The 217,758-nt window shown below is 47.1% G+C and overlaps 2 protein-coding genes and 2 long non-coding RNA genes across 6 annotated transcripts; 1 reads left to right on the top strand and 3 right to left on the bottom strand.

Moving 5' to 3' along the window:
* Positions 1 to 6,132: 6,132 nt before the first annotated feature.
* Positions 6,133 to 39,227, top strand: LOC308459778 (vomeronasal type-2 receptor 26-like). 3 transcript variants are annotated; one of them, XM_080975452.1, is made up of 9 exons: positions 6,133 to 6,972; positions 8,561 to 8,788; positions 21,093 to 21,219; positions 21,345 to 21,609; positions 31,460 to 31,751; positions 31,824 to 32,636; positions 35,203 to 35,430; positions 36,611 to 36,737; positions 37,563 to 39,227. In XM_080975452.1, exons 4-9 carry the CDS (start codon positions 21,512 to 21,514, stop codon positions 38,459 to 38,461), a joined length of 2,457 nt encoding a protein of 818 aa, XP_080831578.1. In that variant the 5' UTR covers positions 6,133 to 6,972; positions 8,561 to 8,788; positions 21,093 to 21,219; positions 21,345 to 21,511; the 3' UTR covers positions 38,462 to 39,227. The 3 variants fall into 3 exon arrangements, with proteins under 3 accessions (XP_080831578.1, XP_080831579.1, XP_080831580.1); XM_080975453.1 differs by lacking the exon at positions 21,345 to 21,609 and having other exon boundaries at positions 6,134 to 6,972; XM_080975454.1 differs by lacking the exons at positions 6,133 to 6,972; positions 8,561 to 8,788; positions 21,093 to 21,219; positions 21,345 to 21,609 and adding an exon at positions 28,671 to 29,047 and having other exon boundaries at positions 31,464 to 31,751.
* On the bottom strand, positions 38,471 to 40,129 carry LOC308459859. The gene is made up of 2 exons (XR_013978346.1): positions 39,973 to 40,129; positions 38,471 to 38,579 (listed from the first exon to the last, which is right to left on the bottom strand). It is a non-coding gene; the product is annotated as an uncharacterized lncRNA (long non-coding RNA).
* A 2,015-nt stretch (positions 40,130 to 42,144) lies between these two features.
* Positions 42,145 to 163,781, bottom strand: LOC308459845 (androgen receptor-like). Its single transcript, XM_080975582.1, has 4 exons — positions 163,650 to 163,781; positions 105,608 to 105,724; positions 94,816 to 95,103; positions 42,145 to 42,412 (listed from the first exon to the last, which is right to left on the bottom strand). Exons 2-4 carry the CDS (start codon positions 105,618 to 105,620, stop codon positions 42,264 to 42,266), a joined length of 450 nt encoding a protein of 149 aa, XP_080831708.1. The 5' UTR covers positions 105,621 to 105,724; positions 163,650 to 163,781; the 3' UTR covers positions 42,145 to 42,263.
* A 40,226-nt stretch (positions 163,782 to 204,007) lies between these two features.
* Positions 204,008 to 204,790, bottom strand: LOC308460103. Its single transcript, XR_013978483.1, has 2 exons — positions 204,467 to 204,790; positions 204,008 to 204,418 (listed from the first exon to the last, which is right to left on the bottom strand). It is a non-coding gene; the product is annotated as an uncharacterized lncRNA (long non-coding RNA).
* Between the last annotated feature and the right edge of the window lie 12,968 nt (positions 204,791 to 217,758).

Below are 217,758 nucleotides of genomic sequence, written 5' to 3'. Positions count from 1 at the left end.
TGAAGAATTTGGAGCAAATGATTCAGCAAAGGAAACACAGCCCAGAATAACTAAGGAGATAGTACAAGAATACTTGGCTAGTTTAGATGTATTCAAGTCTCCAGGGCCAGATGAACTGCATCCAAGAGTATTAAAAGAACTGGCAGATGTGATCTCAGAACCACTGGCAGTCATCTTTGAGAATTCCTGGAGAACAGGCGAAGTCCCGGCAGACTGGAGGAGGGCAAATGTTGTCCCTATTTTCAAAAAGGGGAAAAGAGAGGACCCAAATAATTATCGCCCAGTCAGTCTGACATCAATACCAGGGAAGATTCTGGAGCAGATCATTAAGCAAACAGTCTGTGAGCACCTAGAAAGGAATGCTGTGATCACCAATAGTCAGCATGGATTTCTGAAAAATAAGTCATGTCAGACTAACCTGATCTCGTTTTTTGACAGAATTACAAGCCTGGTAGATGAAAAGAACGCAGTGGATGTAGCCTACCTTGATTTCAGCAAGGCATTTGACAAGGTGCCCCATGATATTCTTGTAAAGAAGCTGGTAAAATGCGGTCTTGACTATGCTACCACTCAGTGGATTTGTAACTGGCTGACTGACCGAACCCAAAGGGTGCTCATCAATGGTTCCTCTTCATCCTGGAGAAGAGTGACTAGTGGGGTGCCACAGGGTTCTGTCTTGGGCCCGGTCTTATTCAACATCTTTATCAACGACTTGGATGATGGACTCAAGGGCATCCTGATCAAATTTGCAGATGACACCAAACTGGGAGGGGTGGCTAACACCCCAGAGGACAGGATCACACTTCAAAACGACCTTGACAGATTAGAGAACTGGGCAAAAACAAACAAGATGAATTTTAACAGGGAGAAATGTAAAGTATTGCACTTGGGCAAAAAAAATGAGAGGCACAAATACAAGATGGGGGACACCTGGCTTGAGAGCAGTACATGTGAAAAGGATCTAGGAGTCTTGGTTGAGCACAAACTTGACATGAGCCAACAGTGTGACGTGGCAGCTAAAAAAGCCAATGCAATTCTGGGCTGCATCAATAGGAGTATAGCATCTCGATCAAGGGAAGTAATAGTGCCACTGTATTCTGCTCTGGTCAGACCTCACCTGGAGTACTGTGTCCAGTTCTGGGCACCACAGTTCAAGAAGGACACTGACAAACTGGAACGTGTCCAGAGGAGGGCAACCAAAATGGTCAAAGGCCTGGAAACGATGCCTTATGAGGAACGGCTAAGGGAGCTGGGCATGTTTAGCCTGGAGAAGAGGAGGTTAAGGGGTGATATGATAGCCATGTTCAAATATATAAAAGGATGTCACATAGAGGAGGGAGAAAGGTTGTTTTCTGCTGCTCCAGAGAAGCGGACACGGAGCAATGGATCCAAACTACAAGAAAGAAGATTCCACCTCAACATTAGGAAGAACTTCCTGACAGTAAGAGCTGTTTGACAGTGGAATTTGCTGCCAAGGAGTGTGGTGGAGTCTCCTTCTTTGGAGGTCTTTAAGCAGAGGCTTGACAACCATATGTCAGGAGTGCTCTGATGGTGTTTCCTGCTTGGCAGGGGGTTGGACTCGATGGCCCTTGTGGTCTCTTCCAACTCTATGATTCTATGATTCTATGAGTGTAGTAACTCCAATCAATAGAGGCAATAGAAAAACTGATAGCCAGAAATAATACTGTAGTTTGAAAGATGGGAAAGCAAAGTTTTGTCAACCGGGCCATCCATCTGCTGATGTTGCATCTCATACTGCTAGATCATGCTGCGTGCAAGACACATTCCATTAATTGCAGCATATATGATGATCCCCTCCCGATCCCTCATCAATATTACCAGCCAGGAGACCTGGTCATTGGCAAGATTGTTTCTCAAGTTGTCTTCATGCACAATACACTCGATTTGAGGAAACAGCCGACACAGAACTTGATTGACGAACCTGTGTAAGTAATTATTCTTTGTACTCCTCTCATTCTAAATGATGTACAGTCCATAATTACTAAGGACACATCACTAAGAAATGCCATTCTTTATTTATTTTTTGGGAGTGAAGAAACAAGCATTTTGGACTGATAATACATATAGTGTCTTCTCCATTACAATGTGGGCACAAACGACTACAAATTTTCCTTCACCAAAGCCCTTTAAAATCCATGGATCCTGTGTATTTTTTGGACTTCCTCAGAATAACTGTAGAAGACTGCTTAGGGGGGGTTACTGCAACCATGGTGTGGGGGTGGGGAGCAGGTAAATAAATAAGTAAGTAAATAAATAAATAAATAGGTACTGCTGTGGTGGGAAGCTAAGCAGTGTTTCTGTGCACTCTGGTTTCCATCATAGTGTCCCATTGCACCAGAAGCAGTTGAGTTTTGCTGCCCACATGACCCGGAAAGCTGTCTGTGGACAAACGCTGATTCCCTTGGCCTGAAAAGCAAGATGAGCGCCACAACCCCATAGTTGCCTTGACTGAACGTAACCTCCCAGGGGTCCTTTACTTTCACCCTTTTTTAAGGAGGGTATATGACAACATGGTGGATTTTGTCCTTTTTAACACCCCTCCCAATTGTTCTGTTCTTTCCACATTTTGGAATCCTTGTCCTCCTTCTCCCTCCTCCAAATTTTCCAGTTTTATTGTCTTTTCAATATTCCATTCCAAGTTATCACATATAGAGGATGCTACCAATCTTTATAGGAAGAATGAATCAGAATAATTTGGATTTGAATAACCCTTGGCTTTTTTTCCCTACCAGAATTTTGGAGATCAGACAAAAGTTTAGGAAAAGTTGTGGCAGATGCAATAATATATATTCCATTTTATATTTGGATTTTTAAAAAAATTAAGTATTGTATATGTGATGGATTCCCGCATTCACTTTGAATATTGTGACTCACACAGGTACAATTAATGGTGATGAGTGGGAGATAAATGCTGCACACACATTTGCCAATACTAATCAAGTCCACACTCAACGCCCCCCCCCCTGCAAGAAAAATATATCACAGTGTGATCTTCTTCTTTTAAGAATGTATATCGGTCCTTGAGCACCAGGCCCATCTCAGGAGAATGGCTTTCAAAGCAGGCAAGTTTGTGGGAACTTCTGAGCGTCCCCTTTGCAGCTCCATAAATCTTCTCTAATTTCATGAACTTATGGAAGTTGTCTTTATATCTGTATTATGGTATCTCAGATTTCAGATATAAAAATGACTTTTTACCTGTAAAAGGTTTTAAATAAGAATGTACTGAGTAAAATGACAAGAATTTCCATCTGTTCATTTGGGTTCATTCTGCAAAGGTTAGGCAGATTTTGTCAGGGCCAACCAAGGGTGTTTGGCCAATTGAGGAAAACAAAATGCCGCCCTCCTGCCACCCCCCCCCACCCAGTTGTGAAGGTTGTGGGGTAGGAAAAGGAGGCTGCGGCAGATGGGCCTGGGCGAGGCTGCAGCTGCCGCCTGATGCCACTGCCTCCTCCTACCACATGGGTGGGCCAGCCCATAGTTTTCTACTTGTTGTTGTTGTTTAATCGTTTAGTCGTGTCCGACTCTTCATGACCCCATGGACCAGAGCACGCCAGGCACTCCGGTCTTCAGTTTTCTACTTACCCTCATTTAATTCCATTGTTTAAGCCAAAGGTGGTAATTCCATTAACTGCTTGGAATAGTTTATGAAGCAACTGGAATGATCCAAAAAATGTTTCTTTCATGTATTACATTTATTGTAGTTCAGTCTATCATCTTACATAGTTTTAAGTTACTCCTCCAATTTGGAAGCTTCCAGGTAACTAAGGATGAAATCTACAAATATGTTTTTATTCATAATGATGATGATGATGATGATGTTGTTGTTGCTGCTGCTGCTCCTGCTGTTTCAGTAAAACAGGCTGTACCTTTTTCAGTTCAGTGCCAAAGAACTACCAGCATGTTCTGGCCTTAGCATTTGCTGTCAAAGAGATCAATGAGAATCCCAACATCTTATCAAATATCTCTCTTGGATTCAAAATCCTCAACAGCTACTACACTGCCAGGATGACCTATAAGGCCACCCTCAGCCTCTTTTCTGCACAACGTCACTTTGTCCCCAACGTCAAGTGTCACAACCACAACAATCTCGCCGGGGGTGGGGGTGTCTGCTCCCCCAGGTATCACGGAATAACCCCACCACTTGGCCTTCCATCATACATGTCATCTCTTTCATCTGTACCACACCGACTTGCATTTATTCGTGCAAGGTTCAATGTCCTTCCATCGAACCTGCTGAGCCACAGATTTTCCAAGGGTTTGGTGTCTCCGCTATGCGTGTGTGACGGGAAAACTGTTGATTCTCTCCCACATATAATGTTCAACTGCCCCCTACATAGCATAGCCAGGACTAAATTCCTGGGCCCTGCTTTACTACGCTTGGTTGGCAGGCCTGTTGAGTCACATGCCGCACTACTTTTGCAGGATACAGATCCTTCTGTAACTCTGCAGGTGGCGAGATTCCTGAATGCGGTTATCTCACACACAAAAACCACCAAAAACAACAACATCAAAAACTAATCGGACAGTTTTGAAGAGAGTGCATGTCGGATCTCGTCTTCAGTTTTCCTTTTTCTGGGATCCGTCCCTTGGAGCTATCTGGGCCCCAAGCTGTTACCTGGCTCTGCTCAATGACCCACCCCTGCATCATGGTGTTCACCTTCTGGTTTTCACCTTCTGGTGCCGAATATACCGGCATTATGCCTCTGTGCTTTTATGTTTGTACATACTTTATGGGCTAATAGCCGTAAATAAATAAATAAAATAAATAAATAAAAATAAATGTGATAGCTCTCATTGGAGGATGCGTCTCTGAAATCTCTGCCAACGTGGCCGTCATTTCAGCCATCTACAAGACTCCACAGGTAAGCTGTGTGCATGAGTGTGTGGAGATTTCACAACTGTGACACACAATCTAGATGCCCACAAAGTTTTGAAAATTTTCCCTGATATATTTTCTTTAATGAACAGTTTAAATGTGGACTAAGTGTTAGCTTATCTAGCGAATACATAGCTCTTTAGAAAACAGTACTCACTGAGTGTTCAGCGATGGCTTAACATCAAATGGAGGGAGGTTAAATGGAGTCCCCCTAAAAACTATATTCTGGGACTGAACTGAAATTTTGAATCAATGACTCAGATGAAAGACTGGAAAGAATCTATATCAATGTGCAGCTGGTAAAAAAAGTGGAAGGGTTATTAACATTTCTAATGAATTGGACACAGTATTCCAAGTATGGCCTGGCCAAGGCAGAATAGTGATTACTAAGGCCAAGCATGGGTTTCTCAAAAATAAGTCATGCCACACGAATCTCTCTTTTTTTATGGAGTTACAAGCTTAGTAGATCAGGAGAACACTGTAGACATAGTGTATCGTGATTTTAGTTAGACTTTTGACAAAGTCCCCAATGAAGGTTGTTAAAATTTGTGTGGAGCAAGATAACTGTTAAATAGATTTGTAGCTGGTTGACTGACCAAACCCAAAGAGGACTCATTAATGATTCCTTGTCATTCTGAAAGAAAGGGACAAGTGGGGTGCTGCAGGGTTCTGTCCTGGGCCTGTTGTTGTTCAACATCTTCATAAATGATTTGGATGAAGGAATTGAGGGGATGCTCATCAAATTTGCAGATGACACCAAACTGGGAGGGGTAGCTAATGTTGCAGAAGACTGAACTGTGATTCAAAATGACTGTAACAGGTTGGAGACCTGGGACCAAGCTTAAAAATGAATTTCAATTGGGACAAATGTAAGGTTCTGCACTTAGGCAGGAAGAACCAGCTGCAGTGGTATAAGACGTGGGACACCAAGCTTACTAGCAGTACACGTGAAAAGGATCCAGGGGTCCCATCTCAAGGACTGTAACATGGAAGATGGAGCAAGCTTGTTTTCTGCTGCTCCAGAGGGTAGGACCTGAACGCTGCAATTCTATGAGTCTAAGCAGGATGTTAAACATGACAACCTGCTGGATTCTCTGGAACATTGTAATTAAAATTATCTTGCAATGCTTCTCAAAAATGGCCCTGCAACTCTGTGATTCACAGGTGTAGCATGATTTTCTCCATCTGAAAAAATATTCATGCATTTTATTTCAACTTACTTATGGATCATTTCTGCCAGTACAAGGTGCCAAAAGGCTGTTCCCGTTTTTGTACCAGAAGGTCCCAAATGAAGCCCACCAGCACAAGGGAGTGGTCTTGTTACTTCAGCATTTCAAATGGACATGGATTGGGCTCTTGGCTGTGGATGATGACAAAGGGGACAAGTTTTTACAGACAATTGTACCAATGCTTTCGCAGAATCATATTTGTTATGACTTCATAGTCAGAATCCCAAAATAGAATTATGTGGATGAAATGCTAGAATTAGGCATTGAAAGTCTGAGAAACTATGTAAGTGCCTTTCAGAGAAAAGCCAATGTAGTATTTATTTATGGAGAACCTCCTTCCTTTATGATTTTGAGAATTATGCTGTTGGGAATACCATTATATTATTCATCACCACCTCTGGGTAAAGTCTGGCTTGTTACATCCCACTGGGATTTTGCATCACAATCGCTTCACAAACAGTTTGATATACAAACTTTCATGGCTCCCTAACCTTCACTGTTCACTCAAACCAGCTGGTAGGATTCCAAGAGTTCCTTCAGATGATAAGACCTTCCTGGGCCCAAAGAGATGGTTTTATCCAGGACTTCTGGGAACAATCCTTCAGCTGTTCATTAAAACTGCCTAAAGGACAGGAGGAAGAGGAGAAGACAAGCTGCACTGGGGAGGAGAAATTGGAAAGCATTCCTGGAATTTTATTTGAAATGAAAATGACAGGCCACAGCTACAATGTCTACAATGCTGTCTATGCTCTGACACATGCTTTGAATGCTATATACAAATCCATCACCAAACACAGAAGACTGGGAGGAGACAGACTGGCATTTCAGAATGTGCAGTCTTGGCAGGTAATTACAACTCTTTTTAAAAGTTTTTATTAATATTTTTCAAATTGATGCATTTCATTAATTTTACAGTCATTTAAACATTACAAAACTTGAATTCCTTCCCCCACTTTCTGCGCTTCCTTAAATTTATTTTTTAATATCTTCTGCATATCCAAATTCATTCAATTATCTACTTTAAATATATACTCTTATGAAACTGCAGGTTATTACAATAATCCTGCCAATGTTTTATCTGTTTGAAATTTATCTGTAAATATTCAATAAACCATTTCCATTCTTTTATAAGAAGTTAGCTTGATTTATTCTTCTTCTGGTAAGTTTCACTATATCTGCATAGTCCATAAGTTTTTGTATCCATTCTTCCTTTGCTGGGACTTCTGCTTCTTTGAATTTTGGGGCGAGTAGCATTCTGGCAGCTGTAGTAACATACATAAATAAATTTCTATACAATTTAGGTAGTTCTGTCCTATAATTCCCAAAAGAAAAGCTTCTGGTTTCATGAACTTTCACCTTTTTGTATCATAAATAAGCGTGGCAGCCAAAAAATATTATCATGACCTTCTAAGTGTAAAATATTGAATTCTCTAACCTCATCCTTTCCTTCAACCAACAAAGACAGCTTGCCTCATAATATAATCTCATATCTGGTAGGGGGACACCTCCTCTTTCTTTTGCATCTATCAATATTTTATATTTTATTCCTGGGTTTTTCTCTTGCCAAATATATTTAGAAATATCTTTTTGCCATGCATTGAAGCAATCTGTCCTGCCAATCTCTGGAATAATTTGAAACAGAAATAACATTCTTGGCAACACATTCATCTTTATAGTCAACATTTTACCTAATAATGAAAGATTCATTCTGTCCCAAATTTGCAAATTTCTTTTAATATCTTCCCAGGTTTTTAGATAATTGTCTTTATAGAAATTTTCTATTATTTTCTGTTACCCATATACCTAAATATTTAACCTTTCTTTCAATTTTTAAACCAGATACATCTTGTAATTTGTTTTTACTCTCCTCCATATTTTTAACCAAAAATTGTTTTTTTCTTTATTAAGATTTATTATATTTATTATATTTATCTTAAGACCTGCTACCAAATGTTGTTATCTCTGGTAATACTTTGGGGGTTGACTCTATTGGTTCATCTACAGATATCACCACGTCGTCTGCAAATGCTTTTAATTTATATTGTCTCTGTTCCACTCTTACACCTTTAATATCTTGATTGCAACTTATTATTTGTGCTAATACTTCTAAAACTATTATAAACAACAATGGTTGTTGTTTGTTTGTTTGTTGTTTATAATAGGTAATTACAACTCAAAACTTTTTTTTTTAAAACCATGCTAAATTTTGTTCCAAAGTCACTCTAGTTTTGCAGAATCCAATTCCATTTAAAATAAACAAATGTGTGGGGCTTTCTTTTATGTTCCGTTTTCGACTAAAGGAACCAAAATGATATCAAGGCATATCAAGTCACCATGTTTTTAAAATAAAGAATGAGTATGAGAGGCATTTGTGAACCTCACTTAAATCATTGCAGTACCTTGATCCCCTTGTTCATATTTTCGTTCAATCTAGGTGCATCAGTTTCTAAAGAGTATGGTAATCAATAATAGTGCTGGAGACACAGTGCGCTTTGATGAAAATGGTGAACAAGTTACTGGATTTGATGTTACAAACTGGGTGATGTTCCCCAATGGCTCTGTGGTTCGAGTCAAAGTTGGAGGACTGGAACCTCAGGCTCCTCTGGGCAAAGAATTAACCATTCATGATGACCTGATTGTTTGGCATCCAAGATTTAATCAGGTGCGACACAGCTACAAATACTTGTGTATATAAAAGGGGGGAAAACCCATTTTTTAAATCAGTTTATCATTTGACATGCTGTTCAGCTTCTGAATGATTCTAGTTAGCATTATATATATATAGCAGCTCCTTCCCTTCTAAGTAAAAGAATATAAATTGTTTGGCAGCTAAACAGGTGAGCCATAACTGCAAACACTTCCATATATGAAATGAAAAGGACCACTTGCTGTTCTCTGAGCTGGGGACGAACCTCTGGCCTCAAGCGACTCTTGGGGGATGATTCTCTCTCCTCCTCCAGCCTCACGGGTTGCTGGGGGCTTAGTGCAAACATCTTGTAAGGTATTTCCAAATTCTGGACATGATGACAATAATGCATTTTTAATGGTCAGTCTCACCAAACCAATGAAACAAATTTGTGGAAGCTGATTCAGATCTGATCCTTGCTTACTCTTCATTTACCCCTGCCCCTCTTGGGGCCGCCTGGTTCCTGTTGCTCCATTGGTGAAGCCAGCTCAGTTCTAAGTGAATGAGAGAGACTCAAGAAGTGCTCTTTTCAACCTCCCATTTTAAAAAAAAATGTGGTTAGGTTTCAAGAGGGCATAACTCTAACCATTGATTTTGAATGTTGTTACAGTTTTCCAATCATATTTGGAAAAAAGAAAGTTGGTTCCATCAGAGAAAAATTAGCCACTGCCTCCATTTGTTTTCCTCTCCCAAAGCCCTTCTGGTTGAATAATATATGACATTAAAAACCAAGAGAAAATTAGGTAAACTTCATGCACAGGATTAAAAATAATTCAGTATCAAGCATAAAATAGCAGAGAATCAACTGAAAAAAATGTGATACATGATATGTAAAATAATATATTCATTCTGAAGCAAGGTAGTCTATCTAATGTCTACTGAATGCAGTTTCAACCCTGGTGAGGCTCATCCTCAAGCCCACCGAGTGGCAGTGAAGTCAGCCAAGAAGGGACTTCCGGAGGCGGCGCCAGCGGTCGATGGCGGATTTCCTCAGTTAGAGGGAATTAGAGCTACGAAAAAAAGGGTCGGATCCTGCTTCGGCGCAGCGGGGGACCCTTAAAAATCACAGGCGGGGGAAGCCTGTGAACCTGGGACCCAGCGGGCACATTTGGCACCCCCCCAACCCGGTAAGAAGCCCGGCAACGGGCTTGGAAGCGGAGCGGGGGAGAGCGCTGTGCTGTGGGCTGTCTGCTCGTTTGTGGTGTGAAGCCGCAAGCTGTTGACCGGAGAGCGCTGCTGTCAGGGGTTCAGGAGCAGAGGCACAGGAAAGGGAGGAAATAGAGAGCGAGGGGGAGGAGTCCGAAGGAAATGTTAGCGATGACAGCGGTCCGAGGTCTCTGAGTCTTTCCAGCGAATCGGAAGATTCACAGAAAGGGGCTCCCATGGTCAGAGCAAGGGGGGTGCCTAGGGGGACACCCCAGGAAGAAGGGGCCAGAGGGGACTCAGAGAGCAGCAGTTGGAAATCAGGACCAGCGTCCACACCAGAGTGCAGTAGGGGGGAGGAGTCCCAGGCATCGGGATCAGGCGGCGCACTGCCAGTGGGAGGACATGAGTCAGGATTGGCCACGCCTCCATCGGGGAGCGAGGAAACGGTCGAGAGGAAGGTTGAAGGCTGGGCGCGCGCGCCAAGTTCAAATGTACAGGAGGGCGGCGCAGTTGGCAGCCCGGATAGGGAGCCAGGTCCCAAAGCCCGCCGAAAAGAGGGGGAGGAGTCAGGGGGGTCAACGTCAGCGTCAGAAGAATCCAGGAAGGAAGGGACCCCGGGGGGTAGCAGGACCCAGAGGAGAAAGGAGAGACGCAAGAGGTGGAGTAAGGCTAGAATCTTAAACTGGTGTACAGGAGGCGGAGACTCAGATGGAGCTTCGCCGATCTAACCCCTAGACGTAGAGCTGGGGCGCTGCGGCTTGAAAATGGAGACTGTACTTCAATAAAGACTTTTGTACCTTACTGCCGGCTAGCGTTGGTCCTCTGTGAGCTGGGACCTGGAGCCAGCTCTGACAGCTGCCTTTCTTCCTTAAAATCCGGACCTGAAAATCAACGATCCGTGAGTAGGATACAATCTAAATTGGAACTGTACAAAACTGGAATCTGGCCGAAAACGGAAAGAGGTTTAAAAAGGAAGTCAGCCTCTTTCTTTGTAGATAAAATAAAGCATTGAATTTGAAAGCGGAAGCAATTGAAAAGTACGTTTTAGCGGACTTTAATCCAATCATCCAACCTGGACTTTTCCCTTTATAAATTGAGGGAAAAGGAGGGAGAATTCTGGATGTGATCTCTTCATAAAGAGTGGAAAAGAAGGGATTAATCCACCACTCAATTCCCTGGGAAAGGATCTCCAGATCTCAGGAAAGAAAGAGAGGTACTGTCTTGTAATATATTTTGACAGCTAGTCCTGCACAGGAAATAAAAGTTTGGACAAATTATGTGAATATATATCTCCCGGTCCTAAGTTAAAAATTGTGAATAGACTGTTTTCTTCCTGAATAAACTAGGGGGGCTTAAAAAAAAAAAGAAATTAAAGTATCCAAGAACTTTTATGACTGTTACAGTGTCCCCCTAGTGGAACTTGGAATTGTTACAACTTGTTATAATTGAAACTGTAGCAGACTTGAGGAGTTCTCACACTGCTTGGCAGGAAATTTCCACTGTTGAATTTCAAATACGTGACTGACCTTGAGCATTATCTAAGGAATGGCAGATGGTAAAGAGAAGGCGGATGCTTCGACTACAAGATCGGGGAGGGCTATTCGCACAGAAGAAGGATTACAAAGGAGATTTTCGGCCTCAGGCCCTTCTGGAACCTCAACAACAGCCTCATCGGCACAATTAAAGGTAAAAAGTACGACAAGTGAGGATGCCTTTGCTCAAGTTTTGGCCAAAGTTAATGAATCTTTAAATAGAATAAGTCAACAAGTAGCAGAGGCATCTGATAAGATTGATCAAAACACAATAAGTATTAACCAGAATACAGCAAGTATAAATAATTTGGGCCAAAAAGTAAATACTAACACAGAGACTATTCAGAAATTATTAGAGGAATCGGCCTCAACACGCCAGATTGCTGAAGAGGCTAAAGAAATTGCCACAACTTCTGCTACTGAAGTTAAAGAGGTTCAAGAGGAATTACCAACACTGCATAAACAACTGGAAGACCATAAACTAACCCTGTCTATGATAGATTTGAAGGAAAAGCAAGTGAATTTGCGGGTCAGATCGGTACCTGAGGTGGAAAAGGACAATCTAGCTGAATTTCTCACGCGGGAATTTTTGGACTTTTGGGATCCAGAACTGGCAAAAGACAGTTTTAGAATAGTAAATGCTTTCAGACTTGGGAGAAGAGGAGAGAAGAAGGTGAGAGACTGTCTGATTACTTTTCGAACAAAAGAAGAGAGGGATAAGATTTTGGGCCTACATTTCAAGAAGACACTGGAAATCCATCGGACAAGGGTGGAAATATTCAAAGATATCCCGAAATATCTTCTGGATCTCAGATCAAAATATAAAGACCTGGTTACCCTGCTGAGAAGGAACAATATCAACTTCAGGTGGGAACTCCCTCAAGGCCTGTCTTTTAGCTACAAAGGAAAGAAGAGGAAAATAAGATCGGAAGACGACAAAGATAAATTTTACAGGGACCACGGAGAAGACTTACAAAAAGAACTATTTCCGGAACCAAAAGACCGTTCGAAAGAAGGGATACCACCGACGGATGAGGAACAGGCACTAGGTGCAGTAGGAGGAGAACTAAAACAATAACATCATGGCCCTGCAACTTTTAACATGGAACTGTCGGGGTTTGAATTCCCCTCAGAAAAGGAAGTCAGTATTTCATATATTAAAAAAGGAACAATTGGACCTAATTTGTTTACAAGAAACACATATGTCAGAGCTGCTTCCAGATCCTAGCTCACAGAGGATCACGCTAGCCAGCGATCATTAAATAAAAGTCTTTATTGAGTTACAGTTTCCATTCTCAAGCTGCTGCGTGCAACTCTACGTCTCATGGTTAGATCGGCGAAGCCCCATCTGAGTCTCCGCCCTTTGTACACCAACTTAATATCCTAGCCTTGCTCCACCTTTTCCGCCTGACTGTTCTTCTCTGGGTCCCTCTGCCCCCCGGGGTCTCTTCCTTCCGGGATTCCTCTGACGCTGACGCTGACCCCCCTGACTCTTCTCCCTCCTTTCGGCGGGCTTTAGGACCTGGCTCCCTTTCCGGGCTGCCTACTGCGCCACCTTCCTGTGCATTTGAACTTGTCGCACGCGCCCAACCTTCCACCTTCCGTCTGACCGTTTCTTCGCTCCCCGATGGAGGTGTGGCCACTCCTGACTCGTGCCCTCCCCCCTGTTGTGAGCTGCCAGCGCTTGATCCCTGGCGCCCTTCCTCTTCCCTGCTCTCTGGCGGTGACGCTGGTCCTGATTTCCAACTGCTCCCCTCTGAGTCCCCTCTGGCTCTATCTTCCTGGGGTGTCCCCCTAGGCTCCCCCCTTGCCCTGGCCACTGGTGCTCCTTTCTGTGAATCTTCTGATTCACTGGAAAGACTCGGAGATCTCGGGTCGTCGTCATCACTCATCTTTTCTTCTGCCTCCTCTCCCTCGCTCTCTGTTTCCTCCCTTGCCCTTGCCTCTGCTCCTGAACCCCTGACATCCATCCCCCCCTCGAAGCCCCCTCTTCCCCCCTCCCCTCCTTCCGGTGCGGGATCTGGGTGCTGCCGTGTCAGGGGGACGAATGTCGGATACAGTTCGCTTCCCGTGGCGGGCCGCCATCCGAAGTCTTCCGGTTCTTCCTCCCTGCTCTCGTTGACGACGGTCACCTCCGCTTCCATCTCTGTGCCGCCGTGCTCGAAACCCGGGTCGTCCCCGAAAACGTCCATGTCCGTCTCTCCTTCGTTGCCTTCAGGAGACGTTGCTCGTCCTGGACCCTCCAGCCACCTTCTGCGGAACTGCTCCTCTGGTCGATCATCCCACCAATACGAGGGTTCTGAAGCAGATCCCGAGGGTGACCCCTCTGGGGAACGGGCGTCTCGTGTCGGTTCCTCGTCCGAGTCGAACCCCCGGAACGTGCTGGCTGAAAGCGTGGGCGTGAAAAGCCAGTCGTCGAAAAAGTCTGCTGGCATTGGCCTATGTGGGAAGAGGGCATGAAACTCTTCTTTGAGCAGAGGTTCGTCTAAAGCGTAGCCCGGCACCCAGCTGTTGGCACTGGCCGGGGTGCCCTCCTTGGCGAGAAGGTATTCTACCCCCTCTTCCCCCCATCTGGAGTCCAAAATCTCCGTGACTTCGTTGATGCGCTCCTCCTGTGCCACTCCCCCTTGCCCGGTTCTCTCTCGGAGCGGACCCGGTGCCGTTCCTGGTTCCTGAAACCTGTGAGGTGCCTTGTAGGGAGTGAGCACCGATCTGTGGAACACCGGATGCATTCTGGAACCCTCCGGAAGAGCCAGCCTGAAAGCCACCGGGTTGACCTGTTCGTCGACTTGGTAGGGCCCCAGTTGTTTATGCCCTAGTTTCTTCTTCGCCAACGACCTGGCCGGCACTGCGTGGGCTGCTAACCAGACCCAGTCTCCCACAAGGATCTCTTCGCCAACCCTTCTGTGTTTGTCCGCTTGTACCTTGTATGCGTGTTTAGCCAGCTCCAGGTGCCGCCGCAGCTGATCGTGGACCTCCTGCAACTCCGACGCGAACGCATCTGCTGTCTGCGGCTCCCCCTCCCCCATTCTTTCCAGTCCCGGGAAGGTTCTAGGGTGCCTCCCGTTGTTGGCGAAGAACGGCGTGACCCCCGTGGACACGTGCTTCGTGTTGTTGTAGGCGAACTCGGCGAGAGGCAGGTAATCCACCCACGTCGCAGGCTGCTGATTCGCATAACATCTCAGGTACTGCTGCATGATGGCATTGACCCGCTCCGCTTGCCCGTTGGTCTGCGGGTGTCTAGCCGACGCCAGGTTGATCTTGACGTTCAGGAAGCCCATCAGCCTCTGCCAGAAGTTCGAGATGAACTGTCGCCCTCGGTCGGACAGAATAGACCGCGGCAGACCGTGAACCTTGAACACGTGGTCTATGAACAGTTTGGCGGTTTGTTCCGCCGTGGCCACCTTCGCACACGGAATGAAATGTGCCATCTTGGAGAACAAATCCACCACCACCAGCACAGCCGTCTTGCCCCTCGAGCTGGGCAGATCCGTGACAAAGTCCAGGGCCACTCTCTCCCATGGCTCGAACGGAGTTTGCAGCGGTTCCAGCAGTCCGGCCGGCGGTCTGTGCACTGGTTTGGACCTCTGGCAGGTGTCACACCTCGCCACGTAGTCCGCGACTTCCCCTCTCATTCCGGGCCACCAGAAGTCTCTGGCTACTAATTCCACCGTCTTCTCCTTGCCAAAGTGCCCGGCAGTGGGCGCGTCGTGCAGCTGCTGCAGTACCTTGGCGCGAAGTTCGTCTCCCGGCACGTAGATGGCCCCTTTACGGATGAGCAAACCATCTCGCAGCTGGAACTCGTCGGTCGCTGCCGTGCCCCTGTGCACCTCTGCCATCTTTGCTTGCGCGAAGGAGTCATCCTGCAACGCTCGTCGCACCGCATCCAGGTCAACTGTTGCCGCCGCGCACGCCCACACTGTCGGTGCGAAGATGTGCATGGCGGCCGCTGGCGTTGCCTCCTCCAGATACTGTGGCTTACGGGAGAGAGCATCCGCCATGATGTTGGTGTCCCCCGGGACATACTCTATTCGGAAGTCGAAATTCGCAAAGAACTCAGCCCAACGTATCTGCCTCTGGTTCAGGAACTGTGCCGTGCGCCAGTGCTCTAGATTCTTGTGGTCCGTGCAGACCTGCACCGTGTGCTTGGCGCCGATCAGGAAGTGCCTCCACGCTTTGAACGCTGCATGAATGGCCAGCAACTCCCTGTCCCAGATGGTGTAGTTCTGTTCGGACTTGCTGAGCTTCCTTGAGTAAAACGCTCCCGGCCTCCAAACCCCCTGCGGGTCTTTCTGCAGCAGGACTGCTCCCACGGCTCTGTCCGAAGCGTCTGTCTCCACCCTCATCGGCCTGCTGGGGTTGACATGAAGCAGCTGCTCTTCCGACGCGAAGAGACGCTTGAGTGCCTGAAAGGACTGCTCCGCCTGCTCTGTCCAGATGAACTTCTTTTTCTTGGAGCTGAGCGTGTCCGTGATGGCCGCTGTCTGCATCGCAAAGCCTTTGATAAACTTGCGATAGAAGTTCGCGAAGCCGACAAACCGTTGGACCTCCTTCCGGTTGCGTGGGCTTTTCCAATCCAACACTGCTCGGACCTTGGCGCTGTCCATGGCGAGCCCTTTATCAGACAACTTGTAGCCCAGGAAATCCACCTCGGTCACGTCGAATTGGCACTTCTCCAGCTTGGCGTAAAGCCTATGTTGCTGTAGCCTGCTCAGCACTTCCTTGACGTGTCTGTCATGCTCCTGCTGCGATTCCGAAAAGATCAGGATGTCATCCAAGAAACAGACGCACGTCTTGTAGAGGAGCCCCGCCAACACGTGATGCATGAAAGCTTGAAAAACGTGGGAGCCATTTTGCAATCCAAAAGGCATAACTCTATATTCGTAGGTGCCCAGGGGCGTGAACATGGCTGTCTTCCACTCATCTCCCTCCCGCATGCGAATGAGGTTGTATGCCCCTCGCAGGTCCAACTTGGTGAACACTCTGCCCTTCCGTACCTTTGCGAGGAGGTCGTCGATTCGGGGCATGGGGAAGTCCGATGGCTTGGTCACACTGTTCAAGATGCGAAAGTCCACTACAAGTCTTTTTTGGGGCGTGTCCCGCTTCTTAACAAAGAATACCGGACTGCCCCCCGCTGCCTTGGACTCTCGGATGAAACCGCGCTCCAAATTATGATCTATGAACTCTTTGAGTTCCTGCAGTTCGTCCTCAGACATGGAATACAGCTTCCCTTTGGGTAGCGCCGCCCCCGGCAGCAGGTCAATTTTGCAGTCATATGGTCTGTGGGGGGGTAGCCTGTCTGCCTCTTTCTCGCAGAAAACCTCCAAAAATTCTGCGTACTTGTGGGGGACCGCTTGCAGCGTGCCTAGCTGCAGCTGTGACTCCTCTTCCCCTCCTTCCTGCCTGGGCACGATGCAGTGTTCAGCGCAAAAGGAAGAGCCGAAGGTCAGCCGCCTCTGGTACCAAGCCAGCGTCGGGCTGTGCTTGTCCAGCCAACTCATGCCCAATACAATGGGCGTGTCCGATAGTTGAGTGACATTGAAGCTGATGATTTCCCTGTGATTCCCAAGTCGCATCACCATTGGTGGCGTCTGCTTCACCACTTGCCCCCCTAGCAGCTCCCTGCCATCCACCGTGACAACCTGCAGGGGCAGCGTGGCAGGCAGCAACTGTATAGCGTGCCGGTCAACAAAGTCCTGCCCTATAAAGTCCGCATTGCTTCCGGAGTCAATGGTGATTGGCACGTCCATGGTGATTCCATTGGGCAGCTGGAGCGACGCGGTGAGCTTCACTACCGGTTTGGGCGGGAGGGGGTCCATGGGCTGTAAAATCTCTGGGGACTGCTTCACTGACACGTCTGGTTGGGCCCCAGTGCCTCTTCCTCCAACCAGACTCCTTCGTTTCCCTGCTGTGGTTGTCCTTGCTGCGTTGCTGCAGTTACCATTGCTGAGGCTGCAGTGTGCTTGTGGAGCCTCTGGGGACACTCTTTCGCCATATGCTGTGGATCATCGCAGATGTAACACTTCCTGTTCCCTCTAGGAGGCTTCGCTTTCACTGCTGCCGGTGCTAGGGCTCTGGCTGCTGACTGAGCCCTTGCACCTCCAACCTCCATAGGTTCCGCTCCTCCTCCTGGCGGAGGCGTGGATTGCGCACGCGCTGCTTCTCTGGGAAGGAAGGAGGAGCCCCTGGCTGGTTCGCGCCCTCCACGCCCTTCGTCCCTGCTCCACGGACGTCCTTCCAGCCGCACCCCCACCGCCAGCGCCCTCTGAACGATCTCCTGCGTGGTCCGGGGTCTCTCCCCCCTCGCAATTTCATCTTTAACCGAGCCGTGCAATCCCTCCCAAAACAGGTCTCTTACAGGAGCCGAATCTCTGTCCCATTCCAGGGCACTGACCAAAGCGAAAAAGCGGGCATGGTACTGCCTTACGCTGGCCCTCCCTTGCTTCAGTCCATGTACCTCCTGCCGAGCAAGATCCACGTCAATGCTTGATAAAAAGCACCCATCCATCGCTTTAATAAAGGCATCCGCATTTTGGAGCGCTGGATCATTATCTCTCCACAAATTGCGCAGCCATGCTTTAGCATCTCCATGCAAATGGGACATGATGAATCCCACCTTCTCTTGCTCATCTCTAAAGTCTTTGTTCAGCAGTTGCAGTGCACACATTACATCTGCTCTAAAGTTGGGGTACTGTTGCAAATTCCCATCGAAGTGAGAGACCAGACCGCCTGTTCGTCTCCCCAACCCAATCCCCTCCGGTTTGGGTGTCAGTTGCCCTTGCTTCGTAAGCACTTCCAACCTGACCTGGAGATCCCTGTAGGCGGCAGCTGCGTCCTCCTCTCTCTTCCTGGATGCAAGAGCCTCGGCATTCAGTCGTGTCACTGCTTCTCTGAGTTCCACTATCTGCTGTTCGGCCGTCATGTTGTCTGCCGTTCGTGAGCTCGCTAGTAGGCACCCGCTTTCTCTCCTCTCCTCGAGGACGTAGATGCCCACAATCTTGTGATGGGGCTTACTGTCAGAGCTGCTTCCAGATCCTAGCTCACAGAGGATCACGCTAGCCAGCGATCATTAAATAAAAGTCTTTATTGAGTTACAGTTTCCATTCTCAAGCTGCTGCGTGCAACTCTACGTCTCATGGTTAGATCGGCGAAGCCCCATCTGAGTCTCCGCCCTTTGTACACCAACTTAATATCCTAGCCTTGCTCCACCTTTTCCGCCTGACTGTTCTTCTCTGGGTCCCTCTGCCCCCCGGGGTCTCTTCCTTCCGGGATTCCTCTGACGCTGACGCTGACCCCCCTGACTCTTCTCCCTCCTTTCGGCGGGCTTTAGGACCTGGCTCCCTTTCCGGGCTGCCTACTGCGCCACCTTCCTGTGCATTTGAACTTGGCACGCGCGCCAAACCTTCCACCTTCCGTCTGACCGTTTCTTCGCTCCCCGATGGAGGTGTGGCCACTCCTGACTCGTGCCCTCCCCCCTGTTGTGAGCTGCCAGCGCTTGATCCCTGGCGCCCTTCCTCTTCCCTGCTCTCTGGCGGTGACGCTGGTCCTGATTTCCAACTGCTCCCCTCTGAGTCCCCTCTGGCTCTATCTTCCTGGGGTGTCCCCCTAGGCTCCCCCCTTGCCCTGGCCACTGGTGCTCCTTTCTGTGAATCTTCTGATTCACTGGAAAGACTCGGAGATCTCGGGTCGTCGTCATCACTCATCTTTTCTTCTGCCTCCTCTCCCTCGCTCTCTGTTTCCTCCCTTGCCCTTGCCTCTGCTCCTGAACCCCTGACAACATATAACAAGATTACACAGGAAATTGTTGATAAATAAAAGACTTGGTCAGGAATTTATTTCGTCAGATAAAGTTAAAAAGAGAGGGGTTGTGATCTACGCAAAAGACAATTTATCACCAAAATTCGTTTTTAAAGACGACCAAGGAAGATTTGTGGCAATTGAAATTCAAACACAAGGAGAAAAATTTTTGATTGTAGGAGTTTACGCACCAAATGACGGGAAATCTGATTTTTTTAAGAAGTTGCATGAGACCTTGATGGACCATATGGATTACAACATGATTTTGATGGGAGATATGAATGGAGTGGTATCTACTTATATGGACAAGGCACAAAGACAGGTAGTCACCAAAGATGGTAGACTACCGAAAACCTTTTTTGATATGACAGACAACTTGGACTTAGTGGATATTTGGAGAATTAGAAACCCCTTGGCTAAAGAGGGAACTTTCTTTTCTGAAGCCAAAATGACTTGGACAAGAATTGACCAAATTTGGATAACTAGAGGAATGGCACCAAAGACAAGAAAGGTGGAAATCTGCCCGAAAATTTGCTCCGACCACAATGCTGTTAAGATGGAAATGAGACTAACACCAACTGGCTCCTTCAGATGGAAGATGAATGACACCTTATTTAGAGATGAAGAACTTGCTGCTGAAATGGAATACTCAGGATGAAACGGTAAAATCGGCTATGATTAAATGGGCACAGGACATTGGACATAACATTATGTTTGCTGACTGGGAACAGTTGTGGACCACGGGTATGAAATTTACGGCATATAATGCCTTAAGAGAGAATATTATGAAAATGATGTACAGGTGGTACATAACCCCAGTCAAGCTTGCAAAAATCTATCACCTGCCCGATAACAAATGTTGGAAATGTAAAGAAACTGAAGGTACATTTTTTTCACCTTTGGTGGACGTGCCCAAAGATTAAGGCTTTCTGGGAAATGATATATAATGAATTAAAAAAGGTATTTAAGTATACCTTCCCTAAGAAACCAGAGGCCTTTCTCCTGGGCATAGTCGGCCAAATGGTGTTAAAAAAGGATAGAACTTTCTTTATGTATGCAACAACAGCAGCAAGAATACTTATCGCAAAGTATTGGAAGACACAAGAACTTCCCACGCTGGAGGAATGGCAGATGAAACTTATGGACTATATGGAATTGGTGGAAATGACTGGCAGAATCCGAGACCAGGGAGAAGAGTCGATGGAGGAAGACTGGAAGAAATTCAAAGACTATCTTCAGAAACACTGCAAAATTAAGGAATGTTAGAGTGATGATGGACTGAAAACAAGTGGTTTCCAGCTGCACAGGTTAAAGTTTTAAAAGGGGAAACTTTAAAGTTATATGATATTAAGATTAAAGGATTAGGTTTTAAAAAAAAAGTTGAAGTTATATATTATAACATTTTATTAAATTAAAGATTGGGATTAAAAAAGTGGAAAAGAAACTGCTGGACAAATAATGTGGATTGGAATACAAAAGAGGGAGGTATGAGGAAGTCCAGAAAATAAGTAACTTAAAATTGGAAATGGAAAAGAGAGTTTGTTTTTAATTGTTTTGTGTCTATATTGTTAAGTCTTGTACTGTTTTTTTTGTGTGTGTTGTTTTTCTTTTTCTGTTGTTTAAAACTTTAATAAAAAATTATTTTAAAAAAAATAAAAAATGAAGGCAGCCAAGAAGGCATCCTTGCTCCCAGGAGGTGGAGGTGGAGTGGCAGAGCTGAGCCGTTGGCTTCTTCTTTAGTCTCCCTTTCACGTGATACAGAAGAAGGCATCTCTCTTATTCCTCATCTCCCTGTTTCTGCACAGGTGCTGCCTGTTTCTCTGTGCAATGACTACTGCTATCCTGGCTACAGCAAGAAAAAGAAGGAGGGAGAGAAATTCTGCTGCTATGATTGTGTTCAGTGTCCAGAAGGGACGATCTCCAACCAGAAGGGTAGGAAGCTATATGTACATAGATACTAATAATTTTCGATAATGTAGCATAGTAATTATTTATTTGAAGAGTCCTGACAATATCTTACACTGAATTGCTGTCCATTGTGCCTTACCATCACACAGAGAAACATTTAGCTATTACAAAGCATGAACTCAAACATGAACACGTGAACACAGAAAGATTCATTCTCACTACTGGGAATGCTTTTCTTGAAGTAGTTAAAAGAATTTCAGGAAGGTAGAAAATGAATCTGACTCTTCTAATGTACTGTTCAGGTAATAATTGGTAAATGTCTAGAAATAACCAGCTTTTCATTCCTCCCCTCAGATATAGAAGCTTGTATCAATTGTCCAGAAGACCAGTATCCCAGCAAGGACCACAGTCAATGTATTCCCAAAGTTCTAAGCTACCTCTCTTACAAAGAAAATTTAGGGATTATCTTGGCTATCTTGGCCATTTCTTTCTCTTTCATCACAATTTTAGTGCTGGGAAGTTTTGTGAAACTCAGGAACACGCCCATCGTCAAGGCCAACAACCGGACCCTCACTTACACTCTCCTCATCTCCCTTCTTCTTTGCTTCCTCTGTGCTTTGCTCTTCATTGGGCAGCCAGGAAAAGGGATCTGCCTTCTACGCCAAATGGTCTTTGGCATCGTCTTCTCTGTGGCTCTTTCCTGCGTATTGGCAAAAACCATCACCGTGGTTCTGGCATTCATAGAATCATAGAATCATAGAATCATAGACTCATAGAGCTGGAAGAGACCACAAGGGCCATCGAGTCCAACCCCCTGCCAAGCAGGAAACACCATCAGAGCACTCCTGACATATGGTTGTCAAGCCTCTGCTTAAAGACCTCCAAAGTAGGAGACTCCACCACACTCCTTGGCAGCAAATTCCACTGTCAAACAGCTCTTACTGTCAGGAAGTTCTTCCTAATGTTTAGGTGGAATCTTCTTTCTTGTAGTTTGGATCCATTGCTCCGTGTCCGCTTCTCTGGAGCAGCAGAAAACAACCTTTCTCCCTCCTCTATGTGACATCCTTTTATATATTTGAACATGGCTATCATATCACCCCTTAACCTCCTCTTCTCCAGGCTAAACATGCCCAGCTCCCTTAGCCGTTCCTCATAAGGCATCGTTTCCAGGCCTTTGACCATTTTGGTTGCCCTCCTCTGGACACGTTCCAGTTTGTCAGTGTCCTTCTTGAACTGTGGTGCCCAGAACTGGACACAGTACTCCAGGTGAGGTCTGACCAGGGCAGAATACAGTGGCACTATTACTTCCCTTGATCTAGATGCTATACTCCTATTGATGCAGCCCAGAATTGCATTGGCTTTTTTAGCTGCCGCGTCACACTGTTGGCTCATGTCAAGTTTGTGGTCAACCAAGACTCCTAGATCCTTTTCACATGTACTGCTCTCAAGCCAGGTGTCCCCCATCTTGTATTTGTGCCTCTCATTTTTTTTGCCCAAGTGCAATACTTTACATTTCTCCCTGTTAAAATTCATCTTGTTTGTTTTGGCCCAGTTCTCTAATCTGTCAAGGTCGTTTTGAAGTGTGATCCTGTCCTCTGGGGTGTTAGCCACCCCTCCCAGTTTGGTGTCATCTGCAAATTTGATCAGGATGCCCTTGAGTCCATCATCCAAGTCGTTGATAAAGATGTTGAATAAGACCGGGCCCAAGACAGAACCCTGTGGCACCCCACTAGTCACTCTTCTCCAGGATGAAGAGGAACCATTGATGAGCACCCTTTGGGTTCGGTCAGTCAGCCAGTTACAAATCCACTGAGTGGTAGCATAGTCAAGACCGCATTTTACCAGCTTCTTTACAAGAAAAATTCATGGCAACCAAGCCAGGATCTGGGATGAGGAAATGGGTGGGGAAAAGACTGACCATTTCAATTGTCCTCTCCTCCACCTTCATTCAAGCTGCCATTTGTGCTCTGTGGTTAAGTACTTCCCCTCCATTCCCAGACAGGGACATGCAATCCTTGAATGGGAAGATCATATTGGAATGCAATGAGGGTGCATCTACCATGTTTTACTGTGTCTTGGGCTATATGGGTTCCCTGGCCATAATCAGCTTCATTGTGGCTTTTCTGGCCAGGAAATTACCTGATAGTTTCAATGAAGCCAAATTTATCACTTTCAGCATGTTGGTGTTTTGTAGTGTTTGGTTGTCCTTTGTTCCAACCTACATGAGCACCAAAGGGAAATACTTGGTGGCCGTGGAGATCTTCTCCATCTTATGCTCTAGCGCTGGCTTACTGGGTTGCATCTTTCCCCCCAAATGTTACATACTTTTGTTGAGGCCTGATCTGAACAACAGAGAGCAAATAATGGCCAGAAAAAGCGAGAAAATGTAAGTTCATCTCCATGTTATGCTCACTTAGAACATTCACTGGAAGTCCATATCATGATATTTTAAAATATTAGTGCTTTAATAAAAAGAAGTCCTTGCTCAAATGTATCCTTCTGAGTATAGTTGTACTAGACACACATTAGGTCAATGCCCTATTTTGAATTGACTTACATACACCCACATGCAGACAATTCCAACAAGAAAGAAAAGTGGGACTCATCTAAAGAAACCAGTGGGGTTGCATAAGGAACTTACAGAAGAGCTGAGAGTTAAAGAAGGGCATGCATAAGAAATGGAAGAAAGGGGGAATCGCAAAGGAGGAGTATACATGAGTAGCCAAAGTTTGCAAAGTGAAGGTCAGGCTGGCTAAAGCTCAGAATGAGCTCAGGCTTACAAGAGAAGTTAAAAATAATTTTTAAAATATTTTTTTGTCCATGTCCGAAGTAAGATGAAGAACAAGCAAGTGGTAAGTCTTCTGCGGGAAAAGACAGAGAAATGCTATTGGGTGACAAACACCTACTTTGCCTCTGTCTTTGCCCAAAAGGAAAGTGATGCCCTACCTGGTGATGACACAATAAGTGATGCAAGGAGGGAGCTGCAACCCAAGATAGGAAAAGGGGTGGTAAGGGAACACCTAGATACTTTAAATGAATTCAAATCTCCAGGGCCTGATGAGCTGCATCCAAGACTACTAAAGGAGTTTGTGGGTGTAACCTCAGAGCCTCTGGCTATAATCTTTGGGAATTCTTGGAGAACAGACTGGAAGTGGGCAAGTGTTCCCATCTTCAAAAAAAATAAAAAGGAGGGGGAGAGAAGACTCAGCAACTACCGACCAGTGAACTTAACATCAATACCAGGAAAGGTCCTAGAACAGATAATTCAACAGTTGGTCTGTGAGCACTTGGAAAAGGATGCTATGATTACTAAGACCCAGGAGGGGTTTCTCAAAAACAGGTCATGCCAGAAGAATCTCATTTCTTTCTTTTTTAAAAAAAGCTTGGTGGATCAGGGGGATGCTGTGGACATAGTGTATATTGATTTCAGTAAGGCTTTTGACAAAGTCCCCACTGATATTCTTGCAAGGAAGATGGTAAAATGTGGGTTGAATGTGGTAACTTTTAGGTGGATTCGTAGCTGGTTGACTGACCAAACCCAAAGAGTACTCACTAAGGGTTCCTGGAAAAAGACAAGAAGTGTTCTCCAAAACACATTGAAGGGGAAAGGACAGCCTCAGAACAATATTTCTCCCCTGCAACCTACCCCAGAGATTTGCCCTCTGTTGAAGAAGCCTTTCAGATAGTGGTGGAAATAAACTTTAAGCTGCTTTGAAGCCACCATGTCACTGCTTTCCTTTAGAGGGATATTGAACACAAGGCTGGGATGTATAGGAGAATAATGAATTTGCAGTCCTTAGCTTGGTTCCTACCCTGTAAGGAACAGACTGCAAATGGAGTGAAAGTAGAAGCCTAGAAAGGAAGAAAGGGGGCATATTTCAAGGGATACAGCCCATAAATTCTCCCCAAAACACCTCCCTCCATGGAAGCAGAAAGAAGATCCTTTCATCCAAAAGAGGATAAAACCACCCCCAGAAGCCCCCAGTAAGTTCTCCATGAAAAGACGTCTGGGATGACCCAAGCCCCAAAATTCTAACAGTCCAAGCTGCATAGCTGCACAGCCACATTGTGCTCCATAAAGGAAAGGGTGGTCCCTCCCTCGACACCCCCCCCCCAGCTAAAAATGGCAGAAATTTGTTCCTTCTTCAACACAGAAATGTAGGAGTCACCCGAAGAAGGGGCCAAGATGGACATACCTCTCCCCACTCACCAAATAAGATGTGAGATGCCCTCCTTCTTATCTATATGAAACCACTGGGAGACCTCAGCAGCGGGTTGGGGCTGAGTGTTCATCAATATTCAGATGATACTCAGCTCTACCTCTTGTTTAAATTGGAACCAGTAATGGCAGTGAAGGTCCTATGTGAATGTCTGGAAGCAGTTGGAGGGTGGGGCTGGTTAATGGATTGAAACTGAATCCCAACAAGACAGAAGTACTGTTTCTGGGAGACAGGGGACGAGCAGGTGTGGGGAAACTGTGCCCCTAAAAGACCAGGCACACAGTGTGGGGGTCATTTTGGATTTACAGCTGTCCATGGAGGCGCAGGTCAACTCTGCGTCCAGGGTGACTGTCTACCAACTCCATCTGGTATGCCAGCTGAAACTCTACCTTCCTGGCCACTGTCTCGTCAGAGTATTACATGTTCTGGTTTTCTCACATTTGGGCTAAAAGATCTACAATGACTCTCAGTACATTTCCCAGGACAATTCAAAGTGTTGGGGTTGATATTTAAAGTCCCTCACAGCTTCGGCCCTGTGTACCTGAAGGAGTGTCCCCACCCCTTGGTCAGCCCATACACTGAGGCCCAGCTCTGAGAGCCTTCTGGTGCTTCCCTCACAGTGAGATTACAGGGAACCAGGCAGAAGGTTTGTGGAACTATATAAATTATCATCTGAAGGCAGCCGTATCCTGGGAAGCTTTTTCATAAAGACCAAGCGGGCTTTCTCGCGGGAAGACACTTGTCTGACAATTTGAGGAATATAATTGATATTTTGGAAAAACTAGAAGTGAACATAAATACTAAAGCAGTTTTGATATTTGTGGACACGGAGAAAGCTTTTGACAACATTTCTTGGAGTTTTATGAAGAAGAACCTACAGGGTATGGGGGTAGGCCAAGGCTTTGAAAACGGTATAAGTGCAATTTATTCAGAACAAAAGGCTAAATTAATTGTAAATAATGTGGTGACGGAAGAATTTAATATAGAAAAAGGGACATGACAAGGCTGCCCAATTTCCCCACTGCTTTTTATTTCGGTCCTGGAGGTTTTGCTGAACATGATTAGAAGGGACCAGTTGGTTAAAGGTATACAGGTTGGAGCCAAACAGTACAAATTGAGAGCATTTGCAGATGATTTAGTATTGACGTTACAGGAGCCAGAATCTAGTACCAAAAGGGTTTTAGAACTGATTCAAGAATTTGGTCAGGTTGCAGGATTTAAATTGAATAAGTTAAAAACTAAGGTTTTAGAGAAAAATTTAACACCAATGGAGAGAGAGAGGTTTCAGAATGTGACAGGTTTAACAGTGGTTAAGAAAGTTAAATACCTGGGGATTAACATGACAGCAAAAAATGGGAATTTATTTAAAGATAACTATGAAAAATGTTGGGCTGAAGTGAAAAAAGATTTAGAAATTTGGTCAAATTTGAAGCTTTCACTGCTGGGCTGTATTGCTGCGGTAAAAATGAATGTATTGCCTAGAATGTTGTTTTTGTTTCAAACATTGCAAATTGTGGACAAAATGGACTGTTTCAAGAAGTGGCAGAGAGATATTTCTAGATTTGTCTGGCAGGGCAAGAAGCCCAGAATAAAATTTAAAATACTAACAGATGCAAAGGAAAGAGGTGGATTTGCCCTGCCAGACCTTAAACTTTATTATGAATCAGCAGCTTTTTGCTGGTTGAAAGAATGGCTGCTTCTTGAAAACACTGACATTTTGGATTTAGAAGGTTTTAACAATGTATTTGGATGGCATGCATACTTGTGGTATGATAAGGTCAAAGCACATAAAGCATTTAAAAATCATATTGTCAGGAAAGCTTTATTTAATGTTTGGATAAGATATAAGGATTTATTGGAAAATAAAACCCCAAGGTGGCTGTCACCGATGGAAGCTAAAGCCCTGAAAAAGCTCAATATGGAGGTCAAATGGCCGAAATATTGGGAAATTTTAGAACAAGGTGGTGATAAATTGAAACTGCAGAGTTTTGAAAAAAATAAAAAATAAAGTGCGAGACTGGCTTCATTATTATCAGATAATGGAGGCATACAATTTGGACAAAAAAATTGGCTTCCAGGTGGAAAAATCAAAATTAGAAACAGAACTGTTAGAAGCCAAAATTAAGAATTTGTCAAGAATGTATAACTTGCTGCTGAAATGGAATACTCAGGATGAAACGGTGAAATCTGCTATGATTAAATGGGCACAAGATGTTGGACATAATATTATGTTTGCTGACTGGGAACAGTTATGGACCACAGGTATGAAGTTCACGGCATGTAATGCCCTAAGAGAGAATATTATGAAAATGATATACAGGTGGTACATGACCCCAGTCAAGCTTGCAAAAATCTACCATTTGCCCGATAACAAATGTTGGAAATGTAAAGAAACTGAAGGTACATTTTTCCACCTTTGGTGGACGTGCCCAAAGATTAAGGCTTTCTGGGAGATGATATATAATGAATTTTAAAAGGTATTTAAATATACCTTCTTGAAGAAACCAGAGGCCTTTCTCCTGGGCATAGTCGGCCAAACGGTGTTAAAAAAGGACAGAACTTTCTTTATGTATGCTACAACAGCAGCAAGAATACTCATCGCAAAGTATTGGAAGACACAAGAGCTACCCACACTGGAGGAATGGCAGATGAAAATGATGGACTACATGGAATTGGCGGAAATGACTGGCAGAATCCGTGACCAGGGAGAAGAGTTGGTGGAAGAAGATTGGAAGAAATTTAAAGATTATTTACAGAAACATTGCAAAATTAATGAATGTTAGAGTGATGATGGATTGAAGTTAAGTGGCTCCTAGCTGTACAGGTTTTAAAGCTATAAATATATCAAGATTAAGGATTAGGATCAAAAAGGTTAAGAGAAATGGAAAAATTGGTTCTGAATAGGTAAAAATCTAATGTCATAATATATTAAGATTTAGGATTGGAATTAAAAAGGAGGGAAAGAAATTGCTGGGCTTACAAACTGAATTGGAATACTAAAGAGGGAGGTATGAGGAAGTCCGGGAAACAAGTAAATGTAAAAGAAGTTATGAAAAGACGGAACTATTTTTAACTGTTTTTTCCCCCTTTTTTTTCTTCTTTTCTTTTTCTACTTTTTTCTATTTTGTATTTTGTATGGTGTATTTTTCTTTGTTTTTGTTAAAAATTTTCTTGTTTATTAATGTGATTTTATTATTTCTGAAACTTTAATAAATATTAATTTTTAGGAAAAAAATATCCTGGGAAGCTTTTAATGTGTAAACACAGTCATAGTATTGTAAAGCTGGATGGGACACCAAGGGGCATCCAGTCTTACCCCCTACAATGCAGGAAACCTTCCCACAGCCATCCCTGGGTAGGGTTGAAGTAACAAATTTCTGGTTAACAGCCAGATGCACTGACCCATTTCATGTTGTTGTTGTTCCTGTTACGATATAGAAACAATGCTGCTGCGAGCTGCTTGTTTGAAAACATCACATGATGTTGGGACTGTCCGTGGGAAACAGAGGGCACCGGAATTAGCTCAGAGTGTGATATGAGCTGTACAGGAAGTGTTTGCTCTCTCGACTGCTGGAGTTTGAAGAGAGCAGTCATGTTTTTTTGTAATGCTGCAAAGACAGAAATAAAGGCATGTAAATACGTTTCTGTCTATCTCTTTCCCCTGCTGGGGGGGCAACAAAGAGGGTGTGTGTTCTTCTCACGCTGAGAAGGATCGCCTATCGCGACCTCTGCCTGGATCCTGCCGGGAAAGCAGACAGAGAGGTCAACAGGAGACCAAGCCGGGTGCCTGGGAGAGTTGCCAGTTTCTCCTGATAAAGGCTTGAATCTCGACAGTTCCCTGTATTTTTGCTGGAAGCCACCCAGAGTGGTTGGGTAGGGTATAAGAAACACACATGATGATGATGATGATGATTCTGTATTATTTTTGGTATTGACATTTCTATCCCCTGAAACGTGTCCATGGCACCAAAACATAATGCAATTATGAAATAAAACAGTGAGAATATAGGAAGAGCCTGGCTGTTGGATTAGACCAATGACTCATCATTAACCCACATCCTGGTCTCACAGGGACCAACCAAATGCCTCAGCTGAAAGCCCTGGCTGGACCGAAGCGCAGCAGCATTTCCCCCTGTGGAGGCAGAGCATGGGCATCATGGCTAGCAGCATGTTAAAGATTTAAGCCCTCCCAGTCTCTTGAAAAAGTGGGATCAGCCCCATTGCGACCCTCCTGCCCTAACTGTCTGTTTTGCTGCTATGAAGTACAGGCTGTTAGACTAGTTGGGTTTTTGGTCTGATCCAGCTGCAGGGCTCTCATTAGGTCTGTGTGAGAAAAGTTCAGGCCAAACTCCCCCCCCCCCAATAACACACACACACACACACACACACACACACACTGAGTTATGCCACATATATGAGAAACATGTTTTTCTCCAGCTCTGCACCTGCGTCTTCAGCCATTCAAAACTCCAGAAAGTTATTGAGGTGAAACTTCTTCCACTTGTAATTATCAAAATCATAGTGATTTCTTCTTTTAAAAGCTCCAGAGATATTTCTGGAGATTGCATAAGCATCAGAAACAACAACAACATGATATTAATGACACCGTGACAGTGAAAGAAAACGTTGCTGAAGAGGATATTTCCTGTGTCGGAGACAGACTGAGCCATGATTTAGTGCAAGCGAAAGGCTGGGGAAAGAGGAATATATGTGTAAGATGCAAAGCCAGAATGAGATCCCTGCTGCTTCTGTTGCTGCTTCTGCTGCTAATGATGCACCATGTAGTCTGCAGGAACCAGAAGGCAAAATGCCCCTTGAATCTGGTCAGGGATCAGACTGATGTTTGCAGCTATTACCGGGCTGGCGACTTTCTCATTAGTGGCATTGTATCTTCAAAACATTTTGTTAATCAAGATGCATATGTCTTTTCCAAGACACCCTTCACCAGCACTGAGAAGTATGTCATCCTGTACAGAGGGATGTCACGCTTACCAGTACTTCTGCCGTGGTTCCTATTTATCAAGGAAATAGCCCTTATTTCAGAGTTGGGGGGCTGGGGGCCCTCCTGATGTCCCTGGACTAGAACCCCCATCATCCCTGACCAGTAGCCTACTGGCTGGGCTTCATGGGATTTGGAAGCTGGGAAAAGAGTCTCCTCAAAACCTCTCCTATTTCCTTGTTCCCTGGGTCTTCCCTAGTAAAATACTCTACTCATGCTGCTGTGTTGCATTTTGAAGGTGGTAAAACAATAATGTAAATGAATCTGGTCTGGAATCAAAAGAATGCACTGAATTATCCCACCTGCGGGGCGGCACAAAACTCAGGCAGTCACCAAGCGTCAATGATTTTATTTATTATTATTCTATTTGGACAATTTATAAACTATTTAATCAGAGTTGTCTTTTAGGAATGTAACGGGTTAAAACATTTTAAAACCCTCTGTGTGACATTTCATGCTGAAAAGCAGAAAAAAATATGCTTTGAATTAAACAAAGGAAATAATGCAGGTAATATGACTTAATTGTTAGTGGAGTCAGATCTCTAAAATGTGAACAAGAAATATTCATTTTTTTCACACACACATTTTCAACACCACAGGCTTCATCTGTAATTAAAGAGGCGTTTTCTGCTTCCTCTCTAGGACACAAATTGTTTCTAACCAACTGTTTTCTAACATTGTGGTCATTTTTGGCAAAACCCTCCTCCTCCTTGACCCCCATTTTTTCTTCTGAAGAACAACTGAGGAATTTACTCAGCTCCTCCGGGAAGCAGCCAAGACCACTGAAGCAAAAGCAACCTTTGCGGCTTCACAGTATTTCACAAACTTCATTTTTTAATCAGTTTTATTACATGGAGACTCTGCGTCTGTTCTCCTGTAATGGAGCATGAATTGCCCAATCTTTATTGTATAATGGGCAGGAAAAAATATTGGATATAAATGCAATAAGATAATTAAATAAATACTAATCTCTGTTGGTCAGATAATGTTTGTTTTCATTCAGCTGTGAATTGTAGCTTTATACTTCTTTATTCCTTTATTGTAGAGAGTCACCTTGGTTCTACTGGCGCATATCGTCCTTCTTGTTCACCATCCAGGAGATCAACCAGGATCTCAGGCTCTTACCCAACATCACCCTGGGCTACAACCTCTATGAGAACTATGCAGATGCCAGGATGACTTCAGATGCCATGCTAGAGCTGCTTACAGGCAGGGGAAGCAATATTCCCAATTATCACTGTGGCGATCCAAATGACCTGCTAGTTGTTCTTGAAAGGGGAAATTCTGCCATCTCAAAAGAGATTTCAGCCATGTCAAGCATCTACAAAATCCCACAGGTATGAAGGGGTAGGGCATGGAAGGTCAGAGAATTTGAAATGCATACAGTAATCTTTTCATTTCCTCACTAGATCAGTTATGGCTTCACTGCCCAGGGTCTTGAAGATAAAACTCAGTTCCCTTTTGTCTACCGGATGCTCCCCAAAGAGCAAACTCAGCAGCAAGGAATTGTCGAGTTGCTCCTGCATTTTGGATGGACGTGGATTGGCCTCTTGGCTCCGGACAATAACAGTGGAGAAATGTTTGTGAGCGCCTTGACACCTCTGCTGATCAGCAAAGGGATTTGCATTGCCTTATCAAAAATAATAAAAGAAAATGATCTAGCACTTAGGATCAGCCCAGGTGAACCTTTTTTCATCTGGAGACAAGTCAGTGTATTTGTTTGCTATGTATCTGACACAGTGGGAATCTTCAAAATTGTGTCGATACAAGAAATGTATGAAAAGGAAATAGGGGCGAAAGTCTGGATCACAACATCTTTTCCGGAAATCAGTATTAGCTTGTCTATTCCCCCTATGTACTTCCAGTACATTCATGGGTCTCTCTCCTTTGTAATGAAGACCAGAATAAAGAGCACAAAACGTGATTACTATGCAGTACTTTCCCATCTTCTTCAGCATTTTCTGGGGAAAATGTTTCAATGTTCATATTCAAAGCATGTGTTGTCTGTGAAAGGCCAGACAAGATGCAGAGAGGAGGAGAACCTGGAGGCTCTGCCGCAAGAGGAGCTGGAGAGAGCCCTGTCTCAAGACAGCTACAGCACTTACATCACTGCTCAGGCTGTGGCTCAGGCCTTCAAGGCTGCATTTTCATCTAGATCAAAGCGGCTGCTGATGGTGGGAAAAGGAAAGAAGGGGGAACATCAAAGGCTACAACCATGGCAGGTATTTTCTTCCCCGTTTTGCCAATTGCAATCCACCGTCCTAACTACAATGCAATTTAGAGGTCAGGCAAAAAACAACACCCCTCTTTTGGGATTCCAGTGCATATAAAAACCTGTACATGTCATACCCTCAAACATTTCTCTGATGAAAATAGGGATGTCCCATTCCATAATAAGAATTTTACTATTTATATCCCACACCTCTTACTGGGTTGCCCCAGCCACTCTGGGCAGCTTACTACACATATAAAAACATAATAAAACATCAAACATTAAAAAACAAAAACACTTTCCTATACAGGATTGTCTTCAGATGGCTCAGGGGTTGGATAACTCCATACCCTCCTAACATTTCTCCCACAAAAATAGGGACAGCCTAAGGAAAGTGGGACATTCGGGGATCAAATCAGAAACTGGGATGGCTTCTCTAAATCAGGGACGTCCCTGAGAAAATAGAGACACTTGGAGAGTCCCTATTCCATGGTTTTATATACTAATTTTGTGTCAAGGCTCGGATCAGTAAGTCAGCAATTAAACATGAAATCACCAGAAGCCAGTAAACTTAACTCTTTATTCAAAGTGAAACAGAAGCAGCTCTGCCCTCATTGTCCCAGTAACACTTCTCTGAAGGTCTGGCCAGATTGAGGCAGTTGCAAGAACTGAAGGTCCCCACTTTCTCTGCCCCCCCCCTTGCTACTCCTGCCCAAGTCACTAACCAGACAAAAGGAAGGTAATGTAGACACTGAGAGAAATAAAGAGTCGCTCAGGCCACAGGGCTCAGCAGGGGAGGCTATCAGGGTATACTGAGTCTGATGCCACAAAAGAAATCTGTGCTTTGGAATTCTAGGGGTTGTGGAAGTGGGAGAAAGGGGAGAAGTTTCTGCAAAGGCCAGTGGCGGGTTCAGGAGGGCTCTCTCTGCAATGCAAGGCCACTGTGTGGGGCTCTTTGCCACTGAGATGACCATGCTGTAAGATCTGAACTCCCTCCGTCTCAACTTAAAGCTATGGCAGTCTCTACTTGTCTTGGTTCTCAAAGGAACCCTGACCCTGGGGGTGCACCTGGAAACACCTTGGAATCTCACTACGGCTCTGCAGGGATTGGGAGTAGTGCATGCCTTGTGGCACTCTTCTAGCTGTTGTTGTTGTTGCTGCTGCTGCTGTTATTGTTGTTGTTAACTGTCCTTTGTCCAAAGATCACAGGGCAGATCATAGCATAAAAATATCGAATGAGAAAAAACCCCTGTAACAATAAACTAAGAAAAGCAAACCAATAACCCTCCTCTCACAAACTCATTTAAAAGGCCATGGATTGTTTAATCCACCAACAGTCTGGATGCTTTTGTCAGCACTTAAAAATATGTCATGAAGGCAAGCCTCCCTTCCACAGAAAAGTCCCGCTCTCGTGTTGCCACCCTCTGAACCTCTCACGAAGGAGGCACAACACAGATGACAAGGGCAGGGTCTGTGCAGGCCTTCTCTGCAGTTACCCTCGTAATGTGCAATAATCTTCACTCGAGATGAAAGGGACTCCTGTGGAAATGCTGCTCTCTCAGCTCGTTCCAATGCACTTATTCCCAAGCACTGTTTTTTAGGATTGTGCCTGTTAGACATTTTGGATGTTTGCGTTCTTTGTGAGTTTTAAAATAGTATTGTCATTTATATTAATCTCATTCTTCAAAGCTCCTTGTTATTTTATAATTATATAAATACTTTAATCCAGAGGTTTTCAGCCTTTTTTGAGTCCACAGCTCCCTTGACCAGCCACATTCTTTCTGTGGCTCACCAGCGGAGAAACAAGCTCCAGACCTCAGAAGCCCAGTTATTTCAACCGTTGCCTGCAGATCAGGCAGCCCCTCGCCCCTTTTCAAATACCCTCCCTTGTGGATTGTTCCCTCAGCCTCCTCTCCTCTTCTGTCCCTTCTCCTTAGGAGTCCCGCAGGCAGCCCCCACAGCCATCCCTGATCCCTGAGCCACCCCCCACCTCAAAGAAAGATGACTCCTCATGTGGCCCCATGGGGGCCTGGAAAGAGGATGCCCCCAGCCTTAGTGGTCCCACAAGCACAAGAAAGGCCAGTGTGGTGCCTGCCTGCCTGCCTGCCTGGCCTCCCACTTCTTTGTCCCTTCCACAAAGCAAGGGCTGGTGGACTGGCTGGCTGGGCTTCCTCGCCCACCTGCTTGCTTACTCCAAGGCACCTCAGCTCCTGGCACCCAGCACCCCCTGGCCAGCCCCAGAGGCACCATTCGTCTGGGGAGCTTGTAGACAAGCTTGTAGCCGCTGCAACAAACAGCTGTGCAAGCCTTTGGGAGGCAGAGATGCAAGAGGGCGCAACAAAGGAAGGAGGGAAGGAAAGAGGGATGGAGGCCAGTGTTGCTCACGGCACCCCTGACTATCATCCCCTGACACCCCAGGGTGCCATGGCACACTGGTTGAAAACTCCTGCTTTAATCAATCAAATGAAATGCCTGAATAGGGCTTCTAGTCTAGATGAGTCTAGCCCCAGTTCATAAGTCAGTAGAACTAAGATATTCAACATGGTTTCTTAATACTGCCTTCCCTGTCGTTCCAGCTTCATCCTTTCTTAAATGAAATTCAGTGTTTCAATACTTCCAGGGGCAGACTTTGTTTGGATGAGAATTGGGAGCTGCCTTCTGACTTTGATATAAAGAATTTGGTGATGTTTCCCAATGAGTCTCGTGCGATGGTGAACATTGGGGGCATCAGGAGAGAGGAATCGGGTGTAATAAAGTTCACCATTAATCCAGAAGCTATTGAGTGGCCTAATAAATTTAACAAGGTAGGGGGTGTAACAGACGAAGAGGGTAGGAGAGCCTGCTTAGGCTCTTCCTTGAGCAACTGCTGTAAAATGTCATTTTGTGGTCAGCCGATGGTGCTTCAACATGACTCCTCATGTTATGAACCCCTGGAAAGTGTGGGTTCACTGCAGGCCATGGGAAAATCATGGGCCACTGGACCCAACCTTTCAGAAGGGTCCTCAGCAGCCTGGGCCAGCTCTCTTGCCATGAACATCCTCTGCCTTGCAACCCCTGCAGGGCTGTTCAGATAATAAATTAGATGGGAGAAAGCTGCAGAAATCACCTTGCGATCATTGGAGGAAAGGTCAGAGGATGATGATAGCAGTGATGATGATGATGATCGCCAGAGGGGGAACTTCTCTGTTATGTAGGAGCTTCCTACAAGAGGTTCATTTCTTCCCTTCTTTCCCAGGACTCAAAATTTATTTTAATAATGATCCAAGAGTCAGTTTTTCATTACTGTATTCAGGTGTCAGTATTTTCAATTAGTAATCTTCATCAGTTTGTTCTGTAGCTGCCCTTTTCTTAATGCTGTGATTCTAGGATTGCTATTTGCTTTATGTATACAGTGGTGCCTCGCAAGACGAAAAGAATCCGTTCTGTGATTCTCTTCGTCTAGCAGTTTTTTCGTCTTGCGAAGCAAGCCCATTGACGGATTAGTGGATTAGCGCTATTAGCGGCTTTTAGTGGCTTATCTGCTGATCGGATCAGCTGATAAGCGGCTTAGCGGCTTAGAAAAGGGGGGGGGGGGAGGAAAAAAACCCAGCAGGAACTCGCAAGACATTGTCGTCTTGTGAAGCAAGCCCATAGGAAATTCGTTTTGTGAAGCACCTCCAAAACGGAAAACTCTTTCGTCTAGCGAGTTTTCCGTCTTGCGAGGCATTCGTCTTGCGGGGCACCACTGTATTTTGTCCCCTGCCTTGAGCAGACCTTTGTATAGAAAAGTGTGATATAAATGTTAAAACAAGCAAGCAAACAGACCCAAGTGGCCTCCCTGCCATGCTATTCTGCATCAAAAACGATTCTCCGCCAGAGTGGATGGGGTGAGTGGGATGAGAGATCCTGTTTGGTGGGTCATTTCCAAATTTTATGAGGGAATTCCATCTGCACAAATACTCCGGACACTTTCCCCTCAATACATCTTCTTCTCTCTATGGTTAGGCTGCACCTCGTTCCAGGTGTACTGAAAGATGTCGACCTGGATATGCCAAGGTGGTTCAAGAAGGAAAGCCTGTTTGCTGCTATGCTTGTGTTCCATGTGCAGAAGGGGCGTTCTCCACTCAGGCAGGTTGGTTGCTCTAAGGGAAAGGCTCCTTGGGGGAATAAATTCAGGGCGGAGATTCATTCAGGTGCATTTTTTGTGGGAATTCTGAAGACATTGCTGAATGCACATCCTTTCTATTCTCTTCTTAATCACCTTCATTCCAGGAAGTGATTTGAAAGAAATGCCACAAGTCAGCAATCACTGGGGTTCAAAGTGGGAATCATTGCTTTTTGCTATTTTATACTGAGCTTTCAATGATAAAGGAACTAGAACAGCACTAAAAAGGAAATGAATTTAGAAAGTGATTAAGTGGAACTAACAAATGATGAGAAGTGGCAGATTTTTAACACAGTAAAAGTGTAATACAAAATAAATGATACAGTATATGAAAATGATTACAATGCAATAGATGGACTATTCTGATCTCACTAGTATGAGAATTTCATGGAAGCAATAGAAAACTGTTTGCATTAACAAGGATAAGTTAAACAAATGTGTCTTCAGGATTACGCAGGAACCATATAATGCAGTAAACCAATGTGGAGGCCATTGCCTCTCAGTTAATCCGAGATCACAATGTTGCTTTGGTGATTAAAATGAGAATAAGATTGTGCACCCCCTCTATCTCCCTGGAGGAAAGGCAAAATAAAAAGGGCAAACATTTTTCTAAAACCAACAGACTATTTCCCCCTCTCTTTACCTATTTACACATTCTTATCTCCTATGCCACATCAGCATAGACTTTGAAAAAGCCACTCTTGATGCCCATATGGAACAACTCCATATCCCTGCATGAGAGGATTCCTTTCCAACTCTACAGTTCTGTGATTCTATTATTCTCTTTTTCAGATGCAGAACGTTGCACCAAATGCCCAGAAGATCAGCATCCAAACAAGGTCAGAGATCAATGTCTCTCCAAGATTGTCACCTTTCTGGCTTATGAAGACCATCTGGGGATCACCTTAGCTTCCATTGTCCTCTTCTTATCTTCTACAGCAGGCATTGTGTTAGGAATCTTCATTAAATACAAAGAAACCCCAATAGTCAAAGCCAACAACCGGGACCTCTCCTACATCCTGCTCGTCTCCCTCCTGCTTTCCTGTTTGTCCTCCTTCCTCTTCATTGGGCAACCAAGAAGAGCGACCTGCCTTCTCCGACAAACGGCCTTCAGCATCATCTTCTCCGTTGCTGTTTCTTCTGTCTTGGCCAAGACCATCACGGTGGTGCTGGCCTTCCTGGCCACAAGGCCAGGGAACAGGGTGAGGACATGGCTAGGGAAGAGTCTGGCCAACTCCATTGTCATCTCCTGTTCTGGTGTGCAAGTTCTCATCTGCACCATCTGGCTGGGCTCTTCTCCCCCATTCCCAGAGTCTGACATGCACTCCCAGGTGGAAGAGATCATCCTGCAATGCAACGAAGGCTCTGTGGCCATGTTTTATGTTGCCCTTGGCTACCTGGGCTTCCTGGCTGCCATCTGCTTCATGGTGGCTTTCCTAGCCAGGAAGCTGCCTGGCTCCTTCAACGAAGCCAAGCTGATCACCTTCAGCATGCTGGTCTTCTGCAGTGTTTGGGTGTCTTTTGTGCCCACCTACCTGAGCACCAAGGGGAAGTACATGGTGGCCGTGCAGATCTTCTCTATGTTGGCCTCCAGTGCTGGGCTCCTGGGCTGCATCTTCCTCCCCAAGTGCTACGTTATTCTGCTGAGGCCTGATCTGAATACAAAGGAGCACCTGACAACAAGAACTTAAGATGGCATCTGAGGCTTAAAACATTCAATGTCGTCAATGGCCAGCACAGTAGAAAGGAAGCACATGTAGTTGTCTTGGGACTGTAGCTTCACATAGTCCTCTTCATTTCACATGAATCCTGCAGATGAAAATGAATGTATATGTCATGCAATGGCCCCAAGCCCACTGGGCTCAATGTTTAATGTCCTTTATTACTGCCTGATTCCCACTACATAACTGATCAGGCATGTTGGTCCACCTTCTCCAGAGGATTGGGGAGACCCAACACAACATCACATGTGCAACATTACACAAGGCCCTGGTGTTATGAGGAGCTGGGAGGGGAGCCGAATGCCAAGTGAACCAGGAACAGGCTGTGTGTCTCTATTTCTGATGACTTTTCTCCAACCTGTTTGGTTTTGGGTGCTGATGTGTTTCCATGTATTCCTCAGCTCTGACCCCTGGCTATGTCTAGAGTCCTCCTTAGCAGTGGCAGGGCAAAAGGAAGCTCAGTGAGTGGCTACTGTTTGGCAGTGAACATAAATACAAAGAGATGGTGGTCCCACCTCACAGAGCTGTGCTCTCTGTATGTATGCATATGCTAATTCTGTATGCATACACTACAGAAGGGACACACTGGGCTCAACCTGGCTTAGCTCTGCCCCTTGATAAAAACAGGGTGATGACAGGAGGAATGCATTCCACTGCCTGCAGTTCAGAAGGGCTGCAATTTCCTTCTCCTAAATGACATGTAGACCAATCAGCTTTATGAAGTGTGTGGGTTTTTCAAATATGGAAAGGGCAGTTGCTTACATTTAAACACAACTTCCAAGCATGGCCGGTCTGTAATAAATATTATTATTGTTGTTGTTGTTGTTGTTGTTGTTGTTGTTGTTGTTGTTGTTGTTGTTGTTATTATTATTATTATTATTATTTTATTTATACCCCACCCATCTGACTGGGTTTCCCCAGCCACTCTGAGCAGCTCCCAGCAGAAGAGTGAAAACACCATAAAATATCAGACATTTAAAACTTCCCTAAACAGGGCTGCCTTCAGATGCCTTTTAAAGATAAGATAGCTGCTTCACATCTGAAGGGAGGGTGTTCCACAGGGCGGGCGCCACTACCAAGAAGGCCCTCTGCCTGGTTCCCTGTAACCTCACTTCTCGCAGGGAGGGAACTGCCAGAAGGCCCTCGGAGCGGGACCTCAGTGTCCAGGCTGAATGATGGGGGTGGAGATGCTCCTTTAGGTATCCTAGGCTGAGGCCATTTATGGTGCCACAAGCATCTATCTCTTTGACTGCACAGTTGCCTCTTGGAGGAAATGACTGTGAGGTCACAGTGACTTTCCGCAGATTTGCTCCCAGAGCTCATTTTTACAGGTTTGCTGGTGTCTGTTCCCCTCTCCTTGACCCCCACCCCCCACACTGCAAGTTCAACAGCAGATTCTGTGGGGTTTTGATCAAAAGATTAACAAAAGATCTTGCCCTTTGTGTGGCAACCTCTTTCTCTTCCCTTCTCCTCTTACTTACAGGCTGCACAGACTCTAGGAGCTTGGTGAGCTGGTAGAAATGCCAGGAGCAGGAAGTAGGGTTCTTCCTCTTGCAAGCAATGGTGTGATCTAGTTCCTTGATGTAGTTAATCCGAAGTTCGTCAAAAGAACTTCTGGTTCTTCAGCCCGTCCACTGGACCTGGTGCATGAGAAACAGAGGAACACTAGTCAGTATGGTTGTGTCTTGCATGCAGGTTACTTTCCAGGATGGCACCTATCTGCAAGACCGTGGCCCCTTGAACCACCCGCTTGGATGTGGGACATAATATTCAAATGTCAGATTTAGAACTGGGGACCGGGTATTGCATGGCATAGAAAGAGCGAACTTGAAGAGGGGTATCAGGAAAGCAAAAGCGGAGTACGGAGGAAAAATCGAGGACCACCTGAGAAATCATGATACTAGACAAATGTGGCAGGGAGTCCAACATCTGACTGGTTATAAATCAATAAATACCTCAGTGGTAGAGAGTACGGCTTCCTTGGTGGGAGAGCTGAAGACCTTCTTTGCCCGATTTGAGGTGACACCAACAGTGACTCCAACAGGGATGCCAGAGCTATTGGCGTCACTACCTACAGGAAATGCTGCCAGGGTGGAAGAGGGAGAAGTGAGGCGAATATTAAAGGAGGTAAACACGAGGAAGGCTATGGGCCCGGATGGGGTGGCTGGCAGGGTGCTAAGAGATTGTTCGGACCAACTGGCAGGAATCTTTACGAAGATTTTTAACCAGTCTCTGGCCCAAGCCACTGTTCCACCCTGTCTGAAATCCGCTACCATTATACCCCTGCCCAAAACACCAAAGATAGACAGTCTGAATGATTTTCGCCCTGTGGCGCTGACACCCATTATAATGAAATGTTTCGAAAAACTGGTGAGGAAGCGCATCTTATCTTGTCTGCCAGTGGGACTTGACCCTTACCAGTTTGCGTACAAGGCAAAGAGATCCACAGAGGATGCTGTGGCAATGGCTTTACATGCTGTCCTGACTCATTTGGAGAAGCAAAGGAACTACGCGAGACTGTTATTTGTAGACTTTAGTTCTGCATTTAATACCAATCTTCTGCATAGATTGGTGCCCAAATTATTAGACCTGGGACTTCCACCATGTTTGTGCAGGTGGATATTAGACTTTCTATCAAACCGTTCCCAAAGGGTCAGGTTGGGTTCCCACGTCTCTGCAGATCTCATCACGAATACGGGGACGCCGCAGGGGTGCGTGTTGAGCCTGCTTTTATACATGCTCTATACAGCTGACTGTGCCCCCAAATACCCCAGTAATAAGATCATTAAGTTCGCAGATGATACAACGGTGGTTGGTTTAATTACGGCTGGAGAGGGGAGACGGCCTATAGGAAGGAAGTTGAGCAGTTGGGGGAGTGGTGCAGGAAAAACAACTTACTGCTTAACTTAAAGAAAACAAAAGAGATCATTGTGGACTTTAGGAAATGTAAATTGAATATTCAGCCACTTATTATTGAGGGGAAGTGCGTGGAACAGGTCTCAGTGTTTCGATTTCTGGGAATGGAGTTGAGAGACGACCTAACCTGGGGAGAGAACAGCAAAGACCTGGTGAAGAGAGCACAGCAGAGGTTATATTTTCTGAGAATCCTCCGGAAAAACAATCTCTCAAAGGACCTGTTGATGGCATTTTACCATTGTACTGTTGAGAGTGTATTAACATGGTCTGTGCGTGTGGTTTGGGAGCTGAACGGCCAGGGAAAAAACAATGCTGTCCAGGGTTGTAAAGACTGTGGAGAGAATAATTGGGTGCCCTCTTCCCACCTTAGATCAAATCTATGCTGCCAGGTGCCATAAGAAAGCGGCAGAGATAGCACATGATAGTACGCACCCCGGAAATGATCTCTTTCAGCTTCTGCCTTCTGGAAGAAGGTATAGGGTTATAAAGGCCAGAACTAGCCGCCTGAAAAACAGTTTCTACGCTAATGCAATTCTGGTTCTAAACGCAGCATAAGGGATCTCTGTAGTATAGTGTATTTTAAAATGGGGTTTTAGAGTTTTTAGGGGTTTTTGAATGTTTTATGTAGTTCTGTAGTAGTTTTATGTAGTTTTTATGTAGTTTTCAATTTCATTGTTCTGCAAGGGACAATGACAATAAAGATATCGTATCGTATCGTATCGTATCGTATCGCAGTGTTTGGACCTTTTGAGTTTAGGGAAAGGCAAGTAAGAGGCAGCATGATAGAAGTTTATAAAATGATGCATAACATGGAGAAAGTGTCTGGGGGAAAGTTCTTCTCGTTCCCTCATAGCACTTACTCATTGAAGACCAAGTCTGGAGCGAAGTAGAGCACCTGAGAGTTCACGATGGTGAATGATCTCCATCCCATTGCAAAAATCATCAGGCCCATCCAGGAGTAATGAATGGTCCCCATTTGGTCATCCACATGCAAGTTGCGGAATCCTGTGGAAGAAAAGAGGCAGAGAAACGCAAAGTCAGGTTGATGCAAAGCTTGCTGCTCTTCTTTCCTAAGAAAGCACCAGATGAGAGTAACTTGTCAATGCTGCTAATAATTTAAACACCAGCAGCCCATGGGAAGGGTACACATAATAAATTATTATTATTATTATTATTAGTAGTAGTAGTAGTAGTAGTAAGATTATATTCCGATACATGCATACTGTCATGAAGTAGTGATCCTGTGAGCAGGTCTTTCTGGGTGGGGCCCCTCAGGCAGGCAGTATCAATGCGTCCCCCAAGTGGGAGCATTCCCCAGCCCCTAGAAATCTTCGAGTTAACCTGCCGGAGGAGGGAGAGAACAAGCCATGTTTTAGACTTGCTTCTGTAGCTGGTGCCAGAGAAGAAGCCAAGAAAGCCTGGTAACCCGTTCGGTGCCTGCGTGTGATTGATTAGTAGCTTGGAGGGAGGACTCAGGAAATTATTGGTTATAATCTATTTCCTTATCAATTACTTAATGTGCATCTGTGGCAGGGAAAGGATTTGACACGTCTGGAAAGAAGTTATATATCAATATTTTATGCAATCAATCTCCTTCATCCTTATGCATAAAAATATGTTTCATACAATATTCTTTGCTGCATATTTTTTACTACAAGATTAGATCAGAACATGGATTTATTTTTGCTTATGTTTACTTTTAAATAAATGTGCAATTAACTGTTTCGAATTTTATTGTGTTTTAATCTTCCTTAGTGGGTCATGCAAACCGTTCTTCTGAATATTGCTTTTTATGGGGTAGATGAAGAAATGCTGGGCATGAGTTTATGGAGCCAAGAGGGTGGCGGCCCCAAAAAGGGGGGACGGGACAACACTGGTTTAAAGTCTTAAGCAATCATGTTTTGAAGATGCCTTGCATGTACGCACATTTCTGTCCACGAGAGTCTCCTTGCACACAGACTACAAAGAGGCATTTCTTTTTCTCTGGCGACCACATCGAATGTGCAACAAACACACCATTCACCCGAGGTGCCCTGCAATCAATTTTAAATCACCTTGCCATTTCAAAGGCCATGCATGTCCAGCCGCATGTGATAATGCAGAAAGTTCTTTTTAACTTCTGACAGAGCAGGGAGCAAACAATCCCTTCCTTCTTTGCCATTTCCTACAGTGCACAGAGGGACGCGGGTGGCGCTGTGGGTAAAACCTCAGCGCCTAGGACTTGCCGATCGTATGGTCGGTGGTTCGAATCCCCGTGGCGCGGTGAGCTCCTGTCGTTCGGTCCCAGCTCCTGCCCACCTAGCAGTTTGAAAGCACTCTTAAGTGCAAGTAGATAATTAGGGACCGCTTGATAGCGGGAAGGTAAACTGCGTTTCCGTGTGCTGCGCTGGTGCTGGCTCGCCAGCTGCAGCTTCGTCATGCTGGCCACGTGACCCGGAAGTGTCCTCGGACGGCGCCGGCTCATGGCCTCTTAGAATCATAGAATCATAGAGTTGGAAGAGACCACAAGGGCCATCAAGTCCAACCCCCTGCCAAGCGAGATGAGCACGCAACCCCAGAGTCGGACACGACTGGCCTGTACGGGCAGGGGTACCTTTACCTTTACCTTTACCTTTACAGTGCACAGGGTGTTCCCGCAGCCCAACAGCCATCAATCCCAGCACTCAAAATCTTTTGTCTTCTGGCTGTCTTGATAAGTCTAAGCATGAAGCTGACATGTTGAAAAGTTCCCTCTGCCTTAGTTTAAACTCTTGGAAAGAGGAAGAAACTGATGTAGTTCAATTTAGGGCTAAACCACGTGTGTACAATTCAAAATACTCAACTGCATCACATTCACAACTGACACCAGTCTTTGAATTAGGATTTCGGGTGTCTGAGGCCATGTGCAAATCCACACTAGACATTGAAAGCATATTCCATGCACATTTAAAGCATGTGGCTCCCCCCAAAGGATCTTAGCTCTGTTATGCAGAAGCTACAGCTCCCAGGAGCCATGGTCTTTAAATGTGCTTGAATATGCTTTCAGTATATAGTCTGGACCTTAGTTTCAATGCTCAGAAAGCAGCTACTTAAGACATCAACTTGACATCAGAAGTTGCTTCCAGATTTCAGAATCTTAGTGGGATTTGGGGGCATTAGAGATGGTCTCATTTGGATGCTCATGAATTGCTGGCAGAGGTCAATACCTACAGAACACCTTCATGCTTCCCCAGACTGGATGCCAGGAGTTCCCTTCTACCGCACAAAACAAAACGTACTTTTCCTGAAGTCTTGAAAAAGAATCAATTTGATGAGGATGAAATGCTTCCCTTCTGCCGTTATCTTAGGATGACTTAAAGTGATTCCCCCCTTGCTCTGCTACTTTCTCAAACACTGTTGGGGGACGGACTATAGTTTTTTTTAAATTTGAAAGAATTCCTATGCACACTTCACATATTTTATTTGTAGTGCACAAAAAAAGGACATAATCATTTTGACATTTTCATTTTTTCATTATTTTAAATGTGATGGATCTATGCATTTAATGGTCTTAATGAACTGAGGTAGGAGCGATATGAAGCCACAGGCTTACAATAAAAGGTGGCTGAAGTTCCTGGAGCTCCTTCGCCCACGGCATCCTGCCCCAGCCGTGCCCTTAAAAAAAAAAAAGCTAACTGCTTAATCTCCAAACCATAACTGTCAGCCTGCACTCGCAAAATGCGTCCGTCTTCTGACTGTCTTGATTTTGTTTTTTTTATAAAATATTTATTAAAATTTTTTGAAATATAACAGTAAAAATGAAAAAGAAAAAAGAAAAATACAAAATAAAAGCAGTTAAAAACATACATATTTTCTATTACTTATTTTCCTTTAGCTTATTTCCCGGACCTCCTCATACCTCCCTTTTTTGTATTCCACTTCAATTTATTGGTTCAGCAAATCCTTACCATTAGATTTTAACCCATTTCTAACCCTTTTTTCATGTTCTCTTAGATCATTACAGCTGGAAACCCCTTAATTGCTATCCAACATCATTCTATCATTCATTAATTTTACAATATTTCTGTAGATAGTCTTTAAATTTCTTCCAATCTTCTTCCACCAACTCTTCTCCCTGAACTCGGATTCTGCCAGTCATTTCTGCCAATTCCATGTAGTCCATCAATTGCATCTGCCATTCTTCCAGGGTGGGTAAATCTTCTGTCTTCCAATACTTTGCGATGAGTATTCTTGCTGCTGTTGTAGCATACATAAAGAAAGTTCTGTCCTTATTTGGCACCAATTGGCCGACAATGCCCAGAAGAAAGGCCTCTGGTTTCTTGAAGAAGGTATATTTAAATACCTTTTTGTCAGAGCTGGCTCCAGGTCCCAGCTCACAGAGGACCAACGCTAGCCGGCAGTAATGTACAAAAGTCTTTATTGAAGTACAGTCTCCATTTTCAAGCCGCAGCGCCCCAGCTCTACGTCTAGGGGTTAGATCGGCGAAGCTCCATCTGAGTCTCCGCCCCCTGTACACCAGTTTAAGATTCTAGCCTTACTCCACCTCTTCCGTCTCTCCTTTCTCCTCTGGGTCCTGCTACCCCCCGGGGTCCCTTCCTTCCTGGATTCTTCTGACGCTGACGTTGACCCCCCTGACTCCTCCCCCTCTTTTCGGCGGGCTTTGGGACCTGGCTCCCTATCCGGGCTGCCAACTGCGCCGCCCTCCTGTACATTTGAACTTGGCGCGCGCGCCCAGCCTTCAACCTTCCTCTCGACCGTTTCCTCGCTCCCCGATGGAGGCGTGGCCAATCCTGACTCATGTCCTCCCACTGGCAGTGCGCCGCCTGATCCCGATGCCTGGGACTCCTCCCCCCTACTGCACTCTGGTGTGGACGCTGGTCCTGATTTCCAACTGCTGCTCTCTGAGTCCCCTCTGGCCCCTTCTTCCTGGGGTGTCCCCCTCGGCACCCCCCTTGCTCTGACCATGGGAGCCCCTTTCTGTGAATCTTCCGATTCGCTGGAAAGACTCAGAGACCTCGGACCGCTGTCATCGCTAACATTTCCTTCGGACTCCTCCCCCTCGCTCTCTATTTCCTCCCTTTCCTGTGCCTCTGCTCCTGAACCCCTGACACTTTTTCAGTTCATTATATATCATTTCCCAGAAAGCCTTAATCCTTGGACTGTCTTGATTTTGAAAGCCTCAACTTCGTCATCTAGAATTTCAAGGCTTTCTTTCAAGCAGTCGCTCGGCAGCAACCAGGAACCTTCTTTCCTGGGCTCTTCTGGAGCAACGATGTCCAGATGTCCACGTCAGAGGCAAAGCATTCTGGCAAGGGGAACACTCTACATGCTGTGTCATCTTGGTATTTCTTGTCAGGCAGTCTGCAAACTCACTCCTTGGATGTTAAGATCACTTTTTGCAATTGGTTTGATTTCTTGCATTTATACAGCATTTTCTCCCCAAGCAGCTCAAGTTCTCCTCCTCCCAGTTTTGTCCTCATAACAACCCCTGTGAGGTCAATTGGGCTGAGAGGAAGTGACTGGCATCCAAGGCCACAGCCAAGGAGCTTCAGGGCTGAGGAGGGATTTCAGCCCTGGTTTATCTCATGTCCTGGACTGACCCTCTAACCACTCCACCACACAGACTCTCATAACCTAATACTAGTAATAATAATAATAATAATAATAATAATAATACTACAGTGGTACCTCGGTTTTCAAACAGCTTAGTTCCCAAACAACTCAGAACCCAAACACTGCAAACTGGGAAATAGGTGTTCTGGTTTTTGAACTTTGCCTTGGAAGCCAAACATGCTCCTGAACTTCCATTTTCACTGTTGCGCAGCTAATTTGAGTCCCCCACATAATAATTAAGGCTTCCCCCGTTTAACACTTAAGCAGCAAATTTAAGTCACGCCCCCCATCGTAATTAAAGCCTTCCATTTCTGATGGCAGTGTTCTGAGGTGATATTTGGTCTTTTATTTTTGCATTTTTTTGCGGTTTTGTTTGTGTGATTTTTCATTTTTGTGACTGTGGCTTGTTTTTCGTTTTAGGATTGATTGATTGATTGATTGATTGATTGATTGTGTGACTGCGGAAATGGGTAAAAGCCCCCCATCCAAACAATGACTATCATTAGTGCAGGTAAGAATTTTTTTTTCATTTTTATCATCTACAATACTGTCTTATTTATTTTATAGTACAGAACATTGATTATTGCTTTCATTTTAAGTTTCAGACCAGATACCATGCCTGATTTGTCACATCTGCATGGCGTTTTCCCAAGAGTGTTGTGGGTAACTATGGGGAACTTTTAAAAGGAGAAGCACCCTTTGTTCACGGCTTCTTTTTGCTTCCTTTATGTTGTAGTTTGAAGTCTTGTTGTGACAATAAAGATCAGGCCTCCTGGCCACTGTTTTGCTTCACTATCTTGGCCAGAGCCTTTTGTTTGATGATCCAACTCAAGCCTCAAGTCCCCGCTACAATACAAGCACCTTAAAAAATAAGACTCTCCCCACCTGTATTTCAAAGCATAATTCAATGTTTCACCTGCCCCATAATAACAAAACTTCTGTTAGTATCTTTGTTCAACAGCTATTAAATCATGCACCCCAGCAGTTATTTGTTGTATGGAAAATATTCAGCTAGCATTATCTCAGCAATTAATATTTTCAACATGTTCTTAAAGCCTTGTACATTTCAGCCTTAAAGCTCACTACACCCACTTACTTGGGAGTAAGCCTCACTGCAATTGATTGTACTTCTAAGAAGTCATGCAAATTTTCCCTTGCACTTCATACAGAAGCTGCAGTTGGTGCAGAAGGTTGCAACACCATTGCTGACCGGACCTCCGCACATAATGCCTGCGCTCAGAGGTCTGTCCTGGTTGCTGATGTCTTGCCAGGCCACCTTCAAGGTGTTTCTAAGAGCATGTCAAGCCCTGACCAGTTTACCTCAGACCAGTTTAACTATGAGATCACCTTACCCTCGGTGTGCCCACCCAACTGCTTTGATTGGTGGAACTGGCACTTTGACAGGCACCACATCATCCCTGCCCCACATGTGTCAGAATGGGATCATCTAAGGTGGGAGCAGAAACACTTTGGAATTTCCTATCTGTTGATATCTGGCAGGTTACTTCACTGCACTCTTTTTGGTGGCTGTTAAAAACATTTCAGTTTATTCAACCTATCCATTCATTTAGAACGTCCATGTATGTTTTAATCTGTTTTCAGTTTATTGATGATTTTATCTTCTGAATGTTTTAAAGAGCTGCTTTTTACTGATAATCTTATTTTTTATTCTTTGTAAACAGCTTTGATTGTGGTTTTTAAAAACAAGAATAAATATTCTGGACACACAGAATTACGGAAGTTTGCTTCCTTGCCCCGGTAAGTCAGGATATTGTTCCTTAGCTGTACTGTGACTAGTGAGCTAAAGCCTTAGTGCCACAAAATACAGGATGAGTTTGGCAGAGGGAGCTGCCTTGGGAGTCCCTCCAACCTCAGAGGCTGGGGGGGAGAGACAGAGGGCTTTCTCTGTGGTGGCCCCACAGCTGTGGAAATTTCTTGCCACAGAGGTGTGTCTGGTGCCTTTGCTGCACAGTTTCTAGCAAATGCTGAAAACACACCTCTTTATCCTGCTTTTGACATCTGGGGTGTATATTCTTCAACATCAACTTTGTTGGACTGGTCATGTTGTCTGGATGCCTGATGATCATCTTCCAAAGCAACTACTCTATTCTGAATTTGAACATGGAAAGTGTAATGCTGGTGGTCAACAAAAGAGTTTTAAAGACTGTCTCAAGGCAAATCTAAAAAAAAGTTGTATAAACACCGACAACCGGGAAACACTGGCCTGCAAGTGCTCCATTTGGAGAACAGCCTTTGCCAAAGGTGTCATGGGCTTTGAAGACACTCAAACTCAGGACGCAAGGGAGAAACACGCTAAGAGGAAGGCATGTTTGGCAAACCTTCACCATGATCAACTCCCACCCGGAAACCAATGTCCCCACTGTGGAAGGACGTGTGGATCCAGAATTGGCCTCCACAGTCACTTACCGAATCATTGTTAAAACCATGTTTATGGAAGACAATCTTACTCAGCTACGAGGGATTGCCAAAGTAGAAGAAGAAGAAGATATTTCTAGGAACCTCCTTATTCAAGTGACTGTAATTTGCTTTAAACTGTTTTTTCTCAATACTGTGTTTTAATGCTGTGACCTGCCCTGGGACCTTAGGGGGAAGGATGGCAAACAAATATGCAAATTATTCTTATGTCTGAACATATATTGTAGGCTTCAAGATTATATGACACAAACACTCCTAGGTTAAACGTATTTGTGTGGTTCCGTATTTATAACAGATTAGGAAGGTTGTGAAATAGTGATGTCCCTTCAAATAAATGTGTGATTATAGCTGAAGGGACTGTTACTTTAAAGAAATTTATAACCCCAGAATTCCACAAGAAAGCTCCAAAACACCACTAAAAGAAAATGAGCTGGCAAGTGATTGATTGTCAAAAGGTCCTGAAACAATCTTAACAACTGATGGCATCACCATATCCTGGTTCATCTACCATAGTTACACCGAGCTTTACATTCAACAAGAAGCTGTTCAATGGAAGCACATAAAAAGCAGCAGTTCACAATGAAAACAAGTAACAGGCTCTGATACTGCTAAAACCTTGAGCAAACAGGATGGAGTTGCCTGTTGCTGGAACACAGCACAGCTGTGGCTTAAAAACTTTCCATAGTTAAGCGGAACCAGCTTTTAATTTTGCCCTGATCTTATTTTTAAAAAATATCAAATAAAATAATTGGCTGTTAGCAAGCTTTCTTCCTGTTTGTGAAAAGAAGCCATGTTGGCCTGCGAACAGCGACAGAAAACTTGTAGTAAAAAATTGAACTATGGATTGATTAAGGATTTATAATAATTGGAGTTTATAATAATTTATAATAATTGGAGATGCAGAATGAAAATTAAAATATAAGGATCCACAAAGGGGGGGGGGGGGAGTCAAAGGCAATAAGCTCCTTATGTGAGAGTGGGAGCAACAGTAAATGCATTTTATTGGGGGAAATTGTGTGTAGAAAATGTGCACCTTAAGAAAAATGCATACTAAAATGCTTATGGCTATTTTGTAGGATATTAGAATTGTAGAGCTGGATGGGATCCCCAAGGGATCATCTAGTCCAACCCTCTACAATGGAGGGATCACAACCAGGGGGGGCAACCTGAATAAAATATCGGGGGGGGGGCAGGTAAACTGTGCCCCACATAATGGATCACATGACATGGCACAGAGACACTAACTGAATGTCAAGGCCCATCAACTTTTATTGGGGGGGCCAAAGCGACCTCAGGCCCTAGCAGTTGGCCACCCAGTCTCTGCTTGGAAACCTCCAAGGAGGGAGAGCCCAAGGGAGTCGTTTCACTGTCAAACAGCTCTTCCAGAAAGTTCTTCACAAAGTTCAGTCAGAATATCCTTCCCTGCAATCGGAATCCCTTGGTTCAGGTCCTGCACTCTGGAGCTGCAGAAAACAGAAGAAAACAGGTTTGCTCCATCATCCATGGGGCAGCCCCTGCTTCCCCATAACAGGCACCCCTTGTGGGCCGACAGTTCATGTTTGCGGGTTGTGTAGCCAGCGAATTCTGGCCCAGGGCTGCTGCTGGGCCATCCCCTCCACACCCAGTCCAGGACCCGGGAGATGACCGTATCTTTCTTGGAATGGTGTGCAACTTCTTGTGCCTGAATGGGGCGGTCGGGAAGCAGATCCAGGCTCATAACCTCTTGTGCAGGTGCTGGGTCGGGGCCTGTTTCCGGTAGTGGTAGCCTGCTGAGGGCATCCGCATGGCCCATCGCCTTCCCAGGGTGGTGAATCAGTGCATACTGGTAGCTGGCAAGGAAAATTGACCACCTGAGGACGCGAGGAGACAGCACTTGGGGTGTCTGCTTTTCGGGGGCAAACAAGCCAAGCAATGGCTTGTGGTGAGTCACCACGGTAAAGGGCCGCCTGTACAAGAAATCATGGAACATTTTTACTCCCTTCACGATTGCCAAACCCTCCTTGTCGATTTGCGAGTAGTTTCACTCGGTTGCGTTGAGTGTCTGGGAAAAGTATGCTACCGGTACCTCTCTTCCATCCGGGAGTTGGTGTCCCAGGACAGCGCCAATGCCATAGGGCGAAGCGTTGCATGCTAGCACCACCGGCAGCCTCTCGTCGAAGTGTGCCAAGACCGAGTTTGAGACAAGCAAGTCCTTGACTGCCTGGAATGCAGCCTCCTGGCGCTGGCCCCACACCCAAGGGGCCTGCTTGTCCAGGAGTCTGTGTAGGGGTTCCGCTACCGCCGCCTTGTGGGGAAGGAAGGAATGGTAAAAGTTCAATAGTCCCAAGAAGGCCTGAAGTTCAGTCTTGCTCTTGGGCGCTGGGGCATCACAAATGGCCCGTACCTTGTCCCCAGTCGGGTGGGCCCCTTCTGCGTCCACCATAAATCCCAGAAAGTCCACCTGAGGCACTCCTAGTAGACATTTTCCCCACTTTACCTTGAGACCCGCCGTCTGGAAACGGTGCAGAACGGTGCGGAGGCGGTCCTCAAACTCCTCTGGTGTGGGCCCGGCAATCAACACATCATCGAAGAAGGGGGTGACGCCAGGAATCCCTTTAAGGAGCGAGTCCATTAGATTCTGGAATATGCCTGGTGCCACACTGACACCGAATTGCAGCCGCTTTACCCTGAATGCTTCTCTGTGCGTCACAATCGTCTGTGCCTCTGCTGTGGCCTCATCTACTGGCAGCTGTTGATATGCTTGGGCCAAGTCCAGCTTGCCAAAAAATATTGACCCAGCCAGGGTGGCAAGGACATGGCTGACCACTGACACTGGGTATGCGTGGGCTGTGAGGGCCTTGTTTATGGTACATTTGTAGTCTGCGCAGATGCGGACTGAACCATTAGGCTTGACGGGTGTGACGATTGGGGTTTCCCAGGGGGAATTAGGCACCGGCTCCAGCACTCCTTGCTCCACGAGCTGGTCCAATTCCTCGTCTATACGGGGTTTCAGGGTGAACGGGACCCGGCGGGCCTTGAGCCTGACCGGTCATACTGCGGGGTCCAGCTATAGGGCAATGGCCTGTATACTGTCCCAATTTCCCATCGAAAACCCCTGAAAATTCCTTGCATATGGTGTCCATGTCAACTGGTAAGCTAGTGTGGTTCACCCCGGTGACGGCTAGCCCCAGTGGTCCAAACCATGCCAATCCCAGTAAGCTAATGTAGGGGCCCTTGACCACAAGCAAGTCCAGTTGCCGCATCCGCCCTCGGTATTGCACCCTGAAGGTCCCCACCCCCATTGTGGGGACCTTACGTTTCTGGAAGTCCCAGAGGGTGAATGGGGCCGGCCTGAGTTTGGGACCCCCAGTAGGACACAGTTTCCTTAAGGTCCTTGCCGAGATTATGGATAGAGTTGAACCCGTGTCAAGCTCCATGCGGCATGGGCCCCCTCTATCTGTACCTCTACATAAATTTTCTCTACGTTGGGGAAACTGTCGTGTGACGGGCCAATGGCCATAATAAATATCAATCAATCAATCAATCAATCAATCTCTACGTTGGGGTGGGGCAACTGGTATACCTGGAAGTCCGTGAGCTCCGTCGAGTTGCCTTGGTGCGTTGGGCCCCGGGACCTGGGGCTCTTGGATCGGTCATCTGGTGCCTGGCCTCGGGTAGGCCGAGCTCGACACACCCGGGCGATGTGTCCCGATTTTCTGCACTGCCTGCACTCTGCGTTGCGGAAACGGCAGGTCCTCCTCTCGTGACTCTCCCTGCAGCTTGCGCAGTTCCCTCCTTCTCGTCGAGGCAGCTGTGGTCTGTGGGCTGCTTGAGTGCGCTGCTGTACTCGGTGCACCTCCTCCCTGTCAGATCCTGAGTCGTCGGTGAGGTCTTCATGGTGGACCCTCGGTTGGGACAGCAGGTTCGGCCATGCCCCTTGCGTCGACCTCTCGGCAGCTTCCGTTGCCAGGGCCTCCTCCAGAGCGACCTGGAATGTTAGGTCCTTCTTAGCGTAGAGGCGTCGTTGCAGCTTCTCATCCTTCAGGCCACCAACGAGGCGGTCACGAAGCATGTTCTCCAGCTCTGAGAAGTTGCAGAACCGGGCGGCTTGGCGGAGAGAGGTCACAAACCCAGTTATGGTTTCCCCAGGGGCTTGCCGCTTTGCGTAGAAGGCATTTCGACGAGCCACCACTGAGGGCTGCGGCGAAAAGTGCCCCTTCAGCTGTTCCATTATTGTTTTGTATGGAACAGTAGCGACGTCTTCAGGTGCAAGGAGAGCCCGGGCGATTTAAAACGTCTCCTCTCTGCAGATGCTGAAGAATATCACCCTCTTCTTGGCGTCTTCTTCGTCGGTGACCCCTTTGGCTTCTAGGAGGAAGGTGAAACGGGAGGCGTATGCTTCCCAGTCTCCAGATGCTGGGTTGAATGGCGAGAAGCTGCTGTTGGCTGCCATTCTGAGTTCCTTGTGTCCCGGAGCTGAAGCCTGGATACACGGTGCGAGGCAGTGGTGCGGCAGGTGGCGGTGCTGCGGTGCTGTGTGTCAGCTCAGCGGGATCCCATCCTCGTCGCCAGTGAAATATACTCAGAGTCGCAAAGTGATTTCATGCTCTTTATTCAGCTCATAGTGGTGAGGAGGAATGAATGAAAGTCCCCTCAAAGTATCTGCTTTATATACATTATTTACACAATGGGCTGCACATGATTGGCTAATTCCGGAATTCTACTGTAAGCCAATCAGGTTGTGGATTCACTTCTATCTGGAGCATGATTGGGTGGTTCCTGCCAACCAATCATACTGCTGCATTGTTCTAGGACCAATCAGACTGCTGCATTCTGAATCCTATTGTTCTAGGACCAATCAGACTGCTGCATTTTGGATCCTATTGTTCTAGGACCAATCAGACTGTGGCAGTTTGGATCCTATTCAACTCAGTACATAACAATATCATACACTGAAAGGGAATAAATGCCTCAGTCAGAAGATGGTGGCCAGTTATTTTGGATGGCCACCAATGTGGATGGCTTTAAAGGGGGATTGCAAAACACATTTCGCTTTTTATTTTTACAGCAATGGCTAGTGTGATGAATCACTGCCACCACCTCCTCTGCTGCCTGAGGCAACTGGATGTGGCCAGGGAAGCCCTGAAGGCAACAGGGGAGAAAAAAGGAGCCTAGAGAGGAGTGGGGGGGGGCAAGAGGTGCAGGAGGCAGCAAGTGGCACCCTCCTCAGGGGCCTGGATCTGCCCCCCAGCTGTCCCCAACCTGCCACCCGAGGCACTTGCCTCACTCAGCCTCATGAGCAGGCTGGCCCTGGATGGGTACTTCACTGCCCATTTCTGCTCATGGGCTTTTGGAGTTTTTAACTGTCACTCAAACTAAAAAAGTGCAGCCCAGCCACCAAGTTGATGCCCCCCAGTCAGGAAAGATGCCCAAAGCATCTGGAGGGCACCAGGTTGGGGGAGTCAGTTGCAGTGCTTCAAAAAGAAGCCAAATTACGTCTGTGTACTGTGGGATGTGAAACACAAGAGCAGTCAAGTACAACATTCCTAGAGTGAACATGTCTGCACATGGGGAGGAATGTTTGTCCAGCCAGCAGGTAAACTTCCTGTTTCCCTCTGGGCTGGGACAGACTTCCTCTGCATGTGACTAGAGGTGGGTGTGGCCTCACCTGTGCAGGTAACGACAAAAGCACAGGGCAGGGCAGCCATCTCTCTCTTTCACCACATGCATCAAAGAAGCAACATCTACTTAGCCAAAGATGCCCTCTTGGCTTCCAGCCAAGAGAGGACAAAGGGACTGTCTTCTTATGAGATAGATTCTAAGTGTATGTTACTTTTCTAAGCTAAGTCTGCCTTCTGGGATCCGATTGTGAACCAAATGTGAGTAAACTCTTTTTATACTTTTGTAGAAGACTGTGTCGTGTCTTATCTTTTATGAGAGAATAAGGGGAAAATACCAGAACAGTTATTATATAGGCTTTAGCGAGCCTGAGCAAACACATCCACTGCGAAGTTTAAAAGGGGGAATGTTACTCTGCTAAATTGTGGAACTTCTTAACACAAGTTGGATAAGGATATAATCAGACAATATATCCTCTCCTGCATCCCTGAATATTCCCACATGTACAGCAGAGGAAAATGGCCCAGCTTGGATGTGGTGCACAGCATGAATGAATGAACTTGCTGCACAAATGAAGAAATGTGCAAGTACTTGAGAGCAAAAATTGTGCCCATTTCACTCTTCCTCTGATATTGCTGCTTACAAGCTGCCCTGGGCTGAAAGCCTGGCCTGGCTTGTGTCTGACTCAGCTTGTGGTTTGTCTCCCCTCCAGACCAACAATTAAATTAACATGCTACAGTGGTGCCCCGCAAGACGAATGCCTCGCAAGACGGAAAACCCGCTAGACGAAAGGGTTTTCCATTTTTGAGCTGCTTCGCAAGACGATTTTCCCTATGGGCTTGCTTTGCAAGACGAAAACGTCTTGCGAGTTTGTTCGCTTTTTTCTTAAAGCCGCCCACGCAGATCTCGTCGACGCCCTGGACAGGGAAGTTCTCCCAGCTCGGGCCACTGGAAGCCGAACTTGTTCATGAGGGCCTTGCAGCCCTGGTGTGCCCTCTCACAGAGCGAGCAGCACGGCGGGATGGCCCGCTCCAGGACGGTGCAGACGGGCGCGTACATGGAGCACAGGAAGAAGCGCAGCTCGGGCGAGCACTGCACTTTCACCAGCGGGTAGAACTGGTGCACCTCCAGGCCCACGTCCTCCTGGCTCGTGTGGCCCAGCAGGTTGGGCAAGATGGTCTGGTTGTAGGCGATGTCCGTGCACAGAGGGATGGAGATGGGCTGGCAGAAGCCGTGGTCTGGCACCAAGATGCCCTTCTCGCCCTGGTAAGGCTGCGCGCCGGTGCCCCGAGGGAAGCCCCAGACCAGGGCGCACCAAGCCAAGGCCCACAGGCCCGCGGCGGGAGGAGGAAGGGGCACCGCCCGCCTCCCGCACGACGCCACTCCCTGGCCCATGATCCGGCGCAGCGGCGGGCAGCCGAACACGCGCGCACCCGGGAGAGAAGCGCGGAGCTCAAGGGAGGTCTGCGCAGCCCGGTGCTGCGGGGCTCCCAAGGCAAGAGCCGCCCGGATCTCCACGACTTTCCTCCAACGGGGCGAGCTGCAAAAGGGGTCAGGCGGCGGCGGCGGGGCTGGCTGTGCTTGCTCTTGCAGCCGCCTGCTCTCGGGTGGGGGAGGCGGGAGGGGCGGATCGCTCGCTCAGCCGGCTCTCCCGTTGATCGCTCGCCAAAAGGCTGTGCAGGGATCCGTCTGCGGAGCAGCCAGGACCGGGAAGCCTCTCCGCGTTTGCCTCGCCTCCGGAACGGGTCTTTCCAACACTCAAAACACACGCCTCGGTTTGTCCCAAAAGTACCTGGTTCCCAACGAAATCGCAAGGGCTGGAGTCTTTTTCCCCCCGCCGCGCTAAATCAGTCCATAGGGGTTTTCTTCCTTTTTATATATAAAAAAGTTTCATTGGAGGCGTCGGGTGTGGAAGAACAAGTCCTTGAGAAAGTCCCTCCATGGCTTCGCACGCTCTCGACACCCGGGTTTAAGAGGCAGCCGAACAGATCCCGCCAGCGCCCCCACGCTTGGCAGATGCAAGCCGTCTCTCCGGCGGCTGGAGCGGCCGATGGAACGCGCCTAACAAAATGAGAAGGCGGCTTGAAGAGGCGCAGTTGCGACGGACCGTGCTTCGCAAGACGAAAAACATCGCAAGACGAAAAGACTCGCGGAACGAATTAATTTCGTCTTGCGAGGCACCACTGTATTTTCATTTTCAAAATGATACATCTTCTCACCAGAGGCTCCTGAGCAACATTAGGTGGTTGCACTTATTGTTGGTTGAGGAGATAAAGGACAGGAAGCAGAGAGTGGAAATAAATGGGGCGGTTTTCATAAAAGGGGGATATAAAAAGTGGGGGACCACCGTTCATTCTAATTGGGACTGGCATACTTTAATGTTTTCACAAATAATCCACAGCAGCCATTTCAAGCCCAGTGTCTTCCAGTTTAGCCTTTGGGCTAAACTCTCATTGTCCGTGGCCATTGGTCATACTGGCTGGAGTTGATAGAAATTGGGAGAGGTTGAGTGATAGTTTGAGTTGTCCAGTGTGATGGTCAAATATAGTATTCACTATTGTCAATCCTTGCAGAGTGCAAAGAGGTCTAAAAGTCTCTCTCAAGTCGGGGCGCATTTAGGGGAGTGTGACTGGTTTGTTTGCACTGAGTGTAGATCCTCAGGGGCGCCACAACTATGGTGTAGAGGTGAGGGGTGCTGAATGCTGGTGTTGTACAGGGTGCTGCTGATACTTAAGACCCTAAGGTCCACCACTGCTCAAAGTGTCGAATGAGTTTCAATGTAAATAAGTGTAAAGTGATGAGCACTGGAGCAAACATTTCCTAATTTCACATGTACTATGATAGAATCAGAACTAGCAGTGAGCGACTAACTAGGAAAAGATCCATTTGGGGGTCATGTTTGAGAGCTTGGTGAAAATGTCGACTCTGTGTGCATCAACAGTGAAAAGTGCATACTAGGGATGCATTAGGAAACAGAGTAAATCTGCTATTTATAAATTGCATACACAGTATTTATATAATTTCACCACACCAATCAGAGAATTGTAGAGTTGTGAGGGACCCTGAAGGTCTTCCTGTCCATGCCTTGCCATGTAAGATTAGCAGCTAAAGAATCCCTGACAGAGGACCATCCAACCTCTGCTTAACAACTTCCAAAGGAGAGTCCACTATCTTCTGAGGGATCTCTTTCCACTCTCAAATGGCTCTTACTCTCAGAAAGTTCTTCCTGATGTTTAGTCAGAATCTCCATTCTTGTAACTTGAATCCATTTGTTCAGATTCTACTCTCCTAGCTGGATAAAACAAGCTTCTTCCATCTTCCATGAGACTCATGGAACTTTGAAGTGTCAGGCATAGCCCTATTGGCTTTAGCCCAAACGTAGCAGAGTTTTCCTGCACAGCGAAGAAGCTAGTCGAGGTGGAAATGACTAGTCAGCTAGACTCAGAATAACTATTTACAGGATTTATTAAAAGGAAAAAATAAAACCAGCAGAGTTTCTGCATACAAAACAAAGCAAATAAATCCTTTCTTTCTCTCTCTCTCTCTCTACCATACACAGCACTTCTACTCCTAACACACCTCACACCAAACTGTGCTAGCATTCCTAGATAACAGAGTTGAGTGCTGGTCGTTAACCAAATAGTTTCTAGGTCAAGCAGACCTTGGCTTTCTGCCAAGAGTAAATTGACACTGCCTTGAGTTAATTGTGTGAAGCCAGAATCTGTAAGTTTTCATGAGAATCAATTAACAGAAACTGAACACCCCCTCACAGATTCTGCTGGACAATTAACATCAAATAACACCTATGTAGGAGATTATTTTTCCAGCAAACCTAAACCCTTGCACATTTGCTTGTTCTTTATCTTTGCCAATGGTTTAGTTAATACATCTGCTACATTTTCTTCACTTGATACATAAGTACATGTGATTATATTGTCTTGTACACAGCAACGTACATTTTGGTATTTTACAGAGATATGTTTGGAACGTGATTTGAAACCCTCCGTTTTACTTAAGGTTATACAAGCTTGATTATCAAAGTACTGGTTCTCTACAATTTACATTTAAATCTGCTAACAAATGCTTGAAATAAATCACCTCGTTGCACAATTCACTCAATGCGGCGTACTCAGATTCCGTTGATGACACACTTACAACGTCTTGCTTGCGTGACCGCCAGCTGATTAAAGCTCCACCGACCATTATGACTAGTCCTGTGACAGATTTTCTATCTGGCAAATTTCCCCAGTCACTATCACAGTAGCAACTCAACATTTCGTCCTCGGAAGAATTTAATTGTAACATATAGCCAATTGTCTGTTTGAGGTATCTCAGAACTTGTTTTACCCCTTTCCAGGCATTTAGTGTGGGTTTTGAGACTAATCTACTTAATATGCCTACTGCGTAGCTAATATCAGGTCTGGACCACTATGCTAGATACAATAAACTTCTAATTACAGAATGATATACATCAGGATGTTCAAATTCAGGACTCTCATCTATATGAAGTGTTTTTATGAAACCTGGATCCATAGGCACCGCTGCCCCTTTGCAATCCTGCATCCTGTATGTAGTCAGTAGTTGTTTAACTTTGTTCTGCTGACTAATTAGGCAGCTGCCATCTTGGGCCCAGCACACTTCCAACCCTAGATATGTCTTAACCGGGCCTAAGTCTTTCATTTTGAACTTACTGGACAATTGCTTGGCAAACCTTTTAGTTTGTTTATCTGTTTTGCAAGCATACAATACATCATCTACATAAATCAGACAAAACTCTTGATCACTGCCTGTACCACGTTCATAAACACAATTGTCAGCTGTGCTCTGCTTGAAACCAAATGACACTAAGGTCTCATGGAAACATTTGTTCCAAGATCTTGCAGCCTGTTTGAGACCATATAGAGCTTTGTTTAATTTTAACACTCTATTGGAACCTGTCTCATAACCAGTCGGTTCGGCTAGATACAGGTCTTCTGATATTGATGCATGTAAATATGCAGTCTGGATATCAAAATGGTTCAACAGGAGTTTTCTCTTTGCTCCAAGCGTTAAAATCAGCCTTACACTGTCCCCCTTAGCAGTAGGGGAAAAAATCTCGTCATAATCTTTTCCAGGCCCCTGAGAATATCCTTGAGCCACTAAACGAGCTTTGTATTTGTACTTTCCTGTCACCAGAGGTTTAAGTTTGTACACCCACCTGCAGCCTACAATCTTTGCCCCCTCAGGCGCTGCTACTGGTGTAAAGACCTTATGCTCATTCAGAGAGGACATCTCTTCCTCCATTGCCTGTTTCCAGAGCTCTGCCTCCTCTTTTGGTAACTTTAACACCTCCTGAAAACTCTTGGGCTCTGCAATTACACTAAACACATTTGCAGTATCTGGAGAAAAAACGCACCGGAGGCACTCCTTTGTTTTGTCGTTTAGATCTTCTGGGATAAAATTTTTCTTCTGTCCCACTTTCCTCCTCAGAACTACGACCTCTCTTTTGTTGCTTAGCAACTGGTCTCTGGCTAACTCCACTTTCTTGAGAGCTCTTATCAGAACTTTCCTCCCCCTCAGACTCTGATTCTCTGTGTCTACCTTCAGAGTCATGAAGTTCCTGGGAAGGTTCAAACCAAACCTCAGTATTGGCATGTAGTCTCTCCCAGCCACTATGTTCACAAAAACTGGCATTGCTGGAGATCACAATGCCATTTGTCCCTTCAGCAAAGCGGAAACCTTTTCCCAGCTCCTGGTAACCCACAAACACTAACTGTTTGGTCTTAGGCTCTCCCTTTTTCCTCATTTGTTTTGGAATTAATACCCAGGCTTTTGATCCAAATACATGCAAATGGTCAATTTTGGGGTTTTTCTGAAACAATTTAAAGTACGGAGTTGTACCTATTGTTTGATGAAAGAGCCTATTTTGGAGATAACACGCGGTGAGCATGCTCTCCCCCCAATAAGACAGGGGCAAATCAGCATCATCAAGCATGGCAAACATCATATTTTGTAAAGATCTGTGTTTTCGTTCTGCAACGCCATTCTCCTCTGGGGAAAAAACGTTCGTTTTCCTATGCCCAATGCCACGCTTTTGTAACCAATCTCTAAAAGCATTTGACATAAATTCGCCACCTCTGTCCATCTGAATCCTTCTGAGTTTAATGGACAGAAATCTTTCCACAGATGCCACCCAGCCTTTAAACTTAGTGAACACGTCACCCTTATTCTTCATGGGAAAAACCCAAGAGTAACGCGTGGCGTCATCCACAATTGTTAATTAATAACGCGATCCACCCCTGCTTACAGCAAATGGACCAATTACGTCCATGTGAACCAGCTGTAGCGGTTACTCACTAACTGTCACTTCTGGGGTAAGAGACTCTGTGGGTTTTAACCTTTTTACAAACATTACAATCAAGGTACTTGTTACAACTCTTTAAATTACCCCCATCAGCCAATTCAGACATTTTTAGTACACTTTTCCAGCCAGCATGCCCCATTTTCCTATGCAATAAATGCACACAGTTGTCATGTATAGCTTTGTTATTCACTGCAGGCTGAGATTTACTGACTACTGCTGCAACTTGAGATCCTGCTTTAAGCCAAAACAAGCCTCCCTCTGACTTAGCAGTGCCTAAAATCTCACCAGCCTTCTTAATAATGCAACAGTCTCCTTCAAAATACACTTTAAACCCAGCTTTCAGCAAACAATCTATGGACATCAGATTGCTCCTTAATGAAGGCACACAAAGTACATTTTGCAGGCATTCACGAAGACAAGGAACAAAAACTGCACCCCCCGAAATCGCTTCGGAAGTACTTCCGTCTGCTAGAGCCACCTGGCTGCGCTGTGCTGAGTTCTTGGAAACAAACAATTCATCTGAATTTACGATGTGCCGAGACGCTCCCGAATCGACCACCCAGACAGCTTGTTTCTCATCAGCAATCTTGACCTGGGCGGTCACCAGCTGAGCCGACTGCTTACGTTTGAAGAATTTCCTTTTACGCTGCTGCTGCTGCTGATCTCGTCTCTGCTCTTGCACCGGCCACTGAGGCTTGACCAACTCCGGACATTGTCGTTTTAGATGCGCTGAAGACCCACATCGGAAACAACACCTAACAGCAAACGCTGACTCCTCACCGGTAACCTGCTTTTGCTTCACCTCTGGCACAGCATGAGAACTCCTTCCAAACTGCCCGCCTGTAGAAGCCTCTGCAGCAAATGACCTTTCTTGCCTCTTCTGCCATTCTTCAATCAAACGCCCAGTAACGTAACTGACTGATAAATCACGCTCCTGTATGCCCTCTAGAGACAAAACTAAATTATCCCAGCTTTCCGGGAGAGAACTCAAAATAATAGCCACCTTCTCCTGCTGGTCTAACGCACAGTCTCTTTCCTGTAGCGCAGCAAACTTTAACTGTAAACTGTGTAGGTGTTCCTGCATTGTAACCCCAGGCTGTAACATTGCCTTGTACAACGCCTTGCGAATGAACAGCTTGGAAACCGCTGTCTCATGCACATGGAGTTCTTTAAGTGCTTGCCACACACCTCTAGCTGTCTTGATTCCCCTCACATATGGCAACTGGGAATCTTCCAGCCCCAAGACAATGGTGGCCCTTGCTCTTTGGTCTTTATCGAGGTCTTCATCATCAGGCTTCGCAGGAAACTTACTCACCACTTGCCAGAGACGATCCCTCTGCAGCACTGCCTGCATGCGTTCAAACCACAGCAAGTAATTGGAGTCATTCAGACACTCAAAAGCCATCTGAACTGGTTGTGAGGCCATCTTGAGAGCGATGTCCCTGGAACCCGGAACCAGCTACTCACAACCACCGAGAGAGAAAACAGGAACCACAGCACCCCGCACACACACGCTGCAGCTGTTGTCCTTGTGTCCGCTGTGTCGCCAGCTCACAACAGTCAGGAACCAGCCAGTATCCATCTGCTGCTCCAACAGGAACAACAACTTCTGGAACTAACGCCGTTGATGCTGACACCACCACAACTCAGGCTGGCAGCACAGTACCCATAACCTCATGGAACTTTGAAGTGTCAGGCATAGCCCTAATGGCTTTAGCCCAAACGTAGCAGAGTTTTCCTGCACAGTGAAGAAGCTAGTTGAGGTGGAAATGACTAGTCAGCTAGACTCAGAATAACTATTTACAGGTGTCAGGGGCTCAGGAACAGAGGCACAGGGGAGGGAGGAAATGGAGAGCGAAGGGGAAGAATCTGAGGGCAGCGTAGGGGAGTATGACAGTGACCCGAGAGATTCCATGAGCTTCTCCAGCGAATCAGAAGATTCCCAGAAGGAGGTGCCGATGGTCAGGGCAAGGGGGGTCCCAGGGGGGACGCACCAGAAACAAGGGGCCAGCGGGGACTCCCAAAGCAGCAGCGGGAGATCAGGACCAGCTTCCCCACCAGAGCGTAGTGGGGGGGAAGAGTCCCATGTGTCAGGGCCAGCGTCTCCTCCAGCAGGGAGAGAAGATGAGTCAGGGCTGACCACGCCTCTATCGGAGAGTGGGGGAACGGAGGGGAGGTCAGGTCCAGCTAGCCCCCCCGAAGGGGGAAGCAGTGACAGGAGCAGTGTAACGGTCAGGAGGAAGGTTGCCGGCTGGGCGCGCACGCCAAGTTCGAATGTACAGGCGCGTGGGAAAGCAGAAAACCCGGATTGGGAACCAGGTCCTAAAGCCCGCCGGAGGCAGGGGGAAGACTCAGGGGACTCAGCGTCAGAAGAGTCTAGGAAGGGCAAGACCCCAGCGGACAGGCGGAACCAGAGGAGGAAAGAGCAAAGGAAGAGGTGGAGCAAGGCCAGAGTCTTAAACTGGTGTCTGGGGGGAGGAGATTCAGACGGAGCTTCAGCGGTCTAGAGTTTCAGACGTAGAGCTGCGCGCTGCGGCTGTGAAAGTGAAACTGAACTTCAATAAAGACTTTTGTATATAACAACGAACCGGCGTTGGTCCTTTGTGAGCTGGGACCTCGGGCAGCTCTGACAACAGGATTTATTAAAAGGGGGGGAAAAACCAGCAGAGTTTCTGCATACAAAGCAAAGCAAATAAATCCTTTCTTTCTCTCTCTCTCTTAACCATACACAGCACTTCTACTCCTTCAACACACCTAACACCAAACTGTGCTAGCATTCCTAGATAACAGAGTTGAGTGCTGGTCGTTAACCAATCAGTGTAAATAGTTTCTAGGTCAAGCAGACCTTGGCTTTCTGCCAAGAGTAAATTGACACTGCCTTGAGTTAATTGTCAAAATAAAAAAATTCCTTCCAGTAGCACCTTAAAGACCAACTAAGTTAGTTCTTGGTATGAGCTTTCGTGTGCATGCACACTTCTTCAGATACACACTTCAGATTTCGTGCATGCACACAAAAGCTCATACCAAGAACTAACTTAGTTGGTCTTTAAGGTGCTACTGGAAGGAATTTTTTATTTTGACTATGGCAGACCAACACAGCTACCTATCTGTAACTTGAGTTAATTGTGTGAAGCCAGAATCTGTAAGTTTTCATGAGAATCAATTAACAGAAACTGAACAGTTTAAAAGTTAAATGGTTTTCAGCAGTAATGTCTAAGTTAAAAGAAAAGAAAGGGCAAAAACTAAATGAAATTAAGGGAGAGGACTTGCTGAATAAATAATTGGAAATTGGAATACAGAAAGGGGAGGTAGGAGGAGGTCAGCGAACTAAGGTATAAGAAAATAAGGGATTGAAATTATACTTGTTTTTTGTCTGTGTTCTGTTTGTGTGTATATATAATCTTTGAAAATCTCAATAAATATCTATTTTAAAAAAAGAAAGTGAAATATTTAGGGGTTAACATGACTGCTAAGAATGTGAATTTATTTAAGGATAATTATTAAAAATGTTGGATGGAAGTGAAAAAGGATCTAGAAATATGGTCAAATTTGAAGTTATCGTTGCTAGGCCGAATCGCTGTGATAAAAATGAATGTATTGCCAAGAATGCTGTTTTTGTTTCAAACATTGCAAATTTTGGATAAAATAGACTGTTTCAAGAAGTGGCAGAGAGATATCTCTAGATTTGTCTGGCAGGGTAAGAAACCTCAAATAAAATTTAAGATATTAACAGATGCTAAAGAAAGAGGTGGATTTGCCCTGCCAGACCTTAAACTTTATTATGAATCAGCCGCATTTTGTTGGCTGAGAGAATGGATGCTTCTTGAAAACACGGATGTGTTGGATTTGGAAGGTTTCAACAACGTATTTGGTTGGCATGCATACCTGTGGTATGATAAGGTTAAAGCACACAAAGCGTTTAAAAACCATATTGTCAGAAAAGCATTGTATAATGTTTGGATAAGATATAAGGACTTGTTAGAAAATAAAACCCCAAGATGGTTGTCACCAATGGAAGCAAAGGCTCAGAAAAAAACTCAATATGGAGGCCAAATGGCCGAAGTATTGGGAAATCTTGGAACAAGAGGGAGACAGATTAAAATTGCAGAGCTTTGAAAAAAACAGAGTACGAGATTGGCTCCATTACTATCAAATAATGGAGGCATATAATTTGGATAAAAAATTAGGCTTCCAGGTGGAAAAATCAAAATTGGAAACAGAATTGTTAGACTCTAAAGTTAAGAATTTGTCAAGAATGTATAACCTGCTGTTGAAATGGAATACTCAGGATGAAACAGTGAAATCTGCTATGATTAAATGGGCACAAGATGTTGGACATAACATAATGATGGCTGACGGGGAACAGTTATGGACCACAGGTATGAAGTTTACGGCATGTAATGCCTTAAAAGAGAATTTAATGAAAATGATTTACAGGTGGTACATAACACCAGTCAAGCTTGCAAAAATCTACCATTTGCCCGATAATAAATGTTGGAAATGTAATGAAATTAAAGGTACATTCTTTCACCTTTGGTGGACATGGCCAAAGATTAAGGCATTCTGGGAGATGATCTATAATGAAATGAAAAAGGTATTTAAATATACCTTTGTAAAGAAACCAGAGGCCTTTCTCCTGGGTATGGTAGGCCAATTGGTGCCAAAGAAGGACAGAACTTTCTTTATGTATGCTACAACAGCAGCAAGAATACTCATTGCAAAGTACTGGAAGACACAAGATTTACCCACCAGGGAAGAATGGCAGATGAAGCTGATGGACTACATGGAACTGGCGGAAATGACTGGCAGAATCCGAGACCAGGGAAAAGAGTCGGTGGAAGAAGATTGGAAGAAATTTAAAGTATATTTACAGAAATATTGCAAAATTAATGAATGTTAGAAGGATGCTGGAATGAAGCTATATGGCTTTAGCAGAAAAGTTATAAAGAATTAAGTAAAAATAGATTGTTAATGGACCAAAGTGGAAAATTTAAGGTTAGAGTGTCTTAAGTTAAATTCTAGAACGAAAATTGAGAAAGATGGAAAGGACTTGCTGAAATAGCTAATTGAACTAGAATACAAAAAAGGGAGGTGTGAGGAGGTCGATGAAACAAGTATATGAAAGGTAAAGATATGGAAAGGTTGGATGTGTTTTTAAATGTTTTTGGTCTTTTTTGTTTTTTATTGTTTTTTTTTGATGTATTGTAAGGTATTGTTTTGTTTTGTTTAATTCTTTACTGTTCTCTTGCTTTTTCTGTAACTTGTAAACTCTTAATAAATATCTTTTTTAAAAAAAAGATCTGGATCTAGAATTCTGTTCATGAAGCCCAGAATCACTTCAACATTTTTGGCTGCTGCATCACATGGCTGACCAATGTTATGCTTGTGATCTACTAAGGCCCTGAGATCCTTTTTGCATGTACTCCTGGCAAGCCAAGTGCCCCCCCCACCCTATATTTGCACATCTGGTTATTCCTGTGTAAGTGTACGTTTCTACAACATTCTGGCAGTCCAATCTTCTAATGGATATTGTAAAGTTAGGAAAAGGAGAACCACAGCCAGCTAGAGTCTGAAGAGTCTTCTATGTGTGGGGAAATGGTTAAGCCTTTGTGAATTTTGGTTTAGGAGTCTTTGCTGCCCAGGGTAGTTTTCCAGGAGAAAGAACTACAAATAGGTCAAGATGGAGTCATAAAAGCCACAACTTTATTGGGTACTGCTCTTTGGCTACAGTCATTGAAATTCTACTCAATATTGATCCAGAGTAGATTCCAACGTATAGTTAGCAGAGTAAAAACTTAAAACACATTGTAGGATTCCCCAAAAATAGACCAGAGGCAATTTCATCCAGCAGAGCTTTACTGCTACTGAAGGCAAATGAGCATAATGGTCACAAATCCAATACATACAGGATTGGCACTGTCCATAAGAAATCCAGTTGAAGCAGACTAAACGTAAACTTAAAATAACTTATAATAAGACTAAACCTTAACTATTATATTTTAATATTTTGTTGGAAGCCACCCAGAGTGGCTGGGGAAACCCAGCCAGATGGACAGGATATAAATAATAGATTATTATTATTATTATTATTATTATTATTATTATTATTATTAAACACTATATCCAGAACACCACACCAGAAGGAAGAGAGATAGAAAGAGAAAGTGTGAAACTCAGGCTCCTTCTGGCCCTACTTTTATAGTCAGCATGACCTTGACTGAAGAGGTAGAAGAACCAATTATATACACAAGGGCCACAGAAAGAAATTGATATAGATCGATTTTTGAAGATAAATGGATTACAAAAAATCTCTTAAGAAAGTAAATTAATGTTGAACTATAAAATATCTGAACAGAAGGTGCCATTCAAAACATGCAATTAGGCAAATCTCCAGGACCAGATGGGCTGACTTCTAGATACTATAGATCTTTAAAAGAGTGGTTAGTACAACCTTTAAAGGGAGTCTGTAATGAAATATTGGAAGGGAAAAGGGCACCAGAGTCGTGGAAAGAAGCGTATATTACACTTATACCGAAAACAGAGACTGAAAAGACTCAGCTTAAGAACTACCGCCCCATATCATTACTTAATGTGGATTACAAAATTTTTGCAGATATTTTAGCCAAGAGATTGAAAAAAGTGTTGATGGAAGAGATTCATAAAGACCAAGCAGGCTTTCTCCCGGGTAGACACTTGTCTGACAATTTGAGGAATATAATTAATATTTTGGAAAAACTAGAAGTGAATATCAACACTAAGGCAGTTTTGATATTTGTGGACGCGGAGAAAGCTTTTGATAATATTTCTTGGAGTTTTATGAAGAAGAACTTACAGGGGATGGGGGTGGGTGAAGGATTTGAAAATGGTATAGGTGCAATTTATTCTGAACAAAAGGCCAAGTTAATTGTTAATAATGAGGTGACGGAGGAATTTAAGATAGAAAAAGGGACACGACAAGGCTGCCCAATTTCCCCATTGCTTTTTATATCAGTCCTGGAGGTTTTGTTGAATATGATTAGAAGGGACCAGTTGGTTAAAGGTATACAGGTCGGAGCTAGACAGTATAAATTGAGAGCTTTTGCAGACAATTTAGTATTGACATTACAGGAGCCAGAATCTAGTGCTAAAAGAGTTTTGGAACTGATTCAAGAATTTGGTCAAGTTGCAGGATTTAAACTGAATAAGTTAAAAACAAAGGTTTTAGAGAAAAATTTAACAGCGATTGAAAGAGAAAGGTTTCAAAATGAGACAGGTTTAACAGTGGTTAAGAAAGTGAAATACCTTGGGATTAATATGACAGCTAAAAATTAGAAATTTGGTCAAATTTGAAGCTTTCACGCTAGGCCGTATTGCTGCGATAAAAATGAATGTATTGCCTAGAATGTTATTTTTGTTTCAAACATTGCAAATTTTGGACAAAATGGACTGTTTCAAGAAGTGGCAGAGAGACATCTCTAGATTTGTCTGGCAGGGCAAGAAGCCTAGAATAAAATTTAAAATATTAACGGATGCAAAGGAAAGAGGCGGATTTGCCCTGCCAGACCTTAAACTTTATTATGAATCAGCAGCTTTTTGCTGGTTGAAAGAATGGCTGCTTCTTGAAAACACAGACATCTTGGACTTAGAAGGTTTTAACAATGTATTTGTTGTTTTTTTAAAAATATTTATTGCAAAGTTTTACACAAAAGAAAAACAAACCAATAAACATATAAGATACCATCACCATACACCATAACAGAAAAAACAAAAAGAGTTTGAAACATAAACATAAGATGAGAAGAGAAAGTGCAACAAAATCCATTTGTCTTTAAATTCTTATTTTCATAGTCTTTGGACTTCCTCGCATCACCCTTTCCTGCGTTCTCAGTCATATAGTTATAAGCAACAGATTATTACCTTATTTCAATTCTTATTTTATAGTTCTCAGATATTATGTCTCAAATTTTCAATATTTATCATGTATTGAGCTGCTTAACTTAAACATAATATTACTTCAAATTTCATCCTTTTCTTAATCACTTATTCATAGATCATACCAACTAAGTTACTGATGCCATGTTGTTTTCTATCATGCATTCTCTTAGCATTCATACAGCTTATAATATTTTTGTAAATAGTCTTTAAATTTTTTCCAGTCCTCTTCCACCGTCTCTTCTCCCAGGTCTCGAATTCTGCCAGTCATTTCAGCGAGTTCCATGTAGTCTATCAGTTGCGTCTGCCATTCTTCCAGAGTGGGCAAATCTTGTGTCTTCCAGTGTTTTGCGATGAGTATTCTTGCTGCTGTTGTTGCGTACATAAAAAAAGTTCTATCCTTCTTTAGCACCCCTTGGCCCACTGTAGTGAAGTTATAACTGTTAGAAAATCATTCCTTGGTCAAGTGAAAGAATGTGGCCTTGTGGGTATTTTATCAGCCGTAAGGACCCTGGGAAAGGGAGCTGTGTATCTTTAAACTCCAGACTTTCCATCTCTTTGGTGTGAGAGGTTTATGGGAGGAAAGGAATCCTTGATTTAATGAAAGGCTTGACACCTGGGTTGGGGGTGTGAACCTCTTCCCCCCTCACAGGGGTTATTTGTTTTCAAACTGCTGAGAATTGGGGATCTGGTTAATTTCCACAGATGGGAGGAAGATTCTTTGATTAGGGTTTGAACCTAAAACTGACCCAGCTGCAAAAGGGTAAATTGATCAATTAGGACTTTCTGATTGGCTAACAAGTTACGACGCAAAGTAAGAATTGTAAATAAAAGGATCAAGGAATTGTTTGTGAATTGCTCTCTGCCATTGCTCTGCAACTGCAAAGATGCCCGGCTGTAACACCCATCTATAGCCGTCGTTTCGTCCTTTGAGATGGAAATCTTCACACATCTTCAGTACGCAGATGCTTGAAAAGACTTTGACTACCCTAACTGAGTATTGTTGTGAGTATGTAAAGTTAGTTAGACTATACAGCGTTTTTATTTTCTTGTTTGTAAGACTCAAAAGAAGTGCCTGTTGATTTTCAGCATGTTTTGTGTTATTCTTTTAAAATAAACTTTTAAAGACGAACCTGTTTGGTATTTGTGCCTTTTCCGAGGGAATAGCTAAATCCTAGCCTTCCGCTTAGTTACGCTCTACCGTAGAATTTCTGTCTGCAAGTCTGTGGATTCAGCTTGTAGAGGGGGGGGGAATTGCCAGGTTAATGAGACACACCCTTCTCCCTGGGTTGTGACTCTGGGTTCCCCTGGAATAAAGGGAGTGGTGGCAGCCCTACCGGTGTTATTTCGGTCTGTGTTTGTGAAAAGTAAACCCTCGCCAACCTGCGCAAGAAACCTGGTCTGGCCGGAGAGCAAAGACAGGTGATGGAGGGGCAGTTGGGGGCGAGCGGCGTTACTACATGGTGGCAGCGGTGGGATGTAGAACTTCCCTGCGGAAAAGCACTGTAATGTTTTAAAAAACTTTGGCACGTATCTTCTGTGGCTTACAAGCGGTTTATTGTTTTGGACAGAGATAGTTAGGATGGAGCAAAGTATGGAACAATCCTTGAGAACTATTGATCAATGGGGGGTAATGGGAGAAGCTAGTTCCCTGCCGGTGGAAACCAACCCCATTAGGACTCCAAGTCCTAGCGAAAAGTCCACGTCCTGGTTTTCCGATGGGTCCCAGGAAGAGCTGGTGGATACCAGTATTCCAGAGACGGTCCGGAAGGGTCAGCAAGAGACCTGCCGTGTGGAAGGAGGGAGGGGTGTGCCAGATTACCAAACCCTAACTCCTCGTGAGGAGGTGCAAGCCGAGATGGCCTCTACACGTCCTAGGGGAAATTTCCCTGTTTACACAGAGTCTAGAGAGATGGATTTCTCAGAGGGACTTGATGTGGAGTGGATACGAGATCCGGTGGATGGTGGATTCCGTTCCCGTGAGAAGTGTCCGAAGGTGGGCCAGGCTATCCTTATGGCGCCACGAGTCAGTCGGATGCCGCCTGACTACCAAGGTTTGCCGCAACAGCGACAAGAGGTGACGGAGAGAGATTACAGCCGAGAGGCGTATGCGCCGGACGTGCGCAGGAAGGTGGGACAGCCTTCGTTTAGCCCGGAAAAGGTCTACTCGCCCGTCAGTGCTCAACCGTTTCGCGTGCCAGTACGTCGGTACGTGGTGGAGGAGGAGGAGGAGGAGGAGGAGGAGTTTTTCCAAAGACCCCAACGTGAATATGCAACGGCGGAACAGCTACGCCCGGATGGGTGGATGCCGCCCAGCAGAGCTCCAAGGTATGAACCTGTCCCTGTGAGGGGGGAAAACCAATGCCAACCGTCCCCTCCAGGACTGACTTTAAATAATCTCAATTGGAGGGTGTTTCAGAAATATCAGCCTCCTACTGATGTACTGTGTTACCTAAATCTCTTTGAGGTGACTTGCAAGGACATGGGGGTTGCTCCAGAACTGTACATGGTGGTTTTGCGCTCCCTGGTCTGTGGGGACTTGGCAGAGCTGATGGGAAATCTTCCCCAAGATGAACTAAATAACTATGAAAAGTTTAAAAAGCTAGTTATGCAGCAGCATGGACTACATCCTGAGCAATATAGGAAAGCTTTTCGGAAAGTTGAGAAAGGAGGGCTCACTGACAATATAGCCGTTTTCTCTGCAAAGATGGCCCAGAATTTTGAACTGTGGCTTGCAGCCGAAGGGGTTCAGGATGCGAAGGAGATCAAGCAGCTCCTGTTGATTGAGCAGTTGATGCGTTCCCTGTCCCCAGAAATTGCCAGTCTGGTTGCAGATCAAAAGCCACGAACTTTGGCGGAAGCCACCTCCCTTGCTGAGTCCTTCAGCGTTAATCGTGCCCATTGGGCTACAAAGGGGGGGAACAATGCGAATAGACCTATGACTGGGTCTGGAAGATCTGCCCCCCCCATCAAGGAACCTAGCCGAGGTTTTCCTACCCCTACCAAAGACTTTGTAGCAACAGGGGGAGAGCGACCTAAATTGTCCCCAACGTCTGGACTGTGTTTCTTTTGTAAAAAACCGGGACACGTGAAAGCAGCTTGTCCCCAGCTGGGTAACACAAAGCCTCCCATTCTGACTTCCACCCCTGCCGTGCGGTTGATTCAGCAGCAGGAGGAGGATTGGGAAGAGGAGGAACAAAAAGCTGGAGAAACCCCGCTCCTGGATGGGAAGGGTGGGGCAACTCCTGATGCTAAGACTCCTGGAACAGCTGAAGCCACTTCTAATGCTGCTACAGTGGGACCTGTGGGTACCGGTGCTGGTCCAAATGCGCCTCATGTAAAGTGGGCTATGTCGAAGTTTACAGCGCCCATTGAAGTCAACGGAATTGCTGTGAACTCTTTTAGAGACACTGGATCAGATATTACCAGTGTGTCCCGTGATCTGGTTATGCCTATACAAATGCAGGATAAACCCATGAAAATTAGTCCCTTTGGTGTGAAAGAGATTTTTCAACCTACTGCTATTATTCCAATTTCGTATATGGGTTTTCAAGGAAAAATGTTGGTTATAGTGCATGACCCCAAAATGTGTAAAAGTCCGGTCTTGGTTGGTAATGACTTGGGATATCGGGTTGCCCAGCAACAACAGACCGTAAACGTTTGTTCCATCAAGGTTTCACCCACCCAGGTACAGGGAAGGGAGAACTGGGGAACAACATCCCAAAGTTGGAGGGTTGAGGAGAACCTTGTCCCGGATGGGGAGGGTGGAAGTTTGGCGCCTGATACTATAATTCCCAAAACTACTGAGACTGTTGGGACTGCAACATCTGAGGAATTGATTGGGAGGAGGGTTGGCTTAATACGCACTGCCACTCCTTGTGTTAATTGGCCCTGTTCAGCGTCTGACGTAATCCCCAGGGTTCATCGAGTTGCTGTGCCTTCTTTTCAAAGTATGGACTCTGTTATTGTGACTCTACCAACAGATTCAGCTTTGTCCCAATGGAACCAGCCTGACTTCCAGAAGAGTAATCCTGGTTGTGGAAATTTACTTGCAACTGTTGATGTGTATACTTCCAAGGACTGTGTGGGGGATCTTTCTGTTTCAGTCCTTGAACCCCAAGCTAGTGAAAATTTTATGTTGGGGGAAAATGTTTTGAAACCTGCAGTTTCGTTCCAACAGCTTGCAGCAAACCCCCTAGTAGCAGAGACTGTGAACTATGCAAGTGTTCCCTGTCAGCCAAAAGCTGAGAGGCAAGCAGAAGGAGGGGGGTCAGCCCAACCCAGTCAAGCCGCTGTAGGAAATTTTGAGTTTTCTCTCCTAGGTTGTCGGGAAGCTGCAGAAACTCCCCCTTGTGAGACTGAGTTTATTTCTGTTGTGGCTAACAAAGAACTTCTTTGCCCACAGCTCAAGGACTTTAAAGACCCTGATGATGTGTTTATTGTTTTTCAAAAGAAGTTTTGTAATGCAAATGTTTGTGTTAAGAAGAAAGTGAATTTGGTGGGTCTTTTACAGAATTTCAGTCCTAGGAAACAGTATGATGATGTTAAGAGCAAAAATGTTTTCAGGTTTGCTTGGAATTCCATTTTGCCCAATCCCTGCGTTCAAAATCTGTTGGGTATGTTTGGAGGAAAATGGGAGGGATTGGAAGAAGTTAAGTTGATTTTTTCTGATTTGTGGCCAAAACGCCTTAAGCATGTGCAGAGTGTCTTGGCCCATTTGCAAGATCCAAACCTGACCGGGAAGAAACATAAATGTCAGTTTGCTCAAGGAAAAATGGTTTCATTGGAATTCAGAGTGGGGTCCGGGATTATCAAAACTTTGGAGGCTAAGGTGCAATGTGTTCAAGAGTGGCCCCGCCCCGTGGTGAAAAAAGTTGTGCAGTCTTTCATGGGGCTGGTAAATAATCAGGCTGACATCCCAGTAACTCCTCTCACCAACCTTTGCAAGAAATCCTTGCCAGATAAGATAGAATGGACTGAGGAGTGCCAAAGAGCTTTTGATTTGTTGAAACATGCCCTGGCGAGCAACCAAGTAATGTTGGCCCCAGATCAGAGACGGCCGTTTAAAGTACAAACTGATGCCAGTCAGACTGGATTGGGTGCCGTTTTGTTACAAGAGGATCAAGAAGGAAATTGGCGTCCCGTGGTTTACCTGAGTAAGAAACTGATAACCAGGGAACAAAATTATTCCACCATTGAAAAGGAGTGTTTTGCTTTGGTCTGGGCTCTAACTAAATTGCGTCCCTATTTGTGGGGTACCTTCTTTGAAGTTCAGACTGATCACTCTCCACTATGTTGGCTGGAAAGAGTAAAGAATTCTAACCAGAAACTGGCTAGATGGAGCATGGCCCTACAAGACTTCCAGTTTAAGGTCACTCATATTGCTGGAAAGGAAAATGTGGTTGCCGACACCCTGTCTAGGATGTACCAATCTGTTAAATGAAGTAGGGATATGTATTCTGCCTGCATCTACTGCTGAGAAATTATCTTGAAACTGTGTAAATATTGGATTAGGGGGATGCTGCTAGTGTGTGTGTTTAACAGCTGCTAAAAACCCCTGGTCCAGGAAAATCTACCTCATTGTAAAAAATAGTTGGGATGGAATAAAGGGACTTAACCCTATATTCCCTCTAGGGGGGAGGATGTAGTGAAGTTATAACTGTTAGAAAATCATTCCTTGGTCAAGTGAAAGAATGTGGCCTTGTGGGTATTTTATCAGCCGTAAGGACCCTGGGAAAGGGAGCTGTGTATCTTTAAACTCCAGACTTTCCGTCTCTTTGGTGTGAGAGGTTTATGGGAGGAAAGGAATCCTTGATTTAATGAAAGGCTTGACACCTGGGTTGGGGGTGTGAACCTCTTCCCCCCTCACAGGGGTTATTTGTTTTCAAACTGCTGAGAATTGGGGATCTGGTTAATTTCCACAGATGGGAGGAAGATTCTTTGATTAGGGTTTGAACCTAAAACTGACCCAGCTGCAAAAGGGTAAATTGATCAATTAGGACTTTCTGATTGGCTAACAAGTTACGACGCAAAGTAAGAATTGTAAATAAAAGGATCAAGGAATTGTTTGTGAATTGCTCTCTGCCATTGCTCTGCAACTGCAAAGATGCCCGGCTGTAACATCCATCTATAGCCGTCGTTTCGTCCTTTGAGATGGAAATCTTCACACATCTTCAGTACGCAGATGCTTGAAAAGACTCTGACTACCCTAACTGAGTATTGTTGTGAGTATGTAAAGCTAGTTAGACTATACAGCGTTTTTATTTTCTTGTTTGTAAGACTCAAAAGAAGTGCCTGTTGATTTTCAACATGTTTTGTGTTATTCTTTTAAAATAAACTTTTAAAGATGAACCTGTTTGGTATTTGTGCCTTTTCCGAGGGAATAGCTAAATCCTAGCCTTCCGCTTAGTTACGCTCTACCGTAGAATTTCTGTCTGCAAGTCTGTGGATTCAGCTTGTAGAGGGGGGGAATTGCCAGGTTAATGAGACACACCCTTCTCCCTGGGTTGTGACTCTGGGTTCCCCTGGAATAAAGGGAGTGGTGGCAGCCCTACCGGTGTTATTTCGGTCTGTGTTTGTGAAAAGTAAACCCTCGCCAACCTGCGCAAGAAACCTGGTCTGGCCGGAGAGCAAAGACAGGTGATGGAGGGGCAGTTGGGGGCGAGCGGCGTTACTACACCCACAATGCCCAAAAGGAAGGCCTCTGGTTTCTTAAGGAAGGTATACTTAAATACCTTTTTTAGTTCATTATAGATCATTTCCCAGAAAGCCTTAACCCTTGGACATGTCCACCAGAGGTGAAAGAATGTTCCTTCAGTTCCTTTACATTTCCAACATTTACTGTCGGGCAGATGATATATTTTTGCAAGCTTGACTGGGGTCATGTACCACCTATATATCATTTTCATAATATTTTCTTTCAAGGCATTACATGCCGTGAACCTCACTCCGGTGGTCCATAACTTTTCCCAGTCAGCAAACATAATATTATGCCCAATGTCCTGTGCCCATTTTATCATAGCTGATTTGACCGTTTCATCCTGAGTATTCCATTTCAGCAGCAAGTTATACATTTTTGAAAGTACCTTGGTCTTAGATTCTAACAGTTCTGTTTCTAATTTCGATTTTGCCACCTGGAAACCTGTTTTTTTGTCCAAATTAAAGACCTCCCTAATCTGAGCGTAATGTAACCAATCTCGCACTTTATCCTTTAATTTCTCAAAACTCTGCAGCCTCCAAGTATCTCCTTCTTTTTCTAATATTTCCCAATATTTCGGCCATACGGCCTCCATATTGAGTCTTTTCTGGGCCTTGGCTTCCATTGGTGACAGCCACCTTGGGGTCTTGTTCTCTAATAAGTCTTTATATTTTGTCCAGACATTAAACTCTGCTTTTCTGACAATATGGTTCTTAAAAGCTTTATGAATTTTAACCTTGTCGTACCACAAATATGCATGCCATCCAAAAGCATTATTGAACCCTTCCAGATCCAGGACATCGGTGTTCTCAAGGAGAAGCCAATCTTTCAGCTAGCAGAGAGCTGCAGATTCATAATATAGCCTCAGATCTGGCAGGGCAAACCCCCCTCTCTCCTTAGCATCAGTTAGTATTTTAAATTTTATTCGGGGCTTTTTGCCCTGCCAGACAAATTTAGAGATATCTCTCTGCCACTTTCCAAAACATTCCACTCTGTCCACAATCTGTAGGGTCTGAAATAAAAACAACATTCTTGGCAATACATTCATCTTTATAGCAACAATCCGACCCAACAAGGAAAGTTTCCATCTTGACCAGCTTTCTAGATCCTTTTTGATTTCTGAGGTTTTAACAATGTATTTGGATGGCATGCATATTTATGGTATGACAAGGTCAAAGCACATAAAGCATTCAAAAACCACATTGTCAGGAAAGCATTGTTTAATGTCTGAATAAGATATAAGGATTTATTTGAAAATAAAACCCCAAGGTGGTTGTCACCGATGGAAGCGAAGGCTCAGAAAAAGCTCAATATGGAGGCCAAATGGCCGAAATATTGGGAAATTTTGGAACAAGAGGGAGACAAATTGAAATTGCAGAGTTTTGAAAAATTAAAAAACAAAGTGCGAGACTGGCTTCATTATTATCAAATAATGGAGGCATACAATTTGGACAAGAAAATTGGATTCCAGGTGGAAAAATCAAAATTGGAAACAGAACTGTTGGATCCCAAAACTAAGATTTTGTCAAGAATGTATAACTTGCTGCTGAAATGGAATACTCAGGATGAAACTGTGAAATCTGCTATGATTAAATGGGCACAAGATGTTGGACATAACATTATGATGGCTGACTGGGAACAGTTATGGACCACAGGTATGAAGTTTATGGCATGTACCGTATTTTTTGCACCATAACACTCATTTTTTCCTCCTAAAAAGTAAGGGGAAATGTCTGTGCGTGTTATGGAGGGAATGCCTACGGGTGGCATGCCTACGGATTTTCCTCCTCTAAAAACTACGTGTGTGTTATGGTCGGCTGCGTGTTATAGAGCGAAAAATACGGTAATGCCTTAAGAGAGAATATTATGAAAATGATATACAGGTGGTACATGACACCAGTCAAGCTTGCAAAAATCTACCACTTGCCTGATAACAAATGTTGGAAATGTAAAGAGATTGAAGGTACCTTCTTTCACCTTTCGTGGATGTGCCCAAGGATTAAGGCTTTCTGGGAAATGATATATAATGAACTGAAAAAGGTATTTAAATATACCTTCCTGAAGAAACCAAAGGCCTTTCTCCTGGGCATGGTCAGCCAATTGGTGTCAAAGAAGGATAGAACTTTCTTTATGTATGCCACAACAGCAGCAAGAATACTCATCGCAAAGTATTGGAAGACACAAGATCTACCCACCCTGGAAGAATGGCAGATGAAGGTGATGGACTATATGGAATTGGCGGAAATGACTGGCAGAATCCGAGACCAGGGAGAAGAGTCGGTGGAAGAAGATTGGAAAAAGTTTAAAGACTATTTACAGAAATATTGTAAAATTAATGACTGTTAGAATGATGTTGGATAGAAATTAAGTGGTTTTTAGCTGTAATACTATAAGGGAATATGAAAAATGGATTACTAATAGGTAAAAATTTAATGTCACAATATTTTAAGATTAAAGACTAGGAAAAACAAAGAGGGGAAGGATTTGCTGAACTAACAAACTGAACTGGAATACAAAAAAGGGAGGCGCGAGGAGGTCCGGGAAACAAGCTAATGAAAAATAAGTAATGGAAAGATTGAGTTGTTTTTAACTATTTTTATTTTGTATTTTCTTTTTTCTTTTTTCATTTTGTAATATCTTGAAAATTTTAATAAATATCTTTTTTTAAAAAAAAGAAGAAGAAGAGATAGAAGAACCAGTTTAAGGCAGCTGTATCCAGCTTCTCAGAAGGAATAACCAAAACAAGAACCTTCTTTCCCACAGAGAAGAAAAACTTCCAGTAACTTCTAGAATCAATCAGAACAGGAAAAATCTCTACCCATCAGATCAATACTTTCTGCACTAAGAAATGCAAACTGACAGTTACAATGGTTACAGGGAAAGTGAAGATCTCCTGACTGGGTAGACTGAGCTGGCATTTGGGTAGCCAGTGTAAGAACAGAATGCTGGATCCGCCCTTGGCCTGATTCAGAAGGGCTCTTCTTAAGTCCTTATCCTGTGACCACGGTGTGCACCAGGCATGCCAACCCTGTGAGCTATGCAGTGGTCATCAGACCCACATCCACAAGATTCTTTAAAGGAATCCCACTTTCAGGGATGCCTGATGTCGACCTGGCCCAGTACCTTCTCCACCAGTAGATCCAAAAGAAGTCATGGAAATACATTTAGGATCAAATTATGCATCTGTATAAGCAGAACAGCGGCGTTGCTATGAGGAAGCTGAAAACCCTGTGCTGCAAAGCCCAGTCGCAATTGCGAGGAAAATTGCTTGCCAACCAACATTCATCCATAGCAAGGCAGTTAAGTCTAGAATTAGAGGAAGGGAGAGAAGCCCGAGGTGTCTGTCAATTGGAATTTCTACTCAATAGTGATCCAGTGTAGATTCCAATGTATAGTTAGTAGATTCCAATGTATAGTTAGTAGATTCCAATGCATAGTTAGTAGATTCCAATGTATAGTTCACAGATGGATTTCAAAACATGGCCTTGGAAGCAAAACCCTCCACAACTTATGACTGATAGAGGAAGACATCATTTGATGCTGGTTCAACATCAAAGTAAAACTCTCTTGGGTGGAAGGTCCAAGCCACATCTTTTTCCAGCTGCAATGAGTTAGGCTGCAAAAAAGGTTATAGTGGATGCTGTTTTGCCACTCATCCAATGCTTAGCCTAGTATGCATTCAGGAAGATGATAATCCAGACACTCTTGTGCTCAGATGACAGTGAGGAGAGCTGGTGTCCAAAAGTTTGTTGACTTGAAGGGTGGAGATTATGACACTCTGGGAGATCTTTCTGTACATCTGATGAAGACAGCTCCCATCCACCCCAGTGCTTTGTCACAGTTGGAGCTGAAAGGTTGGTTTGACAGGGAAGTCTCATGGGGTCTTTACAGCGGAAATCAAGAAGTTCATTCACGAATCGATGCAACTTCCAGGGTGACTCTGTCATGCCCAGTCTGTAGTAAGGTGTGTGGAACTGTTGAGGTTTGTGAGAAACTGCAGCTTTGAAGGGGACTATTAGTGAGTTGGCAAGAAGCCAAGTTAAGCAAGAGTACATGAGAAAGTCTGCTTGGAAATAGGAAAGCCTAGCAACAGGTGGTGACTGGCTAAAAAATTTCCCTTATAAGCAGCATAACACAGTAGTTTGGTGTTGGAGTTCAGAGGTTGGTGTGTAGAGTTGGAATCGAGTCTGTGTATATAGTAACTTGTACAAAGCTGTGCTATACTCTGTATATAATAAAAGCAAATACAAGTCAAGTTACTGTTCAGCATGTTATGTTCCTGAGTCGTCATCTTGGACTACAGGGACTAAGCAGCCGGTAGCAGAGAGTTTTGGTTGAGATCCATCAACTCACATAGACAGGAGGAGTAGGAGGGCTACATCAGAGCAGATGTGGCCAAATAACAAATCAAAGCAAGACTTGATGAAACTTGTAGCTGAAATTTCTTATTAACTGATGTCATTACTTTCTAATGTTGTTTTATGATTACAAGGTAATGTTGTGTGCCTAGTAGGATATGTTTTATGCAGAGAAAGTAAGTTTTTTATAGCATGGCCTGACATTTTCAGAAGGTAAAATTAAAATTCTTTGGTTTTCTGGGGGGAGTTCATGTTCTTTTTGATCAATCAAAATATTGTCCAATCACAGAAATAATAGATTTGAATTCCTCTCATCCCAAAACATATTTGTAAGAAATTTGCAAAAAAGTTTCATCCCCTGAAACGACATGCCCTTGAAGGGTGCTCAAGTTGCTAAGGGTGAGCTTGGGGAAAACCTGTAACTCCCAAAACAGTGAGCAAGATAATGCACACGGGAAACAGCAGTGAGGGTTTCAAGTTGTAGGTAGGGGAAGGGTGTGGCTCTGAGTCCAAAGACAGGGACAGCAAATGGCCAACTGGCTGGTTTGCTTGCCTGCTGCAAGTGTTTCTGGAGAGAGGGAGGTCAAGTGGGTGGGAACAGATGGCATTCCTGCATTCCAGGGAATTGGACTAGATGACCCTTCAGATCCCTTCTAACTCTGCAATTCTATGATAGGGCTCCAAAAATAGGGCTTCCAGTTGCTGGAAATGTCACCTGCTGCAGTAACCTGGAGGCTTTTTAATCACATGGAAACTCAATCCTGGGCTTTGAAAAGCTAAAATGCAGGGTGTTCTGTACAAATAATCTCCCAGGTCTCATCAGCATAGGAAGCTGCTTCATACTGAATGATAGGCAGCAGCAGTTCTCCAGAATTTCAGGCCAGGACTCTCTCCCAATCCTATCTGGAAATGCCATCAAGGATTGAACCTGGGACCTTCTGCTTGCAAGGCAGATGCTCTACCCACTGACCTATGGCTCTTCCCCAAAGACCAGCCAGATTACCCACTGGAGCTCCCAGGATGGGGCCTCAGACACAGGGCAGTTGGGTATCCTTTGATAACAGGCCACCAGCCACACCCAGGAAAGGGTCTCCCTCTCTGCTGCTCCCTCCCCTTGGTGGCGCAAGGAGGGGGACCCAGGGCTGCTCTGAGCAAGGTAGATGATCTGGGGGGAATTGGGATGTGTAGGGGGAGCTGCTGAAAATGGCAACCCCTCCCCCAAGGCTATTCTTTGTCACCAGTGGTTGTTCCTCCTATGCTGAACAGCAACTTCAGGTAGGGGGGCTGGATTTGGGTCAGTATAAGAGCATGGGGCAAGGATGAACTACCCTGCCCTATGGTCCCAATCCTGATCACACCTTCCTCCTGTTGCTTTTTTAGAAAGAAGAAAGAAAGAAAGAAAGAAAGAAAGAAAGAAAGAAAAAGAAAGAAAAAGAAAGAAAAAGAAAGAAAAAGAAAGAAAAAGAAAGAAAAAGAAAGAAAAAGAAAGAAAAAGAAAGAAAAAGAAAGAAAAAGAAAGAAAAAGAAAGAAAGAAAGTGTAACATATCAAGCTCTAAATTGAACAAAAGGCATGGTTTAGCACCCAAGAAAGGAAGAAATGGTGGGGGGATATGGTTGAGGTTTACAAAAAGCTTGCATTTTTCTGAAGAAAGTGGACAAAGAGGATTTCCTCTCATCGGAACTGAGGGATTCCCCCCCCCCCCGGAACTGATTGGCCTCCTGATTCAGGACAAAGAAAATGGAAGGCTTCACACAATGGCAGAAATTTGCAGTGCAAGTGGTGGCAATGGCTTTGGAAAGGGATTAACCAGAACCGAGAAGGAGGAGGTGCTGTTCCTCATGGCAGCTAAGTACAGCCATGTTTAGTGCTGTAATCCCTCTGGAAACCAGTTCCAGGGGAACAAGAGCAGATTGTTGACCTTCCCATCCCTGTCTCTTGCTGGTCACTCTAGTAAAGTTTTTGGCTGGGTGGATTCTTCTTCGGTTCTTCTATCTTGGCAAGTCCTCCAGCTGGAGGCAGCAACCAAGAGTTTGTTTCCAAGTGCCCTTGCTGTCTGGGCATGGAGTGCAGGTAGATATCCAGGCCAATCATGATTGGACAAGAACAACAGGCGGTGGTTTCTCAGGAAGATGGTGATCAAGTTGTTAAGGGTGCGATGGAGCAAAACCTGTAACTCAAAAAACAAGATGGTATATGTGGTGGGTATTGCAAATGTGGGTGTGGTGGGTCTGAGCCCAAAGGCTCTGTTGGCAAACTGTCAACTTAGTAGCATCCAAGGAGTCATCAGTGCTTCTGGAGAGGGTGAGTTGGTGTGCGCAGGTTGTAGCAATGTGATCTATTGAAATCAAATCAAAACTTTAGCACAAGGCTTAATTAAAACAGCCTCTGCAACCTCACAGCGTCACTGTGGAGGGCGCCACTGAACTGGATGAGTTTTGCCCATTTAATGGGACAGGAAATACATCCTAGATCATGTGTGGACATGCTCCTCTCCCTGGGCAACTGGGCAAAGTTTGACTTTGTCCCTAGAAGGGGCTACCTGCCCTGGTTCTGGGGAAATGTTGCCAAACATTCATATGCTTGTGGCAAATGGATCATTCTGGCAGTGAACAACTGCAGGCAAAATGCAAGAAATAAATAAAAATGAAGCATGTCAGGGGAGACCCCCAGGGAGATGGTTTTTTTGGGGGTTTTTTAACAGCCAACAGTATTCCCATTTTTAAATAAACATGCAGGTACCCCATGGATAATATTCCGCCTCAGAGCTTGGAAAGGATTATTTCATGACTGCTGTGCGATATCACTGGCTCTGATGTAGTGCTAAACGATGGGTTAGTATTATGGGAGTGAGCCTTGGACTTGCCCTGCGGTGGCCCTGTCCTCATTAACAAAAAAGAGAAACTGCACCACTAAAACAGAGGACACAAACTGATATATAACTGCTTATTTACATGTATGTATGTATGTATGTATGGTCAAAAACGTGGAAATAATTGTAACGCTTTATATACAACTAGAATTTCGCCTTAGTCTGGATGGCTGTGACCAGGTGATCTAGCTGCCTCCCAGGTCTACTACTAAGGCTTTCCTGCTCTAACTTTTTAAGGTTCTTTATCTACAAAATAGACTTGAACAAGACAGTCTCTGTAAATGAGAGACCATGGCAACCCTTGGTAGCATAATACCCCCCATAACTTCTAAAAAGAAAGATTGAAAACATCTTTTGAACTAACCACAGTTTCCTGTGATGTCAGAGCTTGGAAAACTGGGGTTTGTTCTAACTACATTTAGTTAACTGACTAGGATATAAAAGTATCATACTTTGAACAAATGGTAGTTCAGATGTCACAGGAACCTGCTTTTTGTGTGTAAAGAAGTAGGAGAGAAGGGAATGTGGAAGGCTGATTTCATTTGAAATCGTGGTGATGCTGAACTTAGCATATACTGAAGATGCTTCTAATTGATTTTCACTATCAGTGCAAACCAGAATGGTTTGGTTTAAATCAAGGTGATTTAAATAATCTGTTTAAACCATGATTTAAATGACAAAGAAAATGTAAATTTAAATCATATATCTGAATCAGTTCTCTCAATGTATCTCCTGAGCAACCATGAAACCTAAGTGCTTGCTTTAATAATGAGAACATATTGGTTTGCAGCTAACTGGAGCCTTTTAGTAACCAAATAGTGTAATTCAAAGCCTTTGTCCATGCAGCCCATGTGACTTTTGCACTGCAGAATTATGTCTAATTCTACATGTACACATGCAAGAATATGAAGCAAGATCAAGAGGAGGCCCACTTCTTTGCATCCATTGCATCTCAAATGTTCCTTTCACATTAGAGGTGTTCATAGAATTATGCATGGCATGGAGAAACTGGCTACAGAAAAGTGTTTCTCCCTTTCCCATAACACAGGAAGTTAGAATGTTGGACAATTCAGGACAGATAAAAGGAAGAACCTCTTCACGCAGTGCTTAGACATACTGTGGAACTTGCTACCGCAGAAGACAATGATGGCTACCAACTTGGGTGGCTCTAAAGAGGATTGGGTGAATTCACAGCGGATACGTCTATCTACTAGCCATGATGGATATGTTCTGCCTCTGTGGCTGGAAGCATTGTTGCTTCTGAATCCCAACTGCTGGAAGCCACAGGAGGGGAAGAGAGCTGTAGTGCTTCCACTCAGCTTGCAGTCATCTGGTTGGCTACAGTCAGAACAGGAGGCTGGACTATGTTTGTTGCTGGCCTGATCCTGCAGGTTCATCTTGTGTTCTTATGTCTGGGATCTGTTGACTTCTGCTTCAGGCCAGGGGTGCCAACTTGCATAAAATATTGGGGGGGCAAGTAAGCCCACCCCACATAACTGATCACATGACTCAGTGCACACACAACTTGGGGGGCAAGCCCCCTCAAATATTTTATTAGGGGGCCAAAAGGGCCTCGGCTCCTAGGAGTTGGCTCCTATGCTCCAGGCAATGGAATGTTAGACGCTCCAGAATCCCATTGTGACTTGTTTTCAAGGCACTTTGAGGGCAAAGCTGATCAGTTTCAGTTGATGCTTCTTGATGGCATTGAGCAAGCTGCTTGTAATGAAGCGGCCACCCATGTGTTCTCTCAGTGCCTTTCCCTCCTAGATGACTGAAGCCTGCCATGGGGATATGACTGGTGGAACCAGGATGTGGCAGTGGATCCTTGTGGGAAGGAGTGCTCCCAAACTTCTGGAAGGAAGCAGTGACTTGACCACACCTGAAGAATCCGATCCCGGTGGATCCACTGGTTTCTGACAACTACTGTCTGGTCACCAAGACCCCCTTTCTTGGGAAAGCGATGCAGAGGGTTGCCATGCAGTTGCTGCAAAAACACTTGGATGAAACACTGATTATCCTGATCCATTTAGGACAACTCAGTTGGGGTTTATGTGCAGTTATGGAACTGAATTGGCTTTGATCTTTATTGAGAGAAGACAAGAGGATGGCCTTGTGATTCTTTCTTGATCTCTCAGCAGCTTTTGATAGAGAGTGTACAACCTCATTCAGAGCACCCAATTGACCATGCTACCCTTCTGGCATAGTGGTCAGAGGAGCAGACTAAGACACATAAATTCTGACTTCTCTCCCTTCCTCAGTTTTCCAGTCTTGAGTTTAGTTTCCCCCATTCATCTGTCAGCGTGCAAAAAGTTTGCATGGCAATGTGCACACATTTTGTATTCATTTTTTGTATAACAGACTTGTTTTTATACAATTTTGTCTAGTACAGTATTGCATTGTGGGTACGATATGAGGATGGCAAGCATATGCAAAATCTCGTATACTTGAACCATTCTCTTGGAACTGCCCCCAAGTGACCATCCTTACCTTTCCAAAGTTGGTTGTGAGCCAAGGAGGCCTTGTTCCCAAGCAAGATGGAGAGCTTTTTAAGCTCTCTGACATGCTTACTGGGCTCTGGGTGATTCTCACAAGATCTTATGGGGTTGCCCAAGTTTCCATAAAAGCATCCCAGAGCCCCCAAGCAAGACAGAGAGTTAAAAAGCTCTTTCCACTCTGTGAAAATGCTAGCAAAAACAGCTTTGGAGCTCTCTGCCTCCTGTGCGATTTCAGGCACTCAGCCTTCAACTGCGTATGGCTGAAATCACACAATTAAATGTATGTATGATGCAATTGTACTGTTGTTATGTACTGTATACACATTTTTACAAGAAATTCCTCCCCATATAACACATTTACATATTACATTTGTGCATGCATTTTGTGTGTGCGCTTTCCCCATTTTTGAGAACTATATCACAATGTGTGGAGAAGTGCAAATTTTGAAGGGCAGTTGTGTTTCCGTTTAGGAAAGCATAAATTAGGCTCACATCAAAATGTGGACAGAATGAATTTCCCTCTCATCCACCCACCACAGTGGTTAACTTCATGAGTTGGAGACTTGTGCTCCCCCCCTCCCCCGCTATAGGGCAAAAGGTATTCTCCAAAGTTCTTCCACTGCCAGAAAGCTCATGAAAATGGTGGAAGTGGCCATCTAGCCAAACTAACCAGACTGTGTAGAACACTAAAACCCTTCATTAGCTTAATTGTGCCCAGTAATTATGAATTAGGCTGCACTGGGTTGTGGTTCAGGACCCAAGTCCTCCCCTGTGTCTTTATTCAACAAAGAAGAGACAGAGGTGTTTCCAACTTTCACTCTCTGCTAAGCTCCAGGAAGCTGACATTCCACCTCTCTGATGTGCTAAAAATGAGAAGCGGCCAAGCAGGGCAGCTGCAGTAATGCAAGCGTTCTTAATTCCTCAGATCTGATCAGGATTCAGCTTTTCCTTTCTTTCCCTCTATTTTCCTGCTGCACCCCCCCCCAAAGGCCCATTGACTGCCACTGGAAATCAAAATTGTTGCAAGCTGGGGAGGGGGGCAGACTGGATTAGGGTGGCCCAACTTTTCATACCAAGTGGGCTGCAAGAGTACTTTGGCATGGAACCCACAGGCTGCACACTACCTTGTTGCATGGGGAGGGGGGGGAGTGAGGCAAGATTTGACACACAGCCAGCCCTCTCGCAACCGTATCAAAGCTGCCAAGTGAGGCTCTGGGATTTGGGAAGGAGGCACAAGGCTCTAATAGGACTCCAGAGCCCTCCCACCTTCTTCCCCAAACTGGGAAAACACTAACTAGGCTTTGGGAAGGAGGCGGGGGGACTCTAGGATCCTGCCAGAGCCCTCATGCCTCCTTCCCAAAAAAGGCCTCAAGGGCTGCTTGTGGCCCTTGGACTATGTGTTGGACCCTTCCAGTCTGGATGATGCCCTGAGTTGCTTCCAATTCTTTGTTCTTGCATCTGTATGGGTGGAAGGTATGAGAGCGAACTTGCCAAACCAGTCCCCTTGGCAAGGTAATGGCTTTGGCTGGCTAGTTAAAACACTGTGATGAACATAACCAAAGCAGTTGCTCTGTGTGGTAGAACAAATGGGTGGGCCTTTCCAACTAGCTTTTAAGTTGGAGAACAGCAGAGGGAGAGAAAAAGAGAGAGGAGGAGGAAGAAGAAGAAGGAGGAGGAGGAGGAGGAGGAGGAGGAGAAGAAGGAAGGAAGGAAGGAAGGAAGGAAGGAAGGAAGGAAGGAAGGAAGGGAAAGGAAAGAAAGAAAGAAAGAAAGAAAGAAAGGAAGGAAGAAAGGAAGAAAGGAAGAAAGGAAGGAAGGAAGGAAGGAAGGAGGGATCACATGGGATTACCATGAGGAATTATAAAATATACATCAAGCCATCGTGTCCACGATGAAAGCATTGTGTTGACTGGGTTTGATATATTGACGATAATTTCTGATTAAATCCCATAAGATTCTACATTCGTGCCCTTTTCATGCCCTTTTGCCTCTGCTGCCCATTTCCCCTTGCTCTTCACGAATCACGTACACACTTAGACAGGCAGGCGTCCTGTGTCCTCAAAGACTGGGCAGTTTCGTCTTTGTAGTTTTCTAATAGGTAATCTTAGGATGTTAATCTTAGGGCCAGGAAGCAGATCTCACATTAAGGTGATAATGACTCCTGGCCACCCTCCTTATCATGTGTATTGCTTGTTTATTACCACCGGGGTTGCCAGATGCTCCCCTTTGTAGTTCTCAACTTATTTACCCCAAAAGTATGCATGGATAACTAGTGTTTATAGATTAACTTTCTCCCCACGTGGGTTTGTGGAAATGCTCAGAAGAAATCTGATTGGTTCTTACGAACACTCTGTAAAAAGCTCTTTTGTGAATAAAAACTACCTGGGCGAGGGGGCTCAAAAACGGACAAGCACAGAGAGACACAATTATACGCACCCTTCCCAGAGTCTTGCTGGTTCAAGCCTCTGTGTGTATTCTTATTAATCAGAGTTCAATCCTTCCTTTACTTTGCAAACGCAAGAAAGAAAGAAAGAAAGAAAGAAAGAAAGAAAGAAAGAAAGAGGGATGTGTGAGCTAAGTTGGAAACAGGAGACACAGAGATCTGTCTGCTCTGTGATGGATCCAAAGTTGTGAGTAGGGCCTGCTGGGGTATTAAAGCTGTGATCTCTTCTGTCCCTTTATTTACATATGTGTAAATAAAACCATATATCCTAAAGACACCACAGTCTCCACTGAGCTTCATTCCAAGGAGACTGAACCCTGGGGAAGCACAGGAAGTTTCTCACTTCTCAGAGATGGGATGCGGTGTAACAACATCATTGTCCCTCAGACAGACTTGAGAGATCATTCCAGTCCACTTGAGAGACTGTTGGAGGTCACACAGAACTTTTTAAGGTGCTTTAACTGTGCACCTGAAAATGCTATTAGGCCACTATCCAGCCATTCCTTCATCAGTGAAATTGTTTCCTAATGGATCAGGATTTTTTCAAAAACCTGTTTTCTCAGTGCTACCTAACTAGCTGGGAAATCTCTTTAGTATTGTTCTATGAAGCTGGTGTAACTGGAGGAACATTTGGGATACTGTGTACTGTTCTGGTCACCATACCTCAAAAGCATGTTGTAGAGCTGGAAAAGGTTCAGAAAAAGGCAACCAAAATGAACATAGGATGGAATGACTCCCCTATAAGGGAAGGTTACAACATTTGGGGGTTTTTAGCTTAGAAAGAAGTTGGACATCTGTTACAAGTTGCAAGGGCTCTTAAGTTAGGCATTGGAAAGATCTCTCCACTGTCAAATTGCCATCAAGTGTTACTTAAAAAATTAAATTAACAAACAAGCTGAGCTCAGTCTAAGAAAGATAATGTTACTGTCATGTGGTATGATTTTATAATATTTACAAGTACAGTACAAGTATTGGTATGAAATCAGGTTCAGTCAGCGTAGGCTTTCCTTTCCTTTTCACATGATATATATATAGCAAATGATGCTTGAATTTTTATGTATACGTTTTAAAATTAATTTTGAAATAATCAATTATGAGAGAATTGAGTGACAAACTTCCTTGCCTGGTGGAAATGATTTGGGCACGGTATACACTGTGGCGATGATGTTTTCTTTTTCTTTTTTAAAATAATAATTACCTACTTTTGTTTTACATCCCCCCCCTTCTTTAAGCACTTTATTAGCTGCCAACCTTTCATAGAGTTAATTTGTTTCTTTAAAGTGTATAATAATGTTTTGACATAGCTATGAACTATGCCGAGCAGGGCACCCAAGATGGACAGGTCATAGTGGAGAGTTTTGACCAAACGTGATCCACCTGGAGGAGGAACCAGCAAGCCACTCCAGTATCCCTGCCAAGAAAACTCCATGGACAAAGACAGCAGGCATATAAAAGTTATGACGCTGGAAGATGAGCTCCTCAGGTCAGAAGGCGTCCAACATGCTACTGAGGAAGAGCAGAGGACAAGTACAAGTAGATTCAGAGCTGATGAAGCGTCTGGGCCAAAGCCGAAAGGACGCTCAGTTGCGGATATGCCTGGAAGCAAAAGGAAAGTCCAATGCTGTAAAGAAAAATATTGCATAGGAACCCGGAATGTAAGAACCATGAACCTTGGTAAGTTGGATGTGGTCAAAAATGAGATGGCAAGAATAAATATTGACATCCTGGGTATCAGTGAACTAAAATGGATGGGAATGGGCGAATTCAGTTCGGATGACCATCATATCTACTACTGTGGGCAAGAAATCTGTAAAAGAAATGGAATGGCCCTCATAGTCAACAAAAGAGTGGCAAAAGCTGTAATGGGATGCAATCTCAAAAATGATAGAATGATCTCGATACGAATCCAAGGCAGACCTTTTAACATCACAGTAATCCAAGTTTATGCACCAACTACTGGTGCTGAAGAAACTGAAATTGACCAATTCCATGAAGACTTACAATACCTTATAGAAGTGACACCAAAGAAGGATGTTCTTCTCATTATAGGGGATTGGAATGCTAAAGTAGGGAATCAAGAGATAAAAGGAACAACTGGCAAGTTTGGCCTTGGAGATCAAAATGAAGCAGGGCAAAGGCTAATAGAGGTCTGTCAAGAGAACAAGCTGGTCATCACAAACATTCTTTTTCAGCAACACAAGAGACGACTCTACACATGGACATCACCAGATGGGCAGCATCGAAATCAGATTGATTATATTCTCTGCAGCCAAAGATGGAGAAGCTCTATATAGTCAGCAAAAGCAAGACCTGGAGCTGATTGTGGCTCAGATCATCAACTTCTTATAGCAAAATTCAAGCTCAATCTGAAGAAAGTAGGAAAAACCACTGGGCCGGTAAGATACAATCTAAACCAAATCCCTTATGAGTACACAGTGGAAGTGAGGAACAGGTTTAAGGATTTAGATTTGCTGGACAGAGTGCATGAAGAACTATGGATGGAGGCTTGCAACATTATACAGGAGGCAGCAAGGAAAATCATCCCAATGAAAAGGAAATGCAAGAAAGCAAAGTGGCTGTCCATTGAGGCCTTACAAATAGCGGGGGGGAGAAGGCAAGCAAAATGCGAGGGAGATACTGAAAGATACAGGCAATCGAATGCAGATTTCCAAAAAATAGCAAGGAGATACAAGAAGGCCTTCTTAAACGAGCAATGCAAAGAAATAGAGGAAAACAACAGAATGGGAAGAACCAGAGATCTGTTCAAGAAAATTGGAGATATGAAAGGAACATTTCGTACAAAGATTACCATAATAAAGGACAAAAGTGGTAAGGACCTAACAGAAGCAGAAGACATCAAGAAGAGGTGGCAAGAATACACAGAGGAACTATACCAGAAAGATATGGATGTCTCGTACACCCCAGGTAGTGTGGTTGCTGACCTTGAGCCAGACATCCTGGAGAGTGAAGTCAAATGGGCCTTAGAAAGCACTGCAAATATCAAGGCCAGTGGAAGTGATGGTATTCCACCTTAACTATTTAAAATTTTAAAAGATGGCGCTGTTAAGGTGCTACACTCAATATGCCAGCAAGTTTGGAAAACTCAGCAGTGGACAGAGGATTGGAGAAGAGCAGTCTACATCCCAATTTCAAAGAAGGGCAGTGTCAAAGAATGCGCCAACTACCGCACAATTGCACTCATTTCACACGCTAGCAAGGTTATGCTTAAAATTCTACAAGGAAGGCTCAAGCAGTATGTGGACCGAGAACTCCCAGAAGTGCAGGCTGGATTTAGAAATGGCAGAGCAACCAGAGACCAAATTGCAAACATGAGCTGGATTATGGAGAAAGCTAGAGAGTTCCAGAAAGACATCTACTTCTGCTTCATTGACTATGCAAAAGCCTTTGACTGTGTCGACCACAGCAAACTATGGCAAGTTCTTAAAGAAATGGGAGTGCCTGATCACCTCATTTGTCTCCTGAGAAATCTCTATGTGGGGCAAGAAGCTACAGTTAGAACTGGATATGGAACAACTGATTGGTTCAAAATTGGGAAAGGAGTACGACAAGGATATATATTGTCTCCCTGCTTATTTAACTTATATGCAGAATTCATCCTGTGAAAGGCTGGGCTGGATGAATCCCTAGCCGGAATTAAGATTGCCGGAACCTCAGATATGCAGATGACACAACCTTGATGGCAGAAAGTGAGGAGGAATTAAAGAACCTTTTATTGAGGGTGAAAGAGGAGAGTGCAAAATATGGTCTGAAGCTCAACATCAAAAAAACGAAGATCATGGCCACTGGTCCCATCACCTCCTGGCAAATAGAAGGGGAAGAAATGGAGGCAATGAGAGATTTTACTTTCTTGGGCTCCATGATCACTGCAGATGGTGACAGCAGCCACCAAATTAAAAGATGCCTGCTTCTTGGGAGAAAAGCAATGACAAACCTAGACAGCATCTTAAAAAGTAGAGACATCACCTTGCCAACAAAGGGCAGTATAGTAAAAGCTATGGTTTTCCCAGTAGTAATGGATGGAAGTGAGAGCTGGACCATAAAGAAGGCTGATCGGCGAAGAATTGATGCTTTTGAATTATGGTGCTGGAGGAGACTCTTGAGAGTCCCATGGACTGCAAGAAGATCAAACGTATCCATTCTTAAGGAAATCAGCCCTAAGTGCTCACTGGAAGAACAGATCCTGAAGCTGAGGCTCCAATACTTTGGCCACCTCATGAGAAGAGAAGACTCCCTGGAAAAGACCCTGATGTTGGGAAAGATGGAGAGCACAAGGAGAAGGGGACGACAGAGGACGAGATGGTTGGACAGTGTTCTCGAAGCTACCAGCATGAGTTTGATCAAATTGCGGGAGGCAGTGGTAGACAGGAGGGCCTGGCGTGCTCTGGTCCAGGGGGTCATGAAGAGGCACACACGACTAAACGACTAAACAATAACAATGTTTTGACAGCTGATTGTTTTTCTTTTCGTTTCTTACAATTTAATAAACATAATTGTTTAAAAAAGAAAAGTTGAGTAAGAAGGACATAATAGGACTTTATTAAATTATGCATGGCCTGGAGGAAGTGGGCAGAGAAAACCTTGTCTCCCTCTATTCTAACACTGGAACCCGGAGACCTCCAGTGAAGCTGCTGAATGCTAGAAGGCTCAGGGCTGATAGAAGGAAATCCTTCTCCCTACAGTGCACAGTTCGACTGTGCAAGTCTCTCTCGCAGGAGGCAGTGATGGCCTCCAACTGGATGGCTTTGAAAAGAGATTACACAAATGGAAGAAAAGGCTATTGATGGCTATGAGCCTCTGATGCCAAAAGGAGTAAGACTTCTGAATGCCAGCTGCTGGACACCGCAGGAGAGACGGCTCTGAGGACTGAATCCTGCTTGTGGGTTCCCTGCAGGCGCCTGCTGGGCCGCAGGATGCTGGACTAGGTGGGTCTTTGATCCACTATGGCTTCTTATTTATTTGTGAAAGGACGAAAGAAAGTCTGGGGACAGACAAGAAGACGGAGAGAAAGGGAGAGAGAGGGAGAGATAGTTGAGAGTCGGCTGCTGGGCAGCTGTGTCCTGCAGTGATGGGCATCTTTCCCTGGTGATCTGATGTGAGGGTACAGATCTGTTGCCTGAGTGGAGCACACCCAACACTCTATTTGGAGATTTGCAAAACAAACTAGAAATTACAAAAAGCCCATCTGCCCAGTAATCTCTCATTGCCAAGGAAGCCAAACGCAAGCAATTCCTTGCTGTTTGAGGCAGAGCACCTGGTCATACAATGTGTGAATTCAGACATGTTTGTCATGCACATTGTCTCACCAGAGAGCCATCATTGGCTCAAGACATCTTGCTTCCCAAGACAAAGGACAAGAGGGTGCCCTCCCCCAGGGGACCTACAGAAGCCGACTGGACTGTTACTTGAGTAGGGCTGAGTGGGGTTTCAAACCCTGGTCTCTCCCAGGACCTAGTCAAGCACTCTAACCAGTACACTCCACCAGCTCCCCCTGTCGAATGGACACTTGAAGGCAAGCTTAGCCTAGCTTCCATGTAACGTTCACTGCCATTGTAGTCAACCCATGTCTCCCAGCAATCTATCCCTGCCCAGTAAAGCACGTCAGTGAACCTTCTTCCTCCAAGTGCGACCTACATTCTTACAGACATACAATGAGAACACAACCACACCCAGCCCACTGAACTTGAGCAAACGATGGCAGAAAGGTGAGACAACTCTGAACACCTGAGTTCTTTGTGCAAGTCCCCCAACAAGGAGCCCAGAAGGCAACTCACAAAGTGTGTCTGAGGCAGAGAGCAGAAGTGCTGGTGAAAAGTGCCTGCAAGTCACACACCCAGAAGCTCAAGCAAGCAAACCAAGGCATGGATATGGGCCAATGGCCGTAATAAATCAAATCAATCAATCAATCAATCAAAAACCAAGGCATGTAGACAGAGAGGCAAAAACATTTTCTCCTCTCAGACAAGCCTGGGACCTAATTCGTTCTCGATCTGAGGAACAGATTCTGGGAAGTGGGTGTTTTTCTAGATAGTTTGAGTTCTGAATTCTTACTAAATGTTGTTCTCCCACTCTTTATCTAAAAAAGCTCAGACCAGCTTCCCTGTGTATCTAGGAGCATTTTCTCTCTATATATTTTTATACTGATGCATTTCTTAATATATGTGATTTTTGCATTCTGCTATCTTCCTGACAGTCATTTTAACTGCAGATAATGAAAGAGCATCTCTTTAATTGCCAGTAATGGAATGCAGATCACAAAAGAGGTGCAAATTGTATGGTATGAAAATATTTGCTGTCTACTCATTCTGAATAATCAACAGTAGTTAACACTGTGGTTCTGAACAAAACCTGTCCCATTTGTAAGTTGTAAATAAGAGAGGCCAGCAGGAAGGACCTTCCATTAAAGAAGCTGGACAAACCCAAATTTCTCGGGCTGAGAGTGATGCAAGTCAGCATAACAAGGCATATAGTTGATGCAGTATAAATGCACTGATGGTCACCTTATCAGGCTTAGAGAGACCCAACCCAAATAAGCACCACAACACGAAGGGAGATGGGGTTTTGCACTGTTTTCTGTGATGTCTGATCTTCTGATAAGGAACAGATGCATGTGAGGGAGAGGGAGAATGCAAGAGTTGCTTCTTACCTGGCAAGGCCTTGGCCCACTTCAAGACATGCACCAGCTGCTTCTCATCTGACTCATTCAAGTTGGTGAAGAGGACAGCAAAGGGATCAGGCTGGTTGCTGTCATGGCCAGCACACATCACCCCTGGCTCAGTAGCCTTCAGGACATGGAGGAAAATGGGCTGGTGCTCCAGGCTCCCAATGCGTGTCATGGTCATCTTCAGAGCTTGCTCCTCTTTAGGGCTGGAGTAGCCAGCTGCTTCCCCTTCTTCTTGCATCTTCAGGTTTCTCAGCTTCTTTCTCTTGTGGCCTGCAGCAAGTAACAAGAACAAAAGAGCTGAGAACAGAAGAAGGGCCTGGTTGGATCAGGCCAGTGTCCAATCTAGTCCAGAATCCTGTTGTCACAATGGCCAAATACCCCAAAGAACCGAGGAATCTAGATATACTGCTTCTGGACCTGGAGGTTGCATAAGAATGTCCGAAGAGTCTTGCTGCTGGATCAGGCCTAAAGGGGCCCATCTAGTCCAGCATCAACTCTTCAGTGGCCAATCAGAGGCCCCAGTCGGAAACCCACAAGCAGGTTCTAAGCACAAGAGCACCTTCCCTCCCTGCAGCTTCCAGCAAATGGTGTTCAGAAGCATGGCTGTCTCTGACCACGAAGGCAGAGCACACGCATCTTGGCTAGTAGCCATTAATAGCCCTCTCCTCCTCTATTAAAGCCACCTTAGTTGGTTATTGCAGCCTCCTGTGGGAGCAAGTTCCATAGTTCAACTATGTGCTGTGTAAATAAGTTTAGTCAGAAAACTTCACTCCATGGGTCAACCGAGACCCCCATTCAGGTCAGCAACCAGCACACAGCAATTGATGGAGAAGCTCATAAGAAGCCGTCAATGGTGGCTGCCACTTAACAGCTGATGAGAACCAGCTGCAGTGTGCTGAATGGCCACTTAGCTGTGATTCCTGCATTGCAGGGGGCAGACTAGGTGGGCCTTGGAGGTGCCTTACAACTCTACAATTCTATGAATGTGGGTATTGGCAAGCCACAACACCTACTAAAGCAGCAACGGGGCAGCGGTGTGATGGCTGAATTCTGGGAGCTTCTAAGGATTCACTGAAGGCACAGCCAACAGGCCAAGAGATAGCATGGGCAGGATTTTCTTGCGATCGCTGAAATTGTTGTGTGGATACACTATTAGATAAGCCAACCTCCTAGCTTCTGCTGGACTTTGGGCTTCTCAGCTACCATAGGGCTGAATTCCTTTTAGCCATGACAGCTACTGGTATTACCTACTGACTTTAGCCAATTGGAACATCTCAAATTAGAGGCAGTATTCCTACAATACCCCAGTGGTGTAGCATGGGTTATCAGCACCCAGGGCTGCATGGAAGGGGAGAAGGGAGGGAAGCGGGTGGAGTATGCATGTGCATTCAACTGCCTAATGGCATCCGCGTCACCCTGGAGCTCACAGCCACAGACACAAGAAAAGAAGAGTAGTTCCATTGTCTGGAGAGGTCACTTCCTGGTTCGCATGGAGAAGCCATTTTCTGCAGAGTCCAGCAGTGGAAGCGTGAAGCTGTATTGAGGCAGCACCAGGTGTTCAACATTTGCGCAAGTAACAATTTTGGGCCTGGGGCAACCACCCCTGTGCCCCCTCATGCCACGCCACTGGAATACCCTGCTGGGAACACAGAATAGACGATGATGAGGTGGGAAGAGCTTATCAGAGCTTGCAGGGCAGCAGTTGAAGAAGGAGCAAAAAGGGTTTTCTTGTGTGTGTGTGTGTGTTTCTTTGTGGCTGATTAGCTGTTCTCCCTGTGCAAAGGTCAGAGGGGGCAGGGTTTCTGTTGAGGCAGGTAATTAGCTGTGGGAGGAGCTTATCAGAGCTTGCAGGGCAGCGGTGTGTGCCTAGCGGCATGTGCAGTTTGATCCATCTTTTAGATTTAGGGGAGCTAGTCTCAAACGTTTGTTGGGGGAGACCTAGGTTTTTTTGTGGGGGGAGTTATTTGTCCCGTCTTCATGCTTTTTATGATGGAGGACCGCTGCAGCCACCCCCAACAACACGTTCTCAAGATGGAGGGGGAGGGAACAGCTGCAGTCGCCTGCGGTTCCTGCGCAATGTTTGCCATCTTGCCAAAGGTTGCAGGCAGCTTTACCTGTAGCAATTGCATGTTGATTGCCCTCTTAAAAGGCAAAGTCCAGCAACTGGAGGAACGTGTAGCTACGCTCCAAAGAATTAGAGAGCTGGCGCTCTTCTTGGAAGCAACAGAGCACACCGTCTCCACCAAGGAGGAGACAGGGGACTCCCCTGAGAAGGAGGCTAGTTCACCAACACAGGAGCCAGATATATGGAGAAACGTGACTCAAAGAAGTAGGAGGCCCAAGGTTCGCTCTGATTGTTTAGAAATACACAATCGCTTTGAGGTCCTCTCCCCTAGCATGGGAGACGAAGAGCAGACTCCATTTGAGGATCTCTCCCTCATTACAGTCGATCAGGTATATGAAGACGAGCAGCAAAGTCAGTCCTCACGGAATGTGCAGGCGACCTTGGAACGGACAGCTCACGGAAGAACCCCGACCAAACCTAAGAGGAGGTGTGTAGTGGTGATAGGGGATTCCCTACTGAGGGGAACAGAAGCAGTGATCTGTGGGCCTGACAAGATGTCTCGGGAAGTGTGCTGTCTCCCCGGGGCTAAGATCCAAGATGTAACTGAACGACTGCAAGGAATCATAAAACCCACTGACAAATACCCCTTCCTCTTGGTTCATGTGGGAACCAATGACACTGCAAGCAATAGCCTCCAGAAGATCAAAAGAGACTACGAGGCTCTGGGCAGGAAACTGAAGCAACTAAATGCACAAATTGTCATCTCATCTGTCCTCCCAGTTGAACGACGTGGCCCAGGGAGAGAGGGAAAAATAGTGGAAGTGAACAGCTGGCTTCGCAAATGGTGTAAACAGGAACGGTTTGGATTCTTAGATCACGGACTGCAGTTTCTTGAAGATGGACTTCTGGCAAGCGATGGGCTGCACCTCACAACGGTTGGGAGGAATGTTTTTGCCAAAAATCTCAGAAACCTCATCAGGAGGGCTTTAAACTGACTAATGTAGGGGAGGGAGACAGTGCTCCTGAAGGTAGGAGTCTATCAATTGATGAAGATGATCATCCAAATGTCATAGACCAAATGGAGCAAACAGCACGCAGACCTAGTGGTGGGAGGAAAAAATCCTTAAATAAGAGACACGGGGGAATGATTAATGGACTTCAATGTCTGTACACTAATGCGCAAAGCATGGGAAATAAACAAGATGAGCTTGAGCTCTTGGTACAGCAAACTAAATATGACATAATAGGCATCACTGAAACCTGGTGGGATAAGTCCCACGATTGGAATGTAATAATGGGGGGATACAATCTATTTCAGAGAAACAGACCAGACAAGAAAGGAGGAAGAGTGGCGTTATATGTCAGGGATGTGTATACCTGTGAAGAGATCCAGGATTTAGAACCTCAAAGCCAAAGTGAGAGCATTTGGGTCAAAATTAAGGGAGAGAAGAATAACAGAGACCTCATTGTGGGAGTTTACTATAGATCCCCAAGCCAATCGGAGGACATAGATGATGCCTTCCTGGAACAGATGGCCAAGCATGCAAAAGGAAGGGAGATAGTAGTAATGGGGGACTTCAATTACCCGGATATTTGTTGGATGTCAAACTCAGCCAAGAGCATAAGGTCAAACAGATTCCTCACTGGCCTTGCAGACAACTTCATTGTCCAGAAAGTGGGAGAAGCAACAAGAGGAACAGCCATTTTAGATCTGGTCCTAACCAATGTTGATGACCTGGTTAGTGGGGTAGAAGTGGAAGGATCATTAGGCGCGAGTAATCATGCTCTTCTGAAGTTTACTATACAGCGGAAAGGAGCAGCCAAGCATACTAGGACTCAATTTCTTGACTTTAAGAAAGCCAACTTCATAAAACTTAGGGAAGCACTGGGTGAGATCCCATGGACAGGAATACTAAAAGGAAAGGGAGTTCATGATGGCTGGGAGCTTGTTAAGAGGGAGATAGTAAAAGCACAACTTCAGGCAATACCAATGAGACGGAAACATGGAAGGTGCCTAAAGAAGCCAGGGTGGCTATCTAAAGAACTTTTAACTGAGTTAAGATTAAAAAAGGATGTGTACAAAAAATGGAAAAGGGGGGAAACCACCAAAGAGGAATTCAAACAAATAGCCAGCACGTGTAGACACAAAGTCAGAAAAGCTAAAGCACAGAATGAACTCAGGCTTGCTAGAGAGCTTAAAAGCAACAAAAAAAAAGGCTTTTATGGGTATGTTCGTAGCAAAAGGAAGAACAAAGAAACAGTGGGGTCACTCAGAGGAGAAGATGGTGAAATGCAAACAGGGGACACAAAAAGGGCTGAACTCCTCAATGCCTTCTTTGCCTCAGTCTTCTCCGATAAAGAAAACAATGCCCGACCTGAAGAATTTGGAGCAAATGATTCAGCAAAGGAAACACAGCCCAGAATAACTAAGGAGATAGTACAAGAATAATTGGCTAGTTTAGATGTATTCAAGTCTCCAGAGCCAGATGAACTGCATCCAAGAGTATTAAAAGAACTGGCAGATGTGATCTCAGAACCACTGGCAGTCATCTTTGAGAATTCCTGGAGAACAGGCGAAGTCCCGGCAGACTGGAGGAGGGCAAATGTTGTCCCTATTTTCAAAAAGGGGAAAAGAGAGGACCCAAATAATTATCGCCCAGTCAGTCTGACATCAATACCAGGGAAGATTCTGGAGCAGATCATTAAGCAAACAGTCTGTGAGCACCTAGAAAGGAATGCTGTGATCACCAATAGTCAGCATGGATTTCTGAAAAATAAGTCATGTCAGACTAACCTGATCTCGTTTTTTGACAGAATTACAAGCCTGGTAGATGAAGGGAACGCAGTGGATGTAGCCTACCTTGATTTCAGCAAGGCATTTGACAAGGTGCCCCATGATATTCTTGTAAAGAAGCTGGTAAAATGCGGTCTTGACTATGCTACCACTCAGTGGATTTGTAACTGGCTGGCTGACGAACCCAAAGGGTGCTCATCAATGGTTCCTCTTCATCCTGGAGAAGAGTGACTAGTGGGGTGCCACAGGGTTCTGTCTTGGGCCCGGTCTTATTCAACATCTTTATCAACGACTTGGATGATGGACTCAAGGGCATCCTGATCAAATTTGCAGATGACACCAAACTGGGAGGGGTGGCTAACACCCCAGAGGACAGGATCACACTTCAAAACGACCTTGACAGATTAGAGAACTGGGCCAAAACAAACAAGATGAATTTTAACAGGGAGAAATGTAAAGTATTGCACTTGGGCAAAAAAAAAAATGAGAGGCACAAATACAAGATGGGTGACACCTGGCTTGAGAGCAGTACATGTGAAAAGGATCTAGGAGTCTTGGTTGACCACAAACTTGACATGAGCTAACAGTGTGACGCGGCAGCTAAAAAAGCCAATGCAATTCTGGGCCTCATCAATAGGAGTATAGCATCTAGATCAAGGGAAGTAATAGTGCCACTGTATTCTGCTCTGGTCAGACCTCACCTGGAGTACTGTGTCCAGTTCTGGGCACCACAGTTCAAGAAGGACACTGACAAACTGGAACGTGTCCAGAGGAGGGCAACCAAAATGGTCAAAGGCCTGGAAACGATGCCTTCTGAGGAACGGCTAAGGGAGCTGGGCATGTTTAGCCTGGAGAAGAGGAGGTTAAGGGGTGATATGATAGCCATGTTCCAATATATAAAAGGATGTCACATAGAGGAGGGAGAAAGGTTGTTTTCTGCTGCTCCAGAGAAGCGGACACGGAGCAATGGATCCAAACTACAAGAAAGAAGATTCCACCTAAACATTAGGAAGAACTTCCTGACAGTAAGAGCTGTTGGACAGTGGAATTTGCTGCCAAGGAGTGTGGTGGAGTCTCCTTCTTTGGAGGTCTTTAAGCAGAGGCTTGACAACCATATGTCAGGAGTGCTCTGATGGTGTTTCCTGCTTGGCAGGGGGTTGGACTCGATGGCCCTTGTGGTCTCTTCAAACTCTATGATTCTATGAGGATGATGAGGATGATGATGATGAGGATGATGAATTTATTTATTACTCACCCTTCACCCTAAGGTCCCAGTGTGGGTAACAGCATTAAAAACAACATTAAAAGTAATTTAGAACCATCTCAGTCAGCATCAAGGAAACAATAATGAAGATAATGCAGAAATGGTGCATAACCCCAGTTAAACTTTCCTCTATGCATAAACATACTTCACCTATGTCCTGGTAAGGGTGTGGGGACAGGAGGAACTATAAGCACTTGTAGTGGACATATCCAATTGTGGTAAATTTTGGGGAAGAAATGTTTAATGAGATATGCAACATTGCAAATCAGCATGTCACCAAGCCTCCAGAGCTTAAATTAAAATAAAAAAAATTCCTTCCAGTAGCACCTTAAAGACCAACTAAGTTAGTTCTTGGTATGAGCTTTCGTGTGCATGCACACTTCTTCAGATACACTGAAACAGAAGTTGCCAGATCCTTCTATATAGTGAGAAGGTGGGGAGGGGTATTACTCAGAAGGGTGGTGGGTAATACTGCTATGCATAAACTTATACTTACCTACAAGTAGAACAACTATGGAAAGAAATGGAAGCCCACGTGGTGCAATGGAGGAGACAACACCCGTCAGCCATGATATTACTAGCTGGTGACCTAAACGCAAGAGTGGGCCCTAACGACAACGCCCTATACGCACATTTTCACCAATGGCCTCCAGAAATGGAAACTATCCCACCCCTAATGATAAGATCATCCTACGATAAGACATGCAACATTGGGGGACTACATTTAGCACAGATGGCCTACAGGCAGAATCTACACTTACTGAATGGGGCTATACAAGGAGATTATCCTGGTCAATACACATATTGGTCAGGACACAAACTGTCAACGATAGATTATTGCATTGTTTCCCAGGACCTGATCCCTAGGATATCAAAATTCACCATTACAGCAAGAGCTGAAAGTGATCATCTACCTTTATCCCTCGTGTGTGATTTACCCTTTGTTCTGCCCAAACCACAACACAGATATCAACCAGATCTAACACCCGGAACAGGCCTCAAGAAAATCAGATGGAATGGACAAGTGAGCGAGCGGATATCTAACTGGTACAAAACTGAGGAGAGCTACCGTCTCTCAAAAGCAATTATGGAAGGGTGCTTAGAAATAGAGGAGAGCGCCCCGAACATGATGACAACATATGAAATGCTTATACAAAAAATTCAAGAGTTTGTTGTAAAACCGAATTCCAAGTCTCCCCACCATCGAAAATCTTCCAGGGAGTGGTTCGATCATGAGTGCATAACCGCCAAGAAAGCATTGATCCACTCCTTCATCTGCCATAAGGATAATCCAACAGAGGATAACAGACAAAAGATGCTTGAAGCCAAAAGAAGCTACAAAAAACTCCTGACACAAAAGAAAAGATACGCAAGGAAGTTATTATGGCAGCAACTGATAGAGGCCTCCAAATCAAGTAACCCATCATTATTCTTGAGAATCGTAGCTGTACAGCCGGATAGGGGCCTATCACAACTATCCTGCTGCATATCAATGAAAGCCTGGGAAACGCATTTCCATAATCTTTACGAGGAATCTAGCGATGAGTCCTATGCATTAGACATACCGGATGATCAGATACAGCCATGGCCAGCAGTCTCAATAACAGAGACTCATCTGCTGATTGACCAACTAAGGAACGGGAAAGCCCCCGGAATTGACTGTATACCAGCGGAACTATTTAAAACCAATGCGAACTGGTGGGCCCCCTTGCTAGCCTCTCTGTTCGCATATATAGATAGAACTGCACAGATCCCATACGACTGGGGGACTTCCATCATTATTCCCATTTACAAAAAAGGCTCGAGGGACGATCCCTCCAACTATAGACCTATAAGCCTCCTGAATATAATAAGCAAATTATATGCTAAACACCTCAGCGAGAAACTGTGCGAATGGATAGAAAGAGCGAAGATTCTTGATGATGCACAGGCAGGATTTAGACAAGGGAGATCCACAATGGACCACTGCCTGATATTACAGCACCTAGCTGAGAAATACACGTCGCACCACAATCACCACCTATTCGCAGCATTTGTAGATTTTAAAGCAGCCTTCGACTCCATCCCAAGAACTCGACTCTGGGACAAACTCAACAAATCATCCATAGACCGACGTCTGCTGCTACTAATATACAAACTGTACAACAACTCACGACTTCGTATAAGATGCAGCCAAGAAGGTCAACTCTCTAATTTCATTAGAACAACAAAGGGAGTTAAACAAGGATGCATTTTGGCCCCCTTTTTGTTCAACATCTATATAAAATTAGCAGACAAAAAACTGCCTATCCTACTCTATGCAGACGATGCGGTTATATTGTCCCAGACTCAGATGGGCCTCAAAAGAGCTCTTAACAGCCTATCCCAATATTGTAGAGAAGAGAAACTAGCAGTGAACTACCAAAAAACAAAAATCATGGTTTTCTCTAACAAAAGGAAAATATACAGATGGAATTTAGACAATCAGGAGATTGAACAAGTGACATGCTTTAAATATCTAGGAGTGATATTCCAAGCATCAAGGAAGAAGACTGCTCACATAAACTACAGCTCCTTTACAGCACAAAAAAGTACAACAGCAATCCTAAGATTCCATCGTACAACGGGAGGAAATTTCATTCCTGCTACAATCAAACTATTCGTTGCAAAACCAACAGCATAAATCCTATACGGCACACCACTCGTTTCCCTCTCTAATCTAGACCCATATGAGAAGATACAATCAGGTTTCCTTAGATCACTCCTGCAAACACCTAAATGCGTCCCAAATGCCGCCCTACGACTGGAAGCGGGCTTATACAGCATTAAAGCCAAAGTATGGATAAGAACCTTATGCACTTGGCTAAGACTTAACAACTCGCCGGTTGGACTACTTTCCCTGATGCTTCTTGACAAATTCCAATCTAGCTGGTTGAAGGGCATCCTCAGAAAACTGGCCACATATGGTCTCTCCCCAGAGTATTTATTAAGTTTAGAAAGGGGAAGGGCCAAGAACATAATCAAAGAAAGACTCAGGGACATTGAAACCCAAAATGACTTTAACCAACTTCCGATAACTTATAAACTTTTATACAATTCCCAGAGGCCCCACCTAGCAAACTATCTCAAAGTTCTAGACAACCCTAAACATCGATGGGCATTTTCCAGGGCCCGCTTTAACGCTCTCCCTTCAGCTCTTCTAGAGGGAAGATACAATAAAATACCGATCGAACAAAGATTATGTCCCTGTAACAGCAATGAAATCGAAACCATTGGGCATGTCATCTTATACTGCCCATTATACCGAGACTCAAGAAAAGAGCTGATCGAACCGATTCTGAGGAAAATACCTCGTAGTACAGACGACACCTATATCAGACACCTCTTAGCTGACAAAGAGCCCGAAATTAACAGGTCTGTGGCAAAGTACTGTTACATTGCAACAAGAATAAGACGAGTAATGATGTCTACAAAGGAGTTCAAACTGTAAACATCGAAGGAACGATATTAAACAGTAGCGACTCCTGAATTGAATTTTTAAAAACTTAAAAGTCGAAATCTGGTCATAAATATAAGCACCAATTCTGTGAATTGGCCATATTTTTACTGTTACTTGTAGTACAATACTACTTTTAATGTCATATTTTATACATTGCTTTCTGGTCACTGACCGTATTAAAGATATTTGATTTGATCCTTTATTCCTATATTAGATGCACTTGAAGCCAATTTAAAAAGAAGTACTTTCTACAGTGATGTTGCACAATTGTTTTCTTGCTAATCTGACAGCATCTAAGCGAGAAATTCAGCAAGGTTAATGGAAGCATCCCCAGAAGATATTGACCTGAACCTTATTGATGAACTTTTGCACTTTCACCTATATGTGACACAAAGCAAAGCCCTCCTGTCTCATACAGACCTTTATCAAATTATACACAAAAAAAATTCAGATGGCCTTTCCTAATGTGGAAGCAATCTTGTGGCTATTTCTTAGCTTGGGAGAGAGGAGTTTTTCAAGACTCAAAAGAATTAAAAATGAATTAAGGACCACAATGTCTCAAGAGAGGTTGTCCGCACTGAGGATTCTGTACATTGAAAGTGACAAACTTAGACAAACAAATTTTGATGAAGTTTTGGATGATTTTACCATGAGGAAGGCTGGGGGGGGGGATTTTAGTCTTACTGTATTTGATGGTTGTAGTTTACTTCTTAATATGTATTTTAAAACTGACTGTTTAATGACAACATAAAGTAGATTCTAAAAGTGTCACACTTCCCAGGCAATATAATTTGTAAACTCAAGGTTTTTTTTAAAAGAAGGTTTTTTTAAAAGAACTTCATTTTCCTAAAAATTAATGCTTATTCCACAAAAGGTTTACAAAGTTCAGTTATTGCAAATGTTTTTCAGCGTTAATTTTAACATTTCTGCCTTTTTAAAATCACCATGGTATTTAGCAATAACATCTTATGTCCTTTAGAGGAGAAATTGTGAATTGCAGAATTTTAAATACCTATCATCATCCTTGGCTTCGCTCAAGTTGGTTTATAACACTCTTCCAGGGGGATTGGGAGGGGCCTTACAAGTAGCCAAGGGCCACTCTTCATCTAAATCTGGCCCTGCAAATCAGGTATGCTGCAAAAATCAAAGGGTTGTAAACAGAAGCTGGATTACCTCCGAGAGTCATCCCGGCCTCATGGCATCTCCGAAGGCGGCAGGAGGGGCAGTTTTTCCTTCGGAGCTTGTCAATGATGCAGTCATTTCGGCTGGCACAGAGGTACTTCTGTTTGCCTAAAAGCATCAAGAGGGCATATCATGAATGCAAAGTGACAATCCTCCCCTTACTAGATACAGAGCATCAAGGGCTCAAAGCGACAAGCTGGAACCGTACAACTGTAGGGTTTTAAAGGCCCCCAAGGGTCATCTAGTCCAATCCCCTGCACTGCAGCTAAAGAATCCTTGACTGGTGGCCACCCAAACTCTGGCAAAACGTTCTTTTGTCAGGGCAAAATATTAACTATCATTTATGAAAAGTGTGCTTAAAAGCTTAAGATGCTGATGCTTGGCTGAAGGAGAAGAGGCGTTCTTGGCTGAACTGGTGAAATGTGGAGAAAATTATAAAGAAATGCCTTCCTTTTGATGAAAAAGCTGGAAAATAACAAGCCCAAGAAAGTTTATGACCTAGTCTGCATAATTGCTGGAGGAAACACTTTGAAGGCAGATAAAGTGGGAGTATGAGAAAGATTTATTCTTAAGTGCATTGTTTGGGAGTGAAAGTATGGCGGCTTCAGATTTGGAGGTGGAGACCAAAACAGAGGTTATTAAGCCTAAAGCTTTTCAAAAAGAAATTTTAAAAGCCATAGAAGAAGCAAAGAACAGTATTACCAAGGCTGTTACAAAAATAGTAGAAGATAAACTCTCTAAATTGGCCGAGACAGTAGAACGGTTGGCAGAAAATGTAAATGCTGCATGGGAAATGGCACAGGCCAGAAAAAAAATGAATGCATTGCAAGAGCAGACTAGGAAACTGAAGAGACACAATAAGTATGTTAATGATAAATTAATGGACTTAGAAAATAGAGCCAGAAGGTCGAATTTACGTCTAAAAAATGTTCCAAATATGGAGAAAGTGATTGAGTGGATGGCCAATTTGCTGCCTGAATTGGGAATTTTGAAAGACTCGCTCAACCGCATACATAGGGTTGGGAAGCTGAGAAGAGAAGAGAAGAAGAAGAGAAGAGTTTGGATTTGATATCCCGCCTTTCACTCCCCTTCAGGAGTCTCAAAGCGGCTAACATTCTCCTTTCCCTTCCTCCCCCACAACAAACACTCTGTGAGGTGAGTGGGGCTGAGAGACTTCAGAGAAGTGTGACTGGCCCAAGGTCACCCAGCAGCTGCATGTGGAGGAGCAGAGACGCGAACCTGGTTCCCCAGATTACGAGACTACCGCTCTTAACCACTACACCACACTGCCTCTCAAGAAATGAGTCAAGTTGGCTGAGAGACATGGTAATGTGCTTTGGGAGATATAAACAGAGAAAGCAGGTATTCAAGGCACTGAAAGACTTGGATAGACTTGATAAACTGTTGTACAATGGCAAGAAAGTGATGGTTTTTGAGGACTTATCTTTGGAAACAATTAAAAGGAAAAAGAATTTACGGGTGTCTACCATGGTGCTGCAAGAAAAATATATGAAATACAATTGGAGAATGGCACCATTTGCTTTAAGAATGCAGTATAAAGGAGAGAGATTGTTTGCAAAAGATCAACGGCAGATGGTGGCGTTATTTAAACATGTGGGATTGCAGTTGCCAAAGGACTTTAAGGGGACTCCAGACTTGGAAGAAGAAGAAAATGACTTAAGAGAAGAAAGCGAACAAGCTCAGGGGTGGCAGAAGAAGAAGGAAAGCAAGAATGAGAAAAAGTCATGGGACAGAGTTAAATATAAGAAGTGAAGATGAAGAAGGAAGGCAGGAAGAAAGAGTACCGGGGTGGCTCGATGGGGCTGTTTTTTTCTTTTTCAGACTAGGGGAACTTGCAAGCTCCCTTCCAACTTATCCCCCTCCCCCCAATATGGGAGCATATGTTGGTTGGATGAGTGAGTGTGGAAAGTTGTTTGTGTGTTGTGTTGTTTGGGATGGTAAAGGGAGTTATGATGTGTGGAAGGTGGGTGGAGATGGATGGTTTGGAAGTGATGATTAAACAGAGAAGAGTAATTGGAAAAATAAATGTGAGGATGTATTGGTTTGTACCCCGGGTGCAAGAGTTGCGGCACATAGATATTTTCTTGTGTTTTTGCCTTGACTTTTTTGTGGGGAGGGAAGGTGGGGGTGGATTTATCTCCAGGAGGGAATGGTACAAAAGGAGGGAAAGGAGAAGTGAGATGGTTGGGAAAGACATAATAAAGAATGTGAATGTTATGTGTACAACTCTTAATGTGAGAGGTTTAGGTTATCAGAACATCAAGGGCTCAATGCGACAAGCTGGAATCGTACAATTGTAGGATTTTATTATTTTTAAAAAAAAATATTTATTGGGGTTTACAATAAAAATAAGTATAATAAACAGTATAACATATATCTTAACATAATTTCACATTTTCTTTGGACTTCCTCACATCTCCCGCTCCCACTTTCATCGTTGTAACTTTTTGCCAGCAATTTATTATCTTATTTGCATTCTTATGTCCCATCTGTATATTTATAATCTTATAATTCTCAAAAAGGTTTATATTTTCTCAATCTCACTTATTATCTTAAATCATCTGATTTAGTGGTGCTCAATTATTTATGATCTAGCATCCTGCTTAACATTCACTCAAATTACAATGTTTTTGTAAATAATTCTTAAATTTCTTCCAGTCCTCCTCCATCTTCTCTTCTCCCAGGTCACGGATTCTGCCGGTCATCTCGGCCAGTTCCATATAGTCTATCAGTTGCATCTGCCATTCTTCCAGTGTGGGTAGATCTTGAGCTTTCCAGTGCTTTGCAAGAAGTATCCTTGCTGCTGTTGTTGCATACATAAAAAATGTCCAGTCCTTCTTTACCACCCCTTGGCCGACAATACCCAAAAGAAAGGCCTCTGGTTTCTTTGTGAAGGTATACTTAAATACCTTTTTCAGTTCATTATAAATCATTTCCCAGAACGCCTTCACTTTAGGGCAGGTCCACCAGAGGTGGAAGAATGTTCCTTCACTCTCTTTACATTTCCAACACTTATTATCAGACAGGTGATATATTTTTGCAAGTTTGACTGGGGTCATATACCATCTATATATCATTTTCATTACATTTTCTTTCAAAGCATTGCATGCAGTAAAGTTTAACCCAGTACTCCACAGCCTTTCCCAGTCCTCAAACATAATATTGTACCCAATGTCCTGCGCCCACCTTATCATAGCCGATTTAACCATTTCATCTTGTGTATTCCATTTTAACAGCAAGTTATACATCCTTGAAAGTACCTTAGACTTTGGTTCTAACACTTCTGTTTCTAGTTTCGATTTCTCCACCTGGAACCCTAGTTTCTTGTCATTTTTAAAGACTTCTTTAATCTGAGCGTAATGTAACCAGTCTCGCACTTTATCCTTCATTTTCTCCAAACTCTGCAATTTCCAGTTGTCTCCATCTTTTTCTAGTATTTCCCAATATTTTGGCCATTTAGCCTCCATATTGGGTCTTTTTCGGGCCTTAGCTTCCAAAGGTGAAAGCCACCTTGGGGTTTTATTTTCCAACAAATCTTTATATTTTGTCCAGACATTAAACAGTGATTTTCTGACAATATGGTTCTTAAAGGCCTTATTTGCTTTAACCTTGTCATACCATAAGTATGCATGCCATCCAAAAGTATTGTTAAACCCTTCCAAATCCAACACGTCAGTGTCCTCAAGAAGTAGCCAGTCTTTTAGCCAGCAGAACGCTGCGGCCTCATAGTACAACTTTAGATCTGGCAGGGCAAAGCCCCCTCTTTCTTTCGCATCAGTTAATATCTTAAACTTAATTCTGGGCTTTTTGCCCTGCCAGACAAATTTAGAAATATCTCTCTGCCACTTCTGAAAGCACTCCGTCTTGTCCAAAACCTGAAGTGTTTGAAACAAAAACAACATCTTTGGCAATACATTCATCTTGATAGCAGCAATTCGGCCTAACAAAGAAAGTTTCAATTTTGTCCAACTGTCTAGGTCTCTCTTGATTTCTGCCCAGCACTTTTCATAGTTATCCTTAAATAGACTTAGATTTTTTGCTGTTATGTTTACCCCTAGGTATTTTACTTTTTTAACCACATTAAGTTCTGTCTCTTTCTGAAACCGTTCTGACTCTGTGTCTGTCAAGGTTTTCCCCAAAACCTTAGTTTTCTGTTTATTTAATTTGAATCCCGCCACCCGACCAAAGTCATGAATCAGTTGTAATACTCTTTTCGTACTAGACTCTGGCTCCTGCAGGGTCAAAACCAGGTCATCTGCAAAAGCTTTTAGTTTATATTGTTTCTGTCCGACCTGAATTCCTTCCACCAACCGGTCCCCTCTGATCATATTCAATAGCACTTCCAGAACCGAAATAAATAACAAAGGGGAAATAGGGCAACCTTGTCGTGTTCCTTTTTCAATTTTAAACTCTTCTGTAACCACATTGTTAACTATCAGTTTAGCTTTCTGCTCTGAATATATCGCCTCAATCCCATTCTCAAAACCCCGTCCCACTCCCATTTCTTTTAGGTTTCCCATCATAAATTTCCAGGAAATGTTGTCAAAGGCCTTCTCCGCGTCTATAAAAATTAAAACTGCTTTTGTGTTTATATCTGTTTGCAAAAGTTCCAAAATGTCAATAAGGTTCCTTGTATTAGCAAACAAGTGTCTGCCTGGGAGAAAGCCTGCCTGGTCCTTGTGAATTACTTCATTTAAAACTTTTTAAAGTCTACTTGCCAAAATGTCTGCAAATATTTTGTAATCCACATTTAAAAGAGAGATGGGACGATAGTTCTTAAGTTGTGTCTTTTCAGCTTCCGTCTTTGGTATCAATGTGATAAACGCTTCCTTCCACGACTCCGGTGCCCTCTTCCCCTCCATAATTTCATTGCTGACCTCCATCAAAGGTTGTATCAAGTAATCTTTTAATGTCTTATAGTACTTGGAGGTCAGCCCATCTGGCCCTGGAGATTTGCCCAATTGCATGTTCTGAATGGCCTGTTCAATCTCTTGTCGTGTTATTTTGCAGTTCAGGATTGTCCTATTTTCTTGTGACAATTTTGGTAATCCATTTTTTGCCAAAAATTGTTTAATCTCAGCCTCGTCTTGCGGCCCTTGAGTGTATAATTTTTTAAAATATCTCTGGAAACACTTTCTAATGTCCACAGGATTCTGGATATTTCTTCCTTCAATCTCTAAATTTGTAACCGTATTTAATCTTTGTCTTCTCTTCAACTGCCAAGCTAGCAGTTTTCCACATTTATTCGCCGACTCAAACGTTTTTTGTTTCATTAATTTGACCTTCCACTCTATTTCCTGGTTTATCAATTTGGAATATTGTGCTTGATAGAGTTTGATTTCTCTCAGAGTTGGCTGTGACTTCGGGTTTAATCTTAACTTCTTCTCTAATTCTTTTATTTTGTCCAGAATCTTGTCTTTTTTCTCATTTTGTGTCCTTTTCTTTACTGCATTCTGTTGTATCAAGAATCCCCTCATAACGGCTTTGCTTGCGTCCCAGACGATTCTTTTTTCCACCATGGTGTTCATATTTGTCAGAGCTGGCTCCAGGTCCCAGCTCACAGAGGACCAACGCTAGCCGGCAGTAATGTACAAAAGTCTTTATTGAAGTACAGTCTCCATTTTCAAGCCGCAGCGCCCCAGCTCTACGTCTAGGGGTTAGATCGGCGAAGCTCCATCTGAGTCTCCGCCCCCTGTACACCAGTTTAAGATTCTAGCCTTACTCCACCTCTTCCGTCTCTCCTTTCTCCTCTGGGTCCTGCTACCCCCCGGGGTCCCTTCCTTCCTGGATTCTTCTGACGCTGACGTTGACCCCCCTGACTCCTCCCCCTCTTTTCGGCGGGCTTTGGGACCTGGCTCCCTATCCGGGCTGCCAACTGCGCCGCCCTCCTGTACATTTGAACTTGGCGCGCGCGCCCAGCCTTCAACCTTCCTCTCGACCGTTTCCTCGCTCCCCGATGGAGGCGTGGCCAATCCTGACTCATGTCCTCCCACTGGCAGTGCGCCACCTGATCCCGATGCCTGGGACTCCTCCCCCCTACTGCACTCTGGTGTGGACGCTGGTCCTGATTTCCAACTGCTGCTCTCTGAGTCCCCTCTGGCCCCTTCTTCCTGGGGTGTCCCCCTAGGCACCCCCCTTGCTCTGACCATGGGAGCCCCTTTCTGTGAATCTTCCGATTCGCTGGAAAGACTCAGAGACCCCGGACCGCTGTCATCGCTAACATTTCCTTCGGACTCCTCCCCCTCGCTCTCTATTTCCTCCCTTTCCTGTGCCTCTGCTCCTGAACCCCTGACATCCATCCCCCCCTCGAAGCCCCCCCTTCCCCCCTCCCCTCCTTCAGGTGTGGGTACTGGGTGCTCCGTCGTTGTGGGGGTGAGTGCCGGATACAGTTCGTCCCCCGTGGCGTGCATCCAGCCGGATAAGTCCGGCTCGTCCTCCGTGCTCTTGCCGACCTCAATTTCCTCTGCTTCCATCTCTTTGCCGCCGTGCTCGAACCCAAGGTCCTCCCCCAACACGTCCATGTCCGTCTCTCCCCCGGTCTCCTCCGGGGACGTTGCCTGCCAAGGACCCCCCAGCCACTTCCTGCGCCACTGCTCCTCTGGTCGATCGTCCCACCAATAGGAACGGTCTGAGGCAGACCCCGAGGGTGATCCCTCCGGGGAACGTGTTTCTAGTGCCGGTTCCTCGGCCGAGGTGAACCCCTGGAATGTGCTGGCTGAAAATGTGGGTGTGAAAAGCCAGTCGTCGAAATACTCGGCTGGCATGGGCCTGTGTGGGAAAAGGGCATGAAACTCGTCCTTGAGAAGAGGTTCGTCCAAGGCATAGTCTGGCACCCAACTGTTGGCGCTGGCCGGGGTACCTTCTCTGGCGAGAAGATATTCTACTCCCTCTTCCCCCCATCTCGAGTCTAAAATCTCTGTGACCTCGTTGACGGGTTCCCGCCTTGGCGACCCCCCCCTTGTGGGCGTCTCCCTGAACGGGTCTGGTGCCGTGCCTGGCTCCTGAAATCTATGAGGTGCTTTGAAGGGCGTGAGCACTGATCTATGGAAAACTGGGTGCATTCTGGATCCCTCCGGCAGTGTCAACCGGAAGGCCACTGGATTGACCTGTGCCTCGACTTGGTAAGGTCCTAGCTGCTTATGCCCTAGCTTCTTCTTCGCTAACGATCTGGCCGGCACTGCCTGGGCTGCTAACCAAACCCAGTCTCCCACCTGTATGTCTTCCCCAACCCTTCTGTGCTTGTCAGCCTGCAGTTTGTATGCGTGCTTTGCTAGTTCTAACTGCCTCCGAAGCTGTTCGTGAACCTCCTGCAACTCTGATGCTAAGGCTTCCGCTGCCTGTGGCTCCCCCTCCCCCGCTCTCGCTAATCCCGGGAAGGTTCTGGGATGCCTCCCGTTGTTGGCGAAGAACGGTGTCACCCCCGTGGACACGTGCTTCGTGTTGTTGTAGGCGAACTCAGCGAGCGGCAGGTAGTCCACCCATGTTGCCGGCTGCTGATTTGCGTAGCATCGCAGGTACTGCTGCATGATGGCGTTGACTCGCTCCGCTTGTCCGTTCGTCTGCGGTTGTCTCGCCGACGCTAGGTTGATCTTGACGTTCAGGAAACCCATCAGCTTCTGCCAGAAGTTCGAGATGAACTGTCGCCCCCTGTCGGACAGGATAGACCGTGGCAGACCGTGAACCCTGAACACGTGGTCTATGAACAGTTTGGCGGTCTGTTCCGCCGTGGCCACCTTCACGCACGGAATGAAGTGGGCCATTTTGGTGAACATGTCCACCACCACTAGCACTGCCGTCTTGCCCCTCGAGCTGGGTAGATCCGTGACAAAGTCCAGGGCCACCCTCTCCCACGGTTCGAGCGGTGTCTGCAGCGGTTCGAGCAGTCCCGCCGGCGGTTTGTGCACTGACTTGGCCCTTTGGCAGGTGTCGCACCTCGAGACGTAATCCGCGACTTCCCCCCGCATCTTGGGCCACCAAAAATCTCTGGCTACTAATTCTACCGTCTTCTCTTTGCCAAAGTGCCCGGCGGTGGGTGCGTCGTGCAACTGCTGCAGTACTTTCGCGCGGAGGTCGTCTCCCGGTACGTAGAGGGCCCCTCTGCGGATGAGCAATCCGTCGCGTATCTGGAACTCGTCGTCCTCCGCCGTGCCCCTGTGCACCTCCTCCATCTTGGCTTGTGCGAAGGGGTCCTCCTGCAGTGCTCGACGTACAGCATCCAGGTCCACGGTTGCTGAAGCGCACGCCCACGCTTTCGGTGCGAAAATGTGCTTGGCCGCTGCTGGTGCCGCCTCCTCGAGGTATTGCGGCTTTCTGGACAGTGCATCCGCCATGATGTTGTTGTCGCCTGGGATGTACTCTATCCTGAAGTCGAAATCCGCAAAGAACTCCGCCCATCGTATGTGCCTCTGGTTCAGGAACCTTGCCGTGCGCCAGTACTCCAGGTTTTTATGGTCCGTGCGGACCTGCACTGTGTGTTTGGCTCCAATGAGGAAGTGCCGCCACGCCTTGAATGCTGCATGAATGGCCAGCAACTCCCTGTCCCAGATGGTGTAGTTCTGCTCTGACTTGCTGAGCTTCCTGGAGTAGAAGGCACACGGTCTCCAGTCCCCATGCGGGTCTTGCTGCAACAGTACTGCTCCCACGGCTCTGTCTGAGGCGTCCGTTTCAACCCTCATCGGTCTGCTGGGATTCACATGCAGTAGCTGCTCTTCGGACGAGAAGAGACGCTTGAGTTTCTGAAAGGACTGCTCCGCTTGCTCCGTCCAGATGAACTTCTTCTTCTTGGAGCTGAGCGTGTCGGTAATGGCCGCCGTCTGCATCGCGAACCCCTTGATGAACTTGCGGTAAAAGTTGGCGAAACCGACAAACCGCTGGACCTCCTTCCGATTGCGCGGGCTCTTCCAGTCCAACACTGAGCGAACCTTGGCGCTGTCCATGGCGAGCCCCTTGTCCGACAACTTGTAGCCCAGGAAATCTACCTCCTTCATGTCGAACTGGCACTTCTCCAGCTTGGCGTACAGCCTGTGCTCCTGCAGTCTCTGCAGAACTTCCTTGACGTCTCCCTCGTGGGTCTCCTCTGATTCTGAAAATATCAGGATGTCGTCCAGGAAGCAGACGCATTTCTTGTAGAGGAGACCCGCCAATACGTGATGCATGAAGGCTTGAAAACAGTGGGAGCCATTTTGTAATCCAAAGGGCATAACTCTGTATTCATAGGTGCCCAGGGGCGTGAACATGGCAGTCTTCCATTCGTCGCCCTCCCGTATGCGAATCAGGTTGTACGCCCCTCGCAGATCCAACTTTGTGAAAACGCGTCCTTTCCTCACCGTTGCGAGCAGGTCATCTATCTTGGGCATGGGAAAGGCTGTGGGCTTGGTTTTCGAGTTCAAAATTCTATAGTCCACCACAAGCCTTTTTTGGGGCGTGTCCTTCTTCTTCACAAAGAATACAGGACTGCCCCCCACTGCCTTCGACTCCTGGATGAAACCGCGCTTCAAGTTGAGGTCTATGAACTCCCTGAGTTCCTGCAGCTCGTCTTCAGACATGGAATACAGTTTCCCGGTTGGCAGCGTCGCCCCTGGCAGGAGGTCAATCTTGCAGTCATAGGACCTGTGGGGAGGCAGCTTGTCCGCTTCCTTCTCGCAGAAAACCTCCAAAAACGCTGCGTACTTGAGTGGCACTGCTTGCAGCGTGCCTAATTGTAGCTGCGGGTCATCCTCTTCCCCTTCCGGGCTAGGCAGAATGCAATGTTCCGCACAGTATGAGGAGCCGAAGGTCAGTTGTCGCTGGTACCACGCCAATGCTGGGCTGTGCCTGTGCAGCCAACTCATGCCTAATACTATAGGCGTGTCCGACAGTTGGGTGACATTGAAGCTGATGACTTCTCGGTGATTCCCAATTTGCATCACCATCGGAGGCGTTTGCTGCACCACCTGCCCCCCCAGCAATTCCCTGCCATCCACCGTGACAACCTTCAGAGGCAGCGTGGCTGGCAGGAGTGCTATGTTGTGCTCTTGAATGAAATCCAGTCCTATGAAGTCTGCGTTACTACCAGAGTCAATGGTAATCGGCACTTCCATAGTGAGTCCATTGGGTAGTTGGAGCGATGCTGTGAGCTGCACCACTGGTTTGGGCGGGAGGGGGTCTGTGGGCTGCAAAATCTCTGGGGACGGCTTCATTGACTTGTCTGGCTGGGCCCCAGTGCCTCTTCCTCCAACCAGACTCTGTCGTTTCCCTGCTGTGGTTCTCTCTGCTGAGTTGCGTCTGTTACTGTTGCTGAGGCTGCAGTGTGCTTGTGGAGCCTCTGGGGACACTCTTTCGCCATGTGCTGAGCACTGTCGCAGATGTAGCACTTCCTGTTCCCTCTAGGAGGCTTCGCTTTGACTGCTCCCGGTGTTAGGGCTCTGGTTGCTGACTGAGCCCTGGCGCTTCCAATCTCCATCGGTTCCTCTCCCCCTCCCTGCGGAGGTGTGGATTGCGCACGCGCTGCATCCTTGGGAAAGAGGGGAGGTGCTCTCACTGGCGTACGTCCCCAACGTCCTTCTTCTCTGTTCCATGGACGTTCTTCCAGACGCACCCCAATTTGCAGCGCCCGCCGGACAACCTCCTGAGTGCTCTTTGGTCTCTCCCCCCTTGCAATCTCATCTTTCACATTTGCATTCAAGCCTTCCCAAAAAAGGTCTCTGGCTGGGGCAGAATCCTTCTCCCATCCCAGCGCATGGACTAATGCAAAAAAGCGGGAATGGTACTGCCTTACACTGGCTCTGCCTTGTTTGAGCCCATGTATGTCTTTTCTGGCGATATCAATGTCTATATTTGATAAAAAACACGAATCCATCGCTTTAATGAATGCATCCGCATTTTGGAGCGCCGGATCCTTATCTCTCCACAGATTGCGCAGCCACGCTTTAGCTTCCCCATGCAAATGGGACAAGATAAACCCCACCTTCTCTTGCTCATCTCTAAAGTCTTTATCCAGCAGTTCCAGCGCGAACAGCACGTCTGCTCGGAAGTTAGGGTACTGCTGCAAATTCCCATCGAAATGAGATACCAGGCTGCCTCCTCTTTTCCCCAGCCCAATCCCCTCTGATTTGGGTCTCGGTTGCCCCTGCTTAGCAAGCACTTCCAACCTGGCTTGGAGATCCCTGCAGGCGGCAGCCGCTTCCTCTTCCCTTTTCCTGGATGCGAGTACCTCCGCGTTGAGTTGTGTCACTGCATCTTGCAGGGCTGCTAGTTGCTGTTCTGTAGTCATCTTGCCTGACTTTTGTGAGCTCGCGAAGCACCAATCTTCTTCCCTCGCTGCGTCCACTCACGTTACGAGGTTTTTGGTGCAAAACTTTTGGTGAGATGGAGCTTACTGTCAGAGCTGGCTCCAGGTCCCAGCTCACAGAGGACCAACGCTAGCCGGCAGTAATGTACAAAAGTCTTTATTGAAGTACAGTCTCCATTTTCAAGCCGCAGCGCCCCAGCTCTACGTCTAGGGGTTAGATCGGCGAAGCTCCATCTGAGTCTCCGCCCCCTGTACACCAGTTTAAGATTCTAGCCTTACTCCACCTCTTCCGTCTCTCCTTTCTCCTCTGGGTCCTGCTACCCCCCGGGGTCCCTTCCTTCCTGGATTCTTCTGACGCTGACGTTGACCCCCCTGACTCCTCCCCCTCTTTTCGGCGGGCTTTGGGACCTGGCTCCCTATCCGGGCTGCCAACTGCGCCGCCCTCCTGTACATTTGAACTTGGCGCGCGCGCCCAGCCTTCAACCTTCCTCTCGACCGTTTCCTCGCTCCCCGATGGAGGCGTGGCCAATCCTGACTCATGTCCTCCCACTGGCAGTGCGCCGCCTGATCCCGATGCCTGGGACTCCTCCCCCCTACTGCACTCTGGTGTGGACGCTGGTCCTGATTTCCAACTGCTGCTCTCTGAGTCCCCTCTGGCCCCTTCTTCCTGGGGTGTCCCCCTAGGCACCCCCCTTGCTCTGACCATGGGAGCCCCTTTCTGTGAATCTTCCGATTCGCTGGAAAGACTCAGAGACCTCGGACCGCTGTCATCGCTAACATTTCCTTCGGACTCCTCCCCCTCGCTCTCTATTTCCTCCCTTTCCTGTGCCTCTGCTCCTGAACCCCTGACAATATTTATCTCAAAATAGTCCTTCAAAGCTTTTTGGGCCTTCTTGGTGATTTCCTGATCTCTGAGCAAGTTGTCATTCATCTTCCATCTAAAAGAGCCGGTTGGTAACAGTGTCATATCCATCTTTACTGCATTGTGGTCAGAGCAGGTCTTTGGGCAGATTTCCACTTTTCTAGCCTTAGGTGCCAGGCCTCTAGATATCCATATTTGGTCGATTCTTGTCCAGGTCAGTTGGGCTTCAGAAAAGAATGTTCCCTCTCTTCCCAGGGGGTTCTTTGTCCTCCAGATGTCAATCAAATCCATATTGTCTGTCATTTCAAAAAAAGTTTTAGGTAGTCTGCCGTCTTTTGTAACATTTTGACTTTGTGACTTGTCCATGTTAGTTGATACGACCCCATTCATGTCTCCCATCATAATGATGTTGTTATAGTCCAGATAATCCAGCATAGTCTCATGCAACTTCTTGTAGAATTCCGATTTCCCTTCGTTTGGTGCGTAAATTCCTAATATCAAAAGTTTCTCTCCTTGGTGTTGTATCTCAATTGCCAAAATTCTTCCATGTTCATCTTTAAATAAGAATTTGGGTGACAGGCTCTCTTTCGCATATATCACCACACCTCTCTTCTTTACTCTGTCCGAAGATATAAATTCCTGGCCCAATCTTTTGTTTATTAACACTTTTCTATGGAGCCTTGTCACATGTGTTTCCTGTAAGCAAATAATGTCCAATTGTTCTTTTTTTAATATATGAAATATTTTCTTCCTTTTTTCCGGAATGTTACAGCCATTTATATTCCAACTCAAAAGTTGCAGAGACATCCTGAATAAATCTGATTATTTTTCTAGGGGTGGTATCTTATTCACAAGATCTTCAGGTTCCACAGGTGCCGGTACTGCCGGTGCTCCAGGCCCAGAAGGTAGTTCAATTCCTTTTTGGAGGTCCTCTCCGTATGTAGACAGAAATTTGTCTCTCTCTTCCGGTGTTCTAATTTTGACCTTCTTCCCTCTAAAGGTAAAGGATATTCCTTGGGGGAATTCCCACCTGAAAGCAATTGAGTTGCTCCTTAATAATTTGACAAGTTCAAAATAGGCGGATCTGAGGTCCAGGAGTTGTCTAGGAATATCTTTGTAGATTTCAATTCTTCTGTCCAGAATGTCCAGTGACTTTCCGTAGTGTAGGCCCAAAATCTTATCCCTTTCCTCCTTTGATCTCAATGTTATCAAGCAATCTCTGGGCCTCTCCTTCTTTATAAATCTTCCAAGCCTGAAAGCTGACACAATTTTAAAGTCCTTTTCCTCTAAATTCCAAAACTTGGAGAATTCTTTAGTTAAAAACTCAGCTAGGTTGCCTCCTTCTGCTTCTTGTAGCGACCTAATCCTTAGATTATTCTCACGGTTTCGCAGTTCTATCATAGAAAGATAAATCTGATGTTCCCCTACTTGTTTGCAGAGTGGTCTTACCTCTTGTTCTAAGTTTTCTAGTTTTTGACTAGTGTCCTCAGCCAATTTCCGATTTTCTGCTGTGGCCTCCGTCAACTGTCCAATTGCCTGTGTGTTCTGTGCAACTTGTCCAGTTAATTTATTTAAGCATTCTGTATTTTGATCAATCTTAGCTGTTTGCTCATCTGCTTTCTTATCCAAAGCTTCCACTTTCTTATCCAAAGATTCCAATTTTTCATAAATTTTCTCTAGAATAGAAGCAGATGATCCTGAGGCCATATCTTCCAATTGTAACTGCTCTGTTTCTCCCTCCTTTGCCTGTGGCAGAACGGCTTCTTCTACTTCTGAAGGCAGAGTAGGTACAGATGATCTACGTATCTGCGAGGCTGAGGTTAGGGTTGTCAAAGTTGTTTGTCTAGTTCTTCCTCTTCTTCTTGTGCCACTCATTCCAACGTTATCTAATAGTCAAGGTCACGCTGAGTTATTCCCATGGGAAAAGAGAGGCCCAGAGAGAACAGGCGGCCGGGAAATAGAAAGTAAATGTAAAGTCACTGTTGTAAATCTCAAATCCTCTAGAGGGAGCTTAAGATGTCTTTAGGGAAGAATTCTAATGTAATTAGAGTCTAATTTAATGTCCAAGAACCTTCAAATACAAATATTTAGCAGAGTTGATGTTAACAGTCACTTTGTTTCAAGCAGTGCTTACTGGTCTTTCAAAAGATGTTTCAAAATAGCAGGTCCAAATACCCTCAGATTGTTACAAGTTCTGATACACAATAGCCAAATCTGCAAAACTGACAGCTCAGTCTCTCAAAGAGCTCAGGCAGCTCCGGACCCTGGGTTTCTCATTCCAATTGTAATTCCAATAGAAGAAAGGTAGATCAATGCGAATAAATGGTACCAAATCATAAACTTAAAGTCTTTACTTTGTATAGCAGATTCAGTGGGTGCTCAGATCAATAAGGTTGAGAGTTCTTTTTAAGCCTCCACTCCTCCAGCTCTTTGCTTTTTAAAGGTCAGTGGCAGCGGAAGACGGACTTCCTGTTTCCACGTCTCTCCGCTTTCAGCCAAGTTCAATATTTTGATTTCAGCTTTTGGTCTCAAATTTAAAGTATTCAGTCTTTACTCACAAATAAGTTGTTGCTTTCTTCCGAATCCAAAATTTGCAGGAAAAGGGATCAGTGCTCACCGGCAGCAGCAGCGCGGCTTCGCTCCGCAGATCGCGAAACGGCTCACAGCGCCGCAACCCCCCTCCACGTTCCGGAGCCCCTTACGGGGTTCCTTTACTGCTTAGGAGGTCGCTTCTGGCGCCCACCGAGCCTCAGGACCACAGGCTCTTGCTGCCTGTGGGTTTCCGGAGTGGGTCTCCGCTTCAATTGTAGGATTTTAAAGGTCCCCAAGGGCCATCGAGTCCAAGCCCCTGCACTGCAGCTAAAGAATCCTTGACTGGTGGCCACCCAAACTCTGGCAAAATGTTCTTTTGTCAGGGCAAAATATTAACTATCATTTATGCAAAGCGTGCTCAAAAGCTTAAGATGCTGAAGCAGAACTAAAAATGCTGTGTAATAAAATAACAACACTAACCAACGTCCACTCTACACATTTCCAGATGGTGACTAAAGTAAATACTTTTTTTAAAAAAAATGAAAATATTTTTTATTTGCTTTTACAAATACAAATTTATAACAAAATTGTTTATACATCCATTTACAGAGATTCTCTAAATCTCCAGACTCTCACCTCCCCTTCCCCTAAGTGGGTCCTAATGACAGTGTTTACAACTGCATACCACATTTTTTTTACCTTCTAGATTGTCCATAGCTTTTGTTACTTTACAAGTGAGGTTAAAGTCCAGCTAAAGTTTTGATTTGCTTACAATGGTCTCCTAAGTATATTATGAATTTTTCCCATTCTTTTTTAAAGTTCTTGTCCTCTTGGTTCCCGAGCCTCCTGAGTTTTGCCATTTTGGCCTAGTTTAGCCGCTTGGCCTTCCTTTCTTCTCTGGCTGGGATTGTTTCTTCCTTCCATCTTTGAGCTAGTAACATCTGTGCAGCTGTTGTCGTGTACAAAAAAAAGTCTTTTCTGATCTTTGGGAATCTCAGTACCTATAATTAGGAGATCATGGACTAACGTTTCATCTGAGCTGTCTTCAAGGGGAGCCCCACATACAGCACAACAGGACAGGATGGAGAAAAAGTATTTCTTGATGCAGCACATAGTCAAATCATCGAACTCTTGCCCACAGGAGCCAGGAATTAGGTCTGGAAATGAACTGGCAATCAGCTGTTTGTCTCCCTTTCTCATAACGCTATGTCAGGAATGTCCCTTTCTAGAGTGACAGCAAGGACTCCAAAGAGGGGGGAGGCAGGCTGGGGAAAAGAGAGGCTTGCTTCCTTCCCATACGGAGAGTGATGCAAGCCTCTCCCATCCTGGAATGCAGGCTGTCAATTCCCAATATAGCGTAGGGCAGACAGAGGCAGTTTCAGAGGAGCTGCAGCCTTTAGACATTGCTCCGAGGGGGGTGGAGATGGCTCCAGAGGGGGGTGGACAAACCACAGACATGGCAAAGGAGTAGGGTCCAGGCCTGGCGTCAGTCCGACAGGAGGAGGGACAGCCAATGGAGGATATCCTGTTGGAGGAGAACCCACCCTTTAGTGAGCTCAACGTCGTTCTTTGGCAGATGATTGAGCTGTGAGCTCAGATGGAAACTACTGTGTAAATACTAATAAATCTAAGCCCAATTCAACTGCCAGCTTACTGCGTTCTTGGTGTGAGAGGGACATCTGCAATCTTGACATGCTAGAACTTGCGGACATCCAATGAGGCCAAATGCTGCAATATTCAGGGCAGATAAAATAAATCCACACTGCCAAATATGGAACGCCTTCTCACAGGAGGCAGCAATGGCCACTGACCTAGATGGCTTGAAAAGAGGATTAGACAAATGAACTGAGGAGGAGAGGGCTATTGATGGCTATGAGCCAGGATGGCTGTGCTCTGCCTACACAGCTGGAAGCAGTAATGCTTCTGGATACTGGTTGCTGGAAGCCATGGGAGGGAAGAGGGATCAGATCCTGCTTGCAAGTTTCCCATGAGAATCATTTTGGCAAGAGAACTGCACATGCGTCAGCGTGGGTAGACGCACACCTGTCTTGCTCTTGGAACTTCACTAAAAGCATGAAAAGCAAATAACTCTCTGCAAACTGATAGCTGAGATAACTCACTGAAAACTGGGCTCAGGTCCAAGTCCTGGATTGGGGTGAGTTAGTGTTTAAAACGGTGGTTTATCTATTTATTTGAGAAAGACTTGAGAATGATGCAAACGTAAACAAAATAGAATCTCTGACAAAAAGAATTTCACAAATGAACGACAGACAGCGCAGAAGGAATTTTAAATTCTCTGGTATTTCTGAAGATATTGGGAATAAGGACCTGGAAAAGGAGATGTTAGAATGGCTCAAAGAACAAGGAATTGAAATTGAGCCGAATGAAATTGAGAGAGTGCACCGGGTGTTCACACCACGAGGAGGCTCTGGACTTCCCAGGGATGTAATCATGGCATTCACAAGAGAGAAGTTAAGAGATCAAATTTATAAATCACTACGGCAGAAAGCAGACCTGCAGTTTAAACAGCGAAAGGTCATAGTGAGACAAGACTTTTCTCAGGAAACGCTTCAAGACAGGAAACGTATGCAGCAGTTTGCACAAGCTCTCTACAATCATAAAATCCTCCTTACTTGGGCCTACCCTGCTACATTGCTGGTTTTTAGAGACGGCAGGAAATATTCCGCTAAGAACCCTGGTGAAGCAAAAAAAATGCTAGCTGATTTAGGAGTTGGAATACAAGGACAGACTGAGCAAGAACTCTCAAGTTTGGAAGAATTACAGGGAGAGTCGAGTGAAGAATCTCAAGAATCTCCAGTGCAGGGACAAGAGAATAAAAGAAGACGGAAGTCGAGAGGGGAAGGAAACAGAAAAAAATAATATATACTAGAGACATCTAAAATGGGCTTTTGTAAATACATATATATATATTTTCTGATATAAACTTTCCAAAAGCAAAGGGAGAGGAGTGTGGTTCCCCAAGACACCATGAGACAGGGATCGTGGAGATCCCTAACTGAGTCTCAGGGGAGAAGGGGGAGGGGGGTTGAATGGGCCAGAATTGAAAATATAATATATGTACACAGAGGGATTCAAAAAATAAACAGTAGTCGGGATAATGGATAGATCTTTAAAGGTTTTTATCTTTAAATGTTAACAGGCTGGCCTCAAACATCAAACGCTACAGGGTACTGACACTGGCAAAGAAAATGAAAGTGGATATACTATGCCTCCAGGAGACTCATAGAGCCAAAGCAAAGAATAGACCTTTGTTATGCTCTCAGCAATGGGGCCTAATAGCAGAATCGAAAGCGATGAATAAGGCTAGAGGGGTCGCTATACTATGTAATGCAAATCTTAGGCCGGAGATTCTGAGCCAGAAAAAAGATAATGATGGTAGATTTATATTCTTAACAATTAAAGTGTCACAAAAAAATCTTTACAATAGCTAATATATAGAAACCTAACACAAGACAGAAAAAAATTATAAAGAAAACCTTGAATAAACTGCCGCTTTACGCTGAAGGGGAAGTTATCGTTACAGCAGACTTTAATTGAAATATAAAGGACAATAGTACTTTCAGATTATCTAAATGGGGACTAAAGGATATTTTTGAGAGGGGAAACCCCAACACCAAACCTACCTTCTTCTCCAACAGACGTAAGACTTTGTCTTATATTGACTACGTGCTAATTAAAGAAGGGAATGAAATCAGTGTTAGAACAGCAAAGACTATGGGAATATGGATTTCAGACCATGCTCCACTATTTGTGGAGCTGGGACTGGAAGAGGATGGAAAAAGCAGGAGATGGTGGTACAATAACCTAATAATGGCAAAAGAGATTGACAGGGAATATATCAGAAAACAAATTGGTTGGTATTTTAAAGAGAACAATGGTTCGGCCGAGATCCTGGTAGTATGGGACGCTTTTAAAGCTGTTATAAGAGGACATTGTATACTGAAAGAGATTGCGATTAAGAAGGATTGGTACTCGGGGAGACAGGAAAAAAATTAAAGAGATTGAAATTTTGCAACAACAGCAACAGGTTAAATTTCTAAGGAGCAGACAGGAGCAGTTAAGAAAGTTAAAACAGGAATTGGATGAGTTGGATATAGTTGCGGTGTGGAAGAGAGATAATATGATCAAAAATGATTTTCAGAGAACCTCAATAGGATCATATAAGAGACTCGCAAACTATTTAAAGAAAAGAAGGGATAAACAGAGGGTGAAGGCCATTAAGACCAGAAGGAAAATACTTACACAAAACTCTAGAGAAATAAGGAAAGAATTTACAGAATTCTATCAATCTTTATATAAAGAAGAAAATAAAAATACTAGTAGGGAAAGTTTGGGGTTTAAAATCGAAGAAAGTGGTAGATTAAGACTGAAGGAGGAAATTTCTTTGGAAAAAAGAGAGAATGTAGTTAAATCATTTAAAAGTAAGAAATCCCCAGGATTAGATGGAATTATGGCAGACTTTAATAAAGAAACAATTGATATCCTGGGTTCAGAACTTAAAAAAGTATTTAATAATATTTTAGAAGGGGGGAAAGCCCCAGACACTTGGAAACTAGCGGAAATAGTAGTGATTGAAAAACTGCAAAAGGACCCTACAGAGGTGGGGTCATACAGACCAATTAGCCTATTAAATCAAGACTATAAGATATTTACAAAGATCCTGGCAAGGCAACTGGAAAAGGTACTACCTAAAATAATCAAGGAAGATCAATATGGATTTGTTAAGGGAAGATACATAGGCTATCCTATAAGAAATGTGTTAGGGTAAAAGGAAAATTGGTGGTCTTAAAGTTGGATGTGTATAAGGCCTTCGACATGATTAGACAAAAGTTCTTATGGAATATTATGCGGGATGTAGGATTAGGAGAGAACTTTGTGGCAGCAATCCAGGAATTGTATAGAGAAGGGAAGGCTGTGGTCAGAGTGAATGAGGGGGTTTCAGATCAATTCAATATACAAAGAGGAGTTAAACAAGGATGTTCACTCTCACCACTACTGTTTGCATTGGGTATGGAGTACTTGGCAGACAGAATACGAAACTCAGTAAGGATAAAAGGATATAAGAAAGGAAAGGAAGAAATCAAGTTAAACATGTATGCAGAGGATATTCTATTATTATTTACAAACCCCTTAGAGGGTGTAAGAGAACTTATGATAATCTTGAAGGACTTTAAAGAGGAGTCGGGATTGGGAGTAAATCTGGAGAAGTCTGAAATTTTATTTTGGGATGTAAATAAAGAGGAGAAGAAGAAAATGGCAAAAATGACAAAGATGGATATCAATAGGGAAAAAATTAAATACTTGGGGGTAAATATTATTAAAAATATTGCTAGGATTCCAGATGTAAATTACAAAGAAGTGTGAAGGAAGGTCAAGAAGGACATAAAATCATGGAAAAATAAGAACTTATCTATTCTAGGTAGGATTAGAGCAGTTAAAATGTTTTTGGTACCGAAATTATTATATTTATTTCAAGTAATTACACTACCTGTCAGAGTTGCTTCCAGATCCTAGCTCACAGAGGATCACGCTAGCCAGCGATCATTAAATAAAAGTCTTTATTGAGTTACAGTTTCCATTCTCAAGCTGCTGCGTGCAACCCTACGTCTAATGGTTAGATCGGCGAAGCTCCATCTGAGTCTCCGCCCCTTGTACACCAACTTAATATCCTAGCCTTGCTCCACCTTTTCCGCCTGACTGTTCTTCTCTGGGTCCCTCTGCCCCCCGGGGTCTCTTCCTTCCGGGATTCCTCTGACGCTGACCCCCCTGACTCTTCTCCCTCCTTTCGGCGGGCTTTAGGACCTGGCTCCCTTTCCGGGCTGCCTACTGCGCCACCTTCCTGTGCATTTGAACTTGTCGCGCGCGCCCAACCTTCCACCTTCCGTCTGACCGTTTCTTCGCTCCCCGATGGAGGTGTGGCCACTCCTGACTCGTGCCCTCCCCCCTGTTGTGAGCTGCCAGCGCTTGATCCCTGGCGCCCTTCCTCTTCCCTGCTCTCTGGCGGTGACGCTGGTCCCGATTTCCAACTGCTCCCCTCTGAGTCCCCTCTGGCTCTATCTTCCTGGGGTGTCCCCCTAGGCTCCCCCCTTGCCCTGGCCACTGGTGCTCCTTTCTGTGAATCTTCTGATTCACTGGAAAGACTCGGAGATCTCGGGTCGTCGTCATCACTCATCTTTTCTTCTGCCTCCTCCCCCTCGCTCTCTGTTTCCTCCCTTGCCCTTGCCTCTGCTCCTGAACCCCTGACATCCATCCCCCCCTCGAAGCCCCCTCTTCCCCCCTCCCCTCCTTCCGGTGCGGGATCTGGGTGCTGCTGTGTCAGGGGGACGAATGTCGGATACAGTTCGCTTCCCGTGGCGGGCCGCCATCCGAAGTCTTCCGGTTCTTCCTCCCTGCTCTCGTTGACGACGGTCACCTCCGCTTCCATCTCTGTGCCGCCGTGCTCGAAACCCGGGTCGTCCCCGAAAACGTCCATGTCCGTCTCTCCCTCGTTGCCTTCTGGAGACGTTGCTCGTCCTGGACCCTCCAGCCACCTTCTGCGGAACTGCTCCTCTGGTCGATCATCCCACCAATACGAGGGTTCTGAAGCAGATCCCGAGGGTGACCCCTCCGGGGAACGGGCGTCTCGTGTCGGTTCCTCGTCCGAGTCGAACCCCCGGAACGTGCTGGCTGAAAGCGTGGGCGTGAAAAGCCAGTCGTCGAAAAAGTCTGCTGGCATGGGCCTATGTGGGAAGAGGGCATGAAACTCTTCTTTGAGCAGAGGTTCGTCTAAAGCGTAGCCCGGCACCCAGCTGTTGGCACTGGCCGGGGTGCCCTCCTTGGCGAGAAGGTATTCTACCCCCTCTTCCCCCCATCTGGAGTCCAAAATCTCCGTGACTTCGTTGATGCGCTCCTCCTGTGCCACTCCCCCTTGCCCGGTTCTCTCTCGGAGCGGACCCGGTGCCGTTCCTGGTTCCTGAAACCTGTGAGGTGCCTTGTAGGGAGTGAGCACCGATCTGTGGAACACCGGATGCATTCTGGAACCCTCCGGAAGAGCCAGCCTGAAAGCCACCGGGTTGACCTGTTCTTCGACTTGGTAGGGCCCCAGTTGTTTATGCCCTAGTTTCTTCTTCGCCAACGACCTGGCCGGCACTGCGTGGGCTGCTAACCAGACCCAGTCTCCCACATGGATCTCTTCGCCAACCCTTCTGTGTTTGTCCGCTTGTACCTTGTATGCGTGTTTAGCCAGCTCCAGGTGCCGCCGCAGCTGATCGTGGACCTCCTGCAACTCCGACGCGAACGCATCTGCTGTCTGCGGCTCCCCCTCCCCCATTCTTTCCAGTCCCGGGAAGGTTCTGGGGTGCCTCCCGTTGTTGGCGAAGAACGGCGTGACCCCCGTGGACACGTGCTTCGTGTTGTTGTAGGCGAACTCGGCGAGAGGCAGGTAATCCACCCACGTCGCAGGCTGTTGATTCGCATAACATCTCAGGTACTGCTGCATGATGGCATTGACCCGCTCCGCTTGCCCGTTGGTCTGCGGGTGTCTAGCCGACGCCAGGTTGATCTTGACGTTCAGGAAGCCCATCAGCCTCTGCCAGAAGTTCGAGATGAACTGTCGCCCTCGGTCGGACAGAATAGACCGCGGCAGACCGTGAACCTTGAACACGTGGTCTATGAACAGTTTGGCGGTTTGTTCCGCCGTGGCCACCTTCGCACACGGAATGAAATGTGCCATCTTGGAGAACAAGTCCACCACCACCAGCACAGCCGTCTTGCCCCTCGAGCTGGGCAGATCCGTGACAAAGTCCAGGGCCACTCTCTCCCATGGTTCGAACGGAGTTTGCAGCGGTTCCAGCAGTCCGGCCGGCGGTCTGTGCACTGGTTTGGCCCTCTGGCAGGTGTCACACCTCGCCACGTAGTCCGCGACCTCCCCTCTCATTCCGGGCCACCAGAAGTCTCTGGCTACTAATTCCACCGTCTTCTCCTTGCCAAAGTGCCCGGCAGTGGGCGCGTCGTGCAGCTGCTGCAGTACCTTGGCGCGAAGTTCGTCTCCCGGCACGTAGATGGCCCCTTTACGGATGAGCAAACCATCTCGCAGCTGGAACTCGTCGGTCGCTGCCGTGCCCCTGTGCACCTCTGCCATCTTTGCTTGCGCGAAGGAGTCATCCTGCAACGCTCGTCGCACCGCATCCAGGTCAACTGTTGCCGCCGCGCACGCCCACACTGTCGGTGCGAAGATGTGCATGGCGGCCGCTGGCGTTGCCTCCTCCAGATACTGTGGCTTACGGGAGAGAGCATCCGCCATGATGTTGGTGTCCCCCGGGACATATTCTATTCGGAAGTCGAAATTCGCAAAGAACTCAGCCCAACGTATCTGCCTCTGGTTCAGGAACTGTGCCGTGCGCCAGTGCTCTAGATTCTTGTGGTCCGTGCAGACCTGCACCGTGTGCTTGGCGCCGATCAGGAAGTGCCTCCACGCTTTGAACGCTGCATGAATGGCCAGCAACTCCCTGTCCCAGATGGTGTAGTTCTGTTCGGACTTGCTGAGCTTCCTTGAATAAAACGCTCCCGGCCTCCAAACCCCCTGCGGGTCTTTCTGCAGCAGGACTGCTCCCACGGCTCTGTCCGAAGCGTCTGTCTCCACCCTCATCGGCCTGCTGGGGTTGACATGAAGCAGCTGCTCTTCCGATGCGAAGAGACGCTTGAGTGCCTGAAAGGACTGCTCCGCCTGCTCTGTCCAGATGAACTTCTTTTTCTTGGAGCTGAGCGTGTCCGTGATGGCCGCTGTCTGCATCGCAAAGCCTTTGATAAACTTGCGATAGAAGTTCGCGAAGCCGACAAACCGTTGGACCTCCTTCCGGTTGCGTGGGCTTTTCCAATCCAACACTGCTCGGACCTTGGCGCTGTCCATGGCGAGCCCTTTATCAGACAACTTGTAGCCCAGGAAATCCACCTCCGTCACGTCAAATTGGCACTTCTCCAGCTTGGCGTAAAGCCTATGTTGCTGTAGCCTGCTCAGCACTTCCTTGACGTGTCTGTCATGCTCCTGCTGCGATTCCGAAAAGATCAGGATGTCATCCAAGAAACAGACGCACGTCTTGTAGAGGAGCCCCGCCAACACGTGATGCATGAAAGCTTGAAAAACGTGGGAGCCATTTTGCAATCCAAAAGGCATAACTCTATATTCGTAGGTGCCCAGGGGCGTGAACATGGCTGTCTTCCACTCATCTCCTTCCCGCATGCGAATGAGGTTGTATGCCCCTCGCAGGTCCAACTTGGTGAACACTCTGCCCTTCCGTACCTTGGCGAGGAGGTCGTCGATTCGGGGCATGGGGAAGTCCGATGGCTTGGTCACACTGTTCAAGATGCGAAAGTCCACTACAAGTCTTTTTTGGGGCGTGTCCCGCTTCTTAACAAAGAATACCGGACTGCCCCCCGCTGCCTTGGACTCTCGGATGAAACCGCGCTCCAAATTATGATCTATGAACTCTTTGAGTTCCTGCAGTTCGTCCTCAGACATGGAATACAGCTTCCCTTTGGGCAGCGCCGCCCCCGGCAGCAGGTCAATTTTGCAGTCATATGGTCTGTGGGGGGGTAGCCTGTCTGCCTCCTTCTCGCAGAAAACCTCCAAAAATTCCGCGTACTTGTGGGGAACCGCTTGCAGCGTGCCTAGCTGCAGCTGTGACTCCTCTTCCCCTCCTTCCTGCCTGGGCACGATGCAGTGTTCAGCGCAAAAGGAAGAGCCGAAGGTCAGCTGCCTCTGGTACCAAGCCAGCGTCGGGCTGTGCTTGTCCAGCCAACTCATGCCCAATACAATGGGCGTGTCCGATAGTTGAGTGACATTGAAGCTGATGATTTCCCTGTGATTCCCAAGTCGCATCACCATTGGTGGCGTCTGCTTCACCACTTGCCCCCCTAGCAGCTCCCTGCCATCCACCGTGACAACCTGCAGGGGCAGCGTGGCAGGCAGCAACTGTATAGCGTGCTGGTCGACAAAGTCCTGCCCTATAAAGTCCGCATTGCTTCCGGAGTCAATGGTGATTGGCACGTCCATGGTGATTCCATTGGGCAGCTGGAGCGACGCGGTGAGCCTCACTACCGGTTTGGGCGGGAGGGGGTCCATGGGCTGTAAAATCTCTGGGGACTGCTTCACTGACACGTCTGGCTGGGCCCCAGTGCCTCTTCCTCCAACCAGACTCCGTCGTTTCCCTGCTGTGGTTGTCCTTGCTGCGTTGCTGCAGTTACCATTGCTGAGGCTGCAGTGTGCTTGTGGAGCCTCTGGGGACAGTCTTTCGCCATATGCTGTGGATCATCGCAGATGTAACACTTCCTGTTCCCTCTAGGAGGCTTCGCTTTCACTGCTGCCGGTGCTAGGGCTCTGGCTGCTGACTGAGCCCTTGCACCTCCAACCTCCATAGGTTCTGCTCCTCCTCCTGGCGGAGGCGTGGATTGCGCACGCGCTGCTTCTCTGGGAAGGAAGGAGGAGCCCCTGGCTGGTTCGCGCCCTCCACGCCCTTCGCCACTGCTCCACGGACGTCCTTCCAGCCGCACCCCCACCGCCAGCGCCCTCTGAACGATCTCCTGCGTGGTCCGGGGTCTCTCCCCCCTCGCAATTTCATCTTTAACCGAGCCGTGGAATCCCTCCCAAAACAGGTCTCTTACAGGAGCCGAATCTCTGTCCCATTCCAGAGCACTGACCAAAGCGAAAAAGCGGGCATGGTACTGCCTTACGCTGGCCCTCCCTTGCTTCAGTCCATGTATCTCCTGCCGAGCAAGATCCACGTCAATGCTTGACAAAAAGCACCCATCCATCGCTTTAATAAAGGCATCCGCGTTTTGGAGCGCCGGATCCTTATCTCTCCACAAATTGCGCAGCCATGCTTTAGCATCTCCATGCAAATGGGACATGATGAATCCCACCTTCTCTTGCTCATCTCTAAAGTCTTTGTTCAGCAGTTGCAGTGCACACATTACATCTGCTCTAAAGTTGGGGTACTGTTGCAAATTCCCATCGAAGTGAGAGACCAAACCGCCTGTTCGTCTCCCCAACCCAATCCCCTCCGGTTTGGGTGTCAGTTGCCCTTGCTTCGTAAGCACTTCCAACCTGACCTGGAGATCCCTGTAGGCGGCAGCTGCGTCCTCCTCTCTCTTCCTGGATGCAAGAGCCTCGGCATTCAGGCGCGACACTGCTTCTCTGAGTTCCACTATCTGCTGTTCGGCCGTCATGTTGTCTGCCGTTCGTGAGCTCGCTAGTAGGCACCCGCTTTCTCTCCTCTCCGCGAGGCTGTAGATGCCCACAATTTAAGAGATGGAGCTTACTGTCAGAGTTGCTTCCAGATCCTAGCTCACAGAGGATCACGCTAGCCAGCGATCATTAAATAAAAGTCTTTATTGAGTTACAGTTTCCATTCTCAAGCTGCTGCGTGCAACCCTACGTCTAATGGTTAGATCGGCGAAGCTCCATCTGAGTCTCCGCCCCTTGTACACCAACTTAATATCCTAGCCTTGCTCCACCTTTTCCGCCTGACTGTTCTTCTCTGGGTCCCTCTGCCCCCCGGGGTCTCTTCCTTCCGGGATTCCTCTGACGCTGACGCTGACCCCCCTGACTCTTCTCCCTCCTTTCGGCGGGCTTTAGGACCTGGCTCCCTTTCCGGGCTGCCTACTGCGCCACCTTCCTGTGCATTTGAACTTGGCACGCGCGCCCAACCTTCCACCTTCCGTCTGACCGTTTCTTCGCTCCCCGATGGAGGTGTGGCCACTCCTGACTCGTGCCCTCCCCCCTGTTGTGAGCTGCCAGCGCTTGATCCCTGGCGCCCTTCCTCTTCCCTGCTCTCTGGCGGTGACGCTGGTCCCGATTTCCAACTGCTCCCCTCTGAGTCCCCTCTGGCTCTATCTTCCTGGGGTGTCCCCCTAGGCTCCCCCCTTGCCCTGGCCACTGGTGCTCCTTTCTGTGAATCTTCTGATTCACTGGAAAGACTCGGAGATCTCGGGTCGTCGTCATCACTCATCTTTTCTTCTGCCTCCTCCCCCTCGCTCTCTGTTTCCTCCCTTGCCCTTGCCTCTGCTCCTGAACCCCTGACACTACCCATTAGGAAAATATGGTTCAAAACATGGAATAAGGTATTTAAAAATTGGATTTTTGGAAGTAAAAGAGTTAGAACCCCAGACATAGTAAATTATTCATCTCAAGAAGAGATGGGATGAGGAATACCGAACTTAGAATTTTATTATGAAACATTCCAATTGAAAAATCTAATAGATATTGGATATAAGGATGGGATTAAATGGATAAGGCTGGAGAATGAAATAAATGAAGGAATAGGAAAAGAGGGGATATTTAATAGAGCTATTAATACGGCTTTTAAGAAGACAATAGGACCAAGGAAAACTGCGTTAGGAATTTGGAAGAATTGGAATACAAAATGGATGCCAACATACTCAAGGTGGACACCATTAAAATATATGCAGGAGGGTCAAAGGGAACTGGGTTGGTGGAAGAAATTAGAAGATCAGGGATTTTATAAATTAAAAGATATGTTCGATGAAGAAGGGAATTTAATTACAACAAAAGCTTTTTTAGAAAAAATAGGAAAACAATATTAGCTGAAAGTGCAAGGACTTTATGATTTATTAAAAATGGAAAGAGCAGAGGAAACGATGAGGACAGAAATGAAAATAGATATGGTGCTGAACAAAAGACAAATAATGGAGAAAGGGATAGCAGGGATGTTATATAAACTGATGATAAGCCACAAAGAAAGAATGATAAGGATAATCCAGATTAAATGGGAGCAGGAAGGTACGATCCTTCCAAACACGGCTCAAGAACTGATGAAGAATATAAACAATATTAAAATAGAAAAGTATAAAGAATTAAGTAGAATTTTTTTATTAAAATGGTATAGAACTCCGGCACAAATGGCATATATAGTGAAAGGGTTTAGTCCCAAATGCTGGCATTGTGGTCAGGAAAAAGGACTATATTCACACATGTGGTGGGAATGTAATCTGGTTAAGGAATATTGGCAAAAGATTATAAAGGTAATTTCTGGATTATTTCAAATAAACAGAAGTTAATAGGGATTTGTTATTTTTGGGAATACTGGGAAATAACAAAGTAAAGAGTAATAAGCAAGAGTTGTACAAGATTATGATTCTAGCTGGAATGGCACTTATTGCTTTGGGATGGAAGATGGAAAGAAAAGGCCAAATATGGAATATGGAAAAATGGAATGATTATGTTTTTGAATACGTACAATCAGAAACATTCGCACAGATAGTGGCAGAGGATAGATGGGAAAATAAATGCCAAAGAATCACAAATAAATGGGCATTTTACAGGAACTGGATAGAAAGAGGGGAAGCCAACCCTAACATACAAGCTCAAATGAACAGACTGTGTACATGGATAAAGATATGAAGAAGGAAGGCCTGACCGGGGGGGGGAGGGCTGGAGTGGGGAGGGAGGGGGGGAAGTAAACCGGATGGTATTTTGAATTGATTTTGTTATGTAAGCCTTTTTTCCCCCCAGAAACCATATATATTAATGTTATGTAGTTAGGCATTGTAGTATGAATGAATTTTGTTCTGTATTCTTTGTTTTATAGAATATATATAATAATGTTATGTTACTAAGCAAATTTAATAAAATGAAAAAAAGAAAGAATCATTTTGGCCACAGGGAGAAGAGGATGTTGGACTATATGGGCCACTGGCCTGATCCTGCCGGCTCTTCTTATGTTCTTACAATACAGTCTCTAACGGAAACCAATAAAAGAAGGGCTCATTTACACTTAATTTGCTCCACTTTCCCTAGCAAAACTCAATTGCCATTTGCTCAAGGCAGCTTTCCCCAGAGAATGTACTGGGACCAAAGCAAAAAACAACACCCAAAATGACGCTTGGATACGAACCTGGAAAGCCTTAACCTGTGCTTAGAAGCACCACACCAAAGGATGTGTGGATGAGCCCTAAACCACAAACTAATGAAATAGAACTTGCTCAACAGGATGCTCCTTAAAGATTATGGGATGTTCAAGAAAGACAACTTGTACGAACAATTGCTGGGAATCACATGTGAGCATTGTTATTGCGCTCAGTCCTGCTTGCCAGCTTCCCACAAGCACCTGGCCAGCTGCTGTGAGAAAAGACGGCTGGACTAGATGGGCCACTGTGTGATCCAGCAGCTGGTCTCTTATTACATTCTTAGGATACTGAGCAAGTTGTATCAGAGGAGAGACTAATCATGGACTTCAGTTGCACAATGCCTAGACAGGCATCTGCATCATCTGCAGTGAGAACTGGGCTTGGGATCCTGTCCTAGGGCTGGAACCTGATGAAACTGCCCCATACCAGGACTGTTTCAACCATCTAAGACCAGTGTTTCCCAAAGTGGTCGGTAGCACATCCCCCCCGGGGGGACACTAAGACGCAAGGGGATCAAAGGGGTGGAGGTGTAAATGACCATCAGGCATTGGAAAACAGGTATCACTGGATCAAGCTCATCAATTTTGCTGAATTAATCAAACTAAACAAATTGGATTTTGAATGAATATGCAATTAGTTGTTATAGTTTTGAATTTTACTGTGTTGTTAGCTTCCTTAGTGGGTTGTGCAAACCCCCATTCAGAATAACAGGTAGCAGGCTCTGGGGATAAGTTTATAGAACCAAGTGGGCAGTGCCCAGAAAGTTTGGCAACCACTGATCTGGACAGTATGGTCCATAAAGACTTCCCCAGTCTCGGATCTCCAAACATAGTTGGAATTGAATTCCCTTCAGCCCTGACCACTGGCCATGCTTGCTTGGGCTGACAGGGGGCGATACAGTCCAAAAACCAACTGGGTGCAAAATACAAGATAAAAGCAAGAACAAAAAAAGGACACAAACCGTTAAAGCCCCTCCCACAACACATTTAAAGGGGGCATCTGCTTTGTGCTCTTGGCCAGCATACTGACTTTTATTAGGCATAAGACCCTCTCAGGATACAACAAGTGCGCTCAGAGATCTGGGATGGTTGCTGTTTTGCTCCTGGGCCAAGTTCAAGGTGTTACTATTAGTCAATAAAGCCCTTAACAACTTCAGATCAATTTACCTGTGAAATCACCTTACACCCCCACCCAACTGCTTCCATCTGCAGAACTGGCGCTGTTGCAGGTGCCATATAATCCCCATTACACAGTCAATCATTTAGAGTGGCAGCACCTACACTTTGGAACTCCCTGCCTATGGACACATGAGACAGGCACCTTCGCTGTGCTCTTTTTGGCACCTGCTAAGAACCTTTTCCCTCAAATAAGCTTCTCCAGGCATGTAGAACACTGGTGAATGTTTTAAGCTATTTTTAGTTTACTGATGATTTTATTTTTTGAATGTTTTAAAGAGTTGTTTCCAGTAATTTTACTGATTTTTTGTAAACCACTTTGAGGTACACTTTTTAAACAACTGAATGGTGTATAAATTTTGTGAAATAAAATAATTCTAACAACAACAACAGCAACCATAAGAATATGTACTGCTTCAATAAAAGTTACCCAAATTGCTATTGCTTTGTATGAGAAAGATGAAAAATAAGTTCCAGGGCTTGCAGAATATCTCCATTTTTCCTTGCAGAGCAAAATGGAGGAGAATTCAAGGCCAGCATCCAAAAAGATTAATGTTATGTCCCTCAGCCACTAAATATAGAGGAGCCACCACTGGGGTGCTGAAAATAGACTGTCCGAAAGGTCTTCTAATTCTGAACCACTAATCCACTGTGTGGTGAATTCTGGTCTCACTCTTGCAAGGGAAGGACAGAAGTGAGTTTGCAAACAAAACAGACATACTTGCAGAATATTTTGATTATGACCTGCAAACATTCACAAACACCTCCAGGGTTTGTGAGAGGCACATTTTATGCATGCGGTGTGCAATGCAACAATGCAAATGCCAAAAAACCCCATCCCCTGCAAACTTGCCCTTTGCTAGCAGGCCCTGTGTTGCCCAGGCATTCCAAAGTGTAAAAGAGTCCCTCTTTCTGAATCCTCCTCTTCTTCACTCCTGCATATCCTTCGAGGCCTGACCCTCCTTGTCTTTTGATATCTCCGCTCTGGAATTCCTCTGTGTGACATCTCTGCCAATGGCCCTCCAAACCCAGTGATAAATATCTGTTGCTGCTCTTCCACTTTCGAGTCTGACAAGTCCAATCCAGCTGTGCAAACTGGATGTCTTTTTTGCAGACAGAAAACATTTGGGGGCTCTCTGGCAGGACGTGTGCTTTGCCCTTTGGTGAAGCCAAGATTGAGAAGTGCTTCAAGAGCCAAGTTGGCAAGCTCTCAATTTCATCCAAAGATGCCAAAAAAAAAGAAAGTAGTCCTTGCGAAGTGGGGGTTTTATTCCTGCCCCCGGATTGATCCTTTCAGGCAAGGATGATTCCCAACCCTACCTGGTGATGCCGTCAGGGACTGAACCTGAGACCGTCTGCTCCTCATTTAATTCTCACAAAAACCCTGTGAGTCCAGGCTGAGCGGCATTGTCTCCCAGGGAGCTTCATCGCCATCTGGGGATTTGAACCCTGGCCTCCCAGGTCCTGGTCTGATCATCTATCCACCATACCATGCTGCAAGGAGGGATTCAGTCCTTTGCCTCATCACCCTATTTCTCCTTCAATAATTTAATTTCTCTAACAAGATACCCCCTCCCCAAAAGAAACAGATTTGGAGGGGAAGTAATTTGGAGGTGGAAATCTGGCAGATAATGAAATTGTGGGATGTAAACACAGGAGCAGTCAATGACAACATTCCTAGAGTGTACATGTTAGAACATGGGGAGGGATGTCTGTCCAGCAAGCAGGTAAACTTCCTGGGGACGGACTTCCTCCGCATGTGACCAGAGGTGGGTGTGGCCTCACCTGTGCAGGTAATGACAAAAGCACAGGGCAGGCAGCCATCTCTCTCTCTCTGCCATTTTTCTTCGATGAGGAAGCATCTAAAGATGCCCTCTTGGCTCTCAGCCAAGAGAGGAGATAAGGTCTATCTTGCAACAAGATAGTTTCTAAATATATGTAACCTTTTTAAGCCTGTCTGCCTTCTGGGATCATGTTGTGAACAGAACGTGAGTAAACTCTTTTATACTTTTATAAAGACTGTGTTGTGTCTTGTATTTTAAGAGGGAACAAAGGGGAAATTACCAGAGTAATTCTTATAGAGGTTCTAGCGAACCTGTGCACACGTTACCGTTGCGAACTTAAAGGGGAATGTTTATAAACTCTGCTGATATTTTGGGAACTTGTTAGCACAAGTTGGATAAGGATATAATTAGTCAATATATCCTCTCCTGCACCCCAGAACATTCCCACAGAAATTGCCACTATCCTTCCTAAGCCAGCACTGTTTTCCGGGGGTAGGCGGGTGGAACCAAAGGAAAACTCAATTTAAAGAAAAGACTGGAAGGCCTCACCCTGAGCAGGCAAAGACTAAGATTTCAGCCTGCTAAGGTAATTTGTGCTGGCAAATACAATAGTTTTTGATAAGGAAATTAAATGTAATCTAGGCTGCTTGACCCAATGAAAACATAGAGGTAAAAAGGTAAAAGTAAAAGACTCCTGGGTGGTTAAGTCCAGTCAAAGGCGACTTTGGGGTGCAGCACTCATCTCGCTTTTCAGGCCGAGGGAGCCGGCCTTTGTCCACAGACAGCTTTCTGGGTCATACGGTCAGCATGGCTAAAACGCTTCTGGAGCAATGGGACACCATGACGGAAACCAGATCGTACAGAAACTCCATTTACCTTCCCACTGCAGCGGTCCCTATTTAGCTGTGTTTTCAAACTGCTAGGCTGGCAGGAGCTGGGACAGAGCAACGGGAGCTCACCACCATTGTAGAGTTGGAAGGGGCCTCAACCTAGTGCAACCGCTGCAATGCCTTAACCACATCTCGAGAATCCCTGACAGATGGCCATTGAGACTCTCTTTCAAAATCTCAAACAAAAGAGTCCTTCACCTTCTGAGGGAGTCCGTTTCACTGTTGAACAGCTTTTACTCTAAGAAAGTTTAGTTTAAATCTCCTTTCTTGGAATTTGAATCCATTGGTTCAGCACCTTCTCTCCAGAGCAGGAGAAAACAAACTTGCTCCATTTCCCATGTTACAGCCCTTAATATATTTGATGATGGCTATCATGTCACCTCTCCATCTTTTCTTCTCCATGATAAACATCCCTAACTCCCTTGGCCATTCCTCTTAGGGCTTAGTTAGAATACATAGAATCATAGAGTTGGAAGAGATCACAAGGGCCATCGAGTCCAACCCCCTGCCAAGCGGGAAACACCATCAGAGCACTCCTGACATATGGTTGTCAAGCCTCTGCTTAAAGACCTCCAAAGAAGGAGACTCCACCATACTCCTTGGCAGCAAATGCCACGGTCGAACAGCTCTTACTGTCAGGAAGTTCTTCCTAATGTTTAGGTGGAATCTTCTTTCTTGTAGTTTGGATCCATTGCTCCATGTCCGCTTCTCTGGAGCAGCAGAAAACAACCTTTCTCCCTCCTCTAGGTGACATCCTTTTATATATTTGAACATGGCTATCATATCACCCCTTAACCTCCTCTTCTCCAGGCTAAACATGCCCAGCTCCCTTAGCCATTCCTCAGAAGGCATCGTTTCCAGGCCTTTGACCATTTTGGTTGCCCTCCTCTGGACACGTTCCAGTTTGTCAGTGTCCTTCTTGAACTGTGGTGCCCAGAACTGGACACAGTACTCCAGGTGAGGTCTGACCAGAGCAGAATACAGTGGCACTATTACTTCCCTTGATCTAGATGCTATACTCCTATTGATGCAGCCCAGAATTGCATTGGCTTTTTTAGCTGCCGCGTCACACTGTTGGCTCATGTCAAGTTTGTGGTCAACCAAGACTCCTAGATCCTTTTCACATGTACTGCTCTCAAGCCAGGTGTCACCCATCTTGTATTTGTGCCTGTCAGAGTTGCTTCCAGATCCTAGCTCACAGAGGATCACGCTAGCCAGCGATCATTAAATAAAAGTCTTTATTGAGTTACGGTTTCCATTCTCAAGCTGCTGCGTGCAACCCTACGTCTAATGGTTAGATCGGCGAAGCTCCATCTGAGTCTCCGCCCCTTGTACACCAACTTAATATCCTAGCCTTGCTCCACCTTTTCCGCCTGACTGTTCTTCTCTGGGTCCCTCTGCCCCCCGGGGTCTCTTCCTTCCGGGATTCCTCTGACGCTGACGCTGACCCCCCTGACTCTTCTCCCTCCTTTCGGCGGGCTTTAGGACCTGGCTCCCTTTCCGGGCTGCCTACTGCGCCACCTTCCTGTGCATTTGAACTTGTCGCACGCGCCCAACCTTCCACCTTCCGTCTGACCGTTTCTTCGCTCCCCGATGGAGGTGTGGCCACTCCTGACTCGTGCCCTCCCCCCTGTTGTGAGCTGCCAGCGCTTGATCCCTGGCGCCCTTCCTCTTCCCTGCTCTCTGGCGGTGACGCTGGTCCCGATTTCCAACTGCTCCCCTCTGAGTCCCCTCTGGCTCTATCTTCCTGGGGTGTCCCCCTAGGCTCCCCCCTTGCCCTGGCCACTGGTGCTCCTTTCTGTGAATCTTCTGATTCACTGGAAAGACTCGGAGATCTCGGGTCGTCGTCATCACTCATCTTTTCTTCTGCCTCCTCCCCCTCGCTCTCTGTTTCCTCCCTTGCCCTTGCCTCTGCTCCTGAACCCCTGACATCCATCCCCCCCTCGAAGCCCCCTCTTCCCCCCTCCCCTCCTTCCGGTGCGGGATCTGGGTGCTGCTGTGTCAGGGGGACGAATGTCGGATACAGTTCGCTTCCCGTGGCGGGCCGCCATCCGAAGTCTTCCGGTTCTTCCTCCCTGCTCTCGTTGACGACGGTCACCTCCGCTTCCATCTCTGTGCCGCCGTGCTCGAAACCCGGGTCGTCCCCGAAAACGTCCATGTCCATCTCTCCCTCGTTGCCTTCTGGAGACGTTGCTCGTCCTGGACCCTCCAGCCACCTTCTGCGGAACTGCTCCTCTGGTCGATCATTCCACCAATACGAGGGTTCTGAAGCAGATCCCGAGGGTGACCCCTCCGGGGAACGGGCGTCTCGTGTCGGTTCCTCGTCCGAGTCGAACCCCCGGAACGTGCTGGCTGAAAGCGTGGGCGTGAAAAGCCAGTCGTCGAAAAAGTCTGCTGGCATTGGCCTGTGTGGGAAGAGGGCATGAAACTCTTCTTTGAGCAGAGGTTCGTCTAAAGCGTAGCCCGGCACCCAGCTGTTGGCACTGGCCGGGGTGCCCTCCTTGGCGAGAAGGTATTCTACCCCCTCTTCCCCCCATCTGGAGTCCAAAATCTCCGTGACTTCGTTGATGCGCTCCTCCTGTGCCACTCCCCCTTGCCCGGTTCTCTCTCGGAGCGGACCCGGTGCCGTTCCTGGTTCCTGAAACCTGTGAGGTGCCTTGTAGGGAGTGAGCACCGATCTGTGGAACACCGGATGCATTCTGGAACCTTCCGGAAGAGCCAGCCTGAAAGCCACCGGGTTGACCTGTTCTTCGACTTGGTAGGGCCCCAGTTGTTTATGCCCTAGTTTCTTCTTCGCCAACGACCTGGCCGGCACTGCGTGGGCTGCTAACCAGACCCAGTCTCCCACATGGATCTCTTCGCCAACCCTTCTGTGTTTGTCCGCTTGTACCTTGTATGCGTGTTTAGCCAGCTCCAGGTGCCGCCGCAGCTGATCGTGGACCTCCTGCAACTCCGACGCGAACGCATCTGCTGTCTGCGGCTCCCCCTCCCCCATTCTTTCCAGTCCCGGGAAGGTTCTGGGGTGCCTCCCGTTGTTGGCGAAGAACGGCGTGACCCCCGTGGACACGTGCTTCGTGTTGTTGTAGGCGAACTCGGCGAGAGGCAGGTAATCCACCCACGTCGCAGGCTGTTGATTCGCATAACATCTCAGGTACTGCTGCATGATGGCATTGACCCGCTCCGCTTGCCCGTTGGTCTGCGGGTGTCTAGCCGACGCCAGGTTGATCTTGACGTTCAGGAAGCCCATCAGCCTCTGCCAGAAGTTCGAGATGAACTGTCGCCCTCGGTCGGACAGAATAGACCGCGGCAGACCGTGAACCTTGAACACGTGGTCTATGAACAGTTTGGCGGTTTGTTCCGCCGTGGCCACCTTCGCACACGGAATGAAATGTGCCATCTTGGAGAACAAGTCCACCACCACCAGCACAGCCGTCTTGCCCCTCGAGCTGGGCAGATCCGTGACAAAGTCCAGGGCCACTCTCTCCCATGGTTCGAACGGAGTTTGCAGCGGTTCCAGCAGTCCGGCCGGCGGTCTGTGCACTGGTTTGGCCCTCTGGCAGGTGTCACACCTCGCCACGTAGTCCGCGACTTCCCCTCTCATTCCGGGCCACCAGAAGTCTCTGGCGACTAATTCCACCGTCTTCTCCTTGCCAAAGTGCCCGGCAGTGGGCGCGTCGTGCAGCTGCTGCAGTACCTTGGCGCGAAGTTCGTCTCCCGGCACGTAGATGGCCCCTTTACGGATGAGCAAACCATCTCGCAGCTGGAACTCGTCGGTCGCTGCCGTGCCCCTGTGCACCTCTGCCATCTTTGCTTGCGCGAAGGAGTCATCCTGCAACGCTCGTCGCACCGCATCCAGGTCAACTGTTGCCGCCGCGCACGCCCACACTGTCGGTGCGAAGATGTGCATGGCGGCCGCTGGCGTTGCCTCCTCCAGATACTGTGGCTTACGGGAGAGAGCATCCGCCATGATGTTGGTGTCCCCCGGGACATACTCTATTCGGAAGTCGAAATTCGCAAAGAACTCAGCCCAACGTATCTGCCTCTGGTTCAGGAACTGTGCCGTGCGCCAGTGCTCTAGATTCTTGTGGTCCGTGCAGACCTGCACCGTGTGCTTGGCGCCGATCAGGAAGTGCCTCCACGCTTTGAACGCTGCATGAATGGCCAGCAACTCCCTGTCCCAGATGGTGTAGTTCTGTTCGGACTTGCTGAGCTTCCTTGAGTAAAACGCTCCCGGCCTCCAAACCCCCTGCGGGTCTTTCTGCAGCAGGACTGCTCCCACGGCTCTGTCTGAAGCGTCTGTCTCCACCCTCATCGGCCTGCTGGGGTTGACATGAAGCAGCTGCTCTTCCGACGCGAAGAGACGCTTGAGTGCCTGAAAGGACTGCTCCGCCTGCTCTGTCCAGATGAACTTCTTTTTCTTGGAGCTGAGCGTGTCCGTGATGGCCGCTGTCTGCATCGCAAAGCCTTTGATAAACTTGCGATAGAAGTTCGCGAAGCCGACAAACCGTTGGACCTCCTTCCGGTTGCGTGGGCTTTTCCAATCCAACACTGCTCGGACCTTGGCGCTGTCCATGGCGAGCCCTTTATCAGACAACTTGTAGCCCAGGAAATCCACCTCCGTCACGTCGAATTGGCACTTCTCCAGCTTGGCGTAAAGCCTATGTTGCTGTAGCCTGCTCAGCACTTCCTTGACGTGTCTGTCATGCTCCTGCTGCGATTCCGAAAAGATCAGGATGTCATCCAAGAAACAGACGCACGTCTTGTAGAGGAGCCCCGCCAACACGTGATGCATGAAAGCTTGAAAAACGTGGGAGCCATTTTGCAATCCAAAAGGCATAACTCTATATTCGTAGGTGCCCAGGGGCGTGAACATGGCTGTCTTCCACTCATCTCCTTCCCGCATGCGAATGAGGTTGTATGCCCCTCGCAGGTCCAACTTGGTGAACACTCTGCCCTTCCGTACCTTTGCGAGGAGGTCGTCGATTCGGGGCATGGGGAAGTCCGATGGCTTGGTCACACTGTTCAAGATGCGAAAGTCCACTACAAGTCTTTTTTGGGGCGTGTCCCTCTTCTTAACAAAGAATACCGGACTGCCCCCCGCTGCCTTGGACTCTCGGATGAAACCGCGCTCCAAATTATGATCTATGAACTCTTTGAGTTCCTGCAGTTCGTCCTCAGACATGGAATACAGCTTCCCTTTGGGCAGCGCCGCCCCCGGCAGCAGGTCAATTTTGCAGTCATATGGTCTGTGGGGGGGTAGCCTGTCTGCCTCCTTCTCGCAGAAAACCTCCAAAAATTCTGCGTACTTGTGGGGAACCGCTTGCAGCGTGCCTAGCTGCAGCTGTGACTCCTCTTCCTCTCCTTCCTGCCTGGGCACGATGCAGTGTTCAGCGCAAAAGGAAGAGCCGAAGGTCAGCTGCCTCTGGTACCAAGCCAGCGTCGGGCTGTGCTTGTCCAGCCAACTCATGCCCAATACAATGGGCGTGTCTGATAGTTGAGTGACATTGAAGCTGATGATTTCCCTGTGATTCCCAAGTCGCATCACCATTGGTGGCGTCTGCTTCACCACTTGCCCCCCTAGCAGCTCCCTGCCATCCACCGTGACAACCTGCAGGGGCAGCGTGGCAGGCAGCAACTGTATAGCGTGCCGGTCGACAAAGTCCTGCCCTATAAAGTCCGCATTGCTTCCGGAGTCAATGGTGATTGGCACGTCCATGGTGATTCCATTGGGCAGCTGGAGCGACGCGGTGAGCCTCACTACCGGTTTGGGCGGGAGGGGGTCCATGGGCTGTAAAATCTCTGGGGACTGCTTCACTGACACGTCTGGCTGGGCCCCAGTGCCTCTTCCAACCAGACTCCGTCGTTTCCCTGCTGTGGTTGTCCTTGCTGCGTTGCTGCAGTTACCATTGCTGAGGCTGCAGTGTGCTTGTGGAGCCTCTGGGGACACTCTTTCGCCATATGCTGTGGATCATCGCAGATGTAACACTTCCTGTTCCCTCTAGGAGGCTTCGCTTTCACTGCTGCCGGTGCTAGGGCTCTGGCTGCTGACTGAGCCCTTGCACCTCCAACCTCCATAGGTTCCGCTCCTCCTCCTGGCGGAGGCGTGGATTGCGCACGCGCTGCTTCTCTGGGAAGGAAGGAGGAGCCCCTGGCTGGTTCGCGCCCTCCACGCCCTTCGTCCCTGCTCCACGGACGTCCTTCCAGCCGCACCCCCACCGCCAGCGCCCTCTGAACGATCTCCTGCGTGGTCCGGGGTCTCTCCCCCCTCGCAATTTCATCTTTAACCGAGCCGTGCAATCCCTCCCAAAACAGGTCTCTTACAGGAGCCGAATCTCTGTCCCATTCCAGGGCACTGACCAAAGCGAAAAAGCGGGCATGGTACTGCCTTACGCTGGCCCTCCCTTGCTTCAGTCCATGTATCTGCTGCCGAGCAAGATCCACGTCAATGCTTGACAAAAAGCACCCATCCATCGCTTTAATAAAGGCATCCGCGTTTTGGAGCGCCGGATCCTTATCTCTCCACAAATTGCGCAGCCATGCTTTAGCATCTCCATGCAAATGGGACATGATGAATCCCACCTTCTCTTGCTCATCTCTAAAGTCTTTGTTCAGCAGTTGCAGTGCACACATTACATCTGCTCTAAAGTTGGGGTACTGTTGCAAATTCCCATCGAAGTGAGAGACCAAACCGCCTGTTCGTCTCCCCAACCCAATCCCCTCCGGTTTGGGTGTCAGTTGCCCTTGCTTCGTAAGCACTTCCAACCTGACCTGGAGATCCCTGTAGGCGGCAGCTGCGTCCTCCTCTCTCTTCCTGGATGCAAGAGCCTCGGCATTCAGGCGCGACACTGCTTCTCTGAGTTCCACTATCTGCTGTTCGGCCGTCATGTTGTCTGCCGTTCGTGAGCTCGCTAGTAGGCACCCGCTTTCTCTCCTCTCCGCGAGGCTGTAGATGCCCACAATTCATGAGATGGAGCTTACTGTCAGAGTTGCTTCCAGATCCTAGCTCACAGAGGATCACGCTAGCCAGCGATCATTAAATAAAAGTCTTTATTGAGTTACGGTTTCCATTCTCAAGCTGCTGCGTGCAACCCTACGTCTAATGGTTAGATCGGCGAAGCTCCATCTGAGTCTCCGCCCCTTGTACACCAACTTAATATCCTAGCCTTGCTCCACCTTTTCCGCCTGACTGTTCTTCTCTGGGTCCCTCTGCCCCCCGGGGTCTCTTCCTTCCGGGATTCCTCTGACGCTGACGCTGACCCCCCTGACTCTTCTCCCTCCTTTCGGCGGGCTTTAGGACCTGGCTCCCTTTCCGGGCTGCCTACTGCGCCACCTTCCTGTGCATTTGAACTTGTCGCACGCGCCCAACCTTCCACCTTCCGTCTGACCGTTTCTTCGCTCCCCGATGGAGGTGTGGCCACTCCTGACTCGTGCCCTCCCCCCTGTTGTGAGCTGCCAGCGCTTGATCCCTGGCGCCCTTCCTCTTCCCTGCTCTCTGGCGGTGACGCTGGTCCCGATTTCCAACTGCTCCCCTCTGAGTCCCCTCTGGCTCTATCTTCCTGGGGTGTCCCCCTAGGCTCCCCCCTTGCCCTGGCCACTGGTGCTCCTTTCTGTGAATCTTCTGATTCACTGGAAAGACTCGGAGATCTCGGGTCGTCGTCATCACTCATCTTTTCTTCTGCCTCCTCCCCCTCGCTCTCTGTTTCCTCCCTTGCCCTTGCCTCTGCTCCTGAACCCCTGACAGTGCCTCTCATTTTTTTTTGCCCAAGTACAATACTTTACATTTCTCCCTGTTAAAATTCATCTTGTTTGTTTTGGCCCAGTTCTCTAATCTGTCAAGGTCGTTTTGAAGTGTGATCCTGTCCTCTGGGGTGTTAGCCACCCAGGGGCGCCGACTTGTAAAAAATATTGGGGGAGCCCGCGAAAGCTCATGAATAATAAATAAACTCATGAATATGCAGATAAAGTGGCGCCGCCTCCTCGTGAGCGAATAGGGGAGAGCGTGCTGCGCCTATTAATCAGCTCCGAAGGAAATTGGGTGGAGCTTTTGCTCGGGAGGGAGGGCAGGAGGCATGCAGCCCGACCCTGTGCATTTTGGGCTGGGGGAGGGGCGGCGGTGGCGCTCTGCTGGAGGGGCGCCCGAGATTATTGGGGGGGCAGAGCCCCCCAAACGAATTTTTGAGGGGGCTCGGGCCCCCTCAGGCCCCATGGAGTCGGCGCCTATGTAGCCACCCCTCCCAGTTTGGTGTCATCTGCAAATTTGATCAGGATGCCCTTGAGTCCACCATCCAAGTCGTTGATAAAGATGTTGAATAAGACCGGGCCCAAGACAGAACCCTGTGGCACCCCACTAGTCACTCTTCTCCAGGATGAAGAGGAACCATTGATGAGCACCCTTTGGGTTCGGTCAGTCAGCCAGTTACAAATCCACTGAGTGGTAGCATAGTCAAGACCGCATTTTACCAGCTTCTTTACAAGAATATCATGGGGCACCTTGTCAAATGCCTTGCTGAAATCAAGGTAGGCTACATCCACTGCGTTCCCTTCATCTACCAGGCTTGTAATTCTGTCAAAAAACGAGATCAGGTTAGTCTGACATGACTTATTTTTCAGAAATCCATGCTGACTATTGGTGATCACAGCATTCCTTTCTAGGTGCTCACAGACTGTTTGCTTAATGATCTGCTCCAGAATCTTCCCTGGTATTGATGTCAGACTGACTGGGCGATAATTATTTGGGTCCTCTCTTTTCCCCTTTTTGAAAATAGGGACAACATTTGCCCTCCTCCAGTCTGCCGGGACTTCGCCTGTTCTCCAGGAATTCTCAAAGATGACTGCCAGTGGTTCTGAGATCACATCTGCCAGTTCTTTTAATACTCTTGGATGCAGTTCATCTGGCTCTGGAGACTTGAATACATCTAAACTAGCCAATTATTCTTGTACTATCTCCTTAGTTATTCTGGGCTGTGTTTCCTTTGCTGAATCATTTGCTCCAAATTCTTCAGGTCGGGCATTGTTTTCTTTATCGGAGAAGACTGAGGCAAAGAAGGCATTGAGGAGTTCAGCCCTTTTTGTGTCCCCTGTTTGCATTTCACCATCTTCTCCTCTGAGTGACCCCATTGTTTCTTTGTTCTTCCTTTTGCTACGAACATACCCATAAAAGCCTTTTTTTTTGTTGCTTTTAAGCTCTCTAGCAAGCCTGAGTTCATTCTGTGCTTTAGCTTTTCTGACTTTGTGTCTACACGTGCTGGCTATTTGTTTGAATTCCTCTTTGGTGGTTTCCCCCCTTTTCCATTTTTTGTACACATCCTTTTTTAATCTTAACTCAGTTAAAAGTTCTTTAGATAGCCACCCTGGCTTCTTTAGGCACCTTCCATGTTTCCGTCTCATTGGTATTGCCTGAAGTTGTGCTTTTACTATCTCCCTCTTAACAAGCTCCCAGCCATCATGAACTCCCTTTCCTTTTAGTATTCCTGTCCATGGGATCTCACCCAGTGCTTCCCTAAGTTTTATGAAGTTGGCTTTCTTAAAGTCAAGAAATTGAGTCCTAGTATGCTTGGCTGCTCCTTTCCGCTGTATAGTAAACTTCAGAAGAGCATGATTACTCGCGCCTAATGATCCTTCCACTTCTACCCCACTAACCAGGTCATCAACATTGGTTAGGACCAGATCTAAAATGGCTGTTCCTCTTGTTGCTTCTCCCACTTTCTGGACAATGAAGTTGTCTGCAAGGCCAGTGAGGAATCTGTTTGACCTTATGCTCTTGGCTGAGTTTGACATCCAACAAATATCCGGGTAATTGAAGTCCCCCATTACTACTATCTCCCTTCCTTTTGCATGCTTGGCCATCTGTTCCAGGAAGGCATCATCTATGTCCTCCGATTGGCTTGGGGATCTATAGTAAACTCCCACAATGAGGTCTCTGTTATTCTTCTCTCCCTTAATTTTGACCCAAATGCTCTCACTTTGGCTTTGAGGTTCTAAATCCTGGATCTCTTCACAGGTATACACATCCCTGACATATAACGCCACTCTTCCTCCTTTCTTGTCTGGTCTGTTTCTCTGAAATAGATTGTATCCCCCCATTATTACATTCCAATCGTGGGACTTATCCCACCAGGTTTCAGTGATGCCTATTATGTCATATTTAGTTTGCTGTACCAAGAGCTCAAGCTCATCTTGTTTATTTCCCATGCTTTGCGCATTAGTGTACAGACATTGAAGTCCATTAATCATTCCCCCGTGTCTCTTATTTAAGGATTTTTTCCTCCCACCACTAGGTCTGCGTGCTGTTTGCTCCATTTGGTCTATGACATTTGTTTGTTGTTGCTTTTTTAATAATTTTTATTAACTGGCCAATCACGTCAAATTAAATCACATCATATAAATTCCAAATTACAAAGCCAAATTTTTAAATTTTGTTGGGGGAACCCATACTTCAAGATCCAAAGGGGGATTCAGATCATCTTCTTATTACTGCGTTAATGTCCAAATCAGTCCCAAACAGTCCAAACAAATTCATAATTCTATCCAGTCTTATCTTGGTGTTTCCATACCATATCTTATTCATATAATTTCTCTTTTTCCTTTACGATCTCTTCTGTTGGTCTCCTTAAGCCGATAGCAAGTATAATAATCCTGTGTGGATTTCCCGTTCCTCCTCTAAGTCCAGATGGTTTCCATATATCTCCTTCGTAGATAACATCGCTCTTTCCATTGTAAATTTTGGCATTTGTCGCTCTTAAGTCCCACAGAGGAGTTGATCCACGATATGTAAACAACTCTATTTCTCTCTTTCTCCTCCCAGACCCAAGAGCTCCAACAATGCCTCCCAAAATGGCGACGGCATTTTTAACTGCGTCATTCCAAAACTCTTAGCTTTCCAGCTTCATCTTGAAACCCCGACCAAACCTAAGAGGAGGCGTGTAGTGGTGATAGGGGATTCCCTACTGAGGGGAACAGAAGCAGTGATCTGTGGGCCTGACAAGATGTCTCGGGAAGTGTGCTGTCTCCCCGGGGCTAAGATCCAAGATGTAACTGAACGACTGCAAGGAATCATAAAACCCACTGACAAATACCCCTTCCTCTTGGTTCATGTGGGAACCAATGACACTGCAAGCAATAGCCTCCAGAAGATCAAAAGAGACTACGAGGCTCTCGGCAGGAAATTGAAGCAACTAAATGCACAAATTGTCATCTCATCTGTCCTCCCAGTTGAACAACGTGGCCCAGGGAGAGAGGAAAAAAATAGTGGAAGTGAACAGCTGGCTTCGCAAATGGTGTAAACAGGAACGGTTTGGATTCTTAGATCATGGACTGCAGTTTCTTGAAGATGGACTTCTGGCAAGCGATGGGCTGCACCTCACAACGGTTGGGAGGAATGTTTTTGCCAAAAATCTCAGAAACCTCATCAGGAGGGCTTTAAACTGACTAATGTGGGGGAGGGAGACAGTGCTCCTGAAGGTAGGAGTCTATCAATTGATGAAGATGATCATCCAAATGTCATAGACCAAATGGAGCAAACAGCACGCAGACCTAGTGGTGGGATGAAAAAATCCTTAAATAAGAGACACGGGGGAATGATTAATGGACTTCAATGTCTGTACACTAATGCGCAAAGCATGGGAAAAAAACAAGATGAGCTTGAGCTCTTGGTACAGCAAACTAAATATGACATAATAGGCATCACTGAAACCTGGTGGGATAAGTCCCACGATTGGAATGTAATAATGGGGGGATACAATCTATTTCGGAGAAACAGACCAGACAAGAAAGGAGGAGGAGTGGCGTTATATGTCAGGGATGTGTATACCTGTGAAGAGATCCAAGATTTAGAACCTCAAAGCCAAAGTGAGAGCATTTGGGTCAAAATTAAGGGAGAGAAGAATAACAGAGACCTCATTGTGGGAGTTTACTATAGATCCCCAAGCCAATCGGAGGACATAGATGATGCCTTCCTGGAACAGATGGCCAAGCATGCAAAAGGAAGGGAGATAGTAGTAATGGGGGACTCCAATTACCCGGATATTTGTTGGATGTCAAACTCAGCCAAGAGCATAAGGTCAAACAGATTCCTCACTGGCCTTGCAGACAACTTCATTGTCCAGAAAGTGGGAGAAGCAACAAGAGGAACATCCATTTTAGATCTGGTCCTAACCAATGTTGATGACCTGGTTAGTGGGGTAGAAGTGGAAGGATCATTAGGCCCGAGTGATCATGCTCTTCTGAAGTTTACTATACAGCGGAAAGGAGCAGCCAAGCATACTAGGACTCAATTTCTTGACTTTAAGAAAGCCGACTTCATAAAACTTAGGGAAGTGCTGCGTGAGATCCCATGGACAGTAATACTAAAAGGAAAGGGAGTTCATGATGGCTGGGAGTTTGTTAAGAGGGAGATAGTAAAAGCACAACGTCAGGCAATACCAATGAGACGGAAACATGGAAGGTGCCTAAAGAAGCCAGGGTGGCTATCTAAAGAACTTTTAACTGAGTTAAGATTAAAAAAGGATGTGTACAAAAAATGGAAAAGGGGAGAAACCACCAAAGAGGAATTCAAACAAATAGCCAGCACGTGTAGACACAAAGTCAGAAAAGCTAAAGCACAGAATGAACTCAGGCTTGCTAGAGAGGTAAAAAGCAACAAAAAAGGCTTTTATGGGTATGTCCGTAGCAAAAGGAAGAACAAAGAAACAGTGGGGTCACTCAGAGGAGAAGATGGTGAAATGCAAACAGGGGACACAGAAAGGGCTGAACTCCTCAATGCCTTCTTTGCCTCAGTCTTCTCCGATAAAGAAAACAATGCCCGACCTGAAGAATTTGGAGCAAATGATTCAGCAAAGGAAACACAGCCCAGAATAACTAAGGAGATAGTACAAGAATACTTGGCTAGTTTAGATGTATTCAAGTCTCCAGGGCCAGATGAACTGCATCCAAGAGTATTAAAAGAACTGGCAGATGTGATCTCAGAACCACTGGCAGTCATCTTTGAGAATTCCTGGAGAACAGGCGAAGTCCCGGCAGACTGGAGGAGGGCAAATGTTGTCCCTATTTTCAAAAAGGGGAAAAGAGAGGACCCAAATAATTACCGCCCAGTCAGTCTGACATCAATACCAGGGAAGATTCTGGAGCAGATCATTAAGCAAACAGTCTGTGAGCACCTAGAAAGGAATGCTGTGATCACCAATAGTCAGCATGGATTTCTGAAAAATAAGTCATGTCAGACTAACCTGTTCTCGTTTTTTGACAGAATTACAAGCCTGGTAGATGAAGGGAACGCAGTGGATATAGCCTACCTTGATTTCAGTAAGGCATTTGACAAGGTGCCCCATGATATTCTTGTAAAGAAGCTGGTAAAATGCGGTCTTGACTATGCTACCACTCAGTGGATTTGTAACTGGCTGACTGACCGAACCCAAAGGGTGCTCATCAATGGTTCCTCTTCATCCTGGAGAAGAGTGACTAGTGGGGTGCCACAGGGTTCTGTCTTGGGCCCGGTCTTATTCAACATCTTTATCAGCGACTTGGATGATGGACTCAAGGGCATCCTGATCAAATTTGCAGATGACACCAAACTGGGAGGGGTGGCTAACACCCCAGAGGACAGGATCACACTTCAAAACGACCTTGACAGATTAGAGAACTGGGCCAAAACAAACAAGATGAATTTTAACAGGGAGAAATGTAAAGTATTGCACTTGGGCAAAAAAAATGAGAGGCACAAATACAAGATGGGTGACACCTGGCTTGAGAGCAGTACATGTGAAAAGGATCTAGGAGTCTTGGTTGACCACAAACTTGACATGAGCCAACAGTGCGACGCGGCAGCTAAAAAAGCCAATGCAATTCTGGGCTGCATCAATAGGAGTATAGCATCTAGATCAAGGGAAGTAATAGTGCCACTGTATTCTGCTCTGGTCAGACCTCACCTGGAGTACTGTGTCCAGTTCTGGGCACCACAATTCAAGAAGGACACTGACAAACTGGAACGTGTCCAGAGGAGGGCAACCAAAATGGTCAAAGGCCTGGAAACGATGCCTTATGAGGAACGGCTAAGGGAGCTGGGCATGTTTAGCCTGGAGAAGAGGAGGTTAAGGGGTGATATGATAGCCATGTTCAAATATATAAAAGGATGTCACATAGAGGAGGGAGAAAGGTTGTTTTCTGCTGCTCCAGAGAAGCGGACACGGAGCAATGGATCCAAACTACAAGAAAGAAGATTCCACCTAAACATTAGGAAGAACTTCCTGACAGTAAGAGCTGTTCGACAGTGGAATTTGCTGCCCAGGAGTGTGGTGGAGTCTCCTTCTTTGGAGGTCTTTAAGCAGAGGCTTGACAACCATATGTCAGGAGTGCTCTGATGGTGTTTCCTGCTTGGCAGGGGGTTGGACTCGATGGCCCTTGTGGTCTCTTCCAACTCTAGGATTCTATGATTCTATGATTCTATGATTCTATGATTCATTGCTTTGGATCGAAAGTTTATCTCGACACAGCCTTAAATCCACAGCTTAAGTCCTTAGTTTCTGACTCATTAGGGGAGGGGATTCTTGTTAAATCACATAAAAAAAGGAAGGCAGGTTTTCTCCCCCCTCCCCCATTTTTCATACCGTATCTTGACATATCTTCTCATATTTTATTCTTGTCTTGTTATCAGAGATCTCTTCTGTCAGCAGTCTTTACTCCCCTTTTTCCTTGAAGCATGTGCAATTAATCTCGTCCAAATTGTTTCTTTTAAAGATCATTGCAACTGGCAGCGCGAATCAGCGACGGCGTCCAGGAGAGCCGGAAATCCCACAGGAGGGCTTTGTGCCTAGTGCCCCCACCCCCACAAATTCGGGGGTGGTATAGGGCACAGCAGGCAAGGGCCGTTGGTCTATGACATTTGGATGATCATCTTCATCAATTGATAGACTCCTACCTTCAGGAGCACTGTCTCCCTCCCCCACATTAGTCAGTTTAAAGCCCTCCTGATGAGGTTTCTGAGATTTTTGGCAAAAACATTTCTCCCAACTGTTGTGAGGTGCAGCCCATCGCTTGCCAGAAGTCCATCTTCAAGAAAGTGCAGTCCGTGATCTAAGAATCCAAACCGTTCCTGTTTACACCATTTGCGAAGCCAGCTGTTCACTTCCACTATTTTTCCCTCTCTCCCTGGGCCACGTCGTTCAACTGGGAGGACAGATGAGATGACAATTTGTGCATTTAATTGCTTCAATTTCCTGCCCAGAGCCTCGTAGTCTCTTTTGATCTTCTGGAGGCTATTGCTTGCAGTGTCATTGGTTCCCACATGAACCAAGAGGAAGGGGTATTTGTCAGTGGGTTTTATGATTCCTTGCAGTCGTTCAGTTACATCTTGGATCTTAGCCCCGGGGAGACAGCACACTTCCCGAGACATCTTGTCAGGCCCACAGATCACTGCTTCTGTTCCCCTCAGTAGGGAATCCCCTATCACCACTACACACCTCCTCTTAGGTTTGGTTGGGGTTCTTCCGTGAGCTGTCCGTTCCAAGGTCGCCTGCACATTCCCTGAAGACTGACTTTGCTGCTCGTCTTCATATACCTGATCAACTGTAATGAGGGCGAGATCCTCAAATGGAGTCTGCTCTTCGTGTTCCATGCTAGGGGAGAGGACCTCAAAGCGATTGTGTATTTCTAAACAATCAGAGTGAACCCTGGGCCTCCTACTTCTTTGAGTCACGTTTCTCCATATATCTGGCTCCTGTGTTGGTGAACTAGCCTCCTTCTCAGGGGAGTCCCCTGTCACCTCCTTGGTGGAGACGGTGTGCTCTGTTGCTTCCAAGAAGAGCTCCAGCTCTCTAATTCTTTGGAGCGTAGCTACACGTTCCTCCAGTTGCTGGACTTTGCCTTTTAAGAGGGCAATCAACATGCAATTGCTGCAGGTAAAGCTGCCTGCAACCTTTGGCAAGATGGCAAACATTGCGCAGGAACCACAGGCGACTGCAGCTGTTCCCTCCCCCTCCATCTTGAGAACGTGTTGTTGGGGGTGGCTACAGCGGTCCTCCATCATAAAAAGCGTGAAGACAGGACAAATAACTCCCCCCACAAAAAAACCTAGGTCTCCCCCAACAAACGTTTGAGATTAGCTCCCCTAAATCTAAGATAATCTGATAAGAGTGTGCATGAGCTCTAGAATGTGGCAAGATATTTTATAGAAACTCATGTCGCTAATTGCTGATACTGCGTGCCTACGGGAGATCGATGGATCGTCCGGCAGACGGCTTGGGGCCATGATGGACTTTGTCTCCCTGGCAGTATCCCAACAACAGGTTTCGGGCCCAGATTCACGGCACTTACAGGAGAGTAAGACTGCGACAGACTGCTGAAAGGTATGTGGAGGAAAAGCGAAAGTAAGGCTTTTCTGTTTGCCGCGGCAAGAGCTTTTGATGTCCGGCAGACTAATGGATCTGGGAGCTGCGCCAAGCAAGCTTCGTGATTAATGGGCTGCCGAGATAAGATGTTTTTGAAGGCAAATAAGACTCACGGCTCAAATAAAAGGCTGGAATGGAGTTTTTCGAAGCTTCTGAGGCTGCTGAGTGCCCAAAGCTAAATCGGCACAATTATAAAACCTGGGCTGTGTGGTGTGAGAGTTTGCTGCGTCAGTTTGGGGTGTGGCATACTGTGTCTGAAGCCCCTCCAGTTCCTCTGACAGATAGATGGAAAGCCCAGAATTCAAGGGCCATTGACGTAATAGTCTTGTCCGTCTCTCTGGAGGAAATTAAAACGTTAGCTGGCAATGTGACTGCACGTAAGATGTGGAATGCTTTGAAAATAGCCCACCTGCCAGTCATCCCAGCCCAGAGTTTGACTGCATCGGAGGTCCTGGCTGTTTCCCAGAATGCGAGTGAATGCAGGGATGCCAAGGGCACCGCTTGCAAGCTGCAGGGGGAGCTGACTGTCACGTCATCCCAGGCAGCATTCCAGCCTCCAGGGGGAGCCAAGGAGTCGGCAGCTGAGAACTCTGTTTCTCATGGGAACCAAGGTCATCCTCACAGATACCGGAAGGCCAGAAGTAAACAGAGGCAGATGCCTGCAAATGGCCAGAAGCAGAGGGAGGGTGAAGAGCCCACGCCAGTGGAAAACAAGGCTTTGTTTGCTGGCACAGCTTCACCAAAGGCTAAAGGCAAGTCTGATGGCCAGGAGCAGGGGGGCAAGCTGCAAAAGCCCATGCCGGTGGAAAACAAGGTTTTGCTTGCCAGAAAGACTGCTCCAAAGGCTAAGGCCAGGTTTATTATTGATTCGGGGTGTACACGCCATGTCTCAATGGACCACCATCTCTTTATCTCCTTTAAACCTCAAGAAGGTGAGATCCACCTGGCTGACGGAAAGACGTTGTGGATCGCAGAAGGGACTGTGAGACTGGCAAGTCTGCACACAACCATCAAAGATGTACTATATGTTCCAGGTGCTGCAGACAATTTGCTCAGTGTCCCACAGCTTACTGGGCGTGGTTTTGAGATTTCCTTCAAGAGGAGCGTTTGTGTCATCAGAAAAGACAAAGAGGACATTTTGCATGCAAAGTTTATAGATGGATTGTTCTGTATAACTTATTGTCAGGGGTTCAGGAGCAGAGGCACAGGAAAGGGAGGAAATAGAGAGCGAGGGGGAGGAGTCCGAAGGAAATGTTAGCGATGACAGCGGTCCGAGGTCTCTGAGTCTTTCCAGCGAATCGGAAGATTCACAGAAAGGGGCTCCCATGGTCAGAGCAAGGGGGGTGCCGAGGGGGACACCCCAGGAAGAAGGGGCCAGAGGGGACTCAGAGAGCAGCAGTTGGAAATCAGGACCAGCGTCCACACCAGAGTGCAGTAGGGGGGAGGAGTCCCAGGCATCGGGATCAGGCGGCGCACTGCCAGTGGGAGGACATGAGTCAGGATTGGCCACGCCTCCATCGGGGAGCGAGGAAACGGTCGAGAGGAAGGTTGAAGGCTGGGCGCGCGCACCAAGTTCAAATGTACAGGAGGGCGGCGCAGTTGGCAGCCCGGATAGGGAGCCAGGTCCCAAAGCCCGCCGAAAAGAGGGGGAGGAGTCAGGGGGGTCAACGTCAGCGTCAGAAGAATCCAGGAAGGAAGGGACCCCGGGGGGTAGCAGGACCCAGAGGAGAAAGGAGAGACGGAAGAGGTGGAGTAAGGCTAGAATCTTAAACTGGTGTACAGGGGGCGGAGACTCAGATGGAGCTTCGCCGATCTAACCCCTAGACGTAGAGCTGGGGCGCTGCGGCTTGAAAATGGAGACTGTACTTCAATAAAGACTTTTGTACATTACTGCCGGCTAGCGTTGGTCCTCTGTGAGCTGGGACCTGGAGCCAGCTCTGACACTTATGATGCAAATGGTGCTGTTGTGTCTAATGCTGATTCTTGTTGTGTTGCACAAACTAACAAAGTTCTTCATGCAGGATGCATTCATGATGCACATCGCAGATTTTGTCACCTCTCTTGGAAGGCACTGGCCAAGATGCCAGAGATGGTTGAGGGTTTGAACATCAAACCCTGTAAGTTTCACATGAAATGTGTGTCTTGTGCAGAGAACAAGGTGAAGGTTGCTCCAAAAGGCAAGGAGTCTAGCAGGCAGGCTTCCAAACCCTACCAGCTAGTCCACGCAGACCTGGTTGGTCCACTTGCGCCCTCTTTGGGTGGAGCAAGGTACTTCATGGTTCTAATTGATTCTTTTTCCAGGTACATTCATGTGTTTATGCTCGAGCAGAAATTGCAAGCGTTTCTGAAGTTCAAGGCATTCTGTGCTTGGTTGGAGAATGTTCACAGTAAACGCATTGGTTGTCTCTTTACTGATCGGGGCGGGGAGTTCACTTCTCAGCAGTTTGAAGCTTTCCTGACTGAGAAGGGAATCCAGCATGACTTGTCAACGCCTAGATCGCCATGGATGAATGGGCTTGCGGAGCGAGCAAATCAAACGTTGCTGCAAGGAATGAAAACATTATTGCATGATGCCAATCTCCCTGATAAGTATTGGGGGGAAGCTCTGTCGATTTTGTTTACACTTTTAATCGCAGGTTGTCATCACCTATTGGTTGTACCCCCTATGAGAAGATGTTTGGTAAGAAACCCAACATCAAGCACATGAGAATCTTTGGTTCTGACATGTGGGTACACACCCCACAGAGCAACAAGCTTGGGAAGCGTGGGGCACATGGTTTGTTCATGGGGTACGAAAAAGGTGCATACAGGGTATGGATGACTGACTCTAAGTCCATTAAGTTCACAAGGAGTGTTGAGTACAATCCTAAGTGGGGGGGAAATGTGGGAATTTTCCAGAGTTACCCAGAGGCCTTTCTCCTGGGCATAGTCGGCCAATTGGTGCCAAAGAAGGACAGAGCTTTTTTTATGTATGCCACAACAGCAGCAAGAATACTCATTGCAAAGTATTGGAAGACACAAGACCTACCCACCCTGGAAGAATGGCAGATGAAGGTGATGGACTATATGGAATTGGCGGAAATGACTGGCAGAATCCGAGACCAGGGAGAAGAGTCGGTGGAAGAAGATTGGAAGAAATTTAAAGACTATCTACAGAAATATTGCAAAATTAATGAATGTTAGAATGATGTTGGATAGAAACTAAGTGGTCTTTAGCTGTATTGCTATAAGAGAATATGAGAAAATGGTTATTAGTAGGTAAAAATTTAATGTTATAATATTTTAAAATTGAAGTTTAAGATGATTGAAGAGGGGAGGGATTTGCTGAATTAAAAATTTGAATTGGAATACAGAAATGGGAGGCGTGAGAAGGTCTGGGAAATAAGCAAATGAAAATATGTGATGGAAGGACTGAATTGTTTTTAACCATTTTTATTTTGTATTTTCTTTTCTTTTTTTCTTCTTTCTATTTTGTAATTTTTTTTGAAAATCTTAATAAATATTTTATATATATAAAAAATAAAGACCCTAAGCCTTGGCTTAATGCCATGAAGGCTGAAGTTGATTCCTTGAACAGGAACCAAACTTGGGAGCTGGTACCGGTAGTCCCAGGAATGAGACTGGTTGGCAGCAAATGGGTCTTCAAGGCCAAGACAGACCAGAATGGCAAGGTAGTCAGACACAAAGCTGCGGAGGAGAAACTGCATGTTTCCCATCATGACATTAATACAGCTTTTTTGTATGGGATTTTGGGGGAGGAGCTGTTTATGCTTCCACCTGATGGAATGCAGATACAGAAGGGAATGGTCTGTAAACTGCGGAAATCCTTATAAGGTCTCAAGCAGAGTGCCAGGTGTTGGAACACGAAACTCACTGAGACGTTGTTTTCTCTAGGTTTTCACCAGGGCAAAGCTGATCCGTGTGTGTTTGTCAAGGAGGAGGGACAAAACAAACTGTATTGTTTATGTTCTGTTGATGATCTTCTGATGTTTTGGAAGAATCAGGCTTTCTACCAAAGCACCCTAGCTCAGCTGAAAAAGCACTTTGACATGAAGGATCTTGGTGAGGTATCCAACTATCTTTCTCTGCAGGTGGAGAGGGACCAAGCAGGTAATTTTCTGGTACACCAAACACAGAAAATTGCTGATGTTTTAACCAGGTTGAATTTGGTTGATGCAAACCCAGCAGACACACCGATGGTGACAGGTTACCAGGTAGATATAATAATAATAATAATAATAATAATAATAATTTATTTATACCCCGCCCATCTGGCTGGGCCTCCCCAGCCACTCTGGGCGGCTTCCATAAAAACCAAAATTACAGTAAAATACCACACGTTAAAAACTTCCCTGAACAGGGCTGCCTTAAGATGTCTTCTGAATGTCAGGTAGTTGTTTATCGCTTTGACATCTGCTGGAAGGGCGTTCCACAGGGCGGGCGCCACTACCGAGAAGGCCCTCTGCCTGGTTCCCTGTAGCTGGTTCCCTGTAGCTTTGCTTCTCGCAATGAGGGAACCGCCAGAAGGCCCTCGGCGCTGGACCTCAGCGTCCGGGCAGAATGATGGGGGTGGAGACGCTCCTTCAGGTATACTGGACCGAGGCCGTTTAGGGCTTTGAATTGTGCTCGGAAACGTACTGGGAGCCAATGTAGGTCTTTCAAGACCGGTGTTATATGGTCTCGGCGGCCGCCCCCAGTCACCAGTCTAGCTGCCGCATTCTGGATTAGTTGTAGTTTCCGAGTCACCTTCAAAGGTAGCCCCACGTAGAGTGCATTGCAGTAGTCCAAGCGGGAGATAACCAGAGCATGCACCACTCTGGCGAGACAGTCCGCAGGCAGATAGGGTCTCAGCCTACGTACCAGATGGAGCTGGTAAACAGCTGCCCTGGACACAGATTTGACCTGTGCCTCCATGGACAGCTGTGAGTCCAAAATGACTCCCAGGCTGCGCACCTGGTCCTTCAGGGGCACAGTTACCCCGTTCAGGACCAGGGAATCCTCCACACCTGCCCGCCTCCTGTCCCCCAAAAACAGTACTTCTGTCTTGTCAGGATTCAACCTCAATCTGTTAGCCGCCATCCATCCTCCAACCGCCTCCAGACACTCACGCAGGACCTTCACCGCCTTCACTGGTTCTAATTTAAAAGAGAGGTAGAGCTGGGTATCATCCGCATACTGATGAACACCCAGCCCAAACCTCCTGATGATCTCTGATGATCTCTCACAGCGGCTGCATGTAAATGTTGAAAAGCATGGGGGAGAGGACAGAACCCTGAGGCACCCCACAAGCGAGAGCCCAGGGGTCTGAACACTCATCCCCCCCACCACTTTCTGAACACGACCCAGGAGGAAGGAGCGGAACCACTGTATAACAGTGCCCCCAGCTCCCAGCCCCTCAAGACGGTCCAGAAGGATGCTATGGTCGATGGTATCAAAGGCCGCTGAGAGATCCAGCAGAACTAGGAAACAGCTCTCACCTTGGTCCCTAGCCCGCCGGAGATCATCAACCAGTGCGACCAAGGCAGTTTCAGTCCCATGATGAGGCCTGAATCCCGACTGGAAGGGATCCAAATGGTCCGCTTCTTCCAGGCGTGCCTGGAGTTGTTCGGCAACCGCTCGCTCAATCACCTTGCCCAGGAATGGAAGATTTGAGACTGGGCGATAGTTGGCCATCGTGGCCGCATCTAAAGATGGTTTTTTAAGAAGCGGTTTAATAACCGCCTCTTTCAGCGGGTCTGGGAAGGCTCCCTCACGGAGGGAAGCATTCACCACCCCGCAGAGCCCATCGCCCAGTCCTTCCCAGCTAGCTTTTATAAGCCAGGATGGGCAAGGATCCAGGAGACAGGTGGTTGGTTTCACTCATCCAAGCAGCCTGTCCACATCCTCGGAGGTAACAGATTGGAATTGATCCCACTCAACTTGACTAGACAGAACTCTAGCACTCTCCCGCCCCGGCCCTGCTCCCACGGTGGAGTCTACTTCTTCCTGAATCTGAGCGATTTTATCTGCAAAAAACTTTGCAAAATCATTGCAGGAGAACATGTGGCCCGTACTGGGCCCCGATGTTGCAGGTGGTTCCGCTAAATTGTGAACCACCTGAAAAAGTCTCCTGCTGCAATAGAGGCGGTGAAGAAATTCTTCTTCGCCGTCGCTATCGCCACTTGGTAGGCTCAACGTTGAGCTCTAACCTGTGTCCGGTCAGCTTCAGAATGGGTCATCCGCCACCGGCGCTCTAGCCGTCTCAACGATTGTTTCATTGCCCTCAGATCCGTGGAAAACCACGGGGCTGTCCAGGCTCCATGCAGTCGGAGAGGGCGCTTCGGAGCCAAACAGTCAATAGCCCTGGTTAACTCCACATTCCAGCGGGTCACCAGGGAATCGGCTGAAAGGCCATCAACATGGGATAAAGCATCCCCTACCACTCTCTGGAAACCATTTGGATCCATTAAATGGTGGGGGCGGACCATCCGAATTGGTCCCACCTCCCTGCAGAGGGGATGGGTCGCAGAGAAGTCCAGTTGCACCAGGAAGTGATCTGACCATGGCACTTCTTTCGTTTCGATTTTACTTAGTGTCAGATCACCAACATCCTTAGAGGTAAACACCAGGTCCAAGGCATGTCCACGGCTATGGGTTGGGCCAGACTTATTCAGGGACAGCCCCATGGAGGCCATGCTTTCCACGAAGTCCTGAGCGGCCCCTTGTAAGGTCGTGTCGGCATGGATGTTAAAATCCCCTAGGACGACCAAGCTAGGTGTCTCCAGGAGAACATCCGCCACGACCTGAAGCAGCTCGGGCAGGGAATCCTTGGTGCAGTGGGGAGGTCGGTACACCAAAAGGAATCCTGTACTGCCCCTATTGCCCAACTTCCAGAACATGCACTCAGAAAACTGAGTCTTCCCAATAGGACGCCTGGTGCAAACTAATGACTTCCTAAAAATCACTGCAACCCCCCCTCCGCCCACATGACCTGGGTTGCTGTGCGTAAGAGAAACCTGGTGGACAAGCAGCGGCAAGGACAGGCCCATCTGCTTCATCCAACCAAGTCTCTGTTACACATGCCAGGTCAAGTCCTCCATCCATGATCACGTCATGGATGGCAGTGGTCTTATGAATCATTGACCTGGCATTGCAGAGCAGCACCTTCAGGTCATGTGGGTATCCCTTGCTGATTCTAGTATCCATCCGGTCAGGACCAGACCCGGAGGCAGGAATAGTCCTCAGACAATGACTAAACCTGCCCCCTCTGTAATGACATGGTCTAGTCTTAGCGTAACTCCTCCTCCTACCCGTGATCACTGAGATCAGTTGTCCCAGTGCATCCCCCCCTGTGGAACATGCCCCAGCCATTTTGTGGGCTGGGGCCCACTCCCCGGCAGCCCTGACCCCTCCCCCTAAGAACAAAATAACACCTTAAACAAACAAACAAAACCAATAAAACAATACAAATTAAAAAATGTAAAAATTACAAAAACATCAAAATTAAAAAAATAATAATTCCCCAAACCCAACCAAACATCCATCCCACCCCCACCCCCCACATACAAAAAATCCAAAGAATTTTTTTAAAAAACATTTTAAAAACACTCTGTGTCCCTCCGGCAATAACAACTGTCCTAGTGAGGCCTGTCAGGCCCTGCCCTGGACCAGGTGGTAAGTGGCAGGAAGGAGCAGGGCGCTCAAGCACTCACTCAGGGAGTCTTCCTGGGCAGCAGGCCGCAAGCAGCACGCAGTCCTTATGAGGCTTCAGGCCCCGCCCCAGGCCAGATGGTAAGTGGCAAGAGCAGGGCAAGAGCAGGGCCCAGCAGATAGTACTGCTGAAGCGTTTTCTGACACAACGCTGTACAGATGCATTCTAGGCAAGTTGAATTTCATTGCTAGATGCTCAAGACCTGACATAGCTGTAAGCTGTAACCTGCTTAGCAGACATGCCAACAATCCTACTGTTCAGGATTGGAAAGCTCTGAAGCGCATAGCCCGCTATTTGAAAGGGACTTTGCACTACAGGCTGAGGTTCACCAGTCAGAGGACTGGAGGTCTTGAAATCTTTGCAGATGCAAGTTTTGGAAGTGACACCATGGATGGTACAAGCGCTTCTGGAGTATGCTAAATGTACAACCACTGCCGTTTGACTGGTTGTGCAAAAAGCAGACAACAGTGAGCCTAAGTTCCTGTGAAGCAGAACTCAATGCTCTGTCATTTTCACTCATGGATTGTGAATGGTTGATGCAACTGTTTAAGGACATCAGAGTTTCTGTGAAATGTCCTGTACAAGTGTATCAAGACAATAGATCGTGTTTGGCTTTGCTGAACTCAGAGAGTTGCAAGCAAAGAACCAAGTACTTGCAGATTAAGCTACATCGTGCAAGAGAGTGTATTCAGAAAGGACTCATTCAGGTGTCCTACATGCCAGGAAATGAAATTCCTGCTGATCTGTTGTCTAAGGTTGTTAACAGAGAACAACTAAAGGTTTACGTATGAAGGTTGCAATTGGGCTGAACCACAGGTACTACAGGTTACACGGAAAGGGGGAGGATGTTAGGATATTTCCGTTCCACCTTAAAAGGGAGCAGGATGTTTGTGTCACAGCCTGCGTATTTCCTGTTTTCACAGGATGTTTCTGTTGTGTCTTTGCTTTCGTTTCTCTCTCTGTGTCTGGAGACACTGACGCAGGCAGTCATGTCTTTCTTTGTTCTGATCAACGCTGAATAAAACTTGTAAATAATGCTCTCCTGAGTGTGACTTCTGCTGTCAATTATCTGCTGATAAGAGTGTGCATGAGCTCTAGAATGTGGCAAGATATTTTCTAGAAACTCATGTCGCTAATTGCTGATACTGCGTGCCTACGGGAGATCGATGGATCGTCCGGCAGACGGCTTGGGGCCATGATGGACTTTGTCTCCCTGGCAGTATCCCAACAGTTAAGAGCGGTAGTCACGTAATCTGGGGAACCGGGTTCGCGTCTCCGCTCCTCCACCTGCAGCTGCTGGGTGACCTTGGGCCAGTCACGCTTCTTTGAAGTCTCTCAGCCCCACTCACCTCACAGAGTGTTTGTTGCGGGGGAGGAAGGGAAAGGAGATTGTGAGCCGCTTTGAGACTCCTGAAGGGGAGTGAAAGGCGGGACATCAAATCCAAACTCTTCTTCTTATTATTTGCATTCAATCACACACATCACAAACACACAAAAAGATGAATTACCATCAGCTGCCCTCTTGAAAAAGACTTTGCAGCTCCCGCAAGTGAGTGCTCCATAGTGGCGCCCAGAAGCTTCATCCCCACAGATCAAGCATGTCTTCTGTGGTGGGAAGTACCAGTCACTGGGCAGAACATGGTCTCTTGCAGACTCCAGCCTTAGGAAGCAAAAAGGAGAAAAAGGCAAACCATCAGCAAAGGTGGCAAATGCATAAAAACTACTGGATATTAAAGAATATTCCAGAAATGTTTATTAGTGTGAACTTGCAAGAGAAATATCTTAAGACAATATCCCACTGGGACTTAACTCCATGTATAACATTGTGTGTCATCCTTTCAGCAGCTGTGAGGTTCTGTAACTTTATGCCACAACTCAAGAAACAGAGCCTTTAAGTTCTTCCATTTTTGTGCAACGGAAAATCTAGCTGCTACTAGAAACCAACTTAGCAATTCCTTCAAAGAGAATCATTTTGCAGTATCATCCCATATATTTAATAATGCATGTTGTGGTGATGCCTGAATTGCATGTTTAAATATTTGTGATATTTCTGCAAACCCTTTCTGTTTTTTTAAATAAGATATTTATTGAGATTTTCAAAGTATTACAAAATAAAAATAAAAAAGAAGAAAATACAAAATAAAAATGGTTAAAAACAACTCAATCTTTCCGTTACTCATTTTTCATTAGCTTATTTCCCGGACCTCCTCACGCCTCCCTTTTTTGTATTCCAGTTCGGTTTGTTGGTTCAGCAAATCCTTACCCTCTTTGTTTATCCTAGTCTTTAATCTTAAAATATTGTCACGTTAAATTTTTACCTATTAATAATCCATTTTTCATATTCCCTTATAGTATTACAGCTGAAAACCACTTAATTTCTATCCAACATCATTCTAACATTCATTAATTTTACAATATTTCTGTAGATAGTCTTTAAATTTCTTCCAAAAAATAAAATAAAATCTGCAAACCCTTTCTGCAATCCCACCATAAATTGAGGGGGGGGGGAGTGCCATTAAGGGAGCAACCCGTTCAACAAAGTTGGAAAGATTGAGAATTTATGTGTGAAATCTGAACTGGTGTACAATGCCATCTGTGTTTAACCTTCAAAGACCTTTCATGTATGTAAATAGAGACAGACATGAGTAGTTTATGTGACCCAACAGGGAGTCTTCAATACTAATGTTAAGGTCCTGTCAGGGAACTGACATCAGAGACACGGGAGAAGGAGAGGGTCTCTGATCCTGCAGGCGAAGGTCCCAGCACCAGGGGGAGACTCAGCTTGGGAGAAGGGGAAGGAAATAAGTGTAACACCAGGGATCCAGGAGAGCAACGGGACGAGGAGGTGGAGGGGCTCCAGGACTCTTCTCTGGAAGTCAGTGAGGAGAGCCCAGGCACCCCGCTGCCCACGCCCACCCTGCGCAGGAGACTTCCGCGCAGTGAGAGGCGGAGACGATTGGGTGTCAAACAACTCTTATGTTGGCAGCGGTTTAAGAAACTCCCACAGACAGATACTACGAGTGACTAAGGGCAGCCACGCTGAGATGGGCTGTGCAGTCCGAAGGGTTAACCAGGCAACCTAACGCCCAAACGGGGCCGGATTACGCACGAGTAACTCCCAACCATTATAGGTCCTTTTCCTAAGTAGCTTAAAGGCAGATTGTTAAATGTACTTTCTGCTGGAATAGGTCACACCTGTCCAGATGTTCAACATGCCTGCTGTGAAAAATGCAGTAACAAATCTGGCTTGGCTTGGGCCTGGAACTCTTGGGAAACGAGAAGTGCAGATTTGCTCAGGCACATTAATATGTCAGATCTCAATGGACATGCATCTCAGTTTCCTGTTTCTGCAAGTGGCTTTCCAGAAGGTCCTGGAGTGTGACCCCATTAATATAGAACACCATGTGTTCTTAGGACAAATATTTATTTGGGAGGTTCAGGTCCACAGTGGAAGTAACTTCAAGTTGAGGTAACCTTAATCGATTTTATTATTTTAACTTTTGTATGTTTAACAATATGGTTATGAATTTTTCTCAGTTTTACTGTTTCAGCTTTTCATAAAGTGATTTGAGATTTTGTACAATGAAGCGGTGTATAAATTTTATGAAATAAGCAAACAAACAAATAAATGTCTGCATGAATAACTGTTAACAACCTCTCCAACATTAATGGCCCTTTGTGTCCCTTCCAACTCTACATTCTGTGATTCTTTGTTTGCACTCTCCTGTCTAGGCTGATACTTGAAAATTGTGCTTGGATTAAACAGCCATTTGCTCTTCAAAAGTTGGTTGCTTCATACTGATCTTTCAGTGAAAAAGAGATGCTGTTCAGGGCTTGGCAATGAGGGTTCTCAGTCTGTGTTACGTGGGATGCTCTTGAAGGCAATTAAAAAGATTGATTTTGAACCCCTCCAAAGACAGATGGAAACACTTCAAAGGTAGCAGAAGCAAGGGAGTGGCAGGTTCAGACATGGAGCAAATTGGACAGAGAAGCATGAAAACACCCTCCTTAGTTTCCAAAGCACTTTCTGAGGTTCAGCCCAGTTTGCATTTCCTCAAACATTTTTTTAAACGTGTTTACCTGCCTCACGGTAAGTCTATTAAATGAATGACTGCAAATTACCACAGGCTATCAGGGGAGGGGGGGTCTTGTGTGAGGGAAACTGCCATTCAGGGAGTCTCAAGCAGAAGTTAATCAAACAAGGAAAGTTTGATTTCCTCCCCAAACAAACAAACAAACAAACACCAACCCCAAAATTGGTGAAACAACTTTGGTTCAGGAGACACGTTCTTTCAGGTAGAACATTATTTAAATTAAATATAGGGCGCCACAGGCTTAAACACAGTATGACAGTCACAGCTTCTCTTAAACTCTCTTTACTTAAAATCAGTTGTTACACTTCAGTTTCAGTTATTCCTTTCTAGGTCCTTATGCTTAGTTCGGGCAGATGCTTCAGGTCAACGCTTTTTCTTTCTTTTTTTTTGAATAGTTTTTATTAAGAATTTCAGCATAACAATTTATCAAAAACATATCATCCTAATCCCCCCTATTTTCCCCTCCCCCCTCCCCTAGAAAAGCCCACTCTCCCACCCACCCCTGGACTTCCCTCAGCTCCTCTCTCTGGTTTTTCAGCACATGTTATTCTCTGCATATTATAAAATTGTAAAGATCCTTAGATCACTGCAGATGGTGATAGCAGCCATGAAATTAAAAGACGCCTGCTTCTTGGGAGAAAAGCAATGACAAACCTAAACAGCTTCTTAAAAGGTAGAGACATCACCTTGCCAACAAAGGTCCGTATAGTAAAAAGCTATGGTTTTCCCAGTGTGAAAGTGAAAGCTGGGCCATAAAGAAGGCTGATTGCCGAAGAATTGATGCTTTTGAATTATGGTGCTGGAGGAGACTCTTGAGAGTCCCATGGACTGCAAGAAGATCAAACGTATCCATTCTGAAGGAAATTGGTCCTGAGTGCTCACTGGAAGGGCAGATCCTGAAGCTGAGGCTCCAAGACTTTGGCCACCTCAGGAGAAGAGAAGACTTCCTGGAAAAGACCCTGATGTTGGGAAAGATGGAGGGCACAAGGAGAAGGGGACTACAGAGGACGAGATGGTTGGATAGTGTTCTCGAAGCTACCAGCATGAGTCTGACCAAACTGTGGGAGGCAGTGGAAGACAGGAGTGCCTGGTGTGCTGTGGTCCATGGGGTCACGATGAGTTGGACACAACTAAACAACTAAACAACAACAAAGATCCTTAAATTATCTGAGGTCAACGCTTTTAACACAGTTTATTAATTTGGTTGGCAAACCAAATCCCACACCTGAGGTATTCTGATTAGTATAGCAGATCCCACTCGCTGGATTATCACCTTGTTGTGGTGAGTGGGCTTGCATGTTCCTATGGCTCTTGTGAGCGAAGCCATCAGGAATCTTGCACTCCCAGCAGGGTCACCCAAGGCGGTAAGGTCAAAGAGAAGGCGCTAGACAAAGAATGATCCAAGAAGTCCTCAACGGCAGAACAGGCGGATGATAACAAGCGCTTTGTTACAGCGGCTGTGAAGGCAGATGAAGGCTGCAGCAGATAGGAATCTACCGGTTTGTTGTGACTACTTCATGCCATCGGAACAGAGCCCTACTGAGAAGACTGTGCGTTGGTCAGCATGCACTGATCTACACACATAAAACAAATTCACGCACAGGCGTCTTCCAAAAACCCAACCCAACCCCCAAAAGTCCGATGGCAATAGGCAAATGGTAATGGGGGCAGGATCGTGAAATCTAGAAGCCCCTGGTCATGAACCGGCACATGGGCAGTGGATACAGATTCAGTCGTTCTGACTCAAGGAACGAGGCAGTTGAGCAGCTCGGCAGCTGTATCCATGACTGAGCAGCCCTTTTTAGGATCCACTCTGCTCACCCTGAAAAGGGGGAGGGGCTAGAAAGGTGCCCTAAACATAGTCTGCCTCCCTTTTCCCCTGACTGGATTACCATGCCCAGTGGGGTCACCACCTAGCGGTCATAAAAGACAAATGAACTTTGGAACATGGAATATACGGACTTTGTCAGATAACACGGGCAGCGAGCGTCCTGAACACAGAACTGCCATCGTTGCAAGAGAGCTGCAACGTTGCAACGTTTTAACATCAATATTGCAGCGCTTCAAGAGACTCGAAGAGCAGGCGAGGGACAACTGAAGGAAGAAAAAGGAGGCTACACATTCTTCTGGAAAGGTCTATCTGAACAAGAACATCGAATACATGGGGTAGGCTTCACTATTAGAAATGACCTTGTGAAGCTCCTGTCAGAAGTCCCTACCTGCATTAATGAGCGACTCTCAACCCTTCGAATAAAGCTCACCAAAATCTACAGGCTACTATTATAAGCGCTTATGCACCAACACTGGATGCTGATGAAGACATTAAAGAAAAATTTTACTCTCAGCTGGATACCGTCCTATCAGAGATGCCTAAGAAAGATAAAATTATCCTCCTGGGTGATTTTAATGCAAGAGTTGGGTGAGATTTCGATCTGTGGCCTGGGACTATTGGGAAAGAAGGAGTTGGCAACAGCAACCAGAATGGAATCTTACTTTTGACGATATGTGCAGTGCACAACCTTGTTATTACCAACACACTCTTTCGACAGAAAAATAAATTTAAAACTTCATGGAGGCATCCTCGGTCAAACCACTGGCACCTCTTAGACTATGTTATTGTCTGTGCTAAAGATTGCCGTGATGTGCTCCTTACCAGAGCTATGACAAGCGCCGACGACTGCTGGACACATCACCGATTAATCTGCTCTATGATGGCTATCAAGATTATATCTCAATGTAGGCTTCAAAAAGGCGCAAAATGAACACTCAAGCCCTTCAAGATCCCATTAAGCGGGATTGCTTCCAAATGACTCTTAAGGACCATCTGCTTTCAGAATTCCCTGATAACATTGAGGAACACTGGACAAAGCTAAAAACATCCATTTTTGCAGCCTGTGAACAAACTATTGGATACCAAACCAAGAAACACCAGGACTGGTTTGATGAGAATGACAGTGAGATTGAACACATTATTGACAAGAAAAGGAAGGCCTTTCAGATCTGGCAAAGAGATAGAAACTGTGCCACTAAGAAAAAAACCTATGCCAACGCTAAGGCTGAGGTTCAAAGAAGAACCAGAGAACTGAAAAATACCTGGTGGATAAAAAAAAGCTCAAGAGATCCAGCACTTAGCTGACACTCATGATGCACAGAGTTTCTTTAAAGCCACAAAGACCATCTATGGGCCAATAAATCACGGCATATGGATTTACAACAGTGACTTTACATTTACTTTCTATTTCCCGGCCGCCTGTCTTTTCTGGGCCTCTGTTTTCCCATGGGAATAACTCAGCGTGACCTTGACTGTTAGATAACGTTGGAATGAGTGGCACAAGAAGAAGAGGAAGAACTAGACAAACAACTTTGACAACCCTAACCTCAGCCTCGCAGATACGTAGATCATCTGTACCTACTCTGCCTTCAGAAGTAGAAGAAGCCGTTCTGCCACAGGCAAGGGAGGGAGAAACAGAGCAGTTACAATTGGAAGATATGGCCTCAGGATCATCTGCTTCTATTCTAGAGAAAATCTATGAAAAATTGGAATCTTTGGATAAGAAAGTGGAAGCTTTGGATAAGAAAGCAGATGAGCAAACAGCTAAGATTGATCAAAATACAGAATGTTTAAATAAATTAACTGGACAAGTTGCACAGAACACACAGGCAATTGGACAGTTGACGGAGGCCACAGCAGAAAATCGGAAATTGGCTGAGGACACTAGTCAAAAACTAGAAAACTTAGAACAAGAGGTAAGACCACTCTGCAAACAAGTAGGGGAACATCAGATTTATCTTTCTATGATAGAACTGCGAAACCGTGAGAATAATCTAAGGATTAGGTCGCTACAAGAAGCAGAAGGAGGCAACCTAGCTGAGTTTTTAACTAAAGAATTCTCCAAGTTTTGGAATTTAGAGGAAAAGGACTTTAAAATTGTGTCAGCTTTCAGGCTTGGAAGATTTATAAAGAAGGAGAGGCCCAGAGATTGCTTGATAACATTGAGATCAAAGGAGGAAAGGGATAAGATTTTGGGCCTACACTACGGAAAGTCACTGGACATTCTGGACAGAAGAATTGAAATTTACAAAGATATTCCTAGACAACTGCTGGACCTCAGATCCGCCTACTCTGAACTTGTCAAACTTCTAAGGAGCAACTCAATTGCTTTTAGGTGGGAATTTCCCCAAGGAATATCCTTTACCTTCAGAGGGAAGAAGGTTAAAATTAGAACACTGGAAGATAGAGACAAATTTCTGTCTACATACGGAGAGGACCTTCAAAAGGGAATTGAACTACCCCTTGGGCCTGGAGCACCGGCAGCACCGGCACCTGTGGAACCTGAAGATCCTGTGAATAAGATACCACCCCTAGAAAAATAACCAGATTTATTCAGGATGTCCCTGCAACTTTTGAGCTGGAATATAAATGGCTGTAACATTCCGGAAAAAAGGAAGAAAATATTTCATATATTAAAAAAAGAACAATTGGACATTATTTGTTTACAGGAAACACATGTGACAAGGCTCCACAGAAAAGTGTTAATAAATAAAAGACTTGGCCAGGAATTTATATCTTCGGACAGAGTAAAGAAGAGAGGTGTGGTGATATATGCGAAAGAGAGCCTGTCACCCAAATTTCTATTCAAAGATGAACATGGAAGAATATTGGCAATTGAGATACAACACCAAGGAGAGAAGCTTTTGATACTAGGAATCTATGCATCAAACGAAGGGAAATCGGAATTCTACAGGAAGTTGCATGAGACTATGCTGGATTATCTGGACTATAACAACATCATTATGATGGGAGACATGAATGGGGTTGTATCAACCAACATGGACAAGTCACAAAGTCAAAATGTTACAAAAGACGGCAGACTACCTAAAACTTTTTTTGAAATGACAGACAATATGGATTTGATTGACATCTGGAGGACAAAGAACCCCTTGGGAAGAGAGGGAACATTCTTTTCTGAAGCCCAACTGACCTGGACAAGAATCGAACAAATATGGATATCTAGAGGTCTGGCACCTAAGGCTAGAAAAGTGGAAATCTGCCCAAAGACCTGCTCTGACCACAATGCAGTAAAGATGGACATGACACTGTTACCAACCGGCTCTTTTAGATGGAAGATGAATGACAACTTGTTTAGAGATCAGGAGATTACCAAGAAGGCCCAAAAAGTTTTGAAGGACTATTTTGAGATAAATATGAACACCACGGTGGAAAAAAGAATCGTCTGGGACGCAAGCAAAGCCGTTATGAGGGGATTTTTGATACAACAGAATGCAGTAAAGAAAAGGACACAAAATGAGAGAAAAGACAAGATTCTGGACAAAATAAAAGAATTAGAGAAGAAGTTAAGATTAAATCCGAAGTCACAGCCAACTTTGAGAGAAATTAAACTCTATCAAGCACAATATTCTAAATTGATAAACCAGGAAATAGAGTGGAAGGTTAAATTAATGAAACAAAAAACGTTTGAGTCGGCGAATAAATGTGGAAAACTGCTAGCCTGGCAGTTGAAGAGAAGACAAAGATTAAATACAGTTACAAATTTAGAGATCGAAGGAAGAAATATCCAGAATCCTGTGGACATTAGAAAGTGTTTCCAGAGATATTTTAAAAAATTATACACTCAAGGGCCGCAAGACGAGGCTGAGATTAAACAATTTTTGGCAAAAAATGGATTACCAAAATTGTCACAAGAAAATAGGACAATCCTGAATTGCAAAATAACACGACAAGAGATTGAACAGGCCATTCAGAACATGCAATTGGGCAAATCTCCAGGGCCAGATGGGCTGACCTCCAAGTACTATAAGACACTAAAAGACTACTTGATACAACCTTTGATGGAGGTCAGCAACGAAATTATGGAGGGGAAGAGGGCGCCGGAGTCGTGGAAGGAAGCGTTTATCACATTGATACCAAAGTCGGAAGCTGAAAAGACACAACTTAAGAACTATCGTCCCATCTCTCTTTTAAATGTGGATTACAAAATATTTGCAGACATTTTGGCCAGTAGACTTAAAAAAGTTTTAAATGAAGTAATTCACAAGGACCAGGCAGGCTTTCTCCCAGGCAGACACTTGTTTGCTAATACAAGGAACATTATTGACATTCTGGAACTTTTGCAAACAGATATAAATACAAAAGCAGTCTTAATTTTTATAGACGCGGAGAAGGCCTTTGACAACATTTCCTGGAAATTTATGATGGGAAACCTAAAAGAAATGGGAGTGGGACGGGGTTTTGAGAATGGGATTGAGGCGATATATTCAGAGCAGAAAGCCAAACTGATAGTTAACAATGTGGTTACAGAAGAGTTTAAAATTGAAAAAGGAACACGACAAGGCTGCCCTATTTCCCCTTTGTTATTTATTTCGGTTCTGGAAGTGCTATTGAATATGATCAGAGGGGACCGGTTGGTGGAAGGAATTCAGGTCGGACAGAAACAATATAAACTAAAAGCTTTTGCAGATGACCTGGTTTTGACCCTGCAGGCGCCAGAGTCTAGTACGAAAAGAGTATTACAACTGATTTATGACTTTGGTCGGGTGGCGGGATTAAATTAAATAAACAGAAAACTAAGGTTTTGGGGAAAAATTTGACAGACACAGAGTCAGAACGGTTTCAGAAAGAGACAGAACTAAATGTGGTCAAAAAAGTAAAATACCTAGGGGTAAACATAACAGCAAAAAATCTAAGTCTATTTAAGGATAACTATGAAAAGTGTTGGGCAGAAATTAAGAGAGATTTAGACAGTTGGACAAAATTGAAACTTTCTTTGTTAGGCCGAATTGCTGCTATCAAGATGAATGTATTGCCAAAGATGTTGTTTTTGTTTCAAACACTTCAGGTTTTGGACAGGACGGAGTGCTTTCAGAAGTGGCAGAGAGATATTTCTAAATTTGTCTGGCAGGGCAAAAAGCCCAGAATTAAGTTTAAGATATTAACTGATGCGAAAGAAAGAGGGGGCTTTGCCCTGCCAGATCTAAAGTTGTACTATGAGGCCGCAGCGTTCTGCTGGCTAAAAGACTGGCTACTTCTTGAAGACACTGACGTGTTGGACTTGGAAGGGTTTAACAATACTTTTGGATGGCATGCATACTTATGGTACGACAAGGTTAAAGCAAATAAGGCCTTTAAGAACCATATTGTCAGAAAATCACTGTTTAATGTCTGGACAAAATATAAAGACTTGTTGGAAAATAAAACTCCAAGGTGGCTTTCACCTTTGGAAGCTAAGGCCCGAAAAAGACGCAATATGGAGGCTAAATGGCCAAAATATTGGGAAATACTAGAAAAAGATGGAGACAACTGGAAATTGCAGAGTTTGGAGAAAATGAAGGATAAAGTGCGAGACTGGTTACATTACGCTCAGATTAAAGAAGTCTTTAAAAATGACAAGAAACTAGGGTTCCAGGAGGAGAAATCGAAACTAGAAACAGAACTGTTAGAACCAAAGTCTAAGGTACTTTCAAGGATGTATAACTTGCTGTTAAAATGGAATACACAAGATGAAATGGTTAAATCGGCTATGATAAGGTGGGCGCAGGACATTGGGTATAATATCATGTTTGAGGACTGGGAAAGGTTGTGGAGTACTGGGTTGAACTTTACTGCATGCAATGCTTTGAAAGAAAATGTAATGAAAATGATATATAGATGGTATATGACCCCAGTCAAACTTGCAAAAATATACCACCTGTCTGATAATAAGTGTTGGAAATGTAAAGAGAGTGAAGGAACATTCTTCCACCTCTGGTGGACCTGCCCTAAAGTGAAGGCGTTCTGGGAAATGATTTATAATGAACTGAAAAAGGTATTTAAGTATACCTTCACAAAGAAACCAGAGGCCTTTCTTTTGGGTATTGTCGGCCAAGGGGTGGTAAAGAAGGATTGGACACTTTTTATGTATGCAACAACAGCAGCAAGGATACTTCTTGCAAAGCACTGGAAAGCTCAAGATCTACCCACACTGGAAGAATGGCAGATGCAACTGATAGACTATATGGAACTGGCCGAGATGACCGGCAGAATCCGTGACCTGGGAGAGGAGAAGATGGAGGAGGACTGGAAGAAATTCAAGATTTATTTACAAAAACATTGTAATTTGAGTGAATGTTAAGCAGGATGCTAGATCATAAACAACTGAGCACCACTAAATTAGATGATTTAAGATAATAAGTGAGACTGAGAAAATATAAACCTTTTTGAGAATTATAAGATTATAAATATACAGATGGGACATAAGAATGTAAATAAGATAATAAACTGCTGGCAAAAAGTTACAACGATGAAAGTGGGAGCGGGAGATGTGAGGAAGTCCAAAGAAAATGTGAAATTATGTTAAGATATATGTTATACTGTTTATTATATCTATTTTTATTTTAAACCCTAATAAATATTTTTTTAAAAATAAAAAATAAATCACGGCATATGCCCCCTACGCTCAGCAGACGGTATCACACTTCTAAAAGATAAAGAAGCTATTGCACTGTGCTGGAAAGAACATTACCAACATCTCCTTAATCGCAACTCCCCCGTAGCTGCTGAGGTCCTCTCACAAATTCCGCAAAAACAATTTAGAGATGAGCTTGCAGTATCTCCAAATCTGGGAGAGTTGTGTACAGCTATTAACCAAATGAAAAACAACAAAGCCAGTGGACCTGATGGGATATGTGCCAAAATCTTCAAAGTGGGCGGACACAACAACTCACACAACAACTTCACAAGTTCATCGAAAAAATCTGAGAAAGAGAAGAAATCCCAGCAGACTTTAGGGATGCCAAAATTATCAACCTCTTTTAAAAAGGTGACAGAACTGATTGTGGAAACTATCGAGGCATCTCTCTATTAGCTGCGGCTGGCAAAATTCTTGCAAAGGATCTTAGCAAACCGTCTCGTAACAATATCCGAGGTGACCCTTCCTGAATCCCAAAATGGCTCTTGGCCTTCTAGGGGGACAGTGGACATGATTTTCACCCACTCAACAGCTTCAAGAAAAATGCAGAGAGCAAAACCAACACCTGTATATGGCATTTATTGACTTGACTAAGGCTTTCGACATTGTAAATCGTAATGCCCTGTGGACTGTCCTTCTGAAAATTGGCTGCCCAGATAAATTTGTAAACATCATTCGGCTCCTCCATGAAAATATGACAGCAACAATTGCAGATAACAATGGCTCTCAATGTGAAATATTCACAGTGGGATCAGGTGTTAAACAGGGTTGTGTTATTTCTCCAACTCTATTCATTATTTTCATTGCCATGATCCTACACTTTGTCGAAGGGAAACTCCCCACCAGAGTAGAAATCATATATCAAACAGATGGAAAGCTCTTCAGGCTGAACAGGCTGAAAGCAAAAGAGTAAGGTTACCGTAACTTCCGCCATAGAGCTTCAGTATGCTGACGACAGCGTAGTGTGCGCACGCTCAGAGGATGACCTCCAAACCATCCTAAATATCTTTGCAGAAGCTTACGTAAAGCTTGGCCTATCGCTCAACATCAAAAAAACCAAATGCTGCCCAAACAAGTACAAAATATCCCCTCTGCAGCGCCACAAATCCAACTCAATGGTGTAACGTTGGAAAATGTCGATCACTTCTCCTACCTAGGCAGTTATCTTTCCACAAGGGCCAACATTGATGCCAAAATCCAGCATCGCCTGAGCTCTGTGAGTGCGGCTTTCTTCTGATTGAAGTGCAGAGTGTTTGAGGACCGGGACATTCGCAGGGAAAGCAAAATGCTTGTTTACAAAGCTATTGTACTACCAACCTTACTGTCTGCTTGTGAAACATGGACCACTTATAAACGCCATCTCCAACTCCTCGAAAGAGTCCATCAACGGTGTCTCCGAAAAATGTTACACATCACTTGGGAACAGTTACAGATAGGTAGCTGTGTTGGTCTGCCATAGTCAAAATAAAAAAATTCCTTCCAGTAGCACCTTAAAGACCAACTAAGTTAGTTCTTGGTATGAGCTTTCGTGTGCATGCACACGAAAGCTCATACCAAGAACTAACTTAGTTGGTCTTTAAGGTGCTACTGGAAGGAATTTTTTTATTATCACTTGGGAAGACAGGCGAACTAATATCAGTGTACTGGCAGAAGCAAAGATCACCAGTGTTGAAGCAATGATTCTTCAACATCAATTTCGTTGGACTGGTCATGTTGTGTAGATGCCTGATGATCGTCTTCCAAAGCATCTACTCTATTCCAAACGTAAAAATGGAAAGCATAATGCGGGTGGTCAACAAAAGAGGTTTAAAGACTGTCTCAAGGCAAATCTAAAAAAAAAATGTAGTATAAACACTGACAACTAGGAAACACTGGCCTGCGAGCGCTCCAGTTGGAGAACAGCCTTTACCAAAGGTATCATGTGCTTTGAAGGCACTCAAACGCAGGACGCAAAGGCTAAGAAATGTGCTAAGAGGAAGGCATGCTTGGCAAATCCACACCGTGATCAACTCCTGCCAGGAAACCCCACTGTGGAAGGACGTGTGCTTCCAGAATTGGCCTCCACAGTCACTTACAGACTCATTGTTAAAACCATTTATGGAAGACAATCTTACTCGGCTACGAGGGATCACCAATGAAGAAAGAAGAAGAAGAGTATAGCAGACGCAGGAGAATCACTTCCCCCCTGGTTACTGCTTTGGGCATCTTCTTTACCTAGAAGAAATCTCCCCTCCTGACTGGAAGGAGACTCAGGGCATCTGTCTTCCCCCATCTTCTCCCTCTCCTGGCTCAGACTCAGCCCTCCAGGTCCCTTCTGCCTAGATACCTTCCCCAGACCCTCAACCTGCTCTTCCTATCTAAGCGGTGAGGCTATTTCCTCTGCCTACAGAGAGTCTCCTCAGTGTGGTTGTTCAGCTCAAATTAGAGCCAGTTCTCCCTCAGACAAAGCCTCTCCTCATCCTTATCTCCCATCTCAAATCAAGCCCGATCTCCATCCCTCTCGACAAACTTCCTCAGAAACGGTTCCTTTTATTTTCTCTCCCAAAGTGCTGGCTTTGCCCCCTCCCCCAGTTGGCTGTCTTGCTAGCCAATCAGAGAATTCTGAGGCAGTGCACCACCAGACTCTCCAACGCCTCTCGCATGGATGGATGGAGGATACTGTGATCATGTATGTGCAGAAACGAGCCTACTGTACAAAGGCCAAATTTGCATTTGAAACGAAAGCAATTTATAAATATTTACCATCAACATATAAGTTAGATATGCAAAGCTTAAGAATGATTGGAATAAAGAATTGGAATGTTCACTATTAACTAGACAGTGGGAAAATGTATTGGCTTTGATATCAGATCCATTGATCAATCTTAAACTAAAACAACAGAAACCATTACAGTGGAACCTCTGGTTGCGGACGTAATCCATGACGGAGGCATGTCCGCAACCCACAGTGTTCGCATCCTGAAGCACCGCGTCTGCGCCAGCGCAATTCGGCACTTCTGTGCATGTGCAAAGCACAATTTAGTGCTTCTGCACATGCGTGAGCAGTGAAACCCAGAAGTAACCCATTCCAGTACTTATGGGTTATCCGCTGCCCGTAACCCAAAAACACGTAACCTGAAGTGTCCGTAACATGAGGTATGACTGAATTTAGCATTTATTGGACTCCCTTACGTTTGTATAAGAAAGGACTAGCTAATGTAGCTCTTTGTTAGAGATGTAATATGGACAATGCTGCTTTGAAACATATGATTTTACTGTGTCCCACACTTACTAAGTTTTGGGAGAAAGTGCTGGATTATATAAACAAGACACTACAGAAAAAAACCAAGATTTTCAGAAGTGAATATGCTCTTGAACTATATACCCATCATGTGAAAATTGACACTGGAACCGAGAAAATGGATTCTATGCACCCTAATGGTGGCCAAGAGATTGATGTTGATGAATTGGAAGAACAGAGATACAATTCCTTTAATCAATGGCTTGGCAACTATTATACTACCAACCTTACTGTACACTTGTGAAACATGGACCACTTACAAACACCACCTCCAACTCCTCGAAAAGATTCCATCAATGGTGTTATGTATTAAGATAATGATGATAATGATGATGATGATGATGATTGTCAGGGAACTGCCATCGGAAGGAAGGGAGGTGGAAGGGCTCACACAGGTTGGGAGAGACTCAGCAGCTGAAGAGGGAACCAGTAGGGGGAGAAGAGCTGAGCTGAGGGAAAGTGAGCAGGAGGGATGGCTCCGAGACACTTCCAGCGAAAACAGTGGGGAGGTTTCAGGACCTCCTGTAGGGACACCCACTCCTCGCCGGAAACTGTCACGCAGAGAGTCCAGAAGACGTGTTTCCGTTAAGGAGCTTTTATGTTGGAAGCGATTCCGAAAGCAACCACTGTCAGAATCTGCAAGCGACTGACAGAGCCATGTTTAAGGGGCTCCGTTACAGACAGAGGTTTGGAAACATGACCAAACTCTGAGGGACTTGGATTTTACGCACAAGCAGCTCATCGTCCCATCACAGCATTCCGACAGTCTCTGTGAGCAGTTTGTGCAGGAGAAGGCATCATGAGCAACCCAGCCGGAACCAGAGAAGCAGGAGCTGGAGCGGGTCCAAGCCTGGAGGAAAGGTACAGGGCGTTGGAGGTCCAGCTAGCGCTGCAGACGGCGAGGCTCGAGGAGAGGAGGGCTCAAGATGCAGAGAAGGGGAAAACCACCCCGCTCGCCAGAAAGTTGCCAGGATTGGTGCAGAAGTTTGGGGGGGAGGCCAAGGACTATCATGCCTTTAGGACAGAGATGCAATATGCCCTCAATCTGCAGTTTGATGACTTTCCCGACGAGGAATCGCGGGTGGCTTTTGTGATTGGGCATCTCGAAAAGGGGGCGAAAGACTGGGTGAGGCCCCTGAAGGCAACAAACAATGACATCCTGAAGGATACGAGGAAGTTTTTTCGTGCAATGGATTTGATGTTTTCCAGCGATATTGAGCAGGGAGTGGTACGCAGACAGTTAATGGCGTGCTGTCAGGGGTTCAGGAGCAGAGGCAAGGGCAAGGGAGGAAACAGAGAGCGAGGGAGAGGAGGCAGAAGAAAAGATGAGTGATGACGACGACCCGAGATCTCCGAGTCTTTCCAGTGAATCAGAAGATTCACAGAAAGGAGCACCAGTGGCCAGGGCAAGGGGGGAGCCTAGGGGGACACCCCAGGAAAATAGAGCCAGAGGGGACTCAGAGGGGAGCAGTTGGAAATCAGGACCAGCGTCACCGCCAGAGAGCAGGGAAGAGGAAGGGCGCCAGGGATCAAGCGCTGGCAGCTCACAACAGGGGGGAGGGCACGAGTCAGGAGTGGCCACACCTCCATCGGGGAGCGAAGAAACGGTCAGACGGAAGGTGGAAGGTTGGGCGCGCGTGCCAAGTTCAAATGCACAGGAAGGTGGCGCAGTAGGCAGCCCGGAAAGGGAGCCAGGTCCTAAAGCCCGCCGAAAGGAGGGAGAAGAGTCAGGGGGGTCAGCGTCAGCGTCAGAGGAATCCCGGAAGGAAGAGACCCCGGGGGGCAGAGGGACCCAGAGAAGAACAGTCAGGCGGAAAAGGTGGAGCAAGGCTAGGATATTAAGTTGGTGTACAAGGGGCGGAGACTCAGATGGAGCTTCGCCGATCTAACCATGAGACGTAGAGTTGCACGCAGCAGCTTGAGAATGGAAACTGTAACTCAATAAAGACTTTTATTTAATGATCGCTGGCTAGCGTGATCCTCTGTGAGCTAGGATCTGGAAGCAGCTCTGACAGTAAGCTCCATCTGACCTTGATTGTGGGCATCTACGTCCTCGCGGAGAGGAGAGAAAGCGGGTGCCTACTAGCGAGCTCACGAACGGCAGACAACATGACAGCCGAACAGCAGATAGTGGAACTCAGAGAAGCAGTGACACGACTGAATGCCGAGGCTCTTGCATCCAGGAAGAGAGAGGAGGACGCAGCTGCCGCCTACAGGGATCTCCAGGTCAGGTTGGAAGTGCTTACGAAGCAAGGGCAACTGACACCCAAACCGGAGGGGATTGGGTTGGGGAGACGAACAGGCGGTCTGGTCTCTCACTTCGATGGGAATTTGCAACAGTACCCCAACTTTAGAGCAGATGTAATGTGTGCACTGCAACTGCTGAACAAAGACTTTAGAGATGAGCAAGAGAAGGTGGGATTCATCATGTCCCATTTGCATGGAGATGCTAAAGCATGGCTGCGCAATTTGTGGAGAGATAATGATCCGGCGCTCCAAAATGCGGATGCCTTTATTAAAGCGATGGATGGGTGCTTTTTATCAAGCATTGACGTGGATCTTGCTCGGCAGGAGATACATGGACTGAAGCAAGGGAGGGCCAGCGTAAGGCAGTACCATGCCCGCTTTTTCGCTTTGGTCAGTGCCCTGGAATGGGACAGAGATTCGGCTCCTGTAAGAGACCTGTTTTGGGAGGGATTGCACGGCTCGGTTAAAGATGAAATTGCGAGGGGGGAGAGACCCCGGACCACGCAGGAGATCGTTCAGAGGGCGCTGGCGGTGGGGGTGCGGCTGGAAGGACGTCCGTGGAGCAGGGACGAAGGGCGTGGAGGGCGCGAACCAGCCAGGGGCTCCTCCTTCCTTCCCAGAGAAGCAGCGCGTGCGCAATCCACGCCTCCGCCAGGAGGAGGAGCGGAACCTATGGAGGTTGGAGGTGCAAGGGCTCAGTCAGCAGCCAGAGCCCTAGCACCGGCAGCAGTGAAAGCGAAGCCTCCTAGAGGGAACAGGAAGTGTTACATCTGCGATGATCCACAGCATATGGCGAAAGAGTGTCCCCAGAGGCTCCACAAGCACACTGCAGCCTCAGCAATGGTAACTGCAGCAACGCAGCAAGGACAACCACAGCAGGGAAACGAAGGAGTCTGGTTGGAGGAAGAGGCACTGGGGCCCAACCAGACGTGTCAGTGAAGCAGTCCCCAGAGATTTTACAGCCCATGGACCCCCTCCCGCCCAAACCGGTAGTGAAGCTCACCGCGTCGCTCCAGCTGCCCAATGGAATCACCATGGACGTGCCAATCACCATTGACTCCGGAAGCAATGCGGACTTTATAGGGCAGGACTTTGTCGACCGGCACGCTATACAGTTGCTGCCTGCCACGCTGCCCCTGCAGGTTGTCACGGTGGATGGCAGGGAGCTGCTAGGGGGGCAAGTGGTGAAGCAGACGCCACCAATGGTGATGCGACTTGGGAATCACAGGGAAATCATCAGCTTCAATGTCACTCAACTATCGGACACGCCCATTGTATTGGGCATGAGTTGGCTGGACAAGCACAGCCCGACGCTGGCTTGGTACCAGAGGCAGCTGACCTTCGGCTCTTCCTTTTGCGCTGAACACTGCATCGTGCCCAGGCAGGAAGGAGGGGAAGAGGAGTCACAGCTGCAGCTAGGCACGCTGCAAGCGGTCCCCCACAAGTACGCAGAATTTTTGGAGGTTTTCTGCGAGAAAGAGGCAGACAGGCTACCCCCCCACAGACCATATGACTGCAAAATTGACCTGCTGCCGGGGGCGGCGCTACCCAAAGGGAAGCTGTATTCCATGTCTGAGGACGAACTGCAGGAACTCAAAGAGTTCATAGATCATAATTTGGAGCGCGGTTTCATCCGAGAGTCCAAGGCAGCGGGGGGCAGTCCGGTATTCTTTGTTAAGAAGCGGGACACGCCCCAAAAAAGACTTGTAGTGGACTTTCGCATCTTGAACAGTGTGACCAAGCCATCGGACTTCCCCATGCCCCGAATCGACGACCTCCTCGCAAAGGTACGGAAGGGCAGAGTGTTCACCAAGTTGGACCTGCGAGGGGCATACAACCTCATTCGCATGCGGGAGGGAGATGAGTGGAAGACAGCCATGTTCACGCCCCTGGGCACCTACGAATATAGAGTTATGCCTTTTGGATTGCAAAATGGCTCCCACGTTTTTCAAGCTTTCATGCATCACGTGTTGGCGGGGCTCCTCTACAAGACGTGCGTCTGTTTCTTGGATGACATCCTGATCTTTTCGGAATCGCAGCAGGAGCATGACAGACACGTCAAGGAAGTGCTGAGCAGGCTACAGCAACATAGGCTTTACGCCAAGCTGGAGAAGTGCCAATTCGACGTGACGGAGGTGGATTTCCTGGGCTACAAGTTGTCTGATAAAGGGCTCGCCATGGACAGCGCCAAGGTCCGAGCAGTGTTGGATTGGAAAAGCCCACGCAACCGGAAGGAGGTCCAACGGTTTGTCGGCTTCGCGAACTTCTATCGCAAGTTTATCAAAGGCTTTGCCATGCAGACAGCGGCCATCACGGACACGCTCAGCTCCAAGAAAAAGAAGTTCATCTGGACAGAGCAGGCGGAGCAGTCCTTTCAGGCACTCAAGCGTCTCTTCGCGTCGGAAGAGCAGCTGCTTCATGTCAACCCCAGCAGGCCGATGAGGGTGGAGACAGACGCTTCGGACAGAGCCGTGGGAGCAGTCCTGCTGCAGAAAGACCCGCAGGGGGTTTGGAGGCCGGGAGCGTTTTACTCAAGGAAGCTCAGCAAGTCCGAACAGAACTACACCATCTGGGACAGGGAGTTGCTGGCCATTCATGCAGCGTTCAAAGCGTGGAGGCACTTCCTGATCGGCGCCAAGCACACGGTGCAGGTCTGCACGGACCACAAGAATCTAGAGCACTGGCGCACGGCACAGTTCCTGAACCAGAGGCAGATACGTTGGGCTGAGTTCTTTGCGAATTTCGACTTCCGAATAGAGTATGTCCCGGGGGACACCAACATCATGGCGGATGCTCTCTCCCGTAAGCCACAGTATCTGGAGGAGGCAACGCCAGCGGCCGCCATGCACATCTTCGCACCGACAGTGTGGGCGTGCGCGGCGGCAACAGTTGACCTGGATGCGGTGCGACGAGCGTTGCAGGATGACTCCTTCGCGCAAGCAAAGATGGCAGAGGTGCACAGGGGCACGGCAGCGACCGACGAGTTCCAGCTGCGAGATGGTTTGCTCATCCGTAAAGGGGCCATCTACGTGCCGGGAGACGAACTTCGCGCCAAGGTACTGCAGCAGCTGCACGACGCGCCCACTGCCGGGCACTTTGGCAAGGAGAAGACGGTGGAATTAGTAGCCAGAGACTTCTGGTGGCCCGGAATGAGAGGGGAAGTCGCGGACTACATGGCGAGGTGTGACACCTGCCAGAGGTCCAAACCAGTGCACAGACCGCCGGCCGGACTGCTGGAACCGCTGCAAACTCCGTTCGAGCCATGGGAGAGAGTGGCCCTGGACTTTGTCACGGATCTGCCCAGCTCGAGGGGCAAGACGGCTGTGCTGGTGGTGGTGGATTTGTTCTCCAAGATGGCACATTTCATTCCGTGTGCGAAGGTGGCCACGGCGGAACAAACCGCCAAACTGTTCATAGACCACGTGTTCAAGGTTCACGGTCTGCCGCGGTCTATTCTGTCCGACCGAGGGCGACAGTTCATCTCAAACTTCTGGCAGAGGCTGATGGGCTTCCTGAACGTCAAGATCAACCTGGCGTCGGCTAGACACCCGCAGACCAACGGGCAAGCGGAGCGGGTCAATGCCATCATGCAGCAGTACCTGAGATGTTATGCGAATCAACAGCCTGCGACGTGGGTGGATTACCTGCCTCTCGCCGAGTTCGCCTACAACAACACGAAGCACGTGTCCACGGGGGTCACGCCGTTCTTCGCCAACAACGGGAGGCACCCTAGAACCTTCCCGGGACTGGAAAGAATGGGGGAGGGGGAGCCGCAGACAGCAGATGCGTTCGCGTCGGAGTTGCAGGAGGTCCACGATCAGCTGCGGCGGCACCTGGAGCTGGCTAAACACGCATACAAGGTACAAGCGGACAAACACAGAAGGGTTGGCGAAGAGATCCATGTGGGAGACTGGGTCTGGTTAGCAGCCCACGCAGTGCCGGCCAGGTCGTTGGCGAAGAAGAAACTAGGGCATAAACAACTGGGGCCCTACCAAGTCGACGAACAGGTCAACCCGGTGGCTTTCAGGCTGGCTCTTCCGGAGGGTTCCAGAATGCATCCGGTGTTCCACAGATCGGTGCTCACTCCCTACAAGGCACCTCACAGGTTTCAGGAACCAGGAACGGCACCGGGTCCGCTCCGAGAGAGAACCGGGCAAGGGGGAGTGGCACAGGAGGAGCGCATCAACGAAGTCACGGAGATTTTGGACTCCAGATGGGGGGAAGAGGGGGTAGAATACCTTCTCGCCAAGGAGGGCACCCCGGCCAGTGCCAACAGCTGGGTGCCGGGCTACGCTTTAGACGAACCTCTGCTCAAAGAAGAGTTTCATGCCCTCTTCCCACATAGGCCAATGCCAGCAGACTTTTTCGACGACTGGCTTTTCACGCCCACGCTTTCAGCCAGCACGTTCCGGGGGTTCGACTCGGACGAGGAACCGACACGAGACGCCCGTTCCCCAGAGGGGTCACCCTCGGGATCTGCTTCAGAACCCTCGTATTGGTGGGATGATCGACCAGAGGAGCAGTTCCGCAGAAGGTGGCTGGAGGGTCCAGGACGAGCAACGTCTCCAGAAGGCAACGAGGGAGAGACGGACATGGACGTTTTCGGGGACGACCCGGGTTTCGAGCACGGCGGCACAGAGATGGAAGCGGAGGTGACCGTCGTCAACGAGAGCAGGGAGGAAGAACCGGAAGACTTCGGATGGCGGCCCGCCACGGGAAGCGAACTGTATCCGACATTCGTCCCCCTGACACGGCAGCACCCAGATCCCGCACCGGAAGGAGGGGAGGGGGGAAGAGGGGGCTTCGAGGGGGGGATGGATGTCAGGGGTTCAGGAGCAGAGGCAAGGGCAAGGGAGGAAACAGAGAGCGAGGGAGAGGAGGCAGAAGAAAAGATGAGTGATGACGACGACCCGAGATCTCCGAGTCTTTCCAGTGAATCAGAAGATTCACAGAAAGGAGCACCAGTGGCCAGGGCAAGGGGGGAGCCTAGGGGGACACCCCAGGAAGATAGAGCCAGAGGGGACTCAGAGGGGAGCAGTTGGAAATCAGGACCAGCGTCACCGCCAGAGAGCAGGGAAGAGGAAGGGCGCCAGGGATCAAGCGCTGGCAGCTCACAACAGGGGGGAGGGCACGAGTCAGGAGTGGCCACACCTCCATCGGGGAGCGAAGAAACGGTCAGACGGAAGGTGGAAGGTTGGGCGCGCGTGCCAAGTTCAAATGCACAGGAAGGTGGTGCAGTAGGCAGCCCGGAAAGGGAGCCAGGTCCTAAAGCCCGCCGAAAGGAGGGAGAAGAGTCAGGGGGGTCAGCGTCAGCGTCAGAGGAATCCCGGAAGGAAGAGACCCCGGGGGGCAGAGGGACCCAGAGAAGAACAGTCAGGCGGAAAAGGTGGAGCAAGGCTAGGATATTAAGTTGGTGTACAAGGGGCGGAGACTCAGATGGAGCTTCGCCGATCTAACCATGAGACGTAGAGTTGCACGCAGCAGCTTGAGAATGGAAACTGTAACTCAATAAAGACTTTTATTTAATGATCGCTGGCTAGCGTGATCCTCTGTGAGCTAGGATCTGGAAGCAGCTCTGACAGTAAGCTCCATCTGACCTTGATTGTGGGCATCTACGTCCTCGCGGAGAGGAGAGAAAGCGGGTGCCTACTAGCGAGCTCACGAACGGCAGACAACATGACAGCCGAACAGCAGATAGTGGAACTCAGAGAAGCAGTGACACGACTGAATGCCGAGGCTCTTGCATCCAGGAAGAGAGAGGAGGACGCAGCTGCCGCCTACAGGGATCTCCAGGTCAGGTTGGAAGTGCTTACGAAGCAAGGGCAACTGACACCCAAACCGGAGGGGATTGGGTTGGGGAGACGAACAGGCGGTCTGGTCTCTCACTTCGATGGGAATTTGCAACAGTACCCCAACTTTAGAGCAGATGTAATGTGTGCACTGCAACTGCTGAACAAAGACTTTAGAGATGAGCAAGAGAAGGTGGGATTCATCATGTCCCATTTGCATGGAGATGCTAAAGCATGGCTGCGCAATTTGTGGAGAGATAATGATCCGGCGCTCCAAAATGCGGATGCCTTTATTAAAGCGATGGATGGGTGCTTTTTATCAAGCATTGACGTGGATCTTGCTCGGCAGGAGATACATGGACTGAAGCAAGGGAGGGCCAGCGTAAGGCAGTACCATGCCCGCTTTTTCGCTTTGGTCAGTGCCCTGGAATGGGACAGAGATTCGGCTCCTGTAAGAGACCTGTTTTGGGAGGGATTGCACGGCTCGGTTAAAGATGAAATTGCGAGGGGGGAGAGACCCCGGACCACGCAGGAGATCGTTCAGAGGGCGCTGGCGGTGGGGGTGCGGCTGGAAGGACATCCGTGGAGCAGGGACGAAGGGCGTGGAGGGCGCGAACCAGCCAGGGGCTCCTCCTTCCTTCCCAGAGAAGCAGCGCGTGCGCAATCCACGCCTCCGCCAGGAGGAGGAGCGGAACCTATGGAGGTTGGAGGTGCAAGGGCTCAGTCAGCAGCCAGAGCCCTAGCACCGGCAGCAGTGAAAGCGAAGCCTCCTAGAGGGAACAGGAAGTGTTACATCTGCGATGATCCACAGCATATGGCGAAAGAGTGTCCCCAGAGGCTCCACAAGCACACTGCAGCCTCAGCAATGGTAACTGCAGCAACGCAGCAAGGACAACCACAGCAGGGAAACGAAGGAGTCTGGTTGGAGGAAGAGGCACTGGGGCCCAACCAGACGTGTCAGTGAAGCAGTCCCCAGAGATTTTACAGCCCATGGACCCCCTCCCGCCCAAACCGGTAGTGAAGCTCACCGCGTCGCTCCAGCTGCCCAATGGAATCACCATGGACGTGCCAATCACCATTGACTCCGGAAGCAATGCGGACTTTATAGGGCAGGACTTTGTCGACCGGCACGCTATACAGTTGCTGCCTGCCACGCTGCCCCTGCAGGTTGTCACGGTGGATGGCAGGGAGCTGCTAGGGGGGCAAGTGGTGAAGCAGACGCCACCAATGGTGATGCGACTTGGGAATCACAGGGAAATCATCGGCTTCAATGTCACTCAACTATCGGACACGCCCATTGTATTGGGCATGAGTTGGCTGGACAAGCACAGCCCGACGCTGGCTTGGTACCAGAGGCAGCTGACCTTCGGCTCTTCCTTTTGCGCTGAACACTGCATCGTGCCCAGGCAGGAAGGAGGGGAAGAGGAGTCACAGCTGCAGCTAGGCACGCTGCAAGCGGTCCCCCACAAGTACGCAGAATTTTTGGAGGTTTTCTGCGAGAAAGAGGCAGACAGGCTACCCCCCCACAGACCATATGACTGCAAAATTGACCTGCTGCCGGGGGCGGCGCTACCCAAAGGGAAGCTGTATTCCATGTCTGAGGACGAACTGCAGGAACTCAAAGAGTTCATAGATCATAATTTGGAGCGCGGTTTCATCCGAGAGTCCAAGGCAGCGGGGGGCAGTCCGGTATTCTTTGTTAAGAAGCGGGACACGCCCCAAAAAAGACTTGTAGTGGACTTTCGCATCTTGAACAGTGTGACCAAGCCATCGGACTTCCCCATGCCCCGAATCGACGACCTCCTCGCAAAGGTACGGAAGGGCAGAGTGTTCACCAAGTTGGACCTGCGAGGGGCATACAACCTCATTCGCATGCGGGAGGGAGATGAGTGGAAGACAGCCATGTTCACGCCCCTGGGCACCTACGAATATAGAGTTATGCCTTTTGGATTGCAAAATGGCTCCCACGTTTTTCAAGCTTTCATGCATCACGTGTTGGCGGGGCTCCTCTACAAGACGTGCGTCTGTTTCTTGGATGACATCCTGATCTTTTCGGAATCGCAGCAGGAGCATGACAGACACGTCAAGGAAGTGCTGAGCAGGCTACAGCAACATAGGCTTTACGCCAAGCTGGAGAAGTGCCAATTCGACGTGACCGAGGTGGATTTCCTGGGCTACAAGTTGTCTGATAAAGGGCTCGCCATGGACAGCGCCAAGGTCCGAGCAGTGTTGGATTGGAAAAGCCCACGCAACCGGAAGGAGGTCCAACGGTTTGTCGGCTTCGCGAACTTCTATCGCAAGTTTATCAAAGGCTTTGCCATGCAGACAGCGGCCATCACGGACACGCTCAGCTCCAAGAAAAAGAAGTTCATCTGGACAGAGCAGGCGGAGCAGTCCTTTCAGGCACTCAAGCGTCTCTTCGCGTCGGAAGAGCAGCTGCTTCATGTCAACCCCAGCAGGCCGATGAGGGTGGAGACAGACGCTTCGGACAGAGCCGTGGGAGCAGTCCTGCTGCAGAAAGACCCGCAGGGGGTTTGGAGGCCGGGAGCGTTTTACTCAAGGAAGCTCAGCAAGTCCGAACAGAACTACACCATCTGGGACAGGGAGTTGCTGGCCATTCATGCAGCGTTCAAAGCGTGGAGGCACTTCCTGATCGGCGCCAAGCACACGGTGCAGGTCTGCACGGACCACAAGAATCTAGAGCACTGGCGCACGGCACAGTTCCTGAACCAGAGGCAGATACGTTGGGCTGAGTTCTTTGCGAATTTCGACTTCCGAATAGAGTATGTCCCGGGGGACACCAACATCATGGCGGATGCTCTCTCCCGTAAGCCACAGTATCTGGAGGAGGCAACGCCAGCGGCCGCCATGCACATCTTCGCACCGACAGTGTGGGCGTGCGCGGCGGCAACAGTTGACCTGGATGCGGTGCGACGAGCGTTGCAGGATGACTCCTTCGCGCAAGCAAAGATGGCAGAGGTGCACAGGGGCACGGCAGCGACCGACGAGTTCCAGCTGCGAGATGGTTTGCTCATCCGTAAAGGGGCCATCTACGTGCCGGGAGACGAACTTCGCGCCAAGGTACTGCAGCAGCTGCACGACGCGCCCACTGCCGGGCACTTTGGCAAGGAGAAGACGGTGGAATTAGTAGCCAGAGACTTCTGGTGGCCCGGAATGAGAGGGGAAGTCGCGGACTACGTGGCGAGGTGTGACACCTGCCAGAGGTCCAAACCAGTGCACAGACCGCCGGCCGGACTGCTGGAACCGCTGCAAACTCCGTTCGAGCCATGGGAGAGAGTGGCCCTGGACTTTGTCACGGATCTGCCCAGCTCGAGGGGCAAGACGGCTGTGCTGGTGGTGGTGGATTTGTTCTCCAAGATGGCACATTTCATTCCGTGTGCGAAGGTGGCCACGGCGGAACAAACCGCCAAACTGTTCATAGACCACGTGTTCAAGGTTCACGGTCTGCCGCGGTCTATTCTGTCCGACCGAGGGCGACAGTTCATCTCAAACTTCTGGCAGAGGCTGATGGGCTTCCTGAACGTCAAGATCAACCTGGCGTCGGCTAGACACCCGCAGACCAACGGGCAAGCGGAGCGGGTCAATGCCATCATGCAGCAGTACCTGAGATGTTATGCGAATCAACAGCCTGCGACGTGGGTGGATTACCTGCCTCTCGCCGAGTTCGCCTACAACAACACGAAGCACGTGTCCACGGGGGTCACGCCGTTCTTCGCCAACAACGGGAGGCACCCTAGAACCTTCCCGGGACTGGAAAGAATGGGGGAGGGGGAGCCGCAGACAGCAGATGCGTTCGCGTCGGAGTTGCAGGAGGTCCACGATCAGCTGCGGCGGCACCTGGAGCTGGCTAAACACGCATACAAGGTACAAGCGGACAAACACAGAAGGGTTGGCGAAGAGATCCATGTGGGAGACTGGGTCTGGTTAGCAGCCCACGCAGTGCCGGCCAGGTCGTTGGCGAAGAAGAAACTAGGGCATAAACAACTGGGGCCCTACCAAGTCGACGAACAGGTCAACCCGGTGGCTTTCAGGCTGGCTCTTCCGGAGGGTTCCAGAATGCATCCGGTGTTCCACAGATCGGTGCTCACTCCCTACAAGGCACCTCACAGGTTTCAGGAACCAGGAACGGCACCGGGTCCGCTCCGAGAGAGAACCGGGCAAGGGGGAGTGGCACAGGAGGAGCGCATCAACGAAGTCACGGAGATTTTGGACTCCAGATGGGGGGAAGAGGGGGTAGAATACCTTCTCGCCAAGGAGGGCACCCCGGCCAGTGCCAACAGCTGGGTGCCGGGCTACGCTTTAGACGAACCTCTGCTCAAAGAAGAGTTTCATGCCCTCTTCCCACATAGGCCAATGCCAGCAGACTTTTTCGACGACTGGCTTTTCACGCCCACGCTTTCAGCCAGCACGTTCCGGGGGTCGACTCGGACGAGGAACCGACACGAGACGCCCGTTCCCCAGAGGGGTCACCCTCGGGATCTGCTTCAGAACCCTCGTATTGGTGGGATGATCGACCAGAGGAGCAGTTCCGCAGAAGGTGGCTGGAGGGTCCAGGACGAGCAACGTCTCCAGAAGGCAACGAAGGAGAGACGGACATGGACGTTTTCGGGGACGACCCGGGTTTCGAGCACGGCGGCACAGAGATGGAAGCGGAGGTGACCGTCGTCAACGAGAGCAGGGAGGAAGAACCGGAAGACTTCGGATGGCGGCCCGCCACGGGAAGCGAACTGTATCCGACATTCGTCCCCCTGACACGGCAGCACCCAGATCCCGCACCGGAAGGAGGGGAGGGGGGAAGAGGGGGCTTCGAGGGGGGGATGGATGTCAGGGGTTCAGGAGCAGAGGCAAGGGCAAGGGAGGAAACAGAGAGCGAGGGAGAGGAGGCAGAAGAAAAGATGAGTGATGACGACGACCCGAGATCTCCGAGTCTTTCCAGTGAATCAGAAGATTCACAGAAAGGAGCACCAGTGGCCAGGGCAAGGGGGGAGCCTAGGGGGACACCCCAGGAAAATAGAGCCAGAGGGGACTCAGAGGGGAGCAGTTGGAAATCAGGACCAGCGTCACCGCCAGAGAGCAGGGAAGAGGAAGGGCGCCAGGGATCAAGCGCTGGCAGCTCACAACAGGGGGGAGGGCACGAGTCAGGAGTGGCCACACCTCCATCGGGGAGCGAAGAAACGGTCAGACGGAAGGTGGAAGGTTGGGCGCGCGTGCCAAGTTCAAATGCACAGGAAGGTGGCGCAGTAGGCAGCCCGGAAAGGGAGCCAGGTCCTAAAGCCCGCCGAAAGGAGGGAGAAGAGTCAGGGGGGTCAGCGTCAGCGTCAGAGGAATCCCGGAAGGAAGAGACCCCGGGGGGCAGAGGGACCCAGAGAAGAACAGTCAGGCGGAAAAGGTGGAGCAAGGCTAGGATATTAAGTTGGTGTACAAGGGGCGGAGACTCAGATGGAGCTTCGCCGATCTAACCATGAGACGTAGAGTTGCACGCAGCAGCTTGAGAATGGAAACTGTAACTCAATAAAGACTTTTATTTAATGATCGCTGGCTAGCGTGATCCTCTGTGAGCTAGGATCTGGAAGCAGCTCTGACACGTGCAAACAGGGGAGCCGATCTGTGCGTGAGTACTGGACTGAGTTTACCATGTTGATCCATAAATTGGGGTGGGATCTATCGGCGGAACCCATTCAAATGCTCTTTGAAGAAGGGCTTTCTTCGGCTGTGAAAGACGAACTTTCCCGGGCGCCCAGGGCGGAGTCTATGGACCAGCTGACCAAATCAGCGCTGACCATAGGAGCGCGCCAAGAGGCGAGAGCCTTGGAGAGGCGGGAAGGGAAGGGGGAACGTTGGAGGGAGCTTCGCATTCCAGAGATTCCAGAGCCACCGTTCCCGCCGGGAGAGCCGATGGAAATTGGAACAGCGCGCGCGCGCGCAGTTTCAAAGCCCAGTGAAGAGCGGAAGAAGGAGGGAAAGGGCGCCAAGAAATGTTATCTCTGCCAACAGCCAGGTCATTTTGCCAGAGTCTGCCCCCAAAGAAAGGAATGGCAAGGAATGGCGGGAGCTGTTGGGGAGAGGGAGGAAAAGGTACCGGAGCAAGTAAAAGCCAACGCCTGGCTGCCACCGTCGGGGCACAGCAGCCAGGCCAAAGAGCAGTGAAAGTGCCCACGCCGGAACCTCCTAAACCCGCCCTAGTGATAGAGGTGTTACTAGAGCTGCCTAACGGACACCCACTAAAGATAAAGGCGCTATTGGACTCAGGCAGCTCCTGCAATTTCATGAGTAAGGAGTTTGCTGCTGAGCACCAGATACAGACTATCCCTTTAAGTAACCCTTTGCAGGTGACCACGATCGATGGAAGGGAGCTGCTGGGAGGAGAAGTCAGCCAGCAGACCGTCCCAATGATAATGAGGGTAGCAAGACACACTGAGCTAATAGCGTTTAATGTGGCTACCTTGGGAGGAGCTCCCATTATTTTGGGGATGAGCTGGCTAGCGTTACATGATCCGCTAGTGGGCTGGCATCAGAGAGTGGTCTCCTTTGGGTCAGCACATTGTCTAGAACACTGCAAAGAGCGGGAGGCTCAAGGAGGGGCCAGAGCCACTCTAGCAGGGACGGAAGTAACGGAGAAGGGGAAGGTTCCCCAACAATACGCCGACCTGAGCAACGTCTTCAGCGAGAGGGAGGCAGACAAACTACCCCCACATAGGCCCTTTGACTGTCAAATCAATTTACTCCCTGGGGCACAGCTCCCTGTAGGCAAGCTGTACGCCATGTCAGACAGAGAGATGCAGGAGCTAAGAGAGTTCATTGACAAGAACCTGAAGAGAGGGTTCATCAGAGAGTCCAGGGCGGTGGGGGGCAGCCCAGTGTTTTTTGTGGATAAAAAAAACACGGACAAACCCAGGCTTGTAGTGGACTTCAGGTCCTTAAATGCAGTGTCAGAACCAGTGACTTTCCCGATGCCCAGAATTGATGACATTTTGACAAGGGTCAGGACGGGAAAGATTTTTACTAAACTGGACCTGAGGGGGGCGTACAACCTGATACGAATAAGGAAGGGGGATGAATGGAAAACCACCATGTTCACCCCTTTGGGGGCATTTGAATATTTAGTTATGCCCTTCGGCCTACAAGGAGGCTCCGCGTGCTTTCAATCGTTTATGAACCACGTCCTGGGGCCTTTGCTTTACAAGAATTGTGTGGCCTTCTTAGATGACGTGTTAGTATATTCAGAGACTGAGGAGCAGCATGTAAAAGACGTCAGGGAAGTGTTGGGCAGACTGCAAGCCAATCAGCTGTGGGTGAAGCTAGAGAAGTGTCAGTTTCATGCCAAGGAGGTGGAATTCCTGGGGTACCGCTTGTCGGACAAGGGATTGGCCATGGATCCTGGCAAGGTCCAAGCGGTACTGGAATGGAAAACACCGAAAACAAGGAAGGATGTGCAAAGATTCCTTGGATTTGTAAACTTCTATCGGAAGTTCATCAGAAATTTTGCCCACTTGACGGCTCCCATTACGGACTGTCTCAGCAGTAAGAGGAAATTCGTTTGGACGGCGGAGGCGGAGCGAGCTTTTGAGGAGCTGAAAAGGGCGTTCGCTTCGGAAGAACAGCTCCTGCATGTGGATTTACAAAAACCGATGAGAGTGGAAACTGACGCATCAGACCGGGCTGTGGGGGCGGTGCTTCTGCAGCCTGGGAAGGAGGAGTCAGAGTGGAGACCGTGTGCCTTTTTTTCGCGAAAGCTGAAAAAATCTGAGAGGAACTACACGGTGTATGACCGAGAACTACTTGCCATTCATGAAGCGTTCAGGAGATGGAGGCATTTATTAATTGGGGCACAACATAAGGTGCAAGTGTGCACGGACCACAAGAACTTAGAGTATTGGAGAACGGCACGAGTGCTCAACCAACGGCAAGTGCGATGGGCCCAGGAGTTCTCCAAATTTCACTTTGAAATTTGTTATGTGCCAGGTTCAGAAAATGTTAGGGCGGACGCTCTCTCACGCAAACCTGAATATTTGGAAGGGGAGGGGGGACCCGAAGAGAGACATGTCATTCCAGAGGACCGCTGGGTGTGTGGGGCGGCATTGGTGGGGCAAAGAGAACTGGTAGAGGAAACAGAGAATGATGAATATGCCCAGAATAAGCTCAGAGGTCTTAGGGGTGAGGGAGAGGAACCAGGGGGTTTTGAGGAAAGAAATGGAGTGTTGTATTACAAAGGGGCACTGTATATCCCCGAAGGAGACTTAAGGGGGAGGGTACTCAAGCAGTTGCACGACAGCCCCACGGCGGGGCATTTTGGGCAACACAAAACCATGTGGTTGGTCACCAGGGAATTTTGGTGGCCTAAGGTGAGGGAAGATGTACGGGAGTATGTAAGAGGGTGTGAGCAATGCCAGCGAGCCAAAGGGGAGAGGCGGGCGCCGGCGGGGCTATTAGAACCCTTACCAACCCCAGAACGACCTTGGGAGGCAGTGTCGATAGATTTTATGACTGATCTGCCGAAGTCCAAGGGGAAAACAGCCATCATGGTGGTGGTAGACCTACTAACAAAGATGTGCCACTTTGTAGCCTGTTCGCATGCAGTCACGGCGGAAGAGACAGCGAAGTTATTTGTAGAACACATTTTTAGGTTGCACGGGGTGCCATTGAGGGTGGTCTCAGACAGGGGAAAACAATTTACTTCCAGGTTCTGGAGGAAGCTCATGAGCTTACTGCAGGTGGAGGTCAACTTTTCGACTGCCCGGCACCCTGAAACCAACGGGCAGGCGGAAAGAGCAAACGGTGTCCTCCAGCAATACCTGAGGTGTTATGTCAATGACAGAGAGAATGACTGGGTAGAGAGGTTGGCGCTGGCGGAATTTGCCTACAACAATGCAGAGAATGTGTCCACAGGGATGAGCCCCTTCTTGGCTAATTATGGGTGTCATCCCAGGGCATTCCCAGGGGGAGGAGGGGAGAGATGGAGCGTCCCGGCAGCCGAGCATTTTGTAGAAGAAATGGAAGCAATCCATCGTCAGCTCCAACTCAACTTAGAAAGGGCGAAGGAAGAATACAAGAGGCAGGCAGACAAGAACCGAAGGGAAGGTGAAACCATAAGGGTGGGAGATCGGGTGTGGCTGTCAACCCAAGGGTTGCCGTTCAAAGGAGGTTGTAAGAAATTAAGACCCAGGAGGTTGGGTCCCTTTGAGGTCATTCAACAAGTCAACCCAGTGGCTTTCAGGCTCCGGTTACCCAACCACATGAAACTGCACCCAGTATTTCACAGGTCGTTACTGTCACCGTATGAGGGGGGACGAGAAGGGATGTCCACTCGGGGACCGATCATAGAAGAAAGGGAATGCAGCAGCCATGTGGCAGAAATCCTCGACGCCAGGTGGAAGGGGGATCAGGTGGAGTATTTGGTAGCGTGGGAAGGAGAACCGGAGTCAGAAAACACTTGGGTAATGGCAGAAGATATCAATGACGAGGTATTGATAGAAACGTTCCATCAAAGGTTCCCAAGGAAACCTCAGCCTGTGGAGAGGTTCCGGAGGGAATACTTTGGGACCACCGATGAGGAGGAGGAGTTGGAAGGATTCATGGATTCGGAAGGGGAAGGGGAGATGGACTCTGAGGAGGAGGAGTGCTTCGAGACCAGGAACCGCAACAGGTGGAGAGAAGTGTTCGAGACATCGGAAGGTGAAGGAAGTTCCTTCCGGGGTTTTGCCTCCTCACTGCCCATAGAGGAGGGGGCGGGAGGGGGTGAAGGGGGCCCTGGAGGGGAGGTGGATGTCAGGGAACTGCCATCGGAAGGAAGGGAGGTGGAAGGGCTCACACAGGTTGGGAGAGACTCAGCAGCTGAAGAGGGAACCAGTAGGGGGAGAAGAGCTGAGCTGAGGGAAAGTGAGCAGGAGGGATGGCTCCGAGACACTTCCAGCGAAAACAGTGGGGAGGTTTCAGGACCTCCTGTAGGGACACCCACTCCTCGCCAGAAACTGTCACGCAGAGAGTCCAGAAGACGTGTTTCCGTTAAGGAGCTTTTATGTTGGAAGCGATTCCAAAAGCAACCACTGTCGGAATCTGCAAGCGACTGACAGAGCCATGTTTAAGGGGCTCCGTTACAGACAGAGGTTTGGAAACATGACCAAACTCTGAGGGACTTGGATTTTACTCACAAGCAGCTCATCGTCCCATCACAATGATAATAATAATAATAATAATAATAATAATAATAATAATAATAATAATATATTTATACCCCGCCCTTCTGGCTGGGTTTCCCCAGCCACTCTGGGCGGCTTCCAACAAAACACTAAAATACAATAACCTATTAAACATTAAAAGCTTCCCTAAACAGGGCTGCCTTCAGATGTCTTCTAAAAGTTTGGTAGTTATTTTTCTCTTTGACATCTGGTGGGAGGGCATTCCATGGGGCGGGTGCCACTACCGAGAAGGCCCTCTGCCTGGTTCCCTGGAACTTGGCTTCTCGCAGTGAGGGAACCGGGTTGGGCCAGACTTATTCAGGGACAGCCCCATGGAGGCCATGCTTTCCACGAAGTCCCGAGCAGCCCCTTGTAAGGTCGTGTTGGCATGGATGTTAAAATCCCCTAGGACAACCAAACTAGGTGTCTCCAGGAGAACATTCGCCATGACCTGAAGCAGCTCAGGCAGGGAATCCTTGGTGCAGCGGGGAGGTCGGTACACCAAAAGGAATCCTGTACTGCCCCTATTGCCCAACTTCCAGAACATGCACTCAGAGAACTGGGTCTTCCCAATAGGATGCCTGGTGCAAACTAGTGACTTCCTAAAAATCACTGCAACCCCCCCCCCTCCGCCCACAAGGCCTGGCTTGCTGTGCGTAAGAGAAACCTGGTGGACAAGCAGCGGCAAGGACAGGACCATCTGCTTCATCCAACCAACATGCCAGGTCAAGTCCTCCATGCATGATCAAGTCATGGATGGCGGTGGTCTTATGAATCATTGACCTGGCATTGCACAGCAGCACCTTCAGGTCATGTGGGTATCCCTTGCTGATTCTAGTATCCGTCCGGTCAGGACCAGACTCAGAGGCAGGGATAGTCCTCAAACAACGACTAAACCTGCCTCCTCTGTAATGACATGGTCTGGTCTTAGCGTAACTCCTCCTCCTACCCGTGATCACTGAGATCCATTGTCCCAGTGCATCCCCCCTGTGGAACATGCCCCAGCCATTCTGTTGGCTGGGACCCACTCCCCGGCAGCCCTGACCCCTCCCCTTAAGAACAAAATAAAACCTTTTTTTAAAAAAACCCCATACAATACAACAATAAATACAATATGTCAGAGCTGCTTCCAGATCCTAGCTCACAGAGGATCACGCTAGCCAGCGATCATTAAATAAAAGTCTTTATTGAGTTACAGTTTCCATTCTCAAGCTGCTGCGTGCAACTCTACGTCTCATGGTTAGATCGGCGAAGCTCCATCTGAGTCTCCGCCCCTTGTACACCAACTTAATATCCTAGCCTTGCTCCACCTTTTCCGCCTGACTGTTCTTCTCTGGGTCCCTCTGCCCCCCGGGGTCTCTTCCTTCCGGGATTCCTCTGACGCTGACGCTGACCCCCCTGACTCTTCTCCCTCCTTTCGGCGGGCTTTAGGACCTGGCTCCCTTTCCGGGCTGCCTACTGCGCCACCTTCCTGTGCATTTGAACTTGGCACGCGCGCCCAACCTTCCACCTTCCGTCTGACCGTTTCTTCGCTCCCCGATGGAGGTGTGGCCACTCCTGACTCGTGCCCTCCCCCCTGTTGTGAGCTGCCAGCGCTTGATCCCTGGCGCCCTTCCTCTTCCCTGCTCTCTGGCGGTGACGCTGGTCCTGATTTCCAACTGCTCCCCTCTGAGTCCCCTCTGGCTCTATCTTCCTGTGGTGTCCCCCTAGGCTCCCCCCTTGCCCTGGCCACTGGTGCTCCTTTCTGTGAATCTTCTGATTCACTGGAAAGACTCGGAGATCTCGGGTCGTCGTCATCACTCATCTTTTCTTCTGCCTCCTCTCCCTCGCTCTCTGTTTCCTCCCTTGCCCTTGCCTCTGCTCCTGAACCCCTGACATCCATCCCCCCCTCGAAGCCCCCTCTTCCCCCCTCCCCTCCTTCCGGTGCGGGATCTGGGTGCTGCCGTGTCAGGGGGACGAATGTCGGATACAGTTCGCTTCCCGTGGCGGGCCGCCATCCGAAGTCTTCCGGTTCTTCCTCCCTGCTCTCGTTGACGACGGTCACCTCCGCTTCCATCTCTGTGCCGCCGTGCTCGAAACCCGGGTCGTCCCCGAAAACGTCCATGTCCGTCTCTCCCTCGTTGCCTTCTGGAGACGTTGCTCGTCCTGGACCCTCCAGCCACCTTCTGCGGAACTGCTCCTCTGGTCGATCATCCCACCAATACGAGGGTTCTGAAGCAGATCCCGAGGGTGACCCCTCTGGGGAACGGGCGTCTCGTGTCGGTTCCTCGTCCGAGTCGAACCCCCGGAACGTGCTGGCTGAAAGCGTGGGCGTGAAAAGCCAGTCGTCGAAAAAGTCTGCTGGCATTGGCCTATGTGGGAAGAGGGCATGAAACTCTTCTTTGAGCAGAGGTTCGTCTAAAGCGTAGCCCGGCACCCAGCTGTTGGCACTGGCCGGGGTGCCCTCCTTGGCGAGAAGGTATTCTACCCCCTCTTCCCCCCATCTGGAGTCCAAAATCTCCGTGACTTCGTTGATGCGCTCCTCCTGTGCCACTCCCCCTTGCCCGGTTCTCTCTCGGAGCGGACCCGGTGCCGTTCCTGGTTCCTGAAACCTGTGAGGTGCCTTGTAGGGAGTGAGCACCGATCTGTGGAACACCGGATGCATTCTGGAACCCTCCGGAAGAGCCAGCCTGAAAGCCACCGGGTTGACCTGTTCGTCGACTTGGTAGGGCCCCAGTTGTTTATGCCCTAGTTTCTTCTTCGCCAACGACCTGGCCGGCACTGCGTGGGCTGCTAACCAGACCCAGTCTCCCACATGGATCTCTTCGCCAACCCTTCTGTGTTTGTCCGCTTGTACCTTGTATGCGTGTTTAGCCAGCTCCAGGTGCCGCCGCAGCTGATCGTGGACCTCCTGCAACTCCGACGCGAACGCATCTGCTGTCTGCGGCTCCCCCTCCCCCATTCTTTCCAGTCCCGGGAAGGTTCTAGGGTGCCTCCCGTTGTTGGCGAAGAACGGCGTGACCCCCGTGGACACGTGCTTCGTGTTGTTGTAGGCGAACTCGGCGAGAGGCAGGTAATCCACCCACGTCGCAGGCTGTTGATTCGCATAACATCTCAGGTACTGCTGCATGATGGCATTGACCCGCTCCGCTTGCCCGTTGGTCTGCGGGTGTCTAGCCGACGCCAGGTTGATCTTGACGTTCAGGAAGCCCATCAGCCTCTGCCAGAAGTTTGAGATGAACTGTCGCCCTCGGTCGGACAGAATAGACCGCGGCAGACCGTGAACCTTGAACACGTGGTCTATGAACAGTTTGGCGGTTTGTTCCGCCGTGGCCACCTTCGCACACGGAATGAAATGTGCCATCTTGGAGAACAAATCCACCACCACCAGCACAGCCGTCTTGCCCCTCGAGCTGGGCAGATCCGTGACAAAGTCCAGGGCCACTCTCTCCCATGGCTCGAACGGAGTTTGCAGCGGTTCCAGCAGTCCGGCCGGCGGTCTGTGCACTGGTTTGGCCCTCTGGCAGGTGTCACACCTCGCCACGTAGTCCGCGACTTCCCCTCTCATTCCGGGCCACCAGAAGTCTCTGGCTACTAATTCCACCGTCTTCTCCTTGCCAAAGTGCCCGGCAGTGGGCGCGTCGTGCAGCTGCTGCAGTACCTTGGCGCGAAGTTCGTCTCCCGGCACGTAGATGGCCCCTTTACGGATGAGCAAACCATCTCGCAGCTGGAACTCGTCGGTCGCTGCCGTGCCCCTGTGCACCTCTGCCATCTTTGCTTGCGCGAAGGAGTCATCCTGCAACGCTCGTCGCACCGCATCCAGGTCAACTGTTGCCGCCGCGCACGCCCACACTGTCGGTGCGAAGATGTGCATGGCGGCCGCTGGCGTTGCCTCCTCCAGATACTGTGGCTTACGGGAGAGAGCATCCGCCATGATGTTGGTGTCCCCCGGGACATACTCTATTCGGAAGTCGAAATTCGCAAAGAACTCAGCCCAACGTATCTGCCTCTGGTTCAGGAACTGTGCCGTGCGCCAGTGCTCTAGATTCTTGTGGTCCGTGCAGACCTGCACCGTGTGCTTGGCGCCGATCAGGAAGTGCCTCCACGCTTTGAACGCTGCATGAATGGCCAGCAACTCCCTGTCCCAGATGGTGTAGTTCTGTTCGGACTTGCTGAGCTTCCTTGAGTAAAACGCTCCCGGCCTCCAAACCCCCTGCGGGTCTTTCTGCAGCAGGACTGCTCCCACGGCTCTGTCCGAAGCGTCTGTCTCCACCCTCATCGGCCTGCTGGGGTTGACATGAAGCAGCTGCTCTTCCGACGCGAAGAGACGCTTGAGTGCCTGAAAGGACTGCTCCGCCTGCTCTGTCCAGATGAACTTCTTTTTCTTGGAGCTGAGCGTGTCCGTGATGGCCGCTGTCTGCATCGCAAAGCCTTTGATAAACTTGCGATAGAAGTTCGCGAAGCCGACAAACCGTTGGACCTCCTTCCGGTTGCGTGGGCTTTTCCAATCCAACACTGCTCGGACCTTGGCGCTGTCCATGGCGAGCCCTTTATCAGACAACTTGTAGCCCAGGAAATCCACCTCGGTCACGTCGAATTGGCACTTCTCCAGCTTGGCGTAAAGCCTATGTTGCTGTAGCCTGCTCAGCACTTCCTTGACGTGTCTGTCATGCTCCTGCTGCGATTCCAAAAAGATCAGGATGTCATCCAAGAAACAGACGCACGTCTTGTAGAGGAGCCCCGCCAACACGTGATGCATGAAAGCTTGAAAAACGTGGGAGCCATTTTGCAATCCAAAAGGCATAACTCTATATTCGTAGGTGCCCAGGGGCGTGAACATGGCTGTCTTCCACTCATCTCCCTCCCGCATGCGAATGAGGTTGTATGCCCCTCGCAGGTCCAACTTGGTGAACACTCTGCCCTTCCGTACCTTTGCGAGGAGGTCGTCGATTCGGGGCATGGGGAAGTCCGATGGCTTGGTCACACTGTTCAAGATGCGAAAGTCCACTACAAGTCTTTTTTGGGGCGTGTCCCGCTTCTTAACAAAGAATACCGGACTGCCCCCCGCTGCCTTGGACTCTCGGATGAAACCGCGCTCCAAATTATGATCTATGAACTCTTTGAGTTCCTGCAGTTCGTCCTCAGACATGGAATACAGCTTCCCTTTGGGTAGCGCCGCCCCCGGCAGCAGGTCAATTTTGCAGTCATATGGTCTGTGGGGGGGTAGCCTGTCTGCCTCTTTCTCGCAGAAAACCTCCAAAAATTCTGCGTACTTGTGGGGGACCGCTTGCAGCGTGCCTAGCTGCAGCTGTGACTCCTCTTCCCCTCCTTCCTGCCTGGGCACGATGCAGTGTTCAGCGCAAAAGGAAGAGCCGAAGGTCAGCTGCCTCTGGTACCAAGCCAGCGTCGGGCTGTGCTTGTCCAGCCAACTCATGCCCAATACAATGGGCGTGTCCGATAGTTGAGTGACATTGAAGCTGATGATTTCCCTGTGATTCCCAAGTCGCATCACCATTGGTGGCGTCTGCTTCACCACTTGCCCCCCTAGCAGCTCCCTGCCATCCACCGTGACAACCTGCAGGGGCAGCGTGGCAGGCAGCAACTGTATAGCGTGCCGGTCGACAAAGTCCTGCCCTATAAAGTCCGCATTGCTTCCGGAGTCAATGGTGATTGGCACGTCCATGGTGATTCCATTGGGCAGCTGGAGCGACGCGGTGAGCTTCACTACCGGTTTGGGCGGGAGGGGGTCCATGGGCTGTAAAATCTCTGGGGACTGCTTCACTGACACGTCTGGTTGGGCCCCAGTGCCTCTTCCTCCAACCAGACTCCTTCGTTTCCCTGCTGTGGTTGTCCTTGCTGCGTTGCTGCAGTTACCATTGCTGAGGCTGCAGTGTGCTTGTGGAGCCTCTGGGGACACTCTTTCGCCATATGCTGTGGATCATCGCAGATGTAACACTTCCTGTTCCCTCTAGGAGGCTTCGCTTTCACTGCTGCCGGTGCTAGGGCTCTGGCTGCTGACTGAGCCCTTGCACCTCCAACCTCCATAGGTTCCGCTCCTCCTCCTGGCGGAGGCGTGGATTGCGCACGCGCTGCTTCTCTGGGAAGGAAGGAGGAGCCCCTGGCTGGTTCGCGCCCTCCACGCCCTTCGTCCCTGCTCCACGGACGTCCTTCCAGCCGCACCCCCACTGCCAGCGCCCTCTGAACGATCTCCTGCGTGGTCCGGGGTCTCTCCCCCCTCGCAATTTCATCTTTAACCGAGCCGTGCAATCCCTCCCAAAACAGGTCTCTTACAGGAGCCGAATCTCTGTCCCATTCCAGGGCACTGACCAAAGCGAAAAAGCGGGCATGGTACTGCCTTACGCTGGCCCTCCCTTGCTTCAGTCCATGTATCTCCTGCCGAGCAAGATCCACGTCAATGCTTGATAAAAAGCACCCATCCATCGCTTTAATAAAGGCATCCGCATTTTGGAGCGCCGGATCATTATCTCTCCACAAATTGCGCAGCCATGCTTTAGCATCTCCATGCAAATGGGACATGATGAATCCCACCTTCTCTTGCTCATCTCTAAAGTCTTTGTTCAGCAGTTGCAGTGCACACATTACATCTGCTCTAAAGTTGGGGTACTGTTGCAAATTCCCATCGAAGTGAGAGACCAGACCGCCTGTTCGTCTCCCCAACCCAATCCCCTCCGGTTTGGGTGTCAGTTGCCCTTGCTTCGTAAGCACTTCCAACCTGACCTGGAGATCCCTGTAGGCGGCAGCTGCGTCCTCCTCTCTCTTCCTGGATGCAAGAGCCTCGGCATTCAGTCGTGTCACTGCTTCTCTGAGTTCCACTATCTGCTGTTCGGCCGTCATGTTGTCTGCCGTTCGTGAGCTCGCTAGTAGGCACCCGCTTTCTCTCCTCTCCGCGAGGACGTAGATGCCCACAATCAGGTGATGGAGCTTACTGTCAGAGCTGCTTCCAGATCCTAGCTCACAGAGGATCACGCTAGCCAGCGATCATTAAATAAAAGTCTTTATTGAGTTACAGTTTCCATTCTCAAGCTGCTGCGTGCAACTCTACGTCTCATGGTTAGATCGGCGAAGCTCCATCTGAGTCTCCGCCCCTTGTACACCAACTTAATATCCTAGCCTTGCTCCACCTTTTCCGCCTGACTGTTCTTCTCTGGGTCCCTCTGCCCCCCGGGGTCTCTTCCTTCCGGGATTCCTCTGACGCTGACGCTGACCCCCCTGACTCTTCTCCCTCCTTTCGGCGGGCTTTAGGACCTGGCTCCCTTTCCGGGCTGCCTACTGCGCCACCTTCCTGTGCATTTGAACTTGGCACGCGCGCCCAACCTTCCACCTTCCGTCTGACCGTTTCTTCGCTCCCCGATGGAGGTGTGGCCACTCCTGACTCGTGCCCTCCCCCCTGTTGTGAGCTGCCAGCGCTTGATCCCTGGCGCCCTTCCTCTTCCCTGCTCTCTGGCGGTGACGCTGGTCCTGATTTCCAACTGCTCCCCTCTGAGTCCCCTCTGGCTCTATCTTCCTGTGGTGTCCCCCTAGGCTCCCCCCTTGCCCTGGCCACTGGTGCTCCTTTCTGTGAATCTTCTGATTCACTGGAAAGACTCGGAGATCTCGGGTCGTCGTCATCACTCATCTTTTCTTCTGCCTCCTCTCCCTCGCTCTCTGTTTCCTCCCTTGCCCTTGCCTCTGCTCCTGAACCCCTGACACAATACAACAATACAACAATAAAACAATACAAACAAAAAACTGTAAAAATTACAAACACATCTGTCAGAGCTGCCCGAGGTCCCAGCTCACAAAGGACCAACGCCGGTTCGTTGTTATATACAAAAGTCTTTATTGAAGTTCAGTTTCGCTTTCACAGCCGCAGCGTGCAGCTCTACGTCTGAAACTCTAGACCGCTGAAGCTCCGTCTGAATCTCCTCCCCCCAGACACCAGTTTAAGACTCTAGCCTTGCTCCACCTCTTCCTTTGCTCTTTCCTCCTCTGGCTCCGCCTGTCAGCTGGGGTCTCGCCCTTCCTAGACTCTTCTGACGCTGAGTCCCCTGAGTCTTCCCCCTGCCTCCGGCGGGCTTTAGGACCTGGTTCCCAATCCGGGTTTTCTGCTGTCCCGCGCGCCTGTACATTCGAACTTGGCGCGCGCGCCCAGCCGGCAACCTTCCTCCTGACCGTTACACTGCTCCTGTCACTGCTTCCGCCTTCGGGGAGGCTAGCTGGACCTGACCTCCCCTCCATTCCCCCTCTCTCCGATGGAGGCGTGGTCCGCCCTGACTCATCTTCTCTCCCTACTGGAGGAGACGCTGGCCCTGACCCATGGGACTCTTCCCCCCCACTACGCTCTGGTGGGGAAGCTGGTCCTGATCTCCAGCTTCTGCTTTGGGAGTCCCCGCTGGCCCCCTGTTTCTGGTGTGTCCCCCCTGGGACCCCCCTTGCCCTGACCATCGGCGCCTCCTTCTGGGAATCTTCTGATTCGCTGGAGAAGCTCATGGAATCTCTCGGGTCACTGTCATACTCCCCTACGCTGCCCTCAGATTCTTCCCCTTCGCTCTCCATTTCCTTCCTCCTCTGTGCCTCTGTTCCTGAGCCCCTGACAACATCAAATTCCCAAACTCAACCAAACATCCATCCCACCCCCACCCCCCACAAAAAAAATTCAAAAGGGAAAAAAAGAGATTTTAAAAACATTTTAAAAAGAACACTGTGCCACTCCGAGTCCTCCTGGCCAGCAGCAGCAGCAGCAACAACCGTCCTTATGAGGCCTGTCATAGAATCATAGAATCATAGAATCATAGAATCATAGAATCATAGAATCATAGAATCATAGAATCATAGAATCATAGAATCATAGAGTTGGAAGAGACCACAAGGGCCATCGAGTTCAACCCCCTGCCAAGCAGGAAACACCATCAGAGCACTCCTGACATATGGTTGTCAAGCCTCTGCTTAAAGACCTCCAAAGAAGGAGACTCCACCACACTCCTTGGCAGCAAATTCCACTGTCCAACAGCTCTTACTGTCAGGAAGTTCTTCCTAATGTTTAGGTGGAATCTTCTTTCTTGTAGTTTGGATCCATTGCTCCGTGTCCGCTTCTCTGGAGCAGCAGAAAACAACCTTTCTCCCTCCTCTATGTGACATCCTTTTATATATTTGAACATGGCTATCATATCACCCCTTAACCTCCTCTTCTCCAGGCTAAACATGCCCAGCTCCCTTAGCCGTTCCTCATAAGGCATCGTTTCCAGGCCTTTGACCATTTTGGTTGCCCTCCTCTGGACACGTTCCAGAGGCCCCACCCTGGGCCAAGTGGTGAATGGCAAGAGCAGGGCCCTCAGGCACTCACCCAGGGGAGTCCTCCTGGGCAGCAAGATTAGCTGCAGTTCTCACTCAGGGCCACCAGTATGCAAATGAAGGATTGAGAACTGTCGCTCACTGATTGGTTAGCTAGTTGGGAGTTGTTACTGTTACAAGTTACTTAGTATTATATAAAGCAGCCAGCTAGGCTGCAGTCAGTCTGACTCCAGGAGCAGTTCTAACAGCTGTAATAAAGAGCTGTGAATCTAACAGAGCTGTGTCCTTCATCCATCATTCTCACTATTTAACAAACGGTGTCTCCGAAGAATTTTACACATCACCTGGGAAGACAAATGAACTAATGCCAGTGTATTGGAAGAAGCAAAGATCACGAGTATGGAAGCAAGGATTCTTCAACATCAACTTCGCTGGACTGGCCATGTTGTGCAGATGCCTGATTATCATCTTCCAAAGCTACTACAGTGGTACCTTGGGTTACAGACGCTTCAGGTTACAGACTCTGCTAACCCAGAAATAGTACCCCAGGTTAAGAACTTTGCTTCAGGATGAGAGAGAAATCACATGGCGGTGGCATGACAGCAGCGGAAGGCCCCATTAGCTAAAGTGGTACCTCAGGTTAAGAACTGTTTCAGGTTAAGAATGGACCTCCGGAACAAATTAAGGTCGTAACCAGAGGTACCACTGTACTCCATTCCAAATTTAAAAATGGAAAGCGTAATGTTGGTGGTCAACAAAAGAAGTTTAAAGACTCTCTCAAGGCAAATCTTTAAAAATGTAGTATAAATAAGGACAAATGGGACTGGCCTGCAAGCGCTCCAGTTGGAGAATAGCCTTTACCAAAGGTATCATGTGCTTTGAAGGCACTCAAACTCAGGACGCAAGGGAGAAACGCGCTAAGAGGAAGGCATGTTTGGCAAACCTTCACCATGATCAACTCCCACCCGGAAACCTATGCCCCCACTGTGGAAGGAAGTGTGGATCCAGAACTGGCCTCCACAGTCACTTACATCTCTGTTAAGACCATGTTTCTGGAAGACAATCTTACTCGGCTACAAGTGATCGCCAAAGAAGATTGATGAATTGGAAGAACAGAGATATGATTCCCTTAATCAATGACTTAGCAACATGAAAACATTAGGAACATATAAACAGACAGCTTATCGACACAGACTTTCTTTGGATAAACACAATGATATATGGAATGAGTTTACAGAGAATATATTTGGTTACTGACATTTATATGTTCATTAGGATAATAAGAATATACACATCGGTATATTAATGTATGGTAGTTAACAATATTTTTATTTTTTTCATTCACACTCATTTTTCTTGCTTCTCTCTATCTCTTTTATAAAGAAAATTATTCAACAGCAGCAACAGCAACAGCAACAGCAACAGCAACAGCAACAATGCATTTGCTTCCCTGCCCACTGGCATGTGGCTCCTGCCAGGTTTCCTAGAAGGGAATACGACCTTCAAGCTAAAAGAGGTTCCCCAACAAATCCACCTGATCCAGAGAAATGTGGTTCCCTCCCTCCCACAATCCTTCTATTCCACTGCCTTATAGTGAGGTGGTACAGTGGTACACCTATGGAGGTGCCCATCGGCCCACCAAGCTCCCCTGCTTTTACCTAATGGGCTTCTGTCTGTCGAGCAGCTGTTAAGAGGTGGGGGGGATGCCAGCAGGGAAAAATAAGAGGGGCTATTACAATATAATTTTCAAGCAAGCTTTTTCAGGCACCTTAGGGCTCCCAACCCTATAAAAAACACCATTCAGAAGAGCCGCCTGGTTCAACACAGCAACCAAAAATTGCACATCTATTCCAAATCCAATTGAAACTAATGTTCAACAAAACTGATGAACTTGATCCAGTGATGCCAACCTCACAGGGAGAGAGGGTGGTTTATATCCCCCACTCAGCAATGAAGCTCCCTGGGTGTGACCACAGGGGCCTCTCAGCCTAAATGACCTCACAGGGTTGTTGTGGGGTTCACCTGAGGATGGGGAGAAGGCCACCTGGAGCTCCTGGGAGGGGGAAAAAGCGGGATATAAATACACTTAATAATAAAACAACAATAGTCCTTTTAGCAGTGAAAGTGGAGTGTGGTTTTGGAGCTGGGGGAAACTGGGGTTTGGTCACTGAGCACACCAGCTGGCAAGAAGAGACACCTGGCTGCCCCACAGAAAGCCAAGGAGTGGCTGTGTGCTTCTCAGAAAGGCTTCTTAGCCCAGACACAGGACTTGGGAGTCGGCCCCACTCCCCCCCCCATTCCTGCCTATGAGAGGCCCTTGGTGGTTAATGATGGCGAGTGTTTTACTCTGTTGCTCTCTGGATGCAGGTGCAACCTTGACTCTGACAGCCCTTTCCTCTTCTTATAGACAAAGTGTATAAAAAGGCTGTCCTCAAACATTGTCTTTAGTAACACAGAAGGAGCTGCACTACTTGGGTACATATTGTTCTTCTGCAGTCAAAGGACATCAAAATTTCCCTTCCTTGACAATCTTGATTTATTGGGCTGCAAAAAATTAGATCTCGTTAGGTTTTGCTTAGTAGGTAGATTAAAAAGCCTAGAGGTGCACAAGCAGCACTAATGCAACTGTCACAGCCAGGCAGCAGGTGTGGATGTGTCAGGTGTGTCTCTCCTTCCTAGAGTTTTGCTAATTACGTGTATAAACCCTTCCCTCTGCTGTCACCATTTGATGCTTTCTTTCCCAGCCCTCACAATCAGTAAGGAGAGATAATAATAATAATAATAATAATAATAATAATAATAATAATAATTTATACCCGCCCATCTGGCTGGGTTTCCCCACAACCTTCTGAGATAGTCCGTTCTGCTGTTGAACAGCTCTTATCATCAGAAAGCTCTTCCTATGGCTTAGTCAGAATAACCTTTCTTGGAATTTGAATCCATGGGTTTGGGTCCTGCTCTTTGGAGCAGCAAAAACTCAGCTTGCTCCATATTCCACATGACAACCCTTTAGAGACGTGTTGCCAGCACCCTTTCATTGGCATAAGAGGTGGATTCAGTGGTTATGCAGCAACTAGATAGTCATGCCAAGATGAGAAGAGCTATCTAGGTCAGAGCTTTCCAAACTGTGTTGAGACACATTAGTGTGTTGGATGGGGTGTGTAGGTGTGTCATGTGATCTTGCAAGAGGTTAGCTTGACCTTCAGTTTCCTAGTAAAACTATATTCTATACAAGATCTCAAAGTAGCTGTTTTACTACAAAGGAATTTCAGAAATAGACTGGAAAGAGAAGCTGCTGAATTGCAACTCATTACCAAACTTAAAACCATGGAGAGACCTGGTTTGAACAAAGACATTGGATTCTTATCCCATTATACATGACTAAGCCATTTCTCACCTTCTCACCCCTTGCCTTTTCCTGTAAGACCTATTACAGTCGTTAAGAGTCGTCAGCAGGCTCATCTCAGCTATCTGCCAATCTCCCATTCCCACCACCCTTCTGAGTAATACCCCTCCCCACCTTCTCACTATATAGAAGGATCTGGCAAGTTCTGTTTCAGTGTATCTGAAGAAGTGTGCTTGCACACGAAAGCTCATACCAAGAACTAACTTAGTTGGTCTTAAAGGTGCTACTGGAAGGATTTTTTTATTTTGACTATGGCAGACCAACACGGCTACCTATCTGTAACTGTTCAGGTGCATTGAAACTGTTGTTTTTAAGTGAATTGGGGGACTTATAAAGACTATCTTTGTTCTTAAAAGTTGCAAGCTTTGGCTGTTACTGTGTCCCCCTAGAGGAGGCTGGACATTGTTACAATAACAACTGGGTTAGAGGAAAATTCCATTCCAAAACAAACTTTTAACTGTGGGAGCGACCTTGAATTCTCATGAGAGAGTTATGGCAGATGGGAAAGAAAAGATAGGGCTGGCGCAGGAAAAAACTACTAGGTCTGGCAGACACTATCGGATAGATACTGCGCAGCAGCGAAGGGCTTCAACATCTGGAACATCTGGAACATCAGGGGCTGCACTCCCACAGGTCAAACCAAAAGTTATGTCGTCCGAAAACGTTTTGGCACATGCACTTGGAAAAATTAATGAATCTTTGGAAAATTTAGCTAAGCAGGTAGCTGAGACAAATAAACAAGTAGCTGAAACATCAGGTAAAATTGATCTGAATACCACAAGTATTAATAATTTGGGACAGAAGGTGAACACCAACACAGAGTCTATTGAAAAATTATTACAGGAATCTGCTTCGACCCGAAATATAGCCGAAGAAGCAAAAGATATTGCAACTGCTATTCAAGAGAAGATACCACCAGTATATAAGAAATTGGAGGACCACGATTTGACATTGTCTATGATTGAATTGAAAGAGAGACAAAGAAATTTAAGAATCAGGGCTGTACCAGAACGGGAGAAAGATAACTTCGCTGACTTTCTTACACAGGAATTTACAGACTTTTGGCAACAGGACTTGGGGAAGGAAGAATTTAAGATAGTGAATGCATTTAGACTTGGAAGAGGACAAAGCAGGAACAAGGTGAGGGACTGTTTGATTACTTTTCGAACAAAAGAAGAGAGAGACAAAATTTTGAATTTGCACTATCAAAAGACTTTGGAAATTTATGACTCAAGTGTGGTGATATTTAAGGACATTCCAAAACATCTTTTGGACTTAAGGTTTAACTACGGAGATCTAGCTGCCCTGTTGAAAAGAAATAGAATTCTTTTCAGGTGGGAATTTCCTCAAGGCCTGTCCTTTAAATACAAAGGAAGAAAGATAAAAATAAAATCAGTCAATGATAAAGACAGGTTCTTGAAAGATCACGAAGAAGACCTACAGAAAGAAGCGGAATCTGGAGAAGAGCCAAAAGGCATACTAGACATAACAAACTTATCTTTTGGATTGCACGGCCCAGAGAAAGAGACACCATCTACAGAACAAGAACCGATACTCGGTGCAGTTGGAGGTAAAGTGAAGTAACCCCATCATGGCTCTGCAACTGTTAAACTGGAATTGTAATGGTTTGAACTCCCCTCGAAAGAGAAAAAGTGTTTTTCATCTATTAAAAAAAGAACAATTGGACTTGATTTGTTTACAAGAAACACATATAACAAGGCTACACAGGAAACTATTGATTAATAAAAGATTGGGACAGGAGTTTATCTCATCTGACAAAGTTAAAAAAAGAGGAGTTGTGATATATGCAAAGGAGAGACTATTACCGAAATTAATCTTCAAAGACGAACAAGGCAGATTTTTGGCAATTGAAATTCAAGTACAAGGAGAGAAATTTTTGATTGTAGGAATTTATGCACAGAATGAGGGGAAATCTGAATTCTTTAAAAAGTTGCACGAGACTTTACTGGACTATTTGGATTACAATTTGATTTTGATGGGGGACATGAATGGAGTAGTATCTACAAACATGGATAAGGCACAAAGACAGGTTGTTACCAAGGATGGTAGACTACCGAAAACATTTTTTGAGATGACAGACAATATGGACTTAGTGGACATTTGGAGAGTAAAGAACCCCTTGGGAAGAGAGGGAATCTTCTTTTCTGAAGCCAAGATGACATGGACTAGAATTGACCAAATATGGATAACTAGAGCAGTGTTTCCCAACCGGTGTTCCACGGCACACTAGTGTGCTGCGAGACGTTGCCTGGTGTGCCGTGGGAGGGAGGCGGGCGAGTCGGGCGGCGAGAGGCGGGGCGGCGGCGGCGAGGAGAGGCCGCCCAGCGCGGGGCTCTCGCCGTCTGCCTGCCTGGCTGCCTGCGTGGCGCTGACGTCACGGGGCTGTAACGTGCCCCACATAGGCACATGCGGGGCGGCGAGCGAGCTCCCTCCCACATCCCATCGCCGCTCGCTTCGGCCGGCCTACTGGGCTGTCGCAGGCGGAAGGCCTGCGCATGCGCGAGGTTTTCGCGCCTTCGGGATTCCCTTCACGCCTTCCTCCTCCCGGGTCCTTGAGAGCGCGGGAAGCGGCAGCGCGAGACCGGCGTTGAGCCTGGTAGGTATTGCGCTTGCCAAGGCAGTCATTTGGGAAATGAAAACTTGCAAAGCAAGCAACCAGTTCAATCTGAAGTACGTGTATGCTTAATATCCTGTATCTGAAACCTGTTCTGCCCCCTCCCCCACACTTGGTGCCATTTTCATCTGCACATGCAGCAGAGTAAGTTGACCCAGAATAGTACCAATTCAGATGGCAGATGGGAGAATGACAGTGCTGAATGCTTTCCCATGTAGAACAGTCCCTGCAAATAAAAACCTAGCATATTTGGAAGAGGGATGCTAGCCTAACCATTACCTTCTATGCTGTTACTATTTTTTTATTTTTTTTTACATAAGTAAAAAGTGACCTTTCCCCATCTGGCATGGTGGTGTGCCTCGAGATTTTTTTCATGAAACAAGTGTGCCTTTGCCCAAAAAAGGTTGGGAAACACTGAACTAGAGGAATGGCACCAAAGATAAAGAAAGTAGAAATCTGCCCAAAAACCTGCTCCGACCATAACGCTGTAAGGATGGAGATGAAACAAATATCAACCGGATCCTTCAGATGGAGGATGAATGACACCTTATTTAGAGATGAAGAAGTATATAAAAAGGCCCAAAGAACTTTGAGAGACTATTTTGAAATAAATATGAACACTAATGTAGAAAAAAGAGTAATCTGAGACGCAAGCAAAGCGGTCATGAGAGGGTTTTTGATACAACAGAATGCAATAAAGAAGAGAAGTCAGAATGAGAATGTAGTGGGTATGAGTTACTCGTGCGTAAACTGGTGCCTTTCTGGGCTAATTTGCCTTGTTAAACCTTTCTGACTGCACAGCCCTTTCTCATCGTGGCTGCCTCAGTCGCTGGCAGAATCCGTCAGTGGGCGTTTCTTGAACCTCTTCCAACAAAAAAGTTGTTTGACACCCAGTCTCCTCCTCCTCTCACTGCGCGGTAGTCTTCTGCGCAGGGAGGGCGTGGGTAGCGGAGGACCTGTGCTCTCCTCACTGATCTCCAGTGAAGAGTCCTGGAGCCCTCTCCCCGATTCCTCCATCTGCCCCCCTTTATCCCTGGTGTTGCGCTGATTAGCTTCCCCCTCTACTGAGCTGTTTCTCCCCCTGCTGCTGGGTCCTTCGCCAGCATCATCTGGGAGCCTCCCCTTCACCTCTCGCTCCGATGTCAGTTCCCTGACATCCACCTCCCCCCAGGACCCCCTCCACCCCTGGACCGACCTGTGGAATCAACTTCGTCCCCTTCGTCGGCCGACGAGGCGGGGAACCCCCGGAAGGAACTGTCACCATCTTCTGCGGATTCGAAAACTGCTTCCCACCCGCTCTTATACCTGCCAACAGGGTGGTCCTCCCCGTCTGATTCTTCTTCCTCCGAAACCTCTCCTCCCTCCTCCTCGGAGTCAGAAAATCCCTCAAAAACCTCTTCATCGTCTGTGGGTCCAAATTGTTCCTCCCAGAACCTCTCTAGGGGGTTGGGTTTGTCCGGGAACCGGTGGTGGAATACCTCCACCAGATACCTGTCATCGAAGGCTTCCGTGGGAACCCACGTGTTTTCGGACCTGGGTTCCCCCTCCCAAGCTACCAAATACTCCACCTGGCGCCCTCGCCACCTTGAGTCAAGTATTTCCGTGGCCCTGTGATGGTGTTCCCTTTCTTCTACCTGCGGGTGTGTGGTGACACTTCCCTCTTGCCCCTGGAATCCCCACCCCTCCCTATGCAGTGAGAGCAGGGACCTGTGGAAAACCGGGTGTATTTTCATGCTATCAGGCAACTTGAGCTTAAATGCCACGGGATTTACCTGCTGTGTTACCTCAAAAGGTCCCAGCTGTCTGGGCTGCAACTTCTTGCACCCCCCTTTGAAAAGTAGCCCTTGGGTGGACAACCACACCCGGTCCCCCACCCGTATGGTCTCTCCTTCCCTGCGGTGCTTGTCTGCCTGCCTCTTGTAAGTTTCCTTGGCCCGCTCCAAGTTCATCTTAAGTTGCTGGTGCAGGGCCTCCATTTCTTCCACAAACTGCTCTGCCGCTGGTACACTCCAGTTTTCCTCCCCACTCCCCGGGAAGGCCTTGGGATGACACCCATGGTTGGCCATGAATGGGCTCATTCCCGTGGACACGTGTTCCGCGTTATTGTATGCGAATTCAGCCAGCGCTAGTTTCTCCACCCAATCGTTCTGCCTCTCGCTGACGTAGCAGCGTAGGTATTGCTGGAGTATACTGTTCGCTATTTCTGCTTGTCTGTTGGTCTACGGGTGTCTCGCCGTCGAGAAACCCACCTCAACCTGCAGCAAGCTCATGAGCTTCCTCCAGAACCGGGAAGTAAATTGTTTTCCGCGGTCGGAGATAACCCTCAAGGGGGCGCCATGCAGCCTGAAGATGTGCTCCACAAACAACCGGGCTGTTTCCTCTGCCGTTACAGCATGTGAGCAAGCTATAAAATGGCACATTTTTGTCAGTAGATCGATCACTACCATGACCGCTGTCTTTCCCTGGGACTTGGGCAAATCTGTCATAAAATCAATGGACACCACCTCTCAGTGTTTCCCTGGCGTGGGTAAGGGTTCCAGTAATCCTGCAGGGGCAGCCCGCTCCCCCTTTGCCCTTTGGCAGCGGTCGCAACCCCGTACATATTCCCGTACATCCTCCCTCGCCCTTGGCCACCAGAACTGCCTGGTCACAAGCATCATGGTTTTGTGCTGTCCAAAGTGCCCTGCTGTGGGGTTGTCGTGGAGTTGTTTCAGTACCTTTCCCCTCAGGGTCTCCCCCGGTACGTACAGCGCTCCCCTATAGTACAGTACCCCTTCCTTCTCCTCAAACCCTTCTTGGGTCCCTCTTCCGTCTCGGAGTTCCCGGATTTTAGTTTGCGCAAACACGTCGTTTCCGGTCAGCCCGGCTAGTTCTCGTTTCCCCACCAAAGTCCCCCCCCCCACCCATCGGTCCTCGGGGATCAAGTGTCGTTTCTCCGGCGGCCCCTCTCTTTCCAAGTACTCTGGTTTCCGCGAGAGAGCATCTGCTCTTACGTTTTCCTCCCCGGACACGTATCAGATTTCAAAGAAAAACTTGGAGAACTCCTGTGCCCATCAAATCTGTCTCTGGTTGAGTACTCGTGCGGTCCTCCAGTACTCCAAGTTCTTGTGATCTGTGCAAACCTGGATCTGTTGTTGCGCCCCTATCAGTAGATGACGCCAACGACGAAAGGCCGCGTAGATCGCCAGCAGTTCGCGGTCATACACGGTATAGTTTTGCTCTGACTTGCTCAGTTTTCTCGAGAAAAAGGCACACGGTCTCCATTCCTGCTTGCTCCTCCCTGGCTGCAAAAGGACCGCCCCGATGGCTCTGTCGGACGCATCGGTCTCTAGCCTCATGGGTTTCTCCAGATCTACGTGCAGGAGTTGCTCTTCTGATGCGAACACCTTCTTCAGTGTTTCAAAGGATTGCTGGGCCTCCTCTGTCCACACAAACTTCTTTTTGCTACTAAGACAATCCGTGATGGGCGCTATCAAGTGGGCGAAGTTCTTGATGAACTTCCTGTAGAAGTTGCTGAACCCTAGGAACCTCTGCACATCCTTCCGTGTTTTGGGAGCCTTCCACTCCAGCACTGCCTGCACCTTGCTTGGGTCCATCGCTAGGCCTTTGTCAGACAGCTTGTACCCCAGAAACTCGACTTCCCTGGCGTGAAACTGACATTTCTCCAGCTTGACCCACAACTGGTGCTTCTGCAGTCTCTTTAGCACTTCCCTGATGTCTCTAACATGTTGCTCCTCGTTGTCTGAATAAATTAAGACATCGTCCAAGAAGGCTACACAGTTCTTGTACAGCAGAGATCCCAACACGTGGTGCATTAAAGCTTGAAAACAGGCGGAGCCCGACTGTAATTCAAAAGGCATAACTAAGTACTCAAAGGCCCCTAGGGGTGTGAACATTGTGGTCTTCCATTCATCCCCCTCCCTCATCCTGATTAAATTGTATGTGCCCCTGAGGTCCAGCTTGGTAAAAAATTTCCCTTTCCTCACTCGCGTTAAAATGTCGTCAATCCTGGGCATTGGGAAGGTCACGGGTTCCGACACCAAATTGACAGCCCTATAGTCCACAACGAGCCTGGGTTTATTAGTGTCCTTTTTGTCCACAAAGAACACCAGACTGCCCCCCCCCCACCGCTTTTGATTCTCTTATGAAGCCTCTTTTCAGGTTCTTGTCAATAAATTCCCACAGCTCCTTCATCTCCCTGTCCAACATGGCATACAGCTTACCCACTGGCAGCTGAGCCCCCGGGAGCAAGTTGATCTGGCAGTCAAAGGGCCTATGGGGTGGCAGTCTATCTGCCTCCTTCTCGCTGAAGACCTCCCGCAGATATGCATATTGCGGCGGCACCTCTCCCTTCCGCTCCACAGCCATCCCAGCCACCCTGGCCACGCTCGTCCTTGGGGTTTCTCCTCCTAGACAATGTTCCAGGCAGTAAGCTGACCCAAAGGTGACTGTCCTCTGATGCCATGCCACCACTGGATCATGTTGTGCTAGCCAGCTCATCCCTAATATTATTGAGGGCCCTGCTAGTGAGGCGACGTGAAAGGCGATGGTCTCCGAGTGCCTGGACACCCTCATTCTCATTGGTGGGGTCTGGTGTGTCACTTCCCCTCCTAGAAGCTCCCTGCCATCAATGGTGGTCACTTGCAAGGGGAAATCCAAAAGCAGTAAGTGGAGCTGGTGCTCTAATGCAAAGTCTTTGCTGAAGAAATTACATGAGCTGCCTGAATCCAGCATCCCTTTCACCTTGACTGGGTGCCCGTTCGGGAGTTCTAGCACCACTTCGATGGCTATTGCCGCCTTGGGGGGGTCTGGTTGGTGCACTCCTACTGGTTGCTGGCCTGGCTGCTGTGCCCCTTGAGTGGCAGCCAAGCGTTCCCGTTTCCCTGTTCCTGTTCCTTTACCACCTCCTCCTCACCCCCTGCGGCTCCCACCATTCCTTGCCAGGCCTTTCTTTGAGGGCAGGCTCTGGCAAAATGTCCTGGCCGCTGGCAAAGGAAACACTTCTTGGTGGTTTTCCAATCCTTTCCCTCCTTTTTGCGCCCTTCACTGACGTTTGAAACTTCCCGCGCGTGCGCCCCATCTATTTCCATTGGCTCCGCTGGCGGGGAAGGCTGCCTTTGTATTTCAGGAATGCAGTAGTCATGGCAACGTTGCTCTCTCCCTTCCCGCCTCTTCTGGGCCCGCGCTTCCTGCCGTACGCCAATCGCAAGCACAGCCTTGGTCAGCTGATCCATCCCCTGTGGGCGGGGTGCGCGGGAAAGCTCATCCTTCACCGTTGGGGACAACCCCTCCTCGAATAACATTTGTATGGGTTCAGAGTCCAGTTGCCACCCTAGGCGGTGAACTATCATGGCAAAGCGCGACCAGTAGTCTCTAACTGACTGGTTCCACTGTTTACAGTTCATCAGTTCCCGTTTTGTCACACTTTGTTGTACATCACTGGAAAACATTGCGTCCATCGCCTGATAGAATTTCCTCAGGTCCTGCATGGCAGCATTCTGCGTCGCCATAAGGGGCCTGATCCATTTCCTAGCCCCATCTTGCAGGTGACCCACAATATATGCCACCCTCGCCCCATCGTCTGCAAAATCGTCATGCAGCAGTTCCAATGCGTACTCTATTTCCGTTCAGAACGCACTATAGTCCTGCGGCTTCCCTCCAAATTTGTGCACCAGTCCCGGTACCTTCCTTGCTATGGGGGTGGGCCTGACCTGGGCATCTTGAGACCGCCTTTCGTCCAGCCGCGCCGTCAGAATGGCCACATGCTGCTCCAACTCTCGGTTCCTCTCCACCAGAGTTTGCCCTCCAGTTGCTCCCCCCTGGGCGTTCTCTTCTCCGGTTTTGCTCATGATGCTGCCTGTCTGCTGCTGCGCACGAGCAACTTTCAGGGACTGACGGATTGCTGTAGTGGGTATGAGTTACTCATGCGTAAACTGGTGCCTTTCTGGGCTAATTTGCCTTGTTAAACCTTTCTGACTGCACAGCCCTTTCTCATCGTGGCTGCCTCAGTCGCTGGCAGAGTCCGTCAGTGGGCGTTTCTTGAACCTCTTCCAACATAAAAGTTGTTTGACACCCAGTCTCCTCCTCCTCTCACTGCGCGGTAGTCTTCTGCGCAGGGAGGGCGTGGGTAGTGGAGGACCTGTGCTCTCCTCACTGATCTCCAGTGAAGAGTCCTGGAGCCCTCTCCCCGATTCCCCCATCTGCCCCCCTTTATCCCTGGTGTTGCGCTGATTAG

Source organism: Podarcis pityusensis (assembly GCF_964106645.2).
Source record: "Podarcis pityusensis genome assembly, chromosome: 12".
Lineage (NCBI taxonomy): Eukaryota > Metazoa > Chordata > Lepidosauria > Squamata > Lacertidae > Podarcis > Podarcis pityusensis.
The sequence above is the reverse complement of the archived record's forward strand: the minus strand, read 5'-3'. Positions and strand labels throughout refer to the sequence as shown.

Coding starts and splice junctions, on each gene's coding strand:
- LOC308459778 (XM_080975452.1), top strand. CDS start 21,512: ATGTCTAGAAATAACCAGCTTTTCATTCCTCCCCTCAGATATAGAAGC. Junction 31,752..31,823: donor GCATCTACAAAATCCCACAG/GTATGAAGGGGT, acceptor TTTCCTCACTAG/ATCAGTTATGGCTTCACTGC. Junction 32,637..35,202: donor AAAGGCTACAACCATGGCAG/GTATTTTCTTCC, acceptor CTGTCGTTCCAG/CTTCATCCTTTCTTAAATGA.
- LOC308459845 (XM_080975582.1), bottom strand. Junction 42,413..94,815: donor GTGGGCCAAGGCCTTGCCAG/GTAAGAAGCAAC, acceptor TTTCTTCCACAG/GATTCCGCAACTTGCATGTG.